The sequence below is a fragment of the Salminus brasiliensis genome, chromosome 12, assembly GCF_030463535.1.
Source record: "Salminus brasiliensis chromosome 12, fSalBra1.hap2, whole genome shotgun sequence".
In the NCBI taxonomy this organism is placed as follows: domain Eukaryota; kingdom Metazoa; phylum Chordata; class Actinopteri; order Characiformes; family Bryconidae; genus Salminus; species Salminus brasiliensis.
In genome coordinates this window covers 10,778,423-11,055,164 of record NC_132889.1, presented here as the reverse complement: position 1 = coordinate 11,055,164, position 276,742 = coordinate 10,778,423, and the positions used below count along the sequence as shown (strand labels likewise).

General features: G+C 39.0%; 8 protein-coding genes across 12 annotated transcripts; 2 read left to right on the top strand and 6 right to left on the bottom strand.

The window, feature by feature from the left end:
• The first annotated feature begins 60,120 nt into the window (after positions 1 to 60,120).
• LOC140573640 (ras-related protein Rab-26) lies at positions 60,121 to 146,256 on the top strand. 2 transcript variants are annotated; one of them, XM_072693099.1, is made up of 9 exons: positions 60,121 to 60,712; positions 68,625 to 68,735; positions 91,872 to 91,913; positions 100,428 to 100,494; positions 111,168 to 111,220; positions 138,667 to 138,732; positions 139,759 to 139,815; positions 140,953 to 141,029; positions 141,146 to 142,065. In XM_072693099.1, exons 1-9 carry the CDS (start codon positions 60,527 to 60,529, stop codon positions 141,198 to 141,200), a joined length of 714 nt encoding a protein of 237 aa, XP_072549200.1. In that variant the 5' UTR covers positions 60,121 to 60,526; the 3' UTR covers positions 141,201 to 142,065. The 2 variants fall into 2 exon arrangements, with proteins under 2 accessions (XP_072549200.1, XP_072549199.1); XM_072693098.1 differs by lacking the exon at positions 141,146 to 142,065 and adding an exon at positions 142,079 to 146,256 and having other exon boundaries at positions 60,123 to 60,712.
• Positions 146,257 to 151,757: 5,501 nt separating this feature from the next.
• Positions 151,758 to 184,742, bottom strand: LOC140574540 (arf-GAP with dual PH domain-containing protein 1). Its single transcript, XM_072694376.1, has 11 exons — positions 184,300 to 184,742; positions 177,334 to 177,464; positions 172,431 to 172,522; positions 171,091 to 171,173; positions 159,004 to 159,116; positions 158,320 to 158,466; positions 157,287 to 157,370; positions 154,713 to 154,775; positions 154,386 to 154,457; positions 152,840 to 153,068; positions 151,758 to 152,425 (listed from the first exon to the last, which is right to left on the bottom strand). Exons 1-11 carry the CDS (start codon positions 184,388 to 184,390, stop codon positions 152,397 to 152,399), a joined length of 1,134 nt encoding a protein of 377 aa, XP_072550477.1. The 5' UTR covers positions 184,391 to 184,742; the 3' UTR covers positions 151,758 to 152,396.
• Positions 184,743 to 185,048: 306 nt separating this feature from the next.
• LOC140574541 (RNA-binding protein with serine-rich domain 1-like) lies at positions 185,049 to 188,842 on the bottom strand. Its single transcript, XM_072694377.1, has 7 exons — positions 188,785 to 188,842; positions 187,781 to 187,936; positions 187,497 to 187,688; positions 186,759 to 186,864; positions 186,508 to 186,661; positions 186,092 to 186,233; positions 185,049 to 185,475 (listed from the first exon to the last, which is right to left on the bottom strand). Coding segments are annotated over exons 1-7 (858 nt in total). The 5' UTR covers positions 188,787 to 188,842; the 3' UTR covers positions 185,049 to 185,369.
• Positions 188,843 to 188,860: 18 nt separating this feature from the next.
• On the top strand, positions 188,861 to 193,144 carry LOC140574539 (uncharacterized). Of its 2 annotated transcripts, none has more exons than XM_072694374.1 (4): positions 188,861 to 189,061; positions 189,439 to 190,082; positions 190,184 to 190,327; positions 190,746 to 193,144. In XM_072694374.1, the coding sequence occupies exons 2-4, from the start codon at positions 189,462 to 189,464 to the stop codon at positions 191,610 to 191,612; spliced, it is 1,632 nt and encodes a 543-aa protein (XP_072550475.1). In that variant the 5' UTR covers positions 188,861 to 189,061; positions 189,439 to 189,461; the 3' UTR covers positions 191,613 to 193,144. The 2 variants fall into 2 exon arrangements, with proteins under 2 accessions (XP_072550475.1, XP_072550476.1); XM_072694375.1 differs by having other exon boundaries at positions 188,861 to 189,216.
• A 2,571-nt stretch (positions 193,145 to 195,715) lies between these two features.
• On the bottom strand, positions 195,716 to 203,723 carry LOC140573898 (cytochrome P450 2K1-like). Its single transcript, XM_072693511.1, has 9 exons — positions 203,520 to 203,723; positions 203,242 to 203,404; positions 201,199 to 201,348; positions 198,387 to 198,547; positions 198,111 to 198,278; positions 197,878 to 198,019; positions 196,382 to 196,566; positions 196,122 to 196,263; positions 195,716 to 195,903 (listed from the first exon to the last, which is right to left on the bottom strand). The coding sequence occupies exons 1-9, from the start codon at positions 203,721 to 203,723 to the stop codon at positions 195,716 to 195,718; spliced, it is 1,503 nt and encodes a 500-aa protein (XP_072549612.1).
• A 13,313-nt stretch (positions 203,724 to 217,036) lies between these two features.
• LOC140573897 (cytochrome P450 2K1-like) lies at positions 217,037 to 221,061 on the bottom strand. Its single transcript, XM_072693510.1, has 9 exons — positions 220,806 to 221,061; positions 220,559 to 220,721; positions 220,216 to 220,365; positions 219,755 to 219,915; positions 219,085 to 219,264; positions 218,826 to 218,967; positions 218,521 to 218,705; positions 218,302 to 218,443; positions 217,037 to 217,801 (listed from the first exon to the last, which is right to left on the bottom strand). The coding sequence occupies exons 1-9, from the start codon at positions 221,007 to 221,009 to the stop codon at positions 217,614 to 217,616; spliced, it is 1,515 nt and encodes a 504-aa protein (XP_072549611.1). The 5' UTR covers positions 221,010 to 221,061; the 3' UTR covers positions 217,037 to 217,613.
• An 11,765-nt stretch (positions 221,062 to 232,826) lies between these two features.
• On the bottom strand, positions 232,827 to 263,823 carry abca3b (ATP-binding cassette, sub-family A (ABC1), member 3b). 2 transcript variants are annotated; one of them, XM_072692936.1, is made up of 31 exons: positions 263,581 to 263,823; positions 262,230 to 262,306; positions 258,714 to 258,969; positions 256,411 to 256,538; positions 255,953 to 256,118; positions 255,189 to 255,448; positions 254,923 to 255,039; positions 254,314 to 254,434; positions 252,207 to 252,380; positions 251,861 to 252,042; positions 251,231 to 251,377; positions 250,934 to 251,063; positions 250,569 to 250,723; positions 248,647 to 248,802; positions 246,511 to 246,721; positions 246,278 to 246,428; positions 245,512 to 245,610; positions 244,579 to 244,777; positions 244,101 to 244,410; positions 243,645 to 243,918; positions 243,000 to 243,204; positions 242,409 to 242,628; positions 241,758 to 241,916; positions 240,757 to 240,917; positions 240,402 to 240,536; positions 239,225 to 239,419; positions 238,320 to 238,507; positions 234,907 to 235,077; positions 234,499 to 234,695; positions 234,319 to 234,392; positions 232,827 to 234,122 (listed from the first exon to the last, which is right to left on the bottom strand). In XM_072692936.1, exons 2-31 carry the CDS (start codon positions 262,281 to 262,283, stop codon positions 233,991 to 233,993), a joined length of 5,127 nt encoding a protein of 1,708 aa, XP_072549037.1. In that variant the 5' UTR covers positions 262,284 to 262,306; positions 263,581 to 263,823; the 3' UTR covers positions 232,827 to 233,990. The 2 variants fall into 2 exon arrangements, with proteins under 2 accessions (XP_072549037.1, XP_072549038.1); XM_072692937.1 differs by lacking the exons at positions 232,827 to 234,122; positions 234,319 to 234,392; positions 234,499 to 234,695 and having other exon boundaries at positions 235,031 to 235,100.
• A 544-nt stretch (positions 263,824 to 264,367) lies between these two features.
• ccnf (cyclin F) lies at positions 264,368 to 275,677 on the bottom strand. Of its 2 annotated transcripts, none has more exons than XM_072693619.1 (17): positions 275,524 to 275,677; positions 274,130 to 274,284; positions 273,863 to 273,969; positions 273,673 to 273,740; positions 273,290 to 273,486; positions 272,906 to 272,959; positions 272,495 to 272,599; positions 272,289 to 272,366; positions 271,627 to 271,784; positions 271,369 to 271,533; positions 270,963 to 271,086; positions 270,229 to 270,409; positions 269,143 to 269,230; positions 267,915 to 268,014; positions 266,567 to 266,700; positions 266,149 to 266,321; positions 264,368 to 265,807 (listed from the first exon to the last, which is right to left on the bottom strand). In XM_072693619.1, the coding sequence occupies exons 1-17, from the start codon at positions 275,582 to 275,584 to the stop codon at positions 265,356 to 265,358; spliced, it is 2,400 nt and encodes a 799-aa protein (XP_072549720.1). In that variant the 5' UTR covers positions 275,585 to 275,677; the 3' UTR covers positions 264,368 to 265,355. The 2 variants fall into 2 exon arrangements, with proteins under 2 accessions (XP_072549720.1, XP_072549721.1); XM_072693620.1 differs by having other exon boundaries at positions 265,661 to 265,787.
• Positions 275,678 to 276,742: the final 1,065 nt, after the last annotated feature.

Genomic DNA, 276,742 nt, shown 5'->3' with positions numbered 1-276,742 from the left:
ACCATGCACCTGTCCCAGAGGAAGGCCTGGCTAATCGCTCTAATCCAGACGCAGCAATGCTATGTGTAGCAGGCAGTATTGAGGAGTGGGGGTGGACCTCCTATAGTGAGGGGAAAGGAGAGTGGTGGTAAGCCAGAATGATGAGGGTCTTTGGAGTTCCTCCATACTATTTCAATAAAGCCTGAGGTGAAGATGGTGTATAACCCCTTCACTTACAGGTTCACATCTCCTATTTCCTTCAAGCTGGTTTCATTGAAGCCGGTCCCGGTCTAATTTCCATCCCAAGCCTTTCTTTCTTCTTGTTGCATCATGCTCTCCCCTCCCATTTTTTTGCTTACTCATCCTTCCAGTCATGACCTCATCATCAAAAGCATAGTCTGCCATTAGCCAGCTCCACCATTCACAGTGGACTCCTAAGAACCTGAGTCATTCCTTGGGAAAGATCATGAAGTATCTACTGAGAATCGTCAAAGTATGCTTGCTTTCTGTTGACCAAGGGTGAGGTTCTGCTCCACTGGTGTGGAGTGCAGACCACACAATGTGAGAAAAATCTGCTCAGAAGACACACCTCTGTTGGTGTGTGCGATGATGATGACACCCAGCTTTTCTCACCACAGCTTTCAGAGTTTCTGAGTTAGTGAAGCTTATTTCACTTCCATCCACAAAGAATTGGGTGCTTAACCAAGCAATTGAAAAGTATCAACAAGTAACAATAAAGGAACACCAGTACCTCCAACCTGGCCTGACTGAACAGTGAACTAAGGGACTAGCGTTGGTTTTAGTTCAAATAGTTACTCTTGGCACAGTGGAAAGGTATGGCAGGGTGAAAAACCTGCTTTAAAGCAGTGGGGTATTCACTTTAATGTTGTTTCTAGGCTCACAGAATATCTAGGTATTTTTCTGTGGTTCACCAAGGTTAGCTTTGTTCCCCTAAGTGAGGGAAATGGTTTAAACGAAACATCAAAGGGCATGCCTAAGAATAGACTTCAGATAGGGAACCTTCCCCCTTCTACCATTTCAAGTTACAGCATCTCCGTTAGACCTAAATTAAAGTCAGTGAATCCAAAGCAACAGATATACGTGTTTTTGTCATCTTTGAAAGGGTTTTAAATGTGTTTAAGTTAATTATAGTTCCTTTGGATCATTTATGTGGGTTGTGTGTCTTCCTGGGCATTTTTTTTTTTTTTTGATTGTTTCTGTTTCACCACCATAAGATTCCTGAAAATGTCAAGCACTTGATCTCACACTCCAAAGCAGTCTCCATGGTCACATTTTCATTTTCTGTTCCATTTATATTTCCTAGAAGTGGTCATCAGAGAGCTCTTCAATGTGCTTCATCTAACCCTGCGCATAACACATAAGTAGGTTTCCCAGCATCTCAAGGTAAACCAAAATGCCAGCTTCATAATGGGATTGGACACACAGGTCAGTGCTGGCCTTTTTATGATGGGCAACAAGATCACAGCTCAAATGAAGTCCCCATGACTCAATGTGAAAGCAATTATACCCTCGGCTGTAAACTTGCACTTTTACACATCTTCACATCTTCATCTCGTTAAATCGCTGGACGTATAACGGCTCCCCAACCCCCAGTGTTATGGAACTTGTTTTAATTGGGAACATGATGGTGGCTGATTACACGGTGAAAGTCCACAGGCAGGCTCCCTGACAGGGATTAATAATCAGTCTTCTTTTTCAGACCACTATGCATTCCTAGTTTTTTATGGTCATTAAGTAGACCAGCAACTTTGTAATTTGTAAAAACCCTTTGTGGCTATTAATGGTAGATGTTAACATGATGTCAATGTGCCTCAAGGAAGTTTTGGCACTGTATGTTACAGAACTGTTTCATGTCTGCAATCTGTCAGCATGCTTCCAGTTGAAATCTTTCATTCTCTTTCACTTTGCCCCCTACTCTTTCTTTTTCTGTCTGAGGCTTGAAGTGATGTCTCCAGGACTTTGTTCCCAAACAGCCAATATTGTTTTGTCTGCTGTCTGGTCTCTGGAAAAGTCGTGCTCTGGTTTGAAATTGGGTCTAATGCTTTTCTGTGGGAGCCACAAGAAGTAGTGGTTTCTCGCATTTTCTTTGTGGCTGCTAGGCCTTTGTCTGGGGACCTGCAATCTGGGTGCTTAAGCTCAGAATATGATTCTTGATTAAATCTGTAGAGTTTATATATTTGCTTAGTACAAAACAAAACACAGCAGAAGCTGTACACTACAGAAACTCTTTACATCTGAACATAGAAATGAAAGTGCTGGAAATGGCTTATTTTTCTTAGTTTTCTCAAAAAACTGTCTGCAGCGGAAAAACTTAGGATCAAATGTTTATTCTTCTGTTTTACATTTACATTTACATTTAAGGCATTTAGCAGATGCTCTTATCCAGAGCGACTTACAAAAGTGTTTTGCTATTTACCCAAGAAAAACCTTAGCTAGTTGGAATAGACTAATAGTTCAAAGATACCTTTAAGCTCTAGACATTACTTAGCACAAGTCAATAAGGTGACCAGAGAGTACTTGGACGAATAGCAGAGTACTAACTCTGCTATTCGTCCAAGTACTCTCTGAAGAGGTGGGTCTTCAGTCTGCATTTGAAGACAGCGAGCGACTCGGCCGTTCGGACACCCAGGGGAAGCTCGTTCCACCACTTTGGTGCCAGGACAGAAAAGAGCCTGGACGTTTGTCTGGGATGGCGGGTCGAGCCGAGCCGTACTTAAAGCTCGAAGGGCTCTAGGTGCGGATCGGCTTTTGACCATTGCCATCAAGTACGGAGAGGCTGGTCCATTCTTGGCTTTGTAGGCCAGCGTCAGGGTTTTGAATCTGATGCGGGCAGCTACAGAAAGCCAGTGAAGAGAATGCAGCAGTGGAGTGACATGGCTGAATTTAGGGACATTGAAGACGACCCTTGCCGCTGCATTCTGGAGGAGTTGCAGGGGCCTGATGGTGTGCAGAGGGAGACCAGCCAGAAGAGACAGTTACATTTGCAACATGACTTGAGAACAATAACTGATCATTGATGACTACACCAAGGCTTCGTCTTCTTTTCTGTCCTGGCACCAAAGTGGTGGAACGAGCTTCCCCTGGGTGTCCGAAAAGCTGAGTTGCTCGCTGTCTTCAAACGCAGACTGAAGACCCACCTCTTCAGAGAGTACTTGGACGAATAGCAGAGTACTATGGTCACCTTATTGACTTGTGTCACGTCTTAAGCTTAAAGGTATCTTTGAGATATCTTAAGTCTATTCTAACTAGCTGAGGTAAATAGCAAAGCACTTTTGTAAGTCGCTCTGGATAAGAGTGTCTGTTAAATGCCTTAAATGTAATGTAAATGTACTGCAATGTACAGCTCAAACCACATCATCCAGTGCTGATGACCTTGTGGTGGGCCTTATCAGCAAGAATAATAAGTCAGCATACAGAGGGGAAATGCAGCAGGGAAAAGGGTGCAGAACCAACAACTTGTCTCTGAACATGGACAAAACTAAGGAGATGGTTGTTGACCACTGCCTGCTGAACATCAACGACATCAAGTTCCTCAGTGTTTACATCACAGAGAACTTGAGGTAAGCTGAAGAAAGCTGAAGAAAGTTGAGGAAAGTGCATATTTACCCCTTCATGCCCACCATGTTCTATAGAGAGACTGAGGAGAGCATCCTGAACAGCTGCATCACTGTTTGATTTAGGAATTGTCTCTGACCCTACAGTGAATAGTAAGGACAGCTGAGAAGATTATCGAGGTTCTCTCCCCTCCATCATAGACATTTACACCATGCACTGTGTCCACAAAGCCACCAGCATTGTGGACGACCCCACGTTTCACTCACACAGACTCTTTTCACTGCTACTGTCTGACAGAGGGTCCTGATCATCCGAGCCATCACTGCCAGCTTCTAGATGAATGCATAAAAAATGTGCATGTATGAAGGAGGTTTAGGTAAATTATATGTTGAACATGTTTAAGTAGGTACTATTGCACATGCCCACATTGTGATGGTGATGCTAAAATGTTTATAAATTTATTGTGCAGCCCTAGTTTATGCTGCTTTTTTCTGTTAATTAACCCCTAACCCCTAACCCCTGAACCCCTATTGTGGCAACTAGGCAGACTTTTCAATAGCTTGAGGACATTCAAGAACACATCCAATATATATGATATATATATATGGCAACATATATGGTATTGGGCAATTGGAAGAACACATCCAACATATATTTTGGATGTGTTCTTCCAATTGCCCAATATTGAACTATGTCCTCAAGCTATTGAAAAGTCTGCCTAGTTGCCACAGGGGGTTCAGGGGTTAGGGGATAATTAACAGGAAGAAAAAGATATGTTGTCTGTTTGCCACGTAGTGAAGTCACTAGTTATGGATATATTTTTAAATCCATAGGCTCCCTTATGTATGGTTTTCATAATATATTATAAATAATTTGAAACAAAGGTTTTTGTCCTGGACTAACATTGTAAAAAACATTTGTATTATGCCTTTGAACCTTGCAAGGCTTCTCTACATTCATATGTCACTGTAAAATATGGAGTCATCCACTGAAAGGTTCCTTAACGTCTACAAAGAAACCTTTTGGCAACTTTATATTTAAGCATGAAGGTTCCTTTAACCATTCAAAAAGCAGGTACTGCATTTCACCAAACTAAACACAGTGGAGAAACATGCTGTTTTAATTTGTGTGGTTTGTTTTACAACCATAGCAACCAAAGATTGCATTCTTTTGCCTTGTGGAATTTTGACTTAATCTCAGTCTTAGTTCATTTAAAACTTTTCTAAAATATTTTTGTTTAGCCTTCATGTAAGTGCAAAGAGTTGATTTTGCTTCCTGGTTGTTCCTACGACAAGACAAGAAACAAAATTCAACATTTGTGTCAGACACAGATGAAATTTGGCTTCCGTCTTTAACCAATCCATGCAATAAACAAACACATACACAGCAGTGACACACACACAGTGACAGTGAGCACACATCCCTGGAGCAGTGGGCAACCATTGCTGCGGCGCCCAGGGAGCAGAGAGGGTAAAGGGCCTTGCTCAAGTGCCCAACAGTGGCAGCTTGCCGAGCCCGGGCATTGAATCCACAACATCCACTGTCATCAATAGCCCAGAGCTCTAACCACTGAGCCACCACAGCCCATCCTGCAGCTAATAGCTAATAACGAATAGTTTTTAGATACAAATATATTCCCAATATTCCCAAATCCGTAGTGACACATTGGTCACACTAACTGAAAGGAGAAAGCCACTTTAGGTTGAAAAAAAGCTTGCCAACCTTTTAGGCTTCAACAGAGCTAATGGTGTTTGTGTTAAGCAGTTGTTCTTGCTACTGTACCTAGACTTGCTGGTAAAACGCTTTACCTCCCCTCCTCTGCCCCTGAACACCTTCTACCTCTCCCTCATAATTACCAAGGGGTCCCTCCAGACAGACTTGGTGTGGCATGTAGCCTGTGTGTTTTATTAGTAGCTGTTCGGACACAGCTAATTACTTCCTGAGGGAACAGCCTCTCAGGGCTGACCCTCTCCTGTGTGACTGACTAACTGGGTACATTATGGGTCTGGACAAGTTCTTGCCTTTTTATATGCTTTTATTACAGCAGATTGGCATAAATCTTAAAGGGTCCCAGTTTAAAGTGTTTTCTTCATGTCCCTAAAATGGGCAGAGCATTCTGGCTCTCATTGTGTTATTTTCAGAATTCATGGCCTCATGATATGTACAGTAGGAGTTGATATATTGCTCCTGTTTGTTGGTTTGATTGCCCAAAAAAAGTGTGTTGTTGCAGTTACTGCAGAGTTTCTATTTCAGAGACTTTTTCTAGAGGTTGAATTATTGTTGGCATTGCTCTTTGTTCTTTAACATTATTTATTTTATTAATCACACATTTGATTGCAGGGCTGCCAACTCTCAGGCATTAACTGTGAGACTCATGCGATTAGGTCAAATCTCATGGTCTCACCTCACACTTGCTATTTCTCACACATTTTGCCAAGTCAATCCCTCTTAATGACCTCCTGCTGAATCTGAATACTGAAAAGGTCTGCTAAACTGCCATGCCATTTTTCACTGTTTAAAAACCTTTTCGACCAGCAATCACAGCCTTCTGAAGGATTGAAGGACAACACTGTAACTACCTATGGTCAGTCATGTCCTGTCCTGAGTGTTTGTGTATTGGTACATATAGCAACAATAAACCAGTTAAGGATGCTAGTAACAGCAAGCGCCCCTCTGTAAATAGCAAGACTATGTTCATGAAAACACATGGAATATGCATTTGCTTTTTCAAAAAGGAATCAGGCTGTAATAAATCATGTAATATTACTGTACTGCATCAGTCAACATGCATCTTTCACTTTTAATGTCAATTCTGTATCCATCAAAAGTCCAAAAATGCATGAAAGCATGTCCTTCTTAAGGGGTGGCAAACTTTCTGACTGTAAGCAGAGCCCAGGTGTAAGAAATGTCAATTCTCACATAATGCTGCTTTAAATTCAGGATACTAATTACAAAAAAAATATTGTGCAAAAAAAGAGCTCCTCCACCCCACCTGGTAGGTTCCAACTCAGCTCTGCCCCTCTGGAATCTCGATCTAAAAACTATAAGTCAGGCATATACTTCATAAGATAAGTCAGCATTAACGTTTCAGCACCCAACAAGTGCTCCCAGTCGTTTGGTCAGATCCCTGTGCTTATTAATAGTTTTCTGTTTCCAACACGTCAATTTCCAGAACTGTTGACTTGAATGGCCATTAGTTGCTTATGACTATGACTGCAAGACCCTTAAAATCTCACCTCAGGCCTTTTTTCTCTCTGGGCCTACAGGATTGACAGATCAGGTGAAGTAAAGTGCTTGTCACTTTCCTGCTTTGCTTTTGTGGAAAATGCAACTCAACCAAGGCCGGCCATCTGTTGAGGAGTGTGGTCAACACTTTTCTCCTTACGAATATAATCTAGATAACCCAAATTGACTAATGCACTTAACTCACATTCCTGCTTCTTTGACAAACAGATGTCAGCATATCGATGCCCAGATGCCTTGCGATGCGCTTTCTCTGCATGTAGACCCAGCAAATATGACCCACAGGTATGCTTTTAAAAAGAAAACAGTTCAACTCAATTTGGCTGTAATCAGGTTGCACCTAAAAATAAAAACTCCAAACAGATTTTTTGCGTCACTGTGATTAGTTCAGATGGTGGGGCAAAATGGCCAATTATTACCTTTTTCCTACTTTCCAAAAAAATCTGTCTTGAACATGTATCGCAAAGCAGATTAGCATAGCAACTTAGCAAATGTTGTTAAATTTGCTTTATTCAGTGCTTACCCCATAACTTTCTGACATGCAATGGCTGAGCCAGAAGCCATTAGACAGTCACCAAAATCTCATTTAAGTGACTAAAAATGCTGCAGCTTCAATAGAGCCCCTGTTTTCAATGTTGTTTTTGATCTTCCCAGGTGTTGTGTTTTTATGTCCACAAAGTGTCTGTCAGTGTCTTGCTGCATACATTTTACATCACAAAGCTCCATTTACACCCCAAGCTTAATCGGCAAGGAAAGGCATGTTGAGTCAAGGACTGTGTATCCTGCTTGTGTATTTGCGTGTGTGTCTGCTGTCTTTGCATGACCCTTCTGATGGTACTACTGGGAGCTAGGAGCAGATGGGTTTCAAAAGGACCTCTTCCCAAACAGGATGTGAGCGAGTGGGCCCGGATCAAATGCTCCTCTTCCACCTCCCACCGTTTCCCTCACCCTCCACAGGGTGGGGTCTGCATGGTTGAGGAAGAGGAGGAGGAGGAAGGGGCTCTGTAGTGCACTGGTCATGCCACAAGGTTCTCTGAGGAGGTTGTAGCAGGAAGTAAATGGCAAGGTCATATCACCAAAAAAAGAAAAACAGACCTGCTTTAACCTTTGTAATCTGAGATTAGAGACAGCACCAATCAAATATCAGTATCAGTATCTGGCCAAAACCAGAAGAGAAAAATGCTGCATTGGACATTGGATCTATTTATCTATTGCAGAAAAACAAACAGAGCACATTTTTTGGTTATATAGTTAAGACACCACATAAAGCGCCATTTTATAGACTGTATATTAGATAAGTAGTTACATGGATTCCAAGGTTTCTACTCTTTTTGCCATGGCCCAAAGTTTTTCCACTGCGACATGAGTCTTTAGTCATTGTGGATACTCACAGAGCAAGGTAGATTACATAATTACAGCATCAGAGTATAAATGTGTCTATGTATATACAAACCAGATTGTACAGAGGGCAAAGTGAAAAGTTGAGTGTTTTTCATGCCTCTTTAGGAATGAATACTATACTTTTTTATTTTTTGAAAATGGGTCATATAAATGTTTGTAAGGTTTTACTTCTTCTGCCAACCAATAATTTAGCTTCCCTGTTTGCCCTGCCATATGCATATGCTGTAGATTCCTGCCATGAAACCCCACAAAAATAAAGAGAAAAGACAATGCCCTGCCATCCTAGAGGCAAGTTCGAGAAAAGCCATGGCAATGATTTATCAAGAAGAGCAAAATCATTTAAAATAGTGGCAATAGGAAAAACACATACTAAACAGTGTGAAAATGTAGGCTTTTAAGCTGTAGGGACATTACGGCAACAAAACAATGGCACTGTTTTCCACATGTATGCAGCTGACTCACAGGTTTTAGCCTGAGAGGTTGTCATTTGAAAATACATTCAAGGGTGGAAATATTTCTTAAGGTACTTTCTTGTGCTTTCTTGAGTTTAATCTTTTGGCTGCTAAAAGTACAAGTATTAAAAAAACACAAGCCATCTTATGATTGCATGTTAATTGGCTGCCTGAAAAGCTGTTTTCACAACCCCAGTAGGAGTAATTTGAGTTCATAGATTATCTACATCTTGGGCTATTTTCAGTGTCTTTTATAAAAACATTTAGGCTGGTAATCCTGCCCATTTAGGAATCTGCCAAAGCTGCACCTTAATTTGCACATGCTGAACCATTTTGAATGTATTCACCCCCCTCACGTCCCTCTCCTAAATCTCCTAAAAAGAACAAAAATCAACATCATCATGATAGATTTTTCAGAATCTCTATCACAAAAGAAATTGTGGCACGACACCAACTCTAGCTGGGATTGATCACATTTCATGTACTTTTGGTCTGTACAGTGGAATATTTTTTTATGCTCATTTTATGTCTTAGTCAAACTGTGCCTTCCCTACATTATTGTTTGTAAGAAGTCCCTTCGAAGACCTTTTTCTCAAAGGAAGAAGAAAGCAAATGCCAAGAGCAGAGATTTATTTTTGACATGGATTTGTTTTGTGCAAAGTCTCCACTATAAATGTGTCAGAAATTGGGGACATTTGTCTCAACATGTAGGTGCTCATAGACATGCCCTTTCAATAACTCACCATGTATGTTTGCAGAAATGCAGCTGGTTGTTGCTGTTTGGTTGCAGACTATGGTACTGGATTGGGCTGAATGGCACGCAGCGACAACTCAGGGGAATTCTGTTGCGAGTGGGCAGCAAGTGATGTGTACGCAGAAGTGGGAAGTGGGGGTGGGGGGGTCGGGAGGTGTGTGTTCACATTAGCAGAATCACATTTTCAGAGTAAAAAAAACCCTACATTCCAGCCCTCCTTTATTTGATTAGCCATAATGTCATAAATGCAAGAATGTACTCTGATAAATAGTGAAAGTAGCAGATGAATTAGTTATTCCCGTCAGCAAATACCCACGCTGATGCTCCGCCCCCTCCCTTTTACCCACATGGCCTCCTCAATCTCCGATATGGAGCATAATTATACTAATTTGTTCAATTGCATTAGTGCGGGCTAGGCTGGAAGAAAGGCTTTCTTTCAGTTTAGGCCACTGCAGACTCTGCAGACTGTGCAGTGTGTGATGAGAGTGCTGGGGAGCAGACTTGACCCCTCTTCTCATAGGTCTTCTCTCTCTTATTCTCTTCATTGCTCTCTCTCTCTCTCTCTCTCCTGCCTTTCTTTTCCACTCAGTATCATTTCTTTCTCTTAGCACCCTCAGGCTGCTTTCTCATTTCTCCATAGCCTTTTTTAAGTGGTCAATTTGGTTTGAAAAAATGGAGGTCAAGCAAAGTGGTGAAATGTTATGCAGTAGATGGCATAAAAACAACAGTCTATGTTGTTTTAATTTTGAAGTTTTTTTCAGTTGCATGACATTATGTTATTTGAATATACTTTGCAACTGTTTAAACCTAGTCTTATCCTGTTTTATTTTGTAACTTCAAATACACATACACATTTACTCACATCCACATGATTAGATATATTTTTATTGTTTTCTGTATTCCTTTTAAAAATAACAATTCTATGCTTTTAATTATTTTGTCTGAATCAGTGTAATTTAAGCAAAAATATTTTTTCTGTGTTTCCTGCCATTTGCCATGTGTTGGGATTACTTGGATGGTGAGAAGTCAAAAATGCATTCTGTGCTAAGCTGGACCTTGGAGGTTTGGAAAAGTATATATATTTTTTGAAGCAGCCAATTCAATCCACAATAGTATCACGTTTGCAGGATAGCCTTTCCCCTCCCCCAACACCTAGTGCATTGCTGGCCAGTGCTGGTGTCTGTTAGCAGAAGTAACAGTATTAGCAGTTAGCGTTCTGATACAGCGGCATTCAGCTGTCCAAGAACACTGTATTAGCAATATTTTGCATAGAAGGCCAGCTTTGAATTGTCAGGTTTCTGGATTCTTCCTCTGTCCCTGTTGAGTCCACACACTACACTTCCCATACACTTACTTTGATACTGACATCACAATCCACATGTCCACAGTCTAATCTGTTTTACAAGATGATTATTCATGCATAATAAATGTATACCTACCTGTTTAGCTATTTGTAAACCATTACGTTAATCTGTTGCATACTGAGCATTTTGCCTGTATTTGCTATTTCCGTGTTTGACCTGTCTTTTCTCTCCTTTTTGCACACGTGCCTTGGAGGAAGCACTGGTGGCATCAATTAGGGGAATCCTAGATAGTGGGAGGGAATTGGAGATGCCTAAATTGAAATGAAAAGTACGAAGAAAATCTGAAAAGAATGCAATAACACAATAACGATACAAGATACATTTTTAGCATATGATATAACATTTTTTTTCTGGGCTTCTGTATAATTTTCTGGTAAATATGTGTTTTCTGATATTTTCTAAAACTGAAACAGGAATAAATTATTTTATAAATGAATGCACATTGAATAAATAAATCTCTGAATTTTTCACAGTTAGAAAATGAGTTTTAAAGTCACAAAGAAAAACATTCCATAAAGAATCCATTAATCAAGCCATTTCTCTTTTTTCATCATTCACCTTTTCCTTTCAGTCTGTTCAGCTAGTTTTGGAAACACTCTATCCCTTATTTGTTCAAGGTGTCACCGAAGGTCAGTGTAATTAGATGCATCTCCATGAATCAGCAACCATCCCAACAGAGCAAAAAACAGTGGCTTCCTTTTGATATTCTGTCTTTTATATTCTGGGGAATTGAATTAGTTATGAGATGACTTGGTAGGCCCTTGGCAGAATAAGCAGCCAGCTTCAATGTAGCTTGTGTTGGATCAGTCTGGAGCATCTATCAGCAACTGGCAACTATACAAGACTCTGGCAAACTTTTTTTTATTTTCCATCTTTGGCTTATGAGCATGATAACTATATTTAGCTATGAATATTTCAAGGCTATTTCTGTTTGAGGGTGATTAATCGGCTATGTTTAGGCAGATACAGAGTGCTTTCTTCAGCTCTGGCTGTTACCAAAATGAACTTGACAGATTGAGATTTTCACATGCCTTTTATTTCCCAAAAAGAGATTTCAGAGAAATGAATTGGAAAGGGAAGCATCACAGAATGAAATCTGTTACCATGTAAAGAGTGCTTACCATGTGTTACAATGTGACAGATTATTCCAGTAATTATGTCTTTGTGCGCTATTGCAAATAAATACTCATGTGTGCAAGGTACTACACTGTCATTCATATTAGCATTATTATTTACCTGGGTAAATCAAGCAGAGCAACTTTCTAATGCCCTTGCAGCCATTAAACAAGCAGGATTATGTGAGAATTGGTATGTCTTGCTCCTGGGCTCCCCTACAGTTCAGGGAAGAGTAATTTGTGCTTTGAGCCATCTGCCTAAAAACACACATTACACATCCATGTTTGGAAAAGCTGTGGGATATGACTCGGATATGAATATGACGCGGATTACGCAACATATATATACAGTGTATCACAAAAGTGAGTACACCCCTCACATTTCTGCAAATATTTAAGTATATCTTTTCATGGGACAACACGGACAAAATGACACTTTGACACAATGAAAAGTAGTCTGTATGCAGCTTATATAACAGTGTAAATTTATTTGTCCCTTAAAATAACTAAATATACAGCCATTAATGTCTAAACCACCGGCAACGAAAGTGAGTACACCCCTTAGTGAAAGTTCCTGAAGTGTTAATATTTTGTGTGGCCACCATTATTTTCCAGAACTGTCTTAACTCTCCTGGGCATGGAGTATACCAGAGCTTCACAGGTTGTCACTGGAATGCTTTTCCACTCCTCCATGACGTCATCATGGAGCTGGCGGATATTCAAGACTTTGCACTCCTCCACCTTCCACTTGAGGATGCCCCAAAGATGTTCTATTGGATTTAGGTCTGGAGACATGCTTGGCCAGTCCATCACCTTTACCATCAGCCTCTTCAATAAAGCAGTGGTCGTCTTAGAGGTGTGTTTAGGGTCATTATCATGCTGGAACACTGCCCTGCGAACCAGTTTCCGGAGGGAGGGGATCATGCTCTGCTTCAGTATTTCACAGTACATATTGAAGCTCATGTGTCCATCAATGAAATGTAACACCTGCTGCACTCATGCAGCCCCAGACCATGGCATTCCCACCACCATGCTTGACTGTAGGCATGACACACTTATCTTTGTACTGCCGCCACACATGCTTTGAGACCATCTGAACCAAACAAATTAATCTTGGTCTCATCAGACCATAGGGCATGGTTCCAGTAATCCATGTCCTTTGTTTACATGTCTTCAGCAAACTGTTTGCGGGCTTTCTTGCATACAGATTTCAGAAGAGGCATCCTTCTGGGGTGACAGCCATGCAGACCAATTTGATGTAGTGTGCGGCGTATTGTCTGAGCACTGACAGGCTGACCCCCCACCTCTTCAATCTCTGCAGCAATGCTGACAGCACTTCTGCACGTATCTTTCAAAGACAGCATTTGGATGTGGCGCTGAGCATGTGCATTCAGCATATTTGGACATCCAACGCGAGGTCTGTTCTGAGTGGACCCTGCTCTTTTAAAACCCTGGATGATCTTGGCCACTGTGCTGCAGCTCAGTTTCAGGGTGTTGGCAATCTTCTTGTAGCCCTGGCCATCTTCATGTAGCGCAACAATTCGTCTTGTAAGATCCTCAGCGAGTTCTTTGCCATGAGGTGCCATGTTGGAACTTTCAGTGACCAGTATGAGAGAGTGTGAGAGCTGTACTACAAAATTGAACACACCTGCTCCCTATGCACACCTGAGACCTAATAACACTAACGTGTCACATGACATTTTGGAGGGAAAATGACAAGCAGTGCTCAATTTGGACATTTAGGGGTGTAGTCTTCTAGGGGTGTACTCACTTTCGTTGCCGGTGGTTTAGACATTAATGTTGTCCCATGAAAAGATATACTTAAATATCTGCAGAAATGTGAGGGGTGTACTCACTTTTGTGATACATATATTTACATATGTACTTATAGTATAGTATAGTATAGTATAGTAGTGCTAGTGTAGCCTGAATTGAGCATGATAGAGACACTATTCTCTCTATTACAATTCAATGATGTTGAAGCTGTTATCTTAAGACTTTTAAAAAATGCTATTTAATGTTGTGTCCAGCATTACATTTTGTTTAAAAATATAGAAAATGTTCAATAATAAATAAATCAGGAGGACAGTAAGGGGAATAGGATTGTAGTTTGGGAGGTGTGACTAATAATTTATTACTTTTCGTTAGTAAAAATCCCAACACTGCACATAAAGAAATGCTTGACTGCCTCATGAGGATTTCAATACAAGAGTGCCTGAAAACACATACAGTGAGTTCCAGAATTTATGTATGATATATATTATAACATAGACCAAAAACCTCTTACCAAATCCGACCCAACATTTTTGACTTTTGAATTAATATTTAGCCTTTACAGGGTGACTCACCGTAGCACAATGCTTTCAGAAATATCAAAAATCTCACAGTGCAGATGGGGAGCCCAGAAGCAAGAAATACCCATTCTTGCATAATGCTGCTTTAACGTTTGAGTTTGAGTTAATCATTATATGCAATGAAGAACATAGTCTCTCTGCAAGGCTCTTCATGTCCATGTTTAAGTCACATACATACTGTCAGCCCAGCGGCGCCTTTTCAGTCGATGTTGGGTTGATTTCAATGTTCATGTACTTTCTGTTTCTCCCGTTGGTTTTCTCACTAAGGACTTTTATGTTGACAGCCATGTTTTCTGTTTAGTTCTGATTCATTTCACCTGAGAGCTGGAGTACAAAGGGAGCAAACGCAGATGCCTCATCGCCGAGAATTACTCTTGCAATGCCAAGCTGTAAGGTTGGCAGCCTCAGGTAGTCTTCCCAGGTTTAGCCCCAATTCCGTTGTCACCTGTTTGTTTTCTGTTTCCGGTTTTTGGACCCTGTACTTTTTGTTGTGGTTGTTTGTTTGGTTGTATCATTAAAGACCATATTCTTGCATTGCTCTGTCCCTGCGAGTGTTCCCTTGTCTCGCCTAGCCAGCATGACAGAATTCTCGGCCGACACCCTCTGAACAGCGGGGATGGAGGCCTTGGATCACGCTGTTCGTGCCCAAGGTCAATTCTTGGGGCAGCAGCAACAGGTGGGCCAGCAGCAACAAGTCACCCAACTAGTGGGTGACATTCAGGGGCTCACGAATCTGGTTAAGACTTTGCTGGAGCCTGCTAGCTCTCCCAGTCCCGTCTTCACACCCCATAGTGTGTATCCGGTAGGCAAGCCTGATACGCACAGTGGCAATCCGGAGCTTTGCGAGGGGTTCTTGCTTCAGTGTGAGGTCTTCTTTAAGAACTCTCCGACCGGCACTGACCAGGCGAAGATCGCCTTTATAGTATCCCGGCTTGCAGGGAAAGCTCTGGATTGGGCCACTGCCACCTGGAGGGAGTTAAGCGAAGGATCCCTCTCGGATTACCTTAAACATTTTAAGGCGGTGTTTCTACACCCCCGAGAGGGACTCACCAAGGGCGACCTGCTGCTGCGGATGGAGCAGGGCTCCCGGTCGGCTGCTCAATACTCCCTCAAGTTCCGTACTCTGGCGGCAGGGAGCGAATGGAATCAGCCGGCCCTCTTGGCCCTGTTTTGCAATGGGTTGAATCCCCGTCTGCAGCGGGAGCTGGCCTGTCGGGACGAGACGTTGGAGCTGGATAAAGGATAAAGGATAAAGGATAAAGGTGCACGTATTCGTCACTGTACAGTGTGGACTGTACAGCGAAATGTGTCCTCCGCATTTAACCCATCTGGTAGTGAACACACTCACACACACACACGTGTTAGGGGCAGTGAGTACACACACACACCCAGAGCGGTGGGCAGCCAACTCCAGCGCCCGGGGAGCAGAGAGGGTAAAGGGCCTTGCTCAAGGGCCCAACAGTGGCAGCTTGCAGAGCCCGGGAATCGAACCCACAACCCTGTTATCGATATCCCGGCGCTCTAACCGCTGAGCCACCACTGCCCCAGTGATGACTTCATCGCGCTCGCGATTCGGCTGGACCAGCTCTTAGGTCTCCCTACTCACCCCAGACCCCACGGAGCTGGGGGATCGGTCGCCTGTCCCAAGAAGCAGGCCAGCCAAGGGGCGCCAGGGAGTATATTACTTTCCAGTTCTGCGGGAGCAGCGGCCTCCTCCTCACCTAGTACGCCGGAGAGTGAGCCCATGGAGGTGGGTATTGGCCGCTTGGCCCCTGAGGAACGCAGTCGAAGGACCAGAGAGGGGCTGTGTTTCTACTGTGGGGAAGCGGGGCATCGTCGCAGTGACTGCCGGAAGAGGATCATGATGGCTTTCCGCCCAAACACCGATGGGCGCAGGGAGGGGGCTCCTCGCGCTAATGCAGTGAGTCTGCCTGTGCAGGGGCTTGTGTCATGGTCGATCACATTGCTGGTATTAGTGACCTACCAGTCCCAGTCTGTGTGTGTTGCAGCGTTGATCGACTGCGGTGTGGAGGGGAGCTTCCTGAGGGCCGACATCGTGGAGTGCCTGAGGATCCCGGTGAACTCCTGAGACCTCTCCGCATCACCACCCTGGACGGGCAGCCCATGGGTCCTCGGCCCATCACCCACCTGGGGTCCACCTATCCGCTAGCTTCTTGCACCAGGAGGAGGCCTCACTGCTGGTGCTCCTGGCCTCTGAGCATGAACTGATACTAGGTCTGCCATGGCTGAGTAAACACAACCCCCATATTTCCTGGCCTGACAGGGAGATAGTGTCTTGGTCCTCGTATTGCCGTGCACACTGCCTCAATCTCGCCCCCCTTAGAGTCAGGTCCACATCGGTGGAGAGTCCAGAGCCAGAGTCCCTAGTCGTCCTGCCTTCCGAGTATGCGGACCTTGTAGACGTCTTCTCTAAGTCCGGTGCTGCTAAGCTTCCCCCCCACCGCCCATATGACTGCGCCATCGACATCGAAAGTTTCTATGGATCTACTGTCACGACTACCCCAGCGACTGGTCGCGGTATCTGGTTTGGGCCGAGATGGCCCAGAACTCACTGAGGTGCGCAACCACTGGCCTCACCCCCTATCAGTGTATGTTAGGCTACCAACCCCCGTTGTCACCTTGGACTGCTGCAGAGACCCGAGTACCAGCAGTCGATGCATGGATGCGCCGCAGTGAAGCCGTCTGGGCCAAGACCCATCAGCACATCCAGACCTTCCTGCGGCGCTATAAGACACAGGCCGATCGGAAGCGTGGGGAGACCCCGTCATACGCGCCTGGAGATCGCGTATGGGTCTCCACATGGAACATTCGGACTGGTCTTCCATCTCAGAAATTGGCAGCTAAGTACATGGGTCCATTCGAGGTTGTCAAGCACATCAACGAGGTTTCTGTTAAGGTTCGTTTACCCCCACACTCACGTATACATCCTGTGTTTCATGTGTCGCAGCTCAAGCCTGTGGTGCCTGGGCCCCTGGACGAGGCCACCCCGGCGGACACGCCGCCGGAGCCTGTAGAAGTGGAAGGGACTCCCGCTTACACGGTCGGGCGAGTACTGGACTCACGACGGCGCAGGGGCCGACTGCAGTATCTGCTTGACTGGGAAGGGTATACGCTCCTGGGAACCGGCTAGTAACGTCCTGGACCCGGCGTTGGTCCAGGAGTTCTATGAATGCTGTCGGGACAAGCCGGCTCCCAGGCCTCACGGTCGTCCCAGGAAGTCGCGGGCCCCGTCCGTGGAGGGCTCTCCAGTCGGCAGGTGCCGCAGCCCGTCTCGTCGGACCAAGTGGGCCCGCTTCCGGGTTCTCAGGCATCTGGCCGGCGACCGGGGTGTCCCCGTCGGGGGACCCAACCGGCCGCCTCGGGGGGGGGGGTACTGTCAGCCCAGCGGCGCCGCGCCCCCCCCGCCCCCAGGGGCAGCTTCGGGCTGCGGTCCACAGGCTCCTTGGGACTTTTCAGTCGATGTTGGGTTGATTTCAATGTTCATGTACTTTCTGTTCCTCCCGTTGGTTTTCTCACTAAGGACTTTTATGTTGACAGCGGTCGAAGTAAGATGCCATGTTTTCTGTTTAGTTCTGATTCGTTTCACCTGAGAGCTGGAGTACAAAGGGAGCAAACGCAGATGCCTCGTCGCCGAGAATTACTCTTGCAATGCCAAGCTGTAAGGTTGGCTTCACGTTCATGAGACTTCTAGGAGAGTCTACAGGTTTCGTTAGTGGATGCTCTATCGGAGCGGTTTCACGTTCAGAAGGAGATTGCTGTCTGGGTCACCGGTTGGTCGCCACTGGGTTTTGGCGTCCGGTTCCCTGGCACTCTAGTCAAGTAAGTTTATTAGCGCCTGACGAGCGCGGTTTTGGGTGTGGTTTTGTTTTACTAGTTTCATTGGTTTCTTTGACTTCTAGCCTTCCTCCCTTTGTTTGATTTGCCCATTCTCGCTTTGCCCCCGGGCTACGCTCCAGCCTCAGGTAGTCTTCCCAGGTTTAGCCCCAATTCTGTAGTCACCTGTTTGTTTTCTGTTTCCGGTTTTTGGACCCTGTACTTTGCTGTCTCATTTTGTTGTGTTTGTTTGTTTGATTTTATCATTAAAGACCATATTCTTGCATTGCTCTGTCCCTGCGAGTGTTCCCTTGTCTCACCTAGCCAGCATGACACATACATTTTCCTTGCAAATGGCCATTTAAATGACCCTACTGGAGGCAATTGGTTGCAGCAGTTAGATGCAGAGCTGGGTGTCAGTAGCAGGATCTGTTGTCCTTTGGGCCATTTGAAGGCCAACCGCAGACTTTTATCTGAAAACTACTTCACAGGCTGCCATCTGGGTCTCAAGCAAAGCCCAAGCAGTTCATTTTAACAGTGCAACTCTTTACAAGCCAGGTGTGTGTATATACGCAGATGTGTGTGTGTGTGTATGCAGATCAGCGCTGTCTGTGGATGCGTATGTGCATTTCTCTGTGTTATCGTGCCGCATGCTGTCTTCTATGGGATTGTGTGTGTGTCTTACACAAAGGCAGCCCTGTGTCGTCTTGCACATCTGTGGCTGTCTGCTTAAGCTTCTCTGTCCCGACTCTGGTGTTCTTTGAGTGCACATGTGCACACACGCGCACACACACAGACACAGACACACACATACACAGGTGCCTGACACATCTGGAACTTTCTTTTGCCACAGCTCTATATCAGTCAAATGCTCTGCTTGTTCTACAACCCAAAAAGAGCTATGAATAATGCTACAGTGTTAAATGTAGCAGCATTAAGTTACCAAATGGAGGCAGATTTGTAATTTTGTCACCATCCATCATCAATTTAGCAAATTTTATTTGACCCCTGCCTGCTTAAAGGCAGCTCTTTATCTATGCCAAGCACTCTTTTTGGACATCATCCATGACTCACATAAAGCAGAAGAAAATCTGCTCTTAGGCACAACACACTGATTCTAAATGTATTTCTGTAGTCCTTGTGTGACATCAAAATGTCTGCCTAAGATTATAGTAGCCTCTGTGTGTTTAGATGCAGAGCCAAACAGTGACAGTACTGTCAATGGTTGAGACCATCAGTCATGATGATTCATTTCAAGAAAGAAAATCTAAGGGCATAAAAAAGGGTAAATGATAGTGTTTCCTTTGTCCACTTAATCATCAAAGACAGGCAGTATTTGTAATTTACTGCAACACTACACTAATGTTAGCAGGTAAACTCATGTTTAAATTAAGTAGATATATTTGATATTTCTGATTTAGAGATTGTTTGTACAATTGTTTAACTTTTAATATACATATGAGGTAAAAGTACAATAAAATGACATAAATATAGAAATATAGAGTTAAATGATATTTTAAAACATAAATAATCTCACAGCCTCAAAATGAGAATTGAACATATAAAATCTAATCTCTACTACATTACTACAATTCCACTCTTACTCCAGTACAAAATAATCTAGTCTTTACTCAGTTCTAGCATTTACATTGAGGAATGCTTGAGATCATTGTCCTTTTGGAAGGTCCAATGATGCCCAAGCTTCAGCTTCCTCACATGACGTTTTGATGCATTATGTTTTCTCAAAGGATTTTCTAATAATTAATTGAATCCATCTTGCCCTGCACACACTGCAGGTTTCCATTTCAGATGAAGCAAATCATCCCCAGAGCAGTGTTCTTTGCAGTATATACTATATTCCTCCTCATCCAGACATATGGCTGACCCTTTGGCCCAAAATCTTCCAGTTTTGTTTAATCACTCCACAGAACAGAACCTGAAACATATTACTTATTTCTTTTTTTACTTTTTATTAATACTTACTTATTTATTTTGACTTTTGTTGTGCCTTTGGGTCAGTACAAGTGTATGAACATGAAGACCTTCAGCGTTTACTATTCTTCCAACTGTATATCTACGAACATTCAGTGCCTTTGCCATATTTCTTATCAGTGATCTCTTCTTTGAACTTTGGACACCTCTCTTCACTTTTTTTATCCCAAGCCAACCTGACTTGAAGGTTGCCAACTTTTGAAGGCCTTGTTTTGCAAGTGTGTGCTCCTATGAGGGACTGTAATTAGGGAACTGAATAAAATTCTGAAACTACAGGTAATATACAAAAATATGAATACAATTTTCAATTGCAACTGTTTGTTTTAACTGCAGCAATTTACTTACATGAACATATTAGTTGTCCTATACAGTGTACATCTAAATACAAAAAAGAAATACATCTAAATACAATTATTGAACACTATTGGAAATAGTGGAAAAAGAACAGCATATTCAGTTAGAACGGACTTTTTGTTGCCATTGTCACATACTAGTATAAAGAGAAATCCACACTTTATGTATTTATTTACTTACTTGTCAAGTCAAGTAAAGTCAAATTTATTTGTATAGCGCTTTTTACAACTGCTTTACATAATTAGTACTTAATAAAGGACAAAGACAGAGAAGAAAGAAGGAATAACATGAAGGGTCAAAGACCCCCGTGAGCAAGCCAACGGCGACAGTGGCAAGGAAAAACTCCCTCAGAGCTGGAGGAAGAAACCTTGGGAGGAACCAAGACTCACAAGGGGGACCCATCCTCCTCTGGCCAGACTATTTTAAACATTAATGATAAAAATTACCAAAGCAGATACAACAGAAATTTGATAGTGGTGATTTGTTTGTTTGGTGGTGATTTGGATACTTGTTTGTTTGCTTGCTTTGTTTTATTTTTGGATTGAATACTTTCCTTATATGTGCAGGGTTTAATACACAAAAATAGAGAGATGTGAGATTCAGACAGACTTTCAGTTGGTGACGTCACATCTGATACTGGAATTGCTATTTTGACAAATAATTTTATCTAATTTGTTTATTATATATATATATATATATATATATATATATATATATTAATAATTATTATTGAAAAAGTACTATACATTTCTGAAAGACTATAAAAAGTGAAGTCCAGTTGTTGTCCAGTGAGAATTTATAGCAAGGCCACACAGACCATTGTTGTTTATGGACACAAATGTAATTCAGTAGCATTTTCAAGTTCATGTCAGGCCCTCATTATCGTGCCATCCCCCGGGCGATCCCGGTTCACTGCCCACAGGCCCAGTGGAAGACTTCCACCTCGTTTGTGTTAATGTGTTGCACCTGGGACTGGGAGCATTTAAGCAGCCTCTCTTCAGCCTGTAGTTGCCGTGAATTGAACCTCTGTGTGTTTGTGGCATGATTCTGTTAGCTGGCATCTTGTCTCGGTCAAGCTATCTTCAAGTCTGGTTCTCGAGGCAGTTTTGTTACGTCGCATCTAGTTCATGCTCCCTGGCGGCTCTAGCTCAGTTTTTGGCTTGTGGCTGCTTCTTTCTGTTCTCCCCTTTTGTATTCCCAAGCAAGGCTTGCGGTTTGAGTTTTGCCTTTATTCCAGGTATCCCAAGCTAGGTTTGAGGTTTTCGTCCGCTCTTGAGGGGTGCCGTTCCCGTACCAGGTGGTGATACAGCCAGTCAGAATACTCTCCACAGTGCGGGTGTAGAACGGGGGGTACATACCAAACCTCCTCAGGCACCTGAGGTAGAAGAGGCACTGTGCTTTCTTCGCCACCTGTGTGGTGTGTTTTGTCCATGTAAGTTCCTCAGTAATGTGAACACCAAAGAACACAAAACAACCTGAAGCTGCTGACCCTCTCCACAGTGGTTCCATTGATGGAGATAGGGGTGTGCACTCAGAATACAAATATAAAACGTAAATAAATGATATACTTAAGATTCAATTATTCTACACATTTGCTAGATAAATATTCAGATATTAATACTGTTTTAGCTGATTCTCAGGTGAATCTGATCTACTCATCAGGTGGTTTTGCACAAACTTATGGAGGCCTTGCCAGCTTTTATGCACACTGTCAATAAAGCAAAATTGAGACATGCCAAATTATATATTGTAATGTTCCCATCAAAGGAGAAAACACTGAGAACATTTTGCTTGAAATTGAAAAGGCTCCTTATTGTAAAGCCAGGCAGAGTGCTTCACAGGTGTCAATTCATGAATCAAAGAGTGTAATTAGTTTACTTAACAATGATATAAGACTTCGGATAATAAGGATAATCTAATATAATAATAATCTCATGAATACACACAATAGCCAAGTCACTTACTACAGCAGGCGTCCAATAAGAAGAAAAGTGACTTCATTGTTAATTAAGAACATTTTTGTCTTCTCCTGTAAAGTTACCATTGTGGTAATGTTTGTCATTGGACAGCGGCAAAACCTTCTAAAGACTGCATTCAGCTACTTTAAATTGGAACCATTGCTGACACAAATGTGCAAATACACACCCACAGCTTGTCTAGTCTCTGTAGCTAAGTATTACCAATTGAATAGGACACTCTGTAGCAGATAAACGTGCAGCTATTGGCATTATGTCCAATGCCTGGTGTGGGCTAGTGTGCTAGAAGGGAATACAGCCTCTCAGCATTGAGCTGTGGCGCCATGGAACTGTCATTGGGGGTGATGTAGGGTGGTGATCATCTAACATCCTGAACTCACTAACACTGATGTTAATGAATGCAAGCAAAATCAAGAACTCCCTGGACAGTAGAGATAGACAAATGCAGTATAAAGTCAAGTCAAATTTATTTGTATAGCGCTTTTTACAACTGTTGTCGTCACAAAGCAGCTTTACATAATTAGTAATTAGTAAAAGACAGAGACAAAAAAGTGCAAGTAAGACATGCATAATACCCTTGGTTTCAGAAAAAAAAAATCATTTTGTTAATGAAATGAATTTTTAATTCACTTACATTTGTAATAGTTTCACTAGTAGTCTTTTGAACCATACTGTAGATTGTAGAAATTTGAAAATACATTTTATTTAACATTTTAGATCTAAGACTGAAAATGCTTATTTTTTTCATGTGACAGACGTAGGTTTTTTGCGGGCTAAAGAGAACAAGATGGAGAGGACACATGCAATTTGTGCGTGTGCACAAGCATGCAGAAAGTCAGGTCACAGGACAAAGTTGCTCTCTCACACACACATGATCAGTGGTGATGGTAAGTGAATCTTCTCTGTCTATCTTTCTGGGTGGTCATTGTTTTTAAGGGTGGGAGTGCGGGTGGGTCAGCAGCATGCAGTGTACATGGCTGTTGCTCAGTCATGACGAGTGTTTCTTGGCTTAGAGTATGTATGGAGTGTGTGTGAGTATGTGTGTGTGTGTGTACTTCCTGTGTGAAGCAGTGTGGGGGAGCAGCAGTAGGGACTAGCTGACCTCTGACTCGACCACATGTCTTGCTATCTTTCCTAGTTCCGCCCGAGGGGGCTCTCAGGATTCCTCAGCCCACTCGTCCCTCCTCATCACCATCGTCATTACTGACATTTGTACTTTCATTTGTATAACATTAATTACATTAAAAATGTATCTCCTGAGAACAATTATGTTATTTTTTTACGCAAGTCAAAGTTTCCAGAGCAGCCTTTAATTTCCCAAACCTATTCATTTATTCAGACAGCATTTTCTGTGCAAAGCCCCTGTCTTGACCCGCATGCATACATGCAGTAACCTTCCCTGATAACCTTTAATAGGAAGATTACGCAGGCCAATGGTTTAAAAAAATGTGCTGATCCTCTTCCCATGTCACTTACCACCCCTGCGCTCTCCCCAGCTAAGCCTGCAAACACTAATTATCGAATTAGTCCATCTCCTATTCACTGTCCTTTCCCAGCTTACACACCACATAACCAGTGCAGCCAAATACAGCCCAGTAATTGAATGGCAGTCATTGCAGTCAGGCTGTACTAGTGCTACTATAAAGGCAGCAGTGTGCGAGTTGGCAGGACGACCCATCTTCCAATATCCTCCCCCCATCCTTCCTGTCATTATACACGGGTCCTGCATTTTGGCCTTATTGAATTTATTTTGGCTTATTAACCCAGGCAATGAGTGGAGATTAATGCTGGGATTGGGAGAGGTTCAGGCCAAGACTCCACTTCACCTCACAATGGTATTTTCTCAAAACGGCTTTAGTTTTAGTTTATTATGTCTATTTGATAGAATCATTAATCTTGTGAGTATTGAGTGTGTGAGTATTTGCAGTCTCTGAATAGGTAAATATACTAAATGGAGAAAAGTATTGGGACACCTGCTCATTCACTGTTTCTTCTGAAATTCAAATGGTTTATCCTGCTGTTGTTGGAGTAACTGCCCCTACTGTCCGGGGACGGCTTTCTACTAGATTTTGGAGCATTACTGTAATTATTTGATTATATTCATTAACTGTCTGTTTTTGTGAACTGTGAATGTTTGATGATTACCACCCCATATGATGACGCTTATCCCCAACTCCCAAACTCATCCCAAAAGTTTTGGATGGAGCAATGTAATTCCAGAGAACTTACCACTATACCACTATGCCACACCTGGCAATGCATTCATGTTTATCTGCTCCCCACTTATCTGCAGGGACTAGACAAGCTGTGTATATGCATTTGCACAGCTATGTCAGCAGTGGGTGCAACTTAAAGTAGCTGAATTAATTCATTAGAATGGGTGTCCACAAACATATAGTGTATACAAAGTAGTAGAATGCAAGTGCAGAAACAAATACAATATATAAAGCAATAAAACACAATATCAGTTAATGTCACAGATTACTTTTAGAGGTATAATATGAAACATGTCCATTATGAATTACAAAATCATGGGGGGCATGCATACTACACATAATGTGATCTAGTTTAAATCTGTTGCATTTACACCTTTACAGCTACATCATCATCCCTTCGTAAGTTATAGTTGTCACAAAAGCATGTGTAGAAAGAACAAGATGATGTTTTTTTAGATGTAACTTGAGTCAGTGAAAAAAAACTCAACATTCATGGAGGATTCATGGAGTGCAGAAAAAGTGCTTAAACAATTTTAGCCAGTTTAGGTCATGATAGTTATTTGTTCAGTCATAATTTATTTTGAGGTTATATGTGGGTCAATTGACATGGTAAATGCAGCTAGTAACCATTGGTATGCAAGTAGGCACATGATAGAGATGTGAGTGCATATGAAGTATGTGTGTGTGAATTTTATGTGTGAGTGTGCATAAGGTAAGAGAAGGTCTCTGGTCAGTCCTTATGTGTTGAGTAGTCTGACAGCTTGGGAGTAGAAGCTGTTGCAGAATCTGGCAGCGATGGCTTGGATGCTCTGGTACCTTCTGCCAGATGGCAGCAGTGAGAAGAGTTTGTGTGAGGGGTGGGAAGGTGGGTCCCCAGAACTGTTTGACGCAGCGTATGGTGTAAATGTCCATGATGGAGGGCAGAGAGCCCTAGATGATCTTCTTAGCTATCCGCATTATTTATTGTAGGGTCTTGTGGTCAGAGACGTTGCAGATGCAGCTGCTCAGGTCTCTCTATAGAAGGTTGTTGGTTCTGCAACAGTCCGTTGGCCGCTGCACCTGCCTGGGGCTTTGCCTCTCTGATGGACCGGGGAACCTTGGCCCTTGCTGTTTTGAGGCCTGCTTTATCCCCTGATTTGAAAGCCCTCTGTCCTCAGCAGAATGCACACTTCTGCAGTCACCCATGTCTCCTGAGCAGCTCTAGAAGGGACGGGGCCTGGCCCTGTACGTGCCGGAAATGTTTGTGTAAACAAGATTTAGCACATTAGCCACCTGATTGTAAAGTCCAGATGCTGGTGGAATTTTGGGAGCACTTACTTGAGATTTGCGTGTTTAAATTTCCGAACAGACTATCTGGATGTTTGTTTTGCAGCTCACTAATAGTCACATAAAGTTTGTTCAGTGCAGCATTAGCCTTAGCATTCACACCACTACTATGTACACTGTAGTCAGCTCCCTCGATAAGTAAAAGGGCCTGGCTCCAACAAACTCCAGCAGAGGTAAACAGTCACTGGAAACATTGCCATATTTTTACACCATTCAGTGTTGATGTAAACAAACAGGCCCCTACCTCGAGTCTTACTTCACTGTTCAGTGTCTCTGTTTGCACAGAAGCAGATGAAGAATTAGATTGTGTAGAAAATGAGCAACAGGTGCTTCTGTAATTCTGGCTTTACACTGAGGTAGATTCGCATATTGTCTACCAGATCTGGTTATTGGGAAAACTGTCTGTTTTTGTAAACTGTGCATCGTTTTTCATATTACTTATTGATATTTTGCTGTATCTTTGCAGTTAAATGGAATTCATCAGGGTTTGTGCAAGTAAATTGAGAGAGTACAGTAACTTAATTTGTATGTAACAATTAATAAGCTGCAATCAGAGAAAATAGTACCCAGCAAATTCTGTATACTTTTTCACAGTATATAGTTGTGTAAAAAAGTAATTACACTTAAATAATTATGTAAAGTTCACTGTACATCAAGTTGAAAAATATCAACTGTGGACATTTAAGACTTAAAACATATCAGAGAAAATGTGAGATATTTTTAAAAGTACAACAGTAAATACTTTTACGTCAGAAATTAGGCCTTAGTTGTTAATGTTGTTAAAAACCTGTTAATGAGTTTTAAGCGGGCTTGTTAGGAGGATTCTCTGACAAACTGCCTGGTATTAAAGCTGTTTATGGGGTTGAATGTGTCAGTGAGCTAAGCTCATCTGTCATGAGTGGCTGTTTTTACATGCTACTATGAACACTCTTAATAAATAGCTGCTCTAAGTTCCCTCTGCTGGATTTGGGCACTGTAGGTGGAGGCGATGACTCTTAAAGGTGACTTCCTGAAAGACACAAGCCCAGAGAAAGGTATTACGAGTAAAACAGGCCAAAGAAGAGAGGAAGGACATCAGAGATATAAACAACACAGATAGTCAGGGGAGATAAGAAAATGGCAAAGTGCAAGGCAAGCAAGGTACACAGCATGCTTTAGAATGTTTGTCTTTCTGACTTTTCTCCTTGTCGATCCTCATTGTTTCCAGATTGGAATTGGCGGTTGGAGGGGTGATGAGTGAATGAAGAGAGAAGAAAATGTCCTAGCCAGTGTAGCTCGCTGTGTGCTGGACCACAAGCTGTTTGTTATATCTGGCCCATGGGGGGGAGTAAAATGGAACATTTGGGTTGGATGGCGAAGGACCTTTCTTGGCCCTGCTCCACTTGGCTTTTGTGTTTATTTGTCAAAAGATCTCTGACACTTCCACTTATCCCTCTTATTCTACCTCTCCCTTACTTTCCCAAGGCTGTTGTTTTTTTTTGCTCAGGTAGGTTGTAGGTCTCTGTCACAAGAACAAAGTAGATCAGTTTGATTCTATTCGAAATTCGATACAATTTAGTACAATTATAAATAGAAATGTATGATAAAAGAGGAATAAAAACAATAGAGGCTTTACTTTCTCAGCAAATTTATTGTGGTCGCATTTCTGCTGCATGCCGCGTAGCTTCAAACATGGAGTGGTAGCAATATGTGCCTCCTAATTTTGCTTGAACAAGTACATCAAGTCAAGTCAGATTTATTTGTATAGCGCTTTTTACAACTGTTGTCATCACAAAGCAGCTTTACATAATTAGTACTTAATAAAGGACAGAGACAGAGAAGAAAGAAGAAATAACATGAAGGATCAAAGACCCCCCGTGAGCAAGCCAACGGCGACACTGGGGCAAGGAAAAACTCCCTCAGAGCTGAAGGAAGAAACCTTGGGAGGAACCAAGACTCACAAGGGGGACCCATCCTCCTCTGGTCAAAACTATTTAAACATTAATGATAAAAATTACCAAACCAGATACAACAGAAAGTTAATAGTGGTGATATTAATAGTGGCAGACAGCCACGAGTCCATCTAGGTTTCAACACGGCCACCAAACAGGCAGCAGCGGCAGGCGGGAGAGCCGCCGGTCCGCCATGGGTGGCCATGGGCGGACTGGTAGGTGACAGCTGGTTTGACGCAGGTAGAGGGGACCTCAGCGGGCAATCTTCCAGCAGGTTGGGTTGGGTGGCCATTTACTCGGAGAAGGTAAAAAGAGAAAGAGAAAGTTAGTTCTGAGAAGAATTTTATGGAGGGCGGAGAATGTTGAGCATCAGCATCAGAGTATGTCTGACGACGCCGGCAGGGCTGATTATAACAGTCTAATTAAAAGGAGAGAGCCAGAAGGTAACCCTTCACCCTAAACCTAAACTTAATGAGGTCTGTTACCTTGCTATGTTGCCACCGAAAACCTCCCTGAATGCTCTTGTCCCGCTTCCACTCTCCTCAGTGAATAGTTTGATGTACAATTACATGAATTCTGAGTCACATTGTCACATATTATATTATGTATATGAATCAGACAAAGATTAGATTTGGGCTATTACCTTCTGTATAAATATATCCAATGCTGTTTAAATCTGGTCATTTTGTTGGCCATGATTTCTCCTTGACCTCATTTCTCCTCAACTTACTCTATAACTTATTTGTGTTGTTATTCACTACAAACAAATGATAGATGCAGATCACAGTATCACATATGTGCATCTAAACAATTATTTCTGAATGCCAGTATATTTAAACCTTAGCAGAGAAAGGCTTATTACACGCTAATATGTATTATATAACTACAGGGATTTCTCCAGAAACTGGTGGAACTATTTTAGGATAGTAGTAGTTTGTAATAACACTTTCAGTCTGCCGGCGGGCCATAGGCCGTTTAGGGCCTATTTAAGGGGTTAAAGCTGAGTAATAAACAAAGCAATTCTTCTTAAGATTGAAACTAGATAGTATCTATTGGAGTCAACAAAACATTTAGTTATAGACAAAGTGACAATGCACAAACATTCATAGGACCCTCAAAATAAAATTAGACCGAATATATAGAAGTAGCCACTGAGCCCTGCGATTATGGAACATAATGGGGCTGGAATGTATAATGCAACAGTAATGGACATCACAGGTCCCTTCTAAAAATTGTCTTAATTTCCTGCTTGACTTAGAAAAGTCCAGAGGGTCTTTTTTCAGTACACCTCCCTGCCTTTAATACTCCTCAAATTACCAACCTGTTTGCTTGTCTGCTACCAATTTTGAAATTATATATCCACATGCAGGTATGGTTATTAAATGCCAACCATGGCAACACTTCACCTCCAGAGCCCATAAAGTCTTGCAGGGGAATTTAATCGCTGCCTAGTGCAGTTATAGTCACTTCCTTAATCAGGCTAGCCAGCAAATATAGCCATCATTAGCACTGGTGGCGTATGGCCAAAACATGTAGTTAAACAGTGGTTAAGGCTGTTGTCGGCTATATGGGACACACCTACACACATACATTTGCTGACCAGGGTCTGTTTGCAATCAGGCGCCTGCAGCATGGCTATTCGATTAGGAGTCAGTAACATGGCTGTGAGCAGAATGGTGGGAATGATGTCATCTCTGTGTAGTCACTAGATGTCGGTCACTCACTGCTCAGTCCATCATAGATCCAGAAGCACCAGTACTCTTGAATTGTGTGATTTGAAACCCAACATCACTAGTTTTACTAGCAGCATAGCTGTATTGACAAAATCACAACTGGTTTAGTTAGGGTGACCATGTTTTATTTTTTTTAAATAAAGACACTGGGAACACATTTTAGTTGGGATGTTTTTCGCTGATGAGCTTCAAGTAGTGCTGAACACTTTTCTGTCTTTCTGGTCTGTGCAACAGGCTATAATTTTGTTTGTGTGCCATTGATCTGATTACTGATTCAGACGTTTCAAAATATTTGGTCCATTTGGTTTTATGACTCATTAGTGTATTTCCTTACTTGTATTTTTGCTTTTGTTTTTTGTTTGTTTATTTTTTTTAAATAATTTGTCTAACAGTTGTTCTTTAAATAATGTCAGAAGTTCATAATGAAAGGACAAAAATAATGTACAAAACTATCTTTTCACACTGACTTGCATTGAAAGTTTAAGAACCCTTATCTCTTCTCCTGTGAAGCTGTACATTTAGAGAAAAATATTTTTGCATGACAGTGATGATTTACATTTAGGCTGCTGTCAATTATCATCTCCAGCTATTTCTTTTTCTCTTTCTCTCTCTCTCTCTAAGTAATTTGCCCTGTTGTTGTGTAGACACAGATACATATAAAGCTTATTCTGAAGAGATAAAAAATATTCTGGAGAGAAGGTGGGATTTAAAGAGATTTAAAAATGAAATGTTTAAAGCTGTAAAAATACCCCAAATATTAGGTGATTGTGAAAGCGGTATTACATGTATCTGAGTCTTGAGAATAGAAAGGAAATTAAACATCACTCACCATCATTATTTTATTATATTTACTTATAATTATGCAAAAAAATGTTGATGCATTACATACATCAATGAGTTACATCAATCACATAAATAATAGGTTACATAGTAGAAAGTTCTGTTACGATTGCCAGTATAAATAGCAAGATGCCAGCTGATATCACTGATTTCACAGTTAGTAAAGCATGCATAATCAAGATTACTTAAAATGTATTTTCTGGTCATGGCCTGTACAAACCAAAGCATTTATTGCTTTAAAGCACTCTATCCTATAGAACCAAAAATACACTGTTAAAAAAATAAAGGGAACACTCAAATAACACATCCTAGATCTGAATGGATGAAATATTCTCATTGAATACTTTGTTCTGTACAAAGTTAAATGTGCTGACAACAAAATCACACAAAAATCATCAATGGAAATCAAATTTATTAACCAATGGAGGCCTGGATTTGGAGTCACACACAAAATTAAAGTGGAAAAACACACTACAGGCTACACTACAACTTTGATGTAATGTCCTTAAAACAAGTCAAAATGAGGCTCAGTATTGTGTGTGGCCTCCACGTGCCTGTATGACCTCCCTGGGTTGTTGCCCTCCTACGGCCTCCGCCACGTCTCCTGGTGTACTGGCCTCTCTCCTGGTAGCGCCTCCAGCCTCCGCATTGATGTGCCATCCTGGATGAGCTGCACTACCCTGAGCCACTTGTGTGGGTTGTGGAGTCCGTCTGATGCTGCAGTAATAGTCTCCACAGTAATCCACAGTTACTGTGTCTAAAACAACACATGTATATGGACCAAAATTAAATCAAATAGTAAAAGTTCACCCCTTTTAAAATGATTCTAGCACTCTATGCTTTGTTCAGTTGTCCTTGTCACTATACCTGAATGAAGAATGACAAAATGTGAGTTATGTCTGTGGTTAAATTAATTATTTGTGTCTTGGCGCAGTACATGTTTACTGTTTTAGACACAGGTGATCTAGTAAAACAAACACTGACAAAGTGTTCTAATGATGGCATTTGAGGGGGCAGCCTGTGGAGCTAAATGTTTTTTTTTTGTTTGTTTGGTTTTTTTACCATTGCACACACAAGCAGCGACCTGCCAATTACAGCTCTGCTGCCTTTACCACTGAGCCCCTCCACTACCCTGGGCAATTAGGAGTTCGGATAATTGTTAAAGCAGAAAGGAAAGTGTTTCAGCAGAGTTGCCATGCTAGCACAAGCATGTGCTTATACACAGACTCTGTAGCAGAGGTCTAATGTGGAACCGGCCAGCCCTGCATCTGTCGCTGATACATCCATCACTGCTAGCACATCTGTGCTGTCCGGCAAGGGAGTGGCTTCTGCTCTCAACCCCCTCACCCTGAGCTGACCCACACACACACACACAAGCCTGTCTAGCTTTTAACCCTTAGCAGTCTAGAGTTATTGTGGTGGCTTTGCAATAAAAAGGTTTACTTACTTAATTACATAATTACATTATTTATTACATAGCTGTTAGTGGATGTATATTTACATTTGATTTGTAAACATATCATGTTTTTATCAGCATTTATTAGTTATTTTAAGCATTTTTTCTTTACATAAAATAACTAGAAATACAGCTATACATTTTCTGAAACATAAACCAATTTAAAGTGTCTGTAAATGGTATAATGGTTTAACATTTAAATAATACAAAATATAAAATAAGTAATCTAATAATTAATACGAAATTATTTAGTGTTTCAATAATAAGGGTTAATTTTGTATACTGTTCCCAAATGTAAATGCATACACAGACACATTATTGGATGCATACAACAACTAGGTTCTAAAGGTTGTTGGTTTGAATTTTTATTTTTGTCTTATACACTAACACACTAAGACATTTACTTTCTGAGTGATTGAAAGAAGTTAACAACTGCTTTAATGGACTGAACTAATGACCATATCGAGATATGCTTTTGCTGGGCAGCAGATGCTTTTCCTTTCTGGCACATGCATGGCCAAATGCACTTCAGTGGATTAGAGCCCCCCTTAGTAATTTGCTCTTTATGAAAGAGCAAATGTAAGTTAGCTAGCTTACATTTCACAGCTGTAGGAGAGTTCTGTAAAATTACAGTAAGAAATGCAAACAGTGAATAGAATAAGAAGCAGCCTAATAGCATGTTTTAAGCTTGTCAAGCAGTTTCACTTTACATATTAAATGGCATTTACTTATAATATCACTGAAAAGAGTAGATTCTTGAAATTGTTTGGGGTTCTGATGTTATGTCACAGCATAATAAATGCTGATATACATTATTTCACACTCCTAATATAAAGAAATAAGCAGAGAAATTGTTTTAATAAGACTGATTTCAATACATACCAAATTTGAAGAGTAACATACCACATGATACTTTTGTTTTGTTGAATAAAAACATAATTTACCATTTTATGTCTAATCTGTAAATGAAATCATATTTACTCTGTGAATTGCTATGGTATTAGATGTGTAATTATTCAATTACATTTAAGAAATAGAGAAAACTAAATCAATAATTTTCACTTTTAGGCGCTACTGGAGGACAAAGCTTATAATAAATAACAGTGGCAAACAGTAGCAGTGCTATGAACAGCCATGACATTTGTCATGATATTGCAGTCACTCTGCTACAGTTTTTTAAGTGATAAATTAGGAAGTCAAAGTATTTTGCAGATAGTTGTACAGAGGACCATGGCCATAAATATGGGTTGTGTAAAACTGTACTGTGGGTGTGGATTGTGGATTGAGCAGGAATGATAGTTTACTAGAGATGGAAGGTTTGATCAGTTATGTAATGGTATCGAACAATTGTCAGCCCAAATATGCAATTGGCTGATAATTTAGCAGATCACATCAGCCACAGTGTGGTTCTGCACTGGAAGACTTTTGCAGCTGGTGTGCAGAGTTAGTTTTAAATGTGGTTGATTCCCAAAACCAAAGTAAATTTTATTTTGAGAGACAATGCATGAAACAGAGAAATCCTGTATGATGATGCATTACCAGGCTTACCTGGAAAGTTTAATGTGGAATTCAGTTCAGTCCTCATTTGGTAATTCTTGTATGCAACCAAAGCACACTGTGGTCCAATAATATTTCCCATAATTCCAAGGAAGCTGCGGAGCCACTCAAAGCTGAGGGACGTGGGGAGAGTAGTTCTTCATGTGATTGGGCAGCATCAAACAATTTAATTCTATTTTTACCTGTTCAGGTTGTACATCGAGTTGTAAATGAGCGATTTAAGAAGGATAGGGTTGGTTGATGTTGGGAGTTTAAGGTCAGAATGTTCATCTTTAAGAATTGGGAATTGGGAAGTTTGATGGTGACTAAGCAGCACTCAGTGTGGCAGGCAGTTAATTCATTAAAATAATAGAACCCTTTTTTTTTGGTTACAGCACCAAACATGGCACGCTGAGGAGGAGAGGGAGAAAAGGGATAATAAACCAAATAAACAGTTAAATAAAACCACTGCAAAGAGTTGTCCTTATGTAAATATGCAAGTCAGATTGACCATTTATTTTAAATAAGCTGGTGAAAAAAACATTACAATTTATATATGTTTTAACACATTTTAGGTGTCCCACCACCCTAACAGATTAAGGTAAGGGTAACTCTTATGCTCACAACAAACCATTTCGGACATCTTTAATATTTGGGGTAAAAAAAAGTATATTGTCCTATTAATTTAAATTTTGGTTTGCATGTCAGCTTTATACATTCATCTAAATCACCTAGTGTTGGCTTCTGTGTTAACACTGACAGAAGAAGACAGATGTAGTATGAAGAGAAATTTAAACAAAACAAGAAGTCGCTGGGAACAAGAAGTCATAGGTGACATTGGTAAGAAGATGGATGTAGAGTGTGTGAGGCCAATTCTCAATCTGCGTTCTTGTCTGTATTTGTGTTCCTGTGGACTTGTGACCAGTTGTAGCCCTGTACTGGTAAAGTACTGTAAAGTACTGTTTTATACAAAAGTTGACATCTAGCCACATCAGGTACAGTCCAAGTTCCTGGATGTGTTCTTGTTCCTCCCATGTTATCGAGGATGCATCTGGACATGACTTGTGTGGACTTGGCACAGCCAAGTATTCCCAAATGTATTACACACCACACTGCTGTTCTAATCACAAAATTACCATACAGTCTCCTCCCATTTCCAGAAGTTTGTACCACATACATCAGTCCACACTTGCTGTACTGCTGTACTTGAGATTGCCAGGATACTGCATGCTCGCTTACTGGTGTACTGCAACTTGCTATTTGAGCAGCGCACACTGATCCAAATCAGTACGTACTGTTCAAGTACGCAATTTCAGATGCAGCCACAGATTAGTACACCTCTAGTGCAAAACGCAGATCTGTATTTTCTTTTAACGTAACTAAACGTACTTTTCAGCCCATCCATAACATAGGTCATACATAACATCAAGGATCAAGGTGCCCTGTGTGTGGCCCTGCAGCTATCTCTCTTTCTCTAGTCTCTATGACTGGGACCTTCACAGCTTGTCTTAAGCACAAAAGCAGCAGGCACTGCATCTGAACATGGCACATTAATCAGCTAGCAAATTAACACTAAAGACATAAATATCAGCATATTAAAGTTATTTTGGTCATTTGGTCCTAATGCAAAGACACCCATATTCATAATTTGCATTGGACAGAGATGGAAATTGGCATCTGCCTTTAACCCATCCGTGTAATGAACACACACACATACTAGTGAACAAATACACACAGTGGACACACACAGAAGATCTGGCAACCTCAGCTATTCAGAGCACTGCTTCAATTTAACAATTAACAGAAGTGTGTGCAAATGCCAAATCTTTAGCAGCACTGAAAGCCTCTTTATGTTAAACAGTTGATAACAATAAAATATAGCCACCTTGTTTATCAAAACAGTTAGCAGTAGCAGTAGCTAGCTCTGAGCTAAATTTGCTAATTCAACCCAAACAATTCCTGCATAAGCAGATGGAGTAAGCAACATATCTACATATAATGTTCAGGGTCAGACAGAACCCTCAATAGTGTGAATGGTGGACTGACTTTCACACACCACATATTTTGCTTTTGGTTCTAAATTTGAATTTTACACAGTGCATGACATGACAAAAGTGACATGCTCAAAGCTTTTCTTGCGAAATGTTGAATATCAACGCCTGCTATTATTTGATACAGTGCTGATTTGTACAACAGAGTTTTACAAAAGAGATTTATGTACAAATAGTGTAATGTGCAATGAACCTGACTTTATGAATTCATGTACTCTTTCTTTATAAAATGTTATGCATGTCATTATAACTACATAGTAGCAACTATGTAGGCTTATGCTAGGCATTATAATTTATTATGTTATGCAAGGCATTATACTTTTAAAGCATAATAAACACATGGTTAGATTCATAGAAAGCATTAGCATCATATTAATCTGGATGATGCTATGTTATTTAGGTTAGAAAACCTGAAAAAAACATAGGAGTAAAAATAATTATGTCCTAATCAATGTCTGAAACTTAATTGTTTTTTAAATAATTTAGCAAAACAAAATGTTTGTGTGCTACTCTCTTATACTTATACTTGTATGGTCAGAGTCAGAGTGTGTTTTATTATGTTGACTTTGTTCGTGGGTACCAGGTTTTGTGTCAAATTTGTTCTGGGGTTCAGTGACCATTACTCATTTGCATTGTGTGTGTGTGTGTGTGTGTGTGTGTGTGTGTGTGTGCGTGTGTGTGTGTGTGCGTTCTTCAGCAGAATAGGCACCATTGTCTACTCATTCTGGATTCTGCTTCCTCACAAAGTACACAACAACATCCTGGGACAGAACGAGCCGTACCCCACAACTTGCTTGGCTTGTATGCTTGGCTTGCTCCAAGTGTTTGTCCCTGGTAATATTTTTCAGATTTTTTAACATGACACAGGGCTGGACAGTGGCACAGTTTCATATGCAGTTGTAATGTAAAAGAAATATATACACTCAGCTGTATTGCTATCGCTGAGGTTTTCTGAATAACCTCATATACTACATGTTCAGCAACACTCTGAACACTGATTTGATACTACTTTTAGGACTGTGTGAAAAGCTGCTGAAAATATTCTAAAAGGGTTCACAAACTTTTAAGCACCATTGTATATACCTGTCTGGTCTGATGCTGATGTAACATTGATTTGGAGCTGGTCTCATTGCTTTCCTGTCCTCCTTTTTGACTATCCTCTGTTTGATCTACTTGCATTCCACTCACCTTCTTGCTAAGCTAAAAAACCTTATAGAATGCTCCACTCATCCCCTGATAAGATTCATCCCTACCCAGACTTTTACTAAAGCCATTATGAATAGCATAAATTATGCTGACTTCTTTACATATTTATATTACTATGGACATTATAATAGATATTAATTTAATATAAGAGATTCATTATTGCTTCTCAGTGGTTTAAATATGAGGACTTCTTTCTAATATAGACTCATTCTATTTTTTACATTGTATAAAAAAACAGGACCTTTCCTGCAATCATCTTTCAAATCTGAAAACATTAACAGCATTTCCTGATTCCCTGCTCCACTAGTCACCAGACAGGAAGCTGCTCATTTTAAGTTATATTAATGGACTTGCGGTCAGATGATTAGAGATTATCCTAATCATGTCTGTCTGTGACATGTTTTGGCCAACCAAATCAATTACGCAATATCATGAGGCAGAGTTCTGTTCTCTGTGAATCCAGCCTATGTTTTGAGGGCCACTTCAAGGCAAGAACTGGTGGTTCCCCTCTGCCCAACCAAGCCACAACAACATTAGCTTTTAACAAGTACAAAAGGGTAAGTAGAGTCACCCAATATGACAAAAAAGCTATTTACTGTTTACACTTGCCTGCAGACAAAACCGTGTTAAATAGAAAGCAGCTTCTTTCTCTCATTCTTTGATTTTCTTTCTTAGGGCCTTGGCTCTAAAAGGTGTGTGAGTATGCTGCAAATAATGAATGCTGGTACCACAGGTGTAACTGCAGCCAAAATGTTCTACATTGCAGGGCTTCCTTGGCCCAGCTTAATAATCTTACATACCTTGGCCCAGCTTAATATTGTTTTTACATGTGGTTCTGTAGGAATACTGCAAGCCCTAACAGTGTTTAAATAATCAAGTTAACATTAATGTCACTTGTTGATTTGTTTAGTTAAATTTGAATGAAGGCTTTAATATATCGTACAGTAGTGTTGTGTATCTGTTTATCTCAATTATTATATATATATATATATATATATATATATATATATATGTATATATATATAATTAATTAATATAAAAGAGGGATTTCTACTCATTTAAGTGACTATTATGTGATATATATATACAGTGAGTCCAAGAAGTATTTGATCCCTTGCTGATTTTCTTTGTTTGCCCACTAATAAAGACACTATCCTTCTGCACTTTTAATGGTAGATATATTCTAACATGGAGAGACAGAATATCAAGACAAAAATCCAGAATATAATTTTAAAGAATATATTTTAATTAATTTGTATTTCAATGAGGAAAATAAGTATTTGATCCCTCTTGCCAAACACACTCAATACTTAGTGGCAAAGCCTTTGTTTGCAAGCACAGCGGTGAGACGTTTGTTGTAGTTAACCACAAGTTTAGCACACACACCAGGGGGAATTTTGGCCCACTCTTCTTTGCAGATCCTCTCTAAATCATGAAGGTTGGTGGGCTGTCGCTTGGCAACTCTGACCTTCAGCTCCCTCCATAGATTTTCGATCGGATTGAGGTCTGGCGACTGGCTGGGCCACTCCATGACCTTAATGTGATTTTTCTTGAGCCAATCCTTTGTTGCCTTTGCTGTATGTTTAGGGTCGTTATCATGTTGGAAGACCCAACCACGGCCCATTTTCAGATCCCTGGCAGAGGGGAGGAGGTTGTCCCTCAGGATTGTGCGGTACATGGCTCCATCCATCTTCCCAGTGATGCGGTGAAGTAGCCCTGTACCCTTGGCAGAGAAACACCCCCAAAACATTATGCTTCCACCTCCATGCTTGACGGTGGGCACAGTGTTCTTGGGGTCATAGGCAGCATTTTTCTTCCTCCACACATGGCGGGTGGAGTTGAGGCCAAAAAGTTCAATTTTGGTCTCGTCTGACCACAAAACCTTCTCCCAATAACTTGGTTCATCTTTCAAATGATCATTGGCATACTTGAGGCGCGCCTCCACATGTGCTCTCTTCAGCAGGGGTACCTTTCGGGCACTGCAGGATGTGAATCCATTGTTGCGCAAAGTGTTGCCAATTGTTTCCTTGCAAACTGTGGTCCCAGCTGCCTTCAGGTCATTTGCTAACTCCTGCCGAGTGGTTGCAGGACGATTTCTGACTGTTCTCAGCATCATTGCCACCCCACGAGGCGAAATCTTCTTTGGAGCACCGGGCCGAGGTCTGTTGATTGTCATGTTATACTCTTTAAACTTTCTGATAATTGCACCAATAGTTGTTACTTTCACATCCAACACCTTACTAATCTTTTTGTAGCCCATTCCAGCTTTGTGAAGGTCAACAATTCTGACTCTGAGGTCCTGTGACAGCTCTTTGGTTTTACCCATGTTGGAGACTTGAAATCTGTGTGATCTGTCTGATTCTGTGGACAGGTGTTTTTCACACAAGTGATTAGTGAGAACAGGTGGCTTCAGGTCAGGTAACAAGTTGATTGGGAGTGTCTAACTGGTCTGTAAAAGCCAGAACTGCTAATGAATACTAAGGGATCAAATACTTATTTCACTCCATGAAATACAAATCAATTAATATATATTCCTTAGATTTATTTTCTGGATTTTCTTTTTAATATTCTGTCTCTCCATGTAAGAATACATCTACCATTAAAAGTATAGAATGATCATGTCTTTATTAGTGGGCCAACGAAGAAAATCAGCAAGGGATCAAATACTTCTTGGACTCACTGTATATATATATATATATATATATATATATATATATATATATATATATATATATATATTAAAAACATCATTAATAATAATAGACAAACAGATGCAGGTAAACATGCAAATAATATTATTAACAAATATATTTTTGGTTGCTTTTTAAAGCTGTTAATGGTAAAGTACGTGTGTAGTGGGAACAAGCTGTTTCAGCTTTTTTGTGATATTTAGCATTTGATGACCCAAAACACTATTTTTAAACAATAAAAGTAATGATGCTAGAACAGGTATAACATGCTCTCTTTTTCTTGTATGTGCATTTTTTTGCAAGTTGCATTTGGTCTGTTGTGGTTTTCGGCTGTTCTGTGAACAGTTTCTGCAAGGGTGGGAGGGTCTATGTAATTAGTGCCATAAACTTAACTAATCAATCAAACTGATCAATCTGGTCAGGTACACTGGAAAATCTGAAAGTCTGAGAGTTCCATATTGTAGTTAAAACAATGTTGTTGTTAGCTGAATAAACAACATATTGAGTAAGTCTATACTGTGAAGTTTGTTTAAAAAGTTCTTCTTTGTCCTTTATTGTTCTCGTGCTGGTTCGTGTCTTATGTCTTGGAACTTATCCATTGTTATGTGTGTATTTGTGTCTGCATTCTGTCCCTAGAGATGTCACTTTGTGTGTAGGCAAGAGTGTTTTATGAGAACTGTTCTCCTCAGTTTCTGAAACCGTCACTGTTCTTGTTATATTTTCTGTTTTCCATCCATCCATCCATACAATAACTATTACACTGTCCCCCATGCTGTGAAATCCTCTAGCCAAATATCCGCAGTGTCGTCTCTTTCCCCAGCTGAGCTGCTCAGCGGGTTCTTCTGCTTGGGTTGGGTGTCAGTGTATGCAGTGGAGCTGAACTGAGCAGTTTGGCGACGAGAGCTGATGGTGAGCACACATTCGCCTCCACATACACACACACACACTTACTGTCGAGTAAAGCCAGACATGAGTTACAGCCTTAACTTCCCAGAACCAAAATCAATAGGGGCGTGATTATTTATTTACTTTAGCCTTTTTGTGGTGTGATTTATTGGAGCCGATTATTGTGCCGTTGCTTGAAGTGTGAGCATAAAAGCTTTTCGGCTCTCTTTCTCCGCCAGAGTGCTTCTCTCCTCTTTACTCCCTCACTACTCTTTCTCTCCCTCTCCCTGGCTCCCTTCTTTTTTCCCTTTATGTAATTCTATTACTGCTGAAGCTATTCTATAGACAGATACACATGCATGGGGCATTACAACAAATTTTTTTCTTCCCATTTCACAGATTTTTCTAAATGTTTGCAAAACGCAAACCTTGCCACATAAATAAATTTGTTCAGAATGGTTTGATGTGAAATGGTGTCTTGTAGAGAGGCTTACTAGTCTCTCTCTCTCGCCACACTGTTTTCTCTGCAGTTCTCCCCAGGCATTGACCTTGCTCCTGGCAGGTTGGACCTATCCAGCAGGCATATGTGTAGCACTTGGTACCCCTTACTTCTGGGCTTCCTTTTCTTCAACATCCACCATTGAATTATCTGATTTGACACATTCTCCCAGGTTTCCCACTTCTGACACCACTAGAGTGTCTGTGATGAGGAAGACTATGAGTGTAGCTAACCAACAACTTAATGCCAATGCACGGCACCGGACATTACCAGGCATCTCTAATGCATCGGCCAGCAAACGCCAGTGCTGTCCAGCATTGTGCCACCTACCCACAATGGAGAGAGCATGGCCAAGTGCTGTCTCTGGGGCCCGTGTCAATGGTTAGCAGCATGACTGGGATCCGAATAGTGACAGTGACCATGATAGTGCCTTATTCTGCTGGACCATGTAATCAATTTTTGTGTAATCATTTTGTCTGGTTTCTATCAAAACCACTGTGAACAAAGTTTCTCAAGAATAGAGCATTTCACACCAAACCACTCTTAATAGCTTTGTCTATATCTTAATAATAGAATTACACTGTAAAAAATCTAATTTAGACAATTGGCTTATGGGGATACACAAGAACTGGATTTTTAACAATCCAGTTTAACAACAACTTTGTTTGCTGTGACTGTGTGATATTTAGAACAAGAACACATCAGAACTAAGTACATTGAGGATATTGAACAGGACGTTCATACATCATAAATATGTTTTTGATCTGCTGTATCCTCCTTCTTCTCAAGAGGGATCCCACCAAAGCAAGTGCAACATTCAAAGTATTGCTTTAAGTATTGCTTCACTCTGTTACTTTATCGACAAAACATGTCATTGGAACAAGTGTAGTATGTACAAAAGTCTACACAAGCTATTGTGCTGTAGGCAACTGCCCAGCAAACATTTTTACTTGAAGCACCACTGCACTGCAAACACAACATCATTTAAGCAGCTCCATTCGCTTAGAGGAGAATTGTCTAGCAGTGTGCTGAGGATCTCCTGATCGTAGAGCCAATGTTTAGACTGTTATGGAAGGTTAGGTAGTGTCTGTTCTGTACTTGTAAAAGGATGGTCAGTTTTGAAGAATTATTTAACTAGGTAATTCGGTATACATTATAAAAATGACAAACACTGCTAAAATCAGCTATTCCTCCATTTTTCCACCAGTTCTGTAATAAAAAAATGGCAAAATCCATCTTTGGCTTTTTGATCTTTTTCCCCTGATTGAATGGAGTGTGTAATGCTGATTATATCGGCTATGTGCCAATGTCATAAAAGGATATCATTGTCTACTGGGGGCAGTGGTGGCTCAGCGGTTAGAGCATTGATAATTGATAATAGGGTTGTGGGTTCAATATTTAGGCTTGGCAGGAAAAAAAAAAACTCTACTTTCCTTATTTTACTCTAACATGTATATGAGGTTATATTGAAATAATATTATAAATTGCATAGTAAACTTTGTTTTTTGTTTTTAAAATTGCAATCTAGTTCTATTGCATTACAGTGTTTATTGTATTATATGCGATAACAGATGACTTTGAGTTTGCTATTGCTCTTATACAACAGTTTTTACAAAATAAAGAAACAAAATAACTCAAACAGCCTTGAATTCCATACTGGGTATGTTTTAATTATTATTGTCAATTCCTCCCACCAAGAAGTAGTTCTGCAGTTCCACAAAAGTTATTGCCATGCAACGGCAATAATTCCAAAACACCATATGCAGTCCAAGATAACTGCTGATGGGATCTATAAGGTGGTACTATAAGGTGCTGTGGATAAAGGCATAGAACTGTCAAAGTATCAAGTTCAGCTACAGACAGTCCAGCTCATGCTTTTCATCAGCAGAATGAAACAGGTTAGTGTGAAGAAGCTGTGCTGATATTTGTGATAACAGCAAGGCTTTTTCACTCCTTTCACTCCTACCCTTGTACACTTGTCAACTGACTCTTCTTCAATTGTTTATCTGAAGGGAAAATGTAAAGTAGCTAAATAAGAATATTTTTTTGTGCTTGTTAATCTTTCTGCACACTGATACAGGTCATTTACCTGGTGAGATGGTAAGTTCACAAGAATAGCAATTCCACCAGAGGCTACTCTGGTACTGTCTCAGCGGGAGAGGCTTTTACTTTGAGCAGACACATTAAGACGTGTGTGTGCGCCTCTCAGCAGTGTTCCTGTGGCAGTGCATTGCCCTGGAGCAATAACACTCAAGGTAAGGCGCGCAGTGCTGAGCGCTCCATAAAGAGTCCCTGCGCGAGAGGTGCGGACAGGCGCCTGGCCAGCAGCCCGACCACAGCACTCAAAGAACACTTTGTCTGAGTCGTACCTGCGCGTGCTGTGGAAACAGAGCCGCCGTCGTCACACAGTTGATTTAATAAAACTGGATCCCCAATATGAGTATTGGTGGGGTGGAATGTCTGTAATGGAAACAGTACGAGAGAGAGACCTATGCAGCACGAGATGGAGACTGCGGTTACCACTCTCGCTCGTTTCTAATTTCTCTCATCTTTTCTCATTTCTTTATTTTCTGTCTCCCTCTGTCTCTCTTTCTCACACACTTTTTTCTTGTGTTCTCATGTTTCTCTGGCTTGGCTCACAGCCTATGCGGCTCTAATTAGCTTTATTGTCATATGTCTTGTCAAACAATTCTCTGCTATCTCTCTCTTCTCTCATGTTCTCTCACTGTCTTTTTTTCTCTCACTATGTATTTTGCAGTACGTTTACAGTTGCATTGCAACAATTCCCCTCTCTCTCTCTCTCTCTCTCTCTCTCTCTCTCTCACTCACACACACACACACACACACACATAGCACCCGGCAGCCATCACAGTCACGGTGCTAATTTCTTTAAAAGCTTGGGAGGCCCCGACTGTAAGCTGGTTTAAGCACTTGTTAAATGATGATAGAAAAAACAGAGCAGTGGAGGAATGAAAATAAGAAAGCGTGTGTATGTAGGTCCTGCCGCTGTTGCGGTTTTGTAAGTTGTGTTTTTGTATTTGCTGGGGGAACCACAACGAAATCCCTGAAAAGCTCAAGTGACCTTTTTAAAAGAGAGATTATAATATATGTAATCTTTCTCAACTGTTTTATTTCTCTCTTGCTCTCTCTCTCTCTTTCTCTCTCTCACACACACACACACACACACACACACACACATCACAGTACCTATATTCTATGTCCTTGTCAACAGTACATGTGTTGAGGCACTGTAATGTTTTGTAGCTGAATTTTAGCATGTTGGGCTGTAGGCCTACTGCTGAATAACTACCAGCAGCCGTTTGCTACTAGGGGCTATGGCCAGGAGAGAAGCAGGTGGTCAGTGGTCAGCAGTATGTGGCTCAAAGCTTACAATTCACTCATGTCTGTTTTGTCCAAGAATGTCCCTTCTCTTTTTCCTTGCCCCTGAATGACGTCAGATGTGGAGTGACTCACCTGAAGCCGAAGCTGCACAAAGACGCAGATTCAGGCCTTAAATGGGCCAGTGGCACTCACAGCAATTAGCTTTTAACACACTAATTGCCATGATAATTTGTCTGCCTAAAATGGGGAGTGTTCCATGTCATGGTTTGATTCACATCGTCTTGCACAGTTAATGGACTATGGATCCAGCAGCAGTGGAAAGTCACTCATTTTGCTGACTTTCGTTACTGAACCGAAGCAATTTTTCCAGGATATATTTTTAAACAGAATTACTTTTTGAAAAACAATTTGAAAGATATATTTAATTTTACTCCGCCACTTTTCTTGCCAACTGCAGCCAAGTACTGCTCGTTCACTGGTTACCGTAAAAACGCCAGAACAATTTTGAACACCCTAAGCATCAAAATCAGCCATTAATGTTACCTCCATAACCATAGCTGGGTTCAGCTTTTCAATTTGCATACTAACAATTATGCATATCATGCACACGATTAAAATAACAACAGTAAGTACAAACACGGTTGATCTGGCACAAAAACGCAAAACTGCTTTTGGTCATGATTTCTTCCCTTCACTCATTTCCTCTGAAAGGAAAACTTGTATTTCTGTTTCAGTAGATTCTCTTTAGAGCAACTGTACTTCCACATATGTATGGACAAATATTACATGTTCCCTTTATTTACACAGTGTCAAGGCATGGTTACACCCAGTTTTTTTAAAAAACATATCATGCAAAACTGATGTTCCATGCTTTTTTATGAGTTTGAAGTAAAATGTAAAAGTGTAAACATTTACATTCTACCAAAAGTCACCTTTTATTCCATATGACCCTTTAAAAAACAAATTCAAGTCTTTATTTTTGTAACAAAGATTACTGATTTATAATTGTTAAAACATGTTTTGTGATTTCTCGTGTTGTCTTGTTTTTGAAACCTTTAAACATAAATTCACTGTGCAACTATGCAAACAACTACACAATCTTTTTACACTACTAAAATTACTGTAAAGTTTTGCATGTGGGAAAAATATTTGTAGAAACAGTCTGCTAAGGGGACAAAAATTAAAAAAAGAACAATTGTTACAAATTGTTTACTTTTATTTATTTGTAACAGTTTTTTCCACCTATACCAACTTCTATAATAAGAATATATTAATAATTTTTTGTCCTTCGGGGACAAAATTAATATTTATATATATCATCTACATCGCATACAATGTTTATCAAAGTCTAACCAGGCATGTGTGACTATTTTTGCGGCATTAAGGATGTAACTATCATTTTACACCCTTGTAATGTCAGTAGTCAGCACTCAGAATCAGGTGATTAAATCACCTTTGGAGCAACTGATTAATATGTTCTTCAATTTGGAATCAAAAATTATCAAATCATTAATTTGGAAATTATGTAAAGTGTTTTTTTTAAGCACACAACTTAAAGGAAGGCTACTTGGCCCTAAACTATGATAATCAAGGTATTCCAAAAAATAATTTACTCAAAGCACACAATAGGTCACAATAGACATGGGATGTAGATGGTACTGATTGTTAGGAAGGCCAATGTGAAGCTGGCTTGACTGGGCAGATAACATTTGTAGTCAGATAAGCAGCAGCCTTACACACAAATGCAACCATTGACACATTGTGGGCCTGCCTGGGCCCTAGACCAGCTAAAAATCTGCTGTGATTTCCCTTCCATGCTCACAGTCTCTCTTAAGCCTCGTTTACTCATAGACATACCGCTGTCCCACAAGACCCAGTTTTGGCTTTCTAGTGGCAGGATTTTGCTTGCGAACCTGCAGCTTGAAACTGAAGTAGGAGGGGTTACGGTTATAATTAACCTCTGTGGTGCAATTTCTATTTCTTTATGGCTCTGAACTTTGCTGACCTTTTTTTGCACATCTCTGTAAAGATTTATGGGCCTTTCATTGGATTTTTGGCTCTTTTTTCACATTAAACATATTGAAATCACCTCGGCACAATGACAAGTGAATCATTTGGTTAAATGATTTTTTTTTAAATATGTAAATAACTAAATAAATAAATAAACACACTGCAGAAATTATTCCTTCTTCTTTGTCGAGAACTCCCTGCAACACATCTGAAGCTGATTTTGCTGAGCTCCCCCGGAAAGCACTTTGGGACACTGGAGTTTAAGGAAATTGCCAGCACTCTCTTTCTCTCTCCATTCGACCTGCTCCTTGAACCTCAAGCGGCCACCAGGGACCCCCATCAGTCTTAAGCCACCAAATGTACCAAATGTGAATATCATTCGCCTGGAAAAAAAACTTCAAAAAGTGCTTATAGTTAACATCAGTTCATAGCAATTAATTAAACTTGGTACAAAATTCATTTAAGTGAACTTTACATGTTTAGGAATTTGCAAAAACAGAGGGTAAGTCATGGTCTGTTTCTGAAGTTCTACAGTTTACAATTTCAGGAAATTCCAGTCATTTACAAAGTAGCTAGTTAGCTAGCATTGGCTAGTTATTAAACTACTTTCTCCCCAAAATCATATTACCTCTTTTATTATTTATGATTATTAAGAACATTGTGAGGCACAATGACATATGACTGCTATTTTACACATTCAAACCTTTATATCCCTTTATACCTCCATAAAATAATAAGTAAATACATTAATAAACAAAGAGAGAATAGTATGTACATTTGAAAATATGTATATTAGCAATGAAAAACAATGCACACTGATTTTAAGCCAGGCAACAATGTCTTAGTAATAGATCACATCAAGAGGGTTTAATGGTTCGCATTACACAGTTGTGGTCGGAAGTTTACATGCACTCATCATGGATATGAATGTCCACCCAGAAATCCCTAAAACTCGAAAAATGTTTTTTCCTCTCCATGATCTTCTCTGTGTTCACTTTTGAATTTTAGTCTTAGACCTCTATGAATATTTTCGCATTCATAGGTTTACTGTGTAATATCATCCTAAATCCTGTGCAGCCGCTCTGATTCTCTGACAGTGTTCTGGTGCTGCTCTTGCCGCCTCCACTCTCTGTGGTTTCTGCTCAGCAATTCCAACACGATACTCCTTGACATTGGCATTGATTCAAACCTGTGCACATGCTTTCTATCTTGTTTTCTTCCTCTCTTCCACCTGATGGCTGGTCGGATTATGTACTTAAACATAAAATCTACCAATTTCTAAAAGTTTTGTAAGGATTCTACACACTCACATATACATTTTGAGTCCATTTAGGTAAATGACCTATTTTATATTTATTGGGGGTATTTATTTTATATTTAATTTGTATGTGGGTTGGAAGGTTGGGCAGGGAGCAGTCCAACCAGAGACAGGTGGCACTTCCCACGATCCCGGAAGCACTTATCCGTGCTCCCTGTTGACCCCTGTGGAGGAGGAAGGGGGACACAGTGCAGGAAGTAGGTGGCGTGACCTCCCAAAGCGGCCTTTTTTCCAGCCGCTCCAGGAAGGAAGGATGCGGTTTGCTGTCCTCCGGCGCCACTCCACATCCCAAAGAGAGAGACGGCATTATTAATTCCAGGCTTGTCTCTTCTCTTTCTCTCTCTCTCTTTCTCTGACTCGTTCTCTTCTTCCTTTGAGCTTCTGTTAGTCTGTGGAAGCTGAGAGACCACATTTCTCTCTGTTCCTCGCCGTCACACTGTGGGGACTGGTGATGCTGTTGTTTGGTCGTCTCCTGCTCCCCATTAATCTGCTTATTTGTTTGTCTTGCCATTTTATGTGCCTGCTGCATGACACAAAGCGGGTAGAATGGGTGTCTAATGTGGTGCAGACTTTCCATTGGCATGTGATGCTTATGTCTGCTTTTAGACTGATCTATGCCACTCTGTTTATACACAGACTATGATTAATGGTGAACTACTGCAGATAGAGTTTCTTTTTTGTTTAGTTTATGGCAAAGTCATGAAGAATAGCTTTAATGACGTACACATTTGAGGGAATCTTGAGCACAAACTAGAAGGTGAGTTTGGAGAAGAAAACATGTTTGAATAAAAAATCCCTTGTTAATAATGTGTATTATTATGTTAATGTTTTTAGCACTAAATGTAGACAAAGCCCCTCAACTGTCAAATGGTTCTGCACTCTTGTCCACTGAGTGAAGAACAGAGATTAAAATTATCTTTTCAGTTTTCAGAATCTGACATTTCCCAAGAGAAAAAACTTTACTCAAAACTAGAAAAAATGGTTCATAAATTACATTTTGATAGTATTTAAATGTACACTACTAAGTGACATGTAACTCGTGGCAGCATTTTGTTCTTGCCCAGTTCTCAAATCTGGTACTGAAGTACCACTGTCAAACACATTTTAGAGTTTTCTCTGCTCCCAATACTGCTGACACAAGCAATAAACTAATTGACAATCTCTTCCTAAGGTAAACTGGGCGAGTAAGAGCAGAAGTAAGCATGCAGGGCAGTGATACACTAGGACTGAGAACAATTGTTTAAGTAAATCAGACAGAGATGTTACAAGGCAATTTAAAAAATGTATTTGTGCATTGTGTGCATGACTAATCAGTCATTTTACTCAACTGAATGATATTGTACTGTCTTTGTTTAATTTCCTCCTGATTACTGAGGAAGTACAGGCACATTAAGACTCTATATCCTAGACTTTATTCTGTGCATTATTCCTTACTTAACAAAAACCTTAACACACATCACTTCCATTGCTCTCTTTCATTTTATTTTTTTACAATAACAAAATGTATTATAAGCTTAACCAATCAGCCACCAGGTGGTGTTTAATCTAGGATGTGGTCTACCACCTGTGCACACTGACCATATAAAGTCAAGGACGATGTCTCAGTACGGTTACATCATACCATATTGCATTTGGCTGTATGCAAAAGAATCATTCATTGCTGCAAAACAAACATAGTCAAATGAAAGAGAGGGTGAGAGACTTTAAGTGTTTTATTGTAGAACGAAGAGGTGAAATTACCCTGCCATCTAGTGGCTATAGATGTGCACTACATTGGGTTGGACAATAGATGTATATGATTATATATATATGACAGGCCTGTTTATTAGTCCCTGTCTCTGCATGCAGTTGAAATTAAAGAAATTATAACATGGCTAATCTTGATTAAAGGTTTACATAGTCTGACATCATTTGCATTATACCAACTGTAAACTCTTTGCTTGTCTCACTCAATCTACCATGCTAAACATCACATAGGTTAGTCTTTCGCCAGCTTCCTCCTAACATGACATTCAGACCTTTGTGCTGTGTCCACAGATCTGCACTGCTTTCATTGCATGGTGCTTGCAAAAGAGTGCTTGGCTCATAATTGAGTTAACGAGTGTGTATGCTTGTAACCTGATCCAGCAGTGGCATAGTGTAGAAGAAAGGCTTGCAATACATGGCAATCCTCTCTGACAACTGGCACTTTCACACCCTGGCCCAGGCGAGTGAGGGGAGGGCTTTGGGGTGGATCTGTCCATAATGAAAAGACAACACAAGGATAAGACTGGGGTGGAGGGAATACAACTGCATGCTGCCGCTGGCAGCAGCCACCACTCCGACTGTCATAGACTAATCCAGAGTTATGAAATGAGTTCATCATCAGTACACACACATACTGTTTTCAATGTCTTGGTACACTCGCTAAATGACGTTGGGTGGAGGGGCACTGATTTCTCAGGGAATTCTGTGCTGCTTTCTCTTCCTTTTTAGCTAGGTGTTATAGTGAGGTCTGCACACTGCCATCTACATGCACCATTCATCCTCCATCCGAGCCAGAGAACCCCACAAGTCAAGTCAAGTCAAGTCAAATTTATTTCTATAGCGCCTTTTACAACTGTTGTCGTCACAAAGTAGCTTTACATATTTAGTAATTAGTAAAAGACAGAGACAAAAAAAAGAAATAGCGAGACGACCGCTTCAGCATCTCAGTGTACTACAATTCCCTGGGCCCATGAACGCCTGGACCTACAACCTTTATCTAAGGGTAAAAATTAATTACCAAAAGCTAAACTAAACTGATGAGTTTTCAGCTTAAATTTAAAGATTGAGACTGTGTCTGAGTCCCGAACATTATCTGGAAGGTTATTCCAGAGTTGGGGGGCTTTATAAGAAAAGGCTCTTCCCCCTGCTGAGGGTTTCTGAATTTCTGAACTACTAGGAAGTCAGCACCCTGAGATCTAAGTAATCTTAATGGTTCGTAATATGTAATAAGATCCCGCAGGTACTCAGGAGCGAAGCCATGTAGGGCTTTGTATGTTAATAGAAGAATTTTGTATTCAATATGGAATTTAACTGGGAGCCAATGAAGTGCTGATAGAACTGGACTGATATAGTCAAATTTTCTAGTTTTAGTAAGGACCCTGGCTGCAGCATTTTGAACCAGCTGAAGTTTATTGAGGTTCCTGCTGGTACAACTTGACAAAAGTGCATTACAGTAATCTAGCCTTGAGGTAATAAAAGCGTGTACTAGCTTTTCTGCGTACTGCATTCTTTCTTTCTAGTAGAATAGAATAGATCTATTGTATCAAAGGCTGCACTAAGGTCTAGTAGGGCACAAGCATGCTTCATTCATCCTCCTGACCAATTCCTGCATAGACTCATACTAAAACACATTACTTCTAACATTAATAATCACATAGTTATTCTACTTTACTCATTTTAAGCAACATTACATGAGAATTGCCATTTCTTGCTCCTGGGCTTACCCTGCAGTCTGAAAGTGTCATTCACACTTTGAGCCACCACTAAAGAACACACGTTTTTGCACATCTGGATGGGCTGAAAGATACACTGAAAGAAGCATGTGGACTGAGGTGGTATACTGAGGAGTAATATTGCCGGATTTTACATGAATATGACTCGTTATGCAGTTCTCGCAAGCGCTTTTGGGGTTTGATTCCTGGTCTGAGTGACTATGCTGCGCTACACCAATAAGAGTCCTTGGGCAAGCCTCCTAACACTACATTGGCTCACGTCTGTAATACGAGTAACACTGGACTGGAGTCGGTGTGGATAAGAGCGTCAGCTAAATGCTATAAATGTAATGTAAATGTAGTTTCACCTGGTACTGGGGGGTACTTAGAGAGTCTCGACACCGCCATTCAGTGCTGAGAATTTAACCTATTGGAGCCTTCTGGACGCCCTGCGGTTCCTCTTTGATCTCAGGTGTGTCTAGGTCAGCTCAGGCATTACACCCTCGTTCAGGAGTAGGTTTTCCCCGCTCACTCGCTTCTGGTCTGGGTACTGTGGTCACCCACACTCGCAGCAGCACACTGCTGTTTCAGATTTGGCCGGCCTTACCGTTTGGTCTATGCTGTTGCCATAGAAAACTACTTTCAGACTACTTTTAAATAGACTGACAAATTATACAGCAACAGATGGGCTAAAGTCACTAACTGTGAACCAATAAAGTGGACTTCTACTATTCTGACTACTACACAACCTATTATTCTAGCCCTATTCTATTTGCTTTTATTTCTGAAGATCGCTGTCTTCAAACAAAGACTTTCCATGTAGATTCTCCACTTCCACAAAAGTACATTAAAATGCCTCCTGCCATTCCCACTTCAAGACCATGCATAGTCTGCAATGACTCATGTCTATATTGTGCCATGTCTCCAGCTGAGCGAGTGAAATCAAGCGAATAAGAATGAGCACATTACTCTTTTAATCTGCAGTTTAAAAAAAGATAGCCTTACTGCTGGAACCCCTGTAGTGAGGAAGGGAGAGAGTGCTACTCCTGGAGTGAGGGAAAGAGAGTGAGTGCTAAAGGCAATAAAACCAGGAAATGAAAGCCCAAGCTTCAGGTTCTACCTGTTCATGTGCTAACTTATAATTTTCATTTTGAACACCATTAAAAATACAGTATGCTCAATAAGGAGAAAGGGCTTTTCTCAACTGAGAGTTAGTGTTTAATAATGTGCTCATATATTCTGGTTCAATTTCGGAAATATCTTTCTCATAAATGTATGTCTTGTAGTCACAGTCCTACATTTGGACCAGGTATTTTGATGTATACTACTGCATTTTCAGGCCAATCTTTATCCACACATTTAAAACACATGTATAACAGAAGCCAAAGAGCACCTGATTTAGAGTGTGTCAGAGCCATCCTTGTTGAAAAAAAGCATTTGAATTCCATGCTGGTCTAAGCTGATTTATACTACTCTGGTCATGCTGGTGACCTACATGCCAGTGTCCAAGACACAACATATGTTTTGCTGGTGGCCAGCTATGACGGCCTATGAAAGGATCACAAATATTGTGTGTGGTATTGTATTGGGCCTCCACTGTCTAGTTTCAAGAAGTAGCAACATTAGTATTGTTGGGTAAAGTGTTCCTACTGTAATTCTTCGAGCACACACACATTTATGTTCTTAGTTCACTGCTAAGTTGTCCCATTTCCTCGCTTGTGTGCTCCCGCTGTCACCACATTACTCAGCTTTGACAGCATCCGCATGTGTAAGGTCTTAAATCACTGCACCTCACCGCTTGGCTGGAGCGGATCTCTCCACTCGCACAGGAAGCACGGACGGAGGCCAGGATTTACGACCTGGAGCAAGGAGCTCCCCATGAATTCAGAGAATGTTCCCTTACGATTGTGTTGGCAACCATGTATACACACGTGATAACAAGTGCTAGATAGCTGTCCCATTAATCACCTCAAAGCCGAGCAGGCCGCTGGATTTATCTGCCAAAGCAACCCTACATTAGCATAGGAGGTAATCTGGAAGGAGTTATTGCCTTGTGTATATTCTTCCAGTTTAATTCAGATTCAGTCCATAGGTATGGGAAGGAAAATCTGAGAAGACAACATCTTTGAGTAGTGTTTTTATAGAGATATGTAATGAAACATGACTTTAATGCACCGAACAGTTTTGGCTTCAAATGATCTTGTACAGCTAACAGTAAAACAGTTTGCTTTTAGTTGATGTGTATACTCCAAATGATTTCAGCATAAACCTTATATACATATGAGCTTGATAGCTAGTATTCTACCCATGCTAGCACTATGTACCTGTGCTCCTACGCCTGAGAGAAAGAAGACTAAAGTTCAATGGACTGTTACTTCAATACAGAAGGACCCCTGGACAAACACAAGAACAAACTCACTGAAGAAGGCAGGGTGGATTAATATTGAGTTGATTTTGGTACTGCAAGCCATTTTTCATTTTATATGATTTTTTTTATCCCAGAGCTTTCACCCATATGTAATATATGTGAAACAGCTACATAGCTATGTTTCATGTCCTGGAGAAATATTTGATTGGTTATGCCCTTTATTTTATATATATATATATATATATATATATATATATATATATATATATATATATTTGTCTATGTATGCAAAAACGGCTGGGCAATATGGAAAAATACTATTTGAAATATTTTAAAATATTTTAATGCATTTTTCACGATACACAATATTTATCACAATAGTAATATATGTGAAACAGCTACATAGCTATGTTTCATGTCCTGGAGAAATATTTGTTTGGTTATGCCCTTTATTTTATATATATATATATATATATATATATATATATATATATATATATATATATATATATATATTTGTCTATGTATGCAAAAACGGGCTGGGCAATAAGGAAAAATACTATTTTAAATATTTTAAAATATTTTAATGCATTTTTCACGATACACAATATTTATCACAGAACATGTAATCACTGACTAAATACATCAGTAGCAACAAAAACTACTATTTATATACTTTCCAGTACAGAGCACAGTTATTTTTATTCAACTAAACCAGTCTAATTATACTGTTTGTAATGAAATGTGCAGTAGATCATTGTTTATTAAGCCCTATCAATAACTCCTCAACTCCTCAATTGAGCTAATTCTGATCTCCTCAGTTCACTCAGCATATCTACACACTAAGCCTCTAGCTCAGAGGAGAGTACTGTACTCCAGTAGTGTATACTCCAGCATACACAAATACTCTCTATTACTAGGTGCTACTGCTCATTACCTGTACAGTTTTGTATATAATGTATATCATTCACACACCAGGCCTGGTTTACCTCAACATACTGCATACCTAAAAAACACTTATATTAGTATAGTAAATGTAGTTTGCACTCCCTTGCAATTCCATCTCTGCCTTCTGACCTACAGTCCCTGTTCACATATTTATATGTATTGTATTAAATGTCTATGCACCTTGTCTTTATGTTTTGCCTATTGTCATTTTTGCAGTGGAGATGTACCCTAATAGTGTTTTGATGTGACATTTTGTGTTGATATAATGGCAATACAGTTTAATTGAATAGAACTAAATTGAATTGAGCTGAATTTACACAATTATGTCTCATTTTGACACAATTTTGTGTGTCTATTGATTTCAACATTTAGACAAAGACAATCTTTAAATCTCCCTTCCACTTTCCCTTCCACCATTTCAGTGCAGTTGGCATTGGGGGGCTGCCAGCGTGCCAGGCTGTGCCAGCGGTGTGGAACTGTGCTGCTGGCGGGTAAACATTGGGTAAAGTGCTGGCAGCATGCCTCCCCCACTCAGTGCACTCATGGGGAGAGCGTCACTTGGTACGGTACACAGCTGAGGGCCACTTGTTGTGCTAACAGTTGTTGGAGGGCTGGGGGAGGTGGCCTACTGGCAGGTCATCCTGCTGCATGCAGCTTGAGGCTGATGCTTTTCCCTCTGACCTTAAGAAAAGCTGACTGACACTTGAACTCCGTTTTAGTATTAGAAGAAGTATTAGGAAGGTAAGTCAGTTTGCTAGTGGGTGCTGTTTTTTCTATATTGAAATGTTTTCCTAATGCAACTGTATGTCATCTCTGTCCAAATAAAAAATGGTCCTTTTATTTTATTACTACTACTGCTACTGTTTTATTTGTGTGACAAGTTATTAAGATAGCATATGTAATACAGTGTCAGGAACAACACTTTTAAGGTTACAAATCAGTTTAACACAGTTTCAGTCGTGTGTGACGATTTAGACATACAGTTGCACAAAAGATAATCTGACAGAAATTTTCATTACTTTATTAGGATTAACATTAACATTGCATTTACATTTATGGCATTTAGCTGACGCTCTTATCCAGAGCGACTTACAAGGTTACTTATATTACAGAGGTGGGCCAATGTAGCGTTGGGAATCTTGCCCAAGGACTCTTATTGGTGTAGCGCAGCATAGTCACCCAGACTGGGAATTGAACCCCAGCCTCCCACATGGTGTGGTAACTCAGTGGCAGCTAGAGGTATTATCTGTTGCGCCACACCAACCACATTAGCCTGTGCTAGTGAAACTAGAGTGAACTGAGAGTGAACAGTCACTTTAAAATTAAATCACTGATATCCTACTGAAATGATTATAGTAGCCACATCACTTGTTTACTGTAAGTCACCCCAAAAGACAACTACACCTGTTGTTCACATGCATACAAACACACTGACACACAAGCAGTAACACACGTCCTAGCTGCCTCAGACATGGTGCTGGTGTACATTTAATCCAACCCTGAAATGGCTGTTCATTTTTTGAACCCTTGGGCTGGATTCCTGCCTGACGTTTTTTCACCATCCTTCCCTCCACAGAGGCCAGCTGCTGGGCTGGCAGACAGCTGTGTGTGAGGCGTAACCAATCTCAGCTGTCATGAGGCTTTACTGACTGAGTGAAGATTGGGGCGAGGGGGGGCACAAAATGCTGCATGGACATGAGTTTGACATAGATGGGAGGGGCTAAGCACTCATCCTTATGTCCTCATAGGGTGCTTACTTTATTGATTTGTAGGTAACTATGTTACATTCACACCAGTGAATGGTTTAATATTCATATCATCATGCATGGATCAACTGGTCTTAGCTGACCTAGGCCTGACTTAAACCCGTTTTACCGGCTGATATTGGCCTGATATACGTAAAATAGATTTGGACATAGAAACGCTTAGATTAACGCACTGAGTCGTGTTTTTGCGATAGTACATGCATGCAATACCACATGTGTGATGACAGTTTTATCACAACAAAAATGAGGTGGCCTACTGCTGCATGAAGCTTGAGGCTGGTGCTCTTCCCACTGACCTTGGATAAGCTTACCAACACCTGAACTTTATTAGGAAGTATTAGGAAGGCATTATTAGGTCAGTTTGCTAGTGAGTGCCATTTTTTTAATGCACCAAAATGTGTTCCAATAAGGGTGTATTGTTAAAACTGATAGAACTTGTTTTGGTACTATAAACAGTAAAACCTTTTTTATTTTTGATAAAAGTCTAAATGAGTGCAAATGAGGATCATGTCAGCTTCAAAAAGCTCCACAGTGTTTTTGTAAACAACAGGAATCTTATACATGTTCATTTCACATTGCATTCATTTTATAAGTGCTTTGGGTCTGTCAGTTCCATAGACAAAAAATGTAGGCATATTATTTTGTGCATGTATTGTTACTCTTGGCTTTGAAATTACTACAGTAGTGGAGTAGGTTGCAATTGTGTTTTTATTGTAACTTTAACTCTAGGAATTCAGATTTGTAGTGTTGTGTGTAAATAAATTACAGAACCCATACTCCACTCCCTGCAATTGTCATATGTTTTTGAGCAGCTTTTACTTTCATTTTACCACTCAAAGAATTAGCTTATTGAAATAATCGATAATGTTCTATTTTAATATTAATTACAGTATATTTTTATTTGTCCATGGCGATGTGTCTGTGCATTCTGAGACTGGAATAATAGGCCTGTTCCTCCCTCTAGTGGTGGATTATAATAACGCTGAAAATGTTTCATTCACTTTCCTAATTTGTTCATCTGTGAAGGCTGATTGAATTCATATTCACATTCAAATTAATCTCTATTTTGTCAGCTCATTGTGCTTATGCGCTTTTTTCATTCATGTCAAGTGTGTGAAACAAGACAGTATTCAGTTTACATAACTGGTGAATGATCCTTGGATCCTAAAAAAGAGAACTATTATATCCATAGCAAGATTTCAATACGGATATTGGTTTTAGAAAAGTAGTATTCTCTATGTTATACACTTATCAAATCAAGTTCAAATACAAATTCAGGGGAAATATGGCTGGAAAATCGATAAAAACTGTGATACTCTAGTAAAAACAATGCAATGTTGTGACAACCTACCCTGCTGAAAATCCAGCTCAAGGTCAGCTGGTTTCGGATGTTCTAAACTGAACTTTGATGGTCAGGGTGGTTGAAAACCTAGTCATTCAGGTGAAAATATACCCTATTCTAGAACGCTAGCTAACCAGCTCTTGACCAGCATATGCTGCATTTTGGTCATGCTGGTCGTCCAGTATGGTCATGCTGGTTGACCAGCTTGGTCACGCTGCTCACACTGATCAACCAGCTTGGGGTCCAACGAGTACACACAGGTAAATGATTATGTGTGTTCTGTAAACAGCGGCATTGCTTCGCAAAAAATGACAGAATATTAATAACTACGCACGATGGAAGAAGATCGGTGTGAACTGGTAGTAAACGGGCGACGCGACACGTGGATTTGACTTGTGACTGGCTGACTGACGTGACGTAAATAACGTATAATCTCTCAACGAATCCTGGGAGATGAAGTACAATGACTTAATACAGTTGATAGGAGAGGCAGATTGAGGTTGATCAGGAAACGCGTCGTCAACAGGAGGAGTGGCAATTTGGTGCTCACGATCAAAAACACTTCAGTCAAAGTCAAAATGCATCTGTCAGCAGTTCTTCTCTTCATAAAACACATTACACATGGTAATCCTCAAATAGAGACAGCTCAAGAAATTCAACCTGCCACAGACCCTGATGATCCAGTTCTACACAGCGATCATCGAGTCCATTCTCACAGCCGCCATAACCATCTGGTTTGGTTCCTCCACCTCACAAGAAAGAGCCAAACTCCAGCGCATCATCAGGACAGCAGAGAGGATCATTGGATGTAACCTGCCATCACTTCAGCAGATCTACACCAGCAGGGTGAGGAAGCGTGCTGGCAAAATTACATCTGACCCCTCATATCCTGGACACCTCCTCTTCCAGACTCTCCCGTCTGGTAGAAGACTGCGGTCTATCAAAACCAGCACGACACGTCATGCTAACAGCTTTTTCCCCAGAGCTGTAGCGGTCCTCAACCACAGTGGACACCTCCCACTGTAAACCTCAAAACATACAACTGAACTGTACCAAACCGGACTGAACAGCTATTTGCACTCTGCTATTTGCACTATGCCTATTTGCACACCTGTACAGATGTTCTCTTTCTGTAAATATTCAGGTCATCTGTAACTTTCTATATATAATATATTTCAACTAAATCTGTTTCACATATCTTGAAACATCTCACATCTTAGCTCTTTCTTACCTTTATTACTTTTTACTTTTTAAAATTTATCCCCTATCCTATTTATTGTTTAGTGTAATTTTCATTTAGTTTAATACTGTAAAAAATCTGTGTTCTGTGTTTTGGTAACTTGTCATACGTGTTGCTCTCACCAAGACAAATTCCTTTTATGTGTAACATTCTTGGTGAAATAAAGAGATTCTGATTCTGAAATAGATCCTCAACCCGTAACTTTGTTATTCATATTTATTATTTATTATACTCTAAAATCTAGATAGAAATTAATCCCTTCAAAGTTTTGGCTTGTGAAAGTGGCTCAGATACACTCGCCCATTTTTCCTGCTTCCAACACATCAACTTCAATAACTGACTGTTCACTTGCTGCCTAATATATCCCACCCCTTGAAAAGTGCCACTTCATGTTACTCACTTCAGCTGTTAGTGCTTTTAATGAGAAGTGTTTTTTAAATCAACATAACCTTCTCATTTGGCAAATGGCATGTCAGACTAAATCAGATGTCAGCTAAATATGATATATCATTTTTGCAATCCAAATAGATCTAACACTTGTTTGAGACACAGCAGCAAAACAAGCACATAAATTATCATTTTTATTCAGGAGTTCCCATTGGTTTTTTGGGGTTTTTTTTTTTGTTTTGTTGTTGTTGTTGTTTTTTTGCACTAGGGCTCATAAAGTGTCTAAAAAGCACATGTTCACAAGTAAATACATAATGCCAATGTGATCATGTGATCAATGTAATGTGATCATGTGTGACAATGAGACACTATGAAAAGGATACACATGAAATGAACTGTGGCATGAGAAAATCACATGAAAATTTACATCACATGAAAAATCCACAAGTATAAAAAAATAACAAAGTGAAGTGTCTAAAATGATGTGATTGCTCACATGTTCATGTGGTGTGATTTTTTAATAATGGAAGATTTGTTGCATGTCCAGTGGCTTTAATTTACTCTACTCACTACTTACTCTTACTCTACAGTCCACTGTAGGGAGATTTGTGTTTTTAAGCATCCCAGTATTGATTGATTCAACTCAACTGGACAAATATTTTATTTCTTTAGTATTTAGTGAGTTGAATCCATTTAAATAAATGTCAAAAATCTATCAATAAAAAATACTTACTATTCTAAAGCAGCATTTTGCAAGAATTTGCTTTTTTGCACCTGGGCTCCCCCTACAGTTGGGAAGTGTCGTTTTTAAACTTTAGACTAAATTGCACACATTTCTGAGCAAACCAATCCTTTTTTTTCATGGCATGTGAAATGGTTACTGAGGCTGTGGCGTACTGTAATCTAATCGTGCTGAGAAGAAGCACAGGAATTTATAAAAATATGACTTGAGTTATGCAGCTTCCCAAAAGTTACATTGTGCAGTTAGCTTGCAGACCGCAGTGTAGCCATGAGTACCTCTTCTCTCTAATACAAGTCAGTGGCGGATCACAATGATGAAGTGTTATTTTAGCTGAAATAGCGCTCTGTTCCAGAAATACAGTACAGCACTGTTCCTTTAAAACGCAAGGACTTCAACAAGTACCCCCCCCCCCCCTTCCTCCCTTTCCCTCCCTCTCTCTCTTTATTGTGAAATGTGACTCTAATCCTGTATCTTCAGTCCTTCACGGTTGAATCTGTGTTGTGTTTCGAGTTTCTTTAGGAAATCTCGCCAACCACCAACACCCCCCTCCCGTTGAAGCAGTGGATTAATGCAGGTGCATCAATAGTAGAAGGAAGCAGAGCTCGAGTGAGCCTGAAGCGGCGGTGCATCCCTGCGTCTAGGCTAGCCTACCTGTTCCTGTTGGCAAAAGAGTGGTAAAGTTCCTCCAGCAAAAAACCGATGGCATCAGAACTGGCGTGCAGGTGAACGGTACCTGGCTAATACCGGTTGACTGGAGGCTTCATCTGAACGTTCACACCGAGAGCTTTATTGTGTTGTACAGCCGCTTCATTTGTCACTTTCTGTCCGTCGTTTTTATCGCGATGTCCAGAAAAAAGGCGTCGAAGGGCAAAGGCAGCAGCGGCAGTCCGTCCGCCGCCACCCCGGCTAAGGAGAGTGGACGTTCCTCCAGGAGTAGCCTGGTGCCCGGGGTCCAGACCAACGGAGTGGTCCACCCCAGCCGACCCCCGGTCAGCAGCAGCAGCGAGTTCTACGACATCGCCTTCAAGGTAAGCGACTAAGAGAGACTGTGTGTGGCGGCATCGAACATCGAATGCATTTAAATGACTGGATTGCAAAAGCAAACTGAAAAGGCAATATGCGAACTGTTTAGGTAAAATATTTGATTAATGTGGAATAATTTGCGTTTTAAAGTGCAGCATGTGCAGCAGTGACTCAATTCTCTCTGTTTAGTTCAGTTTCATATGCATAGAGGTTTTCGGAGCAGCCCTCCTGATGTGCAACCTGAGGGCGACAGTGACAAAACAAGTCCATAAGAGCATGAGGAAGAAACACTGATAGCAACCAAAACTCAGAAAGAGGAACACTGGTTCACACAAGATAGTGGATTTCTGATGCAAATAGTGCAAGATTAAACAGTTGCACCCAAACCAGATATCTTAGATAAAGACGTAAGCCTTTTCAAAGAAGCCATATTGTACATAGCCTACAATTTTGGATATCAGTACATATATTTTATTGTCTTCTCATGGGATCCAGTTTTGACGTTAGTATGGTTTTATGTACAAAAACAGTCCCAAGTCGTTTCCAACGTTTTTTTCTAGTTAATTAAACAGACCTATTTTTGTTACTGTACCTTTAAGAACAATAGGCCTATATGTAAATGATTGACTGCCTTCTATTGTACCAAGCGTCCGGCTTGAAACTCATCCTGAATGTGTGTGGCTAAGCTGCTATAGGCTCAGTAAATGTGCATATGGAGACTGGCTTGAACATGACTACATTACTTATCCTTGTTTTTTAAATGATCTAATAGTGTGTCACAACATGCTGATCTGAGGGTGTTGTGGATATTGTCGGTATTTCTAGAGCACTGACCAAATACATGTTTTAAGGACAGCGTAATAAATAATGGTTGTGTGAAATGTTGAAGTTTTGTGCTTTTTTTAAACGCTGCAACTAAAAAAAAAGTTTTGTTTTTAACCCAACTTGTCAGGTGTCAGAAAGAAATAAACAAGTATGTCATGTATCATACACTTACTTTAGTCAAGTCATATTGCCTACCCCTGTATAAAAAGCTGTGTTCTTTGGTGACAGCACAAAAACAGTACATTAGAATGAACAATATCTTTTGAAACTTTATTATGTTCACACAGACAAAAAAAAAGTTTTTTAATGATTAGGGCCTTTAAATGTCTATCGATTGTGCCAGACTTAAACAGGATGTGACAAATTATAGCTTGCTAGATAAGCATTAGCAAATATTAGAATGACAAGAAACCAGTTTATGTGAGGTTTGGCAGTCAGCCTACTTAAACTGTACATATAAAGACTTTTTGTTTTATGAGTAACAGACTTAGGCTCATGTCTGTATGATTCAATGCAACAGAACCTGAGTATGTTTTGCTCTCTGTTGTATCACAATGACAAAGCCTACTGACTAAAACACTCCACCTGCCACACAAGATATAAATGCACACAGCACGTTACAACTCAACACACATGTTACTAACACATTGTCATCATAACATCAATGCAATACTGCACTGCAACTATGGCACTTGTTTCCCTGTAATGCACAGTTGTTATTACACTTTGAACTGGGATTGTACTTGTCTGAGTAACCTTTTGGTTGTTAAGCACAGTTGATGTGTGCAGAGTATTTGTTATGTGTGCCATGGGCAAGTGCATTAATTAGATAAAGGGGCTTTGGTGTTGTGCCCAAATGATTGTCCCAGACATGTATTTTACCAGATCCATGAGCGCAAACAGTGTCATGGCACACATGCAACAGCTGTGTCAATACACATCGCTGATGGCAGTTGACCTGCAGCGGTCAGCCTGTGCAAACAATGAAGGAGGAAGGATAAAATACATTTGCAGGCTGAACACAGATCGCTGGTGGAGCTATTGGACTTCTACTGCAAGCCCCATGTAGCCTGTATACACACTAATGACCCTCAATTATCTGAACTATTTAGTCATAATAAACCACAGTGATCATAACAAAGCATAAATCAAACTATATGTATATATGTTCACTGTTCATATTGATGATGTATTTTCAAAACATCATCAGTATGAATATCTGAATTGCTTTCCTCACCAACATGTTTTGAATGCATTTTCCAACCATCACCGCTTGCTCAGTTTGAAGACTGAATCTTCAACATGTAGCAGAAATGGGGACTGAGTCAGAATGTTGACAACAATTTGCAATTCGACTTGGTCCCATGCTTAAATGAGTCACGATTCCAATTGGACTCCTCTTATAGTCTTTCCCTGTCTTGCTTAGAAAAACCTGTGTTTGGTTAGTGTTTTGATTAGCACAAGGTTAAGTAAGTCCAGAGTCAGAAATCCAGGTTCAGCCCACCAGTAAGCAGGGCAATAAAAATGTGACAGTTGCATTAGGAAGAAACCTTGAGAAGAAAATTATTTTAAAAGAGGAACCTATCCAAATTTGACTCTGACTGGTGTAATTACAATAGTGTACAAGATAGAGTAGTAGAGTAGAATAACAGAAGAATCAATTTCTCTGTGATAAAATAGAAGAGTGATTAAATGAAAACATCTCTCAGAAAACTGTCTGGGGGACTAGTCATTGTGTTCATAGCACATACAGGGTAATATTTCACTAGCTTCTTTGCATTTTCCTGTGAGCCCTTTCTGCAACTGTAAGCTTAAAGTTGTTGTTTATTAGTTAGTGCTGTTAGTCACAGGTGGTATGACATAATTTCTGGTGGTCTAAGGCTGGCAGCCTTAGATAACCTGTTGTGAGGTTAGACAGTCTCTAATGTCCATAATGTTACGTTACGTTTTTAAATACACTAGCACTATACCACACTGAACTTCTGTTGTATCTAATCAAAACTAGGCAGGGCTCATTTGAACCAATTTTCTATTCAATTCAAGGAAGAAACCTTGAGTGTTAATGTGAAACTCCATGCAAGTTAAACAGTCATGCACAGCTATTCAGTGAGGTATGAATGAAGCAATTTGAAGATCCAGAGCAAGACAGTATTGTAGTGGGTAGCATGGTAGTGAAGAGCCAGGTTAAGAGCCAGGTGTTACAGTAACAACAGTAGGCAGGACAGTATACACATAGCATCAGTGTAGTTTAACCTACAGTCTGTTTAATTCAGACTTTAAATGTAAGGGATAATGAAAGGTGAATTATTATTTTGGTACATAAATCCATTCAAACATCATAAATTAAAAATGGACATGGGCTTGATTATTATAATTAATAACACATTACAGTGTTTGGACAAGGGATGTGTAATTTCTATCCATTTTTGCCAATCGCATGCAACCTCCCAACAGTTCCTATGAAAGAGAGCAGGGGTAGGTCATTTGACAATCAAGATAATGTGTGGCTAATTATAAATCATGAAAGGATTTTTATTGTCTGTCTCTTTTTACAACGATCCCCTGAGCAGCCAGGTGTCAAACAAGCTCCTAGTCTCAGTAGTCTAGCAACTCTTACTAAAGCTCCTTTTTTAGAGCTGAAGCAACAAGTCTTGAACTGGGGAAATAAATCCATTGCAGTCACCCCCCTGAGCACTCAAAGTGTGGTCTCTTCTGTCTGTGTACCCAATGAGCCACCAAACACAGCTCCCTTCAGCTCACTGTCTGGGGAGGTTGTGCCTTTCTTCCTTGTTGTGCTGTTTTGTTGTGTTTATGGATATGAATTAATGTGTTCCTTAAGAATTTACTGACCTGTCTTCTGCTTTAAAATGCTTCTCCCTGAAATACTCAAATAGAGACAACAGTTGAGTGCCTTTAAGCGGAAGCTTTAAGAGGTTAAAACCTTTAGGTTTTTAGAGGTTTCATTACAATATTGCTTAGAATTTGGCTTCATGTCTTACGTTATGTCTTCTTTTTTCTTTGTCTCTGTCTTTTATTAATTACTAATTATGTAAAGCTGCTTTGTGAAAGTTGAACTTTCATTATTAACCAGTTACTATTCTGAGATCACCATGAAAATGGCATAAATATATTCTCAGTTAAGTAGTGATGAAATGGTACCATAGCTGTGCCAGGATTAACTAAAAGCTTATCAACATATATATGTTAACAAAAACCACATTATGTCATTCTATGTATTTATTCAGAAATCATATTCAAAAAAGTGTTTTCCTCCTTCCTTTAAATAGCTGATCACAGCAATAAATGCCTTATTTTAGGTGCTGAAGCAGTTCTGCAAAGAGGTGTAGTCTGAAAGCACCCCCACGGTGTTCTAAAACAATTATTTTTTTCATACATGGGGATTGGTATAAACACGTGAAATGTCACTTTTTTTTGTTCCCTCAGGGTCGCTTTTATGCATTAGGTTTTGGTTTAAGCTGCAATGTCATTCATTGTTTGAAATGTGCACACATTCAGCAATTTACACAGGGGGTAAACACTTTTTCACGGGACTGTGTACTTTGACTAAATCGGATAGGTTAATATCAGTTTTTGTTAGAACAGTTACACAATGCCTAAGAAAAGTGATTTGAAAGTCCTTTAGCTAACAATAGGAAACACATATGTCAGTTAAGTTATGATGTTAAACTGAGGATAAATCCAGTGTTTACCTTGTGTTCTCAGTGCTACCCAGAGCCTGGGATGAGACAGTTTGGGGCATTTCCCAATTGAGACATTAAAACTGAGTATAACTGAACTTCGGGATTTGAAGTGGCATTTCAGCACATGAGCAGCTGGAGGGTGTGAAGAAAGTAGTGTTTATTTTATTGCAGTTGATTTGTGGTGACATGAGGAGGAGAATGATGAACAGGGGAAACATCGTTCCCCAAGGCTGCCTATGTGGGATGCAAGGAGAGAAATAAGTGTGTGTGCATGTGTGTTCGGGTCAGACCAATATAATGGTTCTGTGATTAAGTCTATTCCAGGCGACATTTAATCAAGTTACCGTGGTAACTGCCTCCAGTAGGTAAAAACTATTTTATGGCAATGTTAAAAAAACTTGTCCATGTAAAATATTAAGACCCTGAGGGTCAGTTGTCGACAGTGGTTAAGCCTAGTCTTTTTACCGTATGTTTTTTGCACACCTGCAGACCACGGTGTGAGCATTTCCCTCGCTGCCCATGATGCATGTGGCAGGGTATTTCACCTGCCACCCAGTACACAAGGATAATTTCCCTTGCCTGCAGCAGGGACGTCTCTGATCATTTTATCTAACTATATACCTATCTAAGTATCTAACATAACAGTACCAGTGAGGACCACCCTACTACTAATGGCAAAGTGCTGATGTGAGAATAATCCTGTGAGAAGTGATTCCCTGCCAAACTGCTAATCTGAACTGCTTCCCAAGACATGTTTTCAAAGAGTGTGCACTCCAAATGCTGATGTCCTCACATGCATCTTCAGCATTTCCTTGACACAGGTTGCTCCTCTGAATCAAATCAGCTACTATCATTCCAGGGTCAAAGACATTTTCAGTCACATGTCTAAATGACTACCACCCTGTTACGCTTACTCCAATTGTAATGGCATGCTTATTGCAATTGGTCATAGCTCACATAAAGAACTCCATTTACTGGTCCCTATACCAGTATGCCTACAAGCAGTAAATACAAACTTGGATAAGACACTTACTTCAGAATGCTGTTAATCAGCTTCTGCTTAACATTCAACATCATCATACCCTAGAAACAGGACATCCCAATCCGTAACTGTATACCCTGGTCACCCATGGCTGGGTTGCCAGACATCACAGCAATCAAATGATCAAGTTTGCTGATGACACAACAGTTGCGGGGCTCAACTCCAACAATGGCATTGTTGGTATTATTATTATTATTATTATTATTATTATTACTACTAATAGTTGGAGCATCAGTAGTAGTGCTGGTGAAGGGTATATCTGGAGTATATCTGTGAGGACACCTGCTTTTGTTTCTGGACACATCTTCAGTGATAGTCCTGGAAATGATGGCATGTGAGTTGAAACCTGATGTTTGTCAAATTAAATGTACAGCAAATGAAAAATGCCCATCCCACACAACACCCCTAAACCCAGTGTAACTGTTTACAGCAGTTATTTTCTATATGATTAACTAAAGAAGACATGTAAGAAATGTAACACTTGAGAGCTAATAATCATTTGACAGTTTTTGACATTAATGACAGTCATATCAGTCAGTAAAGCATTATTTTTAATAAAACTTTTAGCAAAACTTTTATAAACCTTTTAACAGGAAATCATCAGATTGGTCAGGACTGTTTTGTGCATGTGTGTATAAGGCAGATCGAGGGCAAAGAAAGAGTAGTCAAATAGACATAATTAAAAATAAAGGTGAGGAAAGAGGATGGAGGTTCACAAAAGCAAAAATGGTAAAAAAACAGAGAGTGAAGGAAAGAATGAACACAGTTTTTAACACCAACTTGCACACCTTGGTGTCAAAAGCCCCATGCTGCCCTGGTCTCCAAGTAGACATAGCTATGCATCGTCGCCAGCTAAACCAATAACACTAATCACATCAAGCCTCTGCATCAGAACACACATGAGTCCACAGCTGCCTGGCCTGCTGAAAGCCTTCACCCGCTCTTATAATTCACCATTACAGCTCAGACAGAATGGCCTGAATGCGCACCCCCCCCCCCCCCCCCTTCATCTACTCTTCAGTGGCCTAAGGGAGTGGGCTAATGAAGTTATGCAAATCAGGAGCCAAATGAAGGCTAATCAAGAGGGCCAGATGTCCAGTGATGTCAAAATTTTCTTGCATTTACATAACATGTACATATTGTTTTGTTAGTAGTCAAAGCATAGCAATAGTAATGAAATTATCAGTTCTGCAGTGCGAAAAGATATCCAGTGACTGTGTCAGATGGATATATTGTTAATAATAGTAACAATAGTAGGCTATTTCCAAAAGTTATTTTTTATGTCATCACAAGCAATGACTATCATACAAAACAAAGGTTACATTATGTTACAGTTCTCTATAGATCTGATGCACTCAGACATTGTGCAACTGTATACAGTGATAATTCTAAATGTTTCTATCTGATGATGGGCTTAATATTTTGATATTCTCACAAAATATTTTGAAAGATAGAAACATTTAAAATTATCACTGTGTACAGTTGCACAATGTCTATTAATAAGATTAGAGCTGGGAGTCATGTGGCTCATAATGTGAGCTAACAATGTGCTTGTTTCCAAATGTCCGTACAAACAATGAAATGGTCCTGAATATTGTTATTAATAGTCACATTTTTTATTTACAATATCTCACATTTTTCATTGTATTGTTACACCCTTAATTGTGGGCTTTCTTATGTTGGGGGCTTCTGTTTCTTATGAGAACAGAATGGTGCTCTTCAGATTTTTATTGACAAGCCAAACACTCCAAAAAAGGATGGTTTGTGCAGTAGTTAATTATCACAATTTTAAAAGGTGAGTTAACCACATAAGTAACCTCTGCTGCTGGACTTTTTTTTTTTACTAACAATGAAATATGATATAAATTATATAAATGTAATTGAATCTTAGGCTGAAAACCACTGGTCCATAAGACCAGAAACTCAATGCAAGTATGTAAACGCAAATTCCAACACTCAGCCAACACACTGTATGTGCACGTTCCTGCTGTACAAAGACAATATGGAAATGCAGTTAAATCAAAACTGGTCTGCCATGATAGTTGACTTGAAAAAAACACACTGGCAGTACTAGATAAATTGGCTGCACTGCTTTGCAAAATGCATTTGCAAAATGCAACCTCAACTTACGTTGACTGATCTTTATTTGGGGTAAAAATGAGTATAAAGAGTGTGCAGTGTGTCAGTAATAAGGTGTTTGTGCTGCGTATCACACTGTGTGTATGTGTAAAAAAACACTTAAGGGACAGGGTTTGTTTGTTCCTGTCTGTTTGTGTGTGTCAAAGAGACTGTAAAAGACTGTTGTGTGCGTGTGCAGAATGAACAATGATTGAGTTGTCTTTGCTCTAGGTGATGCTGGTAGGGGACTCAGGGGTTGGGAAAACCTGTCTTTTGGTGCGTTTCAAAGATGGAGCCTTTCTGGCAGGCAGCTTCATCTCAACAGTGGGTATTGACTTCAGGGTGAGTGGCACATACGCACATACATACATGCACATTAAGAGATCTTAAGGGTAATAAAGTTAGAAAATTAATGCTCTCACACACAGAAGCAATCTAAGAGAATGAAACTTATTTGTCTGAATTAGATAATGTGGCTTTAATGAGTAGATCAGTTCTTTTTATCTCTATTACTAATCCCCTATTGGGGGCATAACAGCCTCTTGTCTGCAGTTTTTAGTGTGCTGATTTCTTACTGTTTTAAAAGATATTTGGTCAGCAAGACTCAGTGTATTATTTCTTAAATTAGTGTGACATACTTTTGTTTAACAGGTTCCCTTGGTAACAGGTGTGTCTGCTGTACTAGTTTTGTGGATAGATTGAAGCAATAAAATGCAGACACACTACCCTGAGCATGCTTAGCGATACAAAGGTGTGCACTGCAGCTGGGATTCAGCCTCGAGTATCAAATGCGTTCAGTTGTCTCTGGAAAAAAATAGTGTTGCAAATAGTGTTGATTGTAACAGTTGTTTGACAGGGTAAGGAAATCTGAAAGCTGTGGTATGACAAATGCTTTAGATCAAACAGTTAGCACCCTAATTTAGGTCATACAAACATGACTTGTTTTCATTAATGTGTGTGAAAATGAGCATATAATATCTACTAATATAATGCATCAGCAATAAAGTGTTGATAATTAGTGTAACAAACCAGTTCCTCTAATATGAGGAAAACCATTCACTTTAAACATTTCAAGAGCACAGCACACATTTGCAAATCAGGTGGCAAATAAAGGAATTCATTAGTTACATAAGGTGTGCTTTAGATAAAACACATTTGTATACCTGGACTGGCTAGAGGTTTATTGACTGTGACATTTAATATGTTAGAAATTGGGCTAAATCAAGAAAGTTGTCCAAAATGTTCAGAAAAGAGATCACTGCCTTGCATAGACAAAAAGGTAGCAAATGCACTGAATGCTCCTAGAGATACAGTTGAAAGCATACTTCTCAAGTAAAGAGCTAAAGGAAGACTGGCTAGTATACCTGAGGGGGCAGGTGGTCAATAATCCTCCAGTAACTCTGCATCAAGATTTGGTGGCAGCAGGCACTCTGGTTTCAGTTTGTACAGTAAGGCACTTACTAAACACTGAATGTCCCTATTCTCGTACACCTCTACTGACCTAAAAGCACAATAAAAGTTGATAATATGCTCTAAACCACATAAACGAGTGGGATTTGTAGAAGGTTTGCAACAGGTCATAAGAAAAGGTTGCTCTACTAGGTACTGAAGACTAAAAAAATAATTCTAAAGCTTAGTACTTCAAGAAAAAAATTCGGCACAGAACTTTCAATATCTGTATTAATATAAAAAAATGTGCAAATGCAGTTATGCTTGGGAGGAAAATCACACCTAAAAACCTACAGTCATCTAGTTAGTAACATCCTAAGAATGAACATCTCTGTCTTTCGTGTTCCATGACAAAGTTATCATCAATTTTGTTTATTGACCTACTAATGTAGAGCGCTTGAGGCAGCTTGTAACTCTATCCAAGATTCTTCCCAGCTTTCTTACTTAAGAATGCGTTGAAGGCATGGTTAAATTTACTGTTGACCGTGGACAGGCATACTGGAGACTGTTTCTTTGCAGCAGCAGTGAAATTTAGAACAGTATGTTGAAGTGAGTTTTCTGTAACACTGAAGTATTTGTCACAACTTCACACTGAGGTAATTGTTACATAGTGCTATGTTGCATTTGCTTTAGTTCTTTCCATCATGAGACTCAAGGGTCTGCATGCTGTGCCTTGTGTATTATGTTGTTTTTATTACTTTGTGAAATCCTCAGTGTAATCCTCAGTGTAAGGAATGTGTCAGACGAAAGGTAAAGAAGTCAGTCAGACGAAAGGTAAAGAAGAAGTGAAATTAATTCACTGCAAGGCACCTTTGCCAGTTAGAAATGTGTGTTCCTGTGTGGCCTGGTAGGCTGCACACAGACAAACAATATAGAAATAAGTTCATGTGTTTGCAAAACTGAGAAATGGAGAAAAAAATAAGCTAAAGATAAAAGCTACAAAGTAGGGTTGCACAGTATAGTTTAATAGATTATTATTAAAATATTAACCTTTGCCATAACGGTATTGCAGAAGGATGCAAATGTGCCCTTTAACCAATCACAGTGTTATTTACTGTGTGCTTGACCAGTCATGCTTCCAGATATGTGTTTCTTTGTGTTAATCAACATATGGACTACTTGCACAATGTGCTGTTTTCCAAACAACAGTTATGTATGCTTCTGGCTAACACCTGAATAACATCTGAAGTTATTTATGCAACTGTTTCTATACTTTCTATACATTGTTACATTTGTATTGTAAATGTCTATGTTTTGTCTATTTAGCCTTTTTGTATATAGTATGTAAACTATTTCATTCAATTTAATTCTGAGAGAGGCAGATTAAAACCTTTAAAGGCATTTGACCAATGCTATTAAATGCTTGGGCATGTTACAAAGCAACTGCTCCTAGTGTGAGAACACCTTTAAAGCCTTTGTCTAACAACAATGTTGGACCTTTGCTGATCATGTTTGTCAGACAATAAACATTGTTAACTCTCTTTTTGGCAATTTCTGTTATTAGCAAATTTAAAAAGAACCATGCCTAATCTAATAGTCAAGGTAGGGTTGCTTAGATGTTAGACAGTCTTTATATCATAAAACAAAATGACTAAAATCAGTTGTACGTACTGTATACAGAAATCAACAATGACAAAAAAATATAAATATTCACTAAATTAATCAAATTTAATTAATTCAAATGTAACAAAGAATGGATGGAAACAGGTAATAAGATACAGAGATAAGATACTGATGTGAAGAAAGCAGCGAACAGGCACTAACTGGAAGCAAATAGATGTGTTGTACCAACAAGATATGCATGTAACTATTGCCATGCAAATAATAATTTTCGCAAAATGTAGAGCAGTCTTCAATGTAACACTATTAGTTCATGCAATGCATTTTACAGTCACAAAAACTGCAATACTAGCAAGACAGTGCTGCTAGGTAGAGCTGTCATGAGTGCTACTTGACAAAGAACGGTTCAAAAAGTGTGTGCAGCGTGGGTGTGCATGTGGGTGAGAGTGTGTAGGTGTATGATGGAGCAGACTTCTCTGTGTGCAGAGGGGGATTGCTAAAAATAAGCATTTATAGTCCTGGGTCTCTATAATAATGGAAATCCAGTGCAAAGGGATTTTAGGCACTTTTCACAAGCACAACAATTTATTCATTGCTTTGATGTTGGTGTGTGGCTTGTCTAATTAATTATACAACCTCAGATATAAACATAAAAGCAGTGTTTACTTGCTCTGAGTTGTTACTGGAGTCTACAAATACCCAAGTCTAGGTCAAGTTTAAAAAATATGAAAGAACTATGCATACCACATCAAGCTTTATTTTTTATGTTGTCAAAGTCAGGTAGAGAGTAAATAATGAAGTGTAGTTCCTCCAGACCTCCAAAGTGATACATTTAACATGAAATTGCAGCAGAGAAAACAGCAGCACAATAAATACAAATTAAAACAAATTAAACCAGCTATACACTAAAAATGCACTTGCAGTTGCACATCCTGTGTGAACACTGTTACACATACAGTATTGTACAAATATAATATGCATCTAAGCATGTTTTAAATAATTTATCTGGTCTATATATAATATTTAATATATATATAGAATAGCTGAGAATAGTGAGTAGGTAGTTTACAGGCACTGCATTGTCGATCTGCTCAATTTTCCATCCACCACTCCACTCTTAACATCTCTCTGAGACCTTTCACAGCAGTCTTTCATCATTGGATGTGCATTTGCTTTTCACTTGCTAGCACACAGTCAAGGCTATCACCATGGCGATAATTCTCTGACCATAGGCAGTAGGCTTTAGCTAGTGCAGTAGATTAGAATAGGTTTACTCTCACTTCTGATTGGCCAACTGGGTATTTTATTCTATTTGCTAGAGCTCAGCCGGGTTGAGTATGAAGGGCCATGATACATGCTGTTACTAGTCAGCATCTATCAGAGAAGTCTACTTTGACTACTCTGAATAGCAAAAAAGAAAGAATATTTGCATTTTGTTTATTTTGTGTCTTCTATGGTAGTATGGGAACATGATAACAGTGAATGATATTTCCTCGCATAACATACTAGTAAATTCAAATCAACCCAAGGTCCCACCTCACGACTTATAGGATCTGCAGCTAACGTCTTGGTTTCCAATACAGCACAACACCTTTAGAGGTCTTGTGGAGTCCATGCCTTGAATGGTCAGATTTGTTGTGATGGCACAAGAGGGATCTACTCAATATTAGGCAGGTGATATTAATAATATCACTGATTGGTGTATATACAAGTATATTCAGTTCTACTCAGTCTTCTTAGTTTCAAGCTACCCTCCTTTCATGGAAATATTGATAATAAATTAGATTGACATAAATGACTAAATAAGTGTAGCACTTTTAATTGAGAATAATTTTCTGCTATTTTCTCTTATGTAACAAAGATTCTGTGAAGTTACTATATCCGGCATGTTAGCCACTTTCCAAGACAGGCTGACATCATTCTAGTGTGTGCCATTCCCATAGCCTGTAATTAACTTTCTTTTTTATGAACTTGTTATCAAACTAGTCACATGACGTGAGGCTGAAAGCTCTCTGGGGGATAGGGGTGGTAGTAGATGGGTGCCACTGTTGTATTCACAACTCCTGTTGCTTAGGCAACCGTTTTTTTACAGCTTTTTCTACAAAAGGGACTTTCTTTCCTAAATAACAGTTTTCACTAGATTGTCACACAGATGTAAATCTGTGTTAACCAACATATAAAATATGTATAACATATAACAAATAATAATATTTTGTCTATAATTACATCTAAAGACATGAAATATATGCATGGACAGAAACAGTATTTTAGTTCTAGATTTTATCTCAGCATGCAGAATGTGCTGGCTTAATTTCATAAAAAGCTTATGCATTGTTCTTTTTGCTTGCATATGAGTTTCCATTTGTATCTCTGTAAATCATTGTGTATTTGTTCCAATTACTATTTTTTTTTTCACCCAGTATGAAGGTAGCATATTCGTATAACCAGCAGAGTAAGCTCCCAATTGCCATGACAACCATGGCCAATGACAGAAATGGATGTGTTTGTGAAGCTAGAAAAGAAAAACATTCATCCTGAGTTCAACCAAAGCAATCAAATAATTTGATTGTGTATATTTTCCTATTTGTATCACCAGAATCAGCAGGTCGGTTTTAGGTCATGAATAGGCTATTTAATCAGCAGTTCCTGAGTGGAGTATTATTATATAATATATATAATATTATCATATTAGTATCAGCAGCTGTTAAAAATGTTTTATCCTTCCACCCCAAACAATGGTAATTGGTATGTAACTATTAAATAAATACTTGTAAATATATGTGCAAATACAATATGTGTAAATAAATACTTTAAATGTGCCAAGGTTTCAGTGTTTCTATTGAATTAACCTAGTAAAATACCTAGCTTGTTACCACATAAGTAGGTTTTCAGACATCCTCTTCTTACAGGTTTTGCTTTAAAAATATAACCATTTCCAAAATTTACACATATATAAATATATATCAACCCATTTTGGTGCATCTGTAAAAGGTAGTACATGAGAAGTCAACTTCACATTATTTTATGTATTTTGTGGGAAAATATGCAGATGAACCAGTTTTGGAACCAAGGATTATGGGCTGATGCTAATGCTTTTTGTTTTTTAAGTGTACATATCTGCTGATATCGATGCCAACATTTATCATTGTATGCAATTATTTTTTAATTCTGTGTGTACAGTGCTGCTATGACAGGCCCATCCCACACAAGAGCCCAAATTAAACAGCAAATCATTATTATCATTATATCATTATATACATTTAATACAGTTCTTTTTACATGGCAAGACATGACACAAAAATTCAACAACAACTGAAGTATGTCCTAACCACGTTGCTATAGTGTCTGATACTCACTTAGTAGTAAAGTAGATTTGGGAGTGGAGGATGAGCTGAAAATGGATAGAACTAGACAGATAGATAAATAGATGGATACAAGCCATCACAGAGTCATGCTCTTCTGTTCCTCTCATCCTTCAAACCCAATTAACAGCTCCTTCTGATGGGTGTCTCTTGCCCCTCCAACACCCAAGTGCCACAGACCAAATTGGCCTTTCCTCTGCCTCCTTCTGATGATCTCCTACTCCCATTGTCCTTTGTACGCTCTTTGCCCTGAGATATTAGCACTTTAACACAAGCTACTACTTCCCTGAAAAACAATACTGTGCCGCTCCTCTATACCGCATTGCAATCTGTCATGTCTACCATGTCTAATGCCATGTCTTTGCGTGACCAGCAAATCCTGAAATTAACTTGTTTTTGATGATGGGAAGAACACTCTCTTGTTAGCACATTTCAAATATTCATTGGGCTTATATTAGCTTTCTTTTGTCTAGGGGAGAGCAGGGCACAATTAACAGATTTCATTTTTTTTTCTTTACCTTAATCTCATACTAGCATAGCGATGTCATTTTTGATTTTAGATGTCTGGCAGACATTTCCTGATGTTTACTGATGTTTCCTGATTTGTTTTGTTTTTGTACCATAAAAGTAACTTTTTCTACCATGTTTTTAATTTCTGGGCTATGTCACATAATTTAAACTGCACGCAAAGATTAGCCACAACTCATTGATGTAACTAAGCCACCTAGGGAAACACTGACAGAAGACCATATTCTCCACATCTAACTTCAAATAGTTACTTTCTTTTAATGTATACTACACTAAATTTTGCTGTTCTACTTTGTGGTAAAAAATAACCTGTTTTAACTGACTATAATTAAAGGCTCTGTTGTATCGACGGGAGTTTGTTTTCAAACCAGCACTGAATAGTGTGAACCGAACACAGGCTAAAGCTAATGCTTATTCACATGCTGTAAAACACAGGCTAAATTATACATTTTGAAATTGTAACTGAACACTGTACAAAAATAAAACTGTGACTGATATTGATTGTATACATTTGATTTTTAATGTCTGCAAAGCCCCATAATCTAGAAAGCAGTTGGCCGCTCTAACATAATCACTGGCCCTAGACTGGCCCCCGCCAATTGAAATGGATTTGACTCAAACACCATAAAATTTTTCTCAGATAGTTTTGAGAAACCATATCCTTAATTATCTTACAACAACCAGACATTTCCTACATTTTACTCTTAAATAAGACATTTTAGGACACTCTGGTGTGTGGAGGAAACCGAAATGAACACAAAAACTAATAAGAAAAAACTAATAAGCACACTGACAAATAATGGATTTGTCAGGATTAGATTATTTATTTAGTTTTCATGTTTCATAGTTTTAGTGCAGTTTCTTAGTTACTGCAAACAAAGCATGCCTTTAATGTGTTTATCCGCATATAGATGGGTCATGTCCTCCCTTGTGAAAAGCTATCCTTTTCAGCTTGTGTTCCACACATTGGTTGTTTCAACACACACAAGCTTTACTCATCTGAGTGTCATAGAATGTTTATAGTTCAAGATTAATATTCCATCGGCTCACCCATGTCTGTTAAAAGACTAGCACTTTATGTAACCCTGGTGAAATTTGTTCATTGCCTGAAATTTGTACCTGTGATTCAGAAAGCCATAATTGATCTTCAGCCTATGAGGACTTCATGCAGTCAAGACATTAGCATGGAGTCTGAATCACCTGAATGGCAGGGAGTGGAGCAAGGCCTTGACCTAGCACTGTATACCCAGGAGAAAAGCACAGGTTTAATCATCCATTAAGCAGCACAAGCCTCCCACTGCTCAAATTCTGTTGTTGAATCGCTATGGAATTATTGGTGTGTTCTCAGCATTGATACAGCATTGATTACTGTGGCTAAAGTAATCCTCCCAAAAAACTTATACTTATATACAGTTGTTTAAATTGATGAATGTGGAATTTGTAGTTATTTTAAAATGTGGAAATCTACAATCATCCTTCACAGAACTGCACTGAGCCCCTTGGACTTTTCTGTTATACCGCATAATGGTCAATCCAGTGAATGCCGTCAAACAAACCATTTTCACACCGGCAGATGTGATCAGTTATGATTGCTGACAGTTGAGAGGCCTTGATAAGTTAAAGACCTGGTGTTGATTTCAGAAAAATGTACAACATGCATTTTTTTCTATTAAAAATATATGTTGTACACTCATTTTGTCCAATATTGCCACACCTTTGACTGCCGCTTGTAACCCATCCATGCAGTAAACAAACAAACATGGAGCAGTGGGCAGCCTTCATTGCAGTGCCCAGGGAGTACAGAGGACTATAGAGAGCCTTGCTCAAAGACCCAACAGTGGCACATTAGGCAAAAAAAAATGCTTTTTTTAGATGAAAAACATGTGAGGAATAGCAATTCCCTTAATAATAAAATTATACATATTTGTTTGACACTGTTTGAACATCAGTGAGTGTCGCAGGAGATTTTTAAAATTATTATTTAAGTATTTGATGCAATCCTTATGCAAACAAAAAAAAAATGTTGCTGGTGGATTGTGTTTGAGATTGCAGCTTTGATAAGCAGTGAAGCTCTTCCTTCTGGAATCCAGTATTGATCTGCTTTGGACAGGTTTCTGTATATTTTTATACTTCATGCTTTTACTGGACTCCCAGGCTCCAGGCTTCTTCTTGTCAGAGAAAGATGATATGGTTTCTGGTGGGTTTGCCACTCAGTCTTGAAAAAATTCCTGTTTCTCAATCGAAGACCACATTGCAGCAGGCATGGAGATAATTTAGGTCAAGCCTGAACTATATCTCAGCTGATATTCAGTGTTAAAGTAGGCATACAAACTACTAATCCACAGCACAGTATTATTATTGTGGACATTTTGCGATTGTTCTTTAACATGCTAAGGGGCTCTGGTATATTGGTGTCCCACTACTCTGTCATTGTCATTCCATTCTGATTTAATGTACAGCTGTTTTGGTTTATCATGTCCTATCATTCCCCATCTATGGTCTGTCATCTAGAGTACTAAGAATTCTACAACTCTTCTATAACTTTTATAACTATAAGATCGTTGTGATTCCAGACTCATTATACAAAGTAAGGATGCACCATTACAACTTTTCCTGTTCGGATATGATATTGATACATTATCCTTGCGTATCAGCCCGTACCTGATCCGATACTATTGTTGATTTAATAAACCATATACCTCACCATGTGGGAGAGACTTATGGTATCAGGATTGACTTAAGCATTACTTTACCAACTTTGTGACACAAACTATAACAAATTAACACAGATATAAAATGTACTGGATTGTTATTTATTTGTCATAATTGTGTTGGACCTTTGCCCAGTGTTGCCAGGGCTAATTTTTTCTGAAATTTGGAGTCGTCATTACCCCCTCGCTCTCAACTGTCCTCCATTACAGGTACACGTCTCCAATCAATCGGCTCAGCTCTTGTCTCTCACCATTGCTGAAAAATAGCAGAAAAGGAAAAGTTGTGGCTTTTAACAACCGAAACAAGGTATTTGAATCTGGAATATAGTAATATTTAGCAAATAAACATGTAAACTCTTGACATTGGACATTTCTGGGACTCAAAACAGTGTTCAACTGTATTCGACTGAGACCCGATCCAGCTATTTTGTTAGTATCGGGGACGATATCCAATCCTAGTATCGGATCGGTTCACCCCTAGTATAAACTGCAGAAAGTTGTTTTTCTCAATACAATATTATGGTGTTGTAAAAATTTGTTGACTTTTGGAGAAATCTGGTAAAATTCCTGTACTATTGCAATATATATTACAGAACAACAAAATATCACAATATCAGTTTTTCCCAATATTAGGAGCCCTAGTTACCATGTTCATTCTAAACAAGCCCTTTTAAAAGTGAGGATGATCTAAAGCTAATCAGCATTGCACGCTTAGTAAAGCTTAAATGATGTTAAAAATGTAGCCTATGGCTAACGTTCAGCAAAGGTATGAAGCAGGTTGGCATGTTGACTTTAAATGCTTTAAATGTCAGGCTCACAGCTGCGCCATCCCACACTCCCACCCCTGTCACTCCAGTCTGAGTCAGCCACTCAGCCTGCCCTGCAGCCACCCTCATGGTGGTTAACATGACCTGTCTTTATCCTCTCTGCTCTTTCTAGCAGCAGGCAGCAAGCCCACACCATCCTGCTGTTCTGCAAGCCTGGGGTAAAGTGTGTGTGGGGGGGGGGGGGCTGCGGCAGGATTGGTTGTGTAGTGGGTGCATGGTCAGTGGCTATGACTTGACCTTATCTTTTGTGTGGCCCCTGAGGGGAGAGGTTACATTTTGATCATGTATGTGTTAAGGGGTTTGACTGGATGGGTGAAAGGATAGATGTGTAGATGAATGGATGGTTAGTTGCCAGAAGCCACATCTGCTGCATCATTAACCTTGCTCTAAAGGATATATGCTAATTTGGACATTTTACTCTGTGCTTGGGATGGATAATCTGTAATATTATTTGGGAACATACACAAATGGATACTTTCATCTTAGTGAGTTAGGAGAAAATGTACAGTGTTTAATAATTAGCGCATATTTAATATTGCATGATTGGCACAGTGATTGTTTTTTAAACTTAAACAGAATATAATATTAAACAAAGAAAAGCTTATTGAACACATTTTTAAGATTTTCATCTATGTATGGATAACAGTCTGCTGAATGTCAAACTCACTCATATTGAAGTTTACCTTCCGGAGGATGTAGCTACCACAATGGTTTTACAAAAACACTAGACCAAGATCAAAAAAGAGTGCTGAAGAGATAAATGGCTAAAATGTTTCATAGCAGTCTAGAAAGGTCAAAACATTTCTTGGGTGTCACTGAATCACAGTAAATGTCATTCTTTACAAATGAAGAACCCTAGGAATGTTCATGAATCTTCCCAGGAGTGGTCAGTCTGTGTCCCCAAGGGCACAGCAGCAATCATAAAATCCAAAATAAATACTGTAGCACACCATCCAACAAATTTGTTTAAAGAAAAAAAGGACAAAAAACGATATATCTGATTTAAAATAATTCTGCAAGAAAAGATAGATAGATGAGATAATCCATAGATAGAAGCTTTTGAGATAATATACAATATGTGCAAATTGAATTGCCAGTTTTGAAGACAAAATATCTGTTTGTTATTCCTCTAATCAAGGGAGCTCCACAAACTATTTCCCATAACAGAAGGAAGCCTTTTCTAGAATTCAGCAACTTTAAGGTGCACCAATTACTGAAACATGTGTTGAATTGCACACCCAGAGCTTATGTATTCTCTACAGAAAAGCACACCAAAAAATTAAGCTCTGGAGCAACCACACATATTCATAAGAACACAATTCCCCAGTGCCAAGCATCAGTTACAGGGGCATAATGCCTCCCAGCATTGAGCTGTAGAGCAGTGGAACTGGGTTCTCCAGGTGAAGGAGCACCATCAAATACCTTTGATGTGAGTTGCAGTAACAAGTGACATCAGTATTTGACATCATTAATGCTGTTATGGCTGGATGCAATCAAATTCTTACCTTTAAGTTTAAAAGCTTTTAGACTAACTGTAAGTTGTTGTTGTATGCTGCTGAAGACCTTGATAACATTGTATAAAGTAGCCCATTTTGCTCTTGAAAATCAGCTTTAGCCTAGTATTAATGACCTGATGCCAGCCAGGTGTTTTTCTCACTATTTTCTGATTATTTACACATCAGCTTGATGTCTGTTTCTCAGAAGTGTAATAATTAATAAACGCACACTCCAGCACAAATGCAAATGTTGCTAATGAGTTAGTCACAGCCAGAGCACCATCAAGCCTTAATGGCTTTATATCACAAGACTAAGCCTCAAATTTTCCTTCACTTTTCCTTCACATAAATAGGGCTTGGGATTTTTGGAACTGCAGCATATCTTTCTGAGTAATACACCAAATAAGGAATAACATAACCTTTTTCAAATTTAGGTTTTTTTTGTTTGTTTGTTTGTTTGTTTTTTTTTGGGGGGGGTTACACTACATTCTGTAAACATCATGTCATCCACTAATGTTACCTCATCAGTACACAGAGATATGGATGTCGTTCTTGAGAAAGCAGACGTAGTGTCAAAGTACTTTACCTGGTGCTTGCTACAACCAAAAACAGGAAAGAAAAAAAAAGAAATCTTGCAAATTCCCTCTACCCACTCAGATGTCTGCTTAGTGTTTCTATTGGAATATCTGAATATCCTGATGTTACCTTCCCCCTGAATGTCACTGGGTATTTAATGAACAAAATGGAATGTCGCTACATGTGCTACGCAGATATTTAATACAGTAGAATAGAATACAGTAGAAAATAATACAACTGTTTTGTCCAACAACATTGGAACTTTTGTCTTTGGTGTCCCTTGTCACACAAATTCTCAACAAACAATCTGCAAACATGAAAACATCAATCATTATGTTAAGAATAATTAAGAATGAATAAAAAGACTTTTGGCAATTTGAATAAAAATAAATAATAATAAATAAATAAATAAATTATAGAAGTGTTCAGATCAGTAGAAAATGTATCCAACCATTTACATTTAAGGCATTTAGCAGATGCTCTTATCCAGAGCGACTTCCAAAGACATGCACATACTTACAACTGACTCAACTGGGTAAAAACTGATGAATGCACATCTTTTAGCACTTTTCACCACATGTCATATGGCCTAGGGAAATTGTGAGACGTAATGTGTAAGAGTCAGGAGACCACTGTTCAGAGGGCACCTTGCTAACCATTAATAATTTCTGTTCCAAATTATCAGTGAAAGTAACAAGACATAGACTGTCAACTGTATTGTTAAGGTATTTGGCTCCCTTTCCATCATGGCATTGAGTCTCACACCTATGCAAATTTTGCTCCCCACTTTGTTTAAAAAATTAAGTTTTGTAATTTGCCTCTGATCACTATTAGCAAGGTCAAAATAATTCTTAATCTCAAACAGCTGTATTCTATCTCTACTAGCATTGTTCTGATCTCTGAAAGAAACTGGTCTTTTAGTTCAGGGACTGACTGCGCCGCTGATGCAAGCACAGAGTGAGACACCATTGTGACCTCTTTGAAAATAAAATCTGGTATATCCAAAACATTGCTGAGAACATGGCAATTTCAAAACACACACTCTTGGCTCGTCTTATTTATGACCCTAGCCCACTAGCGAAAGCACTGCAAGCCCTCGCAGGTAAAACAGTAAAATAGCACGGCAAAACATTGGAGAGCAGCACATCATCACAAGTCTTTAGAACCTTTCTCTAAATGTAACCTTTCTCTAAACAAAACCAAGGAGCTGATCGTGGACTTCAGGAAGCAGGCTCACACCTGTCACCATCAATAGGGCCACTGTCAAGAAGGTCAGCAGCTTTAAGTCCCTTGCTGTTCACACATACGATTTTTTTTATTTCGGTAAGACTTAAGAAAGCTAACCTGGCTACAATCTCTTCGGCTTATTAACCGCACACTGTGCCGAGAGAACAAAATGAGAAAACAGCAACACTATAGAGACAGAGATATGATATATATCAAATAACAACTTAAATACTCAAAATGCATTCTGATTGACAAGTTAGCAAGCGAGTTTATTTAAATTATATGACTGTGTGTCTATGAGAAGACAAAGATTAGATCAAAATAAAAGTGTTTAGATAAGATCAGAACATTACTTCTTAGAATAGTTCAAAATGAATGGAAACAAGGCAGCATGATCTTATTTAGACAGTAACAAAATTAGTATTTCTGGACAAAGCCATTCTTTAATACGGACCATCCACAAATAACAAACTGTAGTCCTTCTGTTGTTGTGCACAATCTGTAGCCATTTGTTGGTATGCATTGCTCATTTTCTGACCAAAGAATTTCTGGTCACCAGACATTTTTGTCTTCAAAAACACAATAAATACAAGACAGGCATGTCTAAGTAGTTATGTAAGTAGTCAAATTACATGTTATGTTCATTTTCTATGTAAAAATAAGTTGACCAAACCTTGCTCATTTTCACGAAAGTTTATTTCAGTAATTTAAAATGTTTTTTCCCTATTATGTTAAATTCATCAAATAAATAGAACATACAATTTGCAGAAAATATCAGATATATAAACTTGTTTTCTGTGAAGGAAATGGATTTCTATCCATGCATGGAGAAAAACAGTTTTTGTTTTAAATAAAGTCTTCCTGTGAACCATTCTGTGATCTCAGACAGAGCAGGCTTTGTACTGGCTGCTGTCCTCACTGTGGGCCAGGGTGACTGCTGTTACCTTTTTTTCAATTCTCAGTTGGTTGATTTACTACCGCAGTTGTGGGACTGTGATTTCTCCATTCGACTCTCTGTTTCGCTCTTTTTGTGTCTTAATACTTTTCTCTCTTTCTTTCTCTCTTTCTCTCTCTCTCTCTCTCTCTCTGTCTGTCTCTGGGGTTTAGAGAGATGTGAGCAAGGCAGCTTTGACGATGCAGATGAGTGACTGTTCTGTTTTTGTGCATCCCAATCGAACTGAATTAAGATGAATAACGAAATCCAAAAGAGAAAGAGAGAAAGATGTCACTCATGTTTGCTTGCCTCTGTATGGAAACCTCTTGTTTTCATGTCTTGGAGCACCTATGTGATTAGCAAACCTCTTTATATCACCTATTTAAATGGAGTTGAATGCGCTCCCTTGAATCTATTATACCAGATATGCTTCCTCCTAAAAGGATTTTAACATCTATTACACTCCATTAACCTGGTAGTAATTTTTTTTGTTGCTGTAAGAAATGAGAGGTGAAGACGATTAGGAGAGGTTAAGAGAAAGATGTCTGTTCTCCCTGGTGATTTTTTTCATTTTAGGTTTGAGGCTATGATTCTAATTAATGGAAAGGACAGTTGCCACCTGCCACCATAATGTCAACAGGATGTGGAAAAGGCTGAACCAGAGGAGGGCTAATGAATATTTAAAATGTTCATACCAGAAGGAATACATTACTCCTAAAACTTGAAGTACACTTCTGTTTTTTTACTCCCTTTTCCGCAAACTGTAGAGGTGCAACGAAACAAAGACTTTAAAAATAGTTTTTAATACAATACAGCAGGATTTTAAAATATAAAAAAAAAATCAATAAAGCACAGAAGAGTATGATATGATGTTATGTTTTGCAATGCTGTATTACTTCTCGAAAACAGTGCGTTATAATGGATAGTTCACATGCAAAGATTGGTGGCAGACAGTGGTGTATTTTGTGTTGTGTTTAAACACTGACCAAAAAATAGTGTCTTCAGACCCCACTTTTCTGATTGCTTTTTCTTTTACTTAGATTTAAGTATAACAAAGCCCCAACCTGCTTCACTGTGGTAGGATGCACAGATGCCTCATGCACCAGATTGCCAATGATGAAGTTATGCTATTGTTTCATTTTTTATATTATTATTATTATTATTATTATTATTATTGATTTTGTTGTTACACAGTTACACCTTTAGTAGGTTGGACAGTAATGATGTAATGACTTACCAAAAATATTTTCATTTTCTACTAGTATTATCAGTATTATAACTTTTGGTATACAGTATATTTATGCTTATATACATATTGTATACCTTCCACCATTACTGTTTATTGAAATGATGCATTCAGCCAAAGATAGATTGTATGCATGTTGATTATTTCGTGGCACTGACGCTCATGATGCCTTTGTACACTTTAGTTGCACATCCTTAGTATTGCACAGAACCTTATCACTGAAAGCCAGCATTACAGGATGGACAGGATGTGGCTCTGCCTACAATACTGACTCACCCAGAAAATGTGATTCACAACCTCTTTCTATACTCAGAATTCAGCTGTGAAAACTCATAGGACTATGAGGTTTGATTTTTGTGTTAGTCTCCGCTGATGGCGGCTGGCCTCTTTGGTCCCAAGCACCCACCCGCTTCAGCTATTTCCATAAAGCCCTGTTCTATACTGAGTATTCTTTCTGCCAGTGTTCGAAATGGAGATTCTGTCCTCTCAATGGGGTTGGAAATGAGGATTTGAAATCTCAATCCCAGCTCAGCTTGTAGGGGGAAAAAAAGAAACAACACAAGGACTTAGATGTGTTTGCACGGATTTGAATATGAATTTATTCAAGGGCGTGCACAGAATCCCAAAGGCCTATCTGGCCTCAATCGATGTGCACTCACTTGCCCAGCTCAAACAGGCGCTGCCCCTGCAGACACTGTCAATAATAGAAAGGTTCCAGTACATTCTGAGGATAGGCTGCAGAGTCAATTCTCATTTGGAGAGTTTCTGGCAGCTTTGCTACTCTGGGAAATTGAAACAAGGTGTTAGCACCACAGTTGACTACTCTCTCCCTCTTGTAACAAAATAGAAAAAAAGATTAAGCGAACTGACAAAAGAGGTCAGAAGCAAATTTGCTTGCTTTTATCACTTCAGCCCACTGGTACTTTGTGTAAATGGGATTATGAAACAATTTAGCAAGCTGATGTGCTGAATGTGCTAAGTTAAAATGAAGCATCTTTTTATTTACCTTTTTTGAGTTTGATCTAATGAACAAGAGGAGTTGTTTAACAATTTAACATAGCCTCAACCTCCACTGCCTTTCCAGTGTGACACACACACAGTACTCTAGATAAGACAGCTGGTTTCCTCATAATTCAACCTCTTGGGTGCTCGACAGATTGTTACAAATTCACACATGCCTTGGGCGAGCTAAAACAGAAAAACAAGACTTTGCTGATCAGACAAAAATAGTTTGAAATTCCCATCCATGCCAACCCCTATACTGTTTTGGTTGTTTTTATTTTTCTTGGTCAGCAGCAGAGACCTATGATAAATAAATCAACATGGCGTTGCATAAAGTATTTATGAAAGATGAGTCTGTGGAGAATCGATGGTGTTGGTGTGCTTGTACTGGTCTAATTGAAGCTGTTTGGAGTATGGAGGCAGGGACATGGAGTACAGGGCAATGAATGGGGCCAGGATGTGCTGACACTGCTCTAACTCTCTCTCTTTTTCCTTCCTTTTTTCTCTCTTGGTTGCCCTTGTCCTAATTTAATTCAGAACACTATGCCCACAATGTTGTTCTCTTGTGACCTAGGCTAAGGAGAGCTTGAAGGGATACTTTCCTCAACATTGAAAGCTAATGAAGACCTGTTACCGGAATGAGATTTGCATTATGCTAACTAGGCCCCCGTAGCGTTTCTTATTCATTGAGCCAACCAGGCACTACTAGCATTCATTATTCATACTTCTAACTTGCCTTGCTGTTTAAATCTCTGTTATTAGCAGTGTTAAATCAGGTGTTATGTCACAGGTGTTAAATCAGTTCCTACAGAGTTTATGGGGTCTCACTGTGAGCTCATAAAAACTCAACAGGAACTAGTTTTATTCTTGCACTGTAACACTTACAGTAGTAGTGCCACTGTCTAGCTATTTGGGGTGAGCAGCTGAGCAAAGGCCAATATTGTTCCTTCCTAAAAAGCACATCATGAACATTTTGGCTTCAGGTTTTTTTCAGGTGACTGCCTGTCACACTGTGCAGTTGCTCACACTGAACTGAGAAGCTTCTCTGTCAATAAACTTATACACACAGAAAAAATTGTTGGTACCCCTCAGTTAATGAAATAAAAACCCACAATGATAACAGAAATAACTTGAATCTGACAAAAGTTATAATAAATAGAAATTCTATGAAAATTAACAAATGAAAATCCGAAATTGATTAAAATCAATGCTTCAACAGAATTATTTAAAAAAATAAACTAATGAAACAGATTTCATTGTACCCTGCACTGATTCAAGACACCCTGTGCCAGATGCAGCAAAGCAGCCCCAGAACATAACAGAGCGTCCTTCATGTTTCACAGTAGGGACAGTGTTCTTTTTTTTATATGCTTCAACACTGATGTTCCTTGATCTTGAAGTTCACCTTTAATCTCTTTAGAAGATTTTCTGGGCTCTTTTGTTACCATTCGTATTATCCGTCTCTTTGATTTGTCATCAATTTTCCTTCTGCGGCCATGTCCAGGGAGGTTGGTCCCATGGATCCTAAATTTCTGAATAATATGTGCAACTGTAGTCACTGGAACATCAAGCTACTAGTCACTAGTGCAGTCACTAGTGCAGGGTTTATTCACAAATACTTTAAGACAATGACTGAAACATATGTAAACAACAACAAAAATGCAAACAAACGGAACTAAAAGGGGTGGGTTTGAAAACGGGTGGAAAGAAAACAAACACAGCGTCTAACGTGGGGAAAAGCCGGGAAAACAAACAAAGGCTGCCAGGGAAGAATGCTGGCTACCTTGAAAACCTCGAGGAAAATGAAAACTAAAGATAAAACAACCTCCCGAAAGAAACAAGGGAACTAAAAGGTTAAAGGCAAGGCAGGCACTCCTGCCTTCCTCTGTTAAACGAGTGCATGTGTGCAAACACGTACACACACACCAACAGACACTGCACAGACACAGGGAACTCGAGGGAAAGAGGGGGAAAACTAACTAGTTAAGACAGAGGGAAACAAACACAGGAAGAACACATGAAGGAGAGTGAGACCCACTCAGCTGATGGGGGCTGATACAAACACTCAACCAGAGTCAAAAGATCCCGCAGTGGGCAACTGGATCTGAGTGCCTATATAGGCTCTTGCCCAGGTGTGGTTAATTGCTAATTGGCGTGACTCTGGGCCTCCCCCTGGTGGCAGGAGGAGGTCTTGCCCTAGACCTACCCCTTACAGACCCTCTTTGTCTGGCCATTAGACTGGGTGTGGAACCGACTGGTGAATTGACACAAACTGACACGATGTCCGACGGGAGCCCGTGAACCCGGACCACCTGGTTGAGCACAAGCTCGGCTGTCTCCTTAGCTGATGGCAGCTTTGGGAGAGCCACAAAGCAGCCAGCCTTAGAGAACCGGTCCACAATGACTAGAATCACAGTGTTGCCGATGATGACCGGGACAACCCTGTGATAAAGTCAAGGGACAGGTGGGACCAAGGATGCAAGGGAAGCTAAAATTCCTCACAAACCGAAGAAATTGGCAAAACCCAGGAAGCGCTGGACTAGACGTACAGAGGTTGGACGGGGCCAGGGAGGAGATTGATGGCAATGTCAAAGGGTCTGTGGGGGGGCAGCAATCTGGAGCCAAGGGAAACCCAGAACCAACTGCAAGTTGGGAGCGCTAATAATGAAAAATCTGCTCGGTGTGAGGACCAACTCGTAGCATGAAAGGGTGGGTTTAGTGGGACACCACCCCAGGCTCCAGTGACCAACCATCTACAGCCACTATGGGCATGGGCTCCCTCAGAGTCCAGAAAGACAGGCAGGCGGACCTCAAGCAACCCCAACGCTAGGGTGGCATTGAGGAACACCCCCTGGGCCTGAGAGAGAATTAACAGGTCTCTCAGTGGTCTCCCCTCCCCTGACGGACGTTGGCGTTTCCAGAGAGCTCGGGGCAAGCAGAGCGAAGGTACCTAGAGATTCTACAGTAGGGGCACCTGTCTTTGCGCATGCGGGCCTTGCACTCCTGCCGTGGCAGGCAAGTGTGCCCCAACTGCATGGGCTTGACAACCCCCGAAAAGAGCCTGAGACAGCGGGCGGGCCACAAGGAGCAAGGGAGGCTCTGACACTCCACTCTTTGGGCAATCTCAATGAGTCGATCGAGGGAGGGTCATGGTAGGCCAGCTCATCCTTGAGCTCCTCGATGAGACCATGGTGGAAGGCTGAAATGAGAGCGCTGGCATTCCATCCACTTTCCACCAATAGCGTGCGGAATTCGATGGCATAATCAGCCATCAACCTTTTCTCCTGACCCAGGATCGAAAGGTCGAAGGTTTGCGACAGCACAGCTGCAAACCGGCCCACAAAGGCACATACGTGGGATTGGTGATCCCACACCGGGGTGGCCCAGGCTAATTGCCTACCACTGAGGAGAGAGATGATGTACGCCACCTTAGCACGCTCTGACGGAAAACGGGATGGTTGCTGCTCGAATACCAGTGAACACTGAAGAAGAAACCCTCTACAGCCTCCTGGTTCACCAGCATAGCGCTCTGGGGCCGGTAGAGAGGGCTCAGCATGAGACAACACAGCTGCTTGGGCAGCCGCGGCCTCCCCCTGGCTAGTGAGTTGTGTTACTAGAGTGGTCAGACCCTGCAGCTGAGAAAGAATCTGCTGCAGGGCCTGCTCATGCCTCCCTACAGTCGCCCCCTGACTAGTAGAGCAATTTTTGCCTGCTCTAGATCAAATGGCTCTGCTGGATCTTTCTGTGATGTGGTGCTCACCTACAGCGGGTTTGAACCCAGGCCGGCGTGTTAGCGGGCCGACACGATACTAAGTGAGCTACCACGATCTTGTGACCTCTGGCCCCAAGTGCAGAGCACTTAATCTCGAAGCAGGCAAAACGCGGTGTCTAACATGGGGAAAAGGCAGGAAAACAAACAAGGGCTGACAGGGGAGAATGCTGGCTACCTCGAAAACCTTGAGGAATATGAAAACTAAAGATAAAACGACCTCCCGAAAGAAACAAGGGCCACCAACTTCTGTTAGGCAGTGGGCCATAATCTTATGGCTGGTGTATGTGTGTGATGCAATTGATTGTAGCTGTTAAATGGTTAACTCCACATATTTGAGAGAGTTCACTGTTGGAAAGCACTTGTTTAGACTTTTAATGTTACGTTCTTGTCCTGCACATGATGTGCTCTGTCATGGGTGTGCAGCCATTGTTGCAGCAATGATACAAATACGATTTAGTATATATGATTATGTGTATGTTTTTTTGAGTATATGTGATTAGTATACAGCAGATTACATACATTGTTTTACCCAAATAATAACAAATGATAACAAATATTATAATGATAAATTGTTTAGACAGTTATCTCTAAACACACAAGTATATTGGCTGTTAACATTGCCCATAGCAACCTATATTATATCTGATTAAGGCACATCATGTTTTTTTTTGCCATACTGTTTTCCACACTGATTCCAATGAATGCTAACAGTGCTTGCTGTACTAAAAGCTATCAAATAAAAAGCAGATATTAATGGATATTACAAAAACGGCAACACATGTATTGTTCCAGCTTTTGGTCAGTAGAAGTGTGTGACAGTAGTCGGTCAAATTCACTGTAAACTGTTGAATTTACATTTAAAACTGTGTAACTTATGTAACTAATGTAACTTAACAAAAGATTTAATTAATGGAATAGTTTGGCATGAAATCTAATTTATTACTGTTTACCACATACCCTAAAAGCAGTTGATCAGTCAATGTTAATAAGATGAATTCTTACTTTAGAATGTTGCTCATAAATTCATACCTATAAAGTCTTAACCAATTGTGCAATGACAAATCAATGTGGTATAGAATGAGACTTACTGTAGTAAAAGGCAAAATTAGTTCCTCCTTGCATAGCTGAATCACAATTTTAGGTAAACAGAATAATTCTGTTTACTATTCTTTACATAGCTTTTACAATAGATTTGAAGTATATACATTGCATTTTGTTTATGAAAGTCTACATTAATAAATACTTTTACTTTTACTTAACAGATAAACTGTTCATTCTTTTATGTAATAGTATACCATATACTACAATTTACAGTGTACAATACAATCTGTCAATAGAAACTTTAGCACTTTGTTTCTTTGCAAAGCTGTGTAAAAGATTTGGGTTACAACAAATAACATGCTTAGCTTATATACTTCTGCATCAAATATGAATTCCGAACACAGCCTGTGGCTTCAGTTCCAGCAGAAAAATGAAAAGATTGGTTATGATTTTCCACTCATATAATTTAGACTGATTAGAATCTGAACACATATAGATGACACGGCTCCATTACCACTGAATATGCATGAGCATTTACCTGAAATGCATCCTTGTTGTAGCCATTGTGTTTTTTGACATGGTCAGCTTTTACAAGGTCTGGGTCTGAGGGCACTACCGCTCTGCTAGTAAAGAATAAGGGAAAGACATGCTTCTCGCCACATGGGTATTATCTCTGCGAAAGTGATGGTGATGAAATCAACTGTAACCTCAGATGATGCAGTTCATTCTTAACCTCTAAATAGCACATTCCAACTAAGCAGTGTTTGTTTCATACGTAGGAAACAAAAACTTGAATTGTTTGTAAATACAATCATCCATCTAAATCCAACAGTGTGGTACTACCATGTGCCTCAGAGGGAATCAACTAATTAGTATAATGAGTAATTAAAGTCAGTTTTGGGCTGGATGCTTGAACAGGGGTTTGTAACTTGGCAGACCAAAGATTGGTTCAGCCAGAGGGACAAGTCTTTCAGGAATTGTATCTGTTTATGGTGACACTCTGTGGAAGCTGACTTCTTGCCACTCGTGAAATGAAGAGTCATCCTGTGTAGTGCTACTGAGCTTTAGAGGGCAGAGTGCAGTGCAAGAAAAGACAGCTAGAAATTACAGAGCCCCTAGTGAAAGAGAGAATTATCCAGGACCCCATGTAAATTGAATCCTGTTTGAATAGGGCTTTTGAAAGTTTTATTATAAGTTATTAACCAATTTTAAGCTTTTATTCATAATTTTTTATAGATTAGGTGAGGCTTAAGGTCCAGGGCAGGCTAGGGCAGGGTTAATGTTAGGATTACAGAGATTTAGATTATAGTTATAGATTATACCATAACTATAACCGTAACTGCACTAGAAAGTAGAACTCTATGTGTGTGAGAGGGAGACAGAGGGGTGGAGAGTTTATTAAAAATGAGCAGAAGAACATGGAGTACTGCATTATTGATAGTCTGGAGGAGAAGAAGCATGTGATTAGTCAGTGGAGAAACAGTCAGCCAGGCTGTGGATGAGACTTTTTCCTGCAGAATCGTTGCTCTCACCCCAAATAGGCATTCATCTACCATACCACACATGCAAGTCTGGCCTTAGATGGAACACATACATACAAATGAACATAAAGCATATAAAGTTTTCTATTTAGATGCATGTTGCTGATGCACCTTTTATGTTTATCTCTTTCTCTCCCTCCCTCCCTCACTATCTCTTCACCTCCCTAATTTCTCCCCCACCATTTTCCCTCTCTTTCTGATTTCAGAACAAAGTGCTCAATGTTGATGGGGTAAAGGTCAAGCTCCAGGTAAGGCCCACTCCCCTACCTAATGCAGTACTTCATGTAATCGCTTCCAAAGACCAATAATTGGACTTGTTTTGAGTAAACTGTGTTTTTAGCTGTAGCCCAACAGAAATGAGTGATTGAGAGAATGTTAGACGTGACTGAACTTTCACAAAAGCTCAAGACAATTCTTGCATGAGTTTGACATACCTCTTAAAAAATCCTTACTTTTTTTGAAAATATAACTAATGTCCTTATGTGAAGACAAATGTCCTATTAGTGCTTACCAGAACTGAGACAGGCTTGTCCCATTAATCTTGTACAGACTATTAGTCTCATTATCTTAATCTCCTGACGTCTCTCTCTCTCTCTCTTTTTCTCACTCGCACTCATAACACACATAATAATAATAACACAAAAGTCTGTCATCTTTAATTTTTTTTTATATGTATTTTTTCTTCCTGTCAAATACAAACCCGCAAAACCTTAAGTAGGCTATTGACGGAGGGCTTCAGCATGTAATGTGTTCATTTGAGCTAATTGCCCTCGAGCACCCCCACCCCCACCCCTCCACACACAAACAAATGCTGCAAGGCAAATAAAGATTTATTTCTCATTAGCACCACATGGGCCAAAAATCACATGGGATTAGGCGGGTTGAAAATGTGACAGGAGTCACCTGGTGGAGTGTAAGCAACAATCTTCAGACATACATGCACATGCTTATATGCCCAAGGACATGCTACACCATTAAAAGACTAAGAGGCCTTGAGGGCATTTCATTACTAGAAGAGACGTCGTCTGTAATCAACATCACATCATCTCGAGGAAGAAGAGGTGGTGAAGTTAATTTGTTTGCGATGGAAAGTTATGAGGAAATGACTAACTGCTGAATATGATAAGGTCTCAATTACCAGTCATGAGGGCCAGAACAAAGGGAGCAGTGGGCCACTCAATATTACTTTATATCTTTTACTGGGGTGGAGAGTGGCTGTTGCTGGTTTTGCATAAGCCTTAAGCCCCCCAAAACCTTTTATCAGTGTTTATATATATTGCACATCTTGCGATATGACCATTGCACACTTGACCATGTGCACATTGCGATAACAATGCTCAAACAATATATTGTACAGCCCTATATTGCAGGGACAGAGCAATGCGGAGAAACCGTCTTTAATGGACGAACCAAACAGAACAAACACAAACAAAACGAGGCAGCAAAGTACAGGGTCCAATAAACAGAAACAGAAAACGAACAGGTGAAAACCGAAACGGGATAAACCAGGAAAAAACCACCTGAGGCTGGAAAGCCGTCCGGGAGCAAAGCGAGAGGGGACAAATAACAAACCGCGCTAGTCAGGCGCTGACGAACTTACTCGACACAGGTGCTAGGGAACCGGACGCCAAATCCCCTTGGCGACCAACCGGTGTACCAGACAGCGAACTCCTGTACGAGAACCCGCTCCGATCGAGCATATACTATTTGAACTTGTAGAACTTCCTAGAAGTCTCCAGACCATGAAGCCAACCTTACAGCTTGGCATCGCAAGAGTAATTCTCGGCGCCGATGCCTCTGCGTTTGCTCCCTTTGTACTCCAGCACTCAGGTGAAACAAATCAGATGTAAACACAAAAACATGGCGCCTTGCTGCGACCGCTGTCAACATAAAAGTCCTTAGAGTGCAAACCAACGGGAGGAACAGAAAGTACGTGAACATAGAAATTAACCTAACATTGACTGAAAAGTTCCCAGGAGCCTGTGGACCGCGGCCCAAAGCCGCCCCTGGGGGGGGCGCGGCGCCGCAGGGCTGACAGTACCCCCCCCCGAGGCGGCTGGTCGGGTCCCCCGACGGGGACGCCCCGGTCGCCGGCCAGATGCCTGAGAGCCCAGAACGTCCGGGAGCGGGCCCACTCGGTCCGACGAGACGGACCGTGACACCTGCCGACTGGAGAGCCCTCCACGGGCGGGGGCCCGCGGCTTCTTGGGGCGACCGCGAGGCCTGGGAGCCGGCTTGTCCGGATAGCGTTCATGAAACTCCTGGACCAATGCCGGGTCCAGGACGTTACTAGCCGGTTCCCAGGAGCGTTCCTCCGGACCATACCCTTCCCAGTCCAGCAGATACTGCAGTCGGCCCCCGCGCCGTCGGGAGTCCAGTACTCGCCGGACCGTGTAAGCGGGCGTCCCTTCCACCTCTACAGGCTCCGGCATGTCTGCCGGGGTGGCCTCGTCCAGGGGCCCCGACACCACTGGCTTGAGCTGCGAAACATGAAACACGGGATGCATTCGTGAGTGTGGGGGTAAACGAACCTTAACCGAAACCTCATTGACGTGTTTGACAACCTCGAATGGACCCATGTACTTAGCTGCCAGTTTTTGAGACGGAAGACCAGTCCAAAAGTTCCGTGTGGAGACCCATACGCGATCTCCAGGCGCGTATGACGGGGTCTCCCCACGCTTCCTATCCGCCTGTGTCTTGTAGCGCCGCAGGAAGGTCTGGATGTGCTGATGGGTCTTGGTCAAGACGTCTTCGCTGCGGCGCATCCATGCATCAACTGCTGGTACCGGGGTCTCCGCAGCAGTCCAAGGGGCCAACGGGGGTTGGTAGCCCAACACGCACTGATAGGGGGTGAGGCCAGTGGTCGCGCACTTCAGCGAGTTCTGGGCCATCTCGGCCCAAACCAGATACCGCGACCAGTCGCTGGGGTAGTCGTGACAGTAGATTCGCAGAAACTTCCCCAGCTCCTGGTTAGTGCGCTCGCACTGGCCATTGGTCTGAGGGTGGTATCCTGAGGACAGACTTACACTCACCCCCAGGTGCTCGCAAAACGCACCCCACACCCGGGATGTGAACTGGGCCCCTCGGTCTGATACTATGTCCTCCGGGATTCCGAAATTCCGGAGGACATGGTCTACCAGGGCTTGGGCCGTCTGCATTGCTGTGGGCAACGCAGGGAACGGGATGAACTTAACCCCCCTCGAGAATCGATCCACCACCGTCATCACCACCGTGTAACCCCCGGATTTGGGCAGATCCGTGACAAAGTCTACCGCCAGGTGAGACCACGGGCGGTCGGGGACGGGCAGAGGCATGAGCTTCCCCGAAGGGAGCGTCTTGGGGGTTTTGCACAGGGCGCAAGTGCTACATGAAGCAATTATACGGTGAATGTCTGCCCGCATCCCTTCCCACCAGTACTTGGCCGCCAGTAGGTGGAAAGTACGGGTCTCACCTGGGTGGCCGGCCGTTGGAGAGGCGTGGGCCCAGCCAACGAGCCTCTCCCGGAACGTGCTCGGTACGTAGACCCTGTCCGGGGGGCACACTGTGGGAACGACGGTGCGGGAAAGTGCCTCGGCTATCTCCGTATCTAGGTCCCATTGTATCGCCGCGACTGAGACCGAAGGTGGTAACAAGGGTACCGGGTCGACCTCCCCCCCCTCCGCCGTTTGGTGGATGCGGGAGAGGGCATCCGCCTTAGTGTTACGGGAGCCCGGCCTGTATGTGATGTGGAACTGGAACCTGGCGAAAAACAGGGACCACCTGGCCTGTCGGGGGTTCAGACACTTGCCGGAGATACTTGAGGTTCTTATGGTCGGTAAGGACTAGGAATGGGTGGGCAGCCCCCTCCAACCAATGACGCCACTCGGACAGTGCCATCTTAACCGCCAGGAGCTCCCGATCCCCTACCCCGTAGTTCCTCTCTGCTCCTGTGAGCTTCTTGGAATAGAACGCAATGGGGTGTAAGCGGTCGCTTACCTCCTGTCTCTGTGACAGGACAGCCCCCACCCCTGTACCGGAGGCATCCACCTCCACCACGAACTGCCTACGGGGATCGGGGTGTCGTAACAACGGGGCCGACGTGAAAGCATGCTTGAGTGCTTGGAACGAGTCCTCCGCGGCGGGCGTCCAAGTGATGCGCCGCGGGGCTCCCTTTAGCAATGACGTGATGGGCGCTGCCAAACTACTGAAGTCTCTGATGAACCTTCTGTAGAAGTTCGCAAACCCCAGAAAACTTTGTACTTCCTTGACCGAGCCAGGTGTCGGCCAGTCCCGGACTGCCTGAACCTTTGCCTGATCCATAAGAACCCCCCGTTCGCTGATGATGTTACCCAGAAAAGGTATCTCCGGCACGTGGAACACACACTTTTCTAGTTTCACAAACAGCAGGTGGGACCTGAGTCTCGCCAGGACCAGGCGGACGTGGCGCACATGGGTGACCAGGTCGGGGGAGTACACCAGTATGTCGTCCAGAAAGACCACCACGAATCGTCCGAGGTAGTCCTTCAGGACGTCATTGATGAATGACTGGAAGACGGAGGGGGCGTTGGCTAGGCCATACGGCATGACCCGATACTGGTAATGCCCCCTGGTGGTCATAAACGCCGTCTTCCACTCGTCCCCCTCCCTGATCCGCACGAGATTATACGCGCTGCGCAAATCCAGCTTGCTAAACACTCGGGACCCCCGTAACTGTTCGAGGGCAGACGGGACCAACGGCATGGGATAGGGGAAGCGCCTGGTAATCGCGTTGAGTGCCCGGTAGTCTATACACGGCCTCAACCCCCCCCCTTTCTTCTGAATGAAAAAAAACCCTGACGCTACGGGAGACTTGGACGGCGTGATGTACCCCTGTGCTAAGGCCTCGTCTATATAATCCTCCATCGCCCGTTCCTCCTCCCTAGTGAGGGGGTAAACTCGCGCTTTAGGTAAGACCGCTCCCTCGACTAGGTCGATGGCGCAGTCGTACGGGCGGTGGGGGGGAAGCTTAGCAGCACCGGACTTGGAGAAGACATCAGCAAGGTCCTCATACTCGGACGGCAAGACGACTAGGGTTTCGGGTTCAGGGCTCTCCACCGAGGTGGATCCGATGCTAAGGGGGGCGAGATTGAGGCAGTGTGTGTGGCAATACGAGGACCAAGATACTATCTCCCTGTCTGGCCAGGAGATGTGCGGGTTGTGTTTACCTAACCACGGCAGACCTAGTATCAGAGCATGCTCGGAGGCCGGGAGTACCAGCAGTGAGGCCTCCTCCTGGTGCAGGAAACTCGCAGCTAGGTGAACCTCAGTGGTCACGTGGGTAATGGGGCGAGGACCCATGGGCTGCCCGTCCAGGGCGGTGATGCGGAGAGGTCTCTGGAGTTCCTCCACCGAGATTCCCAGACACTCCACGATGTCGGCCCTCAGGAAGCTCCCCTCCGCGCCGCAGTCGATCAACGCTGCAACACACACACACTGAGACCGGTAGGTCACTAATACTGGCAACGTGATCGACCTCGACACTAGCCCCGGAACGGGCAGACTCACCGCATTAGCGCGAGGAGTCCCCTCCCCGCGCCCATCGGTGTTAGGGCGAGAAGCCATCAGGATCCTCCTCCGGCAGTCTCTGCGACGATGCCCCGCTTCCCCGCAGTAGAAGCATAGCCCCTCTCTGGTCCTACGACTGCGTTCCTCCGGTGCCAAGCGGCCGAGACCCACCTCCCTGGGCTCACTCTCTGGTGTACTGGGTGAGGCGGGGGCCGCCATACCCGCTGAACAGGAGAGTCCAATACTCCCTGGTGCACCTTGGCTGGCCTGCTTCTGGGGGCAGGCGACCGATCCCCCAGCTCCGTGGGGTCTGAGGTGAGTAGGGCGACCTAGGAGCTGGTCCAGCCGGATCGCGAGCGCGATGAAGTCGTCCAGCTCCAACGTCTCGCCCCGACAGGCCAGCTCCCGCTGCAGACGGGTGTTCAACCCGTTACGAAACAGGGCCAAGAGGGCCGGCTGATTCCATCCGCTCCCTGCCGCCAGAGTACGGAACTCCAGGGCGTATTGAGCCGCCGACTGGGAGCCCTGCTCCATGCGCAGCAGCAGGTCACCCTTGGTGAGTCCCTCTCGGGGGTGTAGAAACACCGCCTTAAAATGTTTAAGGTAGTCCGAGAGGGATCCTTCGCTGAGCTCCCTCCAGGTGGCAGTGGCCCAATCCAGAGCCTTCCCTGCGAGCCGGGATACTATAAAGGCGATCTTCGCCTGGTCAGTGCCGGTCGGGGAGTTCTTAAAGAAGACCTCACACTGAAGCAAGAACCCCTCGCAAAGCTCCGGATTGCCACTGTACATATCCGGTTGGCGTTATGGGGTGTGCTAGCAGGCTCTAACGAAGTCTTTACCAGATTCGTGAGCCCCTGAACGTCACCCACTAGTTGGGTGACTTGGTGCTGCTGGCCCACCTGTTGCTGCGCCAGGTGGCCCACAGTCTCTGACACGCTCAACAGAGTGTGTTGCTGCTGCCCCAAGAATTGACCTTGGGCGCGAACAGCGTGATCCAAGGCGTCCATCCCCGCTGTTCGGAGGGTGTCGGCCGAGAATTCTGTCATGCTGGCTAGGCGAGACAAGGGAACACTCGCAGGGACAGAGCAATGCGGAGAAACCGTCTTTAATGGACGAACCAAACAGAACAAACACAAACAAAACGAGGCAGCAAAGTACAGGGTCCAATAAACAGAAACAGAAAACAAACAGGTGAAAACCGAAACGGGATAAACCAGGAAAAAACCACCTGAGGCTGGAAAGCCGTCCGGGAGCAAAGCGAGAGGGGACAAATAACAAACCGCGCTAGTCAGGCGCTGACGAACTTACTCGACTCAGGTGCTAGGGAACCGGACGCCAAATCCCCTTGGCGACCAACCGGTGTACCAGACAGCGAACTCCTGTACGAGAACCCGCTCCGATCGAGCATATACTATTTGAACTTGTAGAACTTCCTAGAAGTCTCCAGACCATGAAGCCAACCTTACAGCTTGGCATCGCAAGAGTAATTCTCGGCGCCGATGCCTCTGCGTTTGCTCCCTTTGTACTCCAGCACTCAGGTGAAACAAATCAGATGTAAACACAAAAACATGGCGCCTTGCTGCGACCGCTGTCAACATAAAAGTCCTTAGAGTGCAAACCAACGGGAGGAACAGAAAGTACGTGAACATAGAAATTAACCTAACATTGACTGAAAAGTTCCCAGGAGCCTGTGGACCGCGGCCCGAAGCCGCCCCTGGGGGGGGCGCGGCGCCGCAGGGCTGACAACTATTAGGACACTGACACGTTAAACCTACAGGAACTTAAACCTACAGGAACCTAAGGCATTAAAATAAGTCACTAATATGGAGTCACATTTTTGCAGCTCCAACAGCAGATTTGTATTTCTGCATTTTCTTTTTGATTTAGCAGAGTGTTATCGTCTTTTATGCACAGTGTTCCTCAGTACTCTGCTCTGTAGCTTTGTGTGATCTGACACTTCATGGCTGAGTTGCTGTGATTCCTAAACATTTCCACTTTTCAATAATACCACTCTCAGTTGACTGTGGAATATCTAAGAGGGAATTGCCTGTGGGCAATGTATGATACTGCCAGAGGAACCCAAACATGCTGTCCATGGGCCGTGTGCATGGAAAAGGGCAATTTTTTTCCTCATGAATAAGCATTTGAACCAGGGCCACATAAGACTAACAGACACAGTTTCATACTTTTGCTGTGGTTTGAATGAATGAGCAAAAGAGGATAAATCCTGAATTGCATTGTAACACTGTTTTTACTGTGTGTAGGAAGGACTGAATTATTTCAAACCACATTATTGCTGCCTTCTATATACAGGCCATGCATTCCAATGGCATTTTTTGTTTTGAACCCAATCAAGAGTCAATGGTAGTACTGGTAGAAATTCTCAAAAGTTGGAATTTAAAGCATACTGTATAATGCAGGTGCAACAAATAGATTATATTATATTATATTTTTAAACATCTTGAGCTAGTGTTCATTGTGTGTGTGTGTGTGTGTTTATACAGATGTGAGAGATGTGTTCTAAAAAAAGGGTTAATTGGACTTATGAGAGGTGATGCACATGGGAATGAATACACACAAACAGGCATATGTGCATGCACATACAATCAGATGCTTCTTATTTTCTTAATTCTCTGCTTCTTTTACTAATCCTTAATTAAAGATACATAATATTGTAAAGCTTCTTGAGCCTGCATCATCTAACTGCACCCAGATTAAGTAATGCTAATTGGTGGTAGCTAATACTTTTCTGTACTCAGCACCATTGTTGAAATGCCTCAGTCTCATTTCCTCATTTTCAAGAGATTGGAAAATGACCAAGTAAAAAGGAATTATGTTCTTGGGTCACATAAGTCTTGTTTAACAGACACACCAGACACAGAATGAACGAACAAGAGAGGATAAGGGTAGGAAGGACTGAATAATTTTTAAACCACATTATTACTGCCTTCTATACACAGGCCATGCATTCCAAGAGCATTTGCGTTTTGAACCCAATGAAGAGGTACTGGATTTAGAACCTCTTAAAATTTGAATGTAAAGCAGACTGTATAATGCAGGTCTCCAGTGGCCACTTCGAAACAGAATTCATAGCGTCCCCCTGTAGGCTGTACTCACTTGAGGAAGAACTTCAGGTGAACCTTTAAAAAGGGCCTGAGAGAGTGCAATATGGAAAACAGTTAATACTTAATGGAAGATGAAAGCTAAACACCCTCTCATCTTTCCCTCTCTCCTTTCAGATCTGGGACACTGCAGGACAGGAGCGCTTTCGCAGTGTTACTCACGCCTACTATCGTGATGCCCATGGTGAGATATTACCACATGCACACACACACACACACAGACATATTCATCACAATGTTCATACCACAGCCCAGCAGATCTTTTTAAAGCTGCCGCTAAAACAACATCGTTTGACAGTTAAATGCACCTTGAGAACACTGGCTGTATCTTAAAAAAAGTTGCTGCTTTTGCCTACCAATCCTCCGCCTCTCCTCCGTGATCTGGATCTGGGTCTTGATTTTGTGGCACAAGCTTGCAGGCTGTCCAGGCTGTGTCAAGCTTTGTGTAAAAATTGTCAAAGTTTGTCCCCAGTCTATACAATCCTTATATCGAAAATATACTGTTAAAAAATCTATTTTGTCACAAGAACAAACTTACTACATCTTATCTATTTATTTAGCCTACCACAGTCTAGCTTCACCCAGTCACATAGCAGTTATCTGAAGTGTTTTTTGAATAAGGCACAAAGCTCAGCAGAGCTCAATAACCTTACATCTGTCTTAAAGGCAGAAATGATCTGTTTAACTTTAAGGAATAATAAGAGGTTGGAAAAAGGTTTTGTAAAAAGGAATTATGTTCTTGGAATAAATTACGTTTTTGTCATATAAAGCCAAGTGGCTTATGTATATGTAAGGTCACCTCAATCATAAGTAAGAGACAGGCCCTTTAAAGCACTGGGAAAAAGTAGTTGGAAACAAAAGGCTACAAAGGGATAATAATAGAAACACACAAACGAAAGAAACCACAAACAGCTGGTAAGCAACTTAGCCATGACAGGGCTATAAATACAATGAAAACAAACAAGAAACACGTAGGAGTAGTGTGGAAAGGGTAGCACTACAGACTAAGACGAAGTGGTTAGTATAATAAGGACTGTTAAAAAAAGCAACAAAACGTACATGGCTAGAGATGGTGACAAAGACAAGACCAGGGTAGATGCAGAAAAGAGAAGAGAAACAGATGTATAAAAAAAAAAAAACTTTTAGGGTTCGGTACTTGAGACTCTCTCAGGGACAACAGCAGGATATACAATGGCCACCATAGTCCCATTGATTCTTATACAGTGAAGATGGATTGATATGCTCTGTTAAGATCAGTTATGCTTAAGTCTGCCAGACGCCTTTTGGATTCAAGCTTTCGCTGATATTTCCACCATGCAAAACTCTCTTTTTTTCTTAAGTTAAATAGCATTTATTTTAAAGGTGTATTAGTAGTTCATAAGTAGTTCTAGTCTGAGAAAAAAAAGTTCCAGAAAGGAAACTGCATGCTCTAAATGACATTTAAAGGTTCTGTGTGGAAGTTTCATTGACCCTTAGATGCTATGTGGAACAGCTTGCTGTGAATCTGGCCTTTCATTGTGTGAGTTGAAGTAATATTAAAGGATGGCATTTAGGCTCAATTACAACTGTGATCAGCCCTGCTATGGAATGTGGACAAGCAATTTTGGTCTGTGCCACCATAGAGTAGAACCTAATTGGTTTCAGAAAACTGTCATGGGAGGAGAGGATTGAAGTGACAGTGGCATATTTGGCACCTGTTCTTTCGGACTTGGGTCACATCTGGGCAGTTATAAAACCCAGGCCAGAATTAAATGATGGACTTAAATTTAAAATGCCCTTTTGTCTCTCGGAAGATTGTCAGTTTAAGCCACCCTAATGGAGCTGAGTGTACTGCCTGGAAACCAAAATCAGCTATCTGACTTTAAACACGATTACAGATGACCTTAAGAAAAGGCTCACTAAAGGTTTAAAAGGGCACAGTGCTTTATTGCAGTCTTTGCCCTGGTTAGTAAAGAATGTCAGAGCTTTGTAAAAGCTGGCTTTTACAGTGCTAAACGGAGCTAGAGAAAGCAAAGGATCACCATGGGACAAAAACTTATGCCTTTGCTTCAAACTCCACAACCTTACGTTTTCTCTCTTTCTCTTTGATTGCTGGAATCTGCAGTCAGAGAAAAGTTAAAGATTGTTTACCTCCCAGGTTCCCTGCTTTTTTTTTTATACACATTCAGCCTTTACATGTCAAACACACCTGGCCACATACACTTATATATGTGTGTGTTCTTCTGTTTCCTGGCTTTTTTTTTGAAGATTGCATAAAGCTCCCCTGCCCTGACAGCTGGACATATAAAAGGGAGGAGGTGGAAAAGGCTGAAGTTTTCTCAGTAATTCACAGAAAATAAAAATGAAGGGAAGGAGAAGAAAAATGCTTGGTCTGTTCACCAGGGACACATTTTGTCTCAGCTGAGTTGAAAAGAATACTTGCTCTAGGACCAGCAAGGTGAAGGCTTTTATCTGTTTTGAGGCAGTTAAAACTAAAGAGAGCATGTTCAAGAGCTGTTTTTATATATTAAAGCACAGTAAATAAAGTATAATATAGTGGTACTTATTCATTTAACCAGTTCATGCCCTACCAGAAAACATATTTCCGCTTTTTAATCTTAATTTACTTATTAATGCTGTTGTCACATATCTGTTAAATATAGATATTGATCTTGCAAAAACACTAAGTAAAGAAAGTAAAGGAAAGTAAAAGAGCACAGTATGGATGTGCACGTGTAAAGTGCATTGTTCAAGTATAAAAGTAAGCAGTATTGTAAAATGGTAGCAGCGATATATGTAGTGGGCTTAAATAATGGGTGCATGTGCATGAGGGTGTGTACAGTTCCTGATAATGCTGTGGGCCCTCCTGATGACCCTGATCCTGTAGTTTGCACATGTGATGTGACTTCAACAATTAAAAGCAAACCAAACTAAATGGCTGAGGTTTAAATAAGGCTGAGGTCTCCTCCAAAATCATCTCTAATGATGTTCTGGATTTGCAGCTGATGTGCTACAATTGATTCTAATTTTAGGCATTTTAAGTAGTAATAAATGTGGATTTTTTCCCACTTTTTTCTTACAAGGCAATTGCTTTTCCAGTAACTACATAAGAAAACATTTCTTAATTTGTTTTATTTAGCTGTATTACTTCCATCTCTCAATATTGTTAAAATAAAGATCAAATATCATTATGGTTAAATATGTTAAAAATGTTAACATAAGTTAAGTTTTTCATGGGATATAATTTTTACACATTAAATATAAAAATTAAAACGAGTATTTTCATAGAAAAACATCCTTATCTCAATGAACATCTGCAATTCCTCATACTTTAAGTATGTTCAGGCATCACTGTTCACACACTGCTAATAAAATGAATGGAAATGTAGGCCCTGGTTAGAGAGGCCTATTTTATTGCTTTCCCATCAGTCCTATTGAAGTCTTCGCTTGCAAGAAAGATTGCAGCAATGAATGCTTAGACAGAGAGCCATTGCGATAGGCTTTCTCTTCCTTTATCTCCAAGCTGAGACTCTTTCTATCACATAGCCTAATGACGCCTCTTTCTCTCACACAAATAACAACAGAAATGCTTCACCAGTGCTGGTGGTATGTTTGGCCCCATGACACTGCAAGCAACAGACAGGCTGTGATGAATGAAGATGGTGAGGATGTTCTCTTAGAGAGTACAGCAGTGGGCAGTGGGACAGCTCTAGCCTGGCAGGGTCTGTGGAGCCAAACCATAGCCATTAAAATAGATAAAAATAGAATGTGGTTTATCAAGGAAGAAGCTCTCCAGCATATAGAGCACCACAGTGGTTAGTACAAACAGAAATGGCTAATTTATTTATTTATTTATTTTATTTTGCTTCCTGCACCTCTTCACGTGGATAAATATATGCAAAAATCTATAACTATTTCATAAAATCATGAACATTAATATTCTCTAGGGATGTAATGATCCACAAAATATCCATATCATATCTTGTTGTTTTGATGTAGTCAGTATTATTATTATTATTATACAAATAGTCATAGTAGTATTTGGAAACTGGAGACGTACAGCTGTGCCCCTCTAAATTCTGTGTGTGCCTCAGTACAACAAGTACGCCACCTGTGTAACATTCTACACAATACATTACAATGCACTATTGTAACATCGCTAATACTTTCTGCAAACATAACCTTACAGTATATTCACATATAAAATGATTTTACTAAACAGTAGACAGGTGAAAGATACTCAGTCGCATGTAATTGTCAGTCCTTTGTCTTCCTGCCCCAGATGGGTAGTGACACTAGTAGTAAAAATGTCAAAACTGTACAATTGCTTGAGAATGTTTGCCAACTCAAGAGGCTGTGATCAGGACTGTGTGTTTCATTCATCAAAGTGATTTTCAGTGCTGTAGTCACTGCAGTTTTCTGTCACACTTTAACTCTGTGTGATTTTGAATTTAGGAGGTAAAGTTACATTCAGCCAGGAGTGATGGTAACTGCTGTGCTGAAATTTAATATGATTAAAACAGGCAAACACGGTTTGCATTTGTTACAGTAAAGCACTGTGGCAATATTGCCATGTCAAATCACTCAGCAAAAAATGCATTTGTTGGGCTAGTCAATCTAACTATGCAAAATAGTCAAGTCAGATTTATTTGAATAGCACTTTTTACAACTGTTGTCGTCACAAAGCAGCTTTACATAATTAGTAATTAGTACTTAATAAAAGGCAGAGACAAAAAGAAGAAATAACGTAGGACATGAAGGATCAAAGACCCCCAGTGAGCAAGCCAACGGTGAGAGTAGAGCGAGAAGAGGAGTTGTCTGAATAGCTTTTGGTAAGTGGGCAGTACAGACAGGGTTATTTTTATAATCTAAGCTGTTTATCACAGTTAAAGCAATATTATGTGAGAATTGCTATTTTTTGCTCATGGGCTTCAGGAGGAGTGTAATTTACTGCAGTGAAGACAAATCATGCTTTGAGCTCCTCCCTGATGGCACACATGCATTTTACAATTTTACGAGTTATACAGAGCTGGCATTGAAAGTGAAAGAAGCCTGTGGACTGTCACCGTAAAAGTAATATAGCAGGATTTTACACTATTATGACTCAGCCGCCATATCAAGCCCAAGTCAGTGGAGCATCATAATGATTTTATATAGTTATTTTAAAGTCAACATGCTACATAATGTTGCTAGCTCGCTCCCTGGCAGTCAGGTTTGGATGTTGAGGAGTGGGGCTGTAGTGCAAAGAAATCTGCCAACATTCTTTATTACACAGCAAAAGAAGTTTAAATTTCCCATCCCTGGCAGTGAGCACACACCCAGAGTGATGTGTTTGGAAGTTAGGTGCTTTGCACCTTAGTCGTGAATGTCGAGACAGGAAAAAGCACCGCTCTTTTCCTCATCTCATCCCCACTTAAGACATAACTAAACCGCTCTTTTAGAACCTTGATAACACACTTGTTAATCCTAATATCCAGCATTACAAGAAAACCTTTCAAAGAGCTGCATGCCTAATGAAAATACACTTCATTTGCTATGTGACTACTCTGTTCTGCCATCAGTCTTCTGGATCTGCCATTTTTTAATGTTATATAATTTACATAATTAAGTATTACACTTACAAATTTAATGAATGGTAAACTGCATGGTATGCTTTAAGACACATTGGGTGGTTAAACAAAACATGGTGCTATGTCATGCTAGATGTGTTGAAGTTCTATTCATAACATTGTAGTGAGACAATCCTTTGTTACTACTACAGTATTTTTACATGTGAGCTATGTAATAGCTAGTCAAACTCGACATGGTATTGATCTAATGCAGATTGATGGTTCTGTACAGTTTCTGTTCAAGTGACAAAATGGACCTAAAATCTCAAAATTGGAGCAATAGATTCTAAAAAAAAAAAAAGTATTGTTTTTAACAAATACACTGTGACCATGGTATGTGCAAGCAGTAATAATAGCATGATTTGTCATTGTCCATTCTTATTAGTCAAGTCAAGTGGGTTTTTTCAACTATATACAGAGTACACAGTGAAACGAAACAACGTTCCTCCAGGACCATGGTGCAACATAGACACAGTGCATACTAATGTTATAGACAATGTCAACTAATTGTTGCAGCCCTAGATCAAACACTTTTCACTGTGACCCTGATTTGTAGATCAGACTCTTCAGATCAATTGTTACCTCTCACTTTGAAACCTCATATTTGGACTTACCACTGTGTCTTGTCTTTGTTTTCTTCTCCTTATCAGCTCATTCTGTCAGCTTTTCTCTGCTCTTATATTATTTTACTCACAGTTACCTCTTCTTGAAGAATAGCAATTAAAGCAGCGCACTCCAAATACTTCAGTTATTGAAATGTTATACTTCCTACAGAAAAACAATGTTTTGAGGGCTTCTTGAAGAATAGCAATTAAAGCAGCGTAATGTGACAGTGTTTCTTGCTCCTGGGCTCCACTTATAGTCAGGAAGTGTAATTCACACCACTAAAGGATACACTTTATTCAAGCATTTCTAAAGGAACTGAGAGAAAGAAGAAGCAGGTGGACGAATGCGGTAGAGTGATATTAGAGGATTTTGCACGTATAAGACTCAGATTACACACCATTGAACAATTCGCATGAGCATTGTGCTGCCGGTTTCAACAGTGTTACAAAGTGCAGTTAGCAGCATGCCAACCTTAGAGTAGCAATTAGGTTAGGTCAAATTCCTGATACAGAACTAGCTGGATATTTAGAGCAGGAATGTTTGTATGTGCTCTTTGTAATAATTCATTATATTTCTGAGAAAATGACAGTTCATATTGGAGAGTTTGGAAGAAATTATGCATGCAGAATATGAACACATTCATTCACACCCAAGTACTACCAGAAACAAGCCTGCCCACCCAGGCTTGCTGCTCATCACAGCTGCATCCTCACACATACGAATGCTGAAATGAATAGATAAGAGCAGTACAAAGAATCCCATCAGGAGTAGTTTCAATTACTCTTCTGTCACCTTCCCCCATCACTTGTAGCAGCAAGCCCTCCTCTTCACTCTCCTTAAGCATTGGTTTGGCAGCTTTGTACTTTGATACTTGACATTTTATTTATATTATTTAAATGTGTGAAGATTTCCCAGGTTGCACAGTCAATAGCTTTTTGATCTGGAATGCTTGATTTCTTAGCTTGTGTTGAGGTTGTCTGGGGTCAAATCCATTATGTTTGCTATATCAGTCTTGATATACCAGTCCACTCCAAAATAAAATGTTCTTGAATGATTTATCATGCACATTAAAACCTTTAAACCTTTCATTATTATAGAAACCTAACATTAGGCTGCTCAGTTCAGCACCACAGTGCACAACTCAGCATGTTGCCATTACTGCATTAACAACCCAGAATGAGACCACAAAAAGGCAGTAGTTAACTTACTGTTACACAAACTGTACACAGAGAATGCCAAGTAATTAAAGTTAAGATAAACAGGCAAACAAGCCCACAGAAGCAACGATACAGGCACTAATCTTTCTATTACAAGTCAGTGTAGCATATCACAATAAACCTATTATCAGCCAAAATCCTACATATACAGTGGGGAAAAAAGTATTTAGTCAGTCACCAATTGTGCAAGTGCTCCCACTTAAAAAGGTGAGAGAGGCCTGTAATTGACATCATAGGATTTCCCTCATTTTGTCTCTCATAGTTGAGGTCTACCTATGATGTCAATTACAGGCCTCTCATTTTTTAAGTGGGAGAACTTGCACAATTGGTGACTGACTAAATACTTTTCCCCCCCTGTAGTTGCTTGATTTTATATGAATTCAATTACATTTGTTGGTGCTTTTACTGCAACACCAGCGTGTGCTGGCCCTAACGCTGATATTTGTAAACGACAGGCTAATTAACAGGGGAATATAAGCACAAGAACCATTCCTAATTGCAAGTAATACCTTAGAGGTAGGCAACATTAGTGTTCATTACATCAAATGACATCTTGAAATCACAGTAACTGCTGACACTAGGAAAAACAGAAATCAGTCAAATTAAGACTAACATCAAGTCTGTAACATCCAGCATTTCACATGTTTTACACAGTCCTTGATTTTCTTTAATCCAGGTGTGTCATCAGGTTTGTCTGATATGTACAGTTGTGCATCATCTGCATAACAATGGAAGATCTTTGGAATTTATCATATTGTCATGATCCACTCGGTCTGACAATGACGGGAGAACACTCGCAGGGGATGGACCAAGGCGAGAGAGTTTATTGATAATAAACCATAAACAAAACAGAAATGCAGTAACGATTACAAGGGATAAGGAAGAACTTAACAAAACCGTGACAAACAATACTGGGCAAAACAAAAGAACACACCTGGGGCTGGCAAGGCACTAGGGCTGTGCTAGCTGCCGGGGCCGAGCCAATACCGCTACTCCGAAACAAACTTCCAAGCCGAGCTTGGGAAAACCATGAACTAAGACAAAGTAGCGCTAGTCAGGCGCGTTGAACTTACAAGACTTTAGGGCGTGAGGAGTCAGCCGCCAAACCTAGACGACGGTCCGACGATGAGGAGAGCTAACTGCTGAAACAAGCTGGAGAGTCGCTCACTCCCGGAGCTCCTGGACCCAAGCTCGCTGAACCTATGAAGCTTGGCGAGAGATCGCCGCAGACCTGCAGTAGCTCCCTAATGGACCTTGAGACGAGAACTGCCTAGCTAGTTAGCTTTCCCTGCTAAGCTAGCTATGTTGAAAGAGCCCTCTGTACAAGGATGGACTCTACAGACTAGACCAGTGAATCCTGAGTCTCTACCGTGAAACTCAATAACCTGGGTGCATACAGTGCGCTAAGAGTAATTCTCAGCAACCAGCAGCTGGCACTAGCCCTACTTAAATACACCAGCCCACAGGTGTAACACATTAACCAAACAAAGAATAGTCACATGACAAACAACCAGAAACCAAAATGGCGACGAGGGGTGTCAACCCAAAAGTCCCTTTTAACATAAAAGTCCTTCACTTGACTAAACATGACATGATTGTTCATGATCGCCTGTAAGCTGCGTCCCGGGACCGCCCCTGGGGCGGGCGCAGCGGCGCGGGCGTGACATATATGTGGTTCTTATGAAAGCATGAGCAAAGATGTTGGGCCACAGCTTTCTCTAGGATATAATTGTTAGTTTAGAAATAGGTCTGTAATTAGGCAGCACATTTGGGTCAAGATTTGGTTTCTTGATCAAAAGCTTTATGACTGCTAATTTAAGAGCTGTGTGTACATGCCCTAAGCAAAAGGGATGCATTTACTGTTACATGGTAGAATACTAAGTACTAAAAACACCCTCGGAGCTGGAGGAAGAAACCTTGGGAGGAACCAAGACTCACAAGGAGGACCCATCCTCCTCTGGTCAGAACCAGAACAATTATTGATAAAAGTTACCAAACCATCTATACTGTTAAACTGCTCTGATCATAATCATAATATATTAATCATAGTGTAGTAGAACCTAATATAGTCATGGCAGTGATGGTCAGAGTAATGATAGTTAATAGTAGTAATATTAATAGTGGCAGATAGTTAAGAGTCCATTTAGGTTTTAACATGGTCATTAGACATGTAGCAGTAGTAGGAGGGTGTGCCACTGGTCTAGCATGGGTGGTGGGAGGGACGGAGCCTGTTGATTGGACTGGTAGGAGGCAGCTGGTCTGGCGCAGGTAGAGGGAACCTCAGCGGGCAATCTTTTAGCAGGTCGGGCTGGATGACCATTTACTCAGAGAAGGTAAAGAGACTTAGAGAGAGTTAGTTCTGAGAGGATTTTGAGAATGTTGAGCGGTTTCAGAGTGTGTTTGACAACTCGCTTTTCGTACTAGCTTTTCTGCATCCTGTAGAGATAAGGAGTTCCTAAGCTGCATACAGACTGTCCTACTAATATTAGCTATATGTTTCTCAGATGATAGCTCTGAAAGGCTGTCCTTCTGAAAAGCTGTCCTTCCAGACAGAGAGGAAAATCTACAGCTTCCGTATAGTTTGTTTTAAGGTATGAATTTGTTTATTGTACCACAGTGTGTCTGCCTCGTCTTTTTACCTCTTCTCAATCTATGAATCCCAGCCTAAAGTTATGACCCCTTTAAACACGCAGGGGGAAAAACTTTGTGTCTGGGGAGCTTAATATATATATATACATCGAAATTGATTTGACAACAGCAGTCACATTTCAGTTATTCGTGATATAGCACATCTCAATTCCTGAAAGAACCATCAATTTAACCATTGAATCAGGGAGTCAAAATGTTCATCCATAACATTGTTCCTAAAAGAACCCTTTTTGACATTATTTTTAAGGGTGTGTATATGACTGGATGGAAATGATGGAAATATACAGCTACTCAGCGCTTCTCAGTTCAAGTTCATGTGTATGAGAATCTACACCCTGCTGTTCTGTTGGCTTTACCCAAAGTTCATTAGCTTAGCCCTCAAGTTTCTTGCTGACAGGCGCTGATAAAGACCCGAGGTGGTGTTTCAACGAATTAAGTCGAGCAGCCAGTTAGTCAGCCGAGGTGACAATGAGCGAAAAATGCAATTATTCAGCTTTATGAAAATCCTGGCTTGAAGAGAAATATATAAGAAAGCCACTCACACATATAGGATTGCAAATTGAAACTTTAATGCAAATTGTTTATAGAACCAGTAGATATTTTTTTTTACTTTCATTAGAAGACTCTCTTAGGAAGGGACTCCTAGAGGGGACAAACTAACCAAGTCTCTTTTCTTCTTTCTTCTCTCTCTCTCTCTCTCTCTCTCTCTCTCTCTCTCCCTCTCTCTCTCTCTCTCACTCTATTTCTTTTTTCATTTCTTTTTTTTCCTGTTTTCTTCTCCTTCCCCTTTTCTTCAGCTCTACTCCTACTGTATGATGTCACCAACAAAGCATCTTTTGACAACATTCGGGTAAGAGCGTCACTGGTTGTTTTTTCTTCACTCAGGAAATTTTGCAAAATAGCCCATCAATGACGTGGGACAATTACTGCTCTACATTACTGCAAAAATCATCTCTCACAAACTCAGTCTCACAGAGCCTTGAATAATGCATGTTATTTGTAAAAACAGCCTTGGAAGAAGGGAGAAATGGAAAGTAATTTTTTAAAAAGCAATGGCAAATGTATCCAACATTTTGGTTTCTTGGTAAGAGGCACAGAGCTATGTGTAATGGGGGGTTCAATCTGCTAGTTTATCTCAGGCCCTCAGGATGCTATTATAGACCTGTTCTACCCAGCTGTCTGTTTCTGTGGTGCCAGTTCTGTCCTCGTGGAGCACTTGCATACTTCAGCTCAAGGGTGCAGGCAGAGCATTAAAAGACTCTAAATGTGAAAGACATACACACAAACAGGCGCTTAAAGGAACACTTTGTCCAACAATATTGGAAATCAATACAGAAATGTCATATTTGTCACACCTCATTAAAACAGCTTGGTTGAACAAAATTAACTTATTGTAAGGGGGATTTGAGCCTTTGTGAGTAGAATTTCTATGCAGTAAGATTTCTATGCAGTTCAGATAGTTTATATATTCATTGCATAATAGATTTGTTCAAACTAATTCAAATATAACTGCCATAGCACAATTAAATACATACAGTTGGAAGAGGAAATAAGTTTACCCCTTGGATTTTCTGCATTAATTACTAATAAATGGGTCTAATCCTTACCCCAGTCATACTTATAGACTAAACCAATCACACTTTTATTGAGAACACTGACTGAACATCCACAGTGCAGCCTAGAAAAAGTAAATGAACCCTTACATTTAGGAACCTTTAGATCTCCCTTTACCAGCAATCTGTTCCACCAAACATTTCCTGTAGATGCAAATAAGATTTGAGATTGATGATTAACCTGATACAGATACCCCTCTAAACATATGGCTGTGGTCAAACATTTACAAGTATCATGACAGTATTGGGTCAATAGCGATTTTGTTATACTGTTTTTGAACTACAGAATGAGTATACAACATACTTTATTAAAATCTGGTGCACAAGTTTTCTGTGGTGCTAAGACCAAGGTCTCTTAACCTAAGTGGTCGTGATTGACTACAGATGGTAGCTTCTCTGTAGCCACATGTTTGACAGTATTAATTTGATTGACGCAGTACAATGAGAAAGTACAAATAGCTTAGTGCAGATCTGAGAAGCATATATAGGAATTCCTAAATAATTGGTTCAAACAACTGTACTTAAGAACAAGCTATTGGGAGGTGTAGCCACAAGGTCTTGAAGAACACCCACACCGACACCCTCAGCTGAGAAGATTTTTTTTTGGATGGTCAGGAACCACCCAAGGGCCTTCTAGTCACAGGCCTGCCATGAACTGGAAGTTGTTAAACATTGACATTCATGTACATGATGACTATATGGAAACTTCTTACCACAACTATGTGTATGGATGGGTATTTGCATCAGGCTGCTATCAGTTGGAGAGCATATAGAAGGGGGGAAATCCAATCTTGCAGCAAATCTCACAGCTCTTTGTGTTTGGATCTTTGAGGAAAGTTGATTGGTGTGAAGCAAATGACTGTGCCCATACTATTCTGGGTTAGTTGGTAACCTGTGGACTGTGGCTGCTTAAACATTTGAGATAAAAGCATGAAAAATGAAGTTATTCAGCACTGCCTGACCACACTAGCTATCGACCCCCCATCTGCTATTCTAAAGATAAAAACAGTTGTCTCATTGCATTTCTGTTATGTCAAATTCCCATGCGCCCTGTTGGCCCTCATTATAGAGTAAAGTGGCCTCTCTTGATGAGTGCACCCTAGTGGTGCAAAACAGATTCTGGTGCATTCGGGAAGTAAGTGTGGAAGAATAAAATTAATCAGAGCACAGCTGCTCATAGACCATGTGATTTTTGCTCTTCAGAGAACATAACCTCCTTATTTACTTACAAAACTTCTATGCATTTGGCATGATGCCATGATGTTTTTCTCCTACCTCATTTTCTGTTCCTCTCTCATTAGATATCATATATCTAGTGATGTGTAACATGGGATAAACATGATCTAGTGATGTTTGAGGCCTTCAGGTGTGTTGGAGGAGGTAAATTACTAATTAGCAGCAGGCCTGTAACAATTACTTAAATTAAAAAACAATTTTGCCACATAATACTTTAATGTATTCTTAACGAGGTTCTCTAAAGCTTTCCTTGTTTATATAAATAAAAGTGGACAGAATCAGCAGAGCAAAAAAAGTTGGAACCACATTTTTTTGAATATGACCTTCAACCCCAAACAGTAGTTCCACAGATTGCTTTACGTCATGTTTACAGTGGGCACTCTTCTTGTCTGCCCCTGTTCCCAAGCGAGTCACTCAGTCAGCTGGTCATACTCAGGATATATCCACAGGAAATACTGCCTGTTTAGGAAGGGGATCATTTTGTATTTAAGACATACAGACATAATCGGAGAGAGGGACCTGCATGGCAGAAGGGAAAGACCTTCTCTCTCTCAGGTCCAGGGCTAGGCCCTGACCTGATCTGACCTCTTTGCATTATTATTAATAAACTTTAATAAAGCTATTCATCATCTAACATGACTCATATGACTGTACTTCCTTGTGACTGCAAAATCAAAACTTACATAATCTGTTTTTAAATAAAATTACATATCACTGGTGCTCAAGTATTGATTAGACACACATGTCTATAAACTTTGAATCAGTGTAGCTCTAACAGTTTACAATGACAAGAAATTGTAGCATGTGGAATCTTGTCCAAATGCATTTTATAGTAATTAGAAATTGTTTTTTAAAGATTTGAGGGAAACCAACCAAAATCAAAATCTCCAGTGTCTGGAGTGACTTCATTCACTACATTGGTGAAGTGTTAAAACAAATTACTACAGTGAAGATACAGATATTTGTACATTTTTTTACTGTTTGGACATATTGCTGCTTTTCAAAACCCATTGTTCTCACTGAAACACAACAGAAGACCATCATTAAAATGGAAGCTGCAAGAAAAAGGTCATGTGACTGAAACAGTTGGATGTTATTGCCCTATTGAAGTTTGCCTGCCAGTATTACAGTATACACATGCTGCATTTTACCAGCAACAACACTCATCCTGGTGGATATATAACCAGATGTGATAAATATATACAATAAACCTGAACATGCATTTAGCTGCCATGTTTAGATGTTAGCTTATATTGTAATTAGTCCTATTTTTGCAAAGTTAATATTGAAAGACATATGACCTTGTAAGAAAGCCCAGGGAAGTGAAGCAAGGACATGGTGCTTCAGTGGACTTTCAGAGGTCATGCATTATGAATATAAAACTGACATCATGAATGGCATTATGAATTTCGTGCATTATGAATGCATAGCTAGATATCTGCATATTGCCCCAAGAAATCTTTGGTCTGTGTACATATGTTTAATTGTTATTCAAATGGCATCTTTGACAACTTGGGTGGCGTATCCATAAAGAAACATTTGTTCTGCAAAAATCCTATGAAGCAATTTGAATAACCAATCCTGATTAGAATAATGGGACAGTCAGGACATTGGGCTTAACATGTGCTTAATTGATCTACCACAGAATAATTGCAACCCACTTTAATTGCAGGCCACATTTAGTTCTCTGGTCAGTAATTTTGTGTTTTTTAATGTAAAATTGTTTGTAATCTAAAAATAAAGAGAATTTATATTACATTATGTAATACATTTAGTACTAAAGCTGTGTTTGAGTGTATTTCATTGAATGGTTGTATACCAAATGGTAACTAGGAAATATGACTTAATTCTGTTCTAGTGATTGTCCTAAAATATGCTCACTACACAGAAAATGCAAGCTATATTAAATTATATCTTTGCAATAATAAAATGCACAAAATCCTATAGAAGTGCATCAGATATATTATTGTTTTCATATTTAATGTTACGTTCAGCACACGTTGTCCAGCACAAATATATAACATGTTTTCTAGGGGTGTACAGTATGTGTATTAAAAACGAACCATCACGGTACAGATGGCACAGTTTGATTCAGGCAGTTAAAAGGAGAACTGCCACACATAGATAGACTGGCTTATTCTTTTGGTATTTTTTTAGGTCCAACATTCTGACCTTTTCCATCTTATTTCAACTAATGAAATTGTTGAAACAGGGTTAGTGTGTCTGTGTTGTTCAACAGTTGTATGGTGCGTGTGTCATTTTTATTAATATCCTTGCGATAATACCTAAATTAGATCCATGGTTTGTGGCTCTAAATTGACCAAAAACACATAATACAGTCAATATTCATGCCAGACAAGACATGCCATTCCACTACAGCATGCAAACAGAAATGAGCTCATCAAGCTCAAAATACAGAGGTAAGATGTTCGCCAGGAGCTTCAGTGTGCTTTCAGCAAAACTCAAAGTAACTTCAAAAATCACATCAGTTCCTTCAAGGTCTCATTTTGGTTTAAAAATATCCTGAGAACAAAGAGCCAAGCTGTGCATGTACACGTACAAGTATAGAAGACCAAAATAGCATTGGTTTAGTTACATGCCTATTTGACAATCATGGAATTGAAATTTGTATGGGTTTAGAACCCAAATGATTACTAAAGATTTATTTTTAAAAAATAGATATTTCTATTTCGATAATCTAAAAGCTTAAGAGCTATTTCATGCTACATGGAAATTAGGCTTGTTTTCATGTGTATGCATTTGTGATGGCCTGGGAGCTGATCTTTATTCTGAAGTGTCTTGCTTCTTCACCTCCCACATCCTTGAAAAGAACATTAGGAAATCCATCTTTACGCAGCACTGAATCTCATGATTTTGTGAAAATGAAAGAAAGCCGCTAAAGGCAGATGCCCTGGGGCAGAGTGGGTGCAATCTGGAACCATTTCCCACCGGCTTACTGATGCTAATTCATTCTAATGAACGCTAATGCTGAGAAATGGAGCAATGAAAACAAAAGGGCAATCACCCCTCTAGCACATACTTTTCCCTCTCATGCACTCTCTCTCTCTCTCTCTCTCTCTCTCTCTCTCTCTTTCTATCACAGTCTGTGCAGATGGTTACCTCTAGCTTACTGTGCCAACAGAATGGCCATTATTAATCAAGGCCTGGTTCCTCTGGATATGACTGCTCTTTTAATTTAAAATAAGGCAAAATGGCCTTCATTTAAACATTTGTTTAATAAAATACATAATCTTTCAGTATGGTGCTTATATTTCAATGAAGTATACATAATGCCCAGCATCAGATAATCTTACTTTTCTTAATATAAGATAAACATGATATGTTATAGCTGTGGATTTTTGTTATAAGTTATGCCTATGAGCAAGAGGAATCTGCTTTCTCCTTTTATTGTTATTACTTGAACAAATGCTTGCAAATGCAAATTCCTGGTGGCTATGAAAAGAGTAACATGGATAGTCAGAAGATTAACACAGAGAAAGTTCCAATTTGGTATGCTAATAAATTTTACTCATAATAGAGAACATTAAAATGGAAAGTCTTTCATTCTTTGTTTTGGTTTGAACTGACTAGTTAGGGAACTCATGTGGCCTTCTAGGCTTTCAGAGAAAACCTAATGATTTCTGCAAAGTAATATAATGTCATATTTGTATTTAATAGAACCATACCATGCTTGTATTTGAATTATGTATTGTTGTTTTAGTTTAAAAATCATTACTATATTTTGTATATTTGTATATATATATATATATATATATATATATATATATATATATATATATAAATATATATATATTAAATACATTTTATTTATAGGCGCCTTTCCATAAAAGATAATCAAAACAAAAAAACACAACACAACATAAATAAAAACAGAAAAGCAATTTTAAAATAACATAAAATCAAGCGAGCAGGCTACAGACTGTATGCTGTCCTAAACAGATACGTTTTGTGAAGTGATTTAAAAATATCCAGGGAGTCAATATTACGGATGTCCGGTGGATGGGAGTTCCAAAGATGGGGGGCAGAGCAGCTCTAGATCCCATGGATCTATATGGTGGTCAAACGGGCTGTAGTGACAGTAAGATAAAGTAATGAATAAAGAAGATCCGGCTGGGTCTGTTTATGTGAAGGAGCTGGTTGAGATTTTAAGGTGTGAGGTGATGGATAGCCTTAAAGGTGATCAGTATAAGTTTGTAATCAATGCAAAATTTTACTGGGAGCCAGTTGAGCTGTTGAAGAACTGGGGTGATGGGATGAATAGATGGGGTTCCAGAGACGATATGGGCAGCTGCATTCTGAACCAGTTGACGAGAATTAAAATAGTCCAGGCGGAATATGACCAGTGAGTGAACCAAAATGGCAGTACTGTAGAAAGTGAGAGAGGGACGGAGACGGTTAATATGACGAATATAGAAATTTGCAGACAGAGTAATGTTATTTATATGGGTTTGGAAAGACAAAGTGCTATCAAGGACAACACCTAGACTCTTTACCTGAAGGGATATATCAGAGATGGAGGGAAGCTGAAAAGTAGTAGATGGATGAACGAGAGGATCAGAAACTGGGGAAAATATGGTACAGGAAGTGGCAGGAAGTAATTGCTGTAATTGCTGGCGTATTAGATCTACAGGGTGGGCCATTTATATGGATACACCTAAATAAAATGGGAATGGTTGGTGATATTAACTTTCCGTTTGTGGCACATTAGTATATGGGAGGGGGAAAACTTTTCAAGATGGGTGGTGACCATGGTGGCCATTTTGAAGTCGGCCATGTGGTCATGTGACACATCAAACTTATTCAGAATTTCACAAGAAAAACAATGGTGTGCTTGGTTTTAACTTTATTCTTTCATGAGTTATTTACAAGTTTCTGATCACTTATAAAATGTGTTCAAAGTGCTGCCCATTGTGTTGGATTGTCAATGCAACCCTCTTCTCCTAATCTTCACACACTGATAGCAACACCGCAGAAGAAATGCTAGCACAGGCTTCCAGTATCGGTAGTTTCAGGTGCTGCACATCTCGTATCTTCACAGCATAGACAATTGCCTTCAGATGACCCCAAAGATAAAAGTCTAAGGGGGTCAGATCGGGAGGCCTTGGGAGCCATTCAACTGGCCCACAATGACCAATCCATTTTCCAGGAAACTGTTCATCTAGGTTCTCAGAGAGAACAGGGCCTGTGAGTTTCCATCACTAGCTCTAATTAATTGGGAATAGTACTGGGATTTAGCTGTATGGAGATTGTCTTTATAGAAAAAAAGATGATTATGATATAGATCCTTGTGTATTGTATTGAGAGACGCTCCACCTGGCGTTTTAAGATGACGTAGATGAGGTGAAAATCAAGAAGCTTAGTGGGTAAAAGAGTGGGTCTTTAATGGAGCAAGTGAGTCCAATAGAGAATGAAGTCCAGTATTGTAGTGATTAACCAATGCATCAGTAGTGGCTGAAAGGCTAAGGTTAGGAAGACTTTCAATACCTAATAAAAGAGAAGTTGGATTAATATTTTTAATATTACGATATGTAATGTCATGTACTGGTCTACTGTTAAATAGAGTCATTTTGATATTGAATGAAATTAACAAATAAGAAACAAAAATATTACTATCAGGACTATTCCTACAAAGCAAAAAACAAACTAAAACAACACTAACACTAAACAAGAATGGTGTTCATGGAGGGATGAACGAAGCTGCTCTCCAAAAACAATTTTGCACCCTATCTCAAACAGTGCCTCTCGAACAATGAAGAAGGAAAAACATTTTACAGAAGAATGTAAGAAGTGCAGTAATCATCAGGACCTTAATCTGAAGAAATGTTGGGTGATGCAACAAGGCAGGCATAAGTATGGTTGACAAAGAAGAATAGCCAAGTCTGGTGTAGAGATTGGGAGTGGGAGGTTCATGTTATTACATTCAAGGGTTCACTTTGAGTCTGCACTATTGTGGATGATTACTCAGTGTGCTTATTAAAGGATATGAAGTTTAGTTTAGTTCGATTGCGTGTCCATAATTGCAACCAATAATGCTCAGACCAACATTTATTAGCAATCAATGCAGAAATGTAGGTCATTCCAAAGGGTTCATTCACAACTGTCACAATATTGTTTTTCTGAGTTACCTTAAACAAAGATAATATAATTAGTCTTAGTCTAGGCTGGCTTAACCTCAGTATAATGTCAGAAAAAAATTGTGCATCTGTTGTCAGAAATAGTGCTCTACCCATTACGGCTCATGTAGAAAATTTCATTGATTATGATGCCAGCATTTCTGGATTTTATTGTTGCTGCCTGCTGTTGTTGCAGTTTTTGTCATTTGAAACTTGGCTCTTTTATTGGCTGGTGGCCATTTCTAGATGTTAATTTCTAGATGGTCTTACAGAATATTACAGAGATTTGTTTGGAGTGCCGTTATCTAATGGCTCTCAATGGATGCCTCTCAGCCAATCACATTGTAAGGCCAGAAGTAACTGTGGTATGATAATGATTAACAAGCACTCTGTCTCCTAAAATGTAGAGTACACAATCTAGAAATGTCACAACTCATTTGCATTACTCTGCAGTGTGTACTGGATAAATGTACTGTACTGTATAATAGTCCTTGTAGAACTGTTTCAAGGGGTCTGGCGCTTAGAGGACAAGAATTTGGCTCCACTCCAGCCTCTGCTTTGCCTGAAAAACTGACCTCCATTTATCGACATGTCCAATCAATATTTGGATATCGAATAGAGCTTTTTTTACTGAACCAGAAAACTGCAAACATCTTTCATCTTTCTTTCACACTGAAATCGGACACCCACACACTTATACAGGCGTTTTACTGATTTCTTTGGCCAATAGATTATAAATGCCAGCAGGTGCAGGTGGACTTTGCTGTATGCATTTTTACATATGCTTCCATTATTATCCTCATCACACATATTTTCACAGGCTTAATAGCATAAGGGAAGATCATGTCATTGAAGATGAGTAAGCTAAATAAAACTTCACTTTGCCAAATGGACTACATTGACACTGTGTAAAATTCCGGGCATTTTTATCAAATATTTCATAATCACTACTAGTACTGCTATCAGTGAAAATTGCAATGCACAAAGGAGATCTGGTGAATCAAATAACAAGTGCTTTGCCCTACTGTCATCTCTTGAAATATTATGAGAAGATCTGTCTGAACAGTTAACTTCAATGGTCAGGACATCATAGGCGCCGAGCAGGTGCTATTTTGGGGGTGGGCCATTTTCAGTGACACTGCATGGTGATGGGTGGCATGTTAGTGTGTGTTTTGCTGGTTTGAGTGAATTTTTAAACACGGTGTCCACTCACTATCCCCTTTATTAGACACCCCTACCTAGTTGGTCCACCTTGTAGATCTTGTAAAGTCAGATACAGAAGTTCATCTGTTGCAAGACAGTTTCTCAGTGGTCACACAATTCTGCCCACAATACGCTGTTGACTGGATATTTCTGATTGGTGGACTATTCTTAGTCCAGCAGTGATGCTCAGGTGTTTACAAAACTCCAGCAGCAGTGCTGTGTTTGATCCACTCATACCAGTGCAACACACACTACCATTTTAGTGTCACTGCAGTGCTGAGAATGACCCACCACCCAAATAATAACTGCTCTGTGGTGGTCCTGTGGAGTTCTGACCATTGAAGAACAAAAGTAGCAAAAGTAACAAAAGTAGTAAAAGGAGCCAAAAAAAGTTGCATTATATAACATTTGTTATAACACACATGTTTTGCATTATTGCATGAACATCCTACACATAAGATTCAAATTGGCTGTCCTGGGACATTTTGTTTATATGTAATAATTATTTAACAGTATTTCTGACCTTTTCACAGCACGCTGCCTGCAGTATACAGTCACTACTGAGTTGGTTATTTTGCTAAAGACATCATCTCTTGACTTTTCCCAATCAAAAGTTTTCAATTCTTAAATAGTCACAGGAAGCAGTAAACTAAATTATATTGCTGTAGTTTAACTTAAAAATGTATTTCTTAGTTAAACTTTAATTTTATGTTTTTAACATTTGCCATGTTTTGAATCAATACTGAATACAAGGCTTTGGCATTTCTCCATTTGATAACCTTTGATAAAACATTTATGTGTGGAGATTTGAATCCTTGAATGAATTTGACTGTACACTTGGATGTGCAAGACACTTTACCTATTCCTGCCAGTATACTACAAATTGAAGCATTTCTGCATTGATCTACACTGATCTTGATTCTGTTGATAGAACAGAATGATTTTTCTGTTCTAGGAAAATTGCTATTTCAAGTTTAAGTAATATTAAAGTATTACTTTATGTTTTGTAAAATTTGTGAAAAAAATGTCTCAAAACATTTTCTTTCATATAACAATAAACCATATAACCTTCATAAAACATATACCCTTAATGTAAGGATCATCAGAAGAAAAGCTTCCCATGTCCTCACCACAAAATTCAGCATCAGACCTTTTGAAAGTCAAGTCAGGTCAAATTTATTTGGATTTATTTTTATAACTGTTGTCGTCACAAAGCAGCTTTACATAATTAGTAATTAGTAAAAGCCAGAGACAAAAAAAATAACGTAAGAAGACATGAAGGATCAAAGACCCCCAGTGAGCAAGCCAACGGCAGCAGTGGCAAGGAAAAACTCCCTCAGAGATGGAGGAAGAAACCTTGGGAGGAACCAAGACTCACAAGGGGGACCCATCCTCCTCTGATCAGAACTATTTAAACATTATCTGGAAGGTTATTCCAGAGTTGGGGGCTTTATAAGAAAAGGCTGTTCCCCCTGCTGAGGAACTACTAGGAAGTCAGCACCCTGAGATCTAAGTAATCTTGATGGTAATATCCCACAGGTACTCAGGAGCAAGGCCATGTAGGGCTTTAATAGAAGAATTTCTGTTCTGTTAATAGAAGAATTTTGTATTTAATACGGAATTTAACTGGGAGCCAATGAAGTGCTGATAGAACTGGACTGATGTTCTGATGTCAAATGTTCTAGTATTAGTAAGGACCCTGGCTGCAGCATTTTGCACCAGCTGAAGTTTATTGAGGTTCCTGCTGGAACAACCTAACAAAAGTGCATTACAGTAATCTAGCCTTGAAAATTGCAGAAAACAGGATGCAATACAGTCAGTCAGTGCATTCCTATATGACTGGCAATGCAAATCAGCCTTTCCAGCTTCTGGGATTGTAGCACTTTTTGGCATTTCGCATTGGCCCCCATATGTGACATTACAAAGTAGCCAATAAGTTTGTTGGTGTTGAGTGTTTGTCACTCTGTTCAATAAAGAACTGAACTGAGTTTGAACAATGCTGTCCTCAGGCACTATATAACCATTTCTTCCTAAATGAGGTAGGCAAGTGAGTTATTTTTCAGTGTCAGAATGAAAGGCAGCATCAAAAAGATGTAGGAGAATGGATGTGAAAGACGTGCTCACATCAAGGAAACATCACTGAAATATTTCTTTTAGTTTCTGTGAGTCAGGCGATTACACATCTTTCTGGAAGACAAGGTTAAAATGTTACTACAGCAAAGAAATGTGGAGGAGGTGTTTGTTCCATTATGCCACATAATTTGTTTACTGATTTATTAGGATTAGTCATTGGAATAATAATATCTTGTACTTTATGATGTTGTTCAACGCATTAAATAGTTTCAAGGTGATGATTCAAGTATTTTATTTAACTGTGAATAATTCAGGTAAAATTATGCTTAAAAACTGAGCTTAACTGGAAATTGAGATGTCATGTAAATCTATTTGCAAATTTGAAACAATATGCAATGTTTAATATGAAAATTTTTAAGCATAACATAAACATAACAAGTTCAAATAAAATGTCAGCAGCTTCACAGTCGGCCATGTTGGCAGTTGTATTAAATGTTCCCCACTACCAAATTATTTTGCGGACAGTGGAATTCCAATTTTCAAACAAGTTTTCTCAGGCACCTAATACACATGTGCAAATGCCATTGTATATACATTCAAAATACAATATACTTTTTTTTAATAACTGACATTTCACATTTTTTTGAAATAGTAAGAAAAGGACAACTTTATAATATATATATTTAAAACTGTGATGTAGTGATGTTCATAATTGCCCTTGTTTTGTCACCCCCTCTTCAACACAGTTATCAAATCAAATGTCATAGTTATCAAATCATTTAATTTAAAGCATCAGTCAAATATCAATCTGTCTAACAATGACAAAGTATTATGTAATATTTGAAGACATTTGAAGCTTGTAAACACATTGCATACATTTTGTTTGAAGTTTGCACCAGACAACTACAGATATTATACCTTGTATGTGGCAGTTTAACTGGACCTCTCTCCCTAAACTGCGCTGACACTGAGAGACAGAGAGACTTTCATTCTTAGCAGCAGAACCAGTCTCCATTTTGGGTTTTTCACTTTTCAGTGAAACAGTGAAACAACAGTGAGTTCTGATTCTCCAAAGAAGGTGTCTTGTATTTACTGTGATGTACAAACTAACTACAAACTAACCTCTGCAATGTCAAATGACTTTGCCACCTCTGCTGTATATAATGACCATGTACAGGGTCACCTGTTAATTGTAGTTCTTGCAAGATGAAGGATTAAACATTTTAATGAAATGTTAAAGCATTTAACAATTTTCTAATTTAAGTTCAGGGACCTAGAAACAAATGTTATTTCACAACAAAATTTGCCTCTACTTTGTCTCACATTGGAAAAGCTGGAAAGCTTTAACACAGCAGATGTAAATATATGAGTTGATGAGTATATATGTACAGGTTTATATGACTGCAGCTGTTGTTAAGGGAAATCCTTCAATAACAAAAGTAGTGAAGAGAATTCATGCAAAACTGGCTGCCACATCTGAAGTTCAGCCGCAGTGCCATTAAATGTATGATCCATGTTCTTTCTACAGAGTCCTCTTTCATATATATCTACATCTAGTGTGGTTGGTGTGGTGCAACACATAACACCACCACCTGCCATTGCGTTACAACAACACCATGTGGGAGACCAGGGTTTGATTCCCGGTCTGGGTGACTATGCTGCGCTACACCAATAAGAGTTCTTGGGCAAGACTCCTAACACTACATTGGCCTACCTCTGTAATACGAGTAACCTTGTAAGTCGCTCTGGATAAGAGCGTCTGCTAAATGCCGTAAATGTAAATGTAAATGTAGTGTGCCACGTAGATGTGGAAATTATGTGTTTGAGCTTGTCCAGTACATTTGTGTTTAACAAACATGCTTTTTTGAACAGCATGTGTCGTATTTGCACACGAAACCAGGCATGAAAAGTTTGGTACATCCGTCTGAAAGTCTGTGAAGAGATTTGAGCTTAAAATACTTTTGTATGCCTTGGTGCATTAATTATGCAATAATGTGTTTAACACCAGACCTGGTAAGTATGCCTCTTTAATGTCTTAGCATCTGCAGAGTTTCCGAATGAACATCTTTTTACTATTTTGGAGGCCTCTGTCTCCTCTACAATTAAGAAAATACATTTTCTTACCTCCATTTAATGCTGAGCTTCGAGCTACTGTAGGAAGATGCCATTCTGAACTAAGTCATAATGAATATTTAGGAGTGTACTCCACTTTCTTTTTTTCTCTGCTATTGAATATAAATTATTCTCCACTTCCAGAGACATTATGAACAAGGCACAGTCATTTGTAAGTCAACGCTGTAGGCATTTAGGCACAATACAGAGAAAGTGAGATGACTGTCTAACTATATGACTCTATGTCCAACTCCAGACTATGCTGCTATTGTCACAGTTGCCTGCTTGTGTCCATTTTATTCAGCCGAACCACATACAAAAGGTGCAGATTACTACATTTTGTTTTTTGTCTTTTTCTTCTCAACTTTACATTTCAGAAGGCTGACTCTTGCTAGAAGCTCATAGTACAGGGTGTTTAAGAAGAGGCTCTACAGTTCAAAATGTTATTAGGAAGTGGCAGTTCAGGAAAACTATGAAGGTCTAGATGAAAGATGGAATATGATCTAAAAGAACTGCATTTCATGAAAAGAGCACCTTGCCAAAAAAGTCCACTTCACACCAGAAGTGACGGGAAGGGAAATTTTTTTCAGGTGTTTATCGGCTTAGATATTACATTTAGCAAGACTACTGTATATGTATTGCAAATACTGAATTTTGTGCTGTTCTTTTAAACCGCTACAATGCCATGTGTGGCACATGCCAAAAATAGAACCAAAGAGTATTTTTGCACTTGATGTGAGAGTCCAGTGTGAAAAGCTTTTTTGACTAATATAGGAGTGTTTTGTTATATACAATAATATATTGTGTATTGTTGTCTGTGGCATATTTTCCTATATCACCCAATGCTAGACCAGGCCATTTGTACAGACACACACAAACAGTTACATTGACATTGATCTAAGCATATGTATTTAGATAGTGGAGTAAAATATGAACATAATAGTGTCATGCTGGGCTAGGTAGATAGAGAAGGTGTCTACAAATATCACCGTTGTTATGATGTTCATGGTAACAAATGTTTTACTGCTTTTGTAAAAACAGTTGCAAAGTAAGGCAAAGGAGCCCTGAACATTGTTTTAAATATGTGTTTAATTTGGGCAATTTCTTCCACTAAAAAGTAGTGTAACTTAAGTAACTTAAATTTAGCTGGTGGCGTGAAATGTATGGTAAAAACTGTTCTGTTTATAGATGTAACAACACAGTTCTTTTCATTCAGATTGTTTTTTATGAGATTTTTACAATCAGACAGTAACCGCCTCAAGCTGGCAACCCAGACATCTTCCTTTGAGATGCCCCGCCAAGTCTTAACAGCAGTCGTTTTCGGCTGTTGCTTGTTTAGATTTAATTTTTACTTTAACAAGTCGAATCCATGCTAAATTGGATTTAAATGAGGAGACTGACTTCGTCAGTTAAAAACTTTCTGCTTTTTCTTTCTGAAAAATTTCTTGGGGAAAAGGATGATTTTTATCTAGTTGTGTTAATGAGCTGGAGTTGTTTTAGGGCATCAGAAAACACGCTTCTGTAATCTTCAGTGGGCCAGTTTTAAAGGCAGCCATGTATCCTAAAGTCAATAATTTTAGCTTTGCATTGCCAAATTTCAGCCTTGGCAAACAAGTGTAAGCAACCTACATTTTTCATTTAAAGAATGAATATTTAACTGTGTAACTGTTTCCAGTCTAATATTAATTAATTAATATTAATTTATTATTGCATTGTGAAATATGAAGAAAACACTGAGACAACAATAGATTGTTTATTCATATTGAGTCCAGACTAAGATTTAAGCAAGCTAATTGCTTTCTGAAAGTAGCTATGATTGAGAAATAAGGGGTTGACTTTTATTTTTGTACCTAGACCTGCTATTACATAATCTAGCTTGTGTTGTGTGCAAAGTATACACATTTCATAAAATAATAACACAATTCATGGTGTAGTGATTTGATGTGGCTGTCTATGCTTTTGAGTTTGGAATGCAACTGCTCTGCAAAAGAGCTTTCTTTCTGATCACAGTCTGCTAAGTAGTTTTCATATTAATGTATACATTTCTTCAAACCAAAGGTAAACTATGCTAGGCTACAACTGCTCCTACACATTTTCAGCTGTTTTATGCCTGCATGACTAAGAGAACATGTACCACTCAAGGAGATACAATCTATTTTGTCCATCCTTGCATTCATTTCATTTATTCTTCTGTTCGCTCCCTGTCTCTGAGAACAAAAGACTCCTCTGTTGATATGTCTCTTGCCCATGGAGGACTGCTGATTCGTTTCTGTGTTTGCTTTTTGCATGGATTGACACGTCTTAAGATTTCGCAAAGTATGAACTAGCGTGTTTAAATATAGATATACAAGACTCATCTTGTCAGATTTAACAGGCTTCCTAAAGGCGTATGTGGTTAAATTGTAAAAAAAAAAAAAAAAAGGTTCTCTGGCAGCTTCTTCTTCATCAGTCAGCATTCACTGATACTGTATCTGCTCAATGTTAGCTCTTCTGTGTTCACCATTGCTACCTCTCTCTGGAGAGCAGGCCTTCATTTTGTTTAATTTCACTGCACACTGAACAGAAAAGTACTGTCTGTGGATTCCAATACATAGCTGGTATTACGAATGGATGCCTTGATTAAAGCCAGGGTTTCTGCCAAACAAGTCACATAGTTGCTATGTTTACATGCATACCAAATGATTCAGTATTGTCCAAGTATGACTGCTACTAGCTAAAAAAAGAGGATGTATCTACATGAAACTATGAGTTAATCTGACTTTTACAGTGTGTTAAATGTATTTCATCAATAACAGAAGCAGTTTGAATGGTATTACTGTTATGACTGAAAAAAAACATGTTGAATCTGATTTGTTAGTTTAACAAGCAAATATAAATGATTATAGTCTGCTAAATGTTTTGAACAGCATACTTCATCATAATTATGTTTATGTATAACTGTTTTAGTAGCTTATTTAAAATAGAAGCCAAAGCTGCTGAAAACATGATGAGAACTAAAAAAATCGAGTCAAGTCAAATTTATTTGTATAGCGCTTTTTACAGCTGTTGTCGTCACAAAGCAGCTTTACATATTTAGTAATTAGTAAAAACAGAGACAAAAAAGAAAAACGTAAGAAGACAAGGGAAACATTAATTACCAATAGCTAAACTAAACAGTTGAGTTTTCAGATTAGATTTAAAGATTGAGACTGTGTCTGAGTCCCGAACATTATCTGGAAGGTTATTCCAGAGTTGGGGGGCTTTATAAGAAAAGGCTCTTCCACCTGCTGAGGTTTTCTGAATTTTGGGAACTACTAAGAAGCCAGCACCCTGAGATCTAAGTAATCTTGATGGTTCATAATAGGTAATAAGATCCTGCAGGTACTCAGGAGCGAGGCTATATTGTGCTTTATATGTTAATAGAAGAATTTTGTAATTAATACGGAATTTAACTGGGAGCCAATGAAGTGCTGATAGAACTGGACTGATATAGTCAAATTTTCTAGTTTTAGTAAGGACCCTGACTGCAGCATTTTGAACCAGCTGAAGTTTATTGAGGTTCCTGCTGGAACAACCTGACAAAAGTGCATTACAGTAATCTAGCCTTGAGGTAATAAAAGCGTGTACTAGCTTTTCTGCATCCTGTAGAGATAAGGAGTTTCTTAGTTTGGAAATGTTCCTAAGCTGCATAAAGGCTGTCCTACTAATATTGGCTATATGTTGCTCAAATGATAAATCTGAATTGAATATGACGGCAAGAGTTTTAGCTGCTAGACCAGGAATAATGGATGCATCAGCCAAGTCTAACATTAAGTCTGATATTTCTAGTGTCTTTTGGACCTAAAAGGAGAACCTCGGTTTTGTCACGGTTAAGAAGAAGGAGGTTATGTGACATCCAGAGTTTTATATCCTTTACACAGTCCTCCATTTTCTTTAATCTATATTTATTGCCAGGTTTGACTGATATATAGAGCTGCATGTCATCTGCATAACAATGGAAATTAACACCATGTCTGCTTATAACTGAGCCCAGTGGTAACATGTATAATATATATAATAGCGGTCCTAAAATTAAGCCTTGCGGAACTCCATATCTTACTTTTGGGTAATTTGAAGATAAATCTTTTATCTTTACAAACTGATAGCATTCAGTTAGATGTGATTTGAACCATGATAGGGCTGTTCCTGTGATTCCAACCATTTTCTCTAATCTACTAGTAATATAGTATGATCTGTTGTATCAAGGCTGCACTGAGGTCTAGTAGGGATTCAAAGTTCAAGAAAATTCAAAGTCTATTTATTTAGGCTTACTTATTTGCTTAATATTATGTTGTATAATATCATTAAACAATGCTGGATTTTGTTTAAACTGTGCTGTACCCTGCTACTTTTCATTGTGGCACAGCTAAACAAAGAAATGTAAATATGGGTCTTTGACCCAAGTGTGAAAAATTAAGGTCAGCTTTTCTGCAAATTTAAGCAGTCACTCACTGTAGACTTATAAAGAAAATTATAGACAGCCCTTCACAAAGTGCCTGGTGTGTTTTGTGACACCTTAATATCTTCCATGGGTGTCTGAGCAGCAGAGTACTTGGGCAAAGAGTATTATCGTCTCCATATTGACTTGACTCCATATTGACTTCACTCCATATTGTTTAGTACTATCTAAGCTTTAAGTTATTTTTGAATTCTAGTCTATTCAAACTAGCTAAGGGTATTCTTGAGTGAACAGTGAAGCACTTCGAAATCACTCTGGATAAGAGCCTCTGCTAAATGCCGTAAATGTAAATGTCCATGCACCATTTAAATGTCCTGAAAAGCATTCAAATTTTATGATTTTTTCATCGAGATTTTAAGTCAAGATGCTCTCATTTTTGTCATATGCAGGCTCAATTTGGCTCAAATTCAAATTGGTTAATATCAGATGGTCTGGTAGGTTTTTGATAGCAGGGATCTGCCTCAGCTTCTTTTTGTCTGTTGGGTGGAGGATTGGTGCCAGTGCCCCAAAAATAGCCTGGACTCCCACCCACTTACCAGCTTGCAGTGTCAGATTCCTGAACTCTGCCTGCCTGTTCTTTCAGTTCTTTCACAGAGATCAAACAGAAATGCGGCAAAGTTATGTCCTCAAGAACAAATTGAGCTTTAATCTGCTCTGAACCACATGTGTGTAAAATACTACTTTCCTGACATTTAATACTACTTGCCTGTAATGTTACAACGGGTTATCAGACTACTCAGAAAGGCTACATTCTGTGACTGGAGTTGCTCATAAATAGAAAACATGTTCCAATCAACTTTGCCATTGCATAGGACTTTGCTGACTGAATGTCTGTAAGTTGGGTAATAGTTTGATATTTTCACCGCATGTCCATTTCATTGGAGGTAGATCTTCTAGTCCTTAAAAGTAAGTAATATCTAATATATTGATATTTTAGGCAGGATTACATTGGCCCATGTTCCCATGTAAAACATATCCAATGCAAATAGGACGTATTTTAGTACTTAGTCCTTGAAAATTTAAAGAACTATGCTTCAATCCAGCTCACAGGTAACCAAACCAACCTGCCTACTCAGTATGAGCCAGGAATGACTATAACTCATTCACACTCTCAGTTCTACCACAGACATTGCTCCATGAGGAACTGGAGTCGACATTGGTGCACTGAAGGATGGCATTGGGTATGAACTTTGGCAGAGAGCTTGTGACAGATGGTGTTTATGGAATTTGACCTTTTATACCGGAGTTCTACTGGTTTTACTGTTTTAGTAGTGTAACATGGTTGTTTTAAGTCAAATGTTGAAACATTATTTGACAATGTTAGAAACGCAGAGTCTCTACGAATGGTGTCCAAAGGCTTACTTATTGCTTTCCTTCTTCTGATTCTGGGATTGGGTTTTCACAGATAATGCAGCCACGCAATTTAGATCTGATATGCTACTGTACTAATTAGTTCTACAGTAAAATCACAATTTGTTTGTTTATTGATTTTGTGCATAATAATATAGATTCATTATTTACTCATATAAAATAACATTTGTATTGTGTTTAATATTGATTATGGTCCACTTTTGCTTTCTGATGATTTGACTTCCAGTTCCTTCGAAGAACCACATTTTTGCTACATGTTTGTTGGGGACTATTCATGCTTGTTTTATGAATATGCTTTAAATTTGTATTTCTGTAATAGTAACAGTTTAGCATAAGTGTAGCATGCTCATATTTTAAATGCTCATTTTTTTACCAGCAACAGTAAATCGAACCTCAGGTGGCCCACATTTCTGACTGTATACGTTTGCGGTACAAGCTGGAAACTGGACTGGGCTTAACATAGCTGATGTCTTATTTAGTATATCTTGATTAGATTGGGACATTCTAAATGTTGACAGTTGACAGTTTTGTTAGAAAATTCTATTACTGATTTGTTAAAATCCCTTCCTCGCTCCCAATGATTCCGGATAGGCTCCGACCCACGCCAAATCTCCCCAAGAAGAATGAATGAATGAATGGTTTGTTTTACAGTTTTACGTTATTACTATGTTCAGTGTAAGCTTGTGTCTATGTGCATCTTTTAAGGTGTGAGACCTCTTGAAACCACTGTCATGTCAGCGCAAAATCGGCTTAACACATCCAAACTCTTCACATGCACCTTTGAAGAGTTGAAGCATGAGTACAGATTCAGAACAGTATCCGGATAATAAGTTTCCTTCCATTTCATCATCCAAAGGATTACAAAGTCCCCTAACACTTGAGGTGTTTGTCTATTAATGCTCAAGGTAAGGAGATCAGGTTCTCCATTCAAAGCTATCAGCAGAGAACACGACTCTTCAAATACACACCAGGTGACATGCTATTGCACATAAAGGAAGTGTGAAGACTGTCTTGAAAAATGGATTGAGGATTGATGTTATGTAAAAGACGGATGGAAGGAGTTGGTGTCACTTGTCTACAACGAAATAATGGTGTAACAACACTCTGTCACTTGTTCAGGTCCTGCTCCTTGGGTCTCTTGTGAGTAAGGTAAATTTCACCCTTGGCCTCTTAATCTGTGCATAATGCACGACCATTACCATGCGATGTAGAAAACCTACTGTAGCTCTTGTCTCTGTCTGTGGTGTCCAATGAGCAGAGTGTTTAAAACGTGCTTTGAGGGTTAGATGCTGTGCACACATTGGAATGTTAATGCACAATGGTGTATGTGTATGTGAGAGACAGAGATAGACAGAGAGAAAGAGAAATGCCTCTGATTTCTCAGGTGTTTTGTTTATTACTGCAAGGCCACGGGAACTTGATAAATTGTCCCAGAAATAATTGTGATATAAAATGAACTGGGTTTGAAACCAAACCTGAGCAATCAGTTATCACTGAAACATATTTAATTGACTCCAGGAAGCAGAGTTAGTATCACTTGACAGCTTGAATGAAAGTGATACTCTAGGGTTAATCTGTAATCTTTGTAGGACACAATATCATCATGCCAAAATGAAAAGAAATCAGTCTGGACCTCAGGCAGAAGATAGTGGACCTTCATTTTCAGGGTTTCAGGATATACTATTTCCAAGTGTTTCATACCATTTCCAAGCGTTTCATGGTTTCTAGAACAGCTGTTCATTGCATCATTGCAAAACACAAAGAAACAAAGTCTGTTAAAAATAAACCTGGCCGTGGTCAAAAACTCAAGATTTCCAAAACTTTGCAGTGAAAAATAATCAGAGATGTCAACAAGAATCCCTGGACCTCTGCAAAGATGATGAACTGAACTGGCTTCTTCTGGACTTCATGTTTCACACAAGACTGTTATGAGGGCTCTTCATCATGGTGGACTTTGTGGTCATCGTCCAAGAAAAACCTGGTTGCTCTCACATCAAAGCCCGACTGAACTTTGCCAGAGACAATCTGAAACAAGGGTGAGTTTTGGAAGTCTATGGTCTTATGAAACCAAACTTGAGCTGCTTGGGCATATGGATGCTGCTTTTGTTTAGAGTAGGAAGGGCAAGGCCCTAAAAATACTGTCCCCACAAGCATGCTTGTGGAGGCATAATGCTGTGGGGCTGTTTTGCTGCTTTAGGGACAGGACACCTTGTTTGAGTGCATGAGGCAATGAAAAATGCAAACCACTAAAAATGTTAATTTGACCTTATGTAGATGATGTCTTTGTTTTTGTGTACACACACAAACTATAAAGACTTAAGGTTATGGCCCATGTAATTAGAAGAATAGAAGAATTTTGACTGTGTATACATATACATATACAACCTTGCTTGTTGTTTATAACAGACACAACAAATGTGTTGCAAGGCTCAAGTGGTTTCAGTTTGCCTTGTGTTGGAATACAATCTACAAATGTTTGTGTATGGCTTGAATACACAATGTGAAACATTACACCAGTAGTAAAACAGTTTTTTTCATTATTTTTGTTAACCTTTGGTGGTAAATCCAAATGTTATCCACAATCCACAATGTGGATGGGTGTGGTGGGTGTGGGGCGATACAAAACACCACTACCTGTAGCAGTCCACCCAGTGTGTTTGGAGGTGCCATTATTGTTGTATTGGTCACTGCATGCTCTGCATTGTTTTTCTACATTGTAGATGTTGCAGTGTGCTTCTAGACTTACCTGTATTTTTGTTTTATCTAGCCTATTGGCATCTGTATTTCTAGCTTATCAGCATCTGTATCCGTATATAAAAATTTGAAATTGGCATCAACCTACACCAAATCAGTGCATGTTTTATTGGTATCACTTTACATAGATGGTCCATTTTAGACATTGTTTCTTGGAATTACATCAAGGTTCCTTTTTGGTATGTTTCTCCCTTTATATAGATTTGATATTCTGCATTTTTTGACTAAGCAAAAATTATTGTATGACGTACAGAAAAAAGGTTCTTTGACATGTAGCAGTACAGCCCCTTTCCGGCACGTTGTAGAACCATATACAAAATATTTTATGGCAGTGTGAGGAACATTTTAACTAACCAAAGAAACATTTAAAAACACTTGGAAGGGATATGGGGATATGATTCTTCTTGTTTAACTGCGAACATTAGATGCTGACGATGTCTACCACTTTTTTTCGTTCTCCTATACAAAAAACACACCAACTTTGATATCATTTGTTTCTTTCTGTAATAGTATCTCTGGGGACAATTTTAGAGTTTAACTTTCCTTTGTTACTGTCACTCTTACCTCTCCGATTCTGGCTTATTAAGAGACTGCATAACCCCTTCCATTGTGAAAGCCAGGGTTGATATCCCCTGACCCTTATTAGCCCCTTAGCAAAGGAACAGCATATCAGAGTCCATATTTACAAAGTGTCTTGGAACAGAAGCACTATTTTGGGATTTCTTTTCATCTCTTACTTTGAATCAGCAGTTTGATCCTGGGTCACGAGGGAATGGCACATGCCTTACATCGCACTGTAACGCGTTGTGGTTCTGAACAGAAAATAGCTCTGCAAATGGCTTCACAGAAACTCATTTAGAACTGAAAAATCCAACACAAATGCCAATTTTCATGCCATATGAGACTAATCGCTTTAAATAGGCATTAATAAACAGACAATTATGGGCATGTAGCGCCTCATATGAGCACAAAAACCTGAAACCTAAAGTATAGCACTGTCGTCACTGGCCTACTTTAATGAAGCCCAGCTGCACTGGCGGCTGTAATTGTCTTAATAGTGGCAGCAATGCACCACATAGGAAAAGGCACTATAATGTTATCTGCTGCAAAGGCCTTTACTGTGCCAATCACAGCACAATGAGATGGAAGTGCAGGAGAGGCGGGCCTGTTTTACCCAGAGATAGTGGGCGAGGTGGTGAACATGCGAGAAACGCCCCGTGTTGCACAAAAAAACAGCTACCTCTTTAGAAATGTATTCTGTTGTTTCCTCATTGACACTGGTCTAATGAGCAATACATACCCTGTAAGTAAAAATAAATTAGTGATCACCTTGAGCAATGGGCAAATTTATTCTCGGAACAAGCTCCTAGTAAAAATGAAATGATAAGGAAATCATGAGAAAGTTTTTTTTTTTTTTAGAAATTCAGGGAAGAAAAGAGAAATGGAATGTCAGCTTTTATGTAGTCCTAAGATGGTTTGACAGAGTTTAAAAAGGATGCCTAACTTGCAGGCTCAGGATGTAGATTGGTCATAAATTATTCCTTATGCATTGGATTTTGTGTGAGCTTCAGAAAGGATCACAGAATAACCATTCTTTTATCCATTTTCCTTACTTAAGCAGTTTGTTTCATGTCATGCAGTATCAGGTGGTGTACAGAGAAAGTGGAAGGATAATGCTATGTCGGTACCAACTTCTCCTGTATGCATCGGTAGAGGAAAAGAGTGTAGTTTTATAGTTGGTTCATGTCTCTTTTTGATTTGTTGTGTCAGTAGCCTGGTCACTAGCATATAGGCAGTCTAAGAAGAAGATGATATATCTGGTGATATGAAGGCTCCATATCTCCTTGTTGGCCTTGAACTGCTCTGTTCAGTTGTTAATGCCTATTGATTTGAGATGCATCTGAGGGACTCTATATAGCAAGTCACATGTCATTGTCTGGTCAAATAGAACCTATGCATGCTTAAAGTCAACCTGAAATCATAACACATTTTCCTTGCATACAATGATTTAGGAAAATCATCAGATGTCAGATGTTTTTATCAGATGTTTGCCTTTTGCCTTTTAAATGACGTGATATTATGACCAATTTAGCATTTTGCATGTTTAAAACATCACTTTAAACCATAATAAGTTAGATGTGACAAATGGTTTCTGAAACTGTATGACATAGTTATCTTTATTATTATTTTTTGACATGCTGTGAGCTTTAAAAATTGACAAGTGCAGACATAATTCACACTTTAAGATGGCGGTTATGTTAGTCTATGCTTGATTATTTAACAGATTTTGTTCATTTATCAGAATAGTAAGCGCCTGAACTTCTAAGTTTACTCATAGCAACATTTTGTAGCATTTTTACCTAATAATTAAAAATCATTGGGATGTTCCATCACTTGTAATAGGGAAAAGAGCCTTTCTGTCAATATGTAAGTGAAACGAGCAAGAGAAAGCTTGCGAGACATTTGTAATGTTATGCAAACCACATTCTGTAATGTTACTCTACCACCTCAGTCCACATGCTTCCTTCACTTCCAGTCATAGTTTTTGTATTTCTCAGCCTGTCCAGAAATCCATGTGTAAAACTTCAGTCCTTCAGTGGTGGCTCAAAGCACAAATTACACTCCCCGCTGTAGGTAGAGCCCATGAGCAAGAAAAACCAATTATCGCATAATGCTGCTTACCTGATTATAGCTTTAGACATACAGTCTACAGGATGCTGAACTAGTAGTAATGAGCATGCATTGTTAGCTACATTAGCCTACTAGCTCCTTTGTAGACTACAGATGCCAAAGTTTTAATTTAAATAGACTCTCAAAATAGTTATCCTGTGCCACAGATATGTCACTAGTGGGGCAAACATTATCAGCTTCCTATGCTATAGTGTAATGGGACACAGCTCTGCTCAAATAGGTTTTAAAATCTAGTAGTGAACCTTGTCCTTGTGTTAAGTATGCTTTCAGATACTCTGTAAGGGCCAACAGTGTCTACCTTAAATCCACATAGTCAGTTGTGGACAAAGTATGTGTACTTTCCTGTACTTGAATGAAAGTAAAGATAAGCTTGGTAAAATATTATTAGAGTAAAAGCTGATGTTTTCCTTTTGTATTTCTCTTTAAAGAAAACGAAGTACAAAGGTTTTTGCACTTAACTCTAGTTTTTCTCTTTGTTGCAATCATGCAGTGTCTCATATTACAAGCATATTTAGTACAGACATGTACCAAAATATTGAAATTAAAAGAACTGTGAGTAACAGGGTTATACAAAATAAAAGAAACATTGCACAATGTACTCCTTATTATTGGACACTTTATAGCCCATCTCTCACTGCATGTCAGATGTGGTGCAACCAATTACCTACCAGGTTCATCAGTAAGGTATGTGTGTCTAATAAGGTGACAAATAGATGTACCCAATGTGTACCCAAAAATATGAGCAAAAATGAGTTTTTATTAGCACTGCATAAAGTGTACACAACCCAGAAGTATCTGATTAGTTGTAGACCTATAGTATTCTTTTTCTATGTATGGACAGATAATAATAGGGACTGATAAATTGTGCAGCTACAGTGTAGGCTGGATGTACTTAAAAAATGCTCAGTGAGTATTTCATGGTGTGTTTTCATTTCTTTATTATAACTACTAAAATTATATAAATAATTATATTATAATTATAATTATATAAATATTAGTTATATTATGCATGCAATATAGGAATTCTGGGTGGATGTTGAAATCTAGTATGTCTCAATTGGTGCCTGTGCTGATATTGATACAATGTAGATGACTATTTAAATAGCTAAACACAACTAATATAACAAGTAGTTTTAGGTGGCACATTAAGGACTTCAATGGTTGCATCAGATGTGCTTGAGATAAAACACAAGTACCTGGGCTGGCTAGGGGCTTGTTGACTTTGGACAATTGGATATTAGAAATATAGTTAAATTAATAGAGTTGTCCAAAAACGTTTACAGAAAAGATCACAACCTTGAACAAATGAGGAATAGGATACAAAAAGAGAGCATAACACTCAATATTTTAAGAGATGCAGTTGGAACTATAGTTTGCATGTTCAGAAGTAACTTGCACTGGCTACACTACCTGGATGTGGCTGACAAAGAATGTTATTAGAATGTTAAGAATGCTGCACCCAGATTTCTGAGGAGGTAGACAAAAACTCTTGAGGGACTGCAAAAGACTAGCAGCAAGATTTGGCTAAGGCTGAGACTGAGGCTTCAGTTTGCACAGTAATGGGCATACTAAGCGCTGAGGGTCTCCATGCCCATACACCTCTACTGACCCAGAAGAAAATTCGTCTCCAGTCTCAAACCCACATAAATAAGCCCCAGAAGTTTAGGATTTTGTTCTGTGGAGTGAAGAAGCAAAACTTTTGGTCTATGGACCAGCGGTATGTCAGAAGGAGGAAAAATGAAGCATATGCTGAAAAAAAAACACCCTGCCCACAGTGAAGCTTGGTGGTGGCTGATTTGCTTCCTCTGGCACTGGAAACACAGGAAAGCTAAAGCTTGGGCATCATTGGACCTTCCAACAGGACAGTGATCCCAAGCATACCATCGAGTCCACCTTGGAAGGTTCTAGATTGGTTGTCACAATTGACAAAATTTGGTTCCAGATTTCTCAACCAAACGTTGCATGGATTTGTTAAATGCCTTCAGCAGTTTACTCAGTGACTAGCCAAATCAGATGTTAGATGCTAACTACAAATATTGCTGTCCATTAGAAGAGGTTTAAAAATGTTTTGATTACCACAGAGACATACATAAAATTGCTCCTTGTTGTAGTAATGCAAATGTTTCCTAATATTAGTGTTTATTCTAAAAAAAATTACTTACTGCCCATTTTTTTTTTATTCTAAGGCTATTCTAAGGTTTTTGGTTAACATGAGTCTCACAGCCAGTGTGAAGTATGCAGCAGCATTCAAGTTTAAGCAGTCTAAGTAAAGCTCTTAAGTTTATAAAGTTATATGTTGGTCAGGAAGCCAGCATTGAGTAATTTTCTGCATCTGTTTTTGCGCCGTGCGTCTATGGGCTTGTCATTTAAAATATTTAACCATAAGATTAAGATAAATGGTCTGATAATGGTTCTCTGGGCTGGTGTCCCTAATATTGTTAGATAGGCGATGAGGCGACTGGATGATTTTTACAGTAAGGCTTTGTTTTATTTCTCTCCTGCCTTTTACATAGCTGTGCATTTGTTTTCATTGCCACAGTTATTTATAACCCTCCCTTTTTTGTGCTCGCTCGTTCACTCTCCTTCTCTCCCCCTCTCCCCCATAACCCGCCCCCCTTCTTCTCCCCTCCAGGCCTGGCTGTCAGAGATTCATGAGTATGCTCAGCAGGATGTGGTCCTGATGCTGCTGGGCAATAAGGTAAATGTGTACATTTATACTGTCCTCATCAATGTCTGCACATTTTGTCATTTATCGTAAGGCCTGGCTTGTTGTAAAGAGGAACAGCCAATCCACTGCTGTTCGATTAGTTACATATTTTTGGATTGCCGGCCTGACTGCACAGAGGTGGAAATGTCTCACACAGCAGCCATGCCTGAAGGGGATGGGAGATGGATTAGCGTCATGTATTACTACATGGCACAGCTAGGGCAACAAGTAACAGATGTCCAGTCTCAGCATTCTGAAGAATTAAAAAAATTGTCCCCTCATTAGGATTCTGCTAGAGTGCACCTCCTTACTCCTTACTCTCACATTCTTAAAATATATATATTTTTTGGTGAGCTCACAACACTCCATTTAAATGTGAATCAAACACATACATACACAATTGCTTGTAGACATTAAAAGAAGATAGACAGCTGCAGGTACAATTGGTTTGTATGACATGTCGTATAGGGCTACAGACAGAATGACAAGTACACACAGGTTGGAAAGAAAAAAGTCTTTTCTCCTGTGAATGAATGAATTGTACTATTCAACTGCTGGCAAAATGGTAATAGAATATAAAGCCTAAAGTTTCTCAAGATTTAACGAACTTCAAGAAGGAAATAACGAGCATTTGCATCCCCTGGTGTTTTGATGGTGTTATGATAGGATTATCTACTTTTAAACTTCTCTAAATCTTTCATAGCTCTTTCTTTATTTTGCTAGATACATCTTAATCCTTTTTTATCTTTCTAGCTACCTCTGAATCCTTTCTTCAACTATCAAGATTCCACTAAATTCTTTCTCTAACTTTTTACATACCTCTTAATAATTTCTTTAACTTTCTAAATACCTCCAAATCTTTTCTGTGTCTAAAGTGTTCCTTCAGCCTTCTATTTGCAGAGTTATAACTTATGTCTGCTTTTAACTTAGTGTGCACGGCTTTCTTAATTCTTTCTGTATTATAGCAGGTAAGCTGCATATGATTGTGCATGTATTCAAAGCTGTTTGTCTTTACAGGCTGATGCTTCACACGACAGATCAGTGAGAAGAGAGGAGGGTGAGAGGCTGGCTAAGGTGAGCTCCTACTTAAAGATAGTCCCCTACAGAGCAGTTTTAAGGTTTTGTATCTGCCTGGTACAGATACAATATATTGCCAAAAGTATTTGCTTGCCTGCCTTTGCCTTTGCCTTTAGTGACATCCCATTCTCAATCCGTAGGGTTTAAAATGATGTCAGGCCACCCTTTGCAGCTATAACAAGGTTTAGGAGTGTGTTTATGGAAATTTTTGACCATTCTTCTAGAAGCGCATTTGTGAGGTCAGACACTAATGTTGGACAAGAAGGCCTGGCTCACAGACTTCTCTCTAATTCATCTCATAGGTGTTCTATTGGGTTGAGGTCAGGACTGTGCAGGCCATTCAAGTTCTTCTTCACTAAACTCGCTCATCCATGTCTTTATGGACCTTGCTTTGTGCACTGGTGCGCAGTCATGTTGGAACAGGAAGGGGCTGTCCCCAAATTGTTCCCACAAATTTGCGAGCATAAAATTTACCAAAATCTCTTGGCATGCTGAAGCAGTAAGAGTTCCTTTCACTGGAACTAAGGGGCTGAACCCAACTCCTGAAAAACAACCCCTCACCAAACTTTACACTTGGCACAATGCAGTCAGACAAGTACCGTTCTCCTGGCAACCGCCAAGGGGAACCGCCTGACTCGTCCATCGGATTACCAGATGGAGAAGCGTGATTCGTCACTCCGAAAAACACTCTGCTCTGAAGTTTTGAGGTCTCTAGCGATTGACTCTGCAGAAAGTTGCCGACCTCTGTGCACAATGTGCCTGAGCATCCGCTGAGCCCGCTTTGTCATTTTACCTGGCCTGTTGCTGTCGTTCCCAATCGCATCCACTTATAATACCATGTTATAATACCACTGCCAGTTGACTGTGGAATATTTAGTGGCGAAGACATTTCAAAACTGGATTTGTTGCACAGGTGGCATCCTATCATGGTGCCATGCTAGAATTCACTGAGCATGGTACCATGATAGGAGCCCCTAAAAAAGTGACCCATTCTTTCACAAATGTTTGTAGAAGCAGTCTGCATGCCTAAATGTTTTGAGGTTTTATACACCTATGGACATAAAATTATTATTTTGTAAAAATGTAAACTTTATCTGTCTTCATTTCATAAATTTTTTTGTGTTTGTGCTTTAGGAGTTTGGGGTACCCTTCATGGAGACAAGTGCTCGATCTGGCCTCAATGTGGATCTTGCCTTTACTGCCATAGCCAAGTGAGTAGACTTTCCATTGTGATATTATGTTTTGCAGTACTGTATTGATTCTCAAAAACAGTATTGATTTTGATGAATAGATGAATCTTATAGATTATATGTGTCATGCTGGCTAGGCTACACAATGACGGGCGAACACTCTCAGGGATGCTGCGTTGCAAGATGTATTAACAAAACAGGGGAAGACACAAGAATGCAGCAAGAACAAGGGATAATGGATAAACAAGACAAACGTGACAAACTTACATGGGCTAAACCTGAAAGCCACCTGAGGCTGGTTGGTAGCCAGGGAGCCAGGCGAGATAGGGAAGAACCAAACAAACGTAACACCGCACTCGTCAGGCGCAACTAAACTTATGTGACTTAGAACAAAGGGATTGGCCGCCGAATCCTCAAGGCAACCAACCTGCAAACCATGAAGCGATATACTCCTGAACGTCAACCGGCTCTCAAAGAGCAAACTCTAGAGACACACCATAGACAGACCTAGAATCTCTGGAACATTGAAACCAACCATACAGCTTGGAATAGCAAGGATAATTCTCAGCGACTGAGAATGTCACCGTTAGCTCCCTAAGTACCCCAGCCTCAGGTGAATCCAATCAATGAAACAAAAACACGTGAGAACTTAACCCAATGAACATGAACCGACAGTGCCCGTGAACCTAGACATGAACCAAACGTCAACTTAAGAGTCTTTGAACTTGAAGCCTGTGGACCGCGGCTCAGGACCGCCCCCGGGGTGGGCGCGGCGACGCGGACCTGACAATATGCATAGCTGACAAAAAGTAAACATTTTTCTTTTCAGATATAATACATATGGTGGACTGTTTTATATATTATGAAGTTTTCCTAAAATTTGATAAATTACAATGACAACAAAATCACAACATATTGTCTTGCTTACATTTATGCAGTATATCGCAAATTGAATCGGAACCCCTGTATTGTAGTACATATTGTACTGCCTTAGTCTTGCCAATACACAGCCCTAGTGCAGACTGGTTGGTGTTGTTTGAAGTTTGCAGTTTTTCATCTCATCCTCACAGAGAGCTGAAGCACAGAGCCATGAAAGAGCCGGATGACCCCACGTTTAAACTGCATGAGTACGTCAACAAGGAGATGAAGACTGCAGGGTGCTGCAGGTCTTAAACCTTGCAAGTGTGTGTGTGTGCCTATGTGTATCTGCATATGTGACTCTCATGACTGTGTTTACATTTGCCTATGTGTGGACATACAGTTATTATGACTATGTTTACATTTGAATGAAGTTTGTGTAAATGTGGGAACACATATTATCAGCTGACAGGCTGCAAAAGGTCATGAGTAACCCTGGGGCATTTTGTCAGGTTATTTTCAACTAAGAGGGAGCTGTCACATGGCCTTATTGCATTAGGCATGTTTTTAAGCTAGACCAAGTGTTATAGAGGCAAGAACAGCTCCTGTTCGATGTTTCTGTTTTTTTCCACTCCTCTCTTTCAATAATTCACCTTATGTTCTGGCTGTGAATGCCCAATCACCCAGTCACCCAATCACCATACACAGTTCGAAGGCACAAACAAAACAAAATGTCCATTAGCTGCAATGTATTCAGCATAAAAAGTGAACTCTATTGAAAAAGCGCTAGCAAAGCAGCAAGTAGTTTGCATTCCAGTTCCAGCTGGATTCATTTGACCTCGTAAAAAACGTAAATACGTAAAGGAAAACGTAAATAACAGTACTTTAAAATTCCCCCAAAATACTTATTTCGAATGACTGTTTGCTGATTACTCATCTGTGATATTCATTTAGTATCGATTTTGCTAATAATTTGATAATAAGTCATATTTCTGGTCACATACTATAGCCTAATGCAAACTCGACTATTTAAGGACATGGGCAGGAACTGTAACTGAAGTTATTCCCTATAAGACTTGTGTTTTTTATCCAACATAAAGCTGCAAAATCTCTGCGGTCTGAAAAAGATATCCGATCTAATCAGCCTTATTAAGCAAATTTTAGTGTTTTAGAATCGTTTTATGGACAGTCATAGTAATTTAATTGATTGCAATAATTTTAACCTGGAATGTTGAATTTTTACAAATCAAGTAATAATTCCACCTCCTATAATTGAACAAATTTACATTGTTATTAGAGATTAAAACATTTGCTGACATAATTGATCAAATGTATATTGGCTTCTATATCTATTATGTGTCTTATATTAAAAAGGGTGTTATTAAGTACAGGAAAACACATAAAAAATGACTGCCCTTGCAGACACTGCAGATAAAGTGTAAGTTAAAATACACTGGAGTACCACCCCAGGGAGATGTTTTAAACCCAGCCCAAACCTGTCTAGTTCTCTCTCATGCACATGTAAACACACATGCAGTACAAACACACACACACACACACACACACTCCAACAACTCAATCGTGCCATGACAAGTGCCCATCCACCATGAAGCTTTGAGAGCTGCGTGAGCCATTTGTTTTCTGTCCACAGGGTTTGAAACCAAGGTAAATCAGGCAAACATCAAAGGCAACATCAGAAGACTAATTAGGGGGTCAATATATTTTAGACCATGACCAAGGGAAACATGACTGTCATTGCAATTTTACACAGACCATCACAGACATGTTTGAACACCAGCATTTGGTAAAAAAAGAGCATTTTTTCCAAAGCTCCTATTTTGGAGCTTAGTATATTTTAATGTGTTAAAGTTGGAATATTACCCATCAGTTAAAGTGTGTGACTTTTTTCTCTAACGTAAGCATAGTTTTATGGGTGAATATATGGAGTCCTGAAAGTCCTGATTATAGCTTTAAAACATCAGGAAGCCATTCTTTTGTGTCATTTCCTTAAATACAACAATTCAAAAAATATGAATGCTAATGTTTAAAGCTATATAAGGAATGAAGGTTGTATATTTTGGAGAATTCTTATTTTGGAAAGCAACTTGTACATTTTTGTAGTTGTTTGCATTTTATGTTGATACATAAATGTTCATGGAATTATAGGGGTATTATGTCCTAGTGCTATAATAAATCTAATCTACATAAAACAAGTCAAGTAGAACTAGTGTTTAGATGAACCCTAAAATAGACTGAAATCTTGAAGAAATAAAATAAAATCTAAAGTAATGTCTGAAGAATTACAAACAAAATTGTTATTACTTTACCATTTTGTAAATCATTGTTGTACAGGGATTTAAAGATAGAAATGTATATGGAAATGAGAAAACTGATACATTTATCTTCATTTTTTCAATGTCTGATTTCTTGGAATGTACAGTGCCTATAGAACCTCTATATGTCTTTTTTAAAAAACATAAATGAAACATAAATGTCTCTATCCAATACAATTTATAATGGTGTATAATGGTGCCATGCACAAACTGACCATTGTGTTTCATAAAGGTTTGCCATCCAGTTTTGTGGTTATCATCTACTCCTGGTGATAAAACATAACATCTGTTTGTAATAGCAAAAAAACACTTTCATGAGGTCCATGCCAAGACACTAAAGCATGCACTGTTTGCATCACATTTATACTTACATTCTGAACTATGCTATGGATATAAGTTAAGTTAATAAACACTACCATAACCAGTCAACGTTATGTTCCCTTATAAATTATAGACTTGTTGGAAATGGTCCAATCCATACATATTATCCCTTTCTCACATGCAATGCTCCCGACAATGGTAGGATAAAGACAGACGCCTCACACCTCCTTAGACAAAAGCGCAGTCAGCCACCGCCGCTTTTTCCAAACTGCCGCCGTTGCAACGTCACCGGGCAATCAAAGTGGAAGCGGTGTGTACCTGGCTCTGATGCATTGACCAGCAGACGCAGGGAAAAAGTACCATGTACCCACCCTGGAAGAAGCCAGGCAAATTGCACTCTTATGGGACCCTGGCTGCCAATGGCTAGCAGCATGTCCAGGATTCAAACTAGCATCATCCTCTGGTCATGGTCTGGTCTGGCCTTATTCTGCTGGAACACTGGGCCTTGGGGGAATGCTTTAAATACCATACAAACCAGTCACTGAAGTCACTTTTAATTTGTGTGAAGCTTTCGTGATGTCCTGATAGTTACTTGGAAATCATCAAAAAGCCATTGTGAAAATTTTTTTTTGTTTAACAGTAAAATGGCATGCATCAAGCTATATATATACACACAATAGACACAGTTCCTCATGACATGGATTCTACAATATGTAGGCATTTCTGTGAGATTCTAATCTGGTAACTGGGGAGACCACTAAAGAGCACTCGTTTTTATTTTAATGAGGCCAGTTTGAGACCACTTTTACTTTGTGACATGGTACTGCTGGAAATAGCCATTACAAGACAGATACACTACTAAGCAACAATACTCATATAGGCTATGGCTCTCAAGCGATGATTGGTTAGTAAAAAACAGACCCAAATTGTGCCAAGAAAACATTCTCCACCCCATTGCACCACCTCCACCAGTCTGGACTGTTGACAGGTTGGGGCCATGGTTTCATGCTGTAGGCGCCAGATTCTGACCTTACCATCTGTGTGCAGAAATCGAGATTCATCAGATGAGGCTGTTTTTCCAGTCTTCAGCTGTCCAGTTTTAGGGAGGCCGTGTCCACTGCAGTCTCAGCTTTCTGTTTTTGGCTGACAGAAATGGAACGTGATGTGATCTGCTGCTGTTGACCACCTACCTTAGGGTTAGATGCATTGTGACATTTTGAGTTACTTTTGTATTTGCCACAATTATACAGAGTAGTACTGACCTCTCTCACAAACAAGACATTTCCACAGGACAGCCGTTTACCAGAACATTTTTTTGCACCAGAAGAAAATCATTGAGACTGTTGTGCACAAAAATCCCAGGACATCAGCAGGTTCATCTGGCACAAACAATCATGCCACACTCAAAATCACTCAGATAACATTTTTCCCATTTTAATAGCTTGATTGTACAGGAATGAAATAAAGTCATCAGTGGGTTTATTTAACCCAACACTATAGCCAAGTGCTTGCCATTTATAATATACTTGTGATATATATGTGTGTGCAGCTGTTCAGCCATAACAAAATTCTTAGGGGTGTTTAGACTGTATAGGCACGGTATAGTGTAGTCTTAGTCGTTTTGCCCAAGTGCAGTGTGTTTTTATGCTTTGAAAATACATATGAATGTAATGCATTATACACCGTCAATACTTACAATACAATTTGTCCGAATAAAAAATGTTTTTGCTCTTGGATTTTTCTCTCGACTTGCCTATTTTTAGCCATCACTTTCTTTGTGATTGCTGGTTATGTAGATACTGATTTTACTAGTAAGTTTTATGTTTTTTATTTGTATTTGATATCAGACTTTGGTAAGATCTGTTTTGAGATGCTATAGCATTAGATAAAAATAATATGTGAAATCTCTTTCTTGTCTTGACTGAATCTCTTCCAAAATATTTATTCTTTTCAAATAAATAGGAATTATTCAGCAATGAAAAAAGCTGCAAAATCATTCAGAAGTTTTCTAGATTTTCTGAAGGATTTCTGTAACCTTTCTGGATTTCTGCAACATTCAGTTCAGTTAATAGTTTCAACAGTTTAGTTCTCCAACAGAAAAAAAGCATAGTTAAAAAGAAAATATGAATAGTGTTTCTCCACAATATCATGACATCTATATCTTCAAGTTTATTAATAATAGCTTACACATGATTCCTGTTTATATCCTTCCATGAAGTTGCTGGTCATCCTATTCTTCTTATATATTTTTTTACTGTTCCAAGCAAAATTAGATTTTCTTTCAAGTGAACTGATTTTTCTTACAATGTATCCAGAGAGCATCAGTTTGGTTATTGTCAGGCCCTCGTCATCGCGCCCTCCCCCGGGGCGAACCCGAGCTGCCGCCCACAGGCCCAAATAAGGATTTCCTGGTTGTTTGAGTTGATTCATGCTCATTTGTGGTCGTTCATTGTTCATTGGTTTTGTTCATGTGTTGCACCTGGGACTGGAAGTACTTAAGGAGCTTTACCTCCTTTGTTAACTGCCGTGCATTGACTCATTGGGAATCTTTAAAACGCCCTGAGGTTCCTCATGTGTTACAAGCGTGTTCAGGTCGGCTCTAGTTTACGACTCAGGAGTAGTTCTCCAGTTCCAAGGCGACCCACGTTTAAGGCAGCACGCTGCACAGCCAGGTTAGTTCGGCCTTGTCATTTTGTCTGGCGGCTGGTTCTCCATCTACCCCTCTTTAGTTAATAGAGTGCGGCTCTATCCTCGGTTTGCTTTAACTCCCTGATGCCCAGGCTCGGCCTGTGGGTTTTTGTTCTAGTTCCCTCCTTGCTTTTTCCCATTGTATCCCTTTAGCTCTAGCTCAGCTCCCGGCTCCTCCCAGTCCCAGGTTTGTTCTGTTCGCCATTTTGGTTGTCACATTCTGGTTCTGTTTCTTGTTTAACCCTAGTTGCTGCTCACATTTTTCACACCCCTTGTGTTTGTGCTTGGTTTGTTTAATAAACCCGCTTGCTTTGTATCCATCTCTGTACGTGTTCATCCCTCTTGGTCTGGCCGTACATGCCATGACAGTTATCTGTGCTTCCTGTGCAAGATGATTCATTTTATTCAAATAAAATGTGAAATGCTATTCAAGGTAAATAAAGTGGCCTAAATAAAATAATTCACAGTATGTAATCCAAAAAGACTCTGAAGTCCTAAATAAAATGATTGAGTTTTTATTGAGATTCCTGTCTTTAGTAAACTTCAAAGTAATTTAAATAAGTAAATTAAAATAACTAAAGGTGTTATTATTTTTGGCAAATAAGAGCACAATGTAAGACTTTATTGAGGTCTATACTAAAACTCAAGGAGTGACATTAAGATTGCTGAGGCCTCATGGGCCTTTGAGTAGCACACTTATGCTAAAGTCTTTCCATCTGATCTCATCTCATCTGAGCTGACTGACTGTCCTTTTTCATTATTCCATCTACCTCAGTGCAATGTACCATTTCTAGAGGAGCCCTATTACAATTTGTACCACCATCATGCTTACCCGTTGTTACTCTTGGGGTAAAATGCCTTACCTTTACTCCTTCAAATATCTTTGTCTGACCATATAACTTAGGTTACTTAGACACCAGCCTCTTATTCCATGGCAATGTAAAACTAGTTTGATTTTAGACAGTGACTGGTCTTCCAGCAGCTTTCAGTTCATGGCTGGCCTGTGCTTTGGTGGTTCTTGGGTTGTTCTAGTGAGTACACCTACTAATAACTGGGACTTGTTTACAAAAATTATGTTTCAACTGATTTGTTTTAGAAATAGCTCAAAGAGAAATGTATGGCTTGTCGAAATCTGCAAGCAGCCATGTCAGATCAACGTTGATCTCCATTGTAATGTGTGTTGGTAAATCCAATGAGTGCTCTTAAACAAACCTCTATTTTTTATGTTAAACAGATAAGCTACCAGCTTTAGTCAAGCATGATAACTGAGCACAGGAATTTAAAAGGCCTTGGTCATGACAAGGTAAAGGACATTTTTGAACTTTGGAAGACATCACTGTAAGCCTAAAATAGCCATGGCCACACTATATGTCCAAATGTAGTGGACACTCCTTTTAATGAATGCATTTAGGTACTTTGAGTTGTAGCCATTGCTGACACAGATGTGCAAATGCTGAAAACACGAAAAAAGTTTGGTGTGAAAAATGGCAAATCATTTTCTATGAATGGATAAATCACAACTTTCAGATTGGCAGTACTGTGAGAAAAGAGAAAAGGTTTTTGATGTTGGTTTAACTGATCTGATAATGCATCATTGCATCACAATTCCTAGGTCCCAGCTTAAGAAAAGTCCATTAGGGTAAATTCAGCAAAAGTGCATGTTCTTGGTAAATAAAGCAGGAGACCTCTTTGTGTTCTTTTAAGCCTCTTAAGTCTAATGTAAATGACTGAAGTGTAAAGTGTAATGACTGAATAGTTTTTATTTACAGTTTCTTATTTGGATTTATTTGGCCCTGAGAGACAGTTAGGCACATCGTTCTGGTAAAGACAGTGTTTTAAACAGACAGAAAAACTTGCGAAAGCGAACTACCTGTAGTTTTTATTACTACAGCAAGAAAATCCATAGTAAAGCAACAAAATATTTTATTATTTTATATTATATATTTTTTTATTATTTGTTTGAAAAATTACAAATTATAAATTACAATTTTAAACTGAACTAATCTTAAAAGATCCCCTTCAAGACTTTTTTTAAATACCTGACAGAATTTACTCTGATAGTAATTTAATCATTCTCGTAGTGGCTCCAAGCCCAGTTTTAAGCCAATTTAAAATGTTATGACTTGGTCTCACAATTAAAACAGTAATTTTTTTTCAATACATTAAAATTTTTAAATGTTTTTTAAAACACACTACACAAAAATACTATAAACCATATGTAAATAAAGGGTATTTTATTGGGTTATTGTTTATTTGATTGCATTGGTCCAGATTATTTAAGTGTATTCAAGTTGGAAAGTTATTTCTGCTTTAAAAAGCACATAATCATATTAAGTTGTGTTTGCATCACAAAATACTAAATTGTTAAAAACAAAAAAAGTTGCCCCATTAAATATTCAGGTGCTGGTCATAAAATTAGAATATCATGAAAACGTTGATTTATTTCAGCAATTCCATTCAAAATTTTGATATAGAATAGATGAAATTTTTTTTTTTTAATTTGATGGTTATAACTGACAACCTGTGAAAACCTCAAATGAAAACCTCAAATTCAGTATCTCAGAAAATTTGAATATTGTGAAAAGGTTCAATATTAAAGACACCTGGTGTCACACTCTAATCAGCTAATTAACTTAAAACACCTGCAAAGGCCTTTAAATGGTCTCTCAGTCTAGTTCTGTTGGCTACACAATCATGGGTTGACTTGACAGTTGTCTAAAAGACAACCACTTACACCTTGCACAAGGTGGTCACAAAAGGTCATTGCTAAAGAGGCTGGCTGTTTACAGAGCTATGTGTCCAAGCACATTAAAAGAAAGGCGAAGGGAAGGAAAAGATGTGGTAGAAAAAAGTGTACAATCAGTAGGGATAACCGCACCCTGGAGAGGACTGTGAAACAAAACCCCTTCAAAATGTGGGGGAGATTCACAAAGAGTGGACTACAGCTGGAGTCAGTGCTTCAAGAACCACCACGCACAGACGTATGCAAGACATGGGTTTCAGGTGTCGCATTCCTTGTGTCAAGCCACTCTTGAACAAGAGACAGAGTCAAAAGCATCTCGCCTGGGCTAAAGACAAAAAGGACTGGACTGCTGCTGAGTGGTCTAAAGTTATGTTCTCTGATGAAAGTAAATTTAGCATTTTCTTTGGATCAAGGTCCCAGAGTCTGGAGGAAGAGAGGAGATGCACAGAATCCATGTTGCTTAAGGTCCAGTGTAAAGTTTCCACAGTCAGTGATGGTTTGGGGTGCCATGTCATCTGCGGGTGTTGGTCCACTGTGTTTTCAGAGGTCCAAGGTCAATGCAGCCGTCTACCAGGAAGTTTTAGAGCACTTCATGGTTCCTGCTGCTGACCAACTTTATGGAGATGCACATTTCATTTTCCAACAGGACTTGGCACCTGCACACAGTGCGAAAGCTACCAGTACCTGGTTTAAGGACTATGATATCCCTGTTCTTAATTGGCCACCAAACTTGCCTGACCTATTGTGAAGAGGAAGATGTGATACACCAGACCCAACAATGCAGAAAAGCTGAGGGCCACTATCAGAGAAACCAGGGCTCTCATAACACCTGAGCAGAGCCACAGATTGATCGACTCCATGCCATGCCACATTGCTGCAGTAATCCAGGATAAAAGAAGCCCCAACTAAGTATTGAGTGCTGTACATGCTCATACTTTTCATGTTCATACTTTTAATTTGGCCAACATTTCTAAAAATCCTTTATCCTTTTTCTTAAGTAATATCTGAGCTTCTGAATTTGGGGTTTCATTAGTTGTCAGTTATAAACATCAAAATGAAAACAAATAAACACTTGAAATATATCAGTATGGTGTAATGAATTAATATAATATACAAGTTTCACTTTTTGAATGGAATTACTGAAATAAATCAACCTTTTCATGATATTCTAATTTTATGACCAGCACTTGTATTTAGCTAAATCATTTTCCTGCCACACAAAAACCTTTTTTTAAATCTAGTTGTTGTTCATTACATTGTCAGTAGAAATGGTCAAAAGTGCATTGGATTTAAAAAAATCGACAACATTAATCTTTAATGAAAGTTATCATTTTTCTGGATTTTTTCCAAACAAGGTTTTTGCATGACAGTTTGGCAAGTTTTGCAGCTCAGCAATAATACATCCACACTTAATCTGTTCTGTTATGTCTTATGTCTTATGTATTATCTTTTGGACTCACCAATGCAGTGCTAAACACTTGCTTTGTATGAAGTTGCTATAAAATGAACAGCTAATAATGTTTAGATTACTGTGTGTAGGTTTATGCAGCATCATGCTAACCTCTTGCATTGATATGATTTAGTTTACACTAAATGGGCTCTGTTTTTAAGGAGATCATTTACCCTACATTTCTTAAGTTGCTGTTTGATGCTGACCCTGACCAAGCACTGATTTGGTGATCTGTCCATACCTACTGTGAGGGGGGGGAGCTTGAGTTGTAACACTTGTAGTAGTAGCACACTCTAGTGGGGAACATTTGGTATTTCATGAAAATGTTAATGTGTGCATATATGTCCATAGCAATACACCATTGCAATTCTTTATTTTTTTATGCATGGAATATACTTAAAGCTCAGCAGTCTTCTGAAGTGTATTTATAGCTGATTGATTACATGGCCACTATTAAACATAATTCAAATCAAATGTTTTCTTTTTATAATTCACATACGTATACCAGACTCTCAGCTCATCACAGTAAAACAAATAAATAAATTAATAAATAACAGGAGTTACATTTGACACATTTACCTGGTAGTAACGCATCTCTCTCAGGCTATAGGGCTACTTTAAAGAATCATACATTCTCAGGTCAAAGTGCCGACAGCAGCAATACATTCTACTGATCTGTGCCAAGCGATCCATCTATATCTCCCTTTTACTTTTTTACTTATCCTCAAATAACATCTCTGCTAGTAAAGAATGATCATTTACATGATGGCACTGGATGACGCAGAGAGATGGCTAGGTGGACGTGTTTTTGTGAACAGTATTTTAAAGCACAAAGCTGGCACAGTCGCAGAGTCGGCACGGACGGGTTGTTCTTGGCCTGCAGTATCTCTTTGTGCCCTTTGTGATAGGCTCTGGTGTTGTGTGTCCCCTGAGGGCTTCCATAGCTGCTCTGTGTCCTCCACTGGTACAGAGCTCTCTCTATCCCCCAGCCAGGCTCACGGCTTATGCTTAAAGTGGGCCTCAACTGCATTTCGAAAAAACAGAAAAAAACATTCAGGTCACCAGAACTTGGAACTTGGAAATTTGTGCATTAGGGATGCATAATGATGATAATGTCAGTTTTCAGTTTGTCTTGTAACCATCAGGACCAAAATATGGGCACCCCTGCATTTATTTTAAATTCCCCTTTAATGTCTATTTTTGGGAGTATTTTTTCCAAACAAAATTGTCTGCCTTTTGGCTGAAATTGAAAGCACATTGATTCATCTTTTTTGGGCAGAATTTTCTGTGTTCAAAATTCCAGGGCTTACTAGTTTATTGACTTTTATTGCTTGTTGGCAACATTAGCCTTGTAGCTTCAGTTAAAAACCAAAGAGAAAAACTGGACACCCATGTGAAATGCTAAGAGTGAGGTCCAGACATTTAAAGGGTAGATCACCTGCATATTCCTGAGGTAACATGGGTCGGTTGACAACACCCTGAAACACAGCCATCCATTTCTTTTGTTCCTCCTCTGTCTCGCAGGCAAACAAGAACTTCCTGTCCGGTGTCACTATGGTAATACCAAACTGCCAGTGATAGCCCTGGGTGGAGGAGGGCAGGCCTGGTAACACTGTGTATCCACTCTCCTTACTGCCAATGAACACCTCTCCTCGTGCATATGCATCCTAATTAAAAGAGAGAGAGAAAGAGACCAAGGTCAAAAGGCTAGCAGACCCTTCTTTGTCTGACGTAATATCTAAGGCCATATGAATACAGATTGTAAAAAAAAAAAAAAGGCATTTAATAGCTGAAGAAAAGCTGTCTGTAAACTGGAACATATAAGATTCATATAAGTCTACAACAAGGTCATATAGGTCTAGAACTAAATAATGTGTAATTGTGTGTATTGAACACACTATAAAAATACAAATTCAATACTATTAAACAACTAGCACTGAAATAGTTCAGGCCTTATGTAGATTTGAAAGGCCAAGTACATTAAAAAAGTACATTAAAGGGTAAACACCGGAAAACATTTAATCACAGAAAAAGAAACTGGAAAAAGAGTGGTGCAGAGTTGAGTAGTTTAAAACTGAATAATAAATAGTGAATAAACCTTGAAATCAATTTTGTAATTGGCCAAAGAAGGGTGGCTTAGTGCCAGTAAGTAGTGTAGCAGCAGAATAAACTGAAGAAATCACTAACTGATTTCAACAGAAAGAAAATCACTATAATGCCATTACCTGTGCTTAATAACAAAATACTGGAGCCTTTAAGAATGTTAAGGGACTATATATATATATATATATATATATATATATATATATATATATATATATATATATATACATACACACACACACATTTTTATTCCCTCAACTTTAGGCTTGCTATGTAATTGCTAAGAAATCTTACTATGTAAAATATAAGGATATTTCAATTCAACTAAACAATTTGGTTTCTGTACATTTGATATGAGTTATACATTGACTTTGAATGCATCACTTATAACAAAGTTTAACAGCACCATCTAGTGGACATTTCTGTATGACACCCACTGTGTGTATCCCAAATTACATCCCCATTTTCATATTGAAATGGTGTTTTTGACTCTTCTGTCTACAAATGACAGGGTGGAATTTTTGGCATTGAGAAAGTTACTATTCCAGGTGATAGTCATGTCTGGAAGCCCAGGCAACAGATTCCAGCACCTGCTACATCTAGATTTGAATACTACAGAAACAGAAGCTTTCAAATAGCACTCTTCCAAGTAACACCATTAAAAAAAAGGGTCACAATGCCTGTAACAACTAGTGACAAGCTTGCTTTTAAAGATGTCGCTTGCTTTAGTGAAGCTAGTGATAATGCAAACAAGTTCCATGTTGTATTCTTGCATTATTACTAACACTGTCATTTTATGGGTACAGTTCATTAAAGAGGTATACTGTCAAGCCCTATTTGTAGTCTTTCTCATCATGTAGATTCTCATCATAATTACTCACCAAAGGGTCTTTGAAGTACATGAGCCTCCGGTCATCCAGGGTGAACCAGCGCTTCTTAAAACCCTCTGTATGCTGGAAGAAACAAAACAGCAAACATTTAGATAACTGCCACCTTAAAACAGGCTTCCAAGCACAGACATCTTTGTTTCATTTTTATTTAGAATTAAAAAAAAAAAAAATTTTTTTAGTATTTTGATGGTTTATTTTTACCACCTCATGATACTGTTGTTGGCATTTGAAAGGTGTTAATCCATTTGTAAACACACTAAATGAGTGCAAGTTCCTCAAATGACACTGAAGAAATAAATTGTGCAAACCAGCCCCGACCTTTGGGCCTGTCTTCTCCATGTAGCCCTCTTTAATGTAGTTCCTCGTTAGTTTGGACACAAGCTAGATGAGAGCACAATAAAACACATTTAGTTAAAATGTAGACTGCCTAAATATTAGGGTGGCTTACACCAGCAGGGATTAATCTTAAATGTAGATTAAATTAAGGTTTAAATCTGGCTGTACAAAATGTAAACCTAGTTAAAAAAGAAATCAAGGTTAGATTGTAATACTTTTTACGTTCTCTTGTAACATGGGATTTACTAATATAGAAAACTAGTTACACTTAGATTTCAACTGATTTTCAACTGTTATATAAGGTAGTTTACATTTCAAAAATATATATATATATATATATTTAATATATTTAATAAATATTTTTTTCCTATTTAATTTACTCATATATGTTTTGGGATCTTAAGATACTCCAATAGGGAGAGTTATTAGAACCCAAATAACAGCTTTTTTTTAAGTACTGAAAGAGAGCTGCCCAGCAGCAGGACATGCATGCTTGCATTTACAAATTGTGTTATGAAAGAAAGAAAACCCCACAATGGTCACAGAAATAACTTGAATCTGACAAAAATAATAAATAAAATGCTATGAAAATTAACCAATGAAAGTCAGACATTGCTTTTCAACCATGCTTCAACAGAATTATTTTTAAAAATAAACTCATGAAACAGGCCTGGATAGAAATTATGGTACCCTTAACTTAATATTTTGTTGCACAACTTTTTGAGGCAATCACTGTAATCAAACAATTCCTGTAACTGTCAATGAGACTTCTGCACCTCTCAGCAGTTATTTTGGCCCACTCCTCATGAGCAAACTGCTCCAGTCTCATGTCTCAGTTGTTTTGAAGGGTACCTTTTCCAGACAGCATGTTTCAGCTTCCAAAGATGCTCAATAGGATTTAGGTCAGGGCTCATAGAAGGCCACTTCATAATAGTCTAATGTTTTCCTCTTAACCATTCTTGGGTGTTTTTAACTGTGTTTTGGGTCATTATCCTGTTGCAAGACCCATGCATGACCTGAGACTGAGACCAAGCTTTCTGACACTGGGCAGCACATTTCTCTCTAGAATCCCTTGATAGTCTTGAGATTTCATTGTACCCTGCACAGATTCAAGGCACCCTGTGCCAGATGCAGCAAAGCAGCCCCAGAACATAACAGAGCCTCCTCCATGTTTCACAGTAGGGGCAGTGTTCTTTTCTTGATGTGCTTTATTTTTCCGTCTGTGAAAATAGAGCTGATGTGCCTTGGCAAAGTTTCATTTTTGTCTCATCTGTCCATAGGATATTCTCCCAGAAGCTTTGGGGCTTGTAAACATGTAGTTTGGCAAATTCCAGTCTAGCTTTTTTATGATTTCTTTTCAACAATGGCGTCCTCCTTGGTCTTCTCCCATGAAGTCCACTTCGGCTCAAACAATGACGGATGGTGCGATCTGACACTGATGTTCCTTGAGCTTGACGTTCACCTTTAATCTCTTTAGAATCTCTTTTTTTCTGGGCTTTTTATTATCCACTGACTGATTACAAGATTTTAGACACCTGTGATGCTAATTAGTGGACACACCATGATTTAACATGTCCCTTTGGGCCTGTTTAATGAGTTTACTTTTTAAAATAATTCAGTTGAAGCACGGTTCAAAATCAATGTCGGATTTTTATTTGTTTATTTTCATAGAATCTATTTATTATTACTTTTGTCATATTGAAGTTATTTCTGTGATGATTGTGGTTTTTTCTTTCATTAACCGAGGGGTACCAACAATTTTGTCCATGTGTGTACATAACTGTACGGCATCATACTTATATTAGATCATATTATCTGAATATTGCTAAACCTTGCTCATATGTGCATGTTTAATTGTAAACCAGTAGAAAGTGATGTAAACTGCCATTAGCTTGGTGCTAACATTTCTGCATTGAACACTGCTAGTTAAACAATGATAGGCTCGACTGGTGCATGTTTATATATGCATTAAAAAAAATATCAAATTGGTGTTTATTTTAAATATTTTAATTCAAATTACCAGTGTATCTAGTGTGTAATTTAAGCAGTCATCTCAGAAGTGAGACCATCCATGATTTCCTTTGACACTGACCCTGGGTCTCATAACACCAGACTGTTTAAACGGCTTAACTACTTCTTTGTCTGAGAGAACTGGGTTCGATGTGATGTTAGTCCTGTGTTAGTTTTCAGGTGAGGAGAATAAGCTGTTTATTTAGGAATATTTACTTATATTGCAAACCCATCATGGTGGACAATTAAAATGAATAACAGGTTTATTGTATCACAGATTAAGATTTTGATCTCAGATTTGTTAATGTCCATGTTTAGAAGTTGCACAACCAAGCTTGATTTAAAATAAACCCTTGATTAGCTTTACACCCTGCTTTTAATCCTTGTTGGTGCAACCCACCCTTAGAGTTCAAACAAACAGGACATGCAAGCTGATGAAATTTTAACCACAAAACCTCAGGTTCCCTTAAAAAGAAGAGGGCGGGTGGAGATGGTGTAAGTGTTCTAGTATTTATATGAGTTGTACACTGTGTGTGTTTTACTTACATCAACATCATGTGCTCCAGGAAAAGCGACTTGTAAGTAATGGAATCTAGCAGCTCGTATGGCATTGAACCAGTCGACCATTTCCTACAACACAGATAAATCTCCAGAAAAAAGATGCTAGAGGGAGGTGTTTCAGCAGGATTGAGCAGGATTGCTCAGTTAGAGGACAACTACTGAACAATCCTTTTACCCCCCCAGCAAGGCAGTTTCTTACAATGAACAGTGTGAAAAGTGGCCACACAGAATGTAAAAACAAGTATATTGTTTGTGTAATTATGCTGGCACAAAATAGATGATGTAGTGTTTGATGACTTTACTTTTATAATATTTAATATGTATGTATTTTGTTCATACGGTCTATTTAGTAGTAGATTATATATTATATTTATAGATATACATACTTAATTTTTACTTACACCTAGTTGTACTGTATTTTATTGAGCAATTATTGTATATTTTATATATCATTTTCCCTAAATTAATCAACTTTTTTTTATTTAATCATTCAGAATAATATTATAGGCAGATGAACAGTTACAGTTGGATCTTGCAGAAAGGATCACTGTCTAAAGGGAGTGGTTTACAAGTTACTCTCATGTCCAGCAGAGGGAGTCATAAGTAACCATTGTTTTTACTTGTCTCTACAGCAAAACTAACCAGCATTGGATCAAATATTTTAATAGTGTACCAATCAAAAACCAAACATCTTAGTGCTTCCACCTCATTTCAGTAGATAAAGAAGCAACCCAAAGTATAGTACTACAAAGTAAAGCTAATGTTGTAGAAAAAGCAAACTGAATGTATACCGTAACCATTTAAAAATGTATATACTCAAGTTTATACCTAATAGTATACATACGCTTATAGTTAAGCTTAGAATTTATATTGTGTCTATCTAGAGTTATTATTCAGTAACAGTACTATATATTGTAAGGCCCTATTAAGCTAATATGTATCTCATTGAGAGAGAGGAAGTGTGGGTTAAAACAGCTTTTTATTGTTTAAATGGTTAAACAAATAGATGCGTTCTTACCTTCCCATCCTCGTGATACACAAAGATGTTCCTAGTACTGTTGTCCTTCAGGTAGGTTACCTGGAGTCCATGAGGGTTACCAATCTTTGTTGGCTGGAAGGAAGCATTAATGGTTTGGATCTTCATCAAGGCCTTGGGCTCCCTTGCCTGCCAAAGACATATCAACACACACACATAAGAGAGAGTTGCAACAACTCTCACTCAAACACTATTTTACTATTAAGCCAGTGTACTATCAAATTATTTTACAATGCGATTTTGCATGATTGTAAACTGATTATCACATTGATCCTGTTGAGATATATACATAACCATCTTAATCATTTGGCTTTATCCTGACACTGTCAACTTCACATATATTCAGGAATGTTTAGTGAGCCCAGCCTTCTCCAGCTCGCACTGTATGATGTACTATGTTGTGAAATATAGCCAGAAAAAGGGCAAACGGAAGAAGTCTTTTAATAGCGTGTCTACTCTAGAAAGGAGAAGTGGCTGGGGGGAGCAGAATCAAACGTTCCACAATGACAAGATGCTCAAGGTTCTTGACATTTCCAGTGGTATTTTTGACCTGTGGCAATGCAGGGAACTTCAGAAAAGCTTGGCATGAGCACCCTTGCATGGGGGTGAAGAAAGAGACAGAGAAACAGAGAGAGGAGGAATAGTATTGATAATTTGGTAACTCACATCATGCTTATTGAAGTACTTCAGCGCTCCCTCCCGCTCGGACAGAATAAATTTCCGGCTCAGGAACTGGCCGTTGTCTCGCCCTCGTTTCCATAGAAACCCTTCCCTGTAGCCTGTGAGAAGAAGAACAGCAGGGGTCGCGCTTAAAACACACTAATGGGGATCTAAATGTAGACAGGGAGACAGAGGAGATGACAAGCATAAGAAAGAGTTTCTGTTTTCTGTTTCTTTAGAAAAACAGAAAGAATAAGACTGAAAGAAAATGTGAAATTTAAGAAGGGGAATTTCCAGTGTAGCTATGTACAAAGTGTTCTGCTATTACAGACACCCAGCCTTCCCCATTCTAGTATCTTCACATACACACAAGCCTATCTCTGAGGCATCTTTTGTCTTGGACCACCATGAATTATTTACCTCAGATTGGCAGAGCGATCAATAGCTTCCTAGAGTGGGACAATCAATGCTGGGTCCACCCACAAAGCTACTCAGACCTGCTCTACTGGCAGAACCAATCTACCAATACGGAAGGAAAATCACACATATATTTCCCCATATCTAAAATGCATTTAATGTTCCCATTTAGTAGAAACTCGCATACTAGAAATGGAACACGAAAACATTGTATTGTTACACTGGGGCATCATTTCAGTACTAATTAAACTACATAAAGTACAATACAAATTACACAAGTACACCCAAAATAAGAGCAGGCCATGTCCTGATCAAAATCACTTCCTCTTTACCTAAAAACTAGTACAGGAAGGAAAGTGCATTCATGTGCATGGCTAACATACTAGCTTGTGACTAGCTTATAAAAAATATGAATACCATTATAGTAGTCATATTGCCCATATAAACTGAAAATGGAAACATCAATACGTTAATACAAGACAGATTTTCAGATATTCCTTATTTTTGCTGTATATTTTTAAATGTGTACAATACAAGCAAGACACCATGATATGGTATTAATTTGAATACTGAACATTGTGAATTATGTACATTTCTTCATATTCAAATTAAATATGATACATCAATACAAGTTTCTAACAGCAGAAAAAGCTCACTCTCTCGCTCACATTTAGATATAATATATAAGTCTTTTTGCATGTCACTTTGTTCATGGTATACAGTTTATCACAAAAGTGAGTACACCCCTCACATTCCGCAGATATTTAAGTATATCTTTTCATGGGACACCACTGACAAAATGACACTTTGACACAATTAAAAGTAGTCTGTGTGCAGCTTATATAACAGTGTAAATTTATTCTTCCCTCAAAATAACTCAATATACAGCCATTAATGTCTAAACCACCGGCAACAAAAGTGAGTACACCCCTTAGTGAAAGTTCCTGAAGTGTCAATATTTTGTGTGGCCACCATTATTTTCCAGAACTGCCTTAACTCTCCTGGGCATGGAGTTTACCAGAGCTTCACAGGTTGCCACTGGAATGCTTTTCCACTCCTCCATGACGTCATCACGGAGCTGGCGGATATTCAAGACTTTGCACTCCTCCACCTTCCACTTGAGGATGCCACAAAGATGTTCTATTGGATTTAGGTCTGGAGACATGCTTGGCCAGTCCATCACCTTTACCCTCAGCCTCTTCAATAAAGCAGTTGTCGTCTTAGAGGTGTATTTGGGGTCATTATCATGCTGAAACACTGCCCTGCGAACCAGTTTCCAGAGGGAGGGGATCATGCTCTGCTTCAGTATTTCACAGTACATATTGAAGTTCATGTGTCCCTCAATGAAATGTAACACCTGCTGCACTCATGCAGCCCCAGACCATGGCATTCCCACCACCATGCTTGACTGTAGGCATGACACACTTATCTTTGTACTGCCACCACACATGCTTTGAGACCATCTGAACCAAACAAATTAATCTTGGTCTCATCAGACCATAAGACATGGTTCCAGTACTCCATGTCCTTTGTTTACATGTCTTCAGGAAACTGTTTGCGGGCTTTTTTGGTGTACAGATTTCAGAAGAGGCTTCCTTCTGGGGTGACAGCCATGCAGACCAATTTGATGTAGTGTGCGGTGTATTGTCTGAGCACTGAAAGGCTGACCCCCACCTCTTCAATCTCTGCAGCAATGCTGACAGCACTTCTGCGCGTATCTTTCAAAGACAGCATTTGGATGTGAAGCTGAGCACGGGCACTTGGCATATTTGGACATCCAACGTGAGGTCTGTTCTGAATGGACCCTGCTCTTTTAAAACGCTGGATGATCTTGGCCACTGTGCTGCAGCTCAGTTTCAGGGTGTTGACAATCTTCTTGTAGCCTTGGCCATCTTCATGTAGCACAACAATTTGTCTTGTAAGAACCTCAGAGTTCTTTGCCATGAGGTGCCATGTTGGAACTTTCATTGACCAGTATGAGAGAGTGTGAGACTGTACTACAAAATTGAACACACCTGCTCCCTATGCACACCTGAGACCTAATAACACTAACGAGTCGCATGACATTTTGGCGGGAAAATGACAAGCAGTGCTCAATTTGGACATTTAGGGGTGTAGTCTCTTAGGGGTGTACTCACTTTCATTGCCGGTTTAGACATTGGTGGTTTAGACATTAATGGCTGTATACTAAGTTATTTTAAGGGAAGAATACATTTACACTGTTATATAAGCTGTCAAAGTATCATTTTATCAGTGTTGTCCAATGAAAAGATATACTTAAATATCTGCAGAAATTTTGTGATACACTGTAAAGGTTGTACAGAAATTGGTAGTAAAGAACATGAGTTGACTTCTAGAGGAAATTCTTGCCTAGAAACGAAGTGATTTTTCATGCACATGCCGCGAAACATGCCAGTGGACCCTGTCCGTTGACCATAATTCAGATGAGCATTTCCAAGAATTCCATCAAACAACCCACAGGTATTTATAGCCAATCATCTTCATGCAATGCCATCTGCAGGAGCGTGAAGTTACTACCTTAAAGTCGCAAGGTGATTAATTTGTTCCTCTGAAGATTTTATCAAATGTGCACAATGCCAAAGTGACCTACTTTTTTGGCAATTGGGAATGCATACTTAAAAGACATGTCATTTTAGTCATGATTGGATCATGCTTTATTACATGTACAGAGAATCACTAACCACTCTGCTATAAAGCCAATTACAAAGCATACACACATGCACTGGAAAGACGTTCGATGTTTAACCACCAGTTTGTAAAACACTTTACACTTGCTTGTTCCCATTCCCGGAACGAAAAAAAAAGTATTGGCTACATACCTGCAGCACATCAAGAAATTAAGCAACTTATTATGTTTAATATGTTAATGTGTATAACTGTTATATGTAAAATGTAATAAATTAAATATGTATTTATTTGTCTTTGTAGGCCTATATATAAAGAAACAGCCCTACAGTGCATGAAGATAATATCATTTTGTTTATTTGCATTTTGCTTTGAATGGATATTTTGGAATTTTGTATTTAATGATTAGGTTAGTCTGATTATTATTTAAAAATGCCTGTGCTTATATTCTCAGTATACAATATTTTCACACATTTATTGCAGTTTTACCAAATGCCATTTCTGTACATATAATGCAACCCTGATTGCAATATTACATGGTATTTTTCCCAATTTGCTCACCCTTACTATACACACAGCACCACACAGTCTCACGTATCTTTTAACCGTTTTTAGCACACCTTTTTAACATTTTTTTCTTTCTGGTAACATGCACTGTGAGAATGTGGCTTCACCTCAGCATGGAGCTGGCATGTTTGTTTTAAGGCCAGAAAGCTTACATGGGTTGTCATAGGAACCCCGATGGCTCAACCTTATGCTAAGACAGAAGTGTAAACAAGGCGAGGCAGAAACAACAGTCACCCGATACTGCCGAACTCCCATCTGTTCTTTAACACAGATTCACTTTCTCTCTGTTCTCAGTGTTAATGGCCTTCTTAGTGTTGTGGTGTTTTTACTGCCAGTGTCACTCTTCCACCTCTCTCCTTCTCTCTCTCACACATATACATTATCTATATCTCTTCCTCACACTCTACTTTCCATGAAAAAACAAACTGAACCAAGTTTCTGTCTCATATATACACAAAACACACACTGCCTCTATCCCAGCTGCTTACGGTCACAGACAACTCATCATCAATCCATCTGAGCAGAAGTGCACAGTCACTGTCTTTCCATGCCAACATAGCACTTTTATACACACACTTACCAACACAATATCCTACACACGCCACCCGTTCTATACTCCCCGACTAAGCGTTCTGAGCAGCTCTGGGCAATAGTGTTGTACCGTAAACTCACTCATGTTCCAGATGTTGTGATTTTAGTGCATTCGGCAGCATTGTTCCATTTACAGCCCCTGTAGATAAAACAACACACGCTTCAAAACCATTTAAAGATTTGCAACAATTACAAGTCTCCCTGTAGTTTTGCTGGCACACAAAATGAAGGCGATTAAAATGTCATTAGCTGAGCGTGCTGCTTCAGACCTCACTGAAACACAGTCTTAAATATCTAATGACAGCCCTGGCAGCGCAAGTCAAACCCCAACGATTTGGCGGCCATAAACCAAGAGTGTAAAACTGGGAGAGAAAACACAAGCCAAAGAAAGACGTAGAGGAATGAGTAATGACTCCATTTTACTACCAGAATTAAGGCTGTGGTGGAAGAGGCCCATTCTCCCTGGAGCACAGAAAAGCTAGCAGCGAAAGACAGAGAACCCTCTGACCTCCTTTTACATATATATATACACACACACACACACACACACACACAAACGTACTACTGATTATTTTGCTAATGAACAAAAGCAATCTGATATATGTATATATGTATGTGTGTGTAATGTTTTTTTATAGTTTTATATATATATATATATATATATATATATATATATATATATATATATATATATATATATATAACTGAGGGAACTCTAACCTTATACACAACAAGTTAAAAAAAAATGAGTAGTTGTATAGTACAAAAATAACATCTAAAACACATAACTACGCCTTTCAAAAAATCCTAAACACTTTCATTGTTAAATAATAACATACAAACTCTGCTGTGCTGTTGGGAGGTACTCAGTGTGCGAGAAGTATAGTTAATGAATGTCAATCAAGTGAGTACCATTTTTGGTTAACATCTTTGATTCCTTTGCAAGAAAAAGTGTTGTCATAGACTAAAAAATTCCCATATTTATATAAGGGGTATACTGATAAACATAGTTCGTGTTTAGAGACACCCCTTGACAAGTATCATAGCTTGCAAACACTTTTGTAGCAAGCTTTTGATTATATTAAATTCCTTACTTTATTCACAATACAAAATACAAAACACTACTAGTAAATATGTATTCAAGTATAAAAAACATGACAAGCTTTTCTGCAGTGAGCGCTGCACTCCGAACCATCCACTAACAGCAAAATAGACCAAAGGTTCCAAGTGTGGAATACAAAAGGCAGCATTGACATGCTCTCCACCCAGCTTGCACACAGGACAGCATTGAGTACAGTGCAAAGCACAGACAGTCACAGAAAAGAGCACACACACATATAAAGAAGGCACAGGCCAGCTATGCTGCTGTCTCAAGCAATGTGTTCACCTAGAACAATAGCAGCACCCACATCATTCTTTGCAACCAACTCCACATAGTAAAAAACTCCTCTGCCAACCTACAGACAGCATAGACAGCCTTTTTAGAACTATTATATACAGGTGCTTGTAATCAGTACAGATTCAAAATGGTGACTTTTTGCTGATTTTTGTTGCAAGTACTTTCTTATCTAAATAACTAACTTTTTATATAATTTAAAATGTCAGTTTGACACATTAAAAGATGACATGGAACACACTTATTGAAAATCTGAACTTGTGTTTTGATATGTATATAGCATGTGAATTTTGTTTGGGGCGTAAAATGCTTAGATGACTTTATATGTGAAAGTAGGTTTTATTTTACAGACAAAAATAGGTTATTTCGGGGTCGCCTATCTGTATACACCCTTCAAGTTCAATACTTGGTTGATGCACATTTGGCAGCAGTTACAGCATTAAGGCCTATTGGGAAAGAAGCTACAAGCTTACCATACTTTTTCTGAACATTTTTGCTCATTCCTCTTGACATATCCTTGCAAGCTCCGTCAGCCATTTTCAGCCTCTTCCACAGATGTTCAATTGGATTTGGCTCTGACATTCACAAACCTTCGCCCCAGTTTGAGGTTCATAGAGCTCTGGAGCAGGTTTTATTTAAGGATTTCAATGTACGAAGAGTGAAAGATGAATGCAGCTATAAGGACTAGTTCCCCAAGTCCCACTCCTGAAAAATATCCCCACATCATGATGCTGCCACCTTCATGCTTCACCATAGGAATGGCATTAGACAGGTGATGAGCAATGCACTTATAGGACCTTATGGGACCACTTATGGGAGCTGTGGGACCTTATAAGTAGGTGTTTGCAATCCCCAATCATGTCCAATAAACTGAATTTACCACAGGTGGTTGTAGAAACATCTTAAGCAGTTTCAAAACAAACCTCAGTTTGCAAATCTCAATCTATTGTAGAATAAGTCTGTAATGTAATAAAACACATAGAGGGTGAAAGTTGTGTGCAGACTTTCCAATGTTGTGACATATCCTATCCCCACAGATACATCCTATCCCCTCTGCTGTCATCTTACAGAAGGACCATTTAGGACCCAATACAGAGTGCAATGTCCCAAAGCAACTGTTTACTAGGACATATAGTACATTATACATTATAATAGTACAATAGTACATTATACATGTTACCACTGGGCTCAGTTATAAGCAGACATGGCGTTAATTTTCATTTTTATGCAGATGACACACAGCTCTATATATCAGCCTTACCTGACGATAAATTTAGACTACAGAAAATGGAGGACTGTGTAAAGGATATAAAACTCTAGATGTCGCATAACTTTCTTCATCTTAACAGTGACAAAACCGAGGTTCTCCTTTTAGGTCAGACTTATTGTTAGACTTGGCTGATGCTTCCATTATTCCTGGTCTAGCAGCTAAAAATCTTGGCGTCATATTCAATTCAGATTTATCATTGGAACAACATATAGCCAATATTAGTAGGACAGCCTTTATGCAGCTTGGAACATTGCCAAACTAAGAAACTCCTTATCTCTACAGGACGCAGAAAAGCTAGTACATGCTTTTATTACCTCAAGGCTAGATTGTTCCAGCAGGAACCTCAAAAAACTTCAGCTGGTTCAAAATGCTGCAGCCAGGGTCCTTACTAAAACTAGAAAATTTGACCATATCAGTCCAGTTCTATCAGCACTTCATTGGCTCCCAGTTAAATTCTGTATTGAATACAAAATTCTTCTATTAACATATAAAGCCATACATGGCCTCGCTCCTTCATGTCTTACGTCACTTCTTTTTGTCTCTGTCTTTTACTAATTACTAATTATGTAAAGTTGCTTTTGTGACAACAGTTGTAAAAAGCACTATACAAATACATTTGACTTGACATGACATATTTAATGCTGTATTTTATTAGGTGTTAACATATTAGGAGTACAATGAGTATTGTATCAATTTATTCAGTATCAGCACAAATCGTTATTATCGAGGTTAGGCAGCCGAGCTCATTCCCCCAGACTGTATTAGCTATCATGCTACTCATTAGGCAGCCGAGCTGATCCCCCTTGGATTGTATTAGCTAGCATGCTAGCTAGCCCAAGCTGGCCCAACCTTCACATTGTGTAATAAAAACAGTAATAAAAAATATATTTTCATTTATTTCAATCGTAAATGGGACAATTTCACCCAATGGAACATTCAGGAGAGATGACGTGTCAGGGGGACAGGATGTATCTAACTGTTGCTAATATTTCCTTGCAAGCTAACAAATGCTAAAAGAACTAGCTCGATAGCGGATAGCAAGTGCGCAATAGCTAGCTTTATCTGTTGAAATCAGCTTTATATGCCAGCGTAGCAACAATATTATAACAATGTATAATATAATGTTTATAACATCATTGCTAACTTGCTAATCTGTGATTCACATTTAATAAATAAGGTTACATAGCAATGCTTTATCAAGAGGGAAACTTCTCAGTAATGATCAGTAAATATCTTTCAATAAATTTTAATCTGACATATACAGTAAGTATGACAGCCGTATTAGGATGGGCAATTAATCACATGCGCAATTTTAACCAATGAAACAGTCAGGGGTATAGGCTGTGCCTGGGGGATAGGATGTTTCAAGACACTGGCTTCACTGTACTTTTACTTGCTAGTTTACTTTAGTTTGCTAGTTTAGTTCTCTGGATGTTTTCCTGGTCTTTCAGACCTCAACTTGACCTCCACAATTCCTGTTGATAAACTCCTTGCTGTTTTATAGCCTTCTCCTGCATTGTGGGCCTCCATTATTATTGTCAATTTCAGAGTGCCAGCTGCTTTGTGAATGATAGCTGTTTGATCAGCTATTTATCATATTGGATGACTTTTAGTATAAATATGTGATCTGCAATCTGCCAATACTTTTACAATTACAAATACAATTTAGCAGATCCTGAGAGCTGGACTGAGTCCTCTTAAATACAGGGCCCTAAACTTCTAGTTTTAGCCACTAGAAGGCAATACGGACCTCACACATGGCTGCAAAAAAGTGTTGAATTACGCTACGTGTGTTGCTAGAATGTCACCTGTCTGGCCTTTTTTTTTTATCATATCTGACTGTAACTTACATATTTGTAGAACGTGTAAAAGTATCTTGTGGGGAAAGTAAAGGATTTTAACATTGTTTAAGAGTACATTGCTCAGCTCAGTACAGTGTGTATGAGAACACAGCAGAACAAACACCATTAAGAACACTTTGAGCTACACACTGCAGTTCTGCATGAATTTCTGAGCTCTTGTAGCTAGTGCTCAGAGTTTGACAGTGTTTTAAATGTGGTTGATTACAAAAAGCATAGTAGGTTGATGTGGCATCCAGTCCTGCCCTTGAACGGTTTTGCTGATCTGCCCCCAAAACACTGATTGGTCCATCTCTACTGCAAATTTTTGGGGCAAAGTTGAATTTGCATTACTTAGCCCTTACTAAAGATTACTGTGAACAATACATAGCCCTTACAGGCTAGTTTAGCTCTAAGACTTTGTTAAAAGTAATGTGGGAGTTTGGGAGTCCCAAACCATTGCATGATGGTTCATTGTTTTTTTCACTCTAAAATTGTACAAAACAAACATAATACACTAAGCTTGCTTAAAATGAAAAAATATCTCATATTAAACTTTATGCATTTTGGACATCATCAGTTCATCTTTAACATACTGCACAATCCACCATAACAAAAATGTTGACCAGAACAGATCAAACCTTTAAATGGTATCGTATGAATGATGGGCCAAGCTTGGGCGTTTGTGAAACATGAAAGATTGTACAAATGGAGTAGGATTTGACTACTTCCAGCTGCAGCTGCAGGAAGCCAGTGAAAGGGCCACTGTATTCAAATTGTCTGGATGTTGTTGGGAAAAAAATCTGCATGGCCAAGTAAGTTTCGCAACAGCCAAGAATTATAACTGGTCATCAACAACTAGGCCAAGCTTTGTGTTTCTTTACCTGGATGGCCATGGAGTTCCTCAAAGGAAATGTGAAGATCGGGTTTGGGACCTGTAGTCCAGGGGATGTAGAACAGCTCAGTCTTGATAGGGTTGAGTTTCAGGTGATGGGCCATGACAAGATTGTAGCAGGACATGCTGAGATATGACTGTTTAGTTCAATATCATCAGCACAGAAGTGGTAAAGAATCCATGACAGTATATTACTGCACCACAAAAGTGAAAAACGAGATCCAAGGTCAAGAAGAATCAGGACTTGCTGATTGATCAGGACAGGCAGTTGTCTTTAAGCATGATGCCTCTCACTAACTGCTAACTTCTGAGTCAAAAAGAGTCAACAGTAGAATAACTACAATATACTACACACAAAAATAACCAGACTGGATTTCCACAGCAGGGGAACAGAGACAATATGACAATGACTAAAAGCTGGTAAGGTATTGTGAGACTAATTAGTGGTTCATCAGTTTTTTAATTTTTGAATAATACTAAAAGCATAAAGACACAAATCATCAAGTCAGTTTCAGAGAGAGAAGATGGTGAAGGAATAGCGTATATGAAAGTGAGAGGAAAAAGAAAAAGAGTGACAATGTGAGGGAGTGGGAGAGAGGGAGAGGGTGAAAGACAGAGAGGGAGTAAGAGAAGATTGTACTACTACTACTCTGTGTTTTGGTATTTTTTGTACACATACAAAAATAAAATTAGCTAAAATTCAACATTACAAAATATGTCATGGTTTTAGTTTATTTTATATAAAGAGAGAGAAACACACAATGAGAGATAAAATGAAAGAGACAGAGAGTGATCTATCTGCTGTCTGACTCTACCCCACAGTCACTAGAAAATCAGGATCATCATTTTTAATTTTCTGCTGACATCATCTTTACTATCCGTCTGTCTGCCTTCCTGTCAGTGTGTCTATCTATCCATCCATCAATCTATCCTGTAATTTATTTTCCAAATGGCACCTCTCCACCCACCAGAACGTCTTAATCAGGTATAAACAAGCTACACCCTTAAACTATGCAGTGACAAGGGTCATAAGGATCAATATTTAATCAAACTTAACATTAGCTGTATTATTATATTTGGTCCAATTAGTGATATTAAAGTACCAATATGATCACATATACAACAATACTTTTAATGTGTACAGAATGTTACATATACTACAGGTTACCCTGTTTCTATTGTCCCTGGAAGGCTGTCTACTAGATACCGTCCAGGTCTGGAGCATTGCTTTTAGCAACAAAACTGTTAGTGAAGTCAGGATGTGAAACAAAGTCACTGAAATCTACTAGTCTAGAAAGGGTTTGCAAAGTTATTGCTTAGTCTTTCAGCAAACCACACGCAAATGTTTGTTACATAAAGCTCCAGAGCATCCAGGGTTATGCAGCAGGACAATCAGTGACTCTGAGCGCATTCTGAGCCTGGGGAGAAGGAGTGGAATACTAAAAATACTAGAAAAAAATACATTTCAATACATACATTAACTAGTGTTTCCATTAACTGATGTTTAAGAAAAAAAATAACAGCACACACAATAGCTCTGTACGCTGAGAGAAAAGAAAAAGTCTCGTCACTATGTATGGCATATGCAATGAAGGAATGTGAAACTTTATTAGCTCTCATTATTTTCTGTCAGTTCTGTCAGCTGTGACCTGACAGCAGCCCTAACAGTTCAGTGATGCAGAGTGGACAGTGGCCCATTTAAGAAGGCTCAAGTCACAGGTCATCGGTCATTTCATCGCCACCCACCAATCCCTTTTGAATGTCACCGCAGCAAACAAGACATGGAGCCTCGTGACTTTTATTCCCACTATGTGTTAGTTCACAAACTATGTTTGATGTCCATACACAGCAGATGATGATAATTAAAGGGAAATGTACTACATAACCCACACACATGCATTAAAATTCATGTTTATTTTATACCGTTATAAAAAATACTAGTGTAAATGAGTTCATGTTGTTTGTATTGTTTAAGGTGGTGGCAATCATGCAGTTAACTACAGTACTACTACATACAGTAGCCAGAAAAGAATTCATAACATGACATGAAACATGAATACATGCATTAAATCTGTTACGTCAGTGATATCTTGCTTTCATTATTAGCTAAACCTGAGGGCTTAAGTGAAGGCAACCTATGGTGAGCAAAAAATGTATTTGGTTGGTGCAGCTAGCAGGATCTAAACAGCTCTGAGCCAAACAGCTAAACTTAAATTAACGAACATTAACTTCACATGATTATTAGCTAACTGTGCTAAAAAAACATACACATATATATATATAACATATACAGACATCATTTCATTTTAAAATGGCTGAGCTGCAAGGGAGCTGTCGGATGTTTGCAATATTGTGTGGTTTAATCACGGTTGATAATGCCATGTCTTCTATGTGTTTGATAGTTGCCATGTGTGTTATTACTAACTAGCACTGCAGCAACTCTTCACAACAGGCATGCATGAGATTCTTTTACCTGCCGAGTATGGCTCCTGTCTCTCCACGTAGATGAACTCATTCCTTTCATATCTGGCTCGGATCCACTGTTCGCGCAGCAGCCTGTGGGGTAAGCGACATTTCCATTTAATCTGTTTTCTCATTTCATAAAAGCCCTTTAAAGCGATCTTGCTCTTTTTGATGACTTTCTTTATTTATTAAAAGATGGTGTGTGACTCTTGGGCCAGTTTTCACAAAAAATGCTCAACAAAAAGCTCTAAGATTCAACAACGACCCACCAATTGTCCTTAAAAAGCGGAGCTGAATATCTATCTTGCCTTGCTTTCTGTCAAAATCTATTCCACCCCAACCTCTCGCTGATAATTTACCTTATTAAAATTCCACCTGCTCTTCTCTCCTGTCCTTTCCTCAACAAGCTTTCCCTCCTTCCCTCTTTCTTTTCTCTCGTCAGTGAGATAACTGAACACACAATACCCTACTTGAATAAACAAACAGGAGCAGTGTGTGTGCGTTTGTGTTAGAGGGATTGGACAGGCAGTGGTTGACCACTCCAGCATAGCATATTCAACTGTTGCTTTCAGCTATGCTAGTGTTTTTTTTACATGCACTCATAGAACCCTCTCCCCTTTTAGCCGTTTGTGGCTCATGAACCCAACATCCCCTCCTCGTGCTGTCTGTGGCTGCCTCGCTTTTTCTGTGCGTCTTTAAATACAACACCCTAGGCCAAACCACAGTGGGGCCAGTAAATTAGAAGCGCAAAAACGAAGGTGAACTGTTGTCATGAGTGCAGAATGGCTTGCCACATGCCTTTCTCAAAAGCAGAATCAGGACAATCATTTTATTCTGCAGTTGCTGTAAAGTTTTTGTGTTCTAAGCATTATAGAACAGAGTCAAAGAAACTAGTTTGGAGTGTTTGGTGTGTAGTCAATAATAGCTACAGACGTGATTTTTGACTTCTTATCAGAAAACTGTTGACAGAAATCAGAATGAAAAAATAAATATATTAATAAATGCAATCTGAAAACAAATGTAGTCTAAAGTAGCACACTCATACTGCATGATGTTATATTGTTAGCTGTGGGTATTTCGTTGTGGGTAATGTAGTGTTTGAGTGGTATGATAACTTACTTTTAGGTGCTCACTTTAAATTAAGTGTTACGATAAAAAAAGGTTATTTAAAAGCTTAATACACTCTATGCAGAATGGGTTCTTCAAAGTAGTAAATAAGGGGTCTTGGATGCATAATGATCCTCAATTTATGTAGCACCCATTTTTTCAAGCAACATCATTAGAAAGATTTGTGGCTGGAGAATCCACAAGGTCACAAGGTACAAAAAAACAAAGGGGAATTTTACTTACTGGCAGTCTGTGTGTGTCGGGCAGTAATAGAATGCTGGTACCTTCTGTTCATACTTGGCTTTGGCAGCATTGTTGCCAGTGGATGACATGAACTAGAGAAAGAGACAGGTGGGAATGTTAAAGTACTGTACTTGAGATGCCATGAGTTGTCATGACATCTCTACAGAAAATCTACTGCCCAAAAACGATATATTTACAATACAGGGAAATCCAGAACCAAGTCAAAGTACTTTACTGGATTGCATGTGTGTCCAGTCTGAACAGTACACACACATACAGACAGACGCTCAAGTGGGCCAAGCCTGAGGTTAGTACTGTGAAGAAGTGGACCAGTGAGGCTAAAGAGAGGCTTCAAGACTGTATGGAGTTAACAGACTGGTGTGTGTTTGAGGACTCTACTAGCGGCCTGGATGAATATACTGATACAGTGACGTCCTACATCAGCTTCTGTGAGGACATCTGTGTTCCGACCAGGACTCGCATTAGATATAATAATGACAAGCCCTGGTTTTCAGCTGGCTGACGACCTAAACACCTTCTACTGTAGGTTTGAAAAGCCCAGCTCCAATCAACAACACAACACCACTTCACACCCTTCTGACTCTCAGCCACCCATACAGCCCGCCCTGAGGATCTGTGAAGCAGATGTGCACCGACTCTTTAAAAAACAAAGAGTGAGGAAGGCACCAGGCCTAGACAGAGTGTCACCCTCCTGCCTGAGGAACTGTGCAGACCAGCTTGCTCCTGTCTTCACCAAGATCTTCAATAAATCACTGGAGCAGTGTGTCGTACCAGCGTGCTTCAAGCGCTCCACAATAATTCCCATCCCCAAAAAGCCAACCATCCCAGGACTGAATGACTACAGACCTGTCGCACTGACCTCTGTGGTCATGAAATCCTTTAAGAGGCTGGTTCTCACCCACCTGAAGGGGATCACCAACTCCCAACTAGACCCCCTGCAGTTCGCGTATAGGGCCAACAGGTCTGTGGACGATGCATGGGACTTCACCACATCCTCCAGCACCTCGACCGTCCAAGTACATATGCAAGAGTTCTGTTCTTGGACTTCAGCTCCGCCTTCAACACAATCATCCCCGGACATCTACACACCAAACTGACCAACCTCAGTGTGCCAGCCTCCACCTGCCAGTGGATCACAAACTTCCTCACTGGCAGAGAGCAGCAGGTCAGACTGGGAAAGATCAACTCAGGAACCAGGACCATCAGCACAGGAGCTCCACAAGGCTGTGTTCTCTCCCCGCTGCTCTTCTCACTCTACACAAATGAGTGTACCTCTATGGACCCCTCAGTCAAAATCCTGAAGTTCGCAGATGATTTGACAGTCATCGGTCTCATCCGGGACAGTGACAAGTCTGCCTACAGACGGGTTGTGGAGCAGGTGGTCCTCTGAAGCAATCACAACAACCTGGAGCTGAACACAGCCAAGACAGTGGAGATGAGAGTGGACTTCAGGAGAAGTCCTCCAACCCTTCCAGCAATCACCATCCTCAACAGTACAATAATCTCCAATGACTTGAAATGGGACTGCAACATCAGCACCATCATCAAGAGAGCTCAGCAGAGGTTGTACTTCCTGCGTCAGCTGAGGAAGCCCAAAGACTGCAGCGCATCATCAGCGACTCCACAGACTGCAGCGCATCATCATTGTCTGATTTTTAAAGAATTTATTTGCAGATAATGGTGGAAAATAAGTATTTGGTCACCTACAAACAAGCAAGATTTCTGGCTGTCACAGACCTGTAAATTCTTCTTTAAGAGGCTTCTCTGTCCTCCACTCATTACCTGTATTAATGGCACCTGTTTAAACTCGTTAACAGTATAAAAGACACCTGCCCACAACCTCAAACAGTCACACTCCAAACTCCACTATGGTGAAGACCAAAGAGCTGTCGAAGGACAGCAGAAACAAAATTGTAGACCTGCACCAGGCTGGGAAGACTTAATCTGCAATAGGCAAGCAGCTTGGTGTAAAGAAATCTACTGTGGGAGCAATCATCAGAAAATGGGAGACCTACAAGACCCACTGCTAATCTCCCTCGATCAGGGGCTCCATGCAAGGTCTCAGCCCGTGGGGTCAAAATGATCACAAGAACGGTGAGCAAAAATCCCAGAACCACACGGAGGGACCTAGTGAATGACCTGCAGAAAGCTGGGACCAACGTTACAAAGGCTACTGTCAGTAACACACTACGCCGCCAGGGACTCAGATCTTGCAGTGCCAGACGTGTTCCCCTGCTTAAGCCAGTACATACCCGACAATCAGACAATGTGATTTTCTGAGGTTTTTTTTTCTCATTTTGTCTCTCATAGTTGAGGTCTACCTATGATGTCAATTACAGACCTCTCTCATCTTTTTAAGTGGGAGAACTTGCACAATTGGTGACTGACTAAATACTTTTTTCCCCACTGTATATCAATTTAATCCAATCTGCACTGTTCTTTACTGCTGCACTTAGCACTTTACTTTAAATATACACAAATATACTCTGCACATGTTAAGTTTACAGGTGTGTGTGTGTGTGTGTAGGATGGGTGTGTTTGTGACTTCTGTAATGTCAGTTATCGTGCACTGTGAGCTACTGTAACCAAAAACAAATTCCTTGTATGTGTAAGCATACTTGGCCAATAAAGTCCTATTCTGATTCTGAATCAGGACTGTGCATTTATGGGATGTAAGGCTCACAGAAACAGTGCTGCTTCTTCAACCCACCATCTTAATTACCTTAACACTGTACCCAGACATCTCCTCCAACAGTGAATAAACCAGTACTTCCTCAGGTCAGAGCTCAACCCAACCAATGTACAGTCTTATGCAAATAACACATTTTGCAGATTTTCCAAGTGAAAATACCTGAACAAATCCTACAGAAAACTTAAATCCAAACATTTTCTGCACATTTTACAGCAGAATTAGTATTCATTTTCTGAATTTAACATATTGGGAAAATGTAAATGTAACACATTTAATTTCTCTTCACGCTCTCTGCTCCCGGGCGCCGCAGCAATGGCTGCCCACCGCTTCGGGCATGTGTGCTCACTGTCCACTGTGTGCGTTTCACTGGTGTGTATGTAAAAGGTGTAAAAGGTGCACGTATTTGTCACTGTACAGTGTACACTGTACAGCGAAATGTGTCCTCCGCATTTAACCCATCTGGTAGTGAACACACACTCACATGTGTTAGGGGCAGTGAGTACACACACACACCCAGAGCGGTGGGCAACCAACTCCAGCGCCCGAAAGCAGAGAGGGTAAAGGGCCTTGCTCAATGGCCCAACAGTGGCAGCTTGCCGAGCCCGGGAATCGAACCCACAACCCTGTTATCAATATCCCGGCGCTTTAACCGCTGAGCCACCACTGCCATACTAATGTATGAGTTCTGTACTTGTTAATAAAGCTACAGAACACTTGAGCACTAGACCCACTAGACTGTGAAGTTATTGGTGATAACACCCAACTTCAAGTGATAACACAAAACACTGCATATTTTTCACGCCTCAAGTAACTATTCAAATTAGTAAAGGGCACTGTATATTCAGGTAAAACTTTATTGTCCTACCAGTTCAACGGATAAGTAAGTAGTACTTATTCTGGTCAAAGTTTAGCCTCATCTGGCTATTTTCTGTGGCCAATCTGACCTGATTAATTACAAAGAATTGAACACACCATATTGTCACACATTCATTGGCTAAAATAATCAGCCACCAGCTTCAGCCACATTCACATTACCTTTTTTAGTAAACCAAATACTTCCTGTTCTCCCCACTCACTCACAGACCCTGGTCATTGCACTTGCAAATTCTCAGTTGCAGCACTTGCTCCTAAGCACTCAACTCCACATTCAGACAAATCCTTACACCTTACATTAAATGGGCTACTAGCATCAGCACTGAGAGACTGCATTAATGCCACACAAAGAAACAACATACTTAGCCATTCACTGGCCCCTTTGTCCAATTCTCTCTTACACACACAAAAACACAAATTTTGTGCTGGTCGCTGTCTCATCCATCTCACAAATGTATTGAAACTGATGACCTGAATGATTCCCTTGAGCAGCTTTGCAGGGGATGGATATATGTGCCTGAGCCAAGGCTGAAACAGCAGGAACTGAGCAGTAAAGAAAATGGCACTAATCCAGTAGCAGTATTGGGCGAAATCTATACTGAAATCACAGAATCGCTTGTAGAGAAACATAATGTAAAGCACAGTTTTTTGACTGATCCACTTTTACATCAGTTTGATGGGTATGTGGCCAATGTGTTTCTACATTTCAAGGTAGTGATGTATTTGCTCAAGCAATCTAAATGGCCATCTTAAATGATGCGATTAAAAAAGTGATTAAAGGTAGCTCATATACTAAAGAGTACAGGTGATTCACATTTCTGTAGGACTAACAACCTGCTATGGCCCTCATGCAGAACTAAGTACAGTGAGTAAAAAGTAGGACAAATGAGTGAATCAGTCTGGCTCTTAACAGTCGGCTTGTAATAATAGTGGAGCCAATCATGGTGCTAACAGAACAATTTAAAAACAATTAATTTTTTTTTGAATCTGTAAAAAAAAAAACTGTCTGCTGTTTGAAAGGCAAAATCACTTAGCAAGACCATAAAGAGTTACCAGATTCTTACCAGAAGTTTTACTTTGTTTTTACTCCCCTTTTCAAACCCTTACATTGTATTTGGCATTTATCTATGGTTAGATAATTAATGGAAAATAAAGAAGCAAAATAAAAATGTTACAGTTTTCATACATTTGTTCATCTACTTGAGTGCTTCTATCTATGGGCCTCATTTTGACATTTTAAAAGAGAGCTCACTGAAGGACATCAGCTATTTAGATTTAGATAAAAAAAAAAAATTGAAAAAAAGTGCAGCCACTCACCTCAACCTCAGAGGTCTCCCAGGGATCAAGGTAGACAGACTTGACCCGACTGATCTGAGGGATGTTGTGGTGGATGCCCGAGCAGCTCTGACACACGAAGACACCCAAAGTAAAAGACGCCCACTCTGGACCTGTAGAGCATAGAGCCTGAGTCTGAGTTGAATTTATAACTACATTTGTATAAGACAAAGAGAGGGTTATTGACAGTAGAGGTGAACCTGGCTAAGATTTTAAGGTCATCAAGGCCCATCTGTTACTGCACACTTGATTATCCACCCTCTAAATCAATGAATGAGTCTTGGTCCTGGATTTGCCTCTTCCTTGCAATTTTTCCCCAGCTTTCAGAGCCAGATCTTACAAGTAACATAAGCAACCGATTACAGTCCTGTGACTACACACATTCAAATGCAAAGTTCCAGCATAACTTTTGAAATCATTGACATTTGACTGTATACAGAAGAGACTTACTGCGATGACATTAATTGCAACAACCAGATACTACCCATGCTGTAACGAATCCAATGATGGAGTTTTTAAAATAGTAAATAACACCTTATTAGACACACTTACTTTGTTAGAGTCTGACTAGATACTTGTAAAAGAAACCAAGATGTAGATTTCTTGGTGGTGGACTATTCATGTAATGTGCCTTACTGTGATTTACTACTTGTACAGTACAATTAAGTCCTTCTCTTCACATATTCCAGCTTAGACTGTTGGGATCACAGCACAGGGTCAGCCATGCTAAAGTACCCCTGAAACAGAGAGGTTTGGGGGGCTTGCTCAAGGACTCAACAGTGGCAAGTAACTTTAGTCTTTCAGACAACCCTGTGACCGATTACCCAGTGCTCTAACCAGTGCCCCATTCTCAACCTAGATGTTCATACCACAATGCCTGCCACAAGCACATTGGTCCTTTTGCTGCGCTTAGAAGGACCTTTCACTTAAATAATGTTTGATAAGCAGTTAGAGCTTGGTCAGAGGGGTAGGAAAATATTTCTGGCTTTTCTGCTGAGAGAGAGAGAGAGAGAGAGAGAGAGAGAGAGAGAGAGAGAGAGAGAGCGAGAGAATGTGGTGAATAAATGAAACTGACAGTAGAAGCAACACACAATAGTAGAAGCCACTAACACTGTCTGAGAACATAAAAGACTAAAGTTCAGGAAAAGGTTCAAAGACAAAACTGAGTAAAACTAATGCACAATCAGGCTAAGACTGATAGCTGATAGTTGTGGTGTCAGCCATCAAACTAGCTGAAAATAAACAGTGGTGCTAAGCAAGGAATGAACCACAGAGATTTTTGTTGATTGTGCCGTGGGCGTGCTGACCAATCTCAAATGGTCCCGCTGACCGTGCTTTAAGTAAAAATACTCTACTACTGGCATTACTTCAAAATGTGCTCTGAATACTGATAAATCTGATGCTTGATAAATCACAATCATTGCTGTCCTGCATGTATTATTTTGATTTTAACATATAACATAACATATTTTTGTTGGAGTTGTTGGAGATTCCAAAATCAATATAGGTGTATCATAAGAAATGATACATTATTATACAAACAATTAAACAATATACAAACATACTATTCACTGCTGTGAAAAAAGTAAGGCAATACTAATATCTACCTACACAACTTTACAGTCTTCCAAAGATGAAGTAATATCACCCCCAAAGAGGAGTTTTACACACAACTCTGGGTTTGTGTACATTTATTGCATTTACACACGTGGACAAAATTGTTGGTACCCCTCGGTTAATGAAAGAAAAAACCACAGAAGTAACTTGAATCTGACAAAAGTAATAATAAATAAATACATGTTTCATGAGTTTATTTTTTTTAAATAATTCTGTTGAAGCATGGTTGAAAAGCAATGTCTGACTTTCACTGGTAAATTTTCATAGCATTTTTATTTATTACTTTTGTCAGATTCAAGTTATTTCTGTGACCATTGTGGGGTTTTTCTTTCATTAACTGAGGGGTACCAACAATTTTGTCCACGTGTGTAGCTGGCACTCTAATCCAGAGCAACTTACAAGGTTAGTCATATTATAGAAGGGGGCCAATGTGGTGTTAGGAGTCTTGCTGAAGCTCTTACTGGTGTAGCGCAACAGTCACCCAGACCAGGAATTGAACCCCAGTCTCCCACATTGTTTGGTAGCTCATTGGCAGGTGTTATCACACCAACCACTATGTAATGCTACATGGAAAACTGATGGACGCAGATGTAAAATAAACCACTGAGTTAGGGTAAACGGTACAACCCAAATGAGAACGCCAAAAACAGGCAATAACCAAAACAACCAGCAAACAGAGTTAAAGTGGCAAGACAAAAAGGAAGTACAAGAAACAACAAACACGATAAAGCAAAAACCCAAGCTCATGCTCTGAGATATAGGAGAAATACATCACAACACAGTAAAGAAACAGACAGGCTTTTATACACAGATGAACAGGTGAACATGATTAGTATCTAGGTGATGAAGGTCTAAAAAGAAAAGTGTGATTGGCTGGTGGAGACGAGTTCGTAAGGTGCATTATGGGAGTTGGAGTTCGGCTAGTCAAAAGAGTCAACAAAGCCCCAATCATTTTAGATCATCAGTGGATTGCCTGTAGCCAAATCTACCTCAGTGCTTAGTGAAGTACCTCAGGTAGACATCACGGAAAGTAAACAGTTTATTGTAGTGTTTTGAGAGGAAATTCCTTCTCATTGTCTCTGTCTTCTACACAGGCAGACTTACAGTGCAGACCTTTGAACTCAGTTTCAAGTCATAATTTTTCAGAGAAATAAAGAGAGAGAGAAGGAGAAGAAAAGAGAATGTAAATGCAGAAAAAAAGAGCTGAAAAAAAGGAAAAGTTTAATCAGTTTCTACGCCTCACTGTTTCACCTTGGGACACAAGTTACAGCGCCATCTGTTCTATTGTAAATGTTAATTACAATGTCAAGTAAACAAGCTCAACAAAACCAAATGTTTATCCATGCGTATTCATGTATGACGGGACATTGTGATTAACGTAAATAATGAATTCCCAAACAAGTTTCACTGAGTTTAATTCCTCTGAATGTTTTGTTGTTCCACTCATATTTATTGAGACTGTGTATATGGGGAATATCATTTGAAGTTTCAGAAGCACCTGCCAGCCTCCGACAGTTGACGTAGTAAGTGTCTTTTAAACCAAATCATTCAAAGTGTATACAGTGGTGACTTTAAGAGAAGCCTGTTTATTTGCAGAATTTTACTTTTATTTTTAGGTTAGCTGTGGCTTTAGGTTAGAGGGCAGTGGTGGCTCAGGGGTTAGAGCGCCAGGATATCGATAACAGGGTTGTGGGTTCGATTCCCGGGCTCGGCAAGCTGCCACTGTTGAGCCCTTGAGCAAGGCCTTTTACCCTCTCTGCTGGAGTTGGCTGCTCTGGGTGTGTGTGTGTACTCACTGCCCCTAACACATGTGTGTGTGTGAGTGTGTGTTCACTACCAGATAGGTTAAATGCGGAGGACACATTTCGCTCTACAGTGTACACTGTACAGTGACAAATGCAGAGACCTTTACCTTTTTTCTTTGTATGTTCAATACAAAGAAAAAGGACTAAACAATATGTATATTCAATCAATGTCAATATTGCTTCCTAATGCTAACCAGGTTTCTCTGTGTAGCTGCTTGGCTTGGCATAAAACCATAGCTATGTTTGCTATTATATCTACTGTTTCCAGTTAGTAACCTGATTTTACAGCACCAAAAGCTGAAAATGCAAATTCAATCAAATGGCGCTCTGAATGCAACCAAACTCTTTCAGATAGAATGCACACTTTGACAACATGAGACCAACTGACTGTTAAGAATTTGCAGATTCATTGCTACCTCCTGGGAAAGCATTTTTGCCATAGACGTGTGTAGCATCGCACTTTCATTGTTTTACTTTCTTATCTTTTATCTCCTTTATTTTATCTCCTTCTATTTTGGTTTATTTATTTATATTTGTTTTATTTCTATTTAATTGACTGAAAGGCTGTTCCTGGAAGGGCACTACAAAGCTGTTTTGCCCAAAACACCTGGACTATGCTTCTGTGAAAATGTTCTACAGGTAAATAAACAGCACTAGAACTTTTTCTCTCAAATTTACAATGTTATCCTTGGAGGGAAAAGAATGCTGCCCATCAACACCTCATCCCCACTGTTACCCCACAAGTGAATTAAATAAAGAATGGTTGAAGATCTGTGTTTAGGAATGAGTCTTGAGCTTAACCTTATCAATATGATGTGACATGACCTGAAGAGGTCTGTGCACACAAGGCATCCCAGAGATTCTGATAAACTGAAACACATTTGTAGTAAGAATGGTCCAAAATTAATTCTCAACATTGGGTTAATCTTATGTGCAGCTACAGGAAAGGTTTGATTGGAAGTGATTGCTGCTAAAAAGGGATTTACAGGTTATTCAATTGAAGGGTACACTTACGATTTCTAGCCTGTACTCAGGATGTTTACTCAGTGCTCAGTAAAATACATCATCTGATGTTATACGATGTCTTAGGATGTCATCATACAGTACAACTAGTTCAGTTAGATTTTTGTTTATTATTGTGAACTTTTTTTTATTATTGTGATATTTTTACTAGTAATCAATGTAGAAATGCAAGTGTTTTTCAAACCATTTACTTACTTTTATCCTTTACACAGACACAATTTAATTATGTTCTGTCAATATTATCCATCCAATATTATATAAACAAAGATGCTTCATGTCAGATATCTCAGCCACAGGAGCTGGTTTACTCTGAAAACCTCATTATTACAAACACATTTGAGCTATAACCACAACCAAAAGACAATCAAGCAAATCTACACCACATTAAGACAACATACGGAAGAAGACAGAACTCTGGACAATACCCGGTCAGCATCAATCACGTTAGAATGAACCGCAACATGTAAGGATAAATTCAGCAGGTTAATTTAGCAATAAGCAAAAAACACTGTAAGTGCCATCACCAGAAACGACAACCAAACACACTGCTGAAACAGATTAAATAAAATGTTATGCTAAAGGGAAAGAGGGGCGGGAGTTATGATTCAATTTTGCTTTTACCAGCGCACTCACATAATAACCAGAATAATAAAAAAACAATAATTGGATATGTTAATCATGTTGCATCAGAATATTTACTCCTTGATCTTTTAATCCAAAACATAGACATTGAAGAAGAGTAAACATATTGTTCAATTATCAGCTGCTGAACAGTGCTATCCTACAAAATGACAAAAAAAAACAACAACAGTAGCATATATGCAGTTCTTAATTTCTGCAATGACAAAACAGATCACACTTTATTAGAGTGTGAAACACAGTCATAGATCACACATGATTATGTCCCGAGCACGTTTTGCATACCTTGATTAAAGAATCTTGCTGAAATATGCTGGCATTTTAAGTTTGCATGTCATCTTTAAGACACACTCATTCAGGCATGACGAAATGTGTAAGAAAACTGTAGAACTACAGGAGGAATTAGTTCTTTGGTATGCTTATTAGGAAATTTGTATGTATGGATGGATAGATACTAAAATGTTAATATTTCCAATTACAGCGTTTCTTTGAGAATCAGATCATGAAAATATTAGCACTAAGCACTTCCTTTAAACATTTTTAACTGAAAATAATTTTTATATGGTGAAATGGCATGGAAAAGACATGAGTGAGGATAGGGAGTATATTTCCCGCTGCTTCTCACACATACACACACACAGCCACATGAGATGTGCTTAAGAAGGACAAGGGTTCAGGGTGTTGCTCGCTTGACCATTTAAGAATCATCATTGTGCCAAAATGCTTTCAATAAGCCCAGGTTATTTGCCAAAATAAAAGCTTTCCAAAATTAATTGTAATGTCCACATTTGTATAAGTTTTCAATGTTTAAATGGTAAAGAATTTTCTTATTTCCAGGAAGACTGAAACGTTTCAGTAACAATATCAGGAACTTAGCATTCATATCAGTCTGTGTCAATCCCAAGAAATGTAGTGAAGAAAAAGACACAGAACTCCTCACCTGAGCTCGCCACAAAAATGCTTTGTGCACATGTGCCATGAGAACCTACCAGTACAAACTTTCCCTGGGCGAGGCTCACCATGGTGATCTTTGAGAACCAAAAGAAAAAGAAATTTTCAGCACCACCGCTCTCCTTTACTAACTGGGTAATGTCTGGAGTGGGCTTCCCAGTGCATTCCTCCATAACATAGATTTTATGTGCAACAGTTATTACATTGGAACTACAGTCTGCAATTGCATGAGAATATCTCATGGCTCCATTTGGGCGACTGATTTCAGGGGTCAGTTTGTTTATTAACCCCATTTGATGGATCTGCACCACAATTATAAATAGGGGGTTGCTTCACATGCGCCAATCGTGGAAACCGTGCTCAAGATGAATTTAGAACATAACTACACTGGGTTTGCGGGTAAAATACGTTTATTTAAACGTATACGCACAATGACAGCGGATAAATCTAACTGGAAATCCTACACACTGTAGAGATATACTGAGACTGTTTCTCTACAGCACTGCAACGCAAACGAGTGATAAATGGACTGAGGCGTTTTTACGTGACAAGGGAAGGTGTGACCGAAAAGCGAAAGAAATGTGAAGTTTTCACAGGGTTAAACTAAACGTAGTGCACAATGTAGGTTATTGCAAATGAGGTTTACAGCTGTTATTTCTATGCTTTGAACCTCTTTCCATAATAAACTACCTAAACAGATATGTTGATGTAAACTCGCCCTCAACTCCCCATCTGCAGCCTGAGCGCCATCGCCCTGAACTTGACTTTCAATAGCTCAACACTCACAAACATCTGTCTCCGCGACTTCGGTTACGTAAGCGCCTTTGCCTTTTGCGTTCAATCGCAGGAGACGACCTTGCTTCTTAAAGCCTGATCCGACGGCCCTGTATGGGTCTTGCGGGAGGGATCTCACCTGGAGCGCCGCAGTCCGCACAGAGTCCGTTTCCTGGTCGGTCTAGCAACTCCAGCAACCGGCGTCTGTTCGTTTCGTTCTCAGAGGCCATGTTGAAGACCGGTACAGGTGAGAAGCCGACAGCAGCAGTTCTCTCTGGCGTTATCCGTCGTGGTCTCTCACTAGCCCGAGGGAGCTGGCAAGCGAGAGCTCGAGACGTGCACGCGCGTCAGACGACTCGCAACCGGCAGCGCATTTCACGCCAGCGAGTGAGGTTTCGGTAAAGAAAGGCAACGGAGCTCAAAAACGTTGAGTACCGTCAGCCGTGTTCGTGTTCCTGGGCGCCGAGACAGTGAATGAATTCCGGCGCGGTGGCTTAGCCGGTTTCTCTCATTCGAGGGCTCGCCTCGTTTTTACCGCCCTCCCTCTGAAACAGAGACCTCAAGCGGTCACGCGCTTACAGCATCCCTCCCACAATTCCTTGTAGGCTGGCTGCTGACTGAAAACACGGAAAAGATCACCAAGGCACGGAGTCGACAGTACAGCTGGTTCCGCTCATAATGTTCCAAAAGGCTGTATGTTACAAAGTGGAAGTGATTCCACTATTACAACACCAGTAATAAATTGTCTCAGTCTCTAGCAATTTTAGCTGCTAATCGTATCTCTGTACCAAATCAGTACTTGTTTTTTGTAATTTCCTAGGGGTGGGGGACACCTTAGCATGGAAATTTTGTCTTTACAATAAAAGTAATCCAACTCGAGTAAAGACGTTAAGTTTGTAAAGAAACATTTTAATTGATGATCCAAAATACAGAATAAAATGTCATCAGTTTGATTAAACCTTAAAACAAATTCTCAAAGGAGAAAAAAATCTATACTATTTCACTTAAGTGGGAAACAATGACATGGAGCTTTAGGGTACAAACAAAATCCTGAAGAAAAAAAATAAAATAAAAATATTATGAACGTGACTCGTTAGTTAAACGTTTCTGTCCATCCAGACTAGGATCTGCAGTGTCTGCCCTTTCGGTCCAGAAGCGAAGGTGTGACACTGCACTAAAACCTTTGTCAAGCATGTGTAGACGGCCTCCCTATCGCGAAGAGTTGGAACTGGAGCGTGAGCGATGGCGCCTGCGGCCCGGAGACCTGGAACGAGAACGTCTCCGCACTGGGGAGCGGCGACGGGGTGACCGAGACCTGTAAAAGCAATACATGTTTTGTCAGCTAAGAGGAAACAAACACACACAAACTGTTACCGCACTGGGATATAATAATATTTATCCACTGACAAATACGTGTTACCCCACTCATGCTTCTGTTGCTGACAATTTAAATGATGCCACACAAATAGACTATATCTACACACACACACACACACACACACACACTTTTATGCAGGCTTTGTCACTTGTATTTATTAGAGATAAGATTCTTGAAACTTTACAGTTCAATCAAACTGATTTGAGCATATATTAATTAACATGTGATAAGTTACATACATACTCACTCAAACTCTGTAATAAACTGTATACCTTTCTGAAATGATCCAAAGTTATGCTTGTTTGCTTGTAATATTTAGTTAAGTTAACCTTGAGAACTCTTTCACCATTCTGTTTAACCAGATTTTGCACAAGATGAACTACTTAAACTTGCCTTCTACTTAGGGAAAAAACTGTCATGCATTCATAGCTCACCTCATGTCAAATTTGCAGTTTCTTGTTTATGGTCATTTTTTAAATCTGAACAGTTAAATCTAACCAGTAAATTATGCCAATCATGTTGCATCCATATAGCCTATTGCAAGGACACTGACCTTCGCCTCATGCGCGGTGGAGTTCGACGCCACATGGGTGGTGGAGGGGGCATCCGTCGTGGAGGAGACAGTCTGCGGGGAGCTGGCCGTACCCTTGGAGCCAGGACAGCTGTTGCTGTTATTTCCTGACCATCTATCTGACCTAAATGTAGTGAATATACGCACACATATCACAACAGGCACAGGTACTTGTGGTGATTTTCAGGCTCTTATTGTTTGGGTGTCATCAAATCATTTTCATGTACATGTTGCTTGCTCAGTGAAAGAAAATGCAACACTAAAGAAAATAATCATAATAATGGGGCCTTGCACAAATTGCACACTTAAGTTACATGCAGAGGAAGACCTGCAGATACTTCCGATCACTGAAAAATTATTTTCCCTCTATTCCTACATACAGAATTGCAACAACTTACCTCCGTCCATGTGCTTAAGGGCCTTCTGGGCTTCCTCTGGGGTCTCATATTCGACATAGGCATGGCCCCTTGACAAGTTTGGATGAAACCGGTCGGGTGGCATGTCAATCATTTTGATCTTCCCATAGGTTGAGAAAATCTCTTGAATGTGATCCTAAAATTAAACATGGTCCATAAGGACAGATGCTTGTAAGTTGAAGTTGTTTAACATAAGAAAGCTGTGAAAAGAAAATATCTAGTATACATCTCACCTTGGTGACATTCCTAGTCAGTCTTCCGAGATGAAGTTTGGTAGGTTTCGGACTAGGACTCCTTCTCTTTCGCTCTTTGTCATCACCCTTTTTCTGCGATTTAGACCTGCACAGCAGTTATTACACATTCAGATTGGTCCTTGCTACCTTCTAGTCCTCAAAATATTATAAGAAACGTATGTCAGTATGTATAACAATGAATGAAAACTAATGGTGAACCAGTTTATGTCTGGACATCCACAATACTGAATAGTGAGTGTTGCTTCCTCATTTGCAATATTACTCTGTGCTGTGTAAATACTGGGTTCTGATAAGTTATTGCTGTAAAGTGCCACTGCTGCCAAATCCAAGCTGTTTAAATCACACAGGGCACATTAAACATAATAAAACATTGGTACTTCTAGCTATTGGTTCTTCAAAAGCTTCTGCTGTAAAATTCAAAACTGTCTGCTCCACTGGTCTTCAAGACGTTGTTTAGTACTTCTGAACTAAATATTTAAGCATTAAGCTATTTTTATATTGCTATGTAACATTAGATTGTACAAAAAAACACCCAAGATCACACATCCATGCCCTGTGTACTAAACATCTGCCCTAGTGGAGATAATGCAGCTGTTAGAAAATTACTAAGCACTCTCAATTCTCAGATTAAAAGTTATATTTTCCCACAAAATATAAGACCTTTAATGTATATACAGATGCATTACACAGACACTACAAGTGAAAAACGCAGCATACTTTGAACGTGAACGCCTACGATTGTCGTGTCGGCGGCGACTGGGGCTAGGTGACCCAGAGGAACCAGAGGAGCTGGATGAGCGAGAAGAGCTGGAAGACCCAGAGCGGCTAGAGCCCGAAGAGGAGCTGGAACCACTGGATGAACCAGAGCTGGATCCAGAGCTGCTGCTTGAGCTTGAACTGGACCGAGACCTGACAGCAAAAATAACAGGATGAAAAATGAGAGGTATATATCTACAGGCCACTTCAGGAAACAAATGGCTGGAAAGCAAAGGACGGCTTACCTGCTGCTGCTGCTCCCTGTAGAGTTACTGCGTCGTTTGCGATTCTTGTCCCTGCCCCTCTCTTTCTCAGCACCTTCTTTTGCTCCAGCTTTTTCTTTTCCCCTTTCTCTCGCTTTATCTTCAGAACGTTCCCTGCGTTTGGTAGGTGAAGGGGCCCTGTATAAAAGAATAAATGTTTAAAATGCAAAGGCACAGCTAAAACTTGTTCTCGTTTACTTTGTTATTTTTAGTTGATCAAACACGTTAGATCTAATCACATACACCTCTCACACACACACTTTATACATACATACACACACACATATATATATATATATATATATATATATATATATATATATATATATATATATGAATAAACACACACACACGTTGTGTAGGTGTGCATGTGTGTACTATGAATGCTGCTAACTTGTAGGCCTCCTCTAAAATAAGTCGATATAAACCAAATCGGCTCAGTCTTAAATGAGTGTGAATAAATAATTAATTTGCAAACTGCACCAACACTCAAATACAAAAAATACAAAAAATAATTTACAAGCCGACGCTACTTTGCTGCACTATGAATGCTGCTAACGTTAGCTAGCCAGCTAGCTAAAACAACACACTGTATTCAACTGAGCTAGCTAGCAAGCTAAGTAACGTAAACCAGCTCTAAAGAGACGATAGCTAACCATCATGATTTTAAGCTACTAATCAACAGAGTCAATTAATATAAGCATATCCTTTTATAACTAAAAGCAACAAATCGTTTTCATTAATTCGTTAATAAACGATGGTTAAAGTCCTCAATGCAAACTAAGCAGCTAGCAACTGGCTAACGAGGCACTTTAGCTCAAACCTCGTTAAAGACAAAAAATAATTAGCCAAACAAAACTTAACCAAGTATGACTAATTGCATTCAAATTCTAAAACATATATAACAACAGTAAGTGCTCATAGCATTATGATCAAGTTAAAAACATTAGCTAGCTAGTATCTTAGCTAAGGAAAAAAAAACTCACATCTTTGCAAAGAACACACTCTCCACCGCTAAAGCGACGGCGCCTTCCGTTGCGTTAATATCCGTGACTACGTCATTTGCTGTGCGACGCTTTTGTTTTTCCAACAGAGGTTTTCTATTTGCAAACGTATTTCTCTCTGCTTTCGGAAAGAGCAAGCAGGCACTCGGTCCATTTTAGGAAAATAAAAATGTTTATTTTCCTCTCGAAACCGTATAGTTGCAATTCAGTTGCCTGTCAGAATTTCCTTGTGCATAGTAATACTTCATCGTCGAATTAGGTGAGTTGCTAAAATGCTAACGGTCACCTGGTTCTGTCTAGCATAACGTATTTGACCAGCCAGTTATGACATCGTACAAAAGCCCCACACGCTCATACTAAATAGTTTGTAAAGTGGTAACTTTACAAGACGTCTGGACATCATTCGTTAGTATGGTATGTACCACAAGGTAGTTTGATAGAATTTACGTGCAAACAATGCGAAAGTAATGAGTAAATTGCTTTCTAGTTGTTTCTGTTATTTCTGATCTGTATGTTGGCTTACCTTTCAACAACTACATACGTAATTAAAATGTCCACATGTGTATTGTGTAAAATGTTTTCTGGCTGTTGCTTCATGTTGCTAAATTGACTCTAATGTCATAAACTTTTATATAGTTTAAAAAGACTTCAGAGTGACCATGGGCAGGCTGGATGACGCTGCCAAGCGCAAGGTAGTGGAACTTCGGGAAGCAGGTCTGAGCTTCCGCAAAATCAAAGCTGTCTTGGAACTTGAGAACATCAAGGTGTCCGCGCAGGCCATCTACCTCTTCTTGAAGGAGTTTCACGGAAGGAGCCGGCCAAAAGACTCCACATCTGGGAACAGTGGACCTGCATCAGCTTCAGGGTTGGCACTGGCAAGAGATGTGGGCCTCAGCGAAGTGAGGCAAAGCGGCTGGAGTGAGCAGCAACTGAGGAGTCTACTGCGAGAGGCCTCCCGCATCACAAGCTACCCATCTCCCACTGACTCTTCAGGGCAGAGCGGGGTACCTCATGATTCCAGGGCACAGTCCTCTGGTACAGGGACGGCAGGCCAAGAGCAGCAAGAGGGAGATGGGAAGGATGAGGATGTACGTATCGTCAGTGTCACCTCACTGGTGCAGAACACCCAACATGGGAGCATTAATACAGTGCGCTCAGGGATTAGCACAGGAACAATGGCTGCGGGTCTTTCAAGGAGAAGATACACTCCCTCACCGGCCAACCCTGTTCTTGTGGCTCGGAAAAGACTCCTAGATAAAGCTCTTTTCCACAGGGCAAGGGTATGAGTAATTCGTTTTACAAAAGGTTCACTCTGTTTTACACCATGTCTTGGATTTTAACTTTCTTTGTTGCATTGTACCCTTTTTTTTATTCTGTTTAGGTAAGGGACAGTGGACCTCAGTCTGGCCCACAGACGGTATCATTATTGAGAAATCAGTCTTGTTTCACTGGCTCTGAAGGAAGGAAAGTCCTGTTACCTCAAACAGCCTCATTTGATCTCACAACAACCCGACCTCCTCATGTGGTGAGTGTGAAAGCTTTCAAATCGTAAGCTGCAGAAGCCCTGCAGGTGGGCACCAACTTTCTTATTTTGTTTGAAGAAAGACGTTACCTCTAATATTTTTACCTGAAAAAAGTCAGTCACTTCTATTGTCATTTTTATTTTCCCTTCTCCTCAGTGAATGTGAAGTTGGATTGATGTTAAAGTCATGAATTTCAATCTGCCACATAGATAACACATCTACCACTTTTACAGGATTAGTGGATGGGTATTTAAAATGAAATTTCAGTTGTGCAGTTTTTCACATCAAACCACCAATGATTAGTTGTGCAGTATGTCTGGCATAATTCATTTAATATTATGTAATCAGTCACACTCCAGCATTAGGAACCACATTGCTACTTTCTCTGGATATTAAGTTAAAAAAAGCTTTGTTCTTTAGAGAGGTCTCCATCCAGGAGCCAATCCTTTTAGACGAGGAATACTACAAAGGGGAAACATGCCCACTCGCTCACCTCAGCAGCAACCTCGCATCGGCATTCGACTTCCAACCCCAACCCAATCGAGTGCCACGCCCCAGAATGCAAGCTCCTCTATACGGGCCCCAACCAGCCAGCCCTCTCCTCCTTGTCAACAAAGCAGCGTGGACACTGGAATGTCAAGTGGCCTGCAGGAGCAGGTAAAGTGTTTGGCCTCTGAGATTCGCAGTCTCGGGCTGGCTCTGAGAGTGATTGTGGAGCAGCAAGGCCGGCTGGAGAGAGAGCAAAGCCAGCAGACACAGGTCCAGAAACAGATCCTCAGTACCTTGCAGGAGCTAGCATCAAAATTAGGCCCCTGCAACCTTCAGCACACTCCAGCGTCAACAATGCCCTCCTGCCCTTTCTCCTCAGCTTCCTTTAGCCAGACCACATTCACCACCAGCCAAAGCAGCTATTCTTCATGTAGTCAAGCGCAGCCAAGGTACAATGAAATCGATGGCTCTGGTCTTGAGAACATTGAGCAGTTTTCTCTGGATAGTCTCAGCTCGGCTACCATAAATGGCTTTCAGCCTTGTAGCACATCAGATACTCTATCCTTTACCCAGACACACACACCAACATTCACACAGTCACAGGCACAAACATATACACCAGATGTGCTTTCTTACACACAGTCACACACAGACACATTTACAGGGATGGACAACAAGTCAGTCTCTACCAGTACAGAGGGAACCTTTCAAACCAGCAGTTCTTCTGCTCAGTCCTCTGCTCAACCCATCTCTCCCCACGATGCCCAGCTAACTATCATCAAGGTGGAGAATGTTTAAGTCTACTCTTGCTTGAGAGTAAATTAAGTGGGGCTGATTGGTCTTTCACATCCTGCAGTGTTTTTGTGAACACACTAATGTGGTCTTCCTTATAATAGATTTCACCTAAGAGTGAGTCGTATTCAGTAGTACTGTAGCTTCAGCCATTGTGGACAATGAGACTTTTGGCTGTTGGTTTTTCTTCTCTTCTTGCTTGCATTTTTTCACTGTAATGTTTTTTTAACTGTATTACCATATTACCAAAATGCAAGATCACATCCCTTATTGCAATTATATTTAACTTTAGACTGTTTTTTTTTTTTTGTGGACAGCAAATCTGAAACTGTTTTTATTCATAATTAGGGTAAAACTGAAACACTAAGCTTTCCAACAGTTTGTGTTGCAGGTTAGCAACATAAACAAGCAAAAGGTGTTTAAAGGAAAACAAAATAGGTATTTATTTTAGTTTACAAATATAGTATATAAATCTACAACATATGGGATACAAATTCAGTCTGTTGCCTGTTGCTCTTGTACTGTACCTTGTACTCATGCACAGCAAAGGCACCTGGTTTATCAAGTGTCCTGTTTTTTGTTCCTGTTCATCAGCTTTGAAGTGTAACCACTGTATTTGTGTTAGTCAGCATTTCTTTGGCTGAATCCTTATGGTAATTACTGTCATTTTTTTTACTCTGGCCCACTTTAACATATTAAAAATGTTGCTGTGTCTGAGTGTTACGCCTGCGGATAGCTCAGTGCTTCTGTGATAAATTATTGTAAAAAAAAGGGGGGGGATACCTGTCTATAGAATTTCATGCCAGTTTTCTTTTTAAGCTCAAGATGATTTATTTTCAGTCTAATTAGATTTAATTCAGTTAAGCTATGTAGTAAATATAACAAAGTACCTAGAAATAAGAAACATTGGAATTAAAACATTAGGTTATTTTATATAAATATTTGTAGTATTTTATAATAAGAATTTAAGACAACACAATTTCTTGCTCTTGGGCTTCATATGTGATCCCCATATGTAATTTGCATTTTGAGCCATCACTCAAGGACATTCTTTTTTGGACCAGCCAAGGGATACAGAACAGTCACTCCAAAGCATCCGAAATTGATTTAACAGACATTTTGAAGGTTTCTGCACCACTGGTAAATGTATAATTTGACCCTGTGTTAAAAGCCTTGTTTTTTCATAGAAAATGTATGTTGTACACTAATTCTGCCCCAGACCAAAACAGTTAAAAATTTAATAACAAGAAGAACCCCTTGCTGTCAAAATGGACCACTGTGTTTTTGCTGTGTTTTTAAGGCATCTGGTATATGAGCATCATTTTACTATGTCACTAATCTCTGGAACAACAGGACAGAAGGGGCTCATCTCAAGAAGCATGATTTATTGTTTAGCCAGCTAACCTTAAACTGTACCTAGGTGGATTACTTTTTTCTAACTACACTGTTGTTGCAAAAAATGCTGTATGTCTAAAATGAAATTAGGGATTATGGATCATGAACATCTCTTGGACCAATCAGGGCTGCCCTTTTCATGCCCTGTCAAACAAACCCTTTTATTTGGGCACCAGCTGTTACCAGCTGTTGTCACTCATGGTCACTAACAGGAAGTGACCATGGCAAGTTAATTTAATTCAAGTTTATTTATATTGTGTCACAAATGTTGTCACAAAGGAGCTTTACAGAGATCCCCCTCCAATTGACAAAAATAAAAATGGGCAAAAACAATAGTGAATTAGGAGCTGTGGCAAATGTTGCATGAAACCATAAATTATGCAAATGTGAGTAAAATGTGAAAGGCCATGCAGGGAAATTGCAGCAGGGTAGTGGTGAGACAGGTCTGGCAGTACCATGACAAAACAGTCGGAACAGGGCATATCAATACATGGGAAAGAGAAAGAGAAAACAGACGCAAAGGAAAAACAGAAGAGTTAGGAAAACAGGGTTTTTACAGGCTGACCCAGAGGGTAGGCACCAGCACTCAACCCACAAATGGACTTGCATCAGCAACGAGCAGCTCAGCACATGGGGAGAGAGAAGAAAGGTGAGAATTAAGAAAGAGATTTAAGATTATGAATAGTGTATGGCCTGTAAAAGAAACAAATTAGAAAGACAACAATGATGATCAGAAACCTGTAATCAGAACAGTTTTACCATGAAAAAAGGTTACATCAGTAGTAAAGTACACTGGTGGGTTATCCAAAAGCTTGTGCAAAAAGTTGGTTTTAATCTAGAGTTAAACACTGCAAGTTTGTCTAAATCCTAAACAGCAACAGGAAGTTTATTCCAGAGTTGAGAGGCTTTAAAAGAGAAAGGTCTGCCCCTGGCATTGCTTCTTCTAAAGCAGGGAACTGACAGTAGGCATGTGTGTGTGAGGGGCTGTAAGGTTTAGGAAGTTCCCCAAGATACTTTGGGGCAACCGTTGAGACTCTTAAATCAGATTAAGTCTGATTTAACAATCAATGTAGAATTCAACAGGTAACCAGTATAGAGACAAAAATAGAACTAATGTGATAAACTGTTCTAGCTCTAGTGAGAAGCTGCATTAGATTGTTAGGGTGATATGGTTAAACCTGGAAGTTTATTAATGAATATACTAGCTGTTGAGCTTGCTAATAAAGCAGGTGGATATAATTTTGTAGAATTATGTCAAACAAGATTAGGTAGTGGTCAGAGATGGAGTCAGGTTGAGAAATGTTGACTAAATTCTCTGTCCTAATATCCAGGGTCACAATCCAGGGCCCTATAACTTTTGAGTGAACTCCAAAACATCCAAAATTTCCAATATTGTTCAATATTGCCATGACATTCATCTCAACAATAAGTGATGTTTGACCACATGTGGATAAATCATCAGCTATTCAAATTTGAACCAGTTTTTTGTACACTTACAATCAAGACCCTGTGCCACAGTAACCACTTCATCCCTTCACTGAGCAACTTTTGGTTCCTTTCACTTCACTGAGCTCTATTATTGTTGCAACTGAAATGATCCACCCCCACTGCAAATTAAGTTTATTAGCACAATCTACAAACAGTTCTCCATACAACTATTCTCCAAAGTCCAACACAAAATGCTGCTTTTAATGACTTTTTAATGAGAATTATTCACCCACCTGACATTGCTCAAAAAAACAATATGATAGCATGTTATACATATGGCTAGGTCAAGAGAGTTGGCCAAAATGTTCGGAGATCATGGCCTTGTGCAAACAAGGACAAGGGTATATAATTGTTTATTGACATTTTTATTTAACCTAAATAACTGTTGGTAGGGTGGATCAATAGGCAGAACAATTTCCAGCAATCCAGGTCCTTGGAGTCAAAGAAAAGACAAATGAAAGATACAGAATGTGCTCAGGCTGAGAACTTGCAGATTTTGTGTTTTGTGTGCCTGACCACCAGATGGCACCAATACAAAAGTATTTTTATTTTCTCTTTAATAAATGAAAAAGCATGTTGTTACCATAAGTCGTAATATACTTTGCTGAGAACTACAAACTTGGTATTCATATGGGTGATCTTAAATTTGGTGGACTTTTTATTTAAAATAAAACGCTTTCTAACCACACAAACCAATAACCTACAAGCCCAAAAATATTGTAGTAAACAAATGCATAGGCTTTGTGGTAAGAGCATTGGGTTACTGATGACAGGGTTGATAATTCTATACCCGGGTTCACAAAGCTGCCATTGTTGGGCCCTTGAGCAAGGCCCTTAAACCAGCCTGCTCCCTGGGTGCTCACTAGTGTGTATGTGTGCTCAAAGTGTCAGTAATAGTATTGGGATACTAGTCAGGTATTGCTAGGTTCTGCTCATTTCTGCTATTCATTAAATGATTTGGTGTAAAATTACAATATAGCTATGATCTAGACTAAGTACATATTTGTTAGTCAGTTCTATAGAACAAATTTTATTTGTGTATGTAGACCACAACCAGGCTGTCCTTTGTTATTAGGGAAAGAGAAAATTAGCTTTACTGCAGTTCCACTAGCAGGCTTTAGCCAAGTTAGATTTTTTTTTAAACAATAGATTTTGCCCCACATATTTTAGAGATGTGGCATCATCACTGATGTAGTTCTCTTTTAAAGGTTAAGTACATTCAGCAGTCAGATCCTGGGCACTGCACAAAGCTCATGTTGAGAGGGGCTCAGAATAAAGCCCACAGCTGATGTGAGGTCTAGCTGATCCTCCGTCACGCCCGGTGGAGGAGTGAAGCGGAAGTGTTGCAGGAGTGAGGTGAAGAAGAGGAAGAGCTCCATCCTAGCCAGACTTTCTCCTAGACATACCCTGCGCCCTGATGAAAGAAGACACAGGAAATGGAAGTCTAATATAGTCTGAGTTATTAATCCGTATGCAGAAACTATTGTGATTTCTTGGCAGTTTGGTTTAGCATATCTTGTGGAGTCCCACCAGATTCTATTTCAATGCCTGAAACTGATACTAATTATGACAGTAATGTAGCAATGAACATGAAGTGTGGGCTATAGGGTCTAAGGGTTAAAGATACATCACCTGCAGAAAAGGGTATGAAGGCATCTCTCTTAACAAAATGGCCATCAGCATCGAGGAAGTGTGCTGGATTGAAGGTGTGGGGGTTCTCCCACTCACTTTCATCCAACAAGACTGATGTCAATAAAGGCATCACGCAGGTTCCCTTAAGAAGAGGTTTCACAATTAAGAATGCTCTTAAATAAACTAAATATGTAAAAACAAATAATAATAATAATAATAAATGTATAGTATAGAACTCCAGATTTTTCATATAATCCTACTTTTTTAATGAAGAATCCGTTAAAGTGAACATTGCAGCTGGTGACATGAGGGAGACTCATGGGTACAATGTTAGCCAGTCTCTGAGTTTCATGAATGACTGCATCTGTGTAAGGCAAGTTTTTTCTGTCCTCCATCACTGGTTGACGATCTCCAATCACCCTGTCAATCTCCTCCTGGACCTGTTCTGCAGCCAAAATAAAAAGATTTGCAACTCTTTATTTTACAGAAAAGAAAACTATATCATTACATTGTCATCCTGCTATAATACAATTTTGAGTACAATTAATTCATTCCAGTAAGTTATATAAGTTATTAGAACTTAATGCAGCATTATGGATAATTGATACTTTTTGCCCCTGGGTTTCCCCTACAGATGGTGCATTGAAGACAAATCATGCTCTGAGCTTCCCTCATGGCACTCATGAATTTTACAAGCTGAGAGATACAGGACCATCACTTAAAGTAAAAGAAGCATGTTGACTGACACAGCAGATTTCACACAAATGTATTGCAAAATGATTTTAAATTTGTTATTTTAAAGTGAAAATACTACATGATTTAAGACACAGGTTCTTGTTTTGTTAACTTACTATAGAAAAAATGAATTTGTAACTGTCATGTCTGCGTCGCCACGCCCGCCCCGGGGGCAATCCCGAGCCGCGGCCCGCAGGCTCTCATAAGGACTCTTAGTCTGATATTCACGTTCATGTCACGCTTCACGGACTCTGGTTATTGTCATGTGTGTTCTATTCATGTGCATTGTTTTGTTAATACGTGTCACCTGAGGCTGAGGTATTTAAGGGGCTAGCGCTAGCTGCCCTTTGCCGAGAATTGAACATTGTGAACGGACTGAAGCTATTGAAAGTACTGATTATGTGTACGGACCTGAAGGAGCTTTGTGAACCTATTCAAGTCATTGAACTTAGTCAGTTATTGTGCATCTTCATGGTATTGTTTATAGTCAAGGTATTGGATGCATTCACGGTACTTTAGGGACTGAACTTATCTCACGTAGTCAGGATGCCCAACGACCACGTGCGTTGGCGTGCAAGCGTAAGGTCCACGAAGCCTCGGGGGTTGCCGGAGAAACGCTCTCTCTTGACAGTAGCACAATTACACACTAAAGTAGATTTTCTGTGATGCATTAATATAGATTACATTACAATACAATAAGAAATGCAGCTAGATTGTTCTACTTTTAAAAGAAGAATTGTAGATTTTTTTTAACACACCAGTCCTAGTGTTGTCATCATTCCTGCAAAGATGGCTACCAGATCAATTAAAAAGAAAAGCAGATTGGAAAGTATGTTTCGTTTAACCATTTGTATGCAGCCTGTGATGCTGTTCACAGGACCTCCATTGATTGGTATAGTGGTATAATTGAGGATTTTATCTATATAATATATTTCTTTTAACCACAGTTGTGAAAAAATGTCTATCAACTTCTCTGCAATAAGAAGTAAGAATTAACAAGCTCTCTGCATTTTTGTCTTACCTTGTATTTGTGGGTACTTGGCCATGAATAGCAGACCCCAGCGAACGGTTGCACTTGTAGTGTCTGTTCCAGCAACAAACAGGTTGGATACAGTGGTAAGCAGATTTTGGTCATGGAAGTACATGCCATTCTCCCCTGATTCCTAGAAGACATTGGCCAGGAATAGATAGAATGAAAGGAGTAACTGTTTGAACCTATCCATAAAACTCTGAGGTACTGTGAATATTGCCTACCTTACAGATAAGAAATGAGTCGATAAAGCCCCTACAGTCATCCACATTCAGAGTCTCTTGAAGACTGTTCATTAGCTGTTGCATTTCATGCCTATTGATTTCAGTGTTCTTCATGAGCTCCTCCCAAGTCTTATTTCTTGAAAACAGCTTGGGAAACATGTTGTAGAGCTAAAATGCATATCCAAATGAAAACATGCACATGACTAAATAGTTTGCCTTTACTTTACTGTAACAAAGTAAACATCTTTATCATATTTGTTTGATCTTTGAAAGAACCTGTATTGAAATAGATCCAACTTTCTTCATGTTCTCATTGGCCCTGTTGACCATGGCCTTAAATTTAAGATCTTCATAGTGAAATCTGCTCCCAAAGATGATGGCACAGATGATGTTGGAAACAGCAACACTTATCGGATGAGTTGTGTCAAATGGTTTTCCTATAAAAGTAGAAAGCAAGAATACAAAAAATAAAAAAGTACATGCCAGATTTAGCAGTTTGTGCCTCTAAATGTCCAGTCAGAGCGTTGTCTTTTAACCATTTATAGATCACGTGCGTTTAGAGTAACCTTTAATACATTAAGTCAAGGTTGGTCATGTGTTTTCCTCGTGCTTCTGAGCCCACCACAGCGCAGGGTTATCAATTCCACAGCCCCTTGTGTTCTTTCAACAACAAATACTACACATATTGTGTAGTACACACACACACATAATATTAATATTAGATTGTACTAGTTTAAAAAAAAAGAAGAAAAAAAACCCTGCTTTAGTGTTCCTCTGGGAAATGACTTGAATTTTTGTGACATTGTTTTATTTATTTTGTTAGATTGTTGCACTTTATTTCTTTTACTTAACTTATTTACTCTCTTGTGGTTAAAATTATATGTTTGACTTTAAAGCTGTGAACACTAAAGTATTTTTGTTACAAAATTGTGCCCTTAAGTGCATTCTATGTGTTTAAGAAAAGACAGTTAAAGAAAGTATTGCAATATGAAAGGACTTTTATTATTTTGAAGAAATTACTTTAATTCATCACACACTCAAAATAATCTAAAATATGTGTTAGATTAATCATCTAATGGAAAAAATAATTATTAAATGAAAAGATTAAAAAATATATTGTTTGGTGCAGCCCTACATTACACCAACTGTGAAGCATAGGGGTGGAAATCTCATGGTTTGGGGCTGCTATGCTGCAGCAGGTCATTTCAACCATAAGAGAAAATACCAGATATTAGGACAGGGTGTTACAGTTTACATATGACATAAGACACTTTTTGAGTTTTATTTGTTTAGTTATATTATTTGTATAATATTGAATTCAATGGTTTTGTATTCAATATTACGCAAAAAAAATGAAAGGTTAAAAACTAATATAGATTGAAGACAGACACTGTGATTCTCTGTCATGATTAAAAAGAATCAAACCTAGCACATCCATGCAGTTTGTGCTAAGACCTGATTATGTGGATACTTTTACTGGTTTCTGTTCTGAGACAGTTCTTCTGCTCTGATTCTGATATATTCATTTTCACACCCTAACATGCATTTAGCAATAGTGTACTTAATTAATTTGTAATTCTGACGTTTGCTGTTACTGTTGGGTTTTATGAACCTGACCTTAAAAAAAATTGGCACAAATAAAAATAAACACAAATGTGATCCATAAGGTAGACTGCCTCCACACTGTAATGTGTGTAGTGTCAGAGATGTGAAAATTATTAATTTTAGGCCATGTATATTAGACTTAATATAATGTATTTAATATTCTACAGATACATTAATGCTATGGTGTTGGGGGTGCAGTCTTTTACATTCTTATAATGTAATTCTTCTATAAACGTAGTTCTTCATAATGCCATAGTTAGATAAGATGTGAGTACACATTGCAGACTTTAAGGATTTCTGCATACATTCTGGTTTCACCATATTAGATTTACAACACTATTTTACACAGTCACCCTTATTTCATGGCAACATAATGTTTGGGACATAGCGGTACATAAAAGCAGTCATGTTCAGTACTTTGTTGTGCATCTTTTGCATGCAATGACTGCGTGTCTGTGATTCATAAATGTCACCAGTTGCTATCTTCTTTGGTGATTTTCTGCCAAGCCTCTAATGCAGTCATCTTGCTTCTTTCAGGGCCTTATTCCCTTAAGTTTTCTCTTCAGCATATGGAACTTGAGCACAATTGAATTTAAATCAGGTGACGGGAAAGAACCTTGCCTTTTTTACTTTGAAAAACACCTGTGTTGCATTAGTTTGTTTGGCATCATTATCTTGCTGTAAGGTGAAGAGCCACCAAATAAGTTTGGAGGCATTTACTGGAACTTGAACGTATAACCTCAGAATTCATTGTGCCTTTAAGATTAAATCAGTGAAGTGTAGCAGTAACTGTGGCAGCCATACATGCCCATGCCATCCCATGCCACTCTACCACTATGTTTCACAGATGAGGTGAATTTAAATTGGAATTTGTTAAAAACAGTGAAGCTAACAAATTACCTTTATGGTTCTAAACCAAAGGATTTCCCTCTCTGGCCACTCATGCTGGTTGTTAGCCAAGGAAGCAACAATTCTGGGCTTATGTCCTTAAATATAAAGGTTCCTCAATGTTATTTAGCTTAAATGCCTGTTGTTGTTTTTGTCATTTACAAAAATGCTTCTTTAAAGAAAAATCTATTAAAAGGTTATTTCTGTGACATCATTATAGAACCTCTTTAGGTTCACATTCATTTTAAAGAGTTATTGCTAAATGAGTATAAGGGAAATAATCACGTTCTGCATTTGTTACATGTCAGAAAAACAGCGAAACAACGCAAGAAAAGAAATCACCCTACTCACAGCTGCAGTAATGTGTGACTTAAACATTCATGATTACAAGAGATTGGGTTGTGTAGTTTGAACAGTACGTTGAAGCCATTAAGTATTTGGTAAGACCAGTTTCTCTCCTCCTCTCTCATTCTTATCTGCCCGTTAAAACGTTCGAATGGACACATAAAACTTGCCAAGTGTGCCACCTGAACAGCGTCAGATCACTGACTACAATAAAGAATATCTACGTCTTTCTACCATTTTTTTTACTTACCATCAAACTTTTCAAATACTCCTTTCAGGTATTGTATCTCCGCTATGATTTTCTCCTCACCCCCTCTTTTGCCCATCCCCAGGTCTCGAAGTGTGGTCAGGGTAAAACGTCTCATCACCGTCCAGTTGTCTCCATTTGCCCACAAGATTCCTGTGAAAATCACATTAATTTCGAAAGGTCAACTAAGGGCATCTTTTCTTGCGATCTTACAATCAAAATGATTCAATCCCCACTGAAATGAAATGTGGCTAAGTCAAGAAAGTTGTCAGAAAGATATCAAAGGCACTGAATATTCCATGCCTGTAAACCACTACTGACCCAAAAGTACAAGCAGTCGGCTTAAAATCATATAAATAAGCAACATATACATTTTTGGGATTCTGTTCTGTGGAGTGATTAAACCTTTCAGGCCCTAAAAGGCACCCTACCTACAGTAAAGCATGGTAGAGGCTTGGTCATGCTCTAGGGCTGACTTGCCTTCTCTGGCACTGAAACTGCAGTAGTCAAAGTGCCATTTGTTTTTAGCTATTTAAATGTAACTTGTTTGATTGGTTTATTTGAAACAGCTAACTGAAATAGCAAGTTGATGTTAAAACATTATTGCTTTATGATCAGAATCATAATTTTGGTTGAGGTCGAAATTTACATCACTACCATGTTTAATTTCTGAGTGACTATGCTAATACATATCCATTCTGACTGACTCTTGATTATTTTTAAGCATTAACTAAACTACTTTTACATTATTGTGGCAAATGCCTGGTAGTGACTGAATCTAGCTTGTCTTCACCGGTTATTGGAAATGCATTACTATTATTGCTGCTAATATGAGGCTAGTACAACATACCAAATTACCTTTTCAGTAATTATCATTGGGAGCTAGCTAATGTTAGTGTAGATGTTACGTTAGTACTAGATGGTATGTTAGTAGATTTTAATTATAATGAAGAAAATTTTACTAGCTTGGTAACAAAGTTGTAATGATATCCAATGATATGTTTTATGAATCTTTTAAGCTTCTCACATGGCCAAACGTTTTGGATAAACTTTTTATAACTGTTTTCTTGCCCTGAATGTGAAATATGCTCCGTTATGCACTGGATTGCTTAGATGCCAGGCAAGTGCTGCACCTACTGATTTGGAACATGAACCGAGTAAAATATAATGAATAAAATGAATAATGTAATTGTTATTTTGATCACATTACATTCCCTCAGCACTGGTAGTTGGAACTCTCAAGATTCACATTTGCACCTTAAAAGTAACTTTTAGTAAGTAGAACAAAAAGTTGAGAGTTCAAAAGCTTTGTAAAAATTGTTTTGTGTATAAATGTTTGTATGTATAAACGTATGTATTTATTTGTACAAAAGTATTTATGCATATATGTAAGCAAACATATTTCTATTTTACTTTTATGATGTTAACTGACATTTCTGAAAAAGTTTCTGCATTTGACAAAATGTCTTCACTTTTCTATCCCTATGCTTCTTTTCACAATGATCCTTGCTGTACATAATGTTGATTTAATATCTGTTCAATGACTGATTGCTATTTGGGGAATGTTTGATCATTTTGCTAATAAACCTAGTTTGTAATGGAGTTATATATTTTCAACTACATTTTTTTCTTTTGCTGTTACAGGTGCAGAGCTATGGAAGACAATATAAACTTATTTTCATTGTGAGAAAGCAATCAGTTAGATTTTTTGTTAAACAGTAAAGTCAGTAATTTCAATGCAGGAAGTTTCATTCTAAACTCATATAGCTTAACCATTTGTGGTTCAAAACATAAAAATGACAGTATATCTATCTTGTTTATATAAGAATTTTTACATGTCTTTAATTTTGTAACAAAGTCTTCAAATTACAAAAACTAAAACTCAAAATAAAATGAATTGTGAAAACTGTGTAAACTGAAACATTCTGATTTAAATTAGAAACATATTAATTGCTGCAAATAAAAATATAAAAATATAGCAGTTATAATATGAAATATAATCCTTAGATTAGAGATGCCATGGCAACTGTATCTCACAATTCTTACCTAGTTCTTTTGTCAGATCATGGAATATTGGGGGAATTTCCCTTTCTCCAAATTCTTCAGCACAGTTCACCAGTGCTTCTTTAACAGTCTTGTATCCAGCCAAGACAATGATTTTCTTGGGCCCAAAATGTATCTTAAAGACTGAGCCATATTTTTTTGAGAGCTGTGAAATATAAAAACAATGTGCAGAAATACAATATTGTTTTGATCTAATGGATTAGTTAAGCCAGTAAAACCCTCTCAAAATAAAGTTTGCAAATAAAGTCTATAACACTTACTGCACAGAGGCTCCGATCAAGTCTCTTGAGGTCCAGTTGTAGCAGATTTCCCAGGAAAGGCAGTGGCTTTGGACCTGGAGGTTCCAATCCCTCTTTCTGAGAGCCAGAGCCAGAAAAGAAGAGATAAATGAAAAGGATCAGCAGCACACCAAGCAATATGGATGTGCTGCTAGCCTGTAGGAGAAGCCCTTCCACTAGAGCCATTGACTGAGGAAAAACACAATAAAAAAAATCAGTCATAAAATCTTTGTATAACCAATTTTAGATTTGTCTCATTTGCCTCTTTGCATTGCACAAACATATACTTTCCCCAGAGTGTAGGAGTGGCTGCTGTTGCTTCTGTACATAAGTACTGCATGTTCCTATAACTAACTAGGTTATATGTCAAGGTTGTTTAGATATTCAGTTCACTGTGTTTTGCTGACATTATTACTTCTGAAACAAACCTTGTACTTTAAACAGGCAGCTGTAAAGATCTAAATGAGGTCGTCCCATTATTCAGTTTAACACATACAAAATATTTGTTGATTTGACCACATGATGATTGCATATTTATTGTTGATGCAGGATTTATTCTAAACTCCTTAACTCATCCTGACATTAGGCGTAGTGTGAATAGGTGGATTGGCAATTCTTCTCTACAGGGACTAGTCAAGCTATTTGTGTGCATTTGCACATCTGCAGCTGAAAGCAATCATTAGAAGGGGTGTCCACCAACATTTGAACATATAGTGTATTTAACTGCAATGTACAATGTACAATACAAGGTTTTTTGCATCACTAAGTAAGTGAATTGTACTAATTTAGGGATGTTTTAGATATTACAACAGTTTTAAATTGAATAAACCTAAATTCTTAAGTTTTTCATGGACTAACCTAAGTGGATTTAACAGGAAAAAAATACAGGCAGACATCTTTTCAATTCATTTTTTTTAATTTTCAGTTCTACTACACTGTGCATAATTATTAGGCAAATGAGTATTTTGATCACATCATCCTTTTTATACATGTTGTCCTACTCCAAGCTCTATAGGCTTGAAAGCCAACTACCAATCAAGTAAATCAGGTGATGTGCATCTCTGTAATGAGAAGGGGTGTGGTCTAATGACATCAACACCCTATATAAGGTGTGCTTAATTATTAGGCAACTTCCTTTCCTTTTGCAAAATGGGTCAGAAGAGAGATTTGACGGACTCTGAAAAGTAAAAAATTGTGAGATGTCTTGCATGGGATGCAGCAGTCTTGAAGTTGCCAAACTTCTGAAGCGTGATCACCGAACAATCAAGCATTTCATGGCAAATAGCCAACAGGGTGGCAAGAAACGTGTTGAAAATAAAAGGGCTGCCCATGAATTGAAGAAAATCAAGCGTGAAGCTGCCAAGATGCCATTTGCCACCAGTTGCTGCAACGTTACTGGAGTATCAAAAAGCACAAGGTGTGCGATACTCAGGGACATGGCCAAGGTAAGGAAGGCTGAAAAACGACCACCTTTGAACAAGAAACATAAGATAAAATGTCAAGACTGGCCCAAGAAATATCTTAAGACTGATTTTTCTAAGGTTTTATGGACTGATGAAATGCGAGTGACTCTTGATGGGCCAGATGGATGGGCCCGAGGCTGGATCAGTAAAGGGCAGAGAGCTCCACTCCGACTCAGACGCCAGCAAGGTGGAGGTGGGGTACTGGTATGGGCTGGTATCATCAAAGATGAACTTGTGGGACCTTTTCGGGTTGAGGATGGAGTGAAGCTCAACTCCCAGACCTACTGCCAGTTTCTGGAAGACACCTTCTTCAAGCAGTGGTACAGAAAGAAGTCGGTATTGTTCAAGAAAAACATGATTTTCATGCAGGACAATGCTCCATCACATGCATCCAAATACTCCACAGCGTGGCTGGCCAGTAAGGGTCTAAAAGAAGAAAAAATTATGACATGGCCCCCTTGTTCACCTGATCTGAACCCCATAGAGAACCTGTGGTCCCTCATAAAATGTGATATCTACAGGGAGGGAAAACAGTACACCTCTCTGAACAGTGTCTGGGAGGCTGTGGTGTCTGCTGCACGCAATGTTGATCATAAACAGATCAAGCAACTGACAGAATGTATGGATGGAAGGCTTTTGAGTGTCATCGTAAAGAAAGGTGGCTATATTAGTCACTGATTTGTTTTTGGTTTTGTTTTTGAATGTCAGAAATGTTTATTTCTAACGTTTGTGTTATATTGGTTTACCTGGTGAAAATAAACAAGTGAGGGCATATATTAGTTTTTTATTAAGTTGCCTAATAATTCTGCACAGTAATAGTTACCTGCACAAACAGATAACAGATTTAGATTTGGCCTAAGATAGCCAAATCTAAAAAAAAAAACCCACTCCAACTTCCAAAAATATTAAGCTTTGATATTTATGAGTCTTTTGGGTTGATTGAGAACATAGTTGTTGTTCAATAATACAAAGAATCCTCTCAAATACAACTTGCCTAATAATTCTGCACACACTGTATGGACATAGTAAAAACTTTAAACTTACAAGATATTGTAAGTATTGTGATCCAATAGTACTTCTCAGTACAACTTTACATTCAGCATTGCTCTCAGTCTGAAATACCATTTAAATAACATTAAACTATATTCTAACAAACATTCTAGACTCAGATTCTAGAGTCAGATAAGAAATGAGTACTTAACTACAGGATCTTTAAGCATTCAGTTCTAGCAGAAATAATGGCCTAGAGTATCATTTAAGGCACATTACTTTCTAGAGAATAAGCACACAGTCATACATAGCTTCGATATATGTTTGAAGCTGAGAACTGCACTATGATGTTCACAGGTGGCGACCTTTTTACTGCACAGAACAAGAACATTAACTCAGTAACATTAACAGCTTGTATTAGCTGGTGGAAAAGAGGCTGCAAACCTAGAAATGACTAACAACACTCCTCAAAGTAAGCAAGAAAGAAAACTTCGCTGAAAGGATGTCTGTTGCTTCTCTCTTCGTCTTTTAACACGGGGAACGAACTTGAACAGCCAGTCAGCTTTTTACTTGTTGTCACCAACTCAGTGCTTGGAAATCACCAGCTGAACTGCATAAGCGGTCAGGTAGGTGAGTGTCATTGAACTGCAAGGCGATGTAGACAACGTCTTCCGCTCTCTCTCACTCCACACATAATTTCCAGTTCTCCTGCAGAATGAACGCAAAAGGCATAGGCACCCAATAAACACCTGAGCCTTTTCTAGACCAGCACCTTTGCAAAAAAAGTATGCTCATTAATAGACTAATAGGTCAGTATTAGCCACATGAAAAACTCCATCAGGGTCTGGCGTTATACCACTGCTCATAAAGTCAATAGTCTCAGCTTTTTTGGTGGCAAGTAGGTGCATTAGAAATGTGCACCATATGTTCACGCCTGGTTATATTTACACATGAACACAGCTTTAAGCGACTCGGTAACACTTAATTTTACGGTTTGCATCAAGCGTTTAGTAAAGCTTGTTTGTAAATAAGTTTTGAACAGTTTATCTACAAATGAGTTACATGTTAAGTAGTTGTAATTTATTAGTGGCAAAGATTTATGAAATTGTTAATTAAGGGATATAAACAAGTAATAATTATCTTAATACACATTGGCCAAACGTGGTAGTGCATGCTTGTAAATAATCACATTTCAATTAGAAACACACTTGTACATGTATGAATACATCTGTATGTCCTGTTTACAAATCAGAACAATTGAAAACCTATTTTACCATCATTGCATTAGTAGTCCACTGTGTGGAAGTGTAAATAAATTGCTGAACCTAAGGGCACTGTCTTATATTATGAAGTAGATTAGTATGGCTTTGGAGTTAGTGAGTCAGTAATCTTAAGTTGTGGATTTTGCTATAGTTACAGGATCTGTGCAGTGTAGCTGCTCCAAGCAGGGTTCTTTTTGTACATCTCATTACCTAAAAAAACATGTTCACAACCATTTCTGTGACTATGCTGTAAAATATAAGTTCATGTAAAAGATGAAACTCACAAATGCTTACAGATCACTTACAAATAGTGTGCAAATTTACATTTACAAGGTCTTTATAAATGAATCTGCAAGACCATAACTAAAGTGTAACGTTATTGATTCTTTATTATCAACACGTTACTCTTAATAAGTGCTTACAGATGCTGTGGAAATAGCTTCTGAATAATCAAAAACATTTTATGAAACACATCCAATGCTGACTTGGTTAATAACTTAACCTATTAACACTGTATGCTAACAAGTGGCTATGCTAATAAATGTGTTCATTAGTCATTAATACTTGCTGTAAGCACATTAAGATAATGCAAAAACAATATGCCCTCTTATGTTCTGCACTGAACATATACACAACATTTGCAAAACATTAATAAAAGTGCACTATATAACACTGTTTAACACAAAACAACAAAACAAACAACATCTCTTGCATTACATCACTGGGATAGGAGATATACAGAACCTGACATGAACCTATTTCGTTTGAATAGGCAAAACTCTATGGGAAGACGTTCTTAATTCTTTGGTTCACAGCAGCCTTCTTTGGTTTGATTCAGCCTTCAGGGCTTCACTACACTGTTCAAAATCCCTCACTTTCTGGCCTGCTGGTCTCCTTGAGAGAAGCTCTTTGTATACCTCCTTTGCAACAGTGGCAAGTTCAGCGATGGGTGTGTTTACAGCAACTGTTTTGCGATCTACACAGATGCCCATTGTTGTACACATGAACCTTCTTGTAGTGTTTTACCACGTCACCAGGTTCTCAAGCTAATAAGCACATACACAATCAAAAAGCAAAAAGATAAGGACATAATTAGTACAAAAAGACAAATGATTATTAAGTTATGATTATGTTAGGATTAAGTTCATGGTTGCATTACCTGAACAATCATTTTGTTATTTTAGTGATATGTCAACCTAGATCCAGACAAAATGTACCTCTACTACAGACATCTCTGCCCTTGGCCTTTTTTGATTTTCTATTCTTACTCTTCACTCCCTTCTTATGTTTCTTGTATTCATCTGAGGATGAAGTTGAACCAGATGAGTCTGAAGATGTAGTAGTAGATGAACTTATCTCCTCATTCTGGTCAGATTCTTCCTCAAAGAAAAGATAATGCAGTGAAAAACACTGACACATCTATCTCTCGTGTGTTTGATTTTTTAAAGACAGAAAGACTTAGAGTCAATCATTCAATATTTGAAATAAGCACCAGCCAACAAGCAACTGTTTTCAAGTAATAATTTTATATCATACAGGCTGATGGTTTTACACACACACACACACACACACACACACACACACACGCAAACACTAGACAAATGACCGTTATTTCTCTCTAATTCTACCAATTTCCCCATGCTGGTGTTTTCTGGTCAGCCATTCGCACCACCATCATGATGTTCCTCTAGTAGTGCCAACACAGCACCTACTGGTTTGGTAAGCTAGTATAGCCACGCCACTCATCAGACAGAACTGGTTTGTACATGGTTTACAATTATTGGGATAAGGTGTCTTTGAAAGCGTCTTTCCACCAATGTAAGAACAGGCCTTGTTGTTGGGTGCCTCACTCCCAGCATCCCGAACACCAACTTTTTCCTTCTCTATCCGTCCTGCCATTCGTCCACGTCCATACTGATGAAAGACGGAAATACAGTAAGTGATTTTAATAATTTGAATAACATAACAATGTTATTTTTTCATCTGATATGTACCCAAGTGAATATAACATAATAGAATATAACATTTATTTAGCTGTAGAAATTTAGTTTCAGTAAGAAATGTTTTCAGTAATAGAAAAAAATTGCCTACCAGACACAGTGATCCTTTTTCCCCTTCTGTGCTTTCATATTCATTCGGTGAGGACAGATTCTGCACTTTCTTATTGCTTTCACTAATGTCATGTGTATGTCTAAACTGAAAAACAAAAAGCCTCTCAGATGGTCAATAAAGAGTTTGATGAATTCAAAATCTAATAATTTCTAAACCCTGGAAGATTTCCTTCTCTCTTGTATATTGTGCGCTCGTATATCATTGGTCAAGGCCAAGGTCAAGTTGATGGTGAAATTGAGATACTGGAAGTAAAACAGAGGGAGAAAAACTTGCTGGAGAAAGTAGATGATCTGACCAAACAAAGAAATTACCTACAAATACTGTCAGAATGTAAGTAGTTTACTTCATCATGTATGTGTGTGCGTGTGTGTAAAACCATCAGCCTCTATGAAATAAAATTATTACTTAAAAACAACTGCTTGTTGGCTGGTGCCTACAGTCACTTAATGTCATTTCAGTTATTGAATGACTGACTGTAAGTATTTAAGTCAGTACAGTACATTACATGATTAACGTCCATTATGTTAAATCCTTGCAAAACAAATATTTATATTAATATGAAAAAATACATCCAAACCATACACACAAGAGATGTGTTACAGTGTGGTGTGGACTCAAGTGCAGTTAATATATTTGTTTATTTTATGGTGTGTGTAACAGATGGTGAATGTTTTAAGTCAAGACAAGATTGGTGCTTGGTAAGACTCGAACTCCCAACCCTGCTAACGGGAGCCCAGTGCGTTTCCAGTGCACTGCAGGACTGGTTTACTCAAACAAAGAACAATCTAAACATTTTCCAACTCAAGCTTTTCTTCACTGTTTACAACTTAAACTCTTTTTCTTTTTTAGCTCTTTCGTTTTTCTGATTGTTCGCAACTTAGACCCACTGTTACCGTTCGCCCCTCTACAAAGGTGCGACGGGGAATTGTGTTTGTGTGAGAATTGTGTTTAGCCACACAGGTGGGTCTGTTCAGCGTTGATTACCGCTGGAAAGTCTGGGGATTGGAGTTCTTTGTTCCAGTTCCACGAGCTTTCCTACTGTGCTGACCAGGCCCCCTGCTGGTGGCTGACGGTACACGCTGCCTGCTTACAAGATGTGTCAGTGTTTTTCACTGCATTTTCTTTGTATGATTACTAATAACATTTAAATTCCCATGTATGTTGTGATCCAGCCAATTTTCTCCCTCCTTTGAGGAAGAATCTGACCAGAATGAAGAGATAAGTTCATCTACTACTACATCTTCAGACTCATCTGGTTCACCCTTATCCTCAGATGAACACAAGAAACATATAAAAGGGAATGAAGAGTAAGAATAGAAAATCAAAAAAGGCCAAAGGCAGAGATGTCTGTAGTAGAGGTACATTTCGTCATGTTTTATTAGCTTTATTAACTTCATACATTACATATTCTTATGTATTTTTCAAATTAAATGAAATCTAGGTTGACCTATAACAAAAAAAAACTATTCAGGTAATGCAACCATGAATGTAATCTTAACATAATCATAACTTAATAATCATGTGGGGGGTTTTTTGTGCTAATTATGTCCTTATCTTTTTGCTTTTTGATTGTGTATGTGCTTATTAGCTTGAGAACCTGGTGACATGGTAAAACACTACAAGAAGGTTCATGTGTACAACAATGGGAAGACAATGACAAAGTCCTTCAAGTGCATCTGTGTAGATCGCAAAACAGTTGCTGTAAATGCACCCATCGCTGAACTTGCCACTGTTGCAAAGGAGGTATACAAAGAGCTTCTCTCAAGGAGACCAGCAGGCCAGAAAGTAAGAGATTTCGAACAGTGTAGTGAAGCCCTGAAGGCTGATCTCGCTCTGAACCAAAGAATTAAGAACATGAAGTCTTCCCATAGAGTTTTGCCTATTCAAACGAAATAGGTTCATGTCAGGTTCTGTATATCTTTGGCCAATGTGTATTAAGATAATTATTACTTGTTTATATACCAACAATTTCATGAATCTTTGCAACTGATAAATGACTTAACATGTAACTCATTTGTAGATAAACTGTTTATTACTAAATTACAAACAACTGTATTAACATTTATAGAATATTAAGTACTTTTACAAATTATATTTACAAGTTACTAAACGCTTGCAAATAGTTTAATAACTGCTAAGAAGCAGATCTTAAAATGAAGTGTTACCAGCGACTCTAAAAGTTACCTTTGAAAGGGAGTCAGAATTGAATTGAATTTGGAATCCAAGTGCAAAACTATTCCTCAGAAATAAGCAGGTATAAGCAAGATATGACTGTAGTGAAGTAGTTGACATAGGCTTAGCCAAGGAGCTCACTATTAAGAACAAAAATGTTGACTGAGTGACTGTGATCAAAATGAACCCTTTCACAAGAACAGTCCCACCTGTAGGATCCCACCCCTGATTCTACTTAGTATTTTAAGTTGAACTGAATAAAAAGAAATATGTTGTGCATTGATTTCTAATCAATAGGTTAGTGAAGTGAATATAAAAAAAAAATAAATACAAATTTATTTTATTCACTTGTGATGAAGTCAGAATGCCTTACCCATCACCAATCAGCCCTCTGCTCACCAATGGGAGGGGTGGGGTATTCTTCTTCTGGGAAGTCTGTGGCAGAAAAGGAACTTAAGAAAAAGTTATTTATTGTAAGTGATGATACTTACTAGTATGTGCACAATAAGAAAATGACATGTCTATATGTATTCTTTCATAATTTTGTGTTTATGTGTGTATTTTGGTTAGTATTTTAGACAGGGGATCTGGTTATCCCCTGTCTGTAGTAACGGTAGAGCCCAGGTAAATTAGGGGCGGGGCTACAGATTTAAAATAGTGAAATGAGAGACCTAGTGGGGCCTCTTTTGGAGGGAAAGTGTTGTGTTGTATCTAGACAGCCTTGTGGCTAACTCTGGCTGATGTAAAGTCAGTAAAACTTATCTTATGTACTGCAGGAGCCATCTCTGCCCTTCAGGACTGTTTTGAGTACACTGCATGGGACATGTTTAGGGAGGCTGTGACAGAAGGCGACTCTGTTAACTTGGAGGAGTACACAGCATCAGTCACTGGCTACATCAGTAAGTGTATTGATGATGTCACTGTCTCCAAGACCATCACCACACGCCCAAATCAGAAGCCGTGGATGACTCCTGAGGTGCGTGCGCTACTGAGGACCCGCGACTCGGCCTTCAGAGTGGGTGACAAGGCGGCCCTAAGGAAAGCAAGAGCCAAATTGTCACGAGCCATCCGAGAGGCAAAGCGCGCACACGCCCAGAGAATCCACAACCACTTTAAGGACACCGGTGACACACGGCGCATGTGGCAGGGCATCCAGGTAATCACAAACTACAGGACAATGCCACCGTCCTGTGACAGTGATGCCTTCCTCCCCGATGCCCTGAACGACTTTTATGCACGGTTTGAGGCACAGAACAACACGTTGGTGAGAAAGACCACACCCAAGCCGGACGAGCAGGTGTTGTGCCTGACTGCAGTGGACGTGAGGAAAACTCTGCGCAGAGTCAACCCACGGAAAGCTGCAGGACCAGACAACATCCCCGGCAGAGTGCTCAGAGAGTGTGCAGACCAGTTGACAGATGTTCTCACGGACATCTTCAACGTCTCCCTGCGCAGCTCCACTGTCCCAACGTGCCTCAAGACCACCACCATCGTCCCCGTGCCGAAGAAGTCCACGGTGTCCTGCCTCAATGACTACCGTCCCGTAGCTCTCACGCCCATCATCATGAAGTGCTTCGAGAGGTTAGTCATGAGTAACATCAAGAACCAACTGCCCTCTTCATTGGACCCCCTGCAATTTGCATATCGTCCCAACCGCTCCACGGACGATGCCATCACCACCACCCTTCATCTCTCCCTTACCCACCTGGAGAAGAAGGACACCTACGTCAGAATGCTGTTCATAGACTTCAGTTCAGCATTCAACACCATCATCCCACAGAACCTCACGAGGAAGTTAAGCCTGCTGGGCCTCAACACCCCCCTCTGCACCATCACCATGAACACTGGGGCACCTCAGGGCAGTGTACTGAGTCCTCTGCTGTTCACTGGCGACGAGTCAGCATACAGAGAGGAGGTGCAGCAGCTGACAGACTGGTGTACAGTCAACAACCTTCACTGGAATGTAGAGAAGACCAAGGAAATGGTTGTTGACTTCAGGAAATCAAGACCGGACCACTCTCCGCTTAACATCAACGGCTCCTCTGTGGAGATCGTTAAGAGCACCAAGTTCCTTGGTGTCCACCTAGCGGAGAACCTCACCTGGTCCCTGAACACCAGCTCTACAGCCAAGAAAGCCCAACAGCGTCTCTACTTCCTCCGGAAGCTGAGAAAGGCCCGTCTCCCTCCACCCATCCTCACCCTCTTCTATAGGGGAACCATAGAGAGCATCCTAAGCAGCTGCATCACTGCCTGGTTTGGGACCTGCACAGCCTCTGACCGCAAGTCCCTCCAACGCATTGTGAGGACAGCTGAGAAGATCATCGGAGTCTCTCTCCCCTCCGTCATGGACATTTACACCACCCGCTGCATCCGCAAAGCAACCAGCATTGTGGATGACTCCACCCACCCTTCACACAGACTGTTCTCCCTCCTGCCATCAGGAAGAAGGTACCGCAGCATCCGGTCCAACACGACCAGACTCTGCAATAGCTTCTTCCCCCAAGCCATCAGACTCCTCAACACAACTCAACTTCTGAACTGATATCTTTCTGGTACATGTACACTCTCCCTCTCTCTCTCTTTCCAACCATTTATCCCAGATAACATGGGAAGCATTTTTTGCACAAGCATTTGCACTAATAACTTTACTACCTCACTGGACTCTATTTATCGCACATTGCACAACTTGCACACTACAGTCATTATTTATTATCCTCTGTCTGTACTGTGTTGTCTGTCCGCACTTGTTTGTTTGTGTTGCACTTGTGTCTTGTATGCACTGTCTATGTTGCACCATGGTCCTGGAGGAACGTTGTTTCGTTTCACTGTGTACTCTGTATGTAGTTGAAATGACAATAAACCCACTTGACTTGACTTGACTTGACTTGCAGGAAGTCTTGTGAGACTAAAGTACTTTTAAGGCATTTATATTTCTTTTTGTAAAGTTTTACTTTCCTATTTATTTATTTTTTTTGTATGGAGTGAACATTAATAAAAAGCATTTTGGATCCATTCCTGAAACACGACCATGCGTAAATCCATCTTCACATCACTTCAATATAAAGTACTAAATAGAATTAAAGGTGGGCGTATTTGTCACTGTACAGTGTAAATGTGTCCTCTGCATTTAACCCATCTGTGGTAGTGAACACACGCGCACACTAGTGAACTAGGGGCAGTGAGTACACACACCCAGAGTGGTGGGCAGCCAACTTCAGCGCCCGTGGCAGCTTGCCAAGCCCGGGAATCGCACCCACAACCCTGCATAAAGTCCATGAGTTAAAACAAATTGATATGTTCAGCAAAATAACTCAAATGTTTTCAGAACACATTATTTGAAGTTTTTAAGGCAATCAGTTTCCTCAATTTCTGGAAGTAAATTTAACTTATCCGGGCTTATAGTACACATAAAGTATATGCATAATATTATGGTAAATGGGTACCCCCCCCCCCAAGCTATTTGAGCTATTGGCTATTTGAGCTATTTAATTCATATATTTTGTTTCCCTATTCACAAACACTGTAATGAGGCAAAGGACTGTGAAAGTGTGCAACATAGTGTGAAGGCTTAGTTCTTAAAGACTAATAATGGACTGAATAAGTCCTTTGCAATAAAGATGGCAAGAGAGTTTGTAAAGTCAAGTCAATATTTATTTCTAAGGCAGATTTAAAGGCTTTAGAAGCAAACTGAAGTGATGTACATGTAAAATAAAAAGTATTTGCACTGTAATACATAATCGTTTCTTAATTAAAACTGTGGAGGAACCTCTTAACCTCCTTAAAGGAACTGTTTTTCTTAAGAGGTCTCTCTACAGTTTCAATTTGAAGAACCTCCAAAAGGTCCTCAAGGATCTTATACTTTTGACAGTGTCCTCTTTTCTGCTTCAACTGTTTCACAGAAGGTTTGACATTTGCATCCAGGATTTGCTAGTATTTTGTAGGATTCATTCTTCCCTCAACCTGTCCACTGGCGGCAATACAACCCCAAGGCATGATGGTCCACCTCAAGTTTAAAAAGTTAAAAAGGTGTTATCTTAATGGAATGCAGTTTCTGGCCAAATAGTTATTTTTAACTTTAACTTCAGTCCATAGCACTTGTTTCTAAAACTCATCCAGTTTTTCTATATGCATACTTCCAATGCATCTAGAAAATACATCCCATGCATACAAGCACTTCTCTCTGAGATCTCATTTTGACCTCCACAGGTCCCCCAAATGGTCATCTTTTTATCCTTGAATTGTAGTACAATCTATTAAACTTTATAATCTTAAAATTTATAAGATCCCTGCTTTGTCCTAGGACGCTGTTCTAAGGTTATTGTGTACCATTAGTAAATTCATCTACACCCCCTTTAAACCAATGTGAAGTTTAACTTATTGTTAAACTATAATAACTTATTGTTATTATAACTCCAACATTTACTATTGTAAATGGTGATTAAAAATTGTAATGTCATGCAATCTCTTAATAATGTTTTTCCAGGTACTGTTATATTAATATTAGTATATTTACAGTGCTCTCTCATGAATTGTTTTATTAATATCATGATACTGACAGATTTCTTTCTCTTTTGTGTAGCTCAGAAACAAACCCTACACAGCAAGTTTTATATCCTTCTACCTACTGGTGACAATGAATTCCTTTTATTTTCAGATCTTCATACTGTTGTTTAGAGTCCATGTTTAATGATTGTAATTGCATGGTTTAAAGAGTCAAATACATTCTAAAATTACAGTTATACATCTGCATCAATGGCGACATATACAGTGTAAATAATGGTCTTTTACACTTATTTTCATTTGCAGCTAATTAAAATTCAACATTTCTACAAGCTCACCAATTCTACCAGCTAACAATCTGAAGTATTATGCTAAAAAACATATGACACTTACTGAAAGGAGACAGGGGTGGGGTCCCTTAAGGTGGGGTCCTCCACCAAAGCCATTGCCAAAAAACAGCTTACTTAGGTTTATGATGAATAGTTGTTGAGAAATTACTACTCCCTTAAAAAATATAGTATCTTTAAAATGGTCACTTTTCAGGAGAAAATATATTTTCTACTTTTAAATGAACTGTTTATGAACTGTTACTGTTATTGTAAGGTATTTTTTTAGATCTTTCAATTGGTTTTTGCACAATGTTTAACAACCATTTTGGTCTTAGTCATTCAGACAACAGTTATGCACATCACTGTAAACTTTAAAGACAGATATTTGAAGGTAAGTGCTCTTTCTGAGAGATATAGAATAGGCACGCTAGACCAATAACAATTTCCTTTACAAGGGTCAAAGGGGATGCTTTTATCTATTTATAAAATTATCTATTTGCATATTAATTGGGTGGTTATTTATTAATGTTTGTTTTTGATGTTTATCATGTTTAACTTAAGTCTGTATGAATTGCATTTGGATTTTAACATCAACTCATTAACTAATTAACTAAGGAATTGTATCCTGCTAATTGGTCATATTCTTTACCTTCATAAACACAATATAAAGGTCCAGAAATTGTTTTAATAGAATGGGTATGCATGAACATAAGACATGTTTGATATGAAGCCATAATGTGGTGTGAATTTCATGATACATAGTGTTACATACAATGTATTATATACATACATTTAAAATGTCAACATTTCTGACTCCAACTAGTCTACTAGAGCTCACAGGTCTCAGGGCGCCAATAAACATGCAGCAGGGCCATGTGACATGAAAAAAGGGAGTGTCTTGTACATTGCACATTTTGTTCCTAAACATAGCAGTACCTTCATAGAGACATTAAGAATGGAGTCCAATTTATACTGAACAATGCAATGTTCTTAAGCAGTGTCACAAAGCCCTGACTAGAAAACACATTACCTTTAACAAAATGTTCCAAAACAATGACAGGCCCAGCGGGCAATCAACACATTTTTCTCCTTCTGATGCCGCTTTTATTCTCCTGATCCTTTAGGGACCACGATGAGGGATTATGTATTGTCTCTGGTGACAAAAGCGGGGTGGAGGAGGTTGCAGTATAGCTCCAAGCAACAGGTCCATAACAAAAGCAGAATAACCTGATCTCCTCATAATTAGAATTATGACCGTTTCACTGCACATAGCTTGTGAGGAGAAGGGTTCAGTGTGAGCCCAACAACTGGTGTGAGGTCCAGCTGATCTGCAGAGACACCTGGTGGAGGACTAAAGTGGAAGTGTTGCAGGAGGGAGGTAAAGAAGAGGAAGAGTTCCATCCTAGCCAGACTCTCACCCAGGCACACCCTGCGTCCTGAAAAACAAGACGTCAGTTCCTAGATTTTAGATTCATATGAATCAGAAATAAAACACTCTACAAATTGACTGTGGACTGTTGATTGTATGTCAGATCAGACAATGAACACTTGCAACAAAGGCTTCATTTCGGCAGGGTGCATGGTGCATATCCAAAAAAGCTGATTTTTGATTTTACTATCTACATAAACAAAAATGCAAGGGTGGTTATCTTCATGGTTTTTGCTGTCTCTTACATTGGCATGGCATGGTCTCTTAATACCTCCCACTTTGTTTAAGATAAAATAATTGGACAATTTATTCCTCAGATTCCTAAAATGCATCTTAAATGCAAAATACTACTACACAGTTTTTTCTGAAAACTGATTATTTAGGACATTCATTTTTATAGCCCACAACTGACATGGACTACTTGCCCCTCAGCCATCACTACCAAAGCATCCAGAGTAAAACAAAACACCCCGGTTTTTGCTGATGTTGAGGAACTAAATTGAATACCTGCAGAAAAAGGTAGGAAGGCATCTCTTTTAACAAATCTGCCCTGTGCATCAAGGAAGTGTGCTGGGTTGAATGTGTGGGGGCTCTCCCACTCACTCTCATCCCTCAATACAGATGTCAAGAGTGGATATACAGTCGTACCCTAGTGGATAGAAAATAATAAATTTACATTTTCAGGTCACATATTTCAGTCATAACACAGATAGGAATTAGCCTAACCTTCTTGATGAAAAAGCCATTGAAGTGAACATCACAGCTAGTGGTGTGAGGGAGACTCATGGGTACAATATTTGCCACTCTCTGGATTTCATGGATCACAGCATCTGTATAAGGCAGCTTCTTTCTGTCCTCCACCACTGCCTGGCGACTTCCGATCACCCTATCAATCTCCTCCTGTACACAGTCTTTGTAGAAATATATAGTTTTGACTCATTAACAAGAGCCTAAACTTCCACAGTCACTAAAAAGAATTGTAGATGTTAATATATAATATTCACATAATATTCACAGTGCTATGATCTTACCCTGTATGTGAGGGTACTTGGCCATTAGTAGCAGCCCCCAGCGCAGTGTTGTGCCAGTGGTGTCAGTGCCAGCAACAAAGAGATTCACCACTGTAGTAAAAAGATTCTTCTCATTGAATAGAGAGTTTTTCTTTCCTGATGTCTAGCATAAAGGTATCCACAGAAAATGTGATTTACCATACACAAACAACAATAAAAAAACTAGATAGCAATGTGAGATTTTACATTGAACCAAATATACATATAAAGTCTTCACTACCTCATCACTCTGTTTGCGTAGGAGAAAAGAGTCAACAAATCCTCTACGGTCATCTGGATTTAGCGTTTCCTGCAGAGTACTGACAAGCTGATTAATCTCCTTTTTATTTTTTTCAGCATTTCTTTCAAGTGTTCGTTTGCTCTTCAAGAATGGACCTAGCCAGGGAAATACATTGTAGAGCTAGAAAGGCACAAAAAATCATGTTGGTGTTAGACTGATGTCTTCCACTCTTAAGTGGTTGTGTGTGAAAGATGATTCTATGAAGTAGATTACTATAGTGCCTGTTTATAAGATGCATTCTTTGGGATCTGTTTCTCAAAGACAATGATACAGCATGACTATGGGGCCATAGCTTGTTAGAAAGTTGGAGTATGCTTTGGAATTCATTCATCTAGTGGCATTTGTAATACATTATACAAAACCACCGTCAGTTGTGCATTACTGTCTAAGACATAACTGGGAAATATCTAAATAGCTAAATATATTTTAAAGCTTCTACATGTCTGATCAGAAGAAAGCTGTAAATAAAATAAGAACTAATATTAATTTAATATTAAAATATTTAAAAAGGTATTCTGTTTGTTGAGTGACTGGTCTGAACATAGATTAGGTTAAGCACTTCTGGCATTCTTGCAGTGTTTGTCTATAAATATACAGAGAGAGCACTTACTCGGATTGGAGCAGATCCACCAATCCTGACATTTTCATTCGCTCTGTTAACCATTTGTTTAAATCGTGGATCACTGTACTCAAATCTGCTTCCATAGACAATAGATGAGATGATGTTGGAAACTGCATAGTTTACTGGCTTGGTTGTATCAAAAGGTGCCCCTACAGAGGAAAAAATAATTTGTTAATTAATTATATAATTAATTATATATAACATTATATATATATATATATATATATATATATATATATATATATATATAACATAACATACATATATATATATATATATATATATATATAACATAACATACATATATATATATATATAACATAACATACATATATATATATATATATATATATATATATATATATATATATATGATGTGTGATATATGATGTATGATGTGTGTGTGTTGTCTATATTAAAGCTAAGCTGGATGAATGGTGCTTTTATACCTCCAAGCTTCCCAAACTCTTCTATAATGTATTGGATCTCTTCAATAATTTTTTCCTCACTCCCTCTCTTGCCCATTCCAAAGTCCCGAAGGTTGGTGAGGGCAAAACGCCTCATCTCTTTCCAGTTTTCCCCATTAGAAAACAGTATACCTGAAGATACAAAAGAGAAGTTTATCATTGGTTTGTATCCCCTAAAAACTGTTTTTTTTTTAGTTCTGTTCAACTGTTATAACTGTTATAATTTAGCATATATAATTTAAACTTTGCTTAGATAGTCATGTACAGTAGGTAAAGGTACTTCATGGTTTAGATGGTGATGAACGGTTCATTCTTAATGCCTTACCATGATTTTCACTAAAATTCTTGAATGTCCTTACAATTTCTCTTTCTCCAAACTCTTCAGCATAGTTGACAAGTGCTTGTTTGACTGATTTGTAGCCTGCCAAGACCACAACCTTCTTGGGACCAATATACACTTTAAACACAGGTCCATATGTTTTGGCAAGCTGTAGGACAAAAGGTTTAACATTCGTAAGTGAATAGACCTATTGTTTAAATGTATGTTTTGCCATCTGGCTTGTTTGTCTTACCTCACAGAGTGATTCATGTGGGCTGTTCAGATCCAGCTGGAGCAGGTTACCCAGGAGAGGCAGTGGTTTGGGTCCTGGAGGTTCATTATCTTCTTCTTTAAACCTTGAGGCAGAGGAAAGAAAATAAACCACAAGAAGCACCACAACACCAAGTAATAAGCCTGTGCTGGTAGCCTGCAAGAGAAGTCCCTCCACTAAAGCCATTGATTAAAACAAATCTGAAATTGAATGATAGAATACAATAACAAGTAGATGTTATTCTTTTCTTAGTCCTACTGATGATTCAACAACTGGTGCAACCTTTATAGCAAGAAAAGGGTGTGTCTTCAACTGTTGAAGGGGAGGAGTAACTTCACAATAAGGGGAAAGGTACATATGATTGTGTAGTGTAGGTTTACATTCCATGACAAATCATTAACCCAACTAGAAAAACATTTTATACTTAGCTCACAAAAGAAGGACACTGCACAAAAAAATCCACAGTTACTTGTAATGCTTCTTTAAAAAAAACTTTTCGTTTCTTTCTCTTTGTTTGTTTTAGTTTGACCAGTTACTCATTGCTTGGCATCTCTTGATTAGTACATCTCTCTTTCTCTGTCTACTTTCATTTCAGAATACCAGATAGTTCACACATTTTCAACCAGTGACTTTTTATCTACCTTTAAACTTTATTGACCCATGAGAAGAATAGAGGGGTGTAAAGGCCGATTCTGCACCACACAAGAGCTGTTAATCTTTTCAGGACATAGCTTACCTTTATCATAGTCATGTAGGCAGGTATAAGGGAGCCTTAGAAACAACTGCATGGAGTGTTGCAATTCTTTCCTCGTTTAAAAAAAGAGGTCAAACACAAGTCAGGTAAGCAATTAAATATTTAGTCTTAGCAAAGCACTCAGTAATTAGTTTGAAATTATCATTAGTTCCATTAAAATATATTTAATTAATGCACTTAAAACTACATTTTAAGCTATATGTGAAAATGTATTACAATGTGCAAGCAAGGACAACAAATTTGTTCCAACAAACATTTAACATGTGGTGCCTGAAGAAAGTTTTCCACATCATTGTACAATTTGCACAACAAGTAAATAAATGTTTGTTTCCTTACAGTATGGAATGTGGTGCCCTGTGCTACAAAACCTAGCAACAGTTTCTACCCTTGGGCCATTAAGATGCAGAAATCCATTCTCACTCATTCACAGTGGCCTGTAAGCTTACACCATTCCTATTCCTCATAATATGTCTACCTCACTTGGACATCTCACCTGTACCACCCATGCCATTTATCTCTATTCCTTTTAAACTGAGCTAGTTGGTGAATAAAGTGAATCCCAGCTTTAGGTCCCTGTTCAAAGCTGTTGAATTAATTCCAAACTCTAGTCACTTTCTTTCCATTGTTACTAGCCAGTGCATCCATGCCCTTGCTGAATGAATCGGTCCTTGAAATGCAATAATTAGTCTGCATGTTGCAGCCATATGAAATAGCCAGGCGAGGGAGCCCTTTCACTAAAATATAACCACCATGACAACACTACCACAGCCGAGAAATGATTACATTTGATATTACCCTTAAATGCCATGGAACATCCATTTGGAATCAACTTGATTGGGACACTTTTGAGTATGAGAAAAAAAAGACAATGACCAGGATTAATCAACAAGTCACAACTCACCCACAGCATGACTTTCTCCATTCCCAGATCTTTTTTTTCTTTTTTCATTATTATTAAGCCACCATACAAAGGTCATTACAATGCCACATTTTATCACTGCCTTTCTCAATTGTTCGAGAAATCAGAATGTCTGTTCTTATGGATTTTACTAAGGATCTAGGATACAGACAAAAATGAGTTAACAGGCAGAAAGAAACAATTTGTGTGGTCTACTGACAGTTAGATCTAAGGCAGTATATTTTGTCCATACTATGAAAATTGGCTCAGAACATTGCTGGTTACTGCGTTTGCAAAGTGTAACCTTTATTGCTTCTTACATAGATATTTCATCATAAAGCTGCTGTTAGGTAAAAACTGAGCTAGAACTGAGTGATCACTATACAAAAGGACATGGACTGTCAAGACCAGTTTTATGTTAAGACCAGTTTCTGCAAAAAACAAAAAAAAAAGGTCCTTGGAATTATCTGAATTTATGTTTGGAGAGTTTCATTGCTTTTGTTGGGAGTAAGTTGTTTTAAATAAATTAAACATTTTCTTGTATTAAAAGCATTTTGATCCAAAACATAACCACATTGAATTGGCCACATTGTGCTTGAGTTTTCTAAGATTGCGCTTTGCAGTTTACTTAATGCGTCTGATCAATTTGAACAAAGAATAATATAATAAACATCATCAAATCTAGGGCACACATTTTTGTATTTACACATTAAAAATAGCATGTATAAATACCAAGTAAGTAAGTATCAGTACAGTTACATTGCTCTTCACACATATTAAATAAAGATTAATTTAATATTTTGTGCAGCATCCATTTTTCAAGATAACTGGGTCTGGGCTCTCTGATTAGTCCTACTGATGATCCAACAGCTGTTACAAACTTTATAGCAAGAACAGGATGTGACCGCAGCTGTTTAACAGGAGGAACACTTTACAATAAAAAAAAATAATTGAGAAAAAGTTGAGATGGTCCGTGTGTTATTTAAAATTTTGTGACAAATAATTAATCAATGTTTTGCAAAATGAAAAACAATCTATGGTCAGCGCACAAATGAAGGACAATATAAAAAAATATATTAAATATTAATTAATATAAACTATTAAATGTAGAATATAACACATATATAATTTCTTTATTTGTTTTGTTTTGACCAGTCACTAATTGTTTTGCATATCTTGATAAATATGCTTTAATTAGTCTCTCTCTGTCTGCTTTCACTTCACCTGAGAGTCTTAAAACATCTACATGACCTTTTATCTACTATTTAATTTTACTCACCCATGAAAAGAGCTGAGCGGTGTAAATGCTAATTCAGCACAACAAGAGCTGTTAACCTTTTCAGAACATAGCTTACCTTTATCCCAGTCTTGTAGGCAGGTAATGGAAAGCCTTAGAAACAACTGCATGGAGTGTTGCAATTCCTGGCTTTATGCATAATGTGTTTGGTCTGTTTTACTGGACTATGCAGAAAATTACAGATTTGGACATTGTAGTTCACTGCACACACAGTTGCGAAAGGTGGTGTCCTATGTCAGAACATTTTGAAGCACGGTGTTGTCCAGTGCTCACCTTTCACCCCAACACTATGGGCCATTTCAGTGTATTGTGCTCGTGTGTGCTTAAAACAAAAACAATAAATGTCTAAATGTCTTTATTAAACTTAGGTCTTTAAACACCCAAGTGTTGAGAGGCAGGCCTATTGTCAAATCAAATCAATGTTTATAGCGCTTTTTACTGATGTTGCAAAGCAGCTTTACAGAAATCCAGTAGTAAGACAAAAGATCAACAACCACAACAATCATAAAACCTTTGGTAAGCAAGGTTTGTGTAAAGTGTGCCATTTAGAGGTGGCTTAAAAGCACAAATTACTCAGTCTGCCTGTCGTGGGAATCCAGGAACAAGTAATACAACTTATAACAATATCATGCTTATAATAATGCTGTGGGATTTAAGTTTCCCCATTTGGCAAAGAAAAATGAAATAACAGTAAATACATAGAGTATTGTCATCGCGTGATGGGATGAACACTCGCAGAGATGGTGGCAAAGCAAATAGATTTATAAACAAAAACAGGATATACAGAAAGGGGCAAGTGAGGCAAAACAAGCAGCAAACAGTGAGCAATGGTGATCAAACAAAACCCAAATTGACAAACGAATTGGCGAACACCACAAAACCTGGGACTGGGAGGAGTTGTGAGCAGAGCTGAGGTAAAGGGGAGACTAACCAGAGAGAAACCAAAAGGGGACTAGAACAAAACCCTACAGGCAGCGCCTGGGCGTTAGAGGGATATAAAGTAAACATAACTATGAGCAGCGCTCAATAACAAAATGAGGGGAGCTGGGGAACCAGCCGCAAGACTAAACGGCAAGGCCGACTAAACCTGAAACGGTAGAGTGCTGCTGCAAGCATGGGGCACTTTGCTGGGGCGTGGGAGACCTCAGTATCCTGACCAGAAGTGAGCGAGCCTCGCTTGACGCGTGAGTAAAACTACTCAGGAACGAGGGTGAATCACCTGAGCTGACCTAGACACACCTGAGACCAAAGAGGAACCCCGCAGGGTGTCCTGAAGGCTCCAAATGGTTAAATTAGCGTTCTGTCCCCCAGTCCCGGGCGAGCAGGTGTTGTGCTTGACTGCGGATGTGGATGTGAGGAAAACTCTGTGCAGAGTCAACCCACGGAAAGCTGCAGGACCAGACAACATCCCCGGCAGAGTGCTCAGAGAGTGTGCAGACCAGTTGACGGATGTTCTCACAGACATCTTCAACGTCTCCCTGTGCAGCTCCACTGTCTCAACGTGCCTCAAGACCACCACCATTGTTCCCGTACCAAAGACCACAGTGTCCTGCCTTAATGACTACCGCCCCGTTGCTCTCACGCCCATCATCATGAAGTGCTTCGAGAGGCTAGTCATGAGGAACATCAAAACCCAACTGGCCTCTTCATTGGACCCCCTGCAGTTTGCATATCGTCCCAACCGCTCCACGGACGATGCCATCACCACCACCCTTCATCTCTCCCTTACCCACCTGGAGAAGAAGGACACCTATGTCAGAATGCTGTTCATAGACTTCAGTTCAGCATTCAACACCATCGTCCCACAGAATCTCATCAGGAAGTTAAGCTTGTTGGGCCTCAACACCCCCTCTGCAACTGGATCCTGGACTTTCTGACGGGGAGGGACCGGGAGCAAGCTTAACTTCCTGTTCGGGGACAACATCTCCAGCCCCATCACACTGAACACTGGAGCACCCCAGGGCAGTGTTCTGAGTCCTCTGCAGTTCACCCTGCTGACTCATGACTGTGCTGTGAAACACAGTTCTAACAGCATCATAAAGTTTGCCAATGATACAACTGTGCTGGGTCTCATCAGCAAAGGTGACGAGTCAGCATACAGAGAGGAGGTGCAGCAGCTGACAGACTGGTGTACAGTCAACAACCTTCACTTGAATGTAGACAAGACCAAGGAAATGGTTGTTGACTTCAGGAAAACGAGACACGACCACTCTCCGCTCAGCATCAACGGCTCCTCTGTGGAGATCGTTAAGAGCACCAAGTTCCTTGGTGTCCACTTAGCAGAGAACCTCACCTGGTCCCTGAACACCAGCTCTACAGCCAAGAAAGCCCAGCAGCGTCTCTACTTCCTCTGGAAGCTGAGAAAGGCCCGTCTCCCTCCATCCATTCCTCCAGCGCGATAATGAGGGCCTGACAAGTATGTCCGTATTTAAAATAAATCTCCTATTAACTGAACTGCCTGTATGACAAAGAGCTGTAGTAGTAGAGTAGTAGAAGCAAATGTGAGCGATATGACAATACTTTACCTCTTGATAAATGTTCTGAGCATATTGTGGATATTGTCAATACCTGACCAACTGCAGGTTCTATTACAAAGAGCCTAATTAGTTTTGTCTACTTGGATGTAGTGCAGCAAATGTAACTGTGCAAAAAAAAGTCTGTTGTTATTTTCAGTTGTGGTAACTAATAATACTAATAGTACTACTACTATTACTACTAATAATAATAATCATTGTAATAATAATAATAAATAATTACATTAAAATGAAATTATTAATAGAAGCCAGGTAGTAGTAGCTGGAGGATGAGCCGCTGGTCTAGGTCAGGTAGCAGTCTTGAGCTTCAAACATGTCTAACACAAAGGTTTTGTGTAGAAACATCATTTAACTCCACTCCTTTTAAGCTAAAACAAGGGATAATTGAAGATAGATGTTATGGGTAAAGGTACAATTTCAGTAATGGAAAATAAATGAATAAAATCGTTTTTGTTTATTACTTCTTCGAATACCCATCCACTTTCTTTTCATTGTTGCTAGGCAGTTCTTGATTTGCATTAATTAGCATGCCAGTGATTCTTTTACCATATTCTTCAAAGTTTTTGAATGTTGCTAAAATCTTCACCTTCACATTCCCTGGTCCACTTGGGACCATTGTGCACTTGACAAACTATAGGATGTTAACATAAGCAAAGTAATCATTTCCCCCATTGTCTATATAATATACTATATAATAGATGTAGATATATATGTTGTACAACTAGTCTAGAAATAGACATTATGTTTACTGTTCTTGTGAATTTGAGTGATGCATGTGGTCTGGACCAGCTAAGTAGATTACCCAGGAGAGGCAGTGGTTTGGGTTCTGGAGTTTCACCGTCCTCAATTTGTTTGAAGCTCAATATGGAGGAGAGACAATAAACAACTGCAAGAACTCACTGACAAGGTTCTGGAGCTTGGCAACATGCTTGAGTTAAACTGTTTAAAGCAGGATACAATTAATTCAATTAAAAGATAAAGCCAAATGATGTATTGCACAAATCAGAGTACAAAGCACACATAAAGCATTAAAACTAGGTGAAAGAACCCCACAAACCCCCATTCTCTCACAACTTAACCTTTAAAACACTTTTAACTGGAAAGGCTACTTATCTGCTATATTCAGTTTATAGACCTTATTTTATTGCGTATAGTGTAACCTTGTGAGTGCTGAGCTGTTTAAAAGCGGTGATCCATATAACTTTAACCTAGTGCTGTAGGCGGTCATCAAAAAGCATTATAAATAACAGCATATATATATATATATATATATATATATATATATATATATATATATATATATATATATATATATATGTAGCAGAACATCAGAAGAAAGTGTATTAAGCTTGGAAATTCCATTGAGCTGAACTTATGAATTACAATTTTTGACATGGCTCACTCCTAATTTGCTAATCAAGGTCAAAAAGATATCACATTAAAGATTGTTAATTTTATGATTTTGTGTTATGAAAGACAAAAGTGCCTTGTATTCGGCCCCTGTGAACTTTTCAACCTTTTGCCACATTTCAGGCTTCAAACAAAGATATGAAGATATGAAGATATGAAATTGTTTTTCACAATTTTTTGTGAAGATTTAACAACAAGTGGGACACAATCGTGAAGTGGAACGAAATTTATTGGATATTTTAAACTTTTTTTAGAAATAAAAAACTGAAAAGTGGGGCGTGCAATATTATTCGGCCCCCTTTACTTTCGGTGCAGCAAACTCACTCCAGAAGTTCAGTGAGGATCTCTGAATGATCCAGTGTTGACCTAAATGACTGATGATGATACATAGAATCTACCTGTGTGCAATCAAGTCTCTGTGTAAATGCACCTGCTCTGTGATAGTCTTATTATACGTGATAGTTCTATTTAAAGCGCAGAGAGCATCATGAAGACCAAGGAACACACCAGGCAGGTCCGAGATGCTATTGTGGAGAAGTTTAAAGCCGGATTTGGATACAAAAAGATTTCCCAAGCTTTAAACATCTCAAGGAGCACTGTGCAAGCAATCATATTGAAATGGAAGGAGTATCAGACCACTGCAAATCTACCAAGACCCGGCCGTCCCTCTAAACTTTCAGCTCAAACAAGGAGAAGACTGATCAGAGATGCAGCCAAGAGGCCCATGATCACTCTGAATGAACTGCAGAGATCTACAGCTGAGGTGGGACAACATAGGACAACAATCAGTCGTACACTGCACAAATCTGGCAAGAAGAAAGCCATTTCTTAAAGATATCCATAAAAAGTCTCGTTTAAAGTTTGCCACAAGCCACCTGGGAGACACACCAAACATGTGGAAGAAGGTGCTCTGGTCAGATGAAACCAAAATCAAACTTTTTGGCCACAATGCAAAATGTTATGTTTGGCGTAAAAGCAACACAGCTCATCACCCTGAACACACCATCCCCACTGTCAAACATGGTGGTGGCAGCATCATGGTTTGGGCCTGCTTTTCTTCAGCAGGGACAGGGAAGATGGTTAAAATTGATGGGAAGATGGATGGAGCCAAATACAAGACCATTCTGGAAGAAAACCTGTTGGAGTCTGCAAAAGACCTGAGACTGGGATGGAGATTTATCTTCCAACAAGACAATGATCCAAAACATAAAGCAAAATCTACAATGGAATGGTTCACAAATAAACATATCCAAGTGTTAGAATGGCCAAGTCAAAGTCCAGACCTGAATCCAATCGAGAATCTGTGGAAAGAGCTGAAAACTGCTGTTCACAAACTCTCCATCCAACCTCACTGAGCTCGCACTGTTTTGCAAGGAAGAATGGGCAAAAATTTCAGTCTCTCGATGGGCAAAACTGATAGAGACATACCCCAAGCGACTTGCAGCTGTAATCGCAGCAAAAGGTGGCACTACAAAGTATTAATGCAAGGGGGAATAATATTGCACGCCCCACTTTTCAGTTTTTTATTTCTAAAAAAAGTTTAAAATATCCAATAAATTTCGTTCCACTTCACGATTGTGTCCCACTTCTTGTTGATTCTTCACAAAAAATTAGAATTTCATATCTTTATGTTTGGAGCCTGAAATGTGACAAAAGGTTGAAAAGTTCAAGGGGGCCGAATACTTTTGCGAGGCACTGTAACACTGGGATTTGCCAATTGTTTTTGTTGGATTTGCTGGCAGTAATATGTTACTGAATTAGCTCAGCAATTCTTATTTTGGATATGCAGCTGGAAATGTTGCATTTTTATATAATCCTACATCCTTTTTATGTGTACCTTTAACTAAATATTCAAGTAATCCATTAAGATTATAGGCTTATTTTAAGAAAATCTTTCAAACATATCTTCGTAGTTAATATAGTTATTACACATTTTTATTTTTAAAATATTTTTAATATAGTAAAGATTGACAGTGTCTGCAGTTCACCCTTAGACTTATTTGTAATTTTAGGAACCATTATTAGAGCTAGTAATTATTAGTAAGCTAGTAACTATAGTGTGTGCAGAATTATTAGGCAAGTTGTATTTGGGAGAATTCTTTTTATTATTGAACAACAACTATGTTCTCAATCAGCCCAAAAGACTCATAAATATCAAAAGCTTCATATTTTTGGAAGTTGGAGTGTTTTTTTTTTAGATTTGTCTATCTTAGGAGGATATCTGTTTGTGCAGGTAACTATTACTGTGCAGAATTATTAGGCAACTTAATAAAAAACTAATATATGCCCATCTCACTTGTTTATTTTCACCAGGTAAACCAATATAACGACAAAATTTAGAAATAAACATTTCTGACATTCAAAAACAAAACCAAAAACAAATCAGTGACCAATATAGCCACCTTTCTTTATGATGACAGTCAAAAGCCTTCCATCCATACATTCTGTCAGTTGCTTGATCGGTTTACGATCAACATTGCATGCAGCAGACACCACAGCCTCCCAGACACTGTTCAGAGAGGTGTACTGTTCTTGAACAATACCGACTTCTTTCTGTACCACTGCTTGAAGGTGGTGTCTTCCAGAAACTGGCAGTAGGTCTGGGAGTTAAGCTTCACTCCATCCTCAACCCAAAAAGGTCCCACAAGTTCATCTTTGATGATACCAGCCCATACCAGTACCCCACCTCCACCTTGCTGGCGTCTGAGTCGGAGTGGAGCTCTCTGCCCTTTACTGATCCAGCCTCAGGCCCATCCATCTGGCCCATCAAGAATCATTCGCATTTCATCAGTCCATAAAACCTTAGAAAAATCAGTCTTAAGATATTTCTTGGGCCAATCTTGACGTTTTATCTTATGTTTCTTGTTCAAAGGTGGTCGTATTTCAGCCTTCCTTACCTTGGCCATGTCCCTGAGTATCGCACACCTTGTGCTTTTTGATACTCCAGTAACGTTGCAGCTCTGAAATATGGTAAAACTGGTGGCAAATGGCATCTTGGCAGCTTCACACTTGATTTTCCTCAATTCATGGGCAGTTATTTTGCGCCCTTTTTTTTTCAACACGTTTCTTGCAACCCTGTTGGCTATTAGCCTTGAAACGCTTGATTGTTTGGTGATCACGCTTCAAAAGTTTGGCAATTTCAAGACTGCTGCGTCCCTCTGCAAGACATCTCACAATTTCAAAGTCCGTCAAATCTCTCTTCTGACCCATTTTGCCAAAGGAAAGGAAGTTGCCTAATAATTAAGCACACCTTATATAGGGTGTTGATGTCATTAGACCACAACCCTTCTCATTACAGAGATGCACATCACCTGATTTACTTGATTGGTCGTTAGTTTTCAAGCCTATAGAGCTTGGAGTAGGACATCATGTATAAAAAGGATGATGTGATCAAAATACTCATTTGACTAATAATTCTGCACACAGTGTGGTATGCAGTAATGCACTACTACAAATTATTTCCTAACTATTAACTGCTATGGAACTAATATGTAACATGTTTTAGGGTGAGGGTAAATTACCGCAGACTGGTGGGATGGGAACAGTGTATCAGTTATTGCATTGCTTGATCTCTCTCCTGCTTTTGATACTGTAGAGCACACAATAGATAGATTTGAAAAACAGGTTGGACTGCCAGGAAATATTACATGTTGCCACGTGCTCAAATAATAACAAATGCTATTATTTTAACTTACTACTATATCATATATTTAACTTACCATAACATACCGGTATATACTATATATTTTGATTATTTATTGTATTTGTATTATCAATATTGTAGCATGTTTTTTTTGCATGTTTATATTAGTCATATTCTTGTTGCTCACGCTTTTGTTAAAACATCTTGCATAATTATTTCTATTTTAACCCTGTGAAGCCACTTTGACCTGTATTTATGAATGAAAGACGCTACACATATAAATTATTAGAAGTAGAAGTAGTTAATCCTCTTCTGCCAAACTCAAGGCTTGTTGTTTATCAAGGGTATCCATGCTCTGTGCTAAAAGAATAAATATAAAAGTAAAAGAATAAATATAAAAACAGCAGACTTTAAATAAATTGTTATGCTTCAGGAAGTTAGTATCCTTTTTCGAGAAGCCATGTGTTCTTCTAGGAGCCAACTCTAAATAACCTAGAGAAAATGTGTATGGTAATCTGTACAGAATTACTAAAAGTAGTATTTTTGTGTTAACTTGAAGTAACCTGTTATATTAGTTGTGTTGGGCTATTTAAATTGTTGTGGTTTGATTGATTTATTGCAAAAGCTTTGTAAACGTTGCTAATAAACCTAACTAGTAATGGGGTTGAATACTTTTGATTAAACCACCAGCCAGCCTGTAATTGCTGTTTTAATTGCTGTATTGTTTTTATTAATGTTATTAGTTTTTTGTATTGGTCTAAATAATCTGAATCCCTATTAAATGATGCCCTGTTTTTTCATACTTGGCTACATTTGAAATGCCAGACACCCTCAACTTCGGAGTGAAGGTTGGTTGATTGATATGACTGATGAATCCCACTTATAAATCTATGAACATTTTGGCATCAGATTGACCCCTTTGTTAAAAGAAAATACTAGTTCAGTCCACTGTTTACATAGGACAGATTTAATTTAATTTATTATATTAAAGTATTTATTAAAAAATAAAATAAAAAAACAAAGGAAATGGCAACAGCACAGCAGACAAGGTTTCAATGATACAGTACATAAGATTACAATTCCCTTGTCCCCATGTTATAATTTCAGCAGTATGGTCAACAATATTACAATCATTTAAAAATGTTACGTTTAACTCAAAATGCAACAGTTTTGATAAGCAGCTCAAATTAAAAAAAAAAATCTACACACCACCTACCCTTAAAGCCTCACCTCTAGTGACCATTATGAGATGACATTCAACACTAACAAGGAATCAACCAGTTAATAGTAATGTGTGGCCAAATCCCTGTGACAAACAGCACAAACCAGAGATTATATGATTTTGATTAGTCAGTTTATTAGTATCTGAGTCAGTACTTCAGAATGTTAGGTGATGAACATTTATGTAGAAGCTAGTCAATAGGTATACTACTTAAGGACTCAACCCCCCCCCCCCCCCCCCCCCTAGGCGCCCACAAAAGCGGATATCATTTTCAAAGATAGATGTAAAATTGTAAACAACTCTGAGTGCTTTATTGGATGTGAAGGGGCCAAGTAAATTGGTCCAACTCAGTAGTGCATCCATTATGTTTGAGCATTGGTCTATAAAAAAGAAAGATACATGGGTACATGCATTCAAAACATGTTAGCCAATGTGATCAACTAAGAGGAGAGGGCACCATTTGGGTACCAGTTTCCAAAAAACAATAAAGTTACAGCTCCCTTAACTATTGCAGTGTTCAAAGTAGCCATTAGTCCATTGCACTATGATCATCTTTGAGCTATGACAATTTGATAACTCACTGCAAGACTATACAAGTTTGAGGGGAAAAAAGGCAGAAAGTAACATTCATTGCTTGACCAGTATATAACCTCAGGGTTAGAGAATCAAATGTACCATCTCTTAACTTGGACTTTATTTCTCTAAAAACCTAATTGTTTCTTTGGACATCTGCTTCCAATAGAGAAAACTATTGTCTGTGCAACTTATTGTGCTGTAAAAAAGTTTACAGATGCATATTATAAGGGGAATGTAATGAAATAATTTCCCTTTTTAGAAAGGCAAATACCTCAATGTAATGTTCTCTAATATTTTACAACGCTAACAGAGCCTTGATTTTTTTTATTTGTTTTTATTTTTCTTGTACATGAGTTCTTTTAGAATTTCTTTTAGCTCATTTGATGTCCATTTTCAGCAGAGACTGAGCACATGTAACCTCAAATTTAAGAACACAGCAAGAGACAAAGAAAATACAAAAACCAAAACAGACACAGCTCAAGCTGCTTCATACAAGTACACACTTGCAGGCAACCCAGTCCATCATAGTCAACCATAACCACTGGTGCAAAGTACAGTTTTCAAAACTGAAAAGACACAAAAGGTGTGACACATTACAGACTTACTGTTGAACTTGGGCGATGTACCTTTCTACCAAAACACACAATTTACACAAACACTACACATGCTTAGTCCAGAACTCCACTCCAGTGGTTAATACCTGTGTTTTTGTGTATGGGGAAGAGGAGACAACTGTCTGAAACCTGAGCATGTGGACGAAGATTTTAGCCCAGGCTGTACTTCATAAAGGCAGAGGTAAGGAAATCCAGAGGAGTTTGTAGTGGCACCGGCTCTCATTTTTTTCCGCCTTCTGAGCAGTGCTGAAACTGAGCAAAGCTTAGGAAAACCTGCTCCAGTGATATCTGACTCACACAATAGTCCTCAATGCTGTACTTCTCTTTAGCTGCCTCTAGGGTTCCAAACACCTTGCAGGGCAAAGGTATGACATGTTAAAGACATGTTAATGGATGCAGGCTAAATGTTGTACTGTCTACAACCAGTACAACAAGAGGAGACATACATACTACACTAAAGCCGGTTTAGGTATTACCCATGCTTTCCTAGCTTTTACAGTCATTCTTATCAAATTCATTTCATATGTAGAGTGAAAAGATAACATACCTGAGCCCAGGTCAGCATCTTGTCAGTCAAGTGGTAGTGTACCATTCCCTGGTGTTCATCTTTTAGTAAACTTCCTGTGAAGACAAAAAGGCAATGGACAAAATCATTATTTATACCCCAGGCCCAGGTCAGTAACCAAATAGGTACTATGTAGACAGATTTTTGCCTCCAGATACAAACCAGGGAAGGTGCTCTCAATGAAGTCTTTAAAGAGCTGGATGTCCATCTCCTCTAAATCATTCTCTGTGTGGACTTTGGCCAACAGCGTGTAGCCACTGCCAAATTTGCTCTTTAGATGCTGCGGGCTTCCTATACACTTAAACTGCCCATTTACCATCACAGCCAGTCTAGTGCACAAGGCTTCACACTCCTCCATACTACAGGTAGACAGAGAGTCTCAGGAGTTAGCAGGCAACACCAAACATTATTCACTTTTGTTCTATTCTACTGGAAAATACTTTAAATTCCTTTAACAGATTACTTCATCTAAACATCCTAAAGCTAAATAAAAACATGAATTCCTTAGCATTCAAAAATAAAGATTGTGCTAACTAGCTTGTATTTGTTTGGAGTGTATGTGTGACTAACCTGTGTGACGTTATAACTATGGCTTTGCCAGACTCCCTGGTGCGTGTAACTGCATCCCACAGCAAGCGTCTCGCCACAGGATCCATGCCAGTGGATGGTTCATCCAGAAAGATGACAGGTGGCCCACCAATCAGAGCCATGCCTGCACTCAGTTTCCTCTTGTTACCCCCACTGTATATCAGAAGACATTAACACTAAACACACACACATACATAGATATATATATACATACATACATACATACATATACATATATATATATACATATATATATATATATATATATATATATATATATATATATATATATATATATATATACATACACACACATACACACACACACATACATATACATATACATACACACACACACACACACACACACATATATACAGTCATGCCCGAAAGTATTCATACCCCTGGCAAAGTTTGACTTAAATTTACTTTTATTTAACCAGAAGTTATATTTTTGCCTTGAAACGACACAGGCATCTCCCAGGAGAGAACACGATGATGTACAAGAGGCATCATTGTGGGAAAAAGTATTTCTCAGCTTTTATACACATTTGAACAAAAAGTGGCATGTCCAAAATTATTCATACCCTTTGAAAACTGTCACAGTATATGGGAAAATCCAAAGTTCTATACCATTCCAAATAGTCCAAGCTGTTTTAAAGCATCCTAATTACCCTGATTCATTGGGAACAGCTGTTTTAATCAACTCAACAGGAGAAAAACAGCAGCTCTCTGCAGTTGGTTTGTGGACAGTCATGGCTAAGACAAAGGAGCTCACTAAGGACCTGCGGCTGTGCATTGTGGCCGCTCACAAGTCAGGAAGGGCTATAAAGCCATATCAAAATGTTTTCAAGTTCCAGTGGCTACAGTGCAAAGTATTATTAAAAAATACAAGAAGTTCCGCACTGTGGAAAATCTCAGATGATGTGGTCGGAAGCCAAAAGTGACACCTGTGCTGGCCAGGAGAATAGTGAGAGAGGTGAAGAAAAATCCAAGGATCACCACCAAGGCCATCCTGGTGAATCTGGACTCTGCTGGTGGCGACATCTCAAGGCAGACAGTTCAACGGACACTGCACACTGCTGGGTTCCACGGACGCAGGCCAAGGAGGACACCACTTCTCCAGAAAAGGCACACAAAAGCCCGCTTGACCTTTGCAAATGCTCATCTGGACAAAGAAGAAGACTTCTGGTGTTCTGTTTTATGGTCAGATGAAACAAAAATTGAATTGTTTGGCCACAATGATGTGTGCACCATTTGGCGTAAAAAAGGAGAAGCCTTCAACCCTAAGAACACCATCCCCACTGTCAAACATGGTGGTGGGAACCTAATGTTTTGGGGGTGTTTTTCAGCCAATGGACCAGGGAACTTGATCGCAGTAAATGGCACCATAAAAAAAGAGCAATACATCAAGATTCTCAACAACAACAACATCAGGCAGTCTGCAGAGAAACTTGGCCTTGGGAACCGGTGGACATTTCAGCACGAGAACGACCCAAAACACACAGCCAAAGTGGTGAAGAAATGGTTAGCAGACAAAAACATTAATGTTTTGCAGTGGCCCAGCCAGAGTCCTGACCTGAATCCAATTGAGAATCTGTGGAGGGAGCTAAAGATCAGGGTGATGGCAAGGAGACCCTTGAACCTCAAAGAGTTGGAGCTCATCACTAAAGATGAATGGGCAAAAATACCAGTGGAGACATGCAAAAAGCTGGTCAGCAATTACAGAAAGTTTGATTGCTGTAATAGCCAATAAAGGCTTTTCTATTAATTATTGAGAAGGGTATGAATAATTTTGGACATGCCACTTTTTGTTCAAATATGTATAAAAGCTGAGAAATATTTTTTCCCACAATGATGCCTCTTGTACATCGTGTTATCTCCTGGGAGATGCCTGTGTCATTTCCAGGCAAAAATATAATTTCTGGTTAAATAAAAGTAAATTTAAGTCAAACTTTGACAGGGGTATGAATACTTTCGGGCATGACTGTATACAGTCATACATATATGACATACATATATGTCCATATATATATATATATATGGTGCCTTGCACAGAGACTTGATTACACACAGGTGGATTCTATTTGTCATTACTCATTTAGTATACTCACATAAATTATATATATATATATATATATATATATATATATATATATATATATATATATATATATAAATATATATATATAATGCTAGCCTTTCAGAATTCGGATATATATATATATATAAAAAAAAAAATATATATATATATATATATATGTAAATATAAATATATATATATATATATATATAATGCTAGCCTTTCAGAATTCGGATATATATTATATATATATATATATATGGTGCCTTGCACAGAGACTTGATTACACACAGAATTGATTACATCAGAATTCGGATATATATATATATATATAAATATATATATATATATATATATATATATATATATATATATATATAAATATATAAATATATAGATATATATATATATATATAAATATATAGATATATATATATATATATATATATAAATATAAATATATAGATATATATATATATAAATATATATATATATATATATATATATATAAATATATATATATATATATATATAAATATATATATATATATATATATATATATATATATATATATATATATATATAAATATATATAAATATATAAATAAATATAAATATAAATATATAAATATATAAATATATAAATTAGTATACTCACATAAATATATATATATATATATATATATATATATATATATATATATATATATATATATATATATAACGCTAGCCTTTCAGAATCCGGATATATATATATATATATATATATATATATATATATATATATATATATATATATATAAATATATAAATATAAATATATATATATAAATATAAATAAATATATATATATATATATATATATATAAATATAAATAAATATATATATATATATATATATAAATATATATATATATATATATATATATATATATATATATATATATATATATATATATATATATAACGCTAGCCTTTCAGAATTCAGATATATATATATATATATATATAAATATAAGTATATAAATATAAATATATATATATATATATATATATATATATATATATATATATATATATATATATATATATATATATATATATATATATATATATATATATATATATATATAAATATAAATATATATATATATATATATATATATATATATATATATATATTTATATATTATATATATATATATATATATATATATATATATATATATATATATATATATATATATATATATATATATATATATAATGCTAGCCTTTCAGAATTCGGAAAAGTCCACTCCATATTCCTACCTGTAACTGCGAACCAGTTTGTCAGCATGGGGCTCCAGAAGAAGTGAGCGTAGCACGTTTTCCACACAGGTTGAAACATACTTCTCTGGGATTCCCCGAAGCCTAGCATACATGCTCAGAGTTTCCCGCCCAGTCATGTGATCCAACACCGCATCAAACTGCGGGCAGTATCCGATCCGCTGCTGTACCTGTAAGCAACATGTTAAGTGACATTAGCTAAAGAATAACAAATGAATGAAAGATATATCAGTGAAGTGATGCAAAGAAAATACTTATTTATAAGCTTTAGCCTAATGGTACATAATGTAACAAACTAGTTTACAGTGAATATGTGCTCAATTTAAAACTGCACTCTTTTTCCTGCAGAAAAGAATATGCATTTTAGCATGACAATATATTGTAAGTGCAGCATGGTTTGTTATTAACTACTGTGAAACTATTTTCCTCTTCTGCACTGACTCGCAAAAGTAGTTCTTCCCTCCTACAACTGAACAGCTCACATTCTTTCACTCTAGGATGACTTCCTTCAATGTTAATCACATCTGGGGCTGGTTTCAAAAGGTACCTGACAAAATTAAAGCAATGTAGTTGGACATTAAAATTGTGTTTTTCAAAACAGATAATGTTTTTGGTCCTGAAGATTTGGATCTGGATTTTATAATCCAATCCAAACTTAAACTGGGTATTTAATATTTATCTCTTTAATATCTAATTTCAATTATCAAATGAAAAGTTGAAAAAATGAAAATGAAAAAAATGGGTTAATGTTAACTTAATATTCATTCAATGAACACAACATTTTAGAGCAGCCCAGAAATGAACAAAAACAAAAACTATGTACAGATGATTTTAAATGCTATTTGATAGAATCGAGCCATATAAAACAGTATTTTGCAAAATCTGACCTTCTTCACGTCTCGGAGGATGCTGTAACCATCAATGAAGGCATCCCCTGCAGTCACAGTCTCATCTCCAGTCAGCATTTTGAAGGTGGTTGTCTTCCCCGCTCCATTAAAACCAAGCAAGCCAAAACATTCACCCTTCCCCACAGCCAGAGACAAGCAATCCACTGCCCGCAGAGACCGACTCCCTGGGTATACCTGTTCACAACACAACAGTTAAATAGGACTGGCCTGAACAGCATTTTGTACAGATAAAATTCCTGAACAATCAAAAACACCTTAAAAACAGCAATATATAATGAACAATTCACAAATCAGCATATTCAATATTTATGACTAATGCTAATAGGCTGCCATAACGCATAAAGAATATAACCTACAAAGTTTTTAATTCTATATTACATCTACAAAAATGTTAATAAAATGTTTATCTTAGTGAGCACTGTTGGATCAATGGTAAATGGAATAGCATCTATGTGATTCCACCCAGGCACTCTCTAGATATTGCAGTCACTCAAAACCTTTTTTTTGCATCAGTTTCAGATTTTTAAGGGAAGCCACAAAAAAAAAAAAAAAAAAAAAACACACCAATTGCTATGAAGCTGCATCAGAGTATAGTGCCTTAGACTGGAGGGAAGGTGCAAATAATATCAAGAGCTCTGCATTTGGCATGAATATGTAGGTGGCCATTACTGATACAGACCAGCAGATTCAGGTAATATTCACATCTACCATCAGTAGAGCGATTTTGAACGTGGCAAGGCTGTTGTCATACGGGCTGGTTTGAGAATTTTTTATAACTGTTAATCTCATGGAAATTTGCAGGCACAGCTGTAAAAATGATGCAGTAAAATAAAATATCCAGTGAGTGTCAGTTTTGCAGATTGAAAGATCTGAAAGAGAGGTCAGCGGACACTGTCTTACAGAAAGGCCAAGTTAACTCAGGTATCCACTCTGAACAATTGTTGTGAGCAGAAAAGACCATTCAACTATTTGAGTACTGTTTCTGACCATGTGCATCCCTTAATGGCCACATTTACTCATGTCATTTACTCAATGAACTTGACAATGAGAGTACTTTAGGGGCCTTCCCAGACATCGAATCTGAATCTAAAAGAACACCTTGCCTTACTGGTGTACAAAAAAATCCAACACAAAGCAGAAATGCATCAGTGGCTACCTTGGTAAGCTCCTGAAGAATGAGGGGACTTCCCACCATAGATTCCACCATAGGATGACACTCCAAAACTCTCTTTCTCTCCTCGGCCACATCCCGATCTTCAGGCTGTAGATGTTCCTCGCCAGACAGCAAGTACTAACACACACACACACACACACACACACACACACACACACACACACACACACACACACACACACACACACACACACACACACACACACTTCAGCATTCCTTTTTTTATTCAATATATCAAGATATTTTCATATTATGCCCATCCTTTTTTACATTTTATAAGGCTGCACACTTTAATAAATGCCATATTACTGCTTTTTTGTCCTCTCTGTACTCTCACCTTCCTGCGTCTCCTGCAAAGGTTGAGCAGCGTGCGGACACAGCGCAGCTCAATGGCAAAGAGGAGGGCAAGGAAGACCAAGCCCTGCAAGGCCATAGCCACCAGGAAGCGTCCCACACCAGGCTCATTCATTGAGAAGTAATCCAGCTGATAAGTGATGTCTACAAAAAAAAAATTTGCTCAGTGCAAATACAAAGACTATGAAAAATTCCTGGTCTCACTGTCACTTAGCTCCAGAAACAGCATTGCATCCATGTAAATTTAACAAATCAAAGTCTCCATCCACATCACCAGGAGAACATTTTTGACTGAGAAGTCATTATTTTAATACTCAGGAATGTAAATGTTATGTACCTGTCTTTGTAAGATATTGATGAAGTGAAAGTGAAAAAAGAGCTACATGGGGCCAGGCAGTAGATCTGAATGTGTTCAGTCCAATCTTCAGCAAAATGCATGATTTAAAAACAAATGTAACCTGTATCCCAAAAAATACCTTTCAGGGAGGCTTACACACACAGATTCACACATACAAACTATCTACATAAATATGACTACAGCAGACAGAATTCCTGAAGAGCAGCTGGCTTGGTGCCTACATGAAAAAACAAGCAAGGGACGAGTACTGAGTGCACAAATATTCAAGCAGTTTTTAAGCACTGCATCTGAATCTTGTAGGGTATCTTTAGAAAATTTCAAGTATGAATCACATTGGACAAAACAGTCATCCATGTTGACAGTCACACTTCAAGTAGCTTTGGTATTGTTTGATCTGTGTCTACAAAAAGCATTTATATTGAAAGAAAGGTTTCTAAGACAAGATGGCTTGTTTATCCATGGTATGTCAATCCCCACTCTAGGTGTGTAAATTTTATCTGGTCTTGTACACCCACTTTAACTCAGGATCACCAGATACTAGATCAACTTGGTTTAGAGCAGAAAAAATAATGCAGGGCCAGTATATACCAGACCAGAGTTTACCATTTAAACAGAGCAATACTCACTGTAGTAGTGGCAGATTTCTTTCATCCAGAGGCTGGTAGTGCAGAAACTTATGGTCTCATAGTTTTGGTAGAACTGACTGAAGGACATGCCCAGGCAGTAGTTAGGAAACAGCAGGAAAACTTTATCCAGCAAGTGTGCAAGGTCCTGCAGTTGCAACTCTGAATACAAGACAATCAGACCAAACACAGAATACAATTTCTTGTCAACATTAACACTGCAACAAAGAAAGCAAAGTCCTCTTAAATCTAGTCTAAAATTTCTAATGGGTACTCTGTAATATTCTGTTGTCAGAATATTATATTAAGTTATTACTAATGTGTATTTACTTATTACATATTAAGTAATTGTACGTGTCGTATTCCACTGTCAGATAATTTTGCTTGTTTTGAGTATTTTCTCTTGCAAAAAGAAATCAACATTTAAGACAAATGCACATTTTTTCTTGGATTAAGCAGAATGAGATTAGACTGAGTAGGGAAAGCATAAAAATAGAATAAGACACTTTAGCATATTGATACACTGCATATTTAGTTTATATTAAAGATGATTTTTGAAAGAGGAAGATATCGGTTTAGCAGCGAGCAGGTTGTCTAAAATGATTCTTTAATTCATTCACAAACTCCACTGTAGGTGTACATCAGCCCTCTCACCAGGGATGGTCATGATGGTAACAGCGAGGAAGGAGGCTGTGCCACTGATGATGTTAAAGATGGTAAGTCGTGTGTAGGCAGTGGCAGCACTTAGAAACAGGAAGCTGAGCAGGTACATGAGTGGGATCACAGCCCAACCGTAAAGCAGCAGCAAAAACAAAACATCCACCAAGTGATTCTCCTCTACAAAGGCCTTTATGGCAAAAGCCCGGAACACCACCTGAGTGAGCGAGAGATACAAGTTTCAAAATCTTAGAATTGCTATACTGTTAACGGTACACCACATTATATGCTTGGAAAGAAGTAAACTTCATTTAGATCAACTTATTCCTCAAGCTATTTATTTGCAACTTTATGCATGCATGTGGCTACTGAGAAAACATCATGTTTAAGGTAGACAGAAGTAGAATTCCTATGTTCCAGCGCACCTAGAGTTAAGGGTTAAGTGTCAAGTAGTAGTCAGGAGAGGGGCCAATAGATTATAAATATGAGAGTGGTACATTATAAACATGGACCCTCCCCTCCAAAGTCCACATCTGTCAAACAGTAAAGGAAATATATACAAAACATATTAAAAATAGTCACACTGACCAGCATGAGCAGACAAGGCAGCAAAAAGTTAATCAGGTCCCAGAGCAAGGCAGAGAACCAGAAGTTGGAGAGGTAGACACCACTAACTTGCTGCACATGTTTGGATTTCACAGAGCGCTCACTCACCAAGAGCAGAGCAAAAGTACTGGCCAAAGATGCCATACCATACATCAAATTAATGGCTATGGCAAAGCCAGTCTTACCCCTAAGGAGAAGTAAAGAGGAACAAAACAACACAAAATTAACAAAATCAAAATAGAGGAAGTTGGCCAAAGCATATTTGCACTGAAGGAAAACATTTTAAACTGACACACTTCTGAACATGAGTTACTGAAGGTAGTTCCACACGATCTGCTTTCACATGTTTGAACAACATTACATACATTAAACCAGTTCCAGCAATACTATTTTTAAATACCTTAAAAACTGAAAGTCAAATGTTAAATGTTATAATATGAAATGTTACAGGTAAAATTAACTACATATTTTACTTAAAAATGCTAATGGTGAATGAATACCACATAATGTTTTTGATGTCCAACTTGAACAATATGATCTTATGTCTGCATGAACCTAAAAGATGCTTTCATTTACTAGATATACTGAAATGTATTCATGTGCGGTATTTTTCTGCAATAGACTCACTCTGACAGCTGGCTTTGGGCTGCATCGGACATGTTACGAGGCATGGGTTTGTTTCCTGTCTGAATGGATGCATTGGGTCCAGCCAATAGCCTGTAGAGTGCATTGTCCACCATCATGAGGGCTGTAGCTGGGGTGTGGTAGCCCTGGTTGTTGAAGTAGCCTGTGATTTCAGTAAACCTATTGGTGTGGCCTCTAAAAGCGGCTCCTACTACGCAGTGCTCATTGAAGGCTCCTCCCTCCATCATGGCATTGTACAGTACATACTCTGTGAAATCTGGTAAAAACAAGCACATTGTGTTAAAGAGTATTTTTTGCTATAGTTTAAAATTTTTTTTTTTGCAGTATTGACAATTGTGTTACGTAAACCCACTCATGAGTGGCACATTTCGACCCCTGAGAAATTACACTGTTAGGTATAGCTACAGGTAATACCATATGTTTTTTCCAAACCCTTACCAGTTAGATTGGTTATGGGTGTGGCACTCTGGGCAGGGAGCTGCGCAGCATAGGCCTCAGCAAGGGCCATTGCCTGTGTTCCTGCATTGGCATCCAGAGCAACAGGCACTGTAGTAGGGCCATAATGGCTGAGGGCCAGACGAAGCTGAGGTGTGTTTTGATTTCCAGGCAAAGAACGGGCCACCACCAATGCCACTATAGTAAAGATAAGCGGCACTAAAAACTGAGCAACCATCACCTTCCAATTCCGCCAGCTGTACAGTGCTCGTTTTAGGAACATGGCATAGAATTGCTGAATGTACAGTTTTGCCTAACAAGGAAGAGGAGTACAATTGACAACAAAGGGAGAGAAAGATAAGTTAATGATCATAGTTTTCATTAGAAAATGATCAGAGATGGTGCTTAAATTGGCATTCAAACTACTAACTTAGGTATTTTAATTGAAAGAATTCTAGTCACATCTGCTGGATAGACTGACCCCTGTGTTGAGTTTGATGTTGGAGCAGTCCTCTGAGATTAGTGTACCGCTGTCTGTGAAATCTGTCACATCAGTTAAACCGCTAGTGCTGCTGGTATCATCTACTGTCCAGTCATGTGACCTGCGCTCATGCTGGTATTGGAGGGCAGGAAGCTGAATGGCTTGAATATCCAGACTGGAGTCCACTAGCTTTCCCACCCTGATGCACACATACAAAGGAAATTTGCTTTATGTAAGATCAATCATGCTTCCCCTTGCCCAAATTTAATATCACAGACAAACAATCACAGACATTATTCCTTATGTGTGGCAGTGTAAAGACAGAAATCGAAAATTATAATATTAGTATCTCTATAAACCCATGTAAACCCCAGACCTACTCCATTTTGTATACTCAAGTGAAAGCCCATTGTGTTAAACAAAAAAAGCTATTGAAAGGATTACATTAAAAGGCTGCCTGGGTAGACATGGGTAAAAGAGAGATGGAAAAGACATGGACAGTGAGTTTTCTGCCTTTTGTGAGAGGACAACCCTTATGTGTCTCTTAATTCTACAGTATCCTCCAAACCAGTACAGAAGCTTCACAATAGGACAAAAAAGTATTTTTTAAGACAGGGTAGTGCAAAAGAAAAATATATTTGGTATTTTTGGTACTGTAAAATTCAGACTGGCCTAGTATCTGGACAATGTATAAAGACATTTTTATACAGGATGAACCTACTGAGATTCTGAGAAAAAATGTTTTATGCCATTCATTTACAAAATGTTTTACTGTCATATCTGCTAACAGACAACTTTGTCCACATTTGACTTACAATTTGATGTACACACTAGTTTTCACCAGTGCATTTCCATTGCCACAGCAGGAAACAAAATTCTATTTCAGCATTACATTCTTTACATGCAGATAATATGATGTACTTATCCAAGTACCTGAGGAAAACTTCTTCCATGGTGGTAACAGAAGCTCCATAGCTAGTGATTCCCAGCTCTTCTCTGTTCATCTCCAACTCAGCAAAAAGGAGCTCAAACCTGCAAAGTTGGGAGCATGAAATTAACCAATATATCTTGGCATGCTGAAGCAGTAGGAGTTCATTTTACTGTAATTAAGGGGCCAAACCCAACTTCTGAAAAACAACCCCACACCATAATCCCCCCTCCACCAAACTTTACACTCAGTCAGATAAGTCCTGTTCTTCTGGCAACCGCCAAACACAGACTTGTCCATCGGATTGCCAGACGGAAAAGTGTGATTCGTCACTCCAGAGAACACGTCTCCACTGCTCTAGAATCCAGTGATGGCATGCTTTACACCACTGTATCCAGCACTTTGCATTGTGCTTGGTGATGTAAGGCTTGGATGCAGCTGTTCAGCCATGGAAACCCACAGAGCAGTCAACTGTCAGTGGTGTTATAACAAAGTTAAAGCAATTGGGAACAACAGCAACTCTGTCCCTGCTCTGTCATTTTATGTGTCCTACCACTTTGTGGCTGAGTTGCTGTTGTTCCCAATTGCTTCCACTTAACACCACTGACAGTTGACTGTGGAATATTTAGTAGCAAGACAAAAAGGGAAGGGCTCAGTAAGGACCAAGCACTCTGAATGGGTCTGCAGAGATTCCATTGAGAAATATATGTCTGTAGTAAAACAGCAGTAAAACATGAAACCTTTGCTTCTCTTTTTTCTAAAGTGTCTTACCGGCTAGTGCTCTCTTTAGGCAAGATGTAGGAGAGTTCAGCTCCAGCGCTGCTCTCCAAGGTGGCGTTCGGGACATACATTTGAACCAGACGTGTGATCTCTGATACATTACACAGTGCATCTTTTACGATCACCATGTGGTAGCCAGCACCTGAATGGCATAGATACTTCAGTAATTAACAGTAAATGTTCATTTGTTCTCATTTTGTTTCGTACATGCAAAGTTTTCCCACCATATTTGTTCTTGAGGAAGAGTGGCGAGCCACAGCACTGAAGCTCCCCACCAGCCATGATGGCAATGCGGTCTCCTAGGAGGTCTGCCTCGTCCATGAAATGGGTGGTGAGAAGGATAGTGCGGCCTCGCTTCTCACCCTGTAACAGGTCCCATGTGGCTCGTCTGGCTGACGGGTCCATTCCTGAGGTAGGCTCATCCAACATTACCACCTACAAAACAAAAGCCAGTAAGCTCAAAAGTAATAATCAGCAACCATTTCCCTCAAAAGGTGACAACTTCACAATGCAGCCATGGCAGAGATGCTTTTGCATGAACGCATCACTCAAGAATACAAGATGGTTAGAACTGAGAAATTGGCCATTACTGACCACAAAATGCACAAAGTTTCCAACAATTCTAAAATGTCTAGAAGACCATCTGATCGAAAATGGAATCCGAAGCGGAGGGAGACCATGTAACATGACAATTACCCAAAACATTATAGTAAATACACTAAGAAATGGCTAAGGAGAAAGAAATGGAGACTTCGGAAATTGCCAAGTCAAAGGGCAGTTGTTTATCCCATTTAAATGTTGTGGGGAGTTTTAAGCAGACTGCACAAGAATCTTGTGTGGAATGTCTAATCAAGGTTATTTTAGCCAAAGTGGCATATTGGGCACCATAATAATAAACCTTTTTTCATTTTTAAAATAAATCACATTTTCATTAGATTCATAAGTTTTGTTTGAAAGTAAATCACATTTGGATCATAGCTTGATATCTTGATATCTTAATAAAGAACCAGATATTTAATGTGGTGTGCTATTTTTTTCCATATCACTGTATTTAAGGTCACTTTGATTCAATGCACGTTCTATGCAGTTTGTTCCCACTCACCAGAGTTAAAAGTATTAACACTATATTTTATGGATAAGTTGACATTGCATTTAACCACGTCGCGACTTTAATGGTTGAAAGAAAAGGCTTTAACTAGTGGGCTGTCTTACTATAAATGTGCCTTCATGAAATCCTGTTCAACTCTCTTTGAGTGATCCCCACAAAAGCTACTTGAGGGCTAAACACTAGCTAACATAAATGGGGTCAACAATTAAAGGAATACAATTGTTTTACAATCAGTTTGCCTACTGAACAATAACTCTACACAATCCCTTACACTATTATATGATTTGTGGGGGCTCCAAAGTAAAATGTTGCCTAGCATCTCCCATGGTCTTGAAGCAGTCCTATTGAGGTCTGTTGTATCGGTGTAAAAGTAAAAAGTAGATTAGCCCATCTCAGACAGGTATTTGAATGGATGTGTTAGCTGGTAAATTTTAATGTGTATTACTGAATGGTCAGTCAGATCAACTCAAACTTTCAAAACGGAATTACAGTGTACACTCACTCACTCACACACTCACTCACACACTCACTCACTCACTCACACACTCACACGTGTGTGCTGTGCTCTGCATACGCTCACTTGTACAATTGTAGGGTAGGGACTGGTCTAGTGAGGCCTTCTGGGCACAACAGTCTTTAAAGGCCCATCACCCCCACTCATCAAATACCAACAAATTACAAAAGCAGAAAAAAAGAAACAAAATTCTTTAACGAATGTGTATCTGTCTGTTATTACCTGCTATTACTGTTACATTTCCTAGCACATTTTTGGTGCACAACTTTTGCTTTTGTTTTGCTTATTCACTTTATATCTGAAAGTGAAAGGGCATGGGGTAAAGAGCCTAGGTAAAGAAAACATTAATACCCTTAATTATTTAATGTAGTCCTATCATAATTAAGGGTTATTCAATCATGTATATATTGTTTTCCATTTTACAGACCTAGTACCTAGAACAACTAACAATGTTTAATTTTAATTTTTACATCTGAAGTGGACTGTCCCCCACAGTCTTCTTGAGGCACTGAAGTCAGTAAAGCCACTGGGCACTGATCAAACCCTGCTGTAGGGTCCTGTAAAGTAACTCACAACTTTAGTCATCTTTTCACTCCATAAGTCCTACTATTTTTTAAATAAATATTCGCAATAATTTTAAATGATGATGAGTTAACAATGCTTGCACCAAAAATACCTCTGAGCCGACAAAAACATTAGTAAAGCACATGAGAAACAAGGGTTTTGTGGATGGCTGACCTTCGAGTCTCCTATTAGGGCAATTCCTATGGAGAGCTTGCGTTTCATTCCACCAGAAAGTGTTTTTGACTGTGCATTCCTTTTGTCCTCCAGGTTTAGGATCCCAATAATGCGATCCACTTCATCTGGAATTTTCTTGCGGGGGAAGCCCTTTAGCTAAAGAGAGAATAGAAACAAGTGGAAAAAAAACTTTAAAAAAATTATTTAAAAAAATTATAACAAAAAAAAAAAAAAAGAAATCACCAATACAAATAGATTTAAATTTAAATTATTATTATTCCAGATAATATACATTATCTATGATAAATACATAGATGTCAAATAGCATTATTTCTTTTGTTTATTTGTTGGTTTGTTTTTACTTTTAATCTGTTCTTGTGGAAGAATAACGCTGGCCATAAAACTGTCCAATAAAACTTTTGCTGCAATAAGAATAAGCCATATGTTTAACTGACTAATTTAGTCGGTTATTTTGTTTAACTAAATAAACAGCAAAGACTAAAGACTGAATTTGTGTTTCAGATCTAAAGATGAACGCAAGAGAAATTATAACCCATCACCCATATACCCATCATCCATGGGTACAATTTCCAGATGCCTAAAGGTGTCTCGTGTCCAGCCATCATACAGCACAGGAAAGAGACAGGTTCTGTGTCCCAGAGCTGAACGTGCTTTGGTCCGAAATGTGCATAAGCTGGTAAGAGTGTGTCATTATCCACAGTAAATCGAGTACTAAATTGACATGGGCTGCAAGGCCACTCTGCCAGGAAGAAGCCATTACTTCAAAAGAAACATAAAAAGGCCAAATTAATGTTTGCAAATGCACACATGGACAAATACCTTAATTTTTGACATGTCCTGTGGTCTGAGCAAACTAAAATTGAACTATTTGGCCATAATGACCATCTTTACGTTTGGAGGAAAAAGGGGGAAGCTGGTGCACAAAATAGATGGCATCATGAGAAAGAAAGAAAGAATATTACATGGAAATACTGAAGCAACATCTCAAGACATCAGCCAGGAAGCTTGGGCGCAAATGGGTCTTCCATGGACAATGACCCAAAACATACTGCCAAACTGGTTACAAAGTGGCTTAGGGTGTGGCCATTACAAAGCCATTATCTCAATCCTATTGAAAATTTATGGGCAAAGCTGAAAAGGCATGTGCGAGCAAGGCGGCCTACAAACATGGCTCAGTTACACCAGTTCTGTCAGGAGAAATGGGCCAAAATGTCTATCCAACTATTGTGAGAAGCTTGTGAAAGGATATGCAAAATGTTTGACCCAAGTCATACAGTTTAAGGGCAATGGTACCAAATACTAATAAAATGTATGTAATCTTTTGACTTTGAAGAAATTAATAAAAATTGCCTTAAAAATTCTGGCATTTAGCAAATGGAAATAATTGTGAAAATCCTAATTGACCCAAAACAGCAAAACTTTATTCTGATTAAAAAAATGCATGTGTCTTTTTATATAGTGCATGTAAACTTCTGGTTTCAACTGTATGTGTGTGGGTTTCTCCCTTGTAATGCATGCCCATTTAGGTATGTTACACAGTTCTCATGAGAGTTGTCCTGCCTGCTTCGCCAAAGCTACATAGTGCAGTTTCTGTCATTCTCAGCCTAGAGTAGCAATGACAGCAGCGCTATTTATCCTATTACAGGTCAGTTGGGTATCAACTATAATTTTGAAGCTGATTATAAGGTTTAATGCAGCCACGACTTAATCATGTGGACATATTCTAAATTAGTTTTTTAGTTATTTAGTACTACTTTTGAATTGTTATTTATTCATTTAATTATTATTTATTTAATTTTAACAATATGTTTGCTCATTTGCTAAAAATGTGTAGTCACAATGTCAGGTACTATCACCTGTTCAAACAACTTTCCAGAAAGCTAGTTAGGAATGGGCACTACCTGAGTGTAGAAGAGCAGGTGTTCCCGGACTGTAAGGTTGTCGAAAAGCACGTCATGCTGTGGGCACAGGCCTAGGCTGCGGCGTATAAGTGCCATGTCCTGGCAGATATCATAGCCGTTAATATAGGCTCGGCCACTACTGGGAGGAAACAAGCCTGAGAGAATAGAAATTAAATATGAATGATAACAGAGATATCAGCAAAGACACTTAAGGGCAGCCAAGGTCTTTGATCTTGATAACTGACATCTGTCAGCCATTGGTCATAGAAGATAATGGTTGTGTGACCCAGCAAGTGATAACCTGAGATGCAGGCTTATTTAATTTGCCGTGGTACGATGTATCTATCAATACTTAATCAACTTACCAGTTAGCATGGACAGTGTAGTAGTCTTCCCAGCTCCATTATGTCCCAGCAGCACAGTGATCTGACCTTCAAACATGTTTACAGTGAGATCCTTCACTGCCTCTTTGGACTTATTGCCCACTTTGAAAACCTATAGCAAGAAAGCATGTGTTTTATTACTTTGCCTCAGCTAAACAAACCTCAAGCTCACATATTGTTTATACACTGATCTGGTTTATCAAACGTTCATAAAGTACTGCCTGACCTCTCCTAATAAAATCTAAGCTGGTCATGACACATACTTGTGTCTTATAATACCTTGGCCAAGTGTTTGATCTTGACTCCCGAGACCAGTCCAGTCGGCTCTTCTTCAATGAACTCGCCCTTCAGTGCCTTCTCTGCATCCTCCTCTTCTTCCTTCTCCATTACCAGGGCAACTCGGGGGCTGCTGCACCAGTAGGAGGGCTGTGTAATACATAGCCAGAGCATGTATTACACACTATAAAAACATATATACATTTCTTTAAAACAAAGAACTCCAGAGGCACCTAAGAATCTGCGGGGAATGGACATTAAGTTGTGCAATCTGTCCTTTCTGACCTTTAAGAAAACTCTTGCAGTGGCAAAATATATAGAGCAATTCTAACATGTTCAAATGCTGATATTCGGGACAGGCCGAATGAGGTCACGCCAGAAAGAAGTGAATTATATAAACAAACAGCCATCAAGGATATGCTCTATGCACTACATTTGCTTAATACTTTCCTCCCAGGAAAACATTATATCTAGCCTTCCTGTGGTCTCATGAAGCCAGACTCAAATAGATAAGCATGGTTATCCTGCAGAGATGTTACTCATCCAAAAAAAAAAACATACATAGTGCCTTGCACTTATCTACTGTGATATTTCCATCATCAAATGTATGTATGAAACGCAGGAGCCACCTACCAGCACAAAAAAGTACCATGGTCGTGGCACTCCATATTCCCCAGGAAAGACAGCTTCCACATACCAGGCCACTAGACCATACAGCACAGTGTCCAGAAACAGCAACCCCAGAACCTGGGCCAGCGAGAAGTCATCATCCACTGTTACTGGCTCAAACAGGTTACTCCACTGAATCCCTGTGCCTGACAGAGATGCACAGTACAGAAGTACAGTAGGTCAATTTCAGGTAACCTTATTGAACAAGATCAGGGAAAGTAGTTTAATCATTTAATTGTATTGTCAATTGGAGGAATTTGAATAAAAGTTACATAACAAACATAGATGATGATAGAGTACATTCACTGACCTTTGCCCTCAAACATGCCAATAAGTTGGGCTCCCATAGCCATGGCGACATTGGAGATGAGACAAGCAGACACTTTCTGGGCATGGGGCAGCAGGTCATAGCGAGGCCATAGGAAGAGGTAAGGCAGGTAACTGAAGAAGTAGATAAAGCCACCTGCTGCTGCTCCTACATTAGCTATAAAAGGGAAGGAAACAGATACAGTATGAAAGAAAAAGAGAGGTAAACACAATCAAACCTTTGGATGTTCACAATAATATTTGACTAATAAATAAAACTTTAGAAATTAAGTAATACATCAGCCTATTGATTCAGACCTGTTTCATTATAAAACAGCGTTTGAAACAAAGGTCAAAATATCTACTTGCACAGACCCCAAATGTAAGGTGAGCAAATAATTACTGAGTGCGTGAGATAGGAAGGGCATGTGGTGTGAATAAGTCATTGGAAGCTTTCTATTATAGATCACCACTTCCTGTAAGAGCTATGCCCACCCTAAGCCTTGAGCTTTCTGTGCTGACATTGTCACACACCCTCACAAAACACAGGGATAAAATGAAAGGAAAAAAAGGAGTAAAGCACAAAAATGATGTTGGGTTATTTTTCTATCGACATGAGAGGGGAAGAGGAAAAAGAAAAAAATACTGATGCTTCATAATGTGCAATTTTGAGCAAAAACAGGCTGCACACAGTGTGTAGACAGACACTGATACGTTCCTTTTGCACCTCCCTTTGTGTGGGGGGAGGGGAGATAGGAGGAATTCCCTGCTATCGGAAAAGACAGTGCTCTCTGCTGAGACAGACAGAGAGATTTTTTAAAAAAGGCATCCTATTTACATCACACAGGGCTAGCAGTCCCTGATTTTATTCCCTGATTCTTTTAACCAGAAATCTTGTATTTACTACTTTTCTTTAGTGATTAGTAATGTATTTTTAGATTAAGTATGCCTTTATTAACAAAACAACATGCTGTTTTCTTAGAGCTTGAAAGTTGACCACCAGCCCTCATGCATTTTCTAATGCACCTTCTCCGACACACATCAAGTACAAAATATAAGCGGTAACCTGCAACCTGATGTGGCCACCATGAATTATTCAATGCTCAAGAGGCATGTTAGCTCACCTGATAGAATTAGAGGGGGGTAGGGGGCAAAGAAAGCCAACAATACTGAAGAAGGCCTTCAATCTCTACTGTTGTGGTCAACAAGGACGTTATCCAACAGAACATGACTTGGACTATACCATTGGTCCATAAAACAGTCTGTGTTTCCACATTTCTTCCATAGGGAGGAAAGCCAGAACTAGGAACAAGTTAACATCAGAAACATAGATGGTTTAAGGAATCCCCTGTGGAGGTTAGCCAGCGCAGCAAGCAATCAGGGAAGCAGAATTCAGCTAAGATGCTATTTTTTTTTTTTGCTTTTAGCCCACTAAAAGCCCTAAGTGTTTCACACAGCGTGGATAACGCACCTTTGCTACTTTTGTACAAAATAGTGAACCACCTTTTCTGGCAAATAGTAGCCATTTTAATCAAGCTTGCTTTCTTCTTGTAAGGAGATTATACAGGGTGACACCGTGCTTAGTTAAGAAAGCTTGACGAAAGTTACAAAAGGATAAATGCAAGTCACTTCTCAATTTTTTCATCTATTTTTTTGTTATTTCCACGGTAAAAAAAACTATGATGTATGCTGCAACAAAATGTTCAGACATTCCAGTTTATAATATACACAACACAAAACAAAAACATACTAGAGTCAGCAATACCTTACTTGCCACACTGAACATATCTTAGAAAGTATTTAAACAGTGTGTGTGTGTGTGTGTGTGATAGACTCATGTGCACAATTAAAAAGAGAACACTGCTTCCAAACTTTCCATTTGAACTGACATAATTTCAATGGAACTAATCACTTAACTAATATATCTGATGTAGTGCTGTTTGTCAAGACCAGCCCTTACTAGAACTAAACACTTAATCTCTACCTCAGAACAGGCAAAATAAATATAAAGTCAATAATCTTATGTACAATCTTGTGTCATATGTAATCGTATGTATTATAATACTCAACAACCTCAAAATTAATTGGACAGAAGAAAATAACAGAATTACCTCGAGAGAAAAAGGAGCTGATCATGAAACTGAAGCTGATGGTGGCAATGGCAAAAATCAGGAGAAAGGTGAATACTAGCGTGGGGTCACTGTAGGTCAGCACTGCACCATTTGGACTCACCTTTAAGACATGTAACATAATGACACATCACAAAGAGATTCCCATTTCCGGTCTTAAAGCATCATGTTTTCCCTATTGTCTTTGCACTATTGTGTGCCCTACCTATTATGCACCGGAGACTAGCCTATTGTACTGTACAAGCCTGTATTAATATAATGACTTTATACACTTCTGACACCTGAATTCAATTATTAAAAGGTGTGTCCCAATACTTTTGTCCAAATAAACATAAGTGAACTTTAACCCCAAAAATATTTTTCTAGCATGAGCCAGAGAAAAACAGGGAGAGCTGTGATCCTGAATTACACATCTACTCCAAAACCACATCACATCAGGACTGCCCAAGCCAGAGGAAGGTCATTGTTTGGTATGACTATGATTTTAATCTTTGATAAATGTAATATTAATAAATAATGCATGTTTTAACAACACCAGGTATACTTCCAAACACCACTACATTGAAGCCACTTGAGACAAGCTGAACTCACCCTGACACACAACAGCAAAGTGACAAAGAAGATGGAGATGGAGAGGAAGAGGAAGAACATGAGGAACCAGGCACTCCAGTGCAGCCAGTTACTGAGACCCATCATACGCATGTACTCCTGGAATACACAGATTAAAATAGTAAACTTACTCATAAAACACACAATTACATTACACTTATGACACAACAGACAAACACTCATGCATATTTTCCACCTGAAGCACAAAGCACACACCACTGGCCCTCACAAAACAAACACATACAGACCTTTAGTTTTCTCTCCTTCTCCTGCACTACAGCACGGACAATGTTGAGGGAGGTGTAGGTAAAGCTGAGCACCAGCAGTAGGGGAAGCTGGTTTTGAATGGCCAGTATGAAGACATCGTAAATGAAGGCTGGGTAGGGGAAGCGTGACAGTAGCACTCGTGTCTGGGTGAAGAGGGCCAATGCTGCAGTCCTGTTGTAGGCCTTAATGATGGCTTTGTCCACAGCATGCTGGATCATCAGAAAGCCCTCCCGGAAGTAACCTTTCCACAAAGACCAAAAAGGATGATGATTTAGCATTATTCCATCATTAGTTTGCCAAATATAACTAAGGGATGCTCTATCACAGTATGGGAGGAGCGTTTGATGTAATGGGATTCCTTGAAGAGGGACAGAGATTCTTTGGCATGACAGCATAGAACTCATCTCACCAACTTCTGTGGACTTTATAGATTTATCTTTTTTGTGGTTTATTTGCTCAAATAAATGGTAAAAATTGGCAGGTGTTTGTCCAGTTAGTACCAGTGCATAGACCGACCACAAGATAAGCTCTCTGTAGTGGATACCTGACAGTTCACAGGTGATTAAACATTTGATGTGGCCTCCAAAGCAGTAATCCAAAAGCAATGTGAAGATTACTGCTCTCTTAGGGACATGCTTACAACAGCTTATCCATTAAAATTTGCTCCAGGATTTGAGAACTCATAGTATCCAGAAGTAGCAATTATGGTAGACTATTTTTCACCAGTGTACTAGTGCTAACTGACCTGGAGTGCCTCCATGGGAATCGTGCTGCTCTCGAGGTCCAGGCAGCTGAAAGAGTGGGAAAAGGCTGAGGGTGTGCCAGTCCAAGTCATTATTGGGATTCAGCTCTGATTTCTCCCGGGCAGGTGCGTTTCGGGGACTATACGTGAAGCGCAGGCGATAGCTGACCTGCAGGAGTGAGGACAGATGGGAGAAACAATGGAAAGTTTGGGACTGATAGAATATAAAAGCCATAGCAATAGCACAGATACTAGCACCGACACTGGCTAGGTTGCACTGGCTAGGCAAGTAAAAAGACAGTGTTGTCGGGATAGGCACACAAAAGAGATCCACAAAACTAGTTAGGAAAGAATTTGAGCACAGTGGTTCTACAGGTAGTTGGCTCTAAATTCCTAATGTGTGTAACTATGTGTCTGACAATAAGAATTGCTGGAGATTTTCGGGTCTCTATAGCTCTTACTTGCAGTGGGAGAGGTTCGTCATCATGAGTGAAGGAGTGCTCAAAGATCATTGCTGCCAGGATTCTGTTTGATTCAGGGTCTGTTTTCACAAAGTCCTCAAATTGCTCCTCAGTCTCAAAACCACGCACTGGAGATAAAATGCAAACAACCAAAAAAAAAAAAAAAAAAAAAAAGAAGAAGCATCCATAACATACTTAACACTTGCATTCTGAGATGCATTTGGAAAACTCAATTATTCACAGTCATAATCTCACATTATCTTAGCAAGTGCAATCTAGTCTAAGTAGCTGATGTTATACATTGAAGTAAGAACATATAACCATTCTTTTCATTTTTAATTTGTTTAAAATAATTGTATCTTTTGAAAGTGTCTTATTCCACTGGCGGATAATTCTCCTTTTTCCATTTATCCACATTTTCTGGTAATAGAAACTGACACTTTTAGTAGGTTAAAACAAAACTCATAAAACATTCAGGAATATGTTCAAGATAAGGTTCACCTTGTAATATTACAGTAATCTCAAAATGAGAAATAAATATTCAGACCACATGGACACAGGGTTTTTACTTGATATCATTTGTGCTCAAAATAGTAAGACTTAAAATAAAAAAACACATTTCTAATTGGGAACATTGTGATAAGATCTGTTTTCACATTCATAGGGCACAGATAGAGACAGCAAAATAGCTAACTAATATATTACTTTCAGGTTTATGGACACAGGTAACGATCAAATAAGTTCATGCTAAATGTTGTTTTGTGAAAACACTAAAACGGCCCTAATGTGTATACGCTGTTTTATGCTTGCAGTTTACAAGATCATTTGAACCAAAAACTAAATGGGATTCTGTGTCCCATGGGAGTCTATAGTGGTGGTCTTTTAACAACACATTCCTAGTGGAAAAAACCCAAAGATTATGCACTGATATTGATTTTAAGCTTTATGCTTTAATGCAATGCAAAACGTCAATTCTGGGGTCAGGTTAATCAATTTGCAGTAAAGAAAACACATTGTGGAAGAAGTAACCAGAGAATTACCATTTGATCAGTAGTTTCAAGCCACTATTTTTACAAGGCATTCTGGAGTTAATTTTGCTTTTATCATGATTGTTGGTATTTCTTGAACAACATTTAAGGAATGAGAATATCAGACAATGCAGCACTGGGCATGTAGGCAGGTCACACCTCTAGTACAAGGTCTGAGACACACAAAGCAGACAGACAAGCGGATATACACTGTCCCTCTCCCTCTTTTCCGCCTTCACTCTCTACCTGCCAGCTTCACCCAAAGCATGGTTTTGCCTGTTTTACTTGTTTGTTCGGAATCAAGTGACAGCTATAAGCATTGCTCAATCTTGCAATGCCCAATCAGCTTAATCCATTATCATGTTATCCACAAGGCTCTCTTCGATTGGAGTGAACAGTATTGCAATATCTGAGAAAAGTGATCTACTTCCTCTTTTAGTACAAGACAACAGAGTCAGCTAAACTTTGGTCAGCTGAGCTAAACTCCTCTTTCACATGAGCAAAAAACACAAAAAAACACCATCAGCAGGTCATGCACTTTGAAAGGCTCTCTTTTATATAAATCACACCAGAGCTGTAAGCAATCTATACTGCTCTGCTTGCATGACCCTTTCTGCATTTTTCATTCAGTTATTCTCACATCTCACAGTAACTGCACACTGCAGAGCAGGCCTGACAAACCCATACTGCAGGACTTACCATACATGAAAGTTCCATTATCTTCAGCCTGTCAGCCTCAAAAACATACAAACATACATACACGTTTAGGAAATCATGGGCTATGCCTCCTTCTGGGAATATTTTTTCTGGCTCTACACAACTAGATAACACTGCACCAGATAGGTTATTGTGTATCATGATTTAACAAATCTGAAGCTACAGCTACTTGTTAGTACTTGATGAATATAAAAACACCACATCGTGATTTCCTGGACTTCTGTAGAGTCTTTGTCCTGTGCACAGTCATAGGTTTTAAAGACAAAACTTTTCCAGTTGTGGATTAATGGTACACAGCACAGTTTGGTCATCACAGCTGTTTTTTTTTTTAACTCAGTATACTGTTCTTTCGCACAGAAGAAGTCTTGCCTTTATTTAAAAGTTAATTTTTTTCCTCTTCTACAAAAAATAGTGGCTTGTACATACATATTCAAACAATGCAAAAGACAGCCCACATAATTTTGTATTCTTTTTGTATTAAAAAAAGTCCTAACTGCTCTATGAGCTAAACAGATCAAAAACATGGATAATATTTGGTTGCTCGAGCATCAGCCTTACCAGCGCTGATGAAATCCCTCCTCAGACTGAGTTGCACATCCTCAGCCACCTGCCGCACCACGCTGGAGTTGGCTGGCACGTAGGCTAGCTGCAGGCCAAAAAGAAGCTTATCGGGTGGCCTCTCAAGTGAGAAGCTCCTATAGTGTGTGGCATTGGGGTAGTTCGTGGAGGTCACTTTCTGACGCAGGACGATCAAGATGCCTGAGAATAGAAGGGGCAAGGCAATCTCCACAAGTGTGACCAAGATTTGCCGCTTCTGCAAGTGAAGAAGAAAAAAAGTAAGACATGAAGACAATTGTATTAAATTGTATCACAGAGTATTGTATCGAATAACATTAAAGTATAAGGTCCTTGAGGAGCTTTGAGAATCCTTTAAGAAACCTTTTTCTTCTAAAACTTTAAAATGTTCCTCAAAGCACATTAAGAGGTTCCTCCGCAGTTTTATATTGAAGAACCTCCAAAAGGTCCTCAAGAAACAGGGTACTGTCTACCACTATACTATGCTAAGCATGTTAGCTTGAGGGACGTGTGTTAACTCTGAGGTACAGAGTATCTTATGGATAGAGGGTTACATTGAAAAAAACATTAAACATTGCTTTAACTTCAAATATTGTACTTTCATGTCTTTTAATGCTCTAATAATCTAAAACTGGAAACTATCATTTCAACACAAGACTTTTATTTTTGTTTTATTGAAAAATGTAATATATCAAGAAAGACAGACAGATATATAGACTAGACAGACACCTGGAAAATGATTTAGTTACGATAACTCCAAGTTTCTCCTTCTTCTGTAATGCTACCAATTATTCAGTTACGGCATTTTGTTTTGAGAAAGATGAACTCTAAATAATATGAATGAGGTATATAAAAGCCCAGCTGTTTTCATATTAACTAGGACACAATAAATACTTTAATTTTAAGTCAGGACAGCAAAAACATGTCGTAGTTTATCAATAATGAAATACTGCATTGTTGCTACTTCACAGCAGTGAAAAGTGTAGACAGCGGTCTTGTAAACATGCAGCGTTTAGTACTACAGAAAATGGTTCCACACAGGACACAGGTGTGCCACTGACTGAAAACAACCTAGGCAGACGTCAACAATGAGACGTTCATTAATATCTTGGCAGTGAATTGTCAACACAGGTGTGAGCCCAAACGCGTACACCCCCACTTTGCGCCATTAAAATAGCAATCCGCCAAAGTCAGACAGCACCTGGCTCTTAAAGGGAACGGCAAGTGACACGTTGGTTGGTTTATTGCACGCTACGTCCAAACCACATTAATGAATAATTAAGAGACTTACATGACTTTTTTGTGCGTCTCGATATGCACAGGGCGTACTTTTCCTGTCGTTGCGATAGCAACGTCACACTGACAACAAAAGATTGCTAAAATACAGCCCTAAAGCACTGTCATTTTAATCAGGTTTCTATTGTTGAAATTGTTCAAGTGCAAGTTTCATTCATCAATGCAACCATACAGAGTAAAATAAATAAATAAATAAATAATAATATATATTATTATTATTATTATTATTAATGGCTTTCTCCTGGACTACCTGTCCTCATGTGTGCATCTTTGTTACACTATTTAGTTTACAATCCCCCATTTTGCTGTTGGCTGCTAGAGTGAATGACCAGGTACCATACTGCTGATAGTGTTTATATGATGGTTGGGAAGTACAGAATTATGTAACATATATATTAGGCTGAACATACGACAAACAAATAAATAATAAATAAATATCTGCAAATAAACAATAAAATTAAAATACAAATACTTGTGAAAAAAACTTGACATAACATTAATTAACATTTAATATTAAGAATTATACATAAATATATCAGATTCACCTCTCAAATAGAAATTTGATTAATTGCAATAGTAATTAATGTTTCTCTGAATAACTATTTGGTCCTTTCTGTTTTTATGCATTCTCAGCTATGAAGTAATGAAACTCACTGATTGCCCTGGTCAATTTTTAAACTCTAAACTCCCAATAACTCTAAAACCAGGTTAAAAGTCAATGTTCCTGACCATAACGAGACCTGGTTTTCACAACTAGTCTCCGCTGGGCCACGTCTCCTAGCAACCCCAACTGCAGCAGCAGAAAAGTGGAGGACAAACAACTCACCCCGTTCATGGGGGAATTGGAATATAGCAACACTTCAGAAGCCATTTGATTGTGCATGTTCAGTCTAAAGACCGTAAATGTTGTCTTTACGATGCACAATCCAGTAAAACCACAGGACAAACATACAGTATAATGACAGCCAAAACACACACCCACACCATTTGAACCTTGTGTTGGTCAGAGTGGGAGAGAATATCATGGTGGAACAGGTTGAATGGGGTAATTCTACAACATTTATTGTGATTTTTAAAGACACAAATAAACAGGGGAAAAAATACAATAAGCACACATGAAAGGTTTTAGACTAAATAAACAGAGAAAGAAAATACTTGACAAACTATCTGAAAGAAAACTAGAAATTATGTCTCCAGAACCCTTGTTAAACATTACCCTTAATTTACACATTTCTAATTCAACGCACGAGTGTTTGAAGTAACTTACTTCATGCAGTATCAAAAACACGCTGCTACATCTTACAGTTACCTGATATGAAAAACATATATACTTTGGCCGGTTGCTGATAGCATGCCTTTACACTTCAACAGATCAAGGCAAACCTTTAGCGTGTGCGTTTTCTCAGAAGGCTTAAATGACTCTTGAGAGTGGCTGTTTGATTATGAAAATCCTTTTGCTCTCTACCAGCTAGATACCAAGATGATAACGCTTTAGCTGACTTTCTGAAACACCTTGTGGATTAAAAAGATTCGTTTCAAACAAGCAACGGACTCTTCCAGTGCAGCATAACTGGATGTTTTTTGGATTCAGTGTATTATCTGTATCAGTTTAATGTACTGAATTGAGGTCTCAGACATATTATTTAAAAAAAAATGTTTACAATTGTTTAAAACCCTGGACAAACATGTTGGTATTCTGCTCTGCTCTCACCCGTGTGGATCCAAATATGCTTCAGTTTCATAAAAAATGCATTCTCTCATTATTTAAGTCATTATTTTTAAAAGCAGCTTGTTGCTCACATTAATAGTACAACAATAATAGTACTGTCTTTGATTGGGGTACACTTAACAATGAGAACATTACTAGAAACAGAAGGCCATAAAAACTTTATAAGGAACCCTGACTGTGTACAACTATGTCCACCTTTAATATTATTAATGTAACATGTAAAACAAATGTTTATAAAAAAAAAAATAGTTTACTCTAAAAAGGCCAAAGTGATAACATTCCTCCACTCTAAGGTCAAACATGGATGAGTAACGCTCACTCAGTGGAAATCAGTTAATTCATAATGAGAGACATGAAAAACTTGTTTAACCTGAATAACTAAAATTATTCGTTCACAAAGCCTGGATTGCGGCTCTGACAGCTTGTTGTTCAGTAACAAGAACAAAAATGGTTTTAAGAAAAGGAGCACTCACTTGCTGAAGGTAGTTCTTCCAGAGAAGCAATCCAAACTGCCGCAGCACAGCCATTCTGGTAACCACAGCTTTACAATCTGAAAAGACAAAGAGAGGTGTAGTGTAGTCACAGGAACAGCATGGTAAAGTACCATGGCCGGAGCTATGGCTATAGCTATAATTGTGCAAATGTTACATGTCACTACATTGAGTGAGAATTGAAAACACTAAATGAAAATGTGTGTGGAAAACTTAAGCTCTTTAACAGATTAATTTCATGTCAAATTACTACCACCACCTCAACACAAATCTAAGGATAAGAATAAGACAATGTAAATCCACAAACGTTATTTAATTTATTAACCAGGAAAAACATTTTTCCAGAGTCTTGATTAAATAAAAGCATCTTATTACATACTGGCACACATATTTCAGTAACATTTATAAGGCTGTGTAAACAGCAGAAGTTTTAGACCTCACATCTGAATGTGTTCACTTTGCGCAGACAAATTAAATTGTCAGTGTATTCATTCAAGCACTATAATGTATGACGTGTCAAAAAATGACCCCAATAAAAAGCTGCTGAGAAACGTTATTCAAAACATTTAATAAACATTTAAAAATCATTAAAAGGTTCCTGGTCATCTAGTATAGTTTCTAGAGATTATTATGGTCCCAGAGGTAACATGGGGTTTTAGGCACACGTAATGTTTTTCTAGTGAGACCTACATATGTTCTACAGAAAACCTTTGGGCCAATCCATATCTTTTTGTTTTTCAAATGTGGATCGCCCCCCCCCCCAATTAAATTCGTCAGACAAAAAACCGCTGGCTCAGTGATGCCATTACATTATACATTTGTATTCTGTGTTAAGCTAACAGAAGGTAGTACTGCATAAAGCTTCGTATGCACTCTTTTGTAAAAGACCGGTTTAAAAGAGTTAAGCCTTCAGCAACACTGCATAGAAACGAGAACGTGTCCATTTCCTTCTGAGAAACAAAATACTAAAGATCAGCTCGAATAACTGATATCACAAAGACTATTGTTCCATTGCTGTAAACTTCATCAAATAAAGCCACGTTGTGAAACAACTCAAACTGATTTCATTGTCCTCAATTTTCCACACAAATTCGCCTTTCGTTTTTTGTTGACGCTCGTCAGGTCTCCTGTATTTGATGACTAATACAGGAGGAGAAATCCGCGGCCCTCGATTGGACAAACCAATCGTCCATCAGCGCTTTTGTCTCTTATAAAAGCAAAGCTAAAAACAAAATGGACATTGATCTGCGGCAGTGATACGTTTGCTTTGTCGTGAATTATTCATTTAACAAACATGAAATGAGTTTCGGGGCCAAACAAAGTAAGCGCTTACCTTAAAACAGAGACAATCTGGCAGGCGAACGTCATGAGCTGTCCTCCTAGTCGGCGTAACAAAAATCCTCCCCTTTAGGACCAAGACGTTGGATAAACGTAGCCTACATCGGTTTAATACGGGATGCTTCTGTTTAAGCAATTTTAAGAAATGCTACATCGAATTTATTACAGGAAACGGCAGGTACGGGACATATGACATTGCACCAAGCGGCCGTGCAGTCCAGCCATTGTGCGAATACACTGGTCAACAAACCAGATCACGTGACTGCTTCCCATCATCACGTGACAATACATTCCCATGAGTCAAACCCTTTTAAACTGGTTTGGGAGGTTCAAACAGCCACGACGTGTTCGTTTCAGGAAGAATATTCCAGAGAATACAATTGCAATAAGTGTAAATAAAAGTAAGACGTTTTTCGAAAAAGGTTACCTTAATGATTCTTCTACAGAACAAGTATTCAATCACCTATTGCAGTATTTTATTACTTTAGATACTCAGCATAACTATTTGTTTCAAGTAGTGGCTTTTCAGTTTCCATCCCTTTACAGATATACATGTGAAACATTAAAGTCTGGACTTCTTAAAAGAAAATACAGTACTTTCAAGATTCATCTAGTAATAATTTAATGCTTAGTGTTGACTTCCGTTTCAAAAACAGGTACATTTCTACCTGCAAAGCACTGAATAAACTCAAACATACTTGATTGCACAAGCAAACGTCACAAGACGCTAGAAACACTTTTCCAGCGCTGGGTTTATATTTATAAAAAAAAAAAAAAAAAAAAAAAAAAAAAAAAAAGTGCTTTCATTTGAGGTGATCAAGAAACGGCACATCCAACATCACACATTAAACTAAACTTGTTGCAACACAGTTGGCTTCCATTAGTCCATTTCAAGTGTCTTAAAATGTTACAGTACAAAAAAAAAAAAAAAGTTATTCGGTCAACATTTCAGTCAGCCACACTTGAGAATAGTGACAAATGTTAGCAATGTTTCAGAAAAGGACCTTTGGCATCAAAGACACAGAAATCCAGAGAGCATCAAAAATATAGAAAACCAGACATACAAAGACATGTTATAATTTACTTTTCAATACACCTCAATATATTCTAGTCGTCTTTTAAACAAACAAAAAGAAAAGCCCACAAATACATCAGTGCCCTAAAAGTTATTGAACCAGTTACATTTTGGCAGTAAATACACAGTATGGAGCATTTTTATGCATTTTATGGCAATTTTTTTTAAGAAGGTAAAAAAGGGAGTTATGCAAATATACACAATGTAAATGTATAAAATAACTTCTGAGACAGTCCTTGAGCTTCTCTGGTGGGCATGATGTGAAAAAAAGATGAAGTCTGTAAATTTGGCACAGGTCTCATACAGAAAATGAGGCACATGAGAAGACAAGAGTTCCAGTGGTTTGAGTCTTGAAGATTTGTCAATGCTTAAAGCCGCAGTTATTCAACACAGCACTACACAGGAAATATTCAAGTATGATCGTCATTTCTTTTCTCCTTCTTTCCCTTTTCCTGAAGGAACACAAAGCTACAAAATGATTAAAAGCTGGTGCAGGTCAATTAGCCCATTTACATAATGCTAAATGACCTTCTGTTAATTGCCTTTTTTCATTACAAGTAACGTCCATTTTGACAACTATTCCTTAAAAGTTTGTAGTAAATAATATGGAAAAGGGGCTAAAACACTGGTTCCAAGAGGCACAGCAATGACCGAGGCAGCCCTGGCAATGCTCACAATCATGATCACTGAATCCATTAGCTGAGAAATGACGCATTAGTGACACTAATCTCTTCCTCCTCCATTTCAATTTCTTCACCACTATGAGCTGCTATGTTCTTTCTTTTTACTTGCCTATAGGCTGAGTCACAGGGCCTCTGCATGGGCACCAGAAGATGGAAGCCAGGTGAGGCGGATGCCGAAGCTGACACCAGGTTAATGGGAGAGAGGGAGCATGGCACCAGGGTCGAAACAGTTGAGGTAGAGGGGCTGCTGCTTTGGACAGAAGAGTAGCCAGAGCTGTGGAGGTCAATGCAGAGTGACTGTTTCGAGGATGTTGTAGGCTGACGAAAACAGGGTTTGCTGCGACTGCTACCTCCAGAGGTCTCATCAGTGGCGAGGGCTTCTGCTTCGCTCATACTATCGTCACTTGTGAGAGCACGGCAGTGCATCTCTGTGGAGTGATGCAGCTTGAAAGCAAGGACTGACGCTATAAACAGAGTATTCCATTCCATGAGATGAACAAGTGACTTTCAATGCAGAGTATATTCCAACAAGAAATACAGAGAACAGATTACAAGAGATAAAATGTAAGGTCTTGTAAGCCATATATTAGGTAAAAGAGCAAAATAAGAGGGCACTGTCAACTGTGTTCATGTGCTCACTAGTGTAGGTGTGGGCACTGCACAGATGGGTTAAGGCAGAAGTTGAGTTCCATCCAACAAATGGTCAATGTGGTCCATAATTGAGAACTTCCATAATTACTATATGCATTCAAATGTTATTCAAAAGATCAGTAACTAAATTTGTGAAACACTTTTATTCACTTACTCTCAACATCTTTTTCTCCTTCACTTTCTTGGTCACCTTCATAGCCTGAGCAGGAAGCATCTAGACTCCAGTCCATGATGTCTCCCAGAAGGGTCTCTTCCTGAGTAGAAAGTTCAGCTGTTGGCGTGGCCACAAAGCTGCCTCGGTGGGCCTGCAGGCTATCCTCTCGCCTCCTAAATTGAGAGTGAGGAAATATTTTAGAACTTGACAGTGACCAAAAAAAAAAAAAAAAAAAAAAAAAAAAAAAAAGTTATTCAGGTACAAAGACCCAAATAAAAAGGAGATCTGCATTATTTAAAAAACACACCATACTATACAAATTACATAGGTGCAACATGGAACACAAAAAAATAAAACCCAGTACAGGACAGACTTAGATGACATTAGACTATAGACAAATACAATAAGTACAATATACCTCTTGCTGTTGCTACACGGAGAAGATAGAAAGGTATGGATGTCGGTTGAATGACCACTGGCATTGGGAGGCTCAATTTGGGGTTCTACCTCTGGAACCTGCAATACCTGGCACAGCTCTTTGAACTCTAATACCTGGAAATCACAAAAAAAGTCAACCTGTATGAATGTTTTACACAACAGACAAGATTGTAGTAAGATCTTAAAACACCTTTACATCATATTCAAAAGTGAAGGGGGGGGGGGGGGGGGAGTAAAAAAGACCCACCACATCTTTTGTTGTTTAACCTTGGGGTTTAAATGTAATAAAACAAGATCCAAAGGCCTTTGGTGCTGCATATGTCTTTTGTTTTAGGCAAAGAGTTTGTATGTCATTTGCATGCAGTTCATTTCTTTATACGACTGCATCAGTCAATTACATGGTGTCAATGGTTTATAGTTAGGATGTCCAATCTTATTGACCAAGAGCCAGAGGGGTTTTCATTCCAAATAAGGAGAAATCACACCTGACTCCACATTTGCCCTCTACGGACAACTGGACACTCCTGGTTTGGAACAACCAGCGTCTTGTATTAGTGGTCATGAACAACATGCGTATATGTGTACATGTGTATAAATCACAGGGTGTAGCTTTTTCCACCCTACATTCTAGAGAGATCTGAATCAATCAGAATCAAATTGTGTAGCTCATTTCATACCCAAGCAACTACATATAATTACATTTATATTTTGATACCACAAAGCATTGATATATATATATATATATATTTTTTTATTATTATTTCTCATTTTTATTTTTTTATATCAGCTTTTGAAACATCAGAAATCTTACATTTTAGATGACTTTCATAAGGTTCCTAGTTTTCTTCCTCAAATTGAACTTGACCGGTCTGTTTACTGCCTTTTCTTGATTACATTATAAAACAGAGAAAACTGCTTCCTGAAAACAATTAGCTATCCTCAGTCTTTTCCTGCTCGTGGGAATCAAATGATACTCGGAAGAATCTAAAAGGAGTTTTTTTTTATTAAAAAAAAAAAAAAAAAAAAAAAAAACACCATTCGAAAATTACATATAAAATTTACAAAATATTTTATGTATTTTCATATTATTATTTTTTTTTAAACCACATGCATCATTTTTTAACCATGTCAGCTGCCTAATTAAAAAGCTAATTAAGGTCTGCCCTTGCCCATTTATTGTAAATAACTCCTATAGGGACATGATATGGCCCAAGGTAAATAATGCTAATTACATAACCCACATGAGACAAAACAATGACAAATTACCTTTTTCCTGCATAGCTAGAGTCTCACAGTTAGTTTTGAAATGTAGAAGGAATAATACTCACTGGCTCTTTGCTAATCTGTTGGTACACATCACTTTCAAACCTCTGCTTAACACCAATTAAGGAGACATGTCTGTAGTCTTTGGGAGCATCTTGACTGAAGCTGCCAAAAGAGTGAAAGGAAGAAAGTGAATAACAAAGTTGTTCATTTAATATTTTGACTCATGATAATCAACTAAAATTACTTCATCTTTTATTCTGTCTGGAGCAACAGCAATTAATTCAAGTAACTGGTTAACTCAGTTACTAAAATATCAATACATAAAAAAATCCCAGAATATATACATGTTCCAAGTGTCACAGGGGGTTGGGAGCAAGTAATGAGTTTGATTGGAAGGTTTAAACTAAGTACTTTAGGACTCCTGGTCAGTTGTGTCTGAAAATTCAGACATTTTGGAAAAACATTAAAGAAAAGTTGGGGGTGGGGGGTACCGTCCGTTCTTGTTGAAGGAGATATCCAACATGTTTACCATTGAGCAGTACAGAATGCATATTTTTTGATGGTTGCAAGAAGACTAATAATTAGACCCCCCCCACACACACACACCCCATTTTATATCCATTAAGCAGTGGTTATGATGTAGCACATAACCACCCAACCACAAATCAAGACTACTGATTTTTATAAGATGATTAGTTTCATTACTGTTCACAAAATCTACCATTTGCACAGCACTGGTAGTTGTGCCAAATTCTAAAAAGTTGCTCCTTGTTCTAGGCACAATTCTGGCAACTCCACTCCCATTCGTTTATGTTAACCCCCACCTTACACCATGCAGGAAGCATGCCATTTGATGTGCTTTAAACAACATTCCCAAATTAATGTATTCTTTCATACAGTCCATCCAAGCAATAGAATAAATGATTTTAGAGTGCTGAGGGGAGAGCACCATCTACCCACCCAGAAAGCACAGCCAATTGTAATTTTAAATAAGCACAGCCAATTGTAACTTTTCTCCAGATGCTAGAGTGTTAAAGGAGAGTGCAACCAAGCAGCAGCCTAGTGTGTGCATATTTAAAAAAATAAAATAAACCACACAGTATTCAGAAAAAGCAGCACAGAATTGAGAGTAAAGAAAAATGAATCACTAATTTAATACTTTTTTTGTTTGAATTAAATTAATTACGCACTTAACTACAAATACAACACAAAACCCACAGGAGTGTGAAGATTTAAAAGACACACTCATCAAAAGTGAACGCATCTACAACTACTAACATCAGAACTTACCATTTTATATAAAGCAGCAAAGCACAGGGCACTAGTTCCTGCTTAGAAAAGCCAGTGTTCTCCACCAACTGGTTTGACCAAACAGGAGCTGTAGAGAAACAGGCAGAGTATGAAAATAATTAGGTACATCTCAGCTGCTTGGATGTGCTACCGTGAGACTGCAGACTATGCAACCTGAATCATAAAACATTCAATCATTGTTCTGCATTGTAACATCCCACACCTGGGGAATCTGACTAGGGCTACAACTAACAACCATTTCTGTAATTATGAACTCAGTTCATAAGAACTATAATTAATCTGAAAGACTAGATTAGAATGTTTGTGCACAGAATTTAGATATTAGCCCCCTCTATAAAGGATACAAACCGGATCAGAATTAATGTAAATATTTTAATTACAGATTAATGTTGTTGGATTTTAGCCATGTTTATATATTAAAAAAAGTTAGCACATTACTGAAAGAAAATAACATCCTTGATTAGCTCTACATTTTGCTTAAATTTAATCATTTTGCACAGCTCACCTGTAATGTGGCAAAAGTTGAATGCAAGCTAATAAGGACTATTTAGTACAATTACAAATGTGCAACACTGAGTTGTCCCTCCTACTTCCATTACAACTGTCCGTTCGCAGCAAAGTCAGCACATTTTTTTGGTTTCTTTAAATACACAGTTCTCTTTACACCATATCCTTCCCCATTAAGTACATCACTATAAAACATGATCAGGCCTGACACCTTAGGATCCCCTTTTTGCTCCACCACTGTGGAGGTGCCATTACCCAAACCAAAAACAACCACCACATTCCACAATATATATATAAAAAAAATAAATAAACCAAGATAAACCTCTGTGTACATATTTAAAAATCAAGCAGTGCAATTTAGGCAAGATGTAATAAGCTGATAATTAATAATTGAAATGTTCATCATAAATACCAAATTACCAAAATACCATCAAAATACCAAATCAAACTTTATACTCAGCATTAACAGGCTCAGACCAGACTGGTGGCAAGAAACAAGACTGTGACATCCTAATACAAATGTGATGCACAACAAAAACAATTCTTCCTCAACCTTACCATAATTGTGCAATGCTCTGGTGAGTAGCAGGATGGCACAGGCAAGGTGAGCAGGCCCAGGTACAGTGAGGGGAGAGCAGAGCAGAGCGAGCTCACAGATGTAGCTAAAAAGATGAGCACTCCGACATTCCATGGGGAGGAGGGTCTGTAGCACCTCACCATAGTCCAGCAGAGTGGGAACCTGAGAGGCAAAAAGCATACATTACTTATACTAATCTGCTGAAACAATATGCTTCATATTTTGGCTTGGCCAGGCCAAACGGTGAACTGGTAGGCATTACACACCTAGTAATAGCACTAATACATAATTCTAATATTAATAAAATAATAATCAAATGTTGATCCACTCAGTCATTTTATTTTTTAAAAGCTAATTGGAGCATTTAAGAATTTCAATTAAATCAGCAAATCTTGCCTAGGCTAAACTTGAACACTACCCCACTGTTACACAGGTGAGGTCTAAATTCTAAAAAGGAGTTTGTGTGAACAGAAGGTGGTCTGAGATTACCAGTGCTAAATAAGACTGGAAAGAAAAAGCGTGCCCTTTAGAGTATATTTACATTACAAATACATGTAATTGGTGAGTACCTTTTCAGGTTCACTCCAACAGAGCTCAGGCCAGGTAATGCAAAATTAACTATATATGAAGGACACCCTTCCATACGAAACAGCAGTGTTCTTTTCTGTGTTTGAAAGGTCATTTTGACATTTGACTTTTACATAAGACTACTCACTCTTATCTTCCCATCCAGCACAGAGATGACCTCCCCCATCATCCTGACCAAGTCCTCATACTGATAGGTGTTATCAGTAAGCCACACAGCCTCTCTGATGGTCAGAATGTCTTTACTAATATACCTGAGGGAAAGGGGGGGTGGATTAAATAATTAACACGTCATTAAACATTTGTCTGTCAAACCTTTAGTACCATAGACCACCTATAAGACCACATGATTGTGTTATCCACTTTTAAAAAGGGCATATGTGCCCTAACAAGCACGCATTCCTTTGATCAGCAATCTCTTTCTTAGAAAACACAACAATCATGAATAATAGACAGGAAAATCTTCAGGGCCACATCCACTGATTAAGTAATAACTACATTTACTCAAATTGGGAGGAAACCCCAAAGTGTCTCACCTTGTGCAAATAACCATGCAGGCAATGCCCAGAAGCTGCAGCCTAGTCTTCGCTACCGAACAGCGGGACAGATAGCGGTCCACACAACCAACAGTCACATGCAGTGCCAGACTAGAGAAATCCTTCATAGTGGTCACTTCCACCAACCAGTCCACCAATATGTACCTTAACAGAATGATAGGGAGGGGAGTCAAATTAAACAGCTCCAAGTTAGAACACAAAACTAAAAATGTAACATGCTGATTATTTTGAAGATACCTCATGGTGTCGTTAATGCCTTGAGTGTGTAGGTCATTGTTTTGCATTGTTCGCACAGGGGATGGGCTAGAGCGAAAGATCTGTGCTACCAAGTCAGCACATGCCCGGGGCTCCATACCCAGGGGATTTCCACTGGCACACGACTTTGCTAAAGACAGCTAAAAGACCAAACCAGAGAGTAATACTTAAGTTCAAATGAAATCATCTGCATACGAGACATCAAGCCCTGAATGTGACTGTCAGGCTTTTAGAATTGTAATGCAAGAAATCTTAGTGAGTAGAACCACCCTCAGCATGCCATAAGCTTAAGCAAGCACACTACGCCAATTAGAATCCTTGGGAAGAGACACGTAACAGCCAAAAGCAAAATAAATAAATAAAGTAAAACATACATTGACATTTTTACTGTTAAACCAGTTACCATTTAAATAATCAAAATAAAAAAATAAAACTGAGGAAGAAGACATAGATAAATGCCCCTTTATAAATAAGAATAACGGTTCTCACATTTAGATCATTTTAAAAGTACTGCCTAAATAGCAAGTTAAAATCAACACTAAGAATAGCTAGTCATTTGACTACTAGCGTGAACCCGATATAAAACATTGATTTAAGCAAAAACAAACATTTACACCAAAAGTAAAACAGAAAAAGAAACACACCTGAGCTTCCCAGCAACCCTTGGCTGCATAGTCCCTGAGAGTTCTTACACACTGAAGATATCTACCGGGGTCACTCATCTGTAGGAAGCAAAAAAGACAGCAGTTAGGCCTACTTTTACACAACAGAAAAGATTATTTAAAAAAAAAAAATAAATAAATAAATAAAAAATAAAAGTTACTGATGCAAGCTCATAGGAGCCTCTTACTGATGCACTGCGATTCTGTTCCCAGAGCAAATACGAGCTTTGCACAGTGCCACAATTTGAGGATTCCTCCAAAATTCTGAGAGCCTCTGCATGCCTTTCCTCGTCCTTAAAAGGAACACAAATTAAAATATGCAAAGTGAAACACACGGCACGCAACTGTCAAAAATAAATAATACTTTTTTTTTTTTTTTTTTTTTAAATCATATGAATAACCCATTAAAACAAACAGCATTTGTCTAATGGTCACTAGCAGAGGGAAGAGAGTCTCATTGTGTTTTGGTGTGCCAATTGCTTGTTATTTATTGTAAGTTACTTTAGTTCTTTTGTCAGGCTTTTTAACGGTCATTTAAAGCTTGGCTGTTACTCCACCCCCCACTCAGAATCTTAACCCCTCTAGCAGAGAGTACTCACATCAAACAGCTGAAGAACTCTAGCCAGGCAATGCAGCAATGATCCTCTTCTCTCCTACAAAATAAGAGTAAAAGACTGGACCTCAAGATAAAGTTCACACAACAGATATTACTTTCACTTTACGAAAGATTTAAATGTATAATATTTCCAATATTTTTTATAGTATAACCTTTCACTTCTAGGATATGGGCTGTTCATTTAGCTTCTTTAATCATAAGCCCCTTAAAGAAGTGGACTAATTCCTAGTATTCACCAATGACTTTTGTTAAACTTCAAAGTAACATGGCTATAATATACATTAAACAGGATGTCAGCATGGGTTTGTGGTGAGATGTCAAAACCATGCATGTACTGGTAATGTGATTACAGTAGGTGTATCTTTACCAAGTTGGTATCACACTCTGCTTTCAGATGGTCATACACCACTGCCTTGCAGCAGCTTCCAGAAAGAGACCAAGGAGGCCGGATGAAAACCCAGATGAAGGGGTCAGCCACAGTGGAGCGCAAGCTCTCTGCCAAGCTGAAGAATCGAGCAGCCATCTTACCACAAAGATCAGCACGGCCCTCATCACTAAGTAAAGCTGGAATTAAAGAATGACAGTCTTTAAAATACTTCGCTCAAATGCTCTAAATATGGCCAAGTGAACAAAAGGAGAGAAAATCAGCTAAATCCTTACAGGTCACAAGCACAACCAAATAAATTACAACTAAAGTAGGGACACAGACCAAAAAAAAAAAAAAAAAAAAAAAAAAAAAAAAAAACTTACGTCCTTCGTTGTACAAGTATGCAATTCCCAGCTTCACTGCAGCCTCAAAGTTTCCTTTCTCTGCAGCTCTAATAATAATAATAATAATAATAATAATAATAATACAACAACATGTTTAGAAAGATCATAAAAATTCCAGTAAAAAAAAATAAAAATACTGGCATGCTATTTTACATAATTAGCAGCATACTTCTCAAAAAGCCAGACAGTATCTGGAGCTGGCCAACGATCCTTAAAGCTGACACGTGCCCAGACGCTTGCGTTATTGTCGATGATATCACACAGTTGAGAGTGCACCTACAAGAACAAAGTAACTCCAATCAAATCAAATAATAAATATATCCTGAGAATTGAGGGTCTTCACTAATTATACAGATGTCACAACAATCTTTCACAGCACTGTGTTCGACTCATCAATCCTGGTCTAGCCAAAACCTAGCTTCATGACTCCACTCACAGCTCGGACAGCCAGCAGATCCTCAGCAGAGAGGCATTGTAGAACACACAGGAGCACCTCTTCAGGAAGGGACAGAAGTGTCAGTGATCGCACCTGCTTTCGGACCCGTTTCCGCGCAGGCAGAGAAAAACATTTAAGGCACCGACAGTGAAGCACTAGAAATGAGAAAAATATATTTATACGCATGTGAACATTTTACATTCTTCCTCAAACCTGATTAGCATTATCTAAAATGTCTGTGGCTTTTAATATTTACAGCAGTTGCAAGCTGCCAAGAAAGTCCAGGACAAGAAAAGAATTTATGCTTAAAGAAACCTGACCCAACACACTGGATAAAGAAAAAACTGGACATTGGTATATCTAATCATCCCTTCTGCAGTATATAGGTGACATACATTTTTACAATGATGTCGTATCAGTCAATAATTTGTTATTAATTCAGTATGGTCCCTAGACAGCTAAACAATGGCTTTTATATATACACACACACACACACACACACACACACAATGTCAACTAGCTGAGGTGTCAATATGTGTGTTGCTGTCGAAGATTGATTAACTTGTATACCACAAAAAAAAAAAACAGGTGAACCATTAACAAACTCAAGCCTTACTTCCAGGCCGAAGTTCAGATAACCAAACCGCAGCATATTTTAGACATGGAATCCAAATCATTGCAAGAGACCTGTTTGGATATGGTAGCGAAAGAGCCCAGCCAGCAACAGCAAACTAGCTAACTAACGTTAGACGGATACAGTAAGATTAATCAAGGCTTCTTTTAAAAGCCTAAGGATACAAACGGTAGACACAATGGCTCGATACAGCATGAAATTCACTTGAATAACAAAAAGGACAACTGTGTTTCAACGTTTGAAGAAACAGCGCCTAAATGTCCCTCCTCACTGCTCGTTTGCTAGCTGCATTCATAAGAGCGGCTCACTGGCTTACCTAACGTAGCACTTGCCTTTTTTTATTTGAGAACACGTAAAGTGACAAACATTAGCTAGATAGCTAACTTAAAACGTTTTGCACTTAAAAACAAGCAGGTAGCTATACATCATTTGTAACACAGTCGCCATAAACCACCAACAGTTAAATGAAGAAAGTGAGCTAGTTAGCTAGCTAACGTTACACTGGTAGAGAGATGCATATTAGCTGGCTAACTCTTGAGTATGTACTAACTAGTTCAATTAAACTAGCTAGCTAGCTAACTAACTTCCAGCATAAATTCAGACACTCTAACAAACTTCGTATACACGACCAAGAGTTAATATGAGCACCCATTAATGGCGAAAATATGAAACCTAGCTAGCTAATTCATACTGTAAACTAAAACTTAATTAGCTAGCTAGCTAGCAACCTGGCTAACTACTGCCAGGTAAACCTACTTACCGCCCGCTTTCATTTCAAGGGAAGATCGGCCCGGTTGGTGACTAGTCCCCAAAACTAGCATATGCTGAAAGCTTTTTTGACAACACTTAAATTATATATTTTTAAACTGTTATTGTTTGCAAGTCCGTACGAACTAGTAGAACTGGACCGCAAATTAATTTCAAGCACACAGCTTGAGTTGCAGACCCTGCCCAAATCGTTTAGCACCGCCCGCGCGCACCAGTTTAAACATCAACTTCAGGAGTTCATTGGCTGAAAAAATGGACACGCCCCTCGACTACCCTCGCTGTTGATTTGCGCAGACGTACAAGTCGCCATACAATTGGTGCATTTCTAGTATACTTAAATCAACCCATCTGATTGGACAAAATGATGCTATTTCGAAATGAGCGTTTCGATTGTTTTTGCTATTGGTTAATACAGTCTAAGGTATTCTTTTTTTGTCACAGTTTAGCTATGGGACTATCCAAAACTGAGAATCTTTTTAATAAATGCACCAGGAGACCCTAATAAAATAAACTTAAATAATCATCTTTTTAGTTTGTTTTGTGATTTGGAACGTCGTTGAATGTATTTCTTTTTAAATCTTTTTTTTTAGGGTTCAGTTTAGTAGGTACTTATGAATCAAAATATTTTTGATATAGCCTAATAGAAGTACAGTAAAGTCCTAGATAGAACCATTAATCATTGAGTCATATATCATTTAATTAATACAGATTTAATGTAATAATTAAAAACAGATGTCTTGAAAGGTGAACACATTTTATTCTTGGATCATTCACAGCTGTACATATGTTCATTTCTGTACATAATAGTTTGTGTATATATGTCTACTCAGGCTACATATGGATATGTAGTATTCATACTGTACAAGTACAGACTCTCTTAGCTCAGCTCTGTATTACTTTTAGCACTTTTTAAGACTTATTATTCTTTATTCTTTTTATTGTTTACATGTCATAAATGTGTTGCTCTCACCAAGTAAACTTCCTTGTACTTGTATGAGTAACATACTTGTCAAAATAAAGAGATTCTGATTCTGATTCTAAAGACTGATTCTGTATTTATTCTATCCTCTCTCCATTGACACATCTCCAAGTTCAACACTGTTCTTCCTTTATGCTGCATTTTGCCCTGGATGTTCTAGTTTAGATGGCATTTTGCAAACAAAAACATGATCTACATTTTGCTTCTCTATGCCACACCATACAAAGTCTTT

What these genes read in the sequence shown, in the direction of transcription:
- LOC140573640 (XM_072693098.1), top strand. Translation starts at nt 60,527, where the DNA reads ATGTCCAGAAAAAAGGCGTCGAAGGGCAAAGGCAGCAGCGGCAGTCCG. An exon ending in CTACTATCGTGATGCCCATG is followed by an intron (nt 100,495 to 111,167) that starts GTGAGATATTAC and finishes CCTTTTCTTCAG; the next exon opens with CTCTACTCCTACTGTATGAT. An exon ending in GCCTTTACTGCCATAGCCAA is followed by an intron (nt 141,030 to 142,078) that starts GTGAGTAGACTT and finishes TCATCCTCACAG; the next exon opens with AGAGCTGAAGCACAGAGCCA.
- LOC140574540 (XM_072694376.1), bottom strand. Translation starts at nt 184,390, where the DNA reads ATGGCCTCTGAGAACGAAACGAACAGACGCCGGTTGCTGGAGTTGCTA. An exon ending in ACAGGAGCCATACTCGGCAG is followed by an intron (nt 159,117 to 171,090) that starts GTAAAAGAATCT and finishes TTCTTCTCACAG; the next exon opens with GCTACAGGGAAGGGTTTCTA. An exon ending in TGGAGAAGACAGGCCCAAAG is followed by an intron (nt 154,458 to 154,712) that starts GTCGGGGCTGGT and finishes TGTTTCTTCCAG; the next exon opens with CATACAGAGGGTTTTAAGAA.
- LOC140574541 (XM_072694377.1), bottom strand. An exon ending in ACAGGGAGCAGCAGCAGCAG is followed by an intron (nt 187,689 to 187,780) that starts GTAAGCCGTCCT and finishes TTTTGCTGTCAG; the next exon opens with GTCTCGGTCCAGTTCAAGCT. An exon ending in CGTAGGCGTTCACGTTCAAA is followed by an intron (nt 186,865 to 187,496) that starts GTATGCTGCGTT and finishes ACTGCTGTGCAG; the next exon opens with GTCTAAATCGCAGAAAAAGG.
- LOC140574539 (XM_072694374.1), top strand. Translation starts at nt 189,462, where the DNA reads ATGGGCAGGCTGGATGACGCTGCCAAGCGCAAGGTAGTGGAACTTCGG. An exon ending in CTCTTTTCCACAGGGCAAGG is followed by an intron (nt 190,083 to 190,183) that starts GTATGAGTAATT and finishes TATTCTGTTTAG; the next exon opens with GTAAGGGACAGTGGACCTCA. An exon ending in CAACCCGACCTCCTCATGTG is followed by an intron (nt 190,328 to 190,745) that starts GTGAGTGTGAAA and finishes TTTGTTCTTTAG; the next exon opens with AGAGGTCTCCATCCAGGAGC.
- LOC140573898 (XM_072693511.1), bottom strand. Translation starts at nt 203,723, where the DNA reads ATGGCTCTAGTGGAAGGGCTTCTCCTACAGGCTAGCAGCACATCCATA. An exon ending in AGTATTTGAAAAGTTTGATG is followed by an intron (nt 198,548 to 201,198) that starts GTAAGTAAAAAA and finishes CTACTTTTATAG; the next exon opens with GAAAACCATTTGACACAACT. An exon ending in CAAGTACCCACAAATACAAG is followed by an intron (nt 196,567 to 197,877) that starts GTAAGACAAAAA and finishes TTTTGGCTGCAG; the next exon opens with AACAGGTCCAGGAGGAGATT.
- LOC140573897 (XM_072693510.1), bottom strand. Translation starts at nt 221,009, where the DNA reads ATGGCTTTAGTGGAGGGACTTCTCTTGCAGGCTACCAGCACAGGCTTA. An exon ending in CACATGAATCACTCTGTGAG is followed by an intron (nt 220,722 to 220,805) that starts GTAAGACAAACA and finishes TTTGTCCTACAG; the next exon opens with CTTGCCAAAACATATGGACC. An exon ending in ATGGCTTTTTCATCAAGAAG is followed by an intron (nt 218,444 to 218,520) that starts GTTAGGCTAATT and finishes TCTATCCACTAG; the next exon opens with GGTACGACTGTATATCCACT.
- abca3b (XM_072692936.1), bottom strand. Translation starts at nt 262,283, where the DNA reads ATGGCTGTGCTGCGGCAGTTTGGATTGCTTCTCTGGAAGAACTACCTT. An exon ending in AGAAGGAGAGAAAACTAAAG is followed by an intron (nt 255,040 to 255,188) that starts GTCTGTATGTGT and finishes TGTGTATTCCAG; the next exon opens with GAGTACATGCGTATGATGGG. An exon ending in TCCTCCGAGACGTGAAGAAG is followed by an intron (nt 238,508 to 239,224) that starts GTCAGATTTTGC and finishes TGTTGCTTACAG; the next exon opens with GTACAGCAGCGGATCGGATA.
- ccnf (XM_072693619.1), bottom strand. Translation starts at nt 275,584, where the DNA reads ATGCTAGTTTTGGGGACTAGTCACCAACCGGGCCGATCTTCCCTTGAA. An exon ending in CCTTGAAATGAAAGCGGGCG is followed by an intron (nt 274,285 to 275,523) that starts GTAAGTAGGTTT and finishes TCTCATTTCTAG; the next exon opens with TGCTTCACTGTCGGTGCCTT. An exon ending in ACTGTCTGGCTTTTTGAGAA is followed by an intron (nt 273,741 to 273,862) that starts GTATGCTGCTAA and finishes TATTATTATTAG; the next exon opens with AGCTGCAGAGAAAGGAAACT.